General features: G+C 43.6%; 2 protein-coding genes and 1 pseudogene across 3 annotated transcripts; 1 reads left to right on the plus strand and 2 right to left on the minus strand.

Annotated features, from left to right (window-relative positions):
• The first annotated feature begins 16,663 nt into the window (after window positions 1–16,663).
• Window positions 16,664–190,703, plus strand: NMNAT2 (nicotinamide nucleotide adenylyltransferase 2). Of its 2 annotated transcripts, none has more exons than XM_019027649.4 (11): window positions 16,664–17,113; window positions 144,719–144,807; window positions 145,656–145,723; window positions 148,342–148,420; window positions 151,761–151,887; window positions 153,765–153,845; window positions 154,531–154,575; window positions 159,943–160,019; window positions 177,442–177,543; window positions 177,676–177,743; window positions 185,934–190,703. In XM_019027649.4, the coding sequence occupies exons 1-11, from the start codon at window positions 17,029–17,031 to the stop codon at window positions 186,034–186,036; spliced, it is 924 nt and encodes a 307-aa protein (XP_018883194.1). In that variant the 5' UTR covers window positions 16,664–17,028; the 3' UTR covers window positions 186,037–190,703. The 2 variants fall into 2 exon arrangements, with proteins under 2 accessions (XP_018883194.1, XP_055223161.1); XM_055367186.2 differs by lacking the exon at window positions 16,664–17,113 and adding an exon at window positions 133,440–133,903.
• On the minus strand, window positions 171,499–172,180 carry LOC134758571 (small ribosomal subunit protein eS1-like; annotated as a pseudogene).
• Window positions 190,704–193,788: 3,085 nt separating the features above from the next.
• Window positions 193,789–259,774, minus strand: LAMC2 (laminin subunit gamma 2). Its single transcript, XM_004028026.4, has 24 exons — window positions 259,678–259,774; window positions 252,394–252,615; window positions 230,738–230,926; window positions 223,174–223,309; window positions 220,275–220,373; window positions 217,806–217,942; window positions 216,556–216,678; window positions 215,440–215,629; window positions 213,020–213,132; window positions 211,833–212,051; window positions 211,052–211,234; window positions 210,130–210,375; window positions 207,648–207,790; window positions 206,408–206,564; window positions 205,894–206,099; window positions 204,249–204,328; window positions 202,962–203,117; window positions 202,087–202,231; window positions 201,188–201,340; window positions 200,270–200,384; window positions 199,128–199,327; window positions 198,493–198,651; window positions 198,300–198,399; window positions 193,789–195,541 (listed from the first exon to the last, which is right to left on the minus strand). Exons 1-24 carry the CDS (start codon window positions 259,721–259,723, stop codon window positions 195,288–195,290), a joined length of 3,771 nt encoding a protein of 1,256 aa, XP_004028075.2. The 5' UTR covers window positions 259,724–259,774; the 3' UTR covers window positions 193,789–195,287.
• Between the last annotated feature and the right edge of the window lie 28,584 nt (window positions 259,775–288,358).

The following is a 288,358-nucleotide window of genomic DNA, read 5'->3' on the forward strand; positions in this document are numbered from 1 at the left end:
CCCTCTTCACACACACACACATACACACAATCACACACACACACCAAAGAAACAAACACTCTAAATCCTGCTTTATGTTCAGAAAAACCCTATCTTGCTCAAACTTGCCTTTTTCGTTAATGGAGCTTTTAGGAAAAGGTATGAGTGAGCTTCATTCTTCCCACTCTGAACCCCATTTCCAAGATTGATAAATTAAATCTGTTATGGGTCATTCTCATATGAAAAATACTTTCTTTTCTTTCAGTGTCCTGCATTTGCTAAACAGCAGAATGGCAAGAGAATAGAGAGAAGAGTGTGTCCAAGTTAACCACTAAGGGAGTTACTTACACATTGCATTGTGAAATTGCCTCCTTTTTGGTAGCATATTTAATTTTAATCCACATATGGCTTCTGCACTTTTTGCAGAGAGGCTAAGAAAGCAAAAGACTCATCATTCCTAATTATTCAAAGTTTGATTACTTCCGAATACCCTTTCAGTGCCATTGATATGAAGAAATAAACTCTCTACTATGTATTAATGACACCTTCTCTATGTGATGAATTTGCTCAAATCATCTTGGAAACCACTTCAGCTTATACTCTTCAGGGCCTAAAGGAAGATTTTAAAGCATTTTCATTGCAACTGGCCTGCACTTACCTTCTGTCAGGAAGTCTTCTTCGAAAGAGATATGCTGAGCCTGAGACCTCTCAAAGCCTCACAGCTGAAGGGCTAGGGAGGCCTTGGCAGGGGTGAGGTGGGTGAGAGGAGGGAGCAGAACAAGGGCACTGATGATCACAGGCAGTGAGTGCTGCTCTACCCACCCCACACATGATTGGAATTCCAACTGGTGGGACTCTGGCTGGCAGTCACTTTCAGATAAGCTGGTGTCCTTAGCCTGCTGGACATGTCACTAGGCTGCAAAGTGGGGTAGTGCAGCAGCTCTTTCTGTCCTCATCCAGGCTTGTTATCATGCGTGAGGGTCAAGAGAGATCAAAGATAGCAGCTGGATACTCTCACTTACATTAGAGTCTGCAGTGGAGAGGCAGTTGTGTACCCCGATCCATAAGTCTTCTTTCAAAAAGGCAGCATGGACTCAGGCAGACCTGGTTCAAATCCTGGCTCTGCCAGGTGTAATAGCTGAATGATTATGGGCAAATTATTTGACTCCACTGCCTATTTTCTCAATGGGAAAATGACAATAATAATCCCTGCTAGCTTCTAAGCCCCTACACGACAAATCCAGGTTTAGAGTAAAAAGCCAAGGCTGAGCAAAGTGGTTCACATCTGTAACCCCAGCACTTTGGGAGGCCGAGGTGGGTGGATCACCTGAGGTCAGGAGTTCGAGACCAGCCTGGCCAACATGGTGAAACCCCATCTCTACTAAAAATACAAAAAATTAGCTGGCATGGTGGTGGGCGCCTGTAATCCCAGGTACTTGGGAGGCTGAGGCAGGAGAATTGTCAGGAGGTAGAAATTGAAGTGAGCTGAGGTCATGCCATTGCACCCCAACCTGGGCAACAAGAGGAAAACTCCATCTCAAAAAACAAAAGTCACAAGGACTGTTTTTTTTGAGACAGAGTTTTACTCTATCACCCAGGCTGGAGTTCAGTGACGTGATCTTGGCTCACTGAAACCTCTGCCTCCTGAGTTCAAATGATTCTTGTGCCTCAGCCTCCGGAGTAGCTGGGATTACAGGCATGTGCCACCACACCTGGCTCATTTTTGTATTTTTAGTGAGACAAGATTTCACTATGTTGGGAAGGCTAGTCTCGAACTCCTGACCTTAAGTGATTCACCTGCCTTGGCCTCCCAAAGTCCTGGGATTACAGGTGTGAGCCACTGAACCCGGCCTAAAGTCAGAAAGACTTTTAATAGTCTCCTGCCAGTTTCCTTTACTTCCTTCTCTTGCAAATACCTTTCTTGTACTGATGTGGAGAGTAAAAAGAGCTCCTATCCAGAGTGAGGGCAGGAGAAAAATTTATGACCATCTGGCCCGTGCAGGCTGGTAGATGTGTGCACAGGGCAGTTTAAAAGAACAACATGAATCAAAAACAGCCATAAAGATGAGTCAGATAATATACCCTCCCCACCCAGTTTACAAAATGCAATCTCAGAGTTTCCAAGGCTTGGAACCTCTAAATGGGTCTTTTCACCTTCAGCTCAAATGGCTATATGACCACCCATTAGTCTTAAGACTGTGGGTGTATTTTTACGGATGTCTAATGTGCTATATTGCCCTCCGCACCTCTTTTTTGAGAGTGCGTCTACCAGTAACTTTTAGAATTTCTACACACACCTGTACATATACGGCAGCTCTCAGTTCCTGGACTCTCCTCCTCTTCTTTGAGTCTCCTTAAACCCTGTCCCCTGAGAGACAGTTGCAGGCAAGGTGAGCTCATTCCTTCCCCTTTTCATGTCTTCTTTTCTTCCAGGGCCGCTCCATGCCCAGCTAACCCTAGGGCGACTGTTGCCTGTATTCCCTGAGACAGGGACTAGTCCAGGGCAAATGCCACCAGACCTGACAAAAGTAGGGGAAGTCCTCCTTGTACAGTCTCCCTAAGAAAGTGTTTTCTTCTTCACAATTCCCAGGTCAGGGCCAGATGAATCTGTGTTTATCCTTGTGCCAGTCACCCAAGGGGCAGAGGACACTCTTCCTTTCACCTTATCCTGAAGTGCCATCCAGGCAGAGGAAATAAATACTAGAGCCAACACCTTCTAGTTTCCTGAAATGACTGCTCATTCATCCTCCCTTTCTCACACCACTTTTGAGCAGCTGTTTCTATATGACACTGCACCAGTAGGGACAGCTCACTGTTTTCCCCAAGCAAGGCCCATTGCCTATTCACATCTTAAAGTAGGATTGACTAAGATGAAAAGAAGTGTAAGAGCTGCGAGGGTCCCATGTGACTGGCAGAACCCAAACCCCAGGGCCGCTCTGCAAAGAAGGCGTCTCACGCACCATAAGTCACAACTCAAAGCACCCAAAGGGTGCCCTTCTGTTTAGACTAATGTGACCTTGGAACCACAACTAGCCTTTCCTTTTGCCCCAGAGCCATTCTCTGTGAGAAGCCAATAAGAATTCAGCCAAACTCTTTTTTTTTTCTTTTTCTTTTGAGATGGAGTTTCACTCTTGTTTCCCAGGCTGGAGTGCAATGGTGCAATCTCTGCTAACCACAATCTCCGCCTCCCGGGTTCAAGAGATTCTCCTGCCTTAGCCTCCCGAGTAGCTGGGATTATAGGCATGCACCACCACGTCCAGCTAATTTTGCATTTTTAGTAGAGACGGGACTCTCCATGTTGGTCAGGCTGGTTTTGAACTCCCAATCTCAGGTGATCCACCCGCCTCAGCCTCCCGAAGTGCTAGGATTACAGGTGTGAGCCACTGCACCTGGCCCAGCCAATTCTTAAGTGCAAGATTGACAATATGGGAACATCAAGAGAAGACTATTTACAAAATGCCAAATTTTAACTACCCAACGTAGAGACTGGACCCATTTAGCTTCTCAGCTCCACTGCCAGCTCACTCAGGTTCTACCTCTCAGGGACCAGTCACTGAAAAAAAAAGAAAACAAGGAAAGGCATTTCCTAGTCTTGAGAAAGGAAAGCCTCTTTCTGATTGGGCCCTACAGTCTTTGTGTTCAGATTCAAAATAGCATGCTTATCATCTCTGGCAGTCTGAATTCCTCAGTTGTCCCTCATCCTTAAACCAAAAGTAATTTCTCTAGCTAACTGCTTGGAGTAGGATGCTGAAACTTGGAATCAACATTCTGACCCAGCCACTTACAGCTGCATCCTTGAGCTTTCTGGGCCTCACTTTCTTTCCTCATGTGCAAAATGCACAAAAGGGCCTGCAAACTCTTAGCTCACAGAATCATTCATTGCTAAGATCAAATAAAATAGCATATGAGGAAACTTTGGTAGCTCTAAATAGCTCCACACATGTAAACAGTTATTAGACTAAGTTCTTAATAATGACTCATTAACAATTCCAAATCTGCTCTGCTATTCCCTTTTAGAACCTGAGGGTTCTCTACTCATTTTCTTCTGTCATTCCAGTTGATTCATCTTTTTCAACATCTCCCTTCCTCAACTTGTGAAACACACAGACACACACACAAACCCCCTGTAATTCTTTCATTCATTATTCTAATTCCTGTCAATTAATTTTTTATTCATCACACATTTACATTTCCAAAATAACTACATTTACATTTCCAAAATAACTGCATTTACATATGATTTGCTCTTGCTTACACAAAAAGGGGTCAGCTAGATACAGCAATTAAGGGGGTGTGTCAGTCAGGTTTCAATTCAGGAAACAGAAACAGCATTATGTATTTCCAGAAGAAAGGAGTTATAAAAACAAGGAATTAAGTGCTTATAAAATTCATTAGAAGCACTAAAGAAACTGAAGTTAGGGACCACCAGTGCACTCTGTATTTCAGGGGTACACCACAATGACTGTAGCCTACAGGTCAGCTGCCAAAACTGTCTGTCAATGCTCATGACTTTGGTGACTACTGTAAGATGGGTTCTGGCTTCAAATACAATTTACAGTGTTGCTTAGCAGCAGCAGCAATAGGAAAATGACTTTCACCCTACTTTAACCTGCTAAATCTCACATGAGGGCATCTCTGTGGTAGAGTCTAATTAGTATCCAGAAATCTAGCTGCAAGAGAATCTGAAAAATGTAGTTTCTAACTTTCTGGCTCCTAAAATTCAAAAGCATACATAGGGAGCTTTGAGAATGGATGCTTACTTCCAGCTAACAATAACCCACTGAAGGGAGGAATTCTAATCTTTACAAAGAATGAACAACTCAGCTATGGTCTAAAATAGAGCTTGAGGGGAGAAGGAACAGGGTGCACAGAACTTACAGTTGCAGGCTTTATGAATACCTGTTGAGATTTATTTTTGGCAGTCCTTTTTTCTAGGTTTTTTTTTTTTGTTTTTTTTTTTTGAGGCAAAGTCTCAGTCTGTTGCTCAGACTGGAGTGCAGTGGTGCAATCTCATCTCAGCTCACTGCAACCTCCCCCTCCCAGATTCAAGTGATTCTTGGGCCTCAGCCTCCCCAGTAACTGGAAATATAGGTGTGCACCACCATGGTCATCTAATTTTTGTATTTTTAGTAGAGACAGGGCTTCGCCATGTTGCCTAGGCTGGTCTCAAACTCCTGGCCTCAAGTGATCCACCTACCTTGGCCTTCCAAAGTGCTAGAATTAGAGGCGTTAGCCACCACATCTGGCAGCTTTTTTCTAGTTTTTAAGACATCTAACTCAGAGCAGAAATTGTAAAATATGCATGAAGAGTGGATCCAGCCATAAGCAAAAATCATTCCACATTTATTAAAGAAATATTTTGTGAATGCTTACTCTGTGTCAGACTGTGACAGACTCTGGGGATGTAATAGTAAACAAGATAGAAGTGGTTCCTGCTCTCATGAAGGGTTTGGGAGAGTAGAGCATTAGGAGTGCCTGGCTGACTACCCAAGTTCAAAGCCTGCCTTCACCACATATTAGCTTGAACACAATTTAACTTCTCTAAGTCTATCACCTTGTCTGTCAGATACAGGTAATCAAAGAACCTACATCATTGAGATATAGTGAAAATTAAATGAGAGAATGTCTGTAAAGTGCTAAGCATACTGCCTGGTGTGCATGGCAGGGTCTGAATAAATGTTGGCGGAGGGTGTAAACAAACAAAGTAATCACAATACAGGACACTGTGATAAGTGCTTTAATACAAAAAAAAAAAAAAAAAAAAGGACATATGAGAAGAGGCGCTAACACAGACCCAGGGGGCCCACAGAAGGCTCAGGAAGTAAATTAAGTAAATTCTGGGTTGAGCCAGAGTTAGTTAAAAGGGATGAGGATAAGAAAACAGTATTTACCAGCTAGTATAGAGCATGCCACATTTGATGACTAAAAGGAGTTCAGTGTGTGGTCAGAGTAAAGGGAGTAAGGTGAGGTTGAGAGGCAATGAGGAGCCAGATCATGAGGGACTTGTAAGATTTTTAAGAATTTGCATTTTATTCTGAGGGTACTGAGGAGCCATTGAATGATTTAAAGTCAAACAGTGATCTGATCTGATTTATAATTTAGAAAACATCCCTGTCTTAGGTTGTTTTGTGCTACTGTGACAGAATAAGCTGGGACTGGGTAATTTATAATGAATAGAAATTTATTTCTTACAGTTCTGGAGGCTGGAAAATCCAAGACTGAGGGGCCAGCATCTGGAGAGGGCCTTCTTGCTGTGTCATTCCATGATGAAAGGGCAAGAAAGCACAGGAGAAAGCAAGAGGGGAGCAAACTCATGTTTAGAAAAAACCCACTCTTGCAATAATGGCATTGATCCATTCATGAGGACAAATCCCGCACAACCTAATAACCTGTTAAAGGTCCCACCTCTCAACACTGTTGCATTGGGGATTAAGTTTCCAACACATGAACTTTGGGGGACACACTTAAACCATAGTAATCCCTTTGGCTGGAGTATACAGAGTGGCTGAGAGGAGGAAAAGATTACTGCAGAAAGTCCAGCCTGAATTCTTTAGTAATTTAAGAAGGAGAAGCTGGGGAGTGGCAGAAAGATCCAGAAAAGTGGAATAATTCTGGAGATGTTTAGTAAGTAATTGGCTGAAAAGTACAGTATGCATTTTTCACTGCCTTCCTTCTTCCTTTCTCTTTCTGTCTTTTTCTCTTTATTCCTTTTTATTTATTATTTATTTATTTATTTATTTTTTAGTATTTATTGATCATTGTTGGGTGTTTCTCTGAGAGGGGGATGTGGCAGGGTCATAGGATAATAGTGGAGAGAAGGTCAGCAGATAAACACGTGAACAAAGGTCTCTGGTTTTCCTAGGCAGAGGTCCCTGCGGCCTTCCGGCCTTCCGCAGTGATTGTATCCCTGGGTACTTGAGATTAGGGAGTGGTGATGACTCTTAACGAGCGTGCTGCCTTCAAGCATCTGTTTAACAAAGCATACCTTGCACCACCCTTAATCCATTTAACCCTGAGTTGACACAGCACATGTTTCAGAGAGCACGAGGTTGGGGGTAAGGTTATAGATTAACAGCATCCCAAGGCAGAAGAATTTTTCTTAGTACAGAACAAAATGGAGTCTCCTATGTCTACTTCTTTCTACACAGACACAGTAACAATCTGATCTCTCTTTCTTTTCCCCACATTTCCCCCTTTCCTTTTCGAGAAAACAGCCATCGTCATCATGGCCCATTCTCGATGATTGCTGTCTCTTCGGAGCTGTTGGGTACACCTGCAGAAAGGCTGTCACTTCACACTTGGAAGATTGCACAGCAGCAAGGCAGAGGCGCTCCTCACTTCCCAGACAGGGTGGCGGCCAGGCAGAGGCGCTCCTCACATCCCAGACGCGGCGGCTGGGCAGAGGCGCTCCTCACCTCCCAGACGATGGGTGGCCGGGCAGAGGCGCTCCTCACCTACCAGACGGGGCGGCCGGGCAGAGGCGCTCCTCACTTCCCAGACAATGGGCAGCCGGGCAGAGGCACTCCTCACTTCCCAGACGGGGTGGCTGGGCAGAGGCACTCCTCACCTCCCAGAGGAAGGGCGGCAGGACAGAGGCGCTCCTCACTTCCCAGACGATGGGTGGCCGGGCAGAGGTGGTCCCCACTTCCCTCTTTATTCCTTTTTATTAGCAAGCAAAACTTCTTTAAATAATTCACCTTCTTAGGTAACAGTGCTATCTGATCAGTTAGTGGCCTTCAGAAACATATGCCCCATGTTAGATATTTAACACAGTTATTTAACATTATTGCAAATTTATAGCCATGTGGAAAAAAGGATGATATAGGGACTACATTTGCATTTGGCTTTTGTTTTGGTAGCCCTCAAATCCTGCAGCTACACTGCAGATATTTCAGGTGAACAACAATTTTCTTTTTAGGATAATCTTTTGATCTGAGCTATTTGTCCAAGCAGCCATCATAGTGGTAACTAAAAGTATCATGCTATACAATCCTTACTATTCTTCTAGTTTCTGGCCCTGTTTTTCATGGTGAAACCAAATTTTGAGTGTGTTTGGGGGTATTAAAAGTGGAACAGTGCCCCTTAAAACCCTTGCCAAGGAGGTGGGTAGAGCAGACCAATTTTTTGGCCCCAGGTGAGTATATCAGAATGGTCCCATGACTCATGCTGAGCTAATAGGATTCTCTTTCTGTGATTTGAACTAAGACACAGAAACTGAGGTCAGCAGATGTTGGGAACTGGAGGTCATGTTTAGTCCATGCCATAGTTTGGGCCATGAAAATTCAAATCATTTTAATGGAGCAGCAGGAACCAAGAAGCTTTCAGAGAAGGATGATGCTAATGCATGGCATAGATAACAGATTATGTGAAGGGAGGGAATAAGTAGGAGGGAGGGAGCAAGAGAGAAAGAATGAAGTTTAGAAGCTTCCAGATGCCAACAAGGCCAGCTTGGATTCAGAGAGTATTAAGCTCCCATCTCTGACCCTCAAGAGAGGAACTCCCACACTCTCCTTAGTCCCTAGAAGCTACAGCCTAAATGTCTTGAATTTATCCAGGACCACATTTCCCTTGGAAGGCCTTCCTTTTTTTTCATCAGTTTCTACCCTCCCGCAAAAATTAACAAATCTGAGTTTACTTCTTACAAGGTGCTGGACCTACAGATATTAACAAGACATTTTCAGATTGTAACTCGATGTTTACACTACATATTTTCTTCTTATAGCAACACTATATTTATTGTCAAGCTTCTCTACCCTCTATTACAAGCCTAGTCTGAGAAATTCAGATGAAGTTGGCTTTTCTTATTCCCCTCCCCCTTCAAGCCTAGGGTGGGGAAGTGACCCAGGTTTGGCCAACCAATTCCTCTTTCTAGTCACAGTGATTGTTAAGGATGGGCACGTGATCAGTGTAGGACTAATCAGAGTCTTCACTGAGACTTTTATTGACATTCTGGGCAAAGATGCTGTCTTTCAGTGGGATTATGACCAGTAAGGACAATGATGTTTACGGCTGCCAGCAGCCACCTTGTTTTAATGTGGAGAGCATTCATCTGAGAATAAAAGGAATCACAGAGGAAAGTAAAATAAGAGGTGGTGAGAGAAAGAAACAGGATCTTGATGATATTATCAGAATTTATGGATATAGTTGTCCCTAAAACTGAATCTACCCATTAGACTTCCCAATCAAATAGATCAATAAATTTCCTCCTTGGCTTAAACCCCAGCTTGAATAGGCTTTCCGTTATTTGTTTCTGAAACAATCCTGAGTAATACAAGCAACTTATAAAATTTAAAAGTGGGCCACGTGCGGTGGTTCATGCTTGTAATCCCAGCACTTTGGGAGGCTGAGGTGGGCGGATCACTTGAGGTCAGGAGTTCGAGATCAGCCTGGCCAACACGTTAAAACCCCATCTCTGCTAAAAATACAAAAATAAGCCTGGCATGGAGGTGGGCACCTGTAATCCCAGCTACTTGGGAGGCTGAGGCAGGAGAATCCCTTGAACCAGGGAGATAGAAGTTGCAGTGAGCCAAGATGGCGCCCCTGCACTCCAGCCTGGGTGACAGTGTGAGACTCTGTCTTAAAAAAAATAATAATAAAAATAAAAATTGAAAGTGCAAAGTTACTAACCTTGAACTATTTCAACTCCAGCCATAGAAGGAATATGGGTTGTGAAAATTGAGACTGGCAGGTCTGATTGGTGCAAATGTTTCTTGTGCCTTCATTTCCTCTGAAATTAGTTTAGTTATTATGGGAGAGTTGTTTAGAGTAGCTCAGCTGAGACACTGTTATTTTTTACATCTGATAAATTTGGGAGTCATGGGATTCAAATTCCAAGTTAGAGCTTACTTAACTACATTGTGAAGTATTGACCTAATGGAAAAAATATTTGGTATTTTAATCTCCCTATCCTTCATTTAATTCTCCCTTGAGCCAAATGTGTTTTTCATTTGGGTGACTTAAAGGAAGGAGGCAAAGATATTCTCAGATGTCATTTCAGGGAATAATTTTACTTCTTAATCAATTATACCCTTTCCAAGTCTGTTAGTACTGATTTTTCTGTCTCCTATTTTTGCTCTTGGGAAAACTTTATAAGTAGTAAGATTTTCAGTCTCAAGAAAATAATTGAAAATATAAAATTTTCAATTTGCACCACCTCCCCCAATATCTGAAAGAAGCCATGATGAACAAATGAGCAAATATCTGAGTTAGCTGAAGAAATTTATTATTTTTAATGGTATGCAATGCTTATTGGTTACAGAAACCTGTGTACTTTTTCTCTTTCACTGTGGTGCCAGAAGTATTGCTATGCTTATAATTGATAATTAGGTTTTAAAGTTTGGGAACATAAATTGGGTGAGACAGCTCATGCCTATAATCCCAGTACTTTGGGAGGTCCAGATGGGAGGTTTGCTTGAGGCCAGGAGTTCAAGACCAACTAGAGCAACATTAGCAAGACCCGATCTCTTAAAAAAAATGGGGAACATACTTCATTTGTGAATTATTATTTGAATAATTACATAAATTATAAGTCTGAGTGAAATTTTGTAGGCTTAAAGCTGCAAGAAAGAGGATCTTGATCTAGGGACATTTTTTATTCCATGGACATAAAAATGTTTGCTTGTGAGGAAAAGGAAGACAGAAATGCCAATCATTTTAGCTCTATCCTAAAGATATCTATCTTGAAGAAAAGTGAAGAAAGCAAAAGAGAAAAATAAACAGTTGTGGAAAACTTTCTTCCCAAAGATGCAGGGTTTCCTTAGGATAATATTTTTAATAGAAAAATATGAAATGAATATTCAATAGCTGACTTGATTCTAGAAACTGAAGGACTTGACTCCAGGAATATAGGTGTGTCTTTTCATTCTTCCTGTGAAGGATGATCCCTAATATTACTTTGTTGTTTGTTTGTTTGCTTGTTTTGAGACAGAGTCTTGCTGTGTAGCCCAGGATGGCGTGAAGTGGTGCCGCCTCCCGAGTAGCTGGGATTACCGGCAAGCGCCGCCACACCGGCTCATTTTTGTATTTTTAGTAGAGATGGGGTTTCACCATGTTGGCGAAGCTGGTCTCAAACTCTTGACCTCAAGTGATCTGCCCACCTCAACCTCCCAAAGTGCTGGGATTACAGGTGTGAGCCACTGCGCCCAGCCCCTAATATTACTTTGGAAGCCAGCTGTATAAACATGAAATAGTTTTACCCTAATTTGTGATAAAAATGTGTAATCAATCTTGTCTAGGTAAATAGGGAAATAGGTAAGCTTACATGCCCATGAGCATACATACCCACTTCGTTAGACTTCACATATGTACATCTCTCTCAGACCCAATAGACACTTAAGCCTGCCCCTTCAGAACAGGTATTCATGGCATGGAAAGTTCTGGTTTGGTCTGTCTGCCTTGAACTATTGGAAAACTGAACTGGCTCGAGTGAACTGGAAGGTTTAGGCAGTGGGAGAATGACTCTGCTTCCTTCTTTACAGCCTAAAGTAATTTCCAGCTGTCAGAAAGTTGAAATATTGGACAAAATAATATTACCTAAGTTAAAATAAGCATCCCTGAGAATAAATCACTATATATTAAGGTGCATCTATTGTGCAAGACTTGATATTCTTACATCTTATAAAACAACTTTTACTGAAACTCATTATTGGTATGTTTTTGGCAATTTGTTTTCATTGGTTGATATTTAGACTATTGGAATATTCCCAAAGCCATTACTCTCTAAGTTTGCAACTTCTGGAAACATTGTTGACAAATGCATCAGTAGAAACAACTAAACACTTAAAAACAATTGGCGTTTGTATTTAGCAGCTGTGAAGTTTGACCTGAAGTTGGCAATATGCTTTTTTAACAAAGTTCTTTACTCACACATGGTTTATTTTATTTTATTTTGTTTTATCGACATAGAGTCTCGCTATTGCCCAGGGTGGAGTGCAGTGGTATGATCTCGGCTCACTGCAACATCCGCCTCCCAGGTTCAAGCGATTCTTGTGCCTCAGCCTCCCGAATAGCTGGGACTACAGGCACGTGTCTCCATGCCCGGATAATTTTTGTATTTGTAGTAGGGACAGAGTTTCACCATGTTGGCCAGGCTGGTCTCGAACTCCTGGTCTCAAGTGATCCTCCCACCTCAGCCTCCCAAAGTGCTGGGATTACAGACATGAGCCACCGTGCCTGGCCCACACATGGTTTTATTTGATCCATATAGCAAACCCATAAAGTACACTTCCTAGTAATAACTAAACTAATTTCAGTGGAAATGGAAGCATAAGAAAAATTTGCACCAATTAGACCTGCTAGTCTCAGTATTCACACGCATATTCATTCTATTACTGGAGTTGAAGTGGCTCAAGGTTAGTAACGGTACACTTCTAGATGCTGTAACTTGCTTGTATTACTATTTCAGAAACAAATAACAATAACCCTATTCAAATTAGAGTTTGCTTATTGTGTGGCTTTGGGCAAGTCATTTATTAGTAAGCCTTTATTATATCAACTGGAACTAAGCCAAAGAAGGAATTTATTGATTTACTTAATTGGGAAGTCTAATGGGTAGATCTAGCTTTAGGAACAGCTATATCCAACAGAAATTATTCCTCACTGGAGGCTGGGAAGTCCAAGATTAAGGCACCAGCAGATTCGGTGTCTGGCGAGGGCTTGGTGCCTGGTTCATAGATGTGTCATCACATGGTAGAAGGAACAAATGAGCTCCCTTGAGCCTCTTTTAATCCCATTTATGAGGGCTTCCAGCTCATGATCTAGTCACTTCTCAAAGGCCCTATGCATTAGTATGTTCTTGCTCTGCTTTAAAGAAATATCTGAGACTAGGTAATTTATAAAGAAAAGAGGTTTGATTGGCTCATGATTCTGCAGCTTGTACAGAATGCATAACGGCTTCTAGGGAGGCCTGAGGAAATTTTTACTCATGGTGGAAGGCAAGAGGGAAGCAGGCAGGACTTACATGGCTGGAGCACGAGGAGTGGGTGGAAAGAGATGCTATAAACTTTTAAACAACTAGATCTCATGAGAACTCACTATCAAGACAACACCTACATGGGGGATGGTGTTAAACCATGAGAAATTGCCACCATGACCCAATCACCTCCCACTAGGCACCACCTCCAACGTGGGATTACAATTCAACATGAAATTTGGGTGAGGACACAGATCCAAACCATATCACCCTACCTCTTAAGACCATGACATGGGGGATTAGGTTTCAATATATGAATTTTGAGGGACAGAAACATTCAGACCTTAGCACATGGTAAGGTATCTCTCAGTCTGTTCTCCAATCTCTGCTAAGAAGTCCTATTCTCTCAATTATGAACTAGCTATCATTTATTAATCATCTACTATATGCTAGGTGTTCTACATACATTACCTCTAATCTTCACATCTCTGCAGCTTGGTGGATATTGTTTTCCTCATTTTACAAATATGGCCAGTATAGCATAGCAGGGAAACAAGATGAGAGAGTAGCCTTGTATCAAGAGTAGGGCCTTCAATCAAAACTGTCAGGGTTTGAATCTGGTTCCATACATGCTAGCAGTCTCAACCCAGACCAGTTACTTAATTTCCCTGTGCCCCTGTAGGCTTATCTCTAAGATAGAATAAAATCATACAAACTCACAGAGTTATTGTGAGTGTTAAATGAGTTAACATCTGTAAACATTTTACAGTGCTTGGGCTTCTAGTAACACCCAATGAATGTTAGCTACTATTATTAATTTGGTGTGCCCCAGGGTTGAAACTGAGGACCTCCTTTTCACTCTGTATATCTGTTTCTCCCTAGGTAACCTCATCTAGTCCCATGACTTTAAATATAAACTACACTGAAGACTCCAAAATTTATATCTTCTGCCAAACATACTTTTCAAACGTTGAGTCACCTCATGTCACTTCTCCACTCAAAACCCTCGAATGGCTTCCCATCCCTTCTAAGTGAAAAAACCAGAGCCTTAATTAAGACCTACAAGGCCCTGTATGATCTGTCCTTCTTTTTGGACCTGTCTTTGAGTGCTTTCCACATTCTTTGTTTTCTCCAGTCACCTTGGTGTGCTTGTCAAACACCCCCAAGCACTCTTAGTCTTCCGATCCTTTATACTAGCAGTCCTGCCTAGTATATTCTTCCCTAGATATTCAAGTGACACATACCTTCACTTCATTTAGGTCCCTGTTCAAACACTGTCTTATCAAAGAGGCCATCTTTGACCCCTGCAAATAAAAGAGGATTTTCTTTCTTTCTCTTTTCTTCACATTCTGCTTTATTTTTCTTTATGGTACTTTTTACCATTATGTTTATTCATTTGTTTATGGTCTGTTGTTTTCCCCTGGAATGTGAGCTGTATTAAAGCAGGGACTCTGTTTTGTTCACAGCCCCTAAATCAGGGCTTGGTGCATGGCTGACACTCAATAAATATTGGTTGCTTAACTATAATTATGTCAATTGCCTAGCTAGTGAGTCTCAGTTTCATACCTGAGTCAGCCTCCCTTTACAAGCTCTTGCTCTTTTTAAGCCACTAATCTGCATATCATATTAGGGAAGATACAAACCCCATTATAAATATACATCAGTTCTTAGGAGTCTTCTATTTGAACTAGAAATTTTATGCGTATTAGGGTTGATTTGCTATTCATCATAATTTAACAAATATTTACTCCACACCTACCACATGCTCTTGGATAAGAAAAAACACAGTGACCAACTCACTAACATGGGGTGGGAATTTATCCAAGAAACTTGAAGCCCAGGATAGGTACATATTTGTACTTGTCAATCTCTAAGTTAAGAATTATTGGCTCTGGCTGGGTCTGTGGCCCATGCCTTTAATCTCAACAGTTTTGGAGGCTGCCGTGGGTGGATTGCTTGAGGTCAGGAGTTCAAGACCAACTTGGGCAATATAGTGAGATCCCATCTCTACGAAAAACACGAAGAACTAGCTGGACATGGTGGCAAACACCTGTAGTCCCAGCTACTTGCAAGGCTGAAGTGGGAGGATTGCTTAAGTCCAGGAGGTCGAGGCTGTGGTGAGCTGAGATCATGCCACTGCATTCCAGCCTGGGTGACAGAGTGAGATCCTGTCTCAAAAAAAAAAAAAAAAAAAAAAAAGAATTATCCTCTATATCCAATTCATCTGCAAAGAATTATTGGTTCTTTCTGTTGCATAAGCATAGAACATCTGTCTTCCCCTACCATTCTCAATTTCAGTCTACTCATTGTTTAAACCAAATTTCAAAATCTATAAAACGTATCCTGAGACCATCTACTTCTCATTGCTCCTCCCGTCTCTATAAACCCTAGTCTCAGGACAACTCCACTTGCCTAGGCTACCAGATTTTCCTAAATGCTTTCCTTGTCTTCCCATTTGCACTCCCTTTCCACCCAGCAGCCAGAGTGATCTTATAAAAATGTAAATTACATATTATTCCCCTGCTTAAAAGCTTCAGTGGCTTCCTTTTGTTATTATTCCACTTAGAAAAGTGTCTAACTCTTGCCCTAGCCTACAAGCCCCATTTGATCTGGCCCTGATCACCTGCTGCTCAGTCTTCTATCATTTTTCCCCTTGCCCACACTTTCTAGCAACACTGGCCTTTCATTTCTATGAATACAGTAAACCCTTCCCTGTCCCTGAATACGTGAGCTAGCAACTACTCCTGTCGCTCAGGTCTCACTGAAATGTCACCTCCCCAGAGAGGCCTTCTCAGACTACTTGATTCATCCTCTCTTCTCCACTCACTCTCTGCTCTGTCAGAGAGTAAATTGCATTCACTTACTGTGCATTGCACAATTGTCATCTAATATTTATTGTCTATCTTCCTCCAGTAAAATGAAGACAGTGACTTTGCTTCACCAGCAGGGTTTATAGCAATGCTTGACACATAATGAGCCCTCAAGAAACACTTGTTAAATGGTAAGTCTTTGTCTCAACTTTGGTAGCTTATGGAGGATCCCCATCATTTTCTTTTTTCTTTTTTTTTTGTTTCGAGATGGATTCTCGCTGTCGCCCAGGCTGGAGTGCAGTGGTGCAATCTTCGCTCACTGCAACCTCTGCCTCCCGGGTTCAAGCAATTCTCCTGCCTCAGCCTCCTGAGTAGCTGGGATTACAAGCACTCGCCACCATGCCCGGCTAGTTTTTGTATTTGTTTTTTAGCAGAGACAGGGTTTCACCGTGCTGGCCAGGCTGGTCTCGAACTCCTGACCTCGTGATCCCCCCGCCTCGGCCTCCCAAAGTGCTGAGATTACAGGCATGAGCCACCGCACCCGGCGGATCCCCATAATTTTCTAATACAGTTTTAGTAACTCTGCCCCCTTCATGTTCTCTCAAACGGATAGCATTGCTTCGGCCCACGAAAAGGATCAGTATTGCAGAGGAAGGGCTTAGATCACCCCTATCTCTCTGCAGCCAGCAGATCAAGATTTGGACTCAACTCAATAGTTTGGAATCATCAGATAAAGGAAAAAGGAAAAGCAGAAATGAATACTACTGAAATAAACAATGGTCATTTCTCACTTAAAATTTTGAGGAAGAGAGAAAGAAAAAATACCTTAAGATCAAACATTTTTTAACTTGGAGATGTTAGAGAAAGTAGGGGGGACAGAAAAATGTTAGAGTGAGGAGGAAAACTGAATCAAGATGAGGCAAGAGGCAGAAAGAGCTCACACCATGCTGTGGGCTCTTGGTTCTGAGCTTGGATACCACGTCTTGCCTTCTGGATAAACTCTAAGGAAGACAGTGATGGAGTGAAGTGGGCTGGGGGCGATAGAGAGGATGGGGTGGGGCACCAGGAGAGAGATGCGAAGGAAGCCAGAACGAAAAGAGAGCGACCGAGGAGAGAAGAGAGCAGAGCAATACAAAAGCAGCCTCGGATCTAGCCGGAGCTGCAAGCGTTAAGGGGAGGCGGAGAGTGACGCGGTTTGCGTCTGGAGCGGCTCCTTGGAGTCCACAGCATCCACCGCCAGAGCCTCGCCTTCCTTTCTCCCTCTGCAGACACAACGAGACACAAAAAGAGAGGCAACCCCTAGACCACCGCGAAGGAGCCATCTGCACCATGACCGAGACCACCAAGACCCACGTTATCTTGCTCGCCTGCGGCAGCTTCAATCCCATCACCAAAGGGCACATTCAGATGTTTGGTGAGTCCTCCCGCCCACCTCTGGAAGCCGCTTCCGCTCCTCTCCTTTCCCAGGCACCTGTGTTTTCCAGGGCGATCGAACGGGAAGGCGTGTGCCCCTTCGGAGGGGTGCGCCGGCTCATCCAGCTGGTGGAGGTCGGTCCCTTTATTTTGGACTCAGGGGAGGGGACGCAGACTGCGTTTCCGAGGCGTCACTTGCCGGGGCCAGACCCGGCTCGCAGGGGGCCAAAGGTGGGGGATGGGAGGGGACTAGAGACGAGTATCATTTGGGGCTGGGCAGGGGTTCGAGATACCAGAACTGGAGTGTGGCGGTGCGGTGGTTCGGCTACCAGGCTGGCGAAGACCGGGATGGGGGCAGAGGTTGGGGCGCCGAGTAGGGGAGGAGGGGGCTGGAGATAACGTGCTGTTTGTTTAGGATGGGCCGAAAGCTCGAAGGAGTTAAATCATGTATGTGCCTGGGATTCGCAAACACACTCGCGCCCGACACACCAGTGACAGGGGCTGGGGCTTCAAGATTAATTTCGGATTTGGCTGGTGATTCTGGGCGGCCCAGGGACGAGTGTTTGGGAATTGTGGGCCGTGTATTGCCCGCGCGAGGTGGATGCTGAGTGAATAGGGAGGGGGCCCTTTTCCGCCTAGGTTCGGCCTCAGGGACCCGCTGCCTAGGACGGGGAGGGGGCCGGGCGGAGGCTGCGGGAGGCCTTGCGCGAGCCGGAGCCGAAGGATCGGGGCCCAAGTTGGCTGAGGCTCAGCCCAGGGTGGCGATGGCACTCGGAAGGCTTGAGGCGTCTAGTGTGTGTACGAATGTGCGAATGACTGTGTGTGAGTATATGCGTGTGCGTGTTGGGGGGAGGGGACTCATCATCGCGCGTTTGTTTCTTAGAAGCTTTGGGGCGTGGAGTCAGAGAGAGCGAGCTGGGGCATCCGGCTGGCTGGTTCGGGGTCCAGCAGCGGTAGGGGAAAGGTGATCGATCGATGCCTATTGGAGGTCTCGCGCCACCGGTGGGAAACCACGCGGCTTCGCAGCTGCTCGTAGGACTCAAAGGCGTGGGGCATGAGCGTTTAGACACGGAAAGAGGGACGCGGAGGTCACTTTAGAAGCAGGAATTGAGAAGTTAGAAGTTGGGGGTGCTTTTTCTTGAAACTGAGAGAAGCGAGGAGTAGGGAAAAGCGAGTGGGCTGGGATGGATGAGAGAGCGTGTGGGAGGCCCTGACCTGGCCCGCCAGCAAGGCGCTCTCCAGAGGCGGCGGTGCTGAAATGCAGGGCGCGCCGGAGCTGGATGAGGGCACACGTGTTTATCCCGAGCCTGAGGACTGCGCGAGCCCTCCTTGGGAGGTTTAGTGAAAACCACACCACAGCGGTAAAGACAGGGCGAGGTGGCTTAGGCTAAAAATATTCATCTTTAAACTTAAAAGGTGCGCTGAACTGGGCTCGCTTGTTAAAAACCTCATGGAAAGAATATAGAACTACTTTGAGCAAAGGGCAAATCGGGTAGGCATATCTACACGATAGAAGGAGGGAGGCTGAGAGATAGCCATCCCTTCTTCACCATTCCTTCAGCTTTTAAAAGTCTTTTATTAAGAACCAATGCCAACTTGCCTGTTAAATAAGGACTTCTGTTCCAGCATCAGAGTAGGCAAGAGCATGTCATCAGTCTTCTAAGGACTATCAGTGCCCTAAGAACACTCCACTTTCACTTTCCTTTGATGCTGGTGTCTTCATCCCTTTCCTTCTTTTCCTGTCTGTCCATATGTCCTCTAGCACTTTATGTTGATGCGCTTTACTCCTCTCCCTTGACCAGGCAATGATGGGTTTTCCTTTGGAACCAAGAGAAAGGAGGAGTAGGGAAGAGCCATTGGGCTGGGGATGAAACTCTGTGGCTCTAAGAATCTTTGATGACCCAGCGGGTACTGCTCCTTTCTTCCTGAAGCTAGGAAATCCCAGTTGTTTTAGATTACAAGAGAAACAGATTTGGATTGAGAACCAAAGATTCTGTCTTGTAGCTGAAGATTCTTTGTTAACAGTAATAAAGGCTTTTGTTAAGCGAATGCTGACCTGCCAATTCTCCATGAGCTTCAAGGATAGACTATGTGGAAATAGACCTGAGTTGCAGTGGAAGGGTTTAGATATAGAAAGGTGAAAGGAGACTTTTGGCAGTAACGATTATTTACTTAGTATAAGAACTGAGGACCAGGGCAGAATGTGAACAAAGTCCTTTGCATGTCCATTAAAGTATAATTCAGAGAGTAATACAAAAAAAGGATATAATATGTTCACTCACTATGGCTTTAAGGAGTTTATTACCTAATGAAGAATTTAGCACATAAACAGGTGAAAATGAGGCAAGAATAAGAACACAAAATACACATTCAACTATTTTTGGTAGACTGTCTTATTGGAATCTTTGAGCTCTGGATAAATTTTATAATTTATTTTTGTAGAGCAGTTCTGGTTAACAAAGCCATTTCATCTATGTTATGTTACTTATTCCTGTTAAAAACCTTATAAGAAAAACATTATTACCTTTATTTTACAAATGAGAAACTGACAGAAGCCAAGTGACTTATGAACACACATGGAGAATGGGTGGCACTGAGACTTGAGCCTCATGTTCCTGATTCCTCTTGCAGAGGCCTTCATACTGCAACAAAGGCTGGAGGAAGTGCCCGCTCATCTTCTGACTGCATAATTCCAGGAACACTCTATTTTCATGAACCATAAACTAAGAGAATTAAACTGGCCATCAACTAAGTGAGATTCATATATATGCATTTCCTTAAGATCTTTGTCTCATGTCTAAAGAAACCAGTTATTTATGAACTATTTCCTCCTTTTAAATTGCTTTAAAAATTTTCTCTCTGACAACACGGAAATAATTAATACAACTAAATTATCAAACTTTTGGCCAGGTGTGGTGGCTCACTCCTACAATCCCAGCACTTTGGGAGGTGAAGATGGACATTAACACATGAGCTCAGGAGTTTGAGACCAGACTGGGCAACATGGTGAAACCCCATCTCTACAAAAAATATAAAAATTAGCCAGGTATGGTGTTGCATGCCTGTAGTCCCAGCTACTGTGGAGGCTGAGGTGGGAGGATGGCTGAGGTGGGAGCCTGGGAGGCAGAGGTTGCAGTATGCCAAGATAGCACACTGCACTCTATTCTAGGTAATACAGCCAGACTCTGCCTTAAAAATTTTTTTTCAAGCTTTCTTTAAGGTGACTGAAATTTGTAATAATTTTTTTTTTAAAAAACAGACACAAACAGGACTTTGAAATTAGGCATTTTAAATAGAGCTCCTATATCCTGAAATTCAATTTCTTACCAAAGGAAAAAGAGAGACTGTAAACAAAAAGAGAAGTGGCATTCAAAACTAAAGACTCACTCTTCATCTTTGTAAAGTAGCACTTGTACAATTCTCAATATTTGTAAATATTTTTAGAATGAACTTTTCTTTTACTCTGAAAGGGAAGTTGATATTATTTCTCCTATTTGAAACTATAGAAACATACAGGAAAAAATAGTATTTGTGAGAGATATTTGACACTTGTATACTCAACTGTAACTAAAATGCTTTCAGGGATGAATAAAAGTTTTTGGCAAAGTAAACTCATAAATGAACGATGTCATATCTCATGGGTCTGCCTCATTACATAAGAAGATAATGTGGAATTGGAAGTTTTAAAAAATGTAACTGCTTAGTTTTTAACTATGTAGAGATTATAATTTAATGTAGCTTTCTTTACATTTATAGCTATATTTGTCAATAAATCTACCACTGGGAAGTCAGAGAGCAAGTTTAAATAGAAAAGTAAGAAAGGAGAGCTCAGATTAATTTGGCTATATAAGCAAAAACAGAGGAATTGGGGAATTTCATCACAGCAGAAATGTTTCTAGCTATTTTTTGTATTTTTTTCTATTTTAATTTGTAGATATAGGGTCTTGCTTTGTTGCCCAGGCTGTAGTGCAGCAGCAGGGTCATGGCTTCCTACAGCCTCAAACTCCTGTTTCTGCTAGCTGCAGTTTAAATCCAGATCTAACTGACTCCAAAAACTATTATCTTTTCACTGCGCTCTGATATTGTCTCCAAAAATTACCAAAGTCTAGCATCTTTCCTCCTTTTAAGCCAGTCAGAGGTCTGATGCCTGACAGAGAGGAATGACCAGGTTGCAAGGAGTCATTCATTCAGGTCGGGTGGTTAATATCAGGGAGAGCTTTCTGAAATAAGCTTCAGTGAGAACAATTGGAATTGGAAACTTATGGCAGCCGCTGTTTTTGAAAATTAATATTTCTAGGCCGGGCGCGGTGGCTCACGCCTGTAATCCCAGCACTTTGGGAGGCCGAGGCGGGCGGATCACGAGGTCAGGAGATCGAGACCATCCTGGCTAACACGGTGAAACCCCATCTCTACTAAAAACACAAAAAAATTAGCTGGGCGTGGTTGCGGGCGCCTGCAGTCCCAGCTACTCAGGAGGCTGAGGCAGGAGAATGGCGCGAACCCGGAAGGCGGAGCTTGCAGTGAGCCGACATCGCGCCACTGCACTCCAGCTTAGGCGATAGAGCGAGACTCCGTCTCAAAAAAAAAAAAAAAAAGAAAAAGAAAAAAAGAAAAGAAAATTAATATTTCTTTAGAAAAATCATATTTCTTCGAAAAGACCCACAATACTGATAACTCAAATGGCACAAGATCTACTATAATCATTTTCCAAGTACCCCAGCCTGTGGCATAGTAGAGTCTCATGCTTAGGCTGGGTGCATGCTCACAGCCACCACCTTGCTCTCCAGCAGTAGTCCCTCCACCAGCATCCAGGAGAATGTGACCAAAAACAGGAGTACATGGTGGCTGTGACAGCCAGAAATGACCAAATTCAATTCTTTTTCTGGGCTCAAGCGGACCTTTCACCTCAGCCTCCTGTGTAGTTAGGACTACAGGCACCATGGGCACGCCCTGGTGGCTAATTAAAAAAAATTCTTTTAGAGACATGGTCTTGCTATTTTGCTGAGGCTGGTCTCCAACTCCTGACCTCAAGCGATCCTCCCACATCAGCCTCTCAAGTAACTGGGGTTATAGATGTGAGCCACTGCATCCAGCTATATCCTGCTTTTTGATAATTGTAAAATAACTGGATTTTCCAGTTTTTCTATCAAAAATAATTTTTTTTTTGCTTCGAACTGGATCATTTGAAGAGACATAATCCAATTTTGTCCTTCTTAAAGGGTAATGAAGAGGGCCTTCTACTTGTTGCAAAATTGGAGATGCGGCCCCTACTGCTACAGCTAGAAACCATAAGAAAGATGAATTTGAGTTGCAACTAATATATATAGAACTGCTATAAATCAAGAAGCTGTTGAATATGATTGAAATTCTTATATTAAAAAAGCTATTAAGCAGATGTGGTACTCTTTTCCTTTGTACCACTGTCTAATTTGATCCTACCCTGTAAGGTAAACTGAATAATAGTATCCCCTTTTACAATTGATAAGGCAGAGGTACATGTGTAAGTCATTGGGTCAAATTCATCAGCAAAAATCAGTGTAGAACCACTTTCTTGATATCTAGACTCTCTCATTCATGATGTTTCTTTTTTATTCCCTTATAATTGCAATAGCACCTATGAAAGAAGAAGCCATTTGAACTTAGCTGTCAACAAAGGGTCATGAGAACCTTACAAATTTTTTTCCTTGGCAACACAGGCCACCAACAAAATATATCCAACAAAGATAGCCGTGTCTAACCAAAAAGGTCTTTCTGAATACTCTTATATTTTTCATTTAACTTTGTCATTGGAATGGGCATTCATAACTCCCCCAACTTCCTCCTTTCTTCCCACTCTTCTGTTACCTCAGCTAACACCTATTCATTCTTCAGATTTTAGCTTCAATGATAGTTTCTCAGGGAACCTCCAATGACTCCTAAATTAATTCTGGCTACCCTGAGATTTGTTCCCACATCACCTTATGCTTTCCAGGCCATAACTCTCATCTCATATGTTTTACGGCTGTTTCCCATGGTAGACCTTAAGATTTTGAAGACAGAAACAACGCCTGATGTCATAACTGATATATTTCCTAGTACCTAGCATATAGTAGGATCTCCATAACAGTTGTTGAATAGATTTTTTAAATGAATTTATAGAATCTTGTTCCAGGCAGAGAAATCAGCCATGTGCAAAGGCTAGGGTGAAGAGACAGAGACACAGAATAATAGAACAAGGAAAATTCAGGAAGGCTCAAGGAGAAGGGGAGTGAGAGATGAGACTAGAGAGAGGTAGTTGAATGTCTGAACAGTTATGAAGGCTCCTAAGTCATGTTAAAGACTTTAGACTTTATCCCAATGGCAATGAGAAGACATTGCATTGTTTTTAAAGTAAAGGGGTAACATAGCCATATCTTTAAATTATGATTTAATTAAATGTTGAATGTAGATTGGTGAAGGGCAAGAATGTGGTGACCAATTAGGCAAGTATTTCAGCAATACAGGATTCAACCCAAAGAAGATGGTCACCTGGCCCAGGCTGGTGGTTTCTGCGATGGAGAATGAGTGTATCCGAAGGTTATTTAGGAGGTAAAAGAGATCATTTGGCTGGGTGCGGTGGCTCACGCCTGTAACCACAGCACTTTGAGAAGCTGAGGCAGGCAGATCACGAGGTCAGGAGATCGAGACCATCCTGGCTAACATGGTGAAACCCCATCTCTACTAAAAATACAAAAAATTAGCAGGGCGTGGTGGTACACGCTTGTAGTACCAGCTACTTGGGAGGCTGAGGCAGGAGAATCACTTGAACCCGGGAGGCGGAGGTTGCAGTGAGCTGAGATCGCGCCACTGCACTCCAGCCTGGGTGACAGAGTGAGACTACATCTCAAAAAAAAAAAAAAAAAAAAGAGAGAGAGAGATCTTCATTTGGTGATGTGATAAGTGTGTGATGGTGAAGTAGTCCAGGGTAATTTGTAGGTTTCTGTCCAAGGTGGATGAATAGAAAATGCTAGAGGAGAAGGAGATTTGGGATTGGTGGGGAAAATAAAGACTCATATTTCTTACTTTAAAATTTTGGTAATATGTGTTCTAACCAAGCACTGATGTGACAGAATACCTAAATTCAAAGTTTCTTTGTGACCTGGGATATCTGAGTCTTATAATGAAAGCTCCCAGTAGATTCCAGTTAGATTATTAAAATTTCTTCATGCAAGAAAGATATTAAATTTATTAACAGTATGGAAATAAAATGCTAAAAGAAAGAGTTTCTGCTTTTTTAAAACAATTATAAAATGGAAGAGAATCAATATCCTAAATTTGACTCTTTTTTAATGTTGAGGATGTAAAATTGGGAATAACTGATAGTAGTTCACAAAACCACTTCTGACTTGCCCACCACTCTGATGACGGCTGTGACAGTATACTTAAGTAGATCCTTGGGGTTGGGCATGGTGGCTCATGCCTATAATCTCAACACTTTGGGAGGCTGAGGCCGGTGTAGCACTTGAGCCTAGCAGTTTGAGACCAGCCTGGGCAACATGGTGAAACCCCATCTCTACTAAAAATATAAAAATTAGCCAGGCTTCATGGCACGTGCCCATAGTCCTAGCTGCATGGGAGGCTGAGGTGGAAGGATCGCTTGAGCGATGAGAGGCTGACATGGAAGGATCATGAGCCCAAGGAGGTCAAGGCTGCAATCAGTCATGTTGGCACCACTGCACTCCAGCCTGGGCAACAGAGTGAGACCCTGTCTCCAAAAAAAAAAAAGTAGCCAGGCGCAGCAGCTCCTGCCTGTAATCCCAGCACTTTGGGAGGTTGAGGCGGACAGATCATGAGGTTAAGAATTCAAGACCAGCCTGGCCAACATGGTGAAACCCCGTCTCTACTAAAAATACAAAAATTAGCCAGGGGTGGTGGCGGGCACCTGTAATCCCAGCTACTCGGGAGGCTGAGGCAGGAGAATTGCTTGAATCTGGGAGGTGGAGGTTGCAGTGAGCTGAGATCTTGCCACTGCACTCCAGCCTGGGCAATAGAGCAAGACACTATCTCAAAAAAAAATGTAGGTGCTTGGGAATCCTACCTAATTTGTTGGTAAGTTGAAGGTACACAAGTGGTAACTCATGGATCACTCAAGGTGGTTTCACTAGCAGGAGCAGTGTCTGCTCATGACACAAGAATAATGGGCTGAAAAAGAAAATGTAGACATTTGTGTTCACACAAACTGTTGACTCAATTTACTTTTTTGTGCTGCACTGACTAACTGAGGCTCATATGAAAACAACCTCACCATGAGAGGCAAATCTCTTATCTAGAATTTATTCCAAAATAAGCAATAGGGTATAATGAAGAACAGAGCTGATGTCCTAAGAGTCTTGAAATATTTATTTCAGTTTCTCTTCTCTTTTTGTTTTACTTGACCCTATTCTATATTTCTAAGCCTTTCTGCTTAGAACTATCAGAATTAAGGTAATTCAATTATTTCTCAAATCATTAGATTATTGCTTAGTAGGAACATCCTTTGAAATGTTATGGGTCTCAGAGAAACATTTCTACATACATTTCCAATTTTAGATCAAGTCAAATGAACAGCCTAAAGTGTGGAGACAAACTAAAAAGCATAACCTGCCAACATTCAAGTTTGAACATCTCTGTTTCAAAGATATTCACAGACACAAAAGGAAAATGAAAAAGTAGACAGATAATATATTTATTTTGTTATTTTTCTTTTGATAGGCAATAGTTTAGAATTAATCCATGCATGACTGGAAGAGATAATGAAAATCCAGTTTTGAAAGTGTTTCTTTCAAAAAATTCAAGTCTTAATTTTTCAATATAATTGTCCTCTTGGCCACCAGGACAGTGTTCTGAATGCAGTGGTTGTTTAGCTAATATTTAATGATGCTGTGAAATACACTTTCTAGTAAGTTCTTGTTCACTCTTGGTTTTTGGATCATCCTGAATTGCTCAAAAAGATCCTAACTACACAAAGGAATGCAAAAATATTTTCTTCAGGCAGGGTGTGGTAGCACATGTCTATAATCCCAGTGCTCTGAAGTCTAAGGCAGGAGAATTGCTTGAGCCCAGGAGTTCAAGGTTGTAGTCAGCCATCATCGCAGCACTGCACTCCATCCTGGGCAACAGAGCAAGACCTTGTCTTAAAAATTTTTTTTAAACATATTCAGTACACAAAATTTTGGTTAAACAAAGGCATTTGAAGTAATTCTTTAGGATTCGATGTTACAGACTAAGACCTGAGATAAAGGAGTTCATTTTATAGAGAATTACATAACTTTATTTAGGGATGTGTTCCATATCTCAATATATGTAAATGCAGCATCAGTTTACAAGGAGGGATGTTTTCCGCCGCCAGAGATCTTCCAGTTATAAGCACTCAATCGCATGGAACGCGTCTGCTTTTTTTGGACAGTTTGGCAGCTAGCCTCAGAAGTCTTTTAGCTTAAAAAGATCTTTCAGTGGCTTACGTGGTGTGACCAAGGCCATCCTCCTGGTATTGGCGCCCTCCTCCCTTTACATCTTCCAGTGTCTCCATGATTTGTAAACTCTGCAGCAAAGGCAAATGTTACGACCACTACCAGTATCATCATCTTCCCCATTATCATCCTAATCATGAAGCCACTTTATTTGAGCTTCTTTAAACCATACTGCCATTAAGCTATTTTTTATTAAATTTAATGCATAATTCTCTTTAGCATTATACAAGTGAGCCAGCCAGGAAAATTCTTATAATCGTGGCAATAAGAGGTTAAGAGGAGGAAGTAGCAAGGGAGCAAGACTCTGAGGCTAACCCCTGGAAGTGATGGCAGCTAAATAGCATTCTTTTTCTGTTTTTCCTCCTACATCAAATTGCCTCCACATGAATAGACATGCTGCAACATATTAACCTCATTTAATATTTACCAGGCAGTAGAAGAGATAGTAAAGCATATTCCCTAGATAAGACTAAATGCTTATAGTTTTATTCTTGTTTCAGTTTCTTAGGCCAAAAACCTTGGACTAATGCTTAATTATTCCCTGTTTTGGACACACTATTTACGTCCAAATGTTTTGGAATCTCTTTATCTTCAAAATATAACTAAGACCAACAACCTCTCTCCATCTACATCCCTGGTGCAAGCCACTGTTATCTTTCATTTGAATTATTGCAATAGCTTCTTAACTGGTCTCTCTGCTTCCGCTCTTGGTTGCAACACTCATTTCTTAACAAATAATCAGAGCGATCCTTTCGGCCAGGCATGGTGGCTCACACCTGTAATCCCAGCACTTTGGGAGGCCAAGGCAGGTGGATCATGAGGTCAGGAGATCGAGACCATCCTGGCTAACAAGGTGAAACCCCATCTCTACTAAAAATACAAAAAATTAGCCGGGCGTGGTGGCACATGCCTGTAGTCCCAGCTACTTGGGAGGCTGAGGCAGGAGAATCACTTGAACCCGGGAGGTGGAGGTTGCAGTGAGCCGAGATTGCACCACTGCACTCCAGCCTGGGAGACAGAGCGAGACTCCGTCTCAATAAACAAACAAACAAAAAAACAGAGTGATCCTTTCAAAATGTAAGCCAAATCTAAGTCAGATCATGTTGCTCCTTTGCTCCAAATCCTCTAGAGCTCCGTATCTCCGTCAATCAAAGTCAAAGTCATCATCATGGCCTACAGGCCTCCATGATCAGCCACTCTGCCCCCACCTCCACCCTAACGCATCTCTTCCACTTCATTCTTAGCTAACCCCACGGAACATCCTTGCTTTGGCCTTAGAGTCTTTGTGCTGAATGTTCCCTCTGCCAGGAATGCCCTTCCCCACCTAGCCCATGTCTCATTCCCTCCCCTCCTCCAATTCTTTACTCAAATGTAACCTTCTCCTCATTGTCCACTTGGCAGATCCTACTCCCCTGATCACATAATTTAAAATTGCACCTCACACACTCCCAGTCCCTGTTATTCTGCTCTACTTACATCTTTTCCCCTTCGTACTTATCACCTTTAAACAAAGCATGCTATTTCTTGTTTTCTTATGCTTATTATTGAATGCCTGTCTCCCCAGCTAGAGCTCCTCAAGAGCAGAGATCTTTGTTTACTCTGCTCATTAATGTATCTCAGGCTCCTAAGACAGTGCCTGGCATACAGTGAGTGCTCATTAAACGTTTGTTGAGGCCGGGTGCGGTGGCTCAGGCCTGTAATCCCAGCACTTTGGGAGGGTGAAGCAGGCAGATCACTTGAGGTCAGGAGTTTCAGAGCAGTCTGCAATATGGGGAAACCCTGTCTCTACTAAAAATTCCAAAAAATTTGCCAGGCGTGGTGGTGCATGCCTGTAATCCTAGCTACTCAGGAGGCTGAGGTGGGACGGTCAGAGGTGGAGGTTGCAGTGAGCCGAGGTCCCACCACTGCACTCCAGTCTGGGTGACAGAGTGAGACTCCATCTTTAAAAAAAAATGTTTATTGAATGAGTAATGAGTGAGATATTAGATTCCTCATCTCAAGTCTATGGTAGACTTACTGCCAGGAATGATAGAGTCAGGAGGACTCTATGGCTATTGATGATCTCTAGAGGAGATAACAAACTAAACAAAGCAATTGAGGTGAAAAGTGTTACAAAAGAGGTGAGAATGAGGTAAAGTGGGAACATGGAGGAAGTTATCACTCTGGACATGGTAGATGGGCCATTAGAGCAGGTGTTAGTGAGAGTTTGAGCTTGAAAGTTGAAGCTGCCAAGTGGACAGAATAGAGAAAGGCATTCTTGGCTGGGCGTGGTGGCTCACACCTGTAATCCCAGCGCTTTGGGAGGCCAAGATGGGAGGATTGCTTGAGCCCAGGATTTGGAGACCAGCCTGGAATTTATAATGAGACCCCATCTCTACAAAAATTTAAAAAATTAGCTGGGTGTGTTGGCATGTGGCTGTAGTCCCAGCTACTTGGGAGGCTGAGATGGGGGGATCGCTTGAGCCCAGAAGTTCAAGACCAGACTGGGCAACAAAGCAAGACTTCATCTCTTAAAAAAAAAAAAAAAAAAAAAAAAAGGAAATTAAAAAAAAGAGAGAGAGAATGGCATTCTGGGAAGAGAGCAGGATATGTATGGAAGCCTCAACAGCATGGCGCATTAAGGAATTTCTAGGGAACTTGCTAGAGTGCAGGTGGGCACAGGGAAGGACAGATGAGAGAGCCAGAAAACAGGTTGGAAGGGGGGCAGTGCCAAGCAGTTCAGATCTGACCCAGCATTTTTTTTAGTGGGCCTCGAAAGGTGATGGGCAAAGGAGTACATGGCAGATGTTGGACCTGCATCCCAAATATCAGTGTTCCCTTTGTTAGCATTTCAGTAGGGAGCTGCCATTGTGATTTTATCTAAACATTTTAAAGTTATTATTTCTGTATCACTCTTTGAAGTGAAGAGGGTTTTTTCTTTTTCTTTCTTTTCATGATTTTATTTATTTATTTTTTATGTATTTTTATTTTTTGAGATGGAGTCTCACTCTGCCGCCCAGGCTAGAGTGCAGTGGCTCTGTCTCAGCTCACTGCAACCTCCACCTCCCGGGTTAAAGTGATTCTCATGCCTCAGCCTCCAGAGTAGCTGGGACTACAGGCACCCACCATCATGCCTGGCTAATTTTTTTTTTTTTTTTGGTATTATTTTTGTAGAGACAGGATTTCACCATGTTGGCCCAGCTGGTCTTGAACTCCTGATGTCAGGTGATCCGTCTGCCTCAGCCTCCCAAAGTGCTGAGATTACAGGGGTGTGCCACCATGCCCAGCCACGATTTTATTATTTTCTGAAATGGAACCATTGTACATTGTATAAAGTATATCTGTTGATGAAATACACAAGTGAGAAATTCTATTGCTGTACAACCCACCAAAATAACAACAAATAAGCAAAAAATTCACTCCCCTGATAGGTTGTTCTTGCCTAGGATCTAGATTTTACTGTGCTTCACTGGAATGCCCTTGTTGCTCAAGTATTCTCAGATTTGGTGAACTCAGTTCACCCTAGTTTTATCTTCCATGATTTTGTGGGATTTGAATATGTGCCTGCTTTCTTCTCCACAGGCTTAATTGTCTGAAAAGTAAGCACTGTAGAGATCCTGTCCTTTGACACTTGTTTTTAGCACTAATCCTGGAGGTCTTGATCAAGACCTATTTCTATTCTTATAAAACTATGGTTCTGGCTGGGCACAGTGGCTCACACCTGTAATCTCAGCACTTTGGGAGGCCGAGGTGGGAGGATCACTTGAGGCCAAGGGTTCGAGACCAGCCTGGGCAGCATAGGGAGATCCCATCTCTACAGAAAATTTAAAAATTATCCAGGTGTGGTGGTGTGCATCTGTAGTCCCAGCTACTCTGGAGGCTGAGGTGGGAGGAGGGCTTGAGCCCATGAGGTTGAGGCTGCAGTGAGTCATGATCATGCCACTGTGCTCTAGCCTGGGTGAAAGAGAAACAAAAACAAAAAACTCAAGAAAACAAAAACAAAAATATATCATTCTCCATGACTATTGAAATTATTTACCATTTAAAAAACTCAATAAAGTGACACTATGGTAAGGGGTTGTGTTTTCTGATGCTTTATTTAAAATTTAATTTAATTTTTTTTTAATTTTTAGAGACATGGTCTCACTTTGTTGCCCTGTCTGGCCTCAAATTCCTAGGCTAAAGTGATCCTCCTGTCTCAGTCTCCCAAAGTGCTAGGATTACAAGTGTGAGCCACCGTGCCCACCAATGCTTTATTCTTCAACATTTTTCCAACCCTTCATCTTAGTACCCACAGAGAGGTGAAATACTTCCTCCATGGAGCACTGAGATGAAACTACATCCATGACTATTCATATTCCTTTTCAAATATTTATGTGTGGATAAATATTTAGCAGTGCATAGCTCATCACATCAACTACAAGATCTTTAAAAGAAGACTTTTTTTAAAAAAAGAGACATGTCATTCGTTTTAAATTAAAATTAAGACAATAAATATTTTACATATAAATTCAAGCCATAATTGCTTCATTTTCCATGAACCAATCTTGCTAAGCACCATTTTAAAATTATTTACTTGTTATACCCCAGGGAATCAAAATTTATAGATATTATATCAGGTTCTCTTGCTGTTAACAGTGTTGACAAAGAATGGGTAAAGGCCCCAGTTTTTCCTATCACTCCATTTTTTCTGTTTATATGGAAACTGATAAACTGAATGGCTATTGATCTGGGAATATACTTAGTCTCCTGGAGCCTTATCTTTCTCATTTGTAAAATAGGGTGATTGACATAACTCAGAGGTCGGCAAACTATGGCCTGCAGGCCATATGTGGACAGCTACCCGATTTTTTAAGGCCTGCAAGCTAAGGATGGCTTTTTACATTTTTAAATGGTTGAAAAAAATGTAAAATAACAATAATATTTTGTGATACATATAAATTTTATAAAATAAAATTTTACTATTCATAAAGTTTTATTGGCACATAGCCACTCTCATTCATGTATGTATTATCTCTGGATGTTTTTGCACTGAAACAACAGAGGTGAGTGGTTGTGACAGAAACTTTATGGACTGCAAAATCAAAATTATTTACTATCTGGACATTTACAGAAAGCTTGCCAACCCCTGGAATAACCTACCTCTGGGTGTTGGAATGGAAGTATCTAAAGTGTTCTTAAAATACGAAGTGCTGTTGAAGTCCATTACCCAGAGAAACTGTTTAACGAACAATTTTCAGTCTAAACTAAATCTCTAAAAAGACTCATTTAAGCAGCAAATGTAGTTTCAATTTCATAATTGTAATTTTTCTGGCTGACTGGGTAAATGGCCATGTTCATGGTGGGGATGATTTTCTGGTGTTTGGTTTACCGTGGACATTGATTCACCACTCTGGCTAATGTTGGACATTTATCTGCTGTTGAACATTAGGTATACTTTCTCAGAACACATTTATCCTTTTCTTGTTTCATAGCTACCTCCTTCTTTAAATATAATATCTTATATACCTTATATTTGATGATTAGAAAATTAGCACACCAATTGCATCAGGCGTGCTCTTGCAGTCATATCTAGTTTTTCTGCAGCATCTCACTTCCCTCCGAACATTGATAGCACTTGGTTTGTACCTCTCTTATAGTACTTAGCACATTGTGCTATGGGTTGTAATTATTTCTGTCCATGCCTCATATTATCTATCAGATATAAGTTCTAGCCAAGGTCATATGGTTTTTTGTATCTCCTAAGGTGCCCAGCACAGTGTTCTAGGAACATGAAGATACTTTAAATATTTAGCAAATGAATGAATGATTAAACTGTTAGGAATATTCAGAATCTCAACATCTAGGCAAAATAGATGCTCAGAAAAAAAAAAGACAAGCATTTAGGAACCAGAAAATACAGGAAAACAGAGATTCAAGCAAGACAGAACCAAAAAAACAGGACAGACAGCAAACACGAGGTGCCAGTGACTTAGGGACTTCAAAATCAAGATAATTCTTGCCTCAATATAGAAAAGCTCATGCTTCTTCCCAGATATCCACAGTGGGAACCTGCAACTCATGTTTGGGAGCTATGAAGTGTGTAACTTGGCAGGAGTGAAAAATATGGAGTCAAGTATCCACTGGACACTTCAGGCGGGTGCATGGGACGTGTAGGAATTATTTTTCAGTGAGGCAAAAGTAGGTTTAAGAATGGCAGATCAGGCCAGGTGCAGTGGCTCACGCCTATGATCCCAGCACTTTGGGAGGCTGAGGCGGGCGGATCACGAGGTCAGGAGTTTGAGATCAACCTGACCAACATGGTGAAACCCCATCTCTACTAAAAATACAAAAATTAGCCAGGTGTGGTGGCATGTGCCTGTTGTCCCAGCTATTCAGGAGGCTGAGGCAGGAAAATTGCTTGAACCCAGGAAGTGGAGGTTGCAGTGAGCTGAGATCTCGCCACTGCACTCCAGCCTGGGTAACAGAGTGAGACTCTGTCTCAAAAAAAAAAAAAAAAAAAAAAAAGGAATGGCAGAGCAGTTGAGTTTCTTTTTTATTTAGTTGCAGTTTGAAAAAGATTTTAGGTACATGACACCTAGTGAAGTGAAGCTTTGTAAAGTACTTACTCTACTTTGAGAGAACAAAACCAAAAACCGTTGGTTTATCAATTGTTAAGTTTGCATCTTCAGAAATCACAGAATCTCCATTTGAAGCAGATTTCAAAATTGTGCAGGTAGTCTTCCAGTTCTGAAATCCCTTTTAAAACATCTTTACAAGTTTCTGTCCAATCTCTGCTTGAGATCTTTCAGGTCCAGAGAATGCACTATTTTCCAAAGCAGCCAAATAGCATTTGGCACAATTGCACTTTTTTCAAGATTGTCCCTTCTATCGAGCTGACACTGGGCTTCCTGAGACTCCCATGTGTTGGACCTAGTTCTTTTCCTCGAGATCCATGCAGCAAGTTTAATCTGTCTTCCACTGTGAGACATTCAAATAGGTGGAGACAGCTACTCTGTCCCAGCACCCTTCTCTTTCGGCTTCACAAGCTCTAGTTCTTTTTATCTGGATGTCATTACATTCCCAGTCTTCATAGCATCCTGCCTTATCCCCTTTAAACATGCCTTCATTGTCTACATCCCTCTATTCAATTCAATTCATGATGCTGCATTCTGATGTGGCCTGATTGTGCTGTCTTATCTATCATTGAACTTAGCATAGCAAGTAATCCCTTTATTTGTGGCACTGTCTCTCTCTTTTTCTAAATGAATCAAGTTAGGTAAGCTATAGCTACTTGCATGTTAAAATGTCCTGACATTCTGAAAAATTTGTCATTTGGTGGACTAACTGCTAAACTATTCCAATTTATTAAAAAATCTAACTGGTGTATTGTCAAGACGTGGTACCTTCCAGAACTTTGCAGGTCAGTGCACATACTTAGTTGTGTGAGATGTCAACCACACACTGGGAATAACATCCTGCCTTTGGAATAGCAAAGACACTTTGCACGTTCCCAGGCAGGGCTGAGCCTAAGCGTTTCTGAATTCTGAAATCATCAAGTTTGTTTCCTGATATTTCACTGAAAGGGCTGTTATTTTTAAAACAAGTTCTCTTGAAGTGAGACTTCGTCTCTACAAAAGACAAACAAAAAAACAATAAAAATAAAAAGAGTTCTGTTGAAAGCTCCAGTCAACTCTTGTCCATGTCTTAAAGTCTTAGTTTTGTCTAGCTCCTCCCTCATGGCCATGTGGTGGACGCTTCCCTATTCCCAGGGCTCCCATGTAAGTGGCTAAATGACCTTGTTCCCTGCAATGATGACTTTGTCCCAACAGAGGTGGATAGTGTCATATTTACATTGGGTGAAGTGGAATCTTTTAAAAACCAAGTAATAAAAAAGCCATTTTTCTTATGAAAAATTCTAAACATATGCAAAAGTAAACGGAACAATACAACAATGAACTTGATGCATCTATCACCCAGCTTCAATAATTATCAATTCCTTGCTCATTTTGATGTGCTGATACCCCTACCCACTTCCCAATCCTTGCCCTATATTATTTTGAAGCAAATCCTAGAATCCTATTGTTTCGAAGGTGAGATCCTTTCTTTCATTTTTTTTTTAAAGACAGAGTCTTGCTCTGTCACCCAAGCTGGAGTTCAGTGGTGCCACCACAGCTCACTGCAGCCTTGACCTCCTGGGCTCACGTGATCCTTTCACCTCAGCCTTCCAAGTAGCTGGGACTACAGGCACATTCAACCGTGCCTGGCTAATTTTTGCTTTTTTATAGAGATGGGATTTCACCATGTTGCCCAGGCTGGTCTCGAACTCCTGGACTCAAATGATCACCCCACCTCGTCCTCCCAAAGTGCTGGGATTACAGGCTTAAGCCACCTCGCCCGGCCTGAGATCCTTTTAGTTGGTGCATAATTGCTTCTCTGTCTATCTGACCTGCCTTTACAGACAGGATGTTTTTCTTCCCCATTTTGCATTTGTTTGCTTGACCATTTGGGTTGCAGACAGGGCTGGTATGGGAAGATATCTAATTCCTTTCTTTGAGCAGATATAATAATGCTTCCACCCTAGACCAACAGCGGGGGTGGCAATTTAGCATTGGCATTGCCTTTAAAGCATTGCCTGTAAAGCACTGTCTTTCACATCTTTCTCGCATCATGAGGGGCCTCCAAGGCTTCCCTCCAGAGTAGAGCTCCTATTGGACACAATGTGCCATTCTTCCTCTGAAATGGAGCATTCAGTTCTCTTTCCCTTCAAAGCCACGAATGTCTGTGTTAGAAGATGTTCCTATATCAGTGGTTTTCAACTTGGAGTCCCTCAACAACCAGCATTTCTCATCAGTCAGAAAAAGGGTCTGGGAAATGCTTCCAGTATTTCTAAGCATATGCATTCCCCCTTAATATGGCACAGGCTAGCTAAGTATAATATTACATTTCTGAGGCTGGGTGCAGTGGCTCACGCCTGTAATCCCAGCACTTTGGGAGGCCAAGGCAGATGGATCACCTGAGGTCAGGAGTTCAAGGCCAGCCTGGCCAACATGGTGAAACCCCGTCTCTACTAAAATACAAAAATTAGCCGAGTGTGCCCCTGTGGTCTCAGCTACTCAGGAGGCTGAGGCAGGAAAATCGCTTGAACCTGGGAGGCAGAGGTTGCAGTGAGCTGAGATTGTGCCACCACACTCCAGCCTGAGCAACAATGTGAGACTCCATCTCAAAAAAAAAATTACATTTCTGGGCTTTTGCCTGAATTATTATCAGTTTGGTGAGATAAACTCCTGCTGATCAGGAGTCCTCATGGGTAGCTGCAGATATCTTTGATGAACAAAAATAGGGACCCTTTTTCTTCCATTTCTTCACAAAAGGAGAAAAATAATTAAACAAATCCTGTTCGGTGACAAGGTTGTCCCCTGTAATAGCATTTGAATTCTTGGCTTCTGTCTGGCCTGACTTTAACCCCTGTAAAGAATTGAAATAAAATCCTTCTTACTGATTCCCTAATCCTTCTCTTATGCTGCATTAAATCAACTTTTCAATGTGTATTGTCATGCAATTTTGTTATCATTTGCATTTAAATGTAGTGAATAAAGAACTCCCTGCTGAACTGCTTGTGGAATGTTTAAGTCCAACATCCCAGTTTGCCCAGTAAATCATATGGCTATGAATATTCATTAAAAAGGCCTGAACAACTTCTCCATGTGGAATTTGCCCTTCGCACTGCACTTGCTTTGTTAAGATTGGTTCTTTGTGGTTTCATCTGTGGTCGTACTGAGCTCTCACAGTGGATGGAAGGAATGGTGGAGAGGTGGGTAAGGACAGTCTCCCGAGTGGGGGCTCCCCATGGCTACTGAGATGTTTTAGTGCCATTTTTTGGGGGGGGGGGTTGTTCCTCTTCACTTGTCCCTTCCCCCAACTCAATAGAACCCACAGTAATTTACACACACACATTTCTTTTACATGCAAATTGACTTATTTCAGGCTATTGCGATTAAACATTTTTTGTTTCTTTAAAGAAATTGAGAAACGACATGTTTCTGCAGCCTTGAAAAGTTTGGGAGGGAGAAAAGAGGAATAAGATATGATGTTGTTTGGCCGGGTGCAGTGGCTCATGCCTGTAATCCTAGCACTTTGGGAGGCTGAGGCAGGTGGATCACCTGAGGTCAGGAGTACGAGACCGGCCTAGCCAACATGGTGAAACCCCGTCTCTACTAAAAATACAAAAATTAGCTGGACGTGATGGCAGGCATCTGTAATCCCAGCTATTCAGGAGGCTGAGGCAGGACAATTGCTTGAACCTGGGAGGCGGAGTTTGCAGTGAGCCGAGATCACATCCTCGCACTCCACCCTGGGTGACAAGAGCGAAACTCCATCTCGGAAAAAAAAAAAAAAAAGATATGATGTTGTTTATGCATGACATGATGTCTTATTGCACGACAGCATCTTTGGGGTAAAGTCCAATCTGTAGAGATTAAAGGAATGGGAAAGAGGAAAGAAAACCCAACTTGTCAATTAGGTGATGCTCAGCTTCTTTTCCCCTCCCTTTTTGAATTATCCCCAGAGGGAACCTGTCCAAAGACCTTTGTGGGAAATTACAGATACTTGTCCTGCCTTGAGGGAGTGGAGGGGGGAGCAGCAGTGGCCTGACATCCTGAAAATTTTTTTTGGCCTGTGTTGTGAGTAACTCTGAGCATCCCCTGCAATAAATAATCACTATAAACTAATATGTGAACTAATATTTATTGAGCATGTCAACAAAAAATAATCAAATGGGTCAGAATCTAGTTTAAAGAGAGTTTATTCAAGAGCAGCGTTTGAGGAGAACCACCTGGGAAGCACAGATTTCAAAAAATGGAAGTCAGTATTCTGAAGTGTAGAAGTTTGAAATCATTTATACAGACAAATTTTAGGGAAGCCTAACAAAATTTCAACATCTTTCTATGTAAGTCTTAATGCATAGTTACAACAATCCGATTAGTCAAGATGGTCTTATTATTTTAGGAAAGATAATATTTAACTTTCCACACTGGAGATGTAACAGTCGTAGGGTCTTTGGCACCATCTGAGTCTGAGTTAGGTTCAGGACAATAAAGGAGGCAGTTAATCTATAACAAAGATCAGTGATTTGAAGGAAAGGAGGTCTGATTTCTGGTCTCTCCTAGTCATTTAAGAACAAGAACAATGAAGAAGAGGGTCAGCCTATAATCTAAGAAACAGAAGTTGCAAACATGCTATGTGACCCAGTCTCTGGGGCTTGACTACCCTCTTAGCATATTTTTTTTTTTATTATACTTAAAGTTCTAGGGTACGTGTGCACAACGTCCAGGTTTGTTACATATGTATACATGTGCCATGTTGGTGTGCTGCACCCATTAACTCGTCATTTACATTAGGTATATCTCCTAATGCTATCCCTCCCCCTTCCCCCAACCCCATGACAGGCCCCCCTGTCATGTGTGATGTTCCCCATCCTGTGTCCAAGTGTTCTCATTGTTCAGTTCCCACCTATGAATGAGAACAGGTGGTGTTTGGTTTTCTGTCCTTGCAATAGTTTGCTCAGAATGATAGTTTCCAGTTTCTTCCATGTCCCTACAAAGGACATGAACTCATCCTTTTTTATGGCTGCATAGCATTCCATGGTGTATATGTGCCACATTTTCTTAATCCAGTCTATCATTGATGGACGTTTGGGTTGGTTCCAAGTCTTTGCTATTGTGAATAGTGCCACAATAAACATACATGTGCATGTGTCTTTATAGCAGCATAATTTATATTCCTTTGGGTATATACCCAGTAATGGGATGGCTGGGTCAAATGGTATTTCTAGTTCTAGATCCTTCAGGAGTCGCCACACTGTCTTCCACAATGGTTGAACTAGTTTACAGTCCCACCAACAGTGTAAAAGTGTTCCTATTTCTCCACATCCTCTCCAGCACCTGTTGTTTCCTGACTTTTTAATGATCGCCATTCTAACTGGTGTGAGATGGTATCTCATTGTGGCTTTGATTTGCATTTCTCTGATGGCCAGTGATGATGAGCATTTTTTCGTGTGTCTGTTGGCTGCATAAATGTCTTCTTTTGAGAAGTGTCTGTTCATATCCTTTGCCCACTTTTTGACGGGGTTGTTTGATTTTCTCTTGTAAATTTGTTTTAAGTTCTTTGTAGATTCTGGATATTAGCCCTTTGTCAGATGGGTGGATTGTAAAAATTTTCTCCCATTCTGTAGGTTGCCTGTTCACTCTGAAGGTAGTTTCTTTTGCTGTGCAGAAGCTCTTGAGTTTAATTAGATCCCATTTGTCAATTTTGGCTCTTGTTGCCATTGCTTTTCATGTTTTAGTCATTAAGTCCTTGCCCATTCCTATGTCCTGAATGGTATTGCCTAGGTTTTCTTCTAGGGTTTTTGTGGTTTTAGGTCTAATGTTTAAGTCTTTAGTCCATCTTGAATTAATTTTTGTATAAGGTGTAAGGAAGGGATCCAGTTTCAGCTTTCTACATATGGCTAGCCAGTTTTCCCAGCACCATTTATTAAATAGGGAATCCTTTCCCCGTTTCTGTTTTTGTCAGGTTTGTCAAAGATCAGATGATTGTAGATGTGTGGTATTATTTCTGAGGGCTCTGTTCTGTTCCATTGGTCTATATCTCTGTTTTGGTAACAGTACCATGTTGTTTCGGTTACTGTAGCCTTGTAGTACAGTTTGAAGTCAGGTAGCATGATGCCTCCAGCTCTGTTCTTTTGGCTTAGGATTGTCTTGGCAGTGCGGGCTCTTTTTTGCTTCCATATGAGCTTTAAAGTGGTTTCTTCCAATTCTGTGAAGAAAGTCATTGGTAGCTTGATGTGGATGGCATTGAATCTATCAATTACCTTGGGCAGTATGGCCATTTTCACAATATTGATTCTTCCTATCCATAAGCATGGAATGTTCTTCCATTTGTTTGTGTCCTCTTTTATTTCGTTGAGCAGTGGTTTGTAGTTCTCCATGAAGAGGTCCTTCACGTCCTTTGTAAGTTGGATTCCTAGGTATTTTATTCTCTTTGAAGCAATTGTGAATGGGATTTCACTCATGATTTGGCTCTTTGTCTATTATTGGTGTATATGAATGCTTGTGATTTTTGCACATGGATTTTGTATCCTGAGACTTTGCTGAAGTTGCTTATCAGCTTAAGGAGATTTTGGGCTGAGACGATGGGGTTTTCTAAATATACAATCATGTCATCTGCAAACAGGGACAATTTGACTTCCTCTTTTCCTAATTGAATACCTTTTATTTCTTTCTCCTCCCTGATTGCCCTGGCCAGAGCTTCCAACACTATGTTGAATAGGAGTGGTGAGAGTGGGCATCCCTGTCTTGTGCCAGTTTTCAAAGGGAATGCTTCCAGTTTTTGTCCATTCAGTATGATATTGGCTGTATGTTTGTCATAAATAGCTCTTATTATTTTGAGATATGCCCTGTCAATACCTAGTTTATTGAGAGTTTTTAGCATGAAGGGCTGTTGAATTTTGTCGAAGGCCTTTTCTGTATCTATTGAGATAATCATGTGGTTTTTGTCTTTGGTACTGTGCATAAAGTACTGAATGATACATACTGCTCCATACTGCTCCTGGATCTAAAGTAAGGGAGGTGTGATGGTTAATTTATTATTGTGTGGGAGTCTAAGTCTTTTTATAGGTCTCTAAGGACTTGCTTTATGAATCTGGGTGCTCCTGTATTGGGTGCATATATATTTAGGATAGTTAGCTTTTCTTGTTGAATTGATCCGTTTACCATTATGTACTGGCCTTCTTTGTCTCTTTTGATCTTTGTTGGTTTAAAGTTTGTTTTATCAGAGACTAGGATTGCAACCCCTGCTTTTTTTTTTTGTTTTCCATTTGCTTGGTAGATCTTCCTCCGTCCCTTTATTTTGAGCCTATGTGTGTCTCTGCACTTGAGATGGGTCTCCTGAATATGGCACACTGATAGGTCTTGACTCTTTATCCAATTTGCCAGTCTGTGTCTTTTAATTGGAGCATTTAGCTCATTTACATTTAAGGTTAATGTTTTTATGTGTGAATCTGATCCTGTCATTATGATGTTAGCTGGTTATTTTGCTTGTTAGTTGATGCAGTTTCTTCCTAGCATCTATGGTCTTTACCATTTGGCATATTTTTGCAGTGGCTGGTACCAGTTGTTCCTTTCCGTGTTTAGTGCTTCCTTCAGGAGCTCTTGTAAGGCAGGCCTGGTGGTGACAAAATCTCTCAGCATTTGCTTGTCTGTAAAGGATTTTATTTCTCTTTCACTTATGAAGCTTAGTTTGGCTGGATATGAAATTCTGGGTTGAAAATTCTTTTCTTTAAAAATGTTGAATATTGGCCCCCACTCTCTTCTGGCTTGTAGAGTTTCTGCCGAGAGATCCACTGTTAGTCTGATAGGCTTCCCTTTGTGGGTAACCCAACCTTTCTCTCTGGCTGCCCTTAACATTTTTTCCTTCATTTCAACTTTGTTGAATTTGACAATTATGTGTCTTGGGGTTGCTTTTCTCGAGGAGTCTTTGTGGTGTTCTTTGTATTTCCTGAATTTGAATGTTGGCCTGCCTTGCTGGGTTGGGGAAGTTCTCCTGGATAATATCCTGCAGAGTGTTTTCCAACTTGGTTCCATTCTCCCCATCACTTTTAGGCACACCAGTCAGACATAGATTTGGTCTTTTCACATAGTCCTATATTTCTTGGAGGCTTTGTTCGTTTCTTTTTACTCTTTTTTCTCTAAAGTTCTTTTCTCGCTTCATTTCATTCATTTAATCTTCAATCACTGATACCCGTTAGGTAACTTGTGTCAAGCTGATACCAGTGGGATAGGAGAAGTCCCCAAACACCAGCAGAACCTCGACCCTGGCTGGTGTCCAGGATCTTGACACTGTCCTGAGAAGGAATTCAAGGACGGGTTGGAAAACAGTGTAAGTATGGAGATTTATTGCAAAGTAAAAAGTACACACTCAAGAAAGGGGAGTGCAGACATATTTTCCATTCTCCTGCCACCACCCTTGTCTCAAAGCCCCACAGCAAGTGTTTGGTGGGCAGAAATGTAGACCCATGTGCTTTGACTCTGGAGGTCACAGTTTTGACTACTGCAGGATGCTGCCTTACTCATTTGTTGAGTGTGAAGGTGTTAGCAGTGGAATGCATCCGAGTCACATGGCACCAAACTATGTTAGTGGCAGCAAATCCATATGGGTCTGCAGCAACCTCAGTTCTTGCCTCCTCAGAAGAAAGAACTTGACTGAGGGGCATAAGGCAGAGTAACAGACTGAGACAAGTTTTAGAGCAGGAGAAAGTTTGTTTAAAATCTTTAGAGCAGGAGTGAAAGGAAGTAAAGTACACTTGTAAGAGGGCCAAGGGGGTGACTTGAGAGATCAAATGTGCAGTTTGACCTTTTGACTTGGGGTTTTATATGTTGGCATGCTCCCAGGGTCTTGCATTCCTTCTCTTTGATTTTGGGGCAGGCTGTCCGTATGTGCAGTGGCCTGACTAGCAGTTGGGAGGGGAGCATGTGCAGCGTGCTTACTGGAGTTATATGCATGCTAACTTGAGGCGTTCTTCCCTTACCAGTCAAATGTCCCAAGGAGGTCATATACCAGTTAAACTCCACCATTTTGCCTCTTAGTGCACATGCTTGAGCCCACTCGCCCAACTCCTGAGATCTTATTGGGAAGCTGCTGATCACCACCTTCAGGTGTTTTCTGTCTACTGGGAGACTGCCTTTCCCTGGTACTGGCTGCAACCAATTATTGTTTTAGAGAGACAGTTAACAACCACCTGACCATCACCTGATGGTTGCCTGACATTCCTGGTAGGGCAGGGGAGACCTCTCCTGCCCTGCTCATGCCTAACTACCTACTATAATAAAGGAACCCTCAGCATTGTGTTAGGGGCTGTGACAATTCAGAGACAGAAGATAGCCTCCTCTGGCACTTATGTCTACCAAGTAAGCTAGTGCCAGGGTTTGTTTGCAGAAAGGCTGGCACTGCTCTGGGGATCTTGCTCAAGGCATCCAAGTGTGGTAGGGCCAGAAGACTCTACAGGCCACCAAAGAGACCCATGGACAAAGCCAGAGGACAGTGAGAGGAGCAAAAGGAAGGGGTCAACAGCAAACTAGGAGTCACTGCTGGGAAATAGGAGAAGTCTGGGACCAAATCTAGAAGGGTCCTGGGTGATGAGGATGAACATTGCGAAGAAGCCACACTCACCTTTACGCTAAAGGTACAGGATCAGAATAGACAGATACAAATATGAAATTCCCCCCTTCTTTTACATTGCAGTTGGCAGAAATGTCTACAGATTATTATTCAATAACCTCCCCTCTCCCAATACATTGTAAAAAGTGTAACACCTGCTTTATTGGACTGTTGTAAGAATTAAACGAAATAATGTGACCATATGGTAAGGCACCTCCTTGGACCTCTTAACTCTCACCTTGGGTACCAGTGCTTCATTTCACCCCCTGCAAAATCATGGCTCCAGTCCCTACATACTGACAAGTGATGTAAATTTCAGTAAACATTTTACAAAGAGATGGCAGATGTTATAGTGTACATCACCCACCATTTCCAAATATCCCACTCAACTCTAGGGAGAGGAAATTTTGTTCTTCTCTTATTGGAAGCAGGTTTATCTCTCTTCCTCCTGAAACTCCTCTTGGCCATGTCCTTCCTACAAAATGCCCTGGCTTCCCCTGCCCCCTACGTAGCTTCCTTGACCCACCTCTATCACATTTTCTACCACTCTAAATCCCTTGATGTGGCTGCAAATCAAGGGATTTAGAGTGGTAGAAAAGGTGATAGAGGCTGGCCTGCCCTGCTCAGCAAGCAAAATCCACCACTTCTAGTTAAACTCTGGTCAGATGTAGTTCTGCAAGCATGCCCCTGCATATATATATAAGGTTATAGCCTATCCTTTCACATATGGAGTTTTTAGCACATTGTCTAGTCCAGAGTAAGCGATGGATAAATGGGAGCAATATTATCAGTTGTTGCCAGTGTCTGTCCCATGATATCTTTCCTGGGCCAGTATGCAGTCACCCCTGAATACCTGGTTGCCCATGGTAGTGAAGGGCTGGGAGAATGGCTGAAAGGCAAAGAAGGGTGGGTAACTGCCATTCGGGGATATCGTGGGCTGGCTGGATCTCCGAGAGGCCTGCAGACATGTGGACATTGTCAATGAGCATCCAGAAATCACTGGAGGAGCAGCCTCCTGCCAAGGACAGTTTGCTCCTCTCTTTTTTGTAACCACTGGTGGCTTCACTGTCAGTGAGAATGGAGTGACTTGCGAAGACATCTGCCTGTTCCTGCTGGGCAGAGGACCTCATTGAGATGTGAGCCCCTGGTGGGTTCTGCAGTGGAAGGCTACAGGAGGCTATGCCCCTAATCTTGCTGTAGAAGAGGCAACTTTAACCACTGTTGGAAGGATCTGGGGCTGACAGTCAGGTGGCTGTCATCCTGTATGAGTGCTGGCAAAAGAACCATGGTTTTTGGCCAGATTTTTGCTCCTGTCCTACCCCATTGTCTTTTCTCACCCTCACAAAGCCTTTCACTGAAAATAATGGAGACTTAGGGTAGAGAGAGGCTCTACAGAATAGAAAATAATCAAATTTGCAGTTGGAAAAGAAGTCATTAATTTGCTTATTGGATACTTTCGATGACAAGGTGCTCATTTCCAGACTGTTTCACTGTTGGGCAGCTTCATTTATTAGAAAGCTCTTCTGTCATGAATAAAATCTGTGCTCTTACAACTTAGTGTTTGTCTTAGCACTATCTTCTGAAACTCTTGACTAGGCTCTGCTTTGTTTTGCTTTATTATCACCCCCATTCCCTGACACCTAGACAGAATCTTGAACATCTTTGATACCCAAATGCATAATAATACAATTTGTAGCATCACCAGCCAGCAAGTAGAGGCACTGTCCATCCTGTTACCAGTTGAAAATTTGTGGGTAACATGTTAATAAGTTATTAGTGGGCATCTCAAACATAGCTCACTTGCTATGCTTCTCATCAACCTCTATCTCTTTTCCCTTCATAGCACTATCATCCTCTGACTTATTTTAGGTGATTCATTTATTTGTTTATTGTCCATCTCTTCTCTGAGAATATAAAGTCCATGAGAGCATAAGCTGTCCCAGTTTGTGTTGTCCTGAACTGTATCCCATTTAGAGAACAATGTTGAATCTGGGAAGCACTCAGTTAATGTTTTTTGAATAAATCAAGAGCCAAGGCCCTGCGCAGTGGCTCACGCATGTAATCCCAGCACTTTGGAAGGCCGAGGCGGGAGGATCACCTGAGGTCAGGAGTTCGAGACCAGCCTGGCCAACATGGTGAAACTCCGTCTTTACCAAAAATACAAAAATTAGCCGGGCGTGGTGGTGTGTGCCTATAATCCCAGCTACTCGGGAGGCTGAGGCAGGCGAATCGCTTGAACCCGGGAGGCAGAGGTTGCAGTGAGCCAGGATCACGCCACTGCGCTCCAGCCAGGGTGACAGAGTGAGACTCCGTCTCTAAATAAATAGCCAAATTAGGATAGTGAAGTTTCCAGATTCTGTCAGTATTCACTCAAGCACTCCAGAGAATGGCAAGCTGTTTTTTTTTTTTTTTTTTTTTAAGCCAACTGTGTAGCAGCCATGGTCCTTGAGTGAGGGGACTTAGGATTTACTCCAAGGTTCATCCCAAGTTTGCACTCATCATCTGGGTGACCTTGAAGCTGGGCGTTTAACCATTCTGAGGTTTAGCATCCTCATCTGTAAAATGGGATTGGCACCATCTGCCCTATTTAACTCACAGGGTTGTCCTGAGGTTGAAATATGACTGTATAAAAGAAAGAATTTTGTAAGCTGGAAAACTATAATATATAAACATGAGTTATGATGGTGATGACAACTGAAGTTATATAATCTTGATAAAGTGAAAGTGTATTTAGTCTGAGAAGGAATTTATCTTCCACTCGAGGTGCATTAATTCCTGGAGCAGCTAGGGATCATGTGATCTCCAGAGATGCTCTCTGTGAGTTTGCTCACCGACACCACCACCATTTGAGTGCCTACTATGTTAAGACAGTCACAGAGAACAAAACAGATTCCTTGCCCTTATGTGTTTACAGTCTAGAGGAGGCAGAAAGACAATCAACTAAATAAATAAGGAAATGATGTAGTATGTTAGGGTTACAAGTATCAGGAATTAAAAAAGAAATAAAATGGATAGAGGACTAGTGAGTACAGGGTTGGGGGATTGCAATTGCAAAAGGTGATTGGGGGAATCACATTGAGGTGACTCCTGAGCAAGGACTTGAAGGAGATGAAGGATTTAGCCATATGAAGAATGCTTCTGGGAAAGCATTCCCAGCAAAGGGAATAGCAGTTGCAAAGTCCTGAAGCTGAGCGCTTCCCTCACATGTCCAAGAAGCCAACAAGGCTAATATGTTTGGAGTGGAGGAAGAGGGGGGGAGGTAGATGGGATTAGAGACATAGTGGATGCCCAGGTTGTGTAGGGCCTTATGTAACATTGTGAGGACTTGGGCTTTTACTCCAATGGAGAAAGGGAGCCATTTGAAGGTCTTGAAGAAAAGTGTTACATGATTTGGCTTTCATTATATTTGTTCTGGCTGCACTGATGAGAACCATAGGGGTTGAGAATAACAACAGGGGAACTAGTTAGGAAGTTACTGCGTGTAATCTATAGGAGAGGTGATGGTGGTTTGAACCAGGGAGGTAGAGGTTAAAAGTGATAGGGTATCAGATATTTTTTGTAGGTGGATTTGCTGTTGAATTGGCTTTGGTGAGAGAGAAAAAGGAATTAAGAATGAGCCAAGGCTTTTGGCCTGAACCCTTGGAAGAATGGAGTTTCCATTTATTGGTGTGGGGTATCTGTGGGAAGAGCAGGTTTGGGAGGAAATGTCAGGAGCTCGGTCTTGGACATGTTGCTTCTGAAAGGATGATTAGACATTCAAGTCGAGATGTTGAGTAAGCATAGTTCAGCCTGAGCCAAAAATAAAAATATATAAATAAGTAAATAAAGTCAGGAGGCATCAGCATAGAGTTGGTATTTAAAGCCATGGGACTGGCTGAGAATACCAAGGGAGTGAATGCATTAGAGAAGAGGTCAAGGACTGAATCCTGGGGCACTGCCATGTTTGCGGACTGGGGAGATGGGGAAGAGGCAGCAATGCTAACAGTGAAAGAGCAGCCAGGGAGACAGAGGAAAATCAGGAGACAGTGATGCCCTGGAAGTCAAATGCCATCAGTGTTTAGGGGGCACGATCAATCATGTCAGACATTTCCGAGAGGACAAGTAAGGTGAGCACGGAGAAGTGATTGTTGGAGTGAACTGAAGTGGAAGCCCACTTTGAAGGCTTTGACACGAGCAGATTTGCTGGAATGAAGGGGGCAGAAGCTGGACTGGAATGAGTGTCAGAAAGTAAAAGGAGTGTAATGGAGAGCACCTATTTAAACATTCTTTTGAGGAGTATTTTTCTAAAGAGGAGCAGAGACAGGGTATGGCTGGAAGATACAGGTCAAGAAAAGGTCTTTGTTTTTTGCTTATTTTTTTTTTTTAAGATGAGAGAAATAACAGCATGCTTTTATGCAGATGGGAATCGTCCAAAAGATATGGAAGAACGGATGGGGCAAGGCTGAGAAGGGAGAAATCTCGAAAGAATGTCCAAGCACATTAGAGTAGGTTATAGGTATTGGGTCAAGCCAAAATGGAGGAGTTGGCCTTGCCTAGAAGCACCAACAATTCATTTATATGTAGAAGAGTAGAGAATACAGAGTTACAGACAGGTAGGTGGATAGAAGTGGTGGGAACATGGAGAAATTCCCTTCTGAGAGCTTCTGTTTCCTGAGTGAAATAGGGAAAAAGGTCATCCTTGCAGAGTGAGGATGAGGATGGGAGGAAGCAATGGGATTTGAAGAGAGAAGAAGCATGCAAAAGAAGCAGAGACAGAGCCTAAGTGATGTGGTGTGGGGGCATTTCTCCAAGGCCTTTGGCATTAGTTCCAGTGAGGGAACTCTTCTATGCTCATTGATGCTGCAAAATACCAGGTGGCCCTATGCCTCCTTCAAAACTTCTTGGTCAGGTTTGTGTTAATTTTTAGGCACAAGTTTTGCCTGAAACTTGTGTTAATTTTTAGGCATAAGTTTTGCCTGAAACTCACGTGCATCACCCCAAACGATTTCAGGCTGTGAAGGCTATCAGAACTGTGATGATATTTTCAGAAATTGACTTCATAGAAAGAAAAAAATAGGTTTTGCTCTGACCCAAGCTGACCTTCAAAATGTTCCAAATGCATGCAGCATCACATGGTTGAATTTCACCATCACATCATTAGTTAGGGAGTCCGTTCTGGCCTGAAAGAGGAATTACTTGTTTCTTTCATTTTAGACAAATGTGCTATCCTTTACATTTCTCCCCAGCAAAAACTACTTTGGTTTATCTCACCAGGCATCCGCAGCATGAGTTATTTTGTGTTTTTTCAATTGTAAGTGCTCTCTTAAATCACTACCTTGTAAACAGCAGCCAAGAGTCTTCAATTTGGGTTTTAAGTATAATTTGTATAACTACCATCAGAATCAAGCAGCCAACGAGTATATGTGAGACAATTATGATGTACTCTCCTAGAAATCATAATGTGTGTTGATAGCACACCCGGCGTTAAACAAAGTGCTGATGAAGACAAGATGGGATGCCTTCTCAGGCTCAGCTCCGTTATAATAAGGAAACTGAGGACTGAGGGCATGGAGACAAGATTAGGGTGTGAAGGTAACTTTGACTGTTGATGTTTCCTCACTGTAAGCACTAAGTGAGCACTTAATTCATTAAGATCTGTGTATCTCATTTTCCAAGGCTGACTGATACCATGGGCATTTTTGAGTAGCCGTTTTAACATTGATGTTCATGCGGCTCACCCTATTCAGTAATTTCTGATTTGTAAACACACAGAGAAAACAGCAATGTTCCCCACCTTCCCGTACCACTGCTGCCCACAGTAGTGTAGTTAATGCCCTGTGTAGTTAATGCCTTCCAAACCCCTGGCACCACAGAAACAATGTTCTATATGGTGATGAGCTTCTATTGCACTATCCTGTAAAAGCTTTGGTGCATGGGTCCTTTTAGATAGTTAAGAGTTTACTTTAAGGACAAAGAGAGAACTAACGTATTTTCTTTCTTTCCTTCCTTCTTTCCTTCCTTCCTTCCTTCCTCCCCTCCCTCCCTCCCTCCCTCCCTCCTTTCTTTCTTTCTCTTTCTCTCTCTCTCTTTCTTTCTTTCTTTCTTTCTTTCTTTCTTTCTTTCTTTCTTTCTTTCTTTCTTTCTTTTCTTTCTTTCTTTTTTGACAGGGTCTTGCTCTGTTGCCCAGGCTGGAGTGCAATGGCATGATCTCAGCTCACTGCAGTCTCAACCTCCAGGGCTCAAGCAATCCTCCCACCTCAGCCTCCCAAGTAGCTGGGACTACAGGCATGTGCCCCGATGCCCTGCTAATCTAACCTCTTTAATACCTACTTTGCACAAGGTGCTTTTGCCTGTTTTGTCCCTTTTAATTCTCAAAACAGCCCTGTCAAGTTGGTTTTATCCCCACATTTACAAGATGAGAAGACCTAGGTGGCGAGAAGTTATGTAATTTGACTGAGATAAGGCAACTACAAAATAGTAAAGCTTGGATTCAAATTCAATTCTTGGTGTGTGACAAAACAAATAAAAATATTTTTGAAAGAGAATATTATTTTTAATTTCCATGCTTCCTCCTGGAGGATGGATCCCAAGGGAATGTGTTCTTTGCTCAACAGAGATGACAAGTGTGAGAAGGTAAACTAGAGACTCTATATTACTCAGCAGAATAATAAGGGGGATATAGAGATTCAGGAAGAATGTTAGCTGGGGACCTGCAGTGCTGGAGGGGTGACACTGTGAGAGGGTGAAGGGATGGCCAGCTGGCAGGCGAGGAGCTGGCTGGGGACAGAGATGCCTGATGAAGATTTAGGGAAGAGCAAAGTGCTGTGCTCTGCGTAAGGCTGACGCTCTCCTCCATTCCCTAACTCCCTCCTGAAATCACCAGCGAAACCCTTTCTTTTCCTTGTGCTCCATGACGTGTGTTTGCTTTGAGGGTAATGGAATCACGTTGGTATACTTACTCAAGGTTGGCTGGCAAGAACAAAGGCTGCCCACAGGGGTCTGGTGAGGATCTTCAAAGCCCATTCTTTTTCAAGAACTCATGAATATTTACTGAGTTATTTTTGTGTGCCAGGCATTGTTCTAGGGCACCAGAAATACATCGATAAACAAGAATGAAGTCTCTGCCTTTATGTAGTTTATAGTTGGGGGAGACTGACAATAAGAAAACAAAGAAATGCTATGAAGAAAAATATAATGGAGAATTATTTTAAAAGTGTTGGAGTAGAATGTCCTTAAATAACTTTGACAGGAGTCTTCTTTATTAAAGACAGATAATTGAACTGAGGACTAGTGGTTGCAAACATTTAACAGTTTTTTATTGATTAATTACAAGGTGCAACATCGAATTCTATATATTGTAGCAGGTGAACTGAACATAGGTCCTCAAGGACCATATGGTTAATAAGGGAGATGTGACAAGTTTATTAGTAATTTTAGAAGTGATGAGTTACCTACAATGCCATGAACCTTCCAATGCATTTGGCAGAGGTGTTTTTCTTTAGGACCCTGAAATTGGCCCAGAGTGAGAAGAAAGCCCTAGAAGGGCCCCACTCTGCCCCCAGTTTGCTACATCCCTGCCTGCTTAAGGTTTCACCTTTTTTTCTCCAAATAAATATGTGCACCTCCATATTCCTCAGTTTACCAGGCTGTCTTCCTGCTCATGGCTCATCTTTTTTCTGGTAGTCCTCACTAAGGTAGGAGAGCATAATGGTTAGGTCCATGGTTTCTCAGCTCGGTCACTTGTAGCTGGACCACTTTGGGTAAGTTACTGATCCTGGGCTGTAGTTTCTTTATCCATTAAACTGCAGATATCATTGTACCTGCTTTGTGAGTTTCCTGTGAAGATCAAATGAATTAATTTATATAATTAGAAGAGTGCCTGGCACATAGCAAATTTCAAGTTAGAGTTAGCTATTATTAACATTATTCTGGTGTTCTCTAAGGGTTCGTTATTACTATTTGGACTGACCTCACTCACTAGTACCTTAAGACCACCCGACTGAGAATCTACCTCCTGACTCCCAATCAAACAGGAAGGCCACCAGTGTTGAGCCTTCGGCCCTTCAGATTTGGGATTACAAAAAAGAGATTTACCTCTACGTGAGACATATGAAAACACCAATGAAGTGGTATTTGAGATGGACCCTGGAGATGGGGAGGATGCAAACATTTGGTGGGGAAGAGGAGGGGAACGCCATTTTATCAGAGAGAATACCATGAGCAAAAGGACAGAAGCTGGGCATTTGGGGCCAGCACTGAAATGTTGTTTGGTTTGATTTGTCTCAACATTGAACGCACCAGGTTAAGACCAAGAGATAGATGTGGAAACATAGTAGGTTAGTTGACAAATTGTGGAGGCATGTGAATGTTAAGGTTATTGGTGTTAGACCTTGTAGGCAAATTGAAAACTATTGTGGATTTTTAAGGATCCAGATTTTGTTCTCTGCTATAAAGTAGGTGTGTGGGTGTAAGAGCTGTTTACCTCAATGTTAAATGGCCCAAAACTACCGTAATTTTCTGAATTCTTCAATTATTTTTTTCTTACTAGTCTTATCTATCCATTAGGTGCTCTACAGGGATTGGGCAATGAATTAATTATATATTCCAAATCAAGGGTCATTCATATTTTCTCGATAAGAACAGGCAAAAAAAAAAAAAACAAAACACAGGGATTTTCCATCACAGAAATATAAACTAAGAGCTGCAGATGAAATTTCAAAATAACATTTAATTCATGAATATAACTACTTATACAGATTTAGAATTATACTCTATATATTATTAATTTATAAATATAAACTAATACATTATTTATATATTATATTATTATCGCTTTTCTTCATGCACATTTTATCAAACAATTTCTTCAAACTAATCACAGGCATTTTCAACATCAATGTCTCTGTTGTCATTAAACTGAATTTTTGAATCATCAAAACATTTTTTAATAGTTTTCCAGAGCACAACATCTTCGTATTTAACTAAGTTGTTTGATATAAAGTACTTCTTGCATCTCTGTATAATAAAATTTTATCATTACTCTAAGTGTCCTAACTATGTGTCCATTTGTATAATGTAAGAATAGTTTTGATTTTTTTCATTTATCCTATAACTAGCGATCCATGAGCTCCACAACATAACTATATATTATATTGCTTTTGTAATTGTTAAATAATTTTTTATTTTGTGCAAAATGTTGACACAAGAATGTCAAGTGAAAAAGGCAGAATACATAACTATAGAAAAATAGTATGACCTCAACTATGAAAAAATAATATCCAAACCAATTATTTTTCTTTTTAAAAGTGATCTTTTAAAAAATTCATATATAATGACCAGCCCTTGCTATTGTGAGGTTATTTCTCCAAAAATAATTATTATGTTTGTGTTAAATTTCTTTGCTTTTGCTTTTTATCAGTTTCATAAGATGTTTTCTATAAACACTGAAACTTAGCATAGATAGCATTTGTTTTAGGTGAATATAACTTCCCCCAAATGGTACATTGCTATTCAAAATAAGGTAACTGAAAGGGCACCTCAAGATATTGGAAACTTTGTAAAGATTTATACATGAGATAACTCTGTCTTTCCTGAGGGATTTTTTTTTGGTGGGGGGCACCTTACCTTATATTTAGACATATATGGCTTTCTAAATCTCTCAAAGGTATCTTGTGATACCTTTGTTCACAGATCTTCCATGACTTTTAATCTTCTCGAAATGGATATAATTTTTGCTTAAAAGATAGTCCTTCAGGTAACAAAATATATTTAAATACTATGCTGTAGTAGAGTTAAACAAACAAAAACGAACACAAAAAATTTTTAAGTCCCCTAGCACAGTCCTCCCAAGTAGTGTCCGGTCTCAGTTTTTATGTCTCTTCTCTGGAGCTTCCCTGACATTGTGGCCCAGTTCCCTTCTATGCTGTCAGCATCCAGGCCTCATCCCCTCGGACCCTCATCAGTGACTCATAGGCACCGACTTGCCTGTCTGTCTTTCTAAATAGACACGTGGCATCCTGAGGACAGGCACTGTGTCTTGGTCTGAGAGAGGAACGATCAAATAAGAGTCACATTTCCTCATATGACAGAGAATCATTCCAATATCTTAGAGAGTTGGTGCAAATTTCAAATGATGCCGTATGCAGATTTTAATGTTTGTTGATTCCAGCTATGTACACACATTCAGATAGTTCCCATCTGTTGCCTAAATGTATGGGTGGCCAAATCTCATATGTGAGGTGATGAAGTGAGGACAGGCAATGCCTATAGTTTAAATGTGGAGGATTTTCTGGAAAAAAAAAAAAAAAAAAAAAAAAAATCCAGGCTCTGTCTGTTTATATCACATGGCTTTGGTTTTGTGATGGTGCCAGGCCACACCCCTGTCTTCACAGAATGTATGCAAGTTCAGCAGGTCTACAGACTGGTAATCTGCTTTGGTTTTGTTTTATCTCAATTAGACCTGTGCCTGCTGTCTTTCAAGATTATCTTCCATAGGCGTATTTAGGTGTATTTTTAGATTGTTAGATAGCTGGTGAATATTTTTCCAGAAATTTCTGGTGTCTGTGGGTTTTAGGCTATTGCTTTAGCTAACTTCAGCCATTGTCAAATAGCTCACATTTTCTAAACAGGCAGGCACACGTATATACCTGTGGATGTTCATTTTGCCAATGTTTTTGTTGCATCTATTCCATATTTTGTTGTTTTTTTTAGAGACAGAGTCTCACTCTGTACAGTGTGAGTACAGTGGCTCAATCATAGCTCACTGCAATCTGAAACACCTGGGCTCAAGTGATCATCCTGCCTGAGCCTCCCAAGTTGTGTCAGTTAATTTTTTTTTTAATTTTTAATTTTTTTTATTTTTTATTTTTATTTTTTGTAGAGGCAGGATCTCACTAAGTTGCTCAGGCCGGTCTCAAACTATTGACCTCAAGCAACTCCCACCCCACCCCTGGACTCCCAAAACACTGGGACTACAGGTGTGAGCCACCACACCCAACCCTATTCCATATTTTGTAATGGTCTTGGTCATAGTATATATACAATATCCTGCCCAGCACTCTACTCAGTTATACCTAGTGACTGGTAGGGCACCCAATATACCACAGACATTAATCTTCAATGCTTTCTCTTACATTTGTGTTACTCCCTGCCGGGAATATTAACACCTCTAACCCCAAGGCAATGAGAGACATCTTTGAGTAAAGATGTGAACTGGGAAATTATTACAGGCCCAGAGTAATATGGTTTGGATCTGTGTCCCCACCCAAATCTCATGTCAAATTGTAATCCCCAGTGTTGGAGAAGGGGCCTAGTGGAAGGTGATTGGATCATGGGGGCAGACTCTCCCCTTGCCGTTCTTGTGATTGCGAGTGAGTTCTCACAAGATTTGGTTGTTTAAAAGTGTGTACCAGCTGGGCTCAGTGGCTCATGCCTGTAATCCCAGCAGTTTGGGAGGCCAAGGCAAGCAGATCACTTGAGGTCAGGAGTTTGAGACCAGCATGGCCAACATGGTGAAACCCTGTTTCTACTAAAAATACAAAAATTAGCTGGGCATGGTGATGCATGCCTGCAATCCCAACTACTCGGAAGGCTGAGGCAGGAGAATCACTTGAATCTGGAGGCAGAGGTTGCAGTGAGCTGAGATCGTGCCACTGCACTCCATCCTGGGTGACCCAGTGAAAAATAAAAGTGTGTAGCGCCTCCTTGTTCACTGTCTTCCTTCTGCTCCGGCCACATAAGAGGTGCCTTGCTTCCCCTTCACCTTCCACCATGACTGCAAGTTTCTCTTTGGTCATGCTTCCTATACAGCCTGTGGAACCATGAGCCAATAAAACCTCTTTTCTTTATAAACTACCCAGTCTCAGGTAGCTCTTTATAGCAATGTGAAAATGGACTAATACAGAAAATTTGTGCCAAGAAGTGGGACATTGCTATAAAGATAACTGAAAATGTGGAGGCAACTTTGGAACTGGGCAACAGGCAAAGTCTGAAAGAGTCTGGAGGGCTCAGAAGAAGGCAGGAAGATGAGGGAGAGATTGGAACTTCCTAGAGACTTGTTAAATTGTTGTGACCAAAATACTGATAGTGATACAGTCAGTGAAGTCCAGGCTGAGGAGATCTCAGATGGAGATGAGGAACTTATTGGGAACTGGAGCAAAGGTAACTTCTGTTACACATTAGCAAAGAGATTGGAGGCATTGTGCCCCTGCCCTGGGGATTTGTGGAACTTTGAACTTGAGATTGATGATTTAGGGTATCTGGTGGAAGAAATTTTTAAGCAGTAAAACATTCAAGATGTAGCCTGGCTGCATCTAACAGCGTATGGTGATAGGCATAAGTAAAGAGGTTATCTGAAACTGGAATTTATGTTTAAAAGGGAAGCAAAACATAAAAGTTTAGAAAATTTGTAACCTGACCATGTGGTAGAAAAGAAAAACCCATTTTGGGGGGAGGAATTCGAGCCAGCTGCAGAAATTTGCACAAGTAATGAGGAGTCTAGTGTTATTAGCCAAGATAATGGGAAAATTTCTTGAAGGCATTCCGGAGACCTTGGTGGAAGCCTCTCGCATTACAAACCTGGTGGCCTAGGAGGGAAGAATGGTTTCGTGGGCTGGGCCCAGGCCTCTGCTGCCCTGCACAGCCTCAGGACACTGCTCCCTGTGTCCCAGCCACTCTAGCTCCAGCCGTGGCTAAAATGGCCCCAGATATGTCTCAGGCTGCTGCTCCAGAGAGTACAAGCCATAAGCCTTGGCAGCTCCACGTGGTGTTAAGCCCACAGGTGCATAGAGGACAAGAGTTGAGGCTTGGGAGCCTCTGCCTAGATTTCAGAGGATATACAGACATGCAAGGATGTGCAGGCAGAAGTCTGCTGCAGGTGTGGAGCCCTCATGGAGAACCTCTACTAGGGCAATGTGGAGGGGAAAATGTGGGATTGGAGCCCCCACACGGAGTCGCTACTTGGGCGTTGCCTAATGGTGCTGTGAGAAGACAGCCACCATCCTCCAGGCTCCGTGCACTTGGAAAAGCTGCAGGCACTCAACGCCAGCCTATGAAAGCAGCTGAGGAGGCTGTACCCTGCAGAGCTAAAGGGGCAGAGATGCCCAAGGCCTTGGAAGCCTGCCCCTTACTGATGGGTGGGCTGGATATGAGACATGGAGTCAAAGGAAATTAATTTAGAGCTTTAATATTTAATGACTGCCCTACTGGGTTTCAGACTTGCATGGGGCCTATAGAATCTTTGTTTTGGATGATTTCTCCTTTTTGGAATGGGTGTATTTACCCAATGCCTATACCCTCATTGTATCTTGGAAGTAACTAACTATAACTAACTTGTTTTTTATTTACAGGCTCATAGGTGGAAGGGACTTGCCTTGTCTCAGATGAGACTTTGGAATGTGGACTTTTGAGTTAATGCTGAAATGAGTTAAGACTGGGGGGATTGTAGAAAAGTGATGATTATATTTTGCAATGTGAGAAGGACTTGAGATTTGGGAGGGGACGGGGGTGGAAAAGATATGGTTTGGATTTGTGTCCCTGCCCAAATCTCATGTTGAGTTGTAACCCCCAGTATTGGAGGAAGGGCCTGGTGGGAGGTGATTGGATCATGGGGGCAGATCTCCCCTTTGCTGTTCTCATGATAGTGAGTTCTCTTGAGATCTGGTTGCTTAAAAGTATGTAGCACCTCCTGCTTTGCTCTCCTTCTCCTGCTCCAGCCATGTAAGATGAGCCTGCTTTCCTCTCACCTTCCACCATTATTGTAAGTTTCCTGAGGCTTCCTCAGTCAGGCTTCCTGTGTAGCGTATGAAACTGTGAGCCAATAAAACTGCTTTTCTTTATAAACTACTCAGTCTCAGGTAGTTCTTTATAACAATGTGAGAATGGACTAATGCACAGAGTAATCAGTATCAGAGCATAATGCAACAGAGTGTGGACTCTGGAATCAGATGCCTGGTTTGGATCTGGTTCTGTTCTTTACCAGCTATGTGATCTAGAACAAGATTGTTATTCTCTCTGCTTTGATTTTCTCATCTGTTAAATGAGTATATAATAATTCGTAACTCATAGTAATTCTGTGAGGAATAATGAGTTAAAATAAGTAAAGTGCTTAGAATAGTGCCTGACAGAGTAACTGTTATTTTAGGTATTAGTTATCATTTTACTCATTTATTTTTTATTTTATTTATTTACTTTTTAGAAGGAGTCTTACTTTTTTGGCCAGGCTGGAGTGCACTAGCATGATCTCGGCTCACTGGAACCTCTTCTTCCTGGCCTCAAGCAATTCTCCTGCCTAAGCTTCCCAAGTAACTGGGATTACAGGTGCACACCACCACACCCAGCTAATTTTTTGTATCTTCAGTAGAGATAGGATTTCACTTTGTTGGCCAGGCTGGTCTTGAACTCCTGACCTCAAGTTATCCATCTGCCTCAGCCTCCCAAAGTGCTGGGATTACAGGCATGAGCCACTGTGCTTGGCCTTATTCATTTATTTTTTATTGAGGTAAAATAGTACCCATTATTATTGTATGTGCTATTGGCTCTGGTAACAGGGACTGACTGGAAAGGGAGTGACTTCCATGACCAGCCCAAATAGAGGTTGGTTTTTGATTGGTAACCTGAACTTTTTCTGCTTGCAGAGGTTGAGAGAGGGAGGACCCAAAAGGTTGCCAATCTTCTGTCCAGAACAGGAGTCATGGGGATGCCCATCCTCCTGGTCATATATGTAATCAGTCTCTCTCCCACACACCCTCACAACCATCCTTTGACCCTTCCTAGAGATTTTCCGCCACAGTGCAGCTCACTCCATCTCTCCCTCATTCTCACAATGGTTGATCCAGGTCCTCATTATATCATCCCTGGACCACTGAAGAAGACTTTCCACCGGCCCCTCTACCTCCAGGCCCTCATCCACTCCTCACACTGCCTCCAGATCAACCTTTCTAAAACACAAGTCTCATTATGTCTCTCCTCTACCGAAAACCTCCTCTGGCTCCCAATTACCTGCACAACAATGTGGGAAGACATTGTTTGGCTTTGAGAACCTCCTACAAGGTGACAAGCAGCTCATTTCTGCGTATTTCTTTTCCTCTCACATTCTACTCCAACTGAACTGAAACAGTGCCTACCTCTCTTGCTTCATGCTTTTATTCAAGCTATTTCCTTTTCTAACTTACCTTTCCTGCCACATTGATCTGTCGAATTTCCATTTTTTAAATTGAAGGAGAGATATTACTTTTTAAAATGAGAACTATTTTCCAACAGCTGCACCCCTTCTGATCCCATTATCTGTCCAGTCAGAATTTTTCACCCTCTCTCATATTCCCATAGTCATTTGTTTGTGTCTCTATGATAATGCTTAGTACAGACTGTCTCATGATATTTATGTTTACTTATTTCAAAATTGCCTTTATATGGATAACAAAAATTATATGGTAATATTTGTCAAAATGTATTGAACTATACACTTAAGATGGATTCATTTTATTGCATGCAAATCATGCCTCAATAAAATTGGTTTTAAAAGAAAAACTACAGCAAAACCATAGCAAAATAAAAAATAAACAGATGAGAAAATTGAGATGAAGGAAAATAAGGGTAGGAAAGTAAAATAAATTCAGGGGTAAGGTTAGTATTAAAAAATGCATGCCATAAGTTTCCATGGACTAAAGATGTTTTTCTTGAGCTTCCCAGCTGCCAAAGGAAATAGAGAATTATGACCGGGGAAAATAGAGACTTTCCTAGTTCTGAAACCTGAACAAAATCTCTCTCATGAGCCCTTATGAAGAGAACACTGTGATGTAAGGGATAGCTTTCTCAACAATAACCCTATGGTAAACCCAATAGGGAATTGTATAGGTTGTTTCTCATAATATCTCTCAGTTAAAGTTGCTGGCAGAACATCGAAGTACAATTAAGAAAACAGTTCCATGAAGGACTAAAGTGTGATGATTCAAGTGCACAGCTTTCTAATAGTTTCATTGGATTAGAAAGAAAAGTTTAAACTAACTATAGAAATGGGTTCTCTGTTTATCTTTCAAGCAATCCCTTGACTTAATATGACTATATTATGAATGTATCTTTTGTTACTATTTGAGAGAGTTGAAGGCTATAGGGTCTATGACCAAATCCTGGAGTGTAATGACTGTTACCAATTATGGATAGATCTTTGTTTTTGAAGCTCTGTTGTTAGGGGCATACACATTTAGGATTGTTATGTCTTCTTGGTGACTTGAATACTTTGTTTTTATATGTCTCTTTTTATTCTTGATAATATTCCTTGTTCTGAAGTCTACTTTGCCTGAAATTAATATAACTATTCCAGCTTTCTTTTAGTTAGAATTTGCATGTATATCTTTCTCCAACCTTTTACTTTTAACCTATCTATATCTTTATATTAAAAGTGGGGTTCATGGCTGGGCATGATGGTTCATGCCTATAATGTCAACCCTTTGGGAGGCTGAGGTGGGAGGATTGCTTGAGCCCAGGAGTTCAAGACCAGCCTGGGCAACATAGGGAGACCTCATCTCTACAAAAAAAAAATAATTAGATGGGCAAGATGGCTCACACCTATGGTCCCAACTGCTGGGGAGGCTGAGGCAGGAGGATTGCTTTAGCCCAGGAGGTTGAGGCTGCAATAAGCCATGATCATGCCACTGCATTGCAGCCTGGGTGACAGAGTGAGATATAGTCTTAAATAAATAAATAATGAGGTTCTTGAAGACAGTATAAAATTGGATCTTTTAAAAAATCTAATCGGACAATATCTGCTATATATAGGGAGAGATATAGATTATAGATATAGATATAGATATAGATATTTTTTGAGACAGAGTCTCACTCTATCACCCAGGCTGGAGTGCAGTGGTGTGATTGAGATCACTCACTGCAACCTCCTCCCAGGTTCAAGTGATTCTCCTGCCTCAGCCTCCCAAGAAGCTGGGATTATAGGCATGTGCCACCATGCTTGGCTAATTTTTGTATATTTAGTAGAGATGGAGTTTCACTATGTTGGCCAGGCTGGTCTTGAACTTCTGGCCTTAAGCAATCTGCCTGCCATGGCCTCCCAAAGTGCTGGGATTACAAGCATGAGCCACCTCGCCTGGCCAATATCTGCTTTTTAACTGGTGTGTTTAGACCATTCACATTTTAAATGATTATTGATATGATTGGATTAAAACTTGCTACCTTCCTCAATGATTTCTACTTGTTCTAGTTTTTCTTTGCTTCCATTTTCTTTTTCTGTCTTCTCTAGGTTTAACTGAAACTTTTCATGATTCCATTTTTATTTATTTTATAATAATAATTATTATTTTTAGACAGTCTCACTCTTGTTGCCCAGGCTGGAGTGCAGTTGCATGATCTTGGCTCACTGCAACCTCTGCCTCCTGGGTTCAAGCAATTCTCCTGCCTCAGCCTCCCGAGTAGCTGGGATTACAGGTGTGCACCACCACACCTGGCTAATTTTTTTTTTTTTTAATGGAGTCTCCCTCTGTCACCCAGGCTGGAGTGCAATAATGCAATCTTGGCTCAGTGCAACTTCTGCCTCCCAGGTTTAAGCGATTATCCTACCTCAGCCTCCTGAGTAGCTGGGATTACAGGCTCCCACCACCACATCCAGCTCATTTTTTTGTATTTTTAGTAGAGATAGGGTTTCACCATGTTGGCAAGGCTGGTTTCGAACTCCTGACCTCAGGTGACCTGCACACCTTGGCCTCCCAAAGTGCTGGGGTTATAGGTGTGAGCCACCGCACCCTGCCTATTTTTATTTTTTTTAAATTGACTTATTATTATGTTATAAATTGTGTTTCAATTTTGGTAATTTCTATTGACCTATCTTCAAGTTTAATGATTTACTGATTCTTCCATCAGCTATGTTGTCTACCGAAGAACCCACTGTTAACATTTTTATCTCTGTTTCTGTGTTTTTGATTTCTAGTGTTTTCATTTGATTCTTTCTTATAGTTTTCAACTACCTGAAAAAATTACTTATCTGATCCTTGTTTGCTTTTTTCATTAGAGTTTTTAACATATAAATCATAATTATTTTGAATTCCTAATCTGATAGCTCCAACACCCATGTCATTTATGAATCTGGTTTTTAGTGATTCTCTTCAGACTTCGTTTTTCTTTGCCTTTTTGTTGCCTTGTACTTTTTGTTGTTACTGTTGAAAACTGAACATGTTGTATAGGACAGTAGATAATGAGGAGAATATTTTTCATTCTTGAAGTGAATCCATTTTTCCTTTTGGTATATCTTTAGTGCAGAGAGTTTATGTTAATTTAGTCAGAGGTTGGACTAGGTTTGAAGTCTATGTTGCTGTTACCCTTAGTGCACCAAAGTCTTCCAATTCCTTTAATGGTAACTTGTATTTATGGCGTAGACTAATTTAAAATAGAATTTTTGTCAATGTCTGTACTCTGAGTGACTTCTAATGTTTCTGCTTGGATTTGAGTCTCCTTTTGCACTGCTCCCAGGACAGAACTGCCTTTTGCCACCCTCCCAGTTGTATTCCAGTGATGTTTTTACTTGATGCTTGACAGCATGGAGGTGGTGGATATGGGGAAGGTCCCTTCTCTGATGTTCTGATTAAGCCTCAGTTGTAGGCAGTCACTGTCAATCTGGAACTCAGGGTTGTGGCTCTCTCAGGTATTCTTACCCCTTCTCCAGATATAATGTTGCACCCAGCAAGAATTCCTGCCTCTTTACCACAGGTAGAGAGTTCCTTTTCCTCCCTATTCCCTTATCCCAGCTTTCGTGAATTTCCACCAGTGCCTTCGGACTACAGCTGTGTCGCACTTCCTGCTGAATATTTCCTTCCTTGAGGAAGAGAGGGGAGTTGGAATTCCAGCAGTTGCTGTTCTCCTTCCCACCCAGAACCAAGAGGGGAGCTTTCTCCTTGATCTTCCCTGGAAGCCCTTGGTGGGGTTCCTGAAGAAAAAATCCGCAAGGAGAACCTTATTTTTGATAGTTAACTGAGCAGAGTTGAACTCCTCTCAAGAAAGCTAAAGCTCTCAAACAGTTCTCAGGCCCAAGGAGATGGCACTCTACCTCTGCATGAAGGGGTTGCTGGAGCCCCTGTAGATAGGGCCATGATATTTAATGGAAAACAGGCTTGTCTTCATTCTACCTACCACACAGTCAAATCCATCTTCAAGATCTTAAAGTTCTATATAGGGAAATGGTGAATTCCAGGTTTGAATTTTATGGGACAGCAAAATTAAAATAAAAAATAATTGGGAGGGTCAACGTTAGATTCTCAACTTTTTAGTTTCCAAACCAAAAATCACTCACCTGTCATCGCATCATGGCAATATGAAAGGACACACCCACCCACCAAAGTACAAAGGATATACTCTTGGAATAGTGAACAGTCCTTTACTTGGAATAAATTTAGCCCTCAATAAAGTGAAGTCAATTTTTTCCACTCCTCATCATAGATCAATGGATGCTTACTTATGGACCAGCACAAGTCCTCAGCCATCACTCATGAGCCACTGCTGTAGAGCCTGGCTGTTTTTTCACATAGCTCTATCTTCTATATTTTTGTTGTAACCTCCTGGAAAGGAGAATCATGTCATATTCACCTCTGTTTCTCCAACTTTACCCTCAAATGTGACCCACTTAATAGGTTCTCAACTAATGAGATTAATAATGAATATTAATTATTAATACCATTAATTTATTATATCAGTACATTAATATTAATAACACACATAGGTTGTCCTCATAAATGTTAGCTGAACAGAACTGGATGTCAAGATATCATGACCTCTTCAGCACTCCTTAGGTCTTCCCCAGTACCTCCTAGGCCTACCTGGAAGGATGGGAATTTAATTTTTTTACCTTTCATCTTAATAGCATTTAGTGAGTGACCACTTTGAGTGAGGTGTTTCTTTTCAGATGTGGTGGGAGATGAAAAAGATACTCAAGACAAGAGTTTTGCCCTTAAGTGGTTTATAATTATCTACACAGCACAGGTGGTTCTAATACCAGAGTGTGATCAATAACCTAATTATTAACACACAGTGCCAAGAGAACAGAGGAGAAAGTGTTCACGTACCTATTGACTCATAAGTACTCTGAGAGGCTTTGTTCTGGACTTAGTTGGAGGGAGGAGAATAAACATGGACTCTTCGTTCAATGGATAGTAGTCAAGAAGTAATGCCACCAAGGTATAAGAAAATAATGGAGGGATTGGAAAGAGCATGGTGGTCAAGGAATTGAGAGGGGAGCAGCTACTTCTTCCAGGAGATAGGGGAGGCTGCAGGTGGTCAGAGAATTAATGCTGACTTGGGGAAATCCAAGAAGTTTTCTTAGAGAAAGTGAGTGGAGACTTGAGTTGTCTTTGAAGCTGTGTAGAACTTGGATATATGTGTGTGGAAGAGAGGAATTTGCCACAGGAAACAGCCTGGGCAAAGGCATAGGGGAGGGAAAGCGCAAGTCAGGCTCAGGAAATAGAAAGTGCTGAAGAGTAAGTGGGGAGTACGGTGTGGAGTTGGGGGACGGTGGAGTAGAAGATGTGGCTGAAGAGGCTGGCCAGAGCCAAACTATGGCTGGCACAGAGCAGGTGCTCCATAAATATTTGTCAAATGATTGGATAAATAAAGGGAAGCACTGGCCATGGGTTGTTATTATTTGTTTATTTATTTATTTTAGTAGCTAATGGTGAAGAATTCTGAATAGGGAGGTGGTAAGATCATATTATGATGGCAGGTCTGTGGAGGACAAAGGAGAGACAAAGCCGATGGGGGTAGGGGCATGAGTTAGGAAGCTGTGGCGACTGTCCTAAGAGGCCTTCCTGCCCCCAGTCCTGAAAAACCTGATTCTCTGCTTCCCTGAAAAGCTAGGCTGGAATGCTTCCCTCTTTTGAAACATTTATGGATCGATGAATGTCAGCACTCAAGCTAAATGCAGACCATGTTTAGACACACACTAGGAATATCAACACACATCCTATTCCTAGGGAGGGGACTAAAGTCTTCCAGTTGCATTGTTCCAAGGTCAGTCTGACTACAAGGGAGCATCTGGGGAAGTGACACTCAGTGTGGCTGTCAGCCCTGAAGACTGTCTAAGCCTCTGAAACTCCTAAGCTTGATGGTTCTCATTATGGCTTCCTAGAGAGAAGATGGAAAGCCATCTGATGTTCCTCTCTTAGCACTCCTCATCTACTTGGTATTGATATTAATAAACAATGAAATCACAGGATACAGCTTAAGTAAATCTATTTTCCTTGCATGTGGTACAACAGTTTGAAAATAAAAACAAATCAAATGCTCTGAAAGGAAAATGAACGTAAATTAAGATCTGGAGAAATTTGTCAGCATCTGAGCATTTATTTTGCTTTCATCTCCCCTTTAAATCAAACTAAACCATTTTCTGAAGCTCAGATGTGAATCACAGCCCCTTCTGGAATGAATGATTATGACTCTGGCCTAGTTTAAGCAGATGATCCCCCATAAGTGGGGAGAGAAAGGCTCTTCTTGATGGGGTAGAAGGCTCTGAGGCCAGTGGCCTCTTGAGGACAGATGGCCTGGTGTGGAATTGCACAGGTGAGGTGCCCAGAGCCAGGGGGGTGCAAGCAGATTCCTGAAGTCTATCTTCCCTTTGGAGGAAACATCACTTTTTTGCTTTTTATCTGTTGGTAATTCTTCTTGTCAAAATAAATGGTGCCACAGTATACTGGTTGAGTGTAGACTTAGGGAGAGAGGGAATTTGTTCAGACCCTCAACCCTACATGGATGACCTTGGAGCTGTTACTTACATTCTCTGAACTTCAGATTCCTTACCTAAAATTTGAGGACAACAACACTTGAGTTATTGTATCCAACACCTGAGTTATTGCATAACAGTTACATGAAATAATATACAAAATGTATTTAGCAAAGTGACACATAATGATTGCTCAATACAAGGTAGCACTTCTTAATTACTAATAAAGAATAAAGTTCAACTGGCCAGGTGCAGTGGCTCATGCCTGTAATCCCAGCACTTTGGGAGGCTGAGGCGGGCAGATCACTTGAGGTCAGGAGTTTGAGACCAGCTTGGCCAACATGGTAAAACCTCATCTCTACTAAAAATACAAAAATTAGCCGGGCATGGTTGCGTGTGCCTGTAGTCCCAGCTACTTTGGAGGCTGAGAGAGGAGAATCACTTGAACCCAGGAGGCGGAGGTTGCAGTGAGCCGAGATGGCACCACTGCACTCCAGCCTGGGCAACAGAGTGAGACTCTGTCTCAAAAAAAAAAAAAAAAAGAAAGAATAAAGTTCAACCATCTCAATAGAAGTGGCAGAAGCTTTAGAATAAGTGCAGACCCTTGCTGTGGACCCTTGTTTTTCCTTGGTGACTCCATGGAATTTCACGGATATTCTGAGGCTTTTCCCCCAGTGGTTATTACAGAAGGAGTCAACTGCCCTGTCAGGCCTGGTGCTGCCCCATGACAGTCAGACCCTGTTATATTTCTGCTTATTCTCTCTCCATGGGGTCATGGAAAGGAGAAGGGAGAAGGATCTGGTGGTGTATGAAGTCCCATGTAAAGGACCCTTTTGCAATCAGGCCCCTCAGTTAGGACCTTAGGTTTCTGACCACATAGAGAATACCGACTTTTAAAGAGAGCCAAACATTTTATTCGGCAATGTTGCCCTACCTTTTCATGTTAAAGTACCAGGAAATGACAACTTGAAGAGCACACTGGGCTGAAAAGAGAAGCTACTTTCAGCTGGAGGGAATGGCCTGGGCCTCTCTCACCACCTAGGGCTAACTGCCTCAGTAACGCAGCTCACTTGGCCCCATTCTGAGGGCTCTCTGGCCCAATAGCTTGTTTAGAGTCTGTCAGCTGCAGGGATGAGACATCTGGGTCTGGACTTGATGGCCTCCCTGGGGGAGCTGGCCCCTCCTATGTGGAGCCTAGAAGATGAAAGACACTTGGCCCCTCCAATTCACAAGAAGAATCCATGGAGAATCTCTCACCTCCAGGCCCTGCGATATTAAACTTTGATGTTGGCTCCTGACCCAATTTCCAGGCTGACCTGCACACATGGCATCAGAGCTGAATTCTTTTTTATGTCATAGAATATCTCATCTCTATAACAACATGCCTTGAAGCCCTGTTGTCCATCTTGGTCACCTTCCAGGATCATGCTTTTGGATTCTGCTTTCCAAATCTCCTTGGAAATTATCTAGCTTTAAAAGAAAAGAGAGGGGGCATTTTTGCTGTTTTGTTTGCAGAAGCAAAGCATTTGAAGAAAGAGGTCAAGGAACCAAGCAATTTTGCAGTAGGTTCTGAACTTTAGTTTCATTGAACATTGGGATCTATTATATTTTGAGGAACAGGAAGAACCTGGGAGCCATACAGGTGGCTAACACAGGTAAGAGTTAAATTTCTGTGTTTGGAGGCTGAGGCTTGTTATGTCTCACTCTTCCTGGCTCTGTCTTGGTATCTTGCTTCCACTCCCTTGCTCAATCTCTACTCTCTGGCTTTGCTCTTCTCTCCTTCGACTTTTCCTGTCACTTTCTGTGGTGTGGAGTCTATTTCTCTGTAGTCATTGCTTCTGTTTCCACCTTCTCGGTTTCTTTTCTGTGTCTCTGTTTTTTCTGGTTTGATGGATAGCCTCTGCTTCTAATTTTTTCACTAGCCAATGCCGGGCAGTACAGTTCCTTGAGAGGCACGCCCTTGTTTCTGGAACCCTTACTTGTTTCAAACGTCTTCCTGAAGCAGCCCCCTGTTTTCCAGAAGAGTGGACATAGGTCACATTTTGTTTGCTTCATGTTGCTCCCTGCAAAGAGGAGAAGATATGGCTGGGTACAGGGGCTTGTGCCTATAATCCTAGCACTTTGGGAGGCTGAGACAGAAGGATCACTTGAGCCCCAGGAGTTCAAGACCAGCCTGGGCAATGCGTTGAGACCCATCTCTACAAAAAATTGAAAAAATTAGCTGGCTGTGGTGGTGCATGCCTGTGGTCCCAGCTACTCAGGAGGCTGAGGCAGAAGGATTGCTTGAGCCCAGGGGATCAAGGCTGCAGTGAGTCATGATTGCAACACTGCACTCCAGCCGGGGTGACAGAGCAAGACCCTGTTTCAAAACAAACAAACAAAAAACAAACAAACAGAAACAAAAAAGAAAAGAAGGTACTTGGGAAGCACAGCAGCTTCCTCTCTTCTTGCCTTCCAGCCAGCAGCAGACCCAGCAGAGCTCAGAATACCCTGGAGTTTCAGGCCCTTCAAACTCCTTTTTTAAAAAAATGTTTTTTAAGAGAAGTTTTAGTTTCACAGTAAAATTGAGAGAAGGCACAGAGATTTCCCACAGACTCCCCCCTTCACACATGCACAGCCTTGCCCATTATCAACATCCCCCACCAGAGGGGTACATTAGTTACAGCTGATGGAGCGGCATCCACACACCACTCAGAGGCCATGGTTTACACCAGAGCTCATTCGGGGTGTTGTGCATCCTATGGTTTTGGACAATGTTTATTGACATGTAACCACCTCCACAGTATCACATAGAGTAGTTGCGTTGCCCTAACCATCCTCTGTGCTCTGCCTGCCCATCCTTCCCTCCCCTCAACTTCTGGCAACCACTGATCTTTTTACAGTGTCCACAGTTTTGCCTTTTTCAAAATGTCCTATCATTGGAATCATGCTGTATAGAGCCTTTTTCAGATCAGCTTCTTTCACTTAGTAATCAACTTCTTCTGGGATGAAGAGTTTTATCAGGTGCGTCTAATGCCCCAGGTGGCTGGAAGTATCAATCAAAATCAGTCTGTCCGCATGCACCACTCCTGCCCCTGGCCTTTTTTTTCTCCTGTGGAGGTGTGGGGGAATCCATCCTGAAATATTTGTCCAGGTCATTTGTTTGCTTTTCCTAAGTAAAAACATGCAGGGCACCATGGTCAGGCACCATGCATTTACTCACTCACTCATTGGTTCAACATGTATATACCACAACCTCCCCGGCATCCTCAACCCTCCCTGAGGCTCTGGGGCTATGGTGGGAAAGCACACCGGACAGGGCAGGAGCTGTCCAGCCTGCCCGCCAGTCAAGGAACAGAAGTTCGGGCAGAAGCTTGGCTTTTTACAGCGTCAGTGTTACTGGGAGCCCGCCAGCATCCCCTTGTTCTAATTGTCCTGCCAATACTTGAGATACAAGAGGCATGCATATTTTTCTGGGGATTTTATTTCATTCCCCCAGAATCAATGGATCCCCACCAGTACTCTCCTCAACGCTGCCTCTTCCTCTTCCTCATTCCTTGTGCCCCAGCACACCTGATATGGAGAGCACTCCTAGGCTGGCTGGGCTCCAGGGCATTCACAGAGGTTTTTCAGTTTCCTTCTACGGTGAAGTGGAGAAGTGGGACAGGAGTTCACAATTATTGAGTTTCTGCTGTCTGTCAGACACTCTGCCTGATGATTTCACAACTTCATTTCATTTAACCCTTATTCTCAGCATACCAGTAAGATAGATAACACCATCCCCACATGAATGAAGCAGAAATGGAAACTCAGTAAAGGGCAGACATTTAGCACATCACAGAACTGTACCTGGAACCAGGTCTGTCTGGTACCAGAACTCAAATTCTTGCCACTGCAGCCTGTGTGTGTGTGTGTGTGTATGTATGTGTTGATAGTAGTGGTAGGAAGTACTAGGAGTGGATAAACAGAGCAGTAGAAATCATCCCAGGCTCTTTTTCTCCCCCTTGGGTCCTGGACGGAGGAGCCCTTTGCCACCCTTCTGCTTCTGATCAGGTTGCAGCCGTGTGTTGGGAATGCAGGAGGCGTTAAGGAAAAGAGGCCCTTTTTCCTCTCCTTGGAGGGTCCTCTGTTCTCTTTAGCATGACCTAGCGGGCTCCAGAGCCAGATTTCCTGAATGCTAATCCCAGCTCTTCTGTTTGCTCGTGGTGTTTCCTTGGGCAATTTATTTAAACTGACTGTGCTTCAGTTTCCTATTTTGCAATGGGGATAATAAGAAGAGTACCATTCTCATTCCTAGAATAGATGAATTTATTAAGACGGAAAGTAGCATGGTGGTTGCCGGGGACCAGGAGGAGGTTAGTGTTTAATGAGGAGTTAAAGGAATGGGGAGTTCGTGTTTAATGGGTACAGAGTTTCAGTTTGAGAAGATGAAAAAGTGCTGAAAATGGATGACAGCGATGGCTGCTCAACAGTGGCAATATACTTAATGCCACCGAACTGTTTGCTTAAAGACAGTTAAAGTGCTGAGTTTTATTGCTATGAATATTTACCACAATTGAAAAAAAGAATAGGCTGGGTGCGGTAGCTCATGACCATAATCCCAGCACTTGGGGAGGCCGAGGCAGGTGGATCATGAGGTCAGGAGATCGAGACCATCCTGGCTAACATGGTGAAATCCTGTCTCTACTAAAAATACAACAAGATTAGCTGGGCATGGTGGTGCGTGCCTGTAGTCCCAGCTACTTGGGAGGCTGAGGCAGGAGAATCGCTTGAACCCAGGAGGTGGAGGTTGCAGTGAGCCGAGATCACACCACTGCACTCCAGCCTGGCAACAGAGCAAGACACCGTCAAAAATAAATAAATAAAAAATAAAAAAAAAGAAAAGAAAAGAAAAGAAAAAGAATACCTTCCTCAAAGGATTTGGGGAGGCGAGAATGAGATTATGCATTTTAAGCACTTAAGACTGAACCTGGCCCATGTTAAATGCTCCATAAATGTGAGCTCTTCTATGCTCCAACTTTCATCTCTTCCAGAGAGGTCCTGGAAACCAGGGGCAGAGCTGTGTAGTGCACACCTGCTGCTGGCTCAGAGTTGCCGTGAGAAGGGGTCTCACAGCCAGGACCTGGAAGTGTTCCCCATGCCCGTGATTAGGCAGCTGTCAGGACAGGGACTGGTGACTGTGCATTTTAATAGAAGAGCTCTCCCTGCCCATGTTGAGCAGCAAGGTTATAAATGGAACACCGCTTGCTAAATTGCCCCATTTTGCACAGACTCACTTCATGAGTTGCCGGCTCTGATGTGTGGCTGAATTTGATGATTAAGCAAGAACAAAAGAACTATGAACCTACTGGGGAATACATCCAATTAAATGGTATCAACGCAGGATGACTGAGAAGAGAATGGTGTGTTAATGTTTTCACCGGCCTTGCCAACAAATATTTATGGAGTGTCAATAGGGAGGCAAGAAGGTGCTTAGAAGGTGCTGAGGCGAAGTGCTTAGAGTTGAGATCAGGAATGGCTAGTGGCATGTTATGGGACAGAGGAGGGAAGACAGACACACACGGTCAATCTGGAGACAGAATTAGCACCCTTGTAAGCGGTTGAGCTCCTTCAGATCTTCAGAGTTCCTTTATGTAATTCTCCCCAAACACCCCAATTCTGTTCAGATCAATGGCATTTATTGTGTGGTGTGTAGAGGCCTCAGGAGCTCAAAAGAGATGAGACAGCGCAGCCCAGGGGCAGGGAGCAGTCAAGAGAAAAGACTTCTCTGTCCTTATTCCGGCCTCCAGGAACCCTCTCTAGTCCACTGGAGCCATGATGTTGCCCTTAATTCTGAACCCAGAGGACCCTGTCACTCTGCAGGGACTTGCTCTGCAAGGCCCTCCGAGCTAATGGCTCTAAGACTTCCCGTCTGTTCTAGTGCTTCTCAAGCTCTCTGTGGTGAAAGACCAGGTTTTTATTTTGATTTCTTTTCAGTTTCCAATCCACTGTGGGATCAATGCTTTTATGTAATAAATATTAATTCCTAAATTTGTTTAGTAAATAAATTAGAAAATGAAATAAGAAACAAAGAGATACAAAACACAAGACCACGTTTAATTATCACATTCAGCAGACATACATAGACCTACCAAAATCACTACAGAAGTTTCTAGATGCTTGCTCTCCATTTCTTTGCTTATTGATTTGCAGACTAGTAACAGAATAGCTTGTGCCATGCTGGGGGACCTCATTCTGAATAGCTTTGCTCTAGACCTCTGGTATCTAAAATGGTGTGCTGAGACAATCCACTGGGCACAGGAAGAAAATACTGGCACTTCTATTTATATTTTTATTGCATCTTCATTTAATTTTTATCTTTGTGTATATTTTCAATGTACACAGCACAATAGTAAAATAAGACACATATATAATTTATAGGTTAGTAAATTATATATGACAAGTTGTGCCCCAAATCTTTTTACTGAAACAGTTATGTGGTCAACAATGTGTTGAAATCTGTTGCCCTCGACTACTCATATAAAAGTTACTGCTACGCCTCTTTGGAATATCTCTCATCTTGCACAGGGCTTCTATTATTTAAGATTTCAAATAGTTATGCCTGACCTAAAATTATAATAAAACTATAAGTTATTTGCAGAACTGTGTCTTATTTATGCTTATTTATTTATTTATTTATTTTGAGACAGAGTTTTGCTCTTGTTGCCCAGGCTGGTGTACAATGGCACGATCTCAGCTCACTGCAACCTTCGCCTCCTGGGTTCAAGCGATTCTCCTGCCTCAGCCTCCCAAGTAGCTGGGACTACAGGCACATGCCACCATGCCTGACTACTTTTGTATTTTTAGTAGAGATGGGTTTTCTCCATGTTGGTCAGGCTGGTCTCAAACTTCTGACCTCAGGTGATCTGCCCACCTCAGCCTCCCAAAGTGCTGGGGTTACAGGCCTGAGCCACCACTCCCGGCCCTTATTTATTTACTAAGCTGAGAAAAGTGTGGATGTGATCCAGGCACCATGCTAGGATGTGGAAATATGAAAATGGCTAGGAATTAATCTCCATTCCTTAGGGTGGACATATCTAAGTCAGGGACGGAGATTTTCAAATTGATCATTGCTTGAAGTGTAACATGTGAAATCAAGTAAGCATGTGTAAGTAACAAACTGGGAGCATAAAGAGTGGTTCACTCCACTGGGGGTGGTGCTCAGATAAAGATACCCCCAGTGAAGCTGATGTCTGAGAAGATGTTGACAGATAAGCCGGTTTTGCATGGTTGACAGGAGGAGGTAAGATATTTTGAGTAATAGCATGCAAAAAGGCATAGAGGTCTTCACACTCATTGCTGGCTCTCATTCCCTCCTGCAATTGTCATCTGTGTTCCAGATTGCTCATCTTAGCATAAGATCCATCTATGCTTCTTAAATGTCCCTCAGTCCTCTCACTCAGTGTATCAATGGCACCACCATCTATCCCTGCACCCACATCAGACTCCTCCCCATCTCACTCCCACACCCATTCTATTAATATCTATTCCATTCTACCTTCTTACCATGTCTCAAAGACATTTCCTGCAATATCAACAATGATAACACTTTTTATAAATCTACTATTTCTGACCATTGTATGCTGGCAAGGTCAAGGACTGAGACTTAATCATCTTGGAATCAACAGTGGCTAGCAGAGTGCTTAGCTTACTACATAATACTAATTAATGATGATGATATTTAATGCTTACATGGTGCTTAATTTGTGCCAATATTCTAAGCACTTCACATGTGATAGCTCAATTCTAAAAATGACCCTATGAAGTAGGTACTATTATTATCCCTTTTTACAGGGGAAGAAAATGAGGCACAGAGGTGAAGTGATTTGCCCAAGGTGTATAGCTTGTAACAGCCCAAAGTTGAGTGAGTGAATTCATATATAAGTAGCAGAATAAATGAACGAGGTCAGAAAGACGGGATGGGTCATACAATGATAATTTCTGCCATGCATGTAGTTAGTAGATTGGGAGCCATTTCTTGGGTTTCTTTCTAAGGAGGTACTAACTGCTATTTTGGCAGTTGTAGTTTACCCCAGGGTGTAGTGGTATACCAGAGAGAATGGAATCTGATATACATGATCCAAAGAAATAAGAGGATAAAACATTCTTGATGGAGAGGGAAAGGAAGTTGGCTGATTCAAGGTGTTATTTCAGTTGGAAATATGAGTCAGGGGTGGTTTATCTGCAGTCTGTGCCTGCAGAGTGATGCTGGCATCCTGCCTTATTCAGCCCTTGCTACAAAAACATCATGACAAGTGTCCCCCAGGGAGCCACATACCTGGGGTTTATACAACACCGTGTCTCAGACATCTCTCAGGGGGTGTGGGCCACCTGTCACTGTTACTTTTTTTTTGAGATGGAGTTTTTCTCTTGTTGCCCGGGCTGTAGTGCAGTGGCAAGATCTCAGCTCACTGCAACCTCCGCCTCCCAGGTTCAAGTGATTCTCCTGCCTCAGCTAGGTGCACACCACCACGCCTAGCTAATTTTTTGTATTTTTAGTAGAGGTGGGGTTTCATCATGTTGGCTAGGCTGGTCTTGAACTCCTGACCTCAGGTGATCCACCCTCCTCGGCCTCCCAAAGTGCTGAGATTACAGGCATGAGCCACTGTGCCTGGCCTGTTTCTTATTTTTAAAACCCATTCTCCATCCCCACATCTCCTCTATCACATTGGAGGCTGGTTACCACAAACTATTGGCATACATTTTCCTAATCTAGAAAAATGATGCTGCATGGACCTGTTTGCTGTCTTTCTCAATTCCTAATCCTCCCTGGGCTGCCCCTCTGTTGCCACAGGGCTCTGTGCCACCGTTCTGTGGTTCTCCCCCAACCACTGAGAAAGAAAAGCAATGCAAAGGGTTCTTCTCACTCTCTCACTGCCCTCTACAATCAAATAAATGTTAAGCCACCTCCACTTTTCCTGCCACTTTTATTTTCTTCCTTTCTCACAGCTATAAATAAATACGTGAATAAACTGCCCACTCTGATTCATAGGCTGTCAGAACTATAAGGAATCTTCAGAACACACTGGTTTGATTTCTCCCTTTTAAATATGAGCAAATGGAGGCCTAGAGAAGGTTGAGGATCCTGTTCATGGGGCACTGGGTGGATGGGAACCCTCGTCTGATTCTGGGGGACATGGGAGATAGAAATCATCCTCCCATCACGAGGTTAGCAGTTCAAGACCAGCCTGGCCAACAAAGTGAAACCCTGTCTCTACTAAAAACACAAAAAATTAGCCAGACGTGGTGGTGGGCACCTGTAATCCCGCCTACTCTGGAGGCTGAGGCAGGAGAATCGCTTGAACCTGGGAAGTGGAGGTTGCAGTGAGCCAAGATCGCGCCACTGCACTCTAGCCTGGGAGACAGTGCGAGACTCCGTCTCAAACAATAACAACAACAACAAAAAAAGAAAGAAAGAAAGAAAGAAAGAAAGAAATCATCCTCCCCTTGCTTGAATTTATCCCTGCAGCTTCTACTTATATATAACAAAATTAAACTATAAATTTAATTTAATACTTTCCTGTGACTTCTCTTTCATTTTTCTATTTAGAACAACCATTTACAAATCTATTGTATTTCATGCCTTCTCTTCTCTGCTGGTTTCCTTCTCCAAAATATTATTTAATATAGAATAATGAAGAAATGGGTTATGTTTTTCACTCCTCCCTTCTAGTGATTGTATACAGATGAAAGAGTTGCCAATGGGATACCAGAAGAAAGATGAAACTTCAGTATCTGCCATTCCTGCAAGTCCTGCCCTGTGAGCTCCGATGATGAAAACTGCTTTAGAGCAATCATTGAAATGTGACATTATTTGTAAATATCTGTTTACACACCCGTCTTACCCAATGCATTATGAGCTCTGAAGGCACAGACTGTGTCATATTCCCTTTCGTGTTCCTAGTACATAGCACAAGGTCTTGCACATAGTACTTGCTCAATAAATTATTGCAGAATTAGTGACTAAGTGCAGTTATCAGTCTGGCCACACATTCAATGCTTATTCTTCCCTAATAGAATAGACTACTTAGAGGAAATGGCCTTTGAGCTGAGCTTTAATGGAAAGAAAGACAGCACATGATAGCAGGATGAAGGAGGTTGTTTTTATGCACATGGAACAAGCCAGACAAAGGCTTGGAAGCGGGAGACTAAAATTACTAGGTTGCCCATCAGGAAATTAAACATTCTATCCATTCATTAGAGAAAGAACAAATGACAGGCCTTGTGCATTACCAGACTGTTAAAAAGCAAGAGCCAGACTTGTTCTTATGGAAAGCCAGACACTGAATGTCATGTTATCCAACCCTCTCAAGCCACCCTATTCTTAAAGCCTTACTATTCAAAATTGCAGATTGTACAGAGTACTGGTGCTGGAATAAGGGGTTACAATTCAATTCCTCTTTTATAACTGTCTCTTTCCTCCTGTTTCTCAGCTACTGAAACAGTTTGTATTTGTCCAAATGATCTTATGCTGAGTGGAGGTATTGTGTGTGTGTGTGTGTGTGTTTGTGTGTGTGTGTGTCTCTAGGGGACTCCTCATAATAAACTCACTGACCTCTTCCAATTGGGGGCCCTGCCTTTTAGACTTCAACTCACTCCACTTTGTCTGCTAGAATCAAATACAGCTTCCTAAGGGAAAACATGTCTAAAATCAGAGCAGAAGGATGAGAGGGTCTAACAAAATGTCAAGTGTCTATTGGGTGCCCCAAACTGTGTTTGCTGCTTTATTCACTTGTTCCTCACAATAGCCCTGTAAGAGAGATACAATCTCTTTTTACAGATAATAAAGCTAAGGTTCAGAGAAATTTTTAAAAAATCTTTCTTGAGGTCACATAACTAAGCGATGAAGCCAGAATGAAATACAGGTCAAGTACAGGTAAGCCTGTGATCTTTCCAACACACCATGCTTGCAATAGCAGTTATAAAATTATCCAAGACCAACAATTAACCCAATTAAAAACTGAGCTAGGGGTTTGAACAGAAATTTCTCCAAAGAAGATACACAAATGGCAAATAAACTCCTAAAAAGATGCTCAACATCATTAGTCACTAGGGAAATGCAGATCAAAATCACAGTGAGATACCACTTCATGCCCACCAGAATAGCTATAATAAAAAAGACAGACAATAACAAGTGTTGATGAGGATGTAGAGAAATTGTATGAGTATCAACAATTGTGTGAGAAATCAACCCTCATACAATTGTTGATTGGAATATAAAATGGTACAGCTGCCTTGGAAAATAATCTGTCAGTTTCTCAAAAAGTTAAACATAGACTTACCATATGTCCCACCAATACCACTTCTAGGTAAATATGCAAGAGAATTGAAAACAATTGAAACACTAAAACTTGTACATGATGTTTACAGCAGCATTATTCATAATAGATAAAAGGAAAAAAACAACCCAAATACCCATCAACTGATGAAAAACTGTGCTATATCTATATACTGGAATATTATTCAGCCATAAAAATGAGGATAGTATTGATACATACTACAACATGGATGAACCTTGAAAGCATTTTGTTAACGGAAAGAAGCCAGTCACAAAACGTCATCTATTGTATGATTCCATTTATATGAAATGTCCAGAATAGGCAAATCTGTAGGGATAGAAAGTAGAGTAGTGGCTGTCAGGGACTGCAGGGCCAGGGGGCGGTGGGAAATGGCAAATCACTACTAAGGGATATTGGGTTTCTTTTTTTGGGTGATGAAAATGTTGTAGAATTCGATAGTGGTGATGGTTGCACAACTCTGAAGACACTAAAAATCACTGAATTGCACACTTTAAAATTAAGGGCCCATTTTATGATATGTGAATTATGTCTCAATAAAGTTATTATAGAGGCTGGGTGTGGTGGCTCATGCCTGTAATCCTAGCACTTTGGAAGGCTGAGGCAGGTGGATTGCCTGAGGTCAGGAGTTAGAGACCAGCCTGGCCAAAATGAAGAAATCCCGTCTCAACAAAAAATACAAAAATTAGCCAGGCGTGGTGGCAGGTGCCTGTAATCCCAGCTACTCAGGAGGCTGAGGCAGGAGAATCGCTTGAACCTGGGGGGTCAGAGGTTGCAGTGAGCCGAGATCACGCCACTTCACTCCAGCATGGGCAAAAGAGCGAAACTCCATCTCAAATAAATAAACAAATAAAGTTATCATAGCAAATGCATCTGAGACCAGAGGGCTGGCTTTAGCAAGTGTCAGGTAGCCATACCTAGGAAAAACTCTAGGGCACTGAGCACATGCCACCAAGATTTAGGATTTGATTATAAAATAAAATGACTGACACAATGCTTGCTTGGAGTGTCTGTAAATGACAGCTTCAGAAATGAGGTTCTTGATAAACAGCCAAAAATCTGTGGGGAGATACTTCACAAAATACAAGTAATATTAGTGTATCTCAAAGAGATTACAGTGCTAGAGTATCCAGTCAATAGGAAACACAGCCATCATTTATAATATAATAGCATGATGAAGGTAGACTTAGTACTAGGATTTGCCATTGCCACTTTCACTTGTTCATTTATTTAAAAATATTTATTGAACATCTAGAATGTGCCAGGTATTTTGCTAGTTGTGTTATAATTTATTATGTTTACTTCCTCACTCATGCAGTATTAGTCTTTTCATTTTACAGATGAAAAATCTGAGGCTCATAGAAGTGAAGAAAACTGCCCAAAGTCACACAGCTATTGAGTGGTGGAGGTAGAATTTGTGCCCAGATTCCAGATTTGTCTGACTCCAAAGCTAAGGGCCAGAGAGGTTTGGGCTGGAGAGTCAAGAACAAGTCGTGGCTTGCCAAGTGTGGACCACATGGCGATGGGGAGGATAAGGGTCCCCTGATGTGAGTAGCATTCAGTCCAGACTCTGTAGTCAAATGCCTGGGTTTGAATCTTGCCTCTGCCACCTCATGGGAATGTTGTGTCAATTTAATAAGTGTATGTATGCAAGAATGCTTACAACAGTGGTTGGCATGTATTGAACATCCAATGTGCAGAAATTTTATTATAGCTTCTTATGCATACATGCTCACTGTGGTAGCTCTGAGGTTGATGATCATTACGACAGAAAAACCCCTTTCAGATTTACAGTTAAAATGTGGTTAACTCTGGAGAGGGGAGTTGGTGGAGAGCTAGGGTAAATAAAGAAGGATATTTTCTCTGTTTTTATAAGGTTTGAGATTTTTATAATTATGTATTTTTTAAAAAATAAAAAAACAACACAGCTTATAAAAATGCTTCCACCAATAAGAGAACACTTGTGCTTGGGGAAAAAATAATCCTGGAGGATCTGCACTTATTTTAATTCCTGGGGAAACCCAAAAAGTCAGCCTACTATATGCAACCTCCGGTCCGGAGTCTTTGCAGTGAGAGGCACACTGCCAATTTTATAGATTCATTTTCTTTCTCCTTCAGCCTGTTTTCCATTATGGGGAATTTGCTGTCATTTGATCTTAATAGATGACCTGGCAGACATTTCTAGACCTCAGTTCTGCACAGAGAAACTCTCAGATTCCTCCCTGCTGGGTACTCCCTAGATGGAGGATGTTTATAGGAGCCTACAAGTGGGGTCTTCCTCTCGGAGACTCGTGGATGGGTAGGGGAGACCTGTGAAATGGGTGTCTGAAAATTTCAGTTATTGTTGGGACCTGGGGCTAAATAGAAGGAGGAAGATGAAGAGGTGAGTAGCTAGTATCTTTCTCGGTGAGGAATGACAAGCTGTCTCGAGCATCTTACCCTGGGGGGTGTAGGTAGGCTGCGCAGCTTCCATCTTGCCCAGTCTAAGTTTTCCATGTCAACTTTAGAAGGCTGTTTTTCCTTGGCTGAAATCTGGCTTCCTCATCTATGAATTGGGCTTCATATTTCCTCTGTTCCAGGAATTTGGTGAAATCTATTTAGCTTTGGTCTGAAATGTATTGCAAGGCTTCTGAGAGCAAACTATTGAGCATTTTCATAATGGAAAGTGAAACGATACAGAAATAAGGACAGAGCACAGTTGAGTGACTCACTGTCAGGCTCGAAGTGTGTGAGAAGTGTGTGAGAAGGCACTTAATTCACCTTTAGACTTAGCCCACCAGAATAGAGTCCAAAGCCAGCAAAAATCCAACGTTTTACACTTAACTATATCTAAGGATGAGTATATGCTAGGAGCCAACATCAAGGACCCAAGAAGAAACGTTCTAAAATGTTGTGAGAAAAAATCTATCATTATCTTGCAGGTGTCTCTATAAGAGTAACTAGAAGTTTTTATATCGTAGCTAAAGTTCCAAGAACAAATGCCTCCCAGGGCTTCCTGCCTTTTCAATCACACCTGAATCCCATTTCCACTGGACTCTGAACCACACGTGTCTCCATTTTCCCTCTCCCACTGCTGAGCCAGATCTGGGCATGGGAGCGAAAAAGAGGCAGCCCTGAGGGTGATGTTCCCAACAACCCGAGCTGTCTCCACCTTACATATCCCTTACAAGGACAAGATGCCCTCCGTCCTGCTTGGACAAAGGTTTACCCAAGGCCAGTACAACCTCGCATAGAGAAGGAGAGTTCAGAGACCACATGGTTCAAGTTATAAAGTGATCTAAGAATTTAAGAGGTGAAGACTGCTGGTGCCTGCTTTTCAGGCCTTTTCTTCTGTTCCCATCCCACATGCAACCAGACAGTGTGAGAATCTGGTAGTTCACACACCACTGGGTTTTCTCTTCTTTTCTATCTCTTGGGTGGGCAGTGGGGGAGAGAGGGGATTTCCTTTTCCTGAGTTCTTCATCTCTTTATGGAAATGTTTCTAATGGCAGCGAAATATGTCTGTTATGAAAAAACTCTTATTTTACTAACATAATCTGTTGGTAATTGTGGCACTGGGGAGGTTTGAAGGGACTGGGACATGCCCTAGCCTCCATTTCCAAAAGGAGGGACATTTCTGCAAATGTGATAGAATTATTAAAATTACATAAAATCAACTATCTCATGAAATCAGCCTCATGTGTTCCATAGTTAGATCACACTTTAAAAAAAAAAGTCAAGATAGAAAGGAATTTCTATAAGTATATTTGAACAGCTCAATATGCAATGATACTTTAACTGCACTATATCTGTCCAGCTGTTTTCTGTTGGCCTATCTGCTCAAACTTTCTTCAGATCAACACTTGCTTAGCTCTGTATCATCAGGATGCTGCAACCTTTGGATCATTTGTACAGCTTAGCCTAAGTGAGTAGGACTGGCTTGGAGGGGAGCCTGCACCAACCTTATCGTCCGTCCTGTACCTTTCAGTTTACTGCTATCCAGAAAGGAGAGGAAGGTGGAAAGGCAGAAAAAGAGGAAAGCTGCACATTCTTAGCATGCTGGGAGATTCTAGAAACATCTAGGACTCAGTATGTTTAGGAAACTAAAATTGGCAGTCCACATGATGAGGGGAAAAAAGTGATGAGGCAAGTCTCCCCGTTGTTCCCTCTGATAGCCGCTCTCCCTTTCCCGTCTGGCTTACTCTCCAGCTCTCCCTTCTCAATCTAGATATTTGGATCAAGGTGTTGCAGAACACACCTGCAATGTTTTCACCTTTGCACCTTTACTCAAGCCTTCCCTCTTTCCTCCCCACTTTTCAAGGCTCAGCTCAGAAAATCATGTTCTTTGTGAGGATTCTCCTGAGATGTTCTAGTTTTTTAAGTTGTATATATATTTTAAACTTTTAAGTTCAGGGGTACATGTGCAGGTTTGTTATACAGCTAAACTCAAGTCACGGGGGTTTGTTGTACAGGTTATTTCATTGCCCAGATATTAAGCCCATTAGTTATTTTTCCTGATCCTCTCCCACCTCCCACCCTCCACCCTCTGACAGGTCCCAGTGTGTGTCGTTCCCCTCTATGTGTCCATGCATTCTTATAATTTAGCTCCCACTTACAACTGAGAACAGGTGATTTTTGGTTTTCTGTTCCTGCATTAGTTCGCTAAGGATAATGGCCTCCAATTTCATCCGTGTCCCTGCAAAGGACATGATCTCATTCTTTGTTATGGCTGCATAGTATTCCGTGGTGTATATGTACCACATTTTTTAATCCAATCTATCATTGATGGGTATTTATGTTGATTCTATGTCTTTGCTATTGTGAATAGTGCTGCAATGAACATACGTGTGTATGCATCTTTATAATAGAAAAATTTATATTCCTTTGGGAATTTATATATTCCTTTGGGAATATATAAATATAATGGGATTACTAAGTTAAACAGTTATTTACGAGAAAGAAACAACCTCATTAAAAAGTGGGCAAAGGACATGAACAGACACTTTCCAAAAGAAGACATACACGCGGCCAACAATCATATGAAAAAAAGTTCAACATCACTGATCACTAGAGAAATGCAAATCAAAACCACAATGAGATATCATCTTACACTGGTCAGAACGGGTATTATTAAAAAGTCAGTAAATAACAGATGTTGGCGAGGTTGTGGAGAAAAAAGAACGCTTGTACACTGTTGATGGGAGTGTAAATTAGTCCAACCATTTTGGAAGACAGCGTGGGGCAATTCCTCAAAGATGAGATGTTCTATTGAATTTGATATCTCTCGGCCGAGCACGGTGGCTCACACCTGTAATCCCAGCACTTTGGGAGGCCAAGGCGGGCGGATCACGAGGTCAGGAGATCGAGACCATCCTGGCTAACACGGTGAAACCCCATCTCTATTAAAAATACAAAAAATTAGCCGGGCGTGGTGGCAGGCGCCTGTAGTCCCAGCTACTCGGGAGGCTGAGGCAGGAGAATGGTGTGAACCCGGGAGGCGGAGCTTGCAGTGAGCCAAGATCACGCCACTGAACTCCAGCCTGGGCGACAGAGCGAGACTTCCTCTCAAAAAAGAAAAAAAAAAAAAAGAATTTGATGTCTCTCTTCCCTGAGCCACTAAAGCCCTTGGCCTGGCCACCCATCTTCTCCTGTGTATTGTTTTAGTGTGCTTTCCCTAAACCTCACCAATGTTCTCCACATTCTGCCCCCCACCTCACCATAGCCGTCCCAAATCATACATTATGAACTTTTTGAGACATATGTTGTGTCTTATTCATTTTTATATTATCCGTAGCAGATGGATAATATACACAAAGCATCTGGCACAGAGCCAGACCAAACTTAAATATTGGCTGTGAATTCTAACAGTAGACCTATGCACCATGGAATACTATGCAGCCACAACAAAAGTTAAATATTGGCTGTGAGTTCTAACGGTAGACCTGATTCTATGCATGAAAAGTTGCTTGGGTTTTAGACAGTTATTTTCAGACATACCAAGCTTAATTTAGAAAACTCTATCTTCTACTGCTATAAATGGCCCTGGCAGCCTAAGAAATTTCAGCTCCTTCCAAAGGTGAACATTTCTCATCTTCTTGTTAGTTAACTCAGCGTGTTTATATAGTATGAATACAGTTAGGCATAACCAATTGGCTCAGGCCCATAGTTTACCCAGCTGATCTTGTCCCTGGCATGACGTTACTAGGATCCACAGGGGTCCATGTTCTAATGGGAGTCGGGTCCAAGCACAAGTTTAAACAAAAGATTTGAGATCCAGGACAGATGCACACGATGATGGTGCTACATTTTCATTCTCTGTATTTAGCAGGTATATGCAAACTACCCACCTGGCTGGGTGGTGCCCAGGTATGCTGGGTCATTCCCTAGTATTGCTGATTGGAAAGCTTTTGGGATCCAATGAGCTGCTTAAAGGCACCCAACAGGCTGACTGTTCACCTGAGCTGGCTCTAAGAGTCTATGGCTGTCTATGACTTATGGGGAACAGTATAGTATAAGGGTTATGAATGAGGTGTCTGTTTACAAGAATAAGGTTAAAGTCCTGCCCTACCACTACTAAAGGAGGAATGTAAAACAAAATACTTAATGTCATTAATGCTCATTTTTAAAAATCTGTAAATTGGAAAAACAGCTCACTTCCTGGCATTGTCCTGAGGATTCTATGAGATTGTGCACCTCTCAATAGTGTCAGACACATGGTAAATTCTCAAGGTGTGCTAGCTGGCTATTATGAGTTGACCACTTCCATGTGCTGAGTGACAGATGCCCCACCTCCGGAGTGACAGATGCTTCTTCATTGGTTCTGGCTTTTGAGCAGGAGGCACTGCTCTATGAAGACTGTGCTGAGCTCACTGTATCCTCAGTGGTGCTCTGAGATTTCCAGAGGAAGGAAAGGTTAAGAGGATAATGGTACAACCCTGGCTGTCAAAAACCTTTCACTGATTGTCTGAGTCTAGGAGAAGGGCAGCAGAGCCTCCATGGGTTTGAACAGCAACACGACCTGTACAGGCCCAGAAACACACTGTGAGCACAATCCGGGCCGGAGGCCTGATGGAGAGTGAGCCAGGGAGCAGAGTGAGCCACAGGAGCCCAGGCTGGGGCTACATTTCTGATGTTGGCCTCATTAGCATCTTTCCCAACAAACCAATGTAATGCACATCTATTAATTCATTCACTCAACACAATTTTATTAAGTGCCTGCTCTGTGTCAGGCAATGAGTTCATGGAGTTTTCACTCAAGTAAAGGAGACAGATGTCAATCAGTTTGCCACAGGAATAGCAACATGGGCCTTGTTCTCAAACCTTAGTGTGCATCAGAATCACTCGAAGAGTTTGTTAAAACACAGATTGGGGTCCCACCCTCGGTCTCTGATTCAGTGGGCCTGGAGTGCCGCCCAATCATTTGCATTCCTAAGGAGCTTCTAGGTGCTGCTGGTGCCGCTGGTCTGGAAACACACTTGGAGAACCACTAATATGTCATAACAAACTGTGAGAGAAGTTCCCTGGGGGGAAAATAAGAGGCTTCTGGGAGAGCATATGAGGAGGACCTAACACAGATTGGAAGAGTCTCAGAAGTCCTCTCCGAGGAAATCGCATTTGAACAGAGGCTTGAAGGATGAATAGGTGAGAAAGGTGGATGCAAGGGGTGAGAATGTGGAAACTGAGGAAGAAAGGGGCAAGAGGAGTGGGAGAACGGACACCAGCATGGCTACAGTGCAGTGGGTGGGCCAGGGGTTGCATGGACCATTCAGGGCCTGTGGAGTAGAAGGACCATGGGTCTAAGCCAAGCACAATGGAAGGAGCCTTTGTTGAGCAGAAAATTGACAAGTTCTGATATATGTTTCGAAAATTTAACTTATTACTGTTGTATGGCAGATGTGTTGGAGAGAAGCAAAAATGGTTGTTAGGAAGCTTTTACAGATGTCTTGGCAAAAGATGGTTGCTTTTGTGGTAGGTGGGTGGTGCCTGTGGTGATTGAGAGAAGTGCATAACTCTGGGATATTGTTTGAATATAAAACTGATAGAATTTGGTGATGGATTGGATATAGGAGAGAAAGAGGAAAAAGTTAAAGATGGTTGGCACAGTGGCTCACGCCTATAATACCAGCACTTTTGGAGGCCAAGGTGGAAGGATCACTTGAGCCCAGGAGTTCGAGACCAGCCTGGGCAACATGGTGAGAGACCCTGTCTCTACAAACAAGGTCATACAAAAATTAGCCGGGCATAGTGGCACATGCCTGTAGTCCTAGCTACTCAGGAGGCTGAGGTAGGAGGATCACCTTAGCCTGGGGGGTCAAGGCTACAGTGAGCCATGATCACACCACTGCACTCCAGCCTGGACAGAGTGAGACAGTATCTCAAAAAAAAAAAAAAAGGCATTAAAGATGGTCACAGGCAACTAAGATTAAATTATAACAGCAGGACAGATATGATGATTCCTGAGAAAGTGATGAAAATTTTGTGTCCATATCCACTGACAGTTTTTATCTAACCTTACTCGTTGTCCTTCCTCCTCTCTCATCTCTTTCGCCTCTCATCTCTTTGTTTTCAAGCCAGACTATATCCACTTGTCACTTGGGCTAGGTAAGCTATTTGCTGCAGCAATTGACTATCTGAAGATAAGGGCAAGGCTCTGGCCATGCGGAACAAGACCTGTGGGCTTGGGCTCCCTATGTGACAAACATGGTGGGGAAAAAGGATTGTCCAGACACACAGGCTGTGCATCCCTTTCAAATTTTATCTACTAAACTCATAAAACATTCATCAGAGAAAGATTGTCATTGCCATCCTTAGTGAACTGTGGCAACACTGAACCATGGAGTGATATGCCTTGCCCTCTGCTAGAGAGGGAATGGAGCCAATTCTAGAGTAGGGGGTTGGAGCTTCCTGACTCCCAGGTATCTCACTGGGGCCTCTCACTCAAGCAAGTAGAAGTAGGTCATGAGCCACAATCAGGGACAGGAACAGGATGTTCCCAGCTGGAGGTCTGAATACCAGTAAGTCAAAGTGGAGGTTCCCATGGCAATGGTAATGCCACCTCTTTTTTGAGACCAGCAATCCAGCAATACGTGGGTGAGTCAACTGCTGCTTTGAAAACTTGTTGTATTTCTTCAATTTCATGTCTGAGATTGGAGATATTTGTGATGATTTGGGTCCTGGGCATTTGGCAGAGTTTCAGATGGTTTTCCACATGGTGATGTGGTCTCAGGATAGAGGCCCCAGAAACACCACCTCACAATGTGTCTTTCCCCTGGTCTGCTGCATGATCCTCAGAGAATGATTGACTTTAAATCTCCAATGGAGTGAGATTTTCTACTAGCTTAAAGCTCTTTTAGGGCATTTCAAAACCTTCCAACTTTTCTGATTTGAAAAAATATCAAAAGGAGAAGGATGAATGGAAAAGATCCTACTGACTGTTTTGGAAAGATCTCTGAAAACCTTTGCCCTAGTCTCTGTCTTTTTAAGAGGTTGTATTCAGGGCTGGGCACAGTGGCTCACGCCTGTAATCCCAGCACTTTGGGAGGCCGAGGCGGGTGGATCATGAGGTCAGGAGTTCAAGACCAGCCTGGCGAAGATGGTGAAACCCTGTCTCTACTAAAAATGCAAAAAATTAGCCAGGCACGATGGCAGGCACCTGTAATCCCAGCTACTTGGGAGGCTAAGGCAGGAGAATCACTTGAACTCGGAGGGCAGAGGTTGCAGTGAGCCGAGATCATGCCACTGCACTCCAGCCTGGGTGACAGAGTGAGACTCCATCTCAAAAAAAAAGAGGATGTATTCAGAAAAAGATGGCTAGAGCCTCCTTTCTGACCCCCTCTTCATATTCCCTTGCCCATTTGGTCAGTTGCATGCCCAGGCCATGCAGGCCGCACTTCATCTCAGCAGCAGTCAGAGAATTCTTGAATCACAGAATCTCAGAGCTGCAACGTACTTCAGTCAGAGAGGGGTGAGCGTGGGGCTGCCTGAGACTTCAAGGCTTCAACCAGGTGAGGCCTTTTCCACAGTGCAGGGCCTTGGTGTGATCACCATGTTCCTGGGACCAGCTATTGGTTTTACAGATGCTAGTCTCATAGATGGACTTACGATAACCGGGCTTGCAATAAACTGACATGTAAACACAAATGTCCATATTTGCATTTTATAATGGTGGATATTCTATTTCAGTGACCAGAATTCTCACTCACAAATCTTTTTTTTTTTTTTTTTTTTTTTTGAGACAGACTGTCACTCTGTCGTCCAGGCTAGAGTATAGTGGTGTGATCTTGGTTCACTGCAACCTCCGATGCCCGGGTTCAAGCGATTCTCCTGCCTAAGCCTCCCGAGTAGTTGGGATTACAGGCGCATGCCACTACACCTGGCTGATTTTTGTACTTTTAGTAGAGATGGGTTTCACCATGTTGGCCAGGCTGGTCTCAAACTCCTGACTTCAGGTGATCCACCCACCTTAGCCTCCCTAAGTGCTGGGATTATGGGTGTGAGCCACTGCACCCGGCCTCTCACACATCTCTTATCCAATGTCAAGGTGTTCAGGAGATTAAATTGGTAATCATAAGCTTGCTTAGTGATCAGCGCTTCAGAGCAAAGGGAGGTGAATGATTTTGAAGCCTTTTTTATCCTGAAGAGAAACCCCTGATGAGCTCTCCCTGCCCAACAACGGACACTTTTTTGGGTTATACCAGAATGCTCAGGTGCCCTGAACTAGACATTCTCTTCCCAGGAGAGCCCTGAGAAAATAAGTATTGATATGTCTGTTCCCTTGGGCTTACATGGGGTCCACTCAGACTGTGTCCTTGTTGGTAGCACATTGCATGTCATTGGGTTTTAACTGTCTTGATGCTCATGTCATTTACAGTTATGTCCTCACAAATCACACCCTGGTCACCTTGTCTCCTGATTTATTGGCATTCTCTTAGGATGAGTTGATCATTCAAGTCTCCCTTTCCAAGGGTACCTAGTTTCTATATTCTTATAGGGACCCCATTAGAGCCTCCTCCAGGATTGTGGAAGGACCAGCAGCTTGCCCAGTCCAACACTTTAGAACAAGAATTCCCAATGCCATATCTCCAGCCTGCCTTGGCTTGAATGCTGCCAACAGTGTGGAAATCACCACTTTTCTAGAGGTTCATTCCTTTCAACAAAGACCCTAGGCTGAAAGGAATAAACCAATCAGAAGATATTATCAATGTCCAACTGTGTGTTCAGTACCTGACCTGTGGTTGAGGTTTTCTAGGCACTGTGGGGGATGCTAAAGAAGAGTAAATAGACCAGGAATGGGTAGTCAGCCCCTTTCCAAAGTTCTGCAGGTGAGGAGGGTGCAGAGGTTCACAGACTTGGCAGTTTGTGTCCTCAGCACCCCTGGAGCTCACTCAGTCACCTAGAACTACACTACTCCTGTTCATCCAGGGCTCTGGGTGTCTGCCACTTTGATGGAAAAAGCTGAGCCCTGTGGCCCATATGAAGAATTGTAAGGGGAAGGTTGGGTCTAGCATCAAGGGAACAGCCTGCTGCCAGGAATCCATGCACTTTGTCAGAGTATCTGAAAATCCTATCATGCCTTTGGGCCTCTTTTTTGATTATAGTATTATGTCCAGAAAACTCCTATTATAATGCAAATCATTTTACATGAAATCAGTAACAGATAAAGATATAAGTGGCTGAGCAAAGAATAAGACCTGGAGTATGAGGCACTGAAGAAGAGGATAGAGATGCTGAATGATGATAGATTGGCTAATAACGGTGATGGGACACAGTTCTCTGGGGCCTCGCAATCCCTAGCACAAGATTCCATGGCGACATTTTATTGCCATTTTGCTGACACAGTTCTGGAACTGGGAAAATTTTCCTTCAAATCCATGTTGAACTCAGTGAACTAGCTCGTGGAGCAAATCCCAGCTATCTCACTTAATAACTTTGTGATCCTAGGTAAGGTACTTAATTTCTTTCAGCCTTACTTCACCTAACTATAAAAGAGAGAAAACAATGCCTACTCAGAAGGGCTGTTTGTGAAGATTAAGTGAAATTATGTTTAATGTGTTGTGCATGGTAGACATACAACAAATGGAAATTATTATTTCTCCTTTTATTTCTGTAGCAGCTTCCTTTAATGATGTTCATAAAGAATTCCTTCTATTCCACTCCCAAGAGTCTCATTTAGATGTAAAATTGTTCACTCAAGTATTCCAGGAGCTGAACTGTGATCAAGACTAATAACAGAAGTGAATTTTGATAGAGAAGCATTGGCCTTTGAAAGTCAGACATGCATATTCCTTACTAAAGATAACTTACATTCTTTGAATGGTAAAATTATGGTAATAAGATTTTTCACTTTCTGAAGGAGGGCCCCTTCTTTCTTTCTGTTTTCTTTCCCCCTTTTTCCTTCTCCCTTTATCAGCCTGCAGAGTATCTTTGAATGGATTTCTCTCAAATTTTCCTCCCAAATTAACAGGGGTTGACCAGGACAGTTCCCCATCTCAGCTGGTGATTGGGAACAGAGACTCCCTTGTTTTCCTGCACACCCTTGCTCATGGCTCTTACTTGGTGTGTGGAGGAAGGAAAAAAGAAGACCTTCACCATCACCTCTCCCCATTCATTTATTCACAGCACTCACCACCCTCTACAGTGATCCCCTTGGAAGATGAGCTCCATGAGGGCAGGGATTGTGTGTATCTTGTATATCTTCATATGCTCAGTGTTTGCACAATGTCTGCTGCACAGCAGGGTTTCAATATATGAATGTGTGGGATAGTGGCCTGGTAGGGCAAGGTTACACAGCAAGTCCAGGACAGAGCCTAACTCTGGAGCCTCAGACTGTATTCCGCCAGTCCAAGCAAGGGAATCCTGATTTCGGCCTGAGAGATGCATCTTCTAGCAAAGTCAACATCGGAATGGCTCCTGAGCTTTCCTTCTCAGAGGGGTGGGCTTCCTAGTTCCCCCTCCCAGACTCCCAGTCTGCAAGGCCAAGATCCATTTCCAGGAGAAAATCAATATTTGATGTTCCCTTCCTTCCCCAGCATTGGTTCAGAGCTCTGGAAATCTCCTGCCCTCCTTACACCACGCAGATAGGAAATCTCTCCTTTGGCTTTTACCTTCTGGGCCCAGACCACCCACTGCTGCCGTGGATTTTAGCCATATTATTTTCTGCTGCTCTGAGTGCCAACAGCACACTCAGCACTAGACACAAACATGCAAAGACGCAGCTCTTGCCTGCCCCAAAGGCTTGCTGGGTAAGTTAAACAGACTATAAAATGCAGACTTCAAATATGCCAGAGGCAAAGGCATTTAAAATTCTCAGCGGGGGCTGGAAAGAGAACGCTTTTAAAGCCTTTTCATTTCTCCCTCTTCCTTTGCCTTCAGCATCGAGCTGCCTGTGAGTTGTCCTGCCTCTTCTGTCTATGACCATTTAAGGATGACTGGTCCTTTTGTGAGCAGGCAAAGGCTTTGAGATGTTGGCTGTGAATGTGGACAGCTCTTCCCAGGCTGCCTGAAAGAGCAGAGGCAGCTAAACTTGGCAACAAATATTTCCAAGCCTGCTTTCCATTCCATCATGCAGAATGGTGTTATTAAATTGATGATTCAGGGTCTCAAACCAGCAGAGCTCTGTCCTTTGGGAGAAACATAATCCATATGACAGGTTTCACTGGGGCTATTTCTGAATACCAGAAACCAGTGCCTAGGACAGTGTAGATCAGAGAGCAGGTGAGCTGGGCCCTTTGGGATCAGAAGCCACCTGGGCCAGAGTTTTGCAGGTAACACTCTGCAGTGGACGTACCTGGGTCAACCTGGTGCACCGAGTCCATGCTGTGTTCACTTTGGTGTCCTTTTCTCCTGACAAAGACTTAACCTGGTGCCATATCTCTCCTAAGCAATGTGAGGAGACACTACCTTGACTTCCAAGGATTTGTATTCTGATCTTCTGGTGGGGATGTCATTTCAGGGAAGTTATGTTCACTGGCTAATGAAAGCATCAAGACTGAAATAGTGAACTCAGATCTCGCCAAAACACAAGATCTCCGAAAGCAGAATACCTTCCTTCCATCTGGAATGTGTGGCAGGATGGAGTGAAGGAAAGAAGTTTTTGTTTTTGTTTCATTAAAGCAAAGGGATCCTACTTGAAATGCCCCTTATTGTGCAAGTATCAGGAAAGAACTTTTGTTCCAGCAAATCTCCAAACACTGGGCTGCAAGGCTGGTCTGATGTATTATGCAAAAATGTTTACATTTTCTCCATCATTCCCCCACACCCCCAATCTCCTTCTCTGATTTTTTGACTGAGAAAAGGGTCTTAGGAACAAAGAACATAAATATTTTGGTGAATCTAATATTGGATTAGATTTTGCTTGGTGCAGTTCCTTATACACAGGGGAGCTCAATGGATGGGTTTTGATGGTGAGGGAGATAGAAATGATTTAACAGCAACTCACTCAGCATTCCCAGAATAAATTACTTCTATTCCCAGTATGGTCTGTGTGTGCACTTACATACTCATGCTTGTGGACATGTGCACGCACGCACAGCTTAAGAGCAAACAAGCCATGTTGCTTATTCAAGGGACCAGAAAAAAAAAACCTCTAAAAGATGCCTTTGCTGGGTTGACTGTTTTAACTAAAATTCATGTCAAATTGAGAAGGAGAGTATCACGTATCTCAACGATACATATCTCAACGTATCACCCATGTTGAGAAAATAAAAGAGCAGGGCATTTTATATATAGGTCCTGTCTTTTAAAGGAAGGCAGTCAAAGACAGATCTTTCTAAATGAATGGGAGGGGTTGGGGGAGTGGTATGGGAATGGGGGAGGTATATCAGGAATCTCCTTGGGGTTACCTTTTAGTGGACATGTCCCCATTTGTTCACCCCTCCCAGCCCAAGTAGTCATTGAAGGGAACTGAGTTTCTAAGGAGGACATGTGCTCACTCAGAGTGTTGGCATGAATAAAAAGGGCTGAAGTCAACTGGTCTAAAAGTGTGATGACTAGGGGCCATCTAACACCGGGAGACTGGTAGCACTCAAGGAAAAACAGTTTCCATTCAAAGATCTGGGACTGAATGGGAGCCCCTGCTATATGCTGCACAGCTGTTACTGCATTTCAAAAAACAGTGCTCCTGCAGTCACTCATAGACTCAGAGGTGTTTTTAAATAATTCCTATGTCCAGTGCTGAGGGCTTTAAAAACACAAGGGTAGTATTGTACTAATAACAGCAAACACTTTTAGAGTGCTTACTGTGTGTCCGGCACTTTCCCAAGCTTTTTCCGTATGATAATGTACTTAATCTAACTTAATCCTCTCAACAGTCCCATGAGGGAGGTACTATTATTATTATTATTATCATCATCATCATTTTTAGAGAGATAGGGTCTTGCTCTGTCACCCAGACTGGAGTGCGGTGGTACGATCATGACTTACTGCAGCCACGACCTCCTGGGCTCAAGTGATTCTCCTCTCTCACCCTCTTGAGTAGCTGGGACTACAGGCATGCGCCACCGTGCCCAGCTAATGTTTCTATTTTTTTTGTAGAGATGGCATCTCACTATATTGCCCAGGCTGGTCTCAAACTCCTGGCCTCAAGCAATCCTCTAGCCTCGGCCTCCAAAATGCTGGGATTACAGGCGTGAACCACAGTGCCCAGCTGGGAGGTACTATTATTATCCCCTTTCACAGATTATGAGCCAGGAGTTTGTTCTCTATAGTAGTGATGGAATACTCACAGAAGAAAGTGACTAAGTGTCAGAGAAGATACAAAGGAAATGCAATAGCTGTTTATGGGGAGGAAAAGTGAGTTCCCACCCAGAAGGTCAAGGAAGGCTTCATGGAGGAGGTGGAATCTGAGTGGGTCTTGAAGAGTAGGGTGGGTTTCTATGTGTTTGCTCTTTTTTTTGCTTTGTCATAGAAAGAAAAGGGGTGAGAAATGACTATAATGGGGTAAAAATGGGGTGTAGGTCTGTTCAGGCTGTCAAAAGTCAAAATTACACAAATTTAATTTAAATATCTCAATTGGCATTTATTTGTGATTCTAGAATCAGGCAACACCTCGTTCTGTGAAATAGAATGAGTGTTCCGATGAGCTGAGCAGAGGAAATTGGTTTCACAGACAAAAAAGGGCTGAGGACAGCAGAAACAGAAAACAAAAAGAAGGTTGGTCGTTTCAAAGTTACTTCCCTGTAAAGGTTAAAGCAGAGGAGACTTCCTTATCATGCCTGCTAAAACCGCCCTGTTTGGGGACTCGGCAATTATCTCTGTCTCCTGATTTCTTGGAAGGTCAGATCAACAGCTTAGTTTCGTCTTGGTGATGTGAACTTCAGCACGAGGGGCTCCATTTTGGTATGGTCTGTTGTGCCTGGTGCAGAAGCTCAGTCCCAACCAGTGGCCATTTATAAATGTTAATTAACAAGGCAGAGGGCAGTAAGAGCAGAGATACGGAGGTTGTGGGTCACTGGGGATGACAACATGTTGGTTATGGCTGGGAAATTGAAGAGCAAGAGGCTGGAACGGTGGAGGAAAGGCAAGTAAAGGTAAATTTGGAGTTTGGACTGATTTGTGTTGACCCTGAAGGTGAGATCAGGGGTGCTCAGTCTGGTAGCAGTGGGAATGATGGAACTGAGAGGAAGAACCCTGGAGGCCATCACAGAGATGGACTACTAATAAACAGTCCAGCTGAAAGGCGAGGAGAACCCAGCAGCAGTAGAATTGGAGCCGGGAATCAGGGGACAGATGTGAGGGGTGACAAATTATTAGATGTGGGGGGATGTATTCGTTCATTTCCTGCTGCTTATAACACAGTACCTGAAACTGGGTAATTTATAAAGAAAAGGATGTTAGCCTGGCTCAATGGCTCACGACTGTAATCCCAGCACTTTGGGAGGCTGAGGCAGGCTGATCACGAGGTCAGGAGATCGAGACCATCCTGGCAAACACGGTGAGACCCTGTCTCTACTAAAAATACAAAAAAATTAGCCGGGCATGGTGGCGGGTGCCTGTAGTCCCAGCTACTCGGGAGGCTGAGGCAGGAGAATGGCGTGAACCCAGGAGGCGGAGCTTGCAGTGAGCCGAGATCGCGCCACTGCACTCCAGCCTGGGCAACAGTGCGAGACTCCGTCTCAAAAAAAAAAAAAAAAAGAAAGAAAAGGATTTTATTTCTTATAGTTATGAAAGCTGAGAAGTCCCAGGTCGGGGGGCCGCATCTGACAAGGGCCTTCCTGCTGGGGGGCCTCTGTGAAGGGTCCCAAGATAGCACAGGGTATTACATGGTAGGAGGGCCAATGAGGTCTCTCAGGTCTCTCTTCCCCTTCTTATAAAGCCACCAGTTCTACTCCCATCATAACCCGTTAATTCACCAATTCACGAATCCGCTAATCCAGGAATGGATTAATCCATTCATGAGAGCAGAGCCCTCATGACCTAAGCACCTCTTAAAGGCTTCACCTCTCAATACTGCCACATTAGGGATTAAGTTTCTTTTTTTGGGTAATAATTTCTTATTTTTATTGAGGTAAAATATACATATATAATTTACCATGGGGATTGACTTTCAACATAATTTTGGAGGGGTCAAATATTCAACCACAGCGGGGGAGAAGGTAGTGGATGAAAAGAGTCAAAGATGACTTCAAGGCTTAATAACTTGAAGAGGTAGGTGATGTTAGTAGAAGCAAGTCAGCTAGGGGGAGACAAGGTGGGGTGGGGGAAGAGAAGAGAAGATTGTATATTAGCGGCGTCATTTTAGTTTACAATATGATGTCCAGAGGGAGATTTACAACAGGTGGAATGAGGAGATGGGGTCCTTGGAAGAGCAGTTGGGATTGGAGATGACAACCTTTTACAATCCTTCTCCCTGCTGTGGCTCTGAACTAGTGGAGGACAGACACAGAGCAGCTGGAGATTTGGCTCCCGGATGGGGAGGAAGCCCTGCCGGGGAGGCTGGTTTGTGCTCAATCTAAGCTACATCATCACTAACTATGTGGTCGTGGAAAAGATGCTCTATCTTTCTCAGCTTCTGGTCTCACATTTGTAAAATAGCGTTTAAATGAGGTACGGTTTTAAATGCCTCGTACTACGTGGGGCCTCTAAATATTCTGTTCTGCCTTCTCTGGAAGTGTTTCCAGAGTTTATTTATGTTTATGCTACTAAACATCTTACAATGCCCAGGACGGCCCCCACAACAAAGAATTATCTGTTCCAAAATGTCAGTAGTGCTGAGGCTGAGAAGGCCTGCATTAATCCACTCATTTATTATTTATAAAGTACCTACTAAGTGCCAGCTCTAAGTAGAGTGTTGAGAATATAAAGATGAAAAGGCAAATTTGTGCTCTCAAACACCTGACAGTATTGTGAGGAGACAGATGTGCCATCAAACAATTATATGGATATCAGGCATGTGCTATCATGGGGTATGTACAAAAGCCAGTAGAACAGCGGGAAGCAGTGCCACGTGGTGGTTGAAGTCAGCCTCTTTGGAATGGGTCAGCCCTGGAATCGAATCCCTCTTATACTGTACCTCCTGGGACAGGCTACTTCACCCCTGTGAACCTCGGTTTCCTCATCTATAATGCAGATGATTATGCTTGCTTCATTGTGCTGTTGTGAGAATTAAACGCATTCAGCACAGTGCTAACACATAATAATTTCTCAATAGATAGTAACTAATGATAATGATGAGTATAATGATGATGAAAATGATGTTTACCTGCCTCAGGATTTAGGAAAGCTTCTCAGCATTTAACCCAAGGCTTGAGGGATGAGTAGAAATTGCTAGGTAAGCAACGAGGGAGAGGCATTTTAGACAGAGAATATTATGGGCAAAGACCCTGAGAGAGGACATTTTGTGACTCATTTGGAGAATTACAAAGAGCCCAGTGCGACTCAGTTTAAAGAAAGTAGGGATGTTGGCTGGGGGTGGAGTTAGGGGCCAGCAGGATAAGAGGCTGGATAGGGAAGTGAGGCCCCATCCTGAGGGGCCTTTTATTCAATGCCAAGGAGCTCAGCTTTTGTACCGTAAGTTGTGGAGTCACTGGAATATTTAAAAGGAGTAGTGACAAGATCAGACTTGTGAATTAGGGAAAATAAATCACTTTTTAAAAAAATTTGAAGGATAGATTGGAGGGGGCCAGTAGACAAATAAAGAGACTTTTTCAAAAATCTAGGAGAGAGAGGTAGCAAGTGCTAGTGCCTTATCTCAAAGTATAATCTCCATTCATTCAAGTAATTTTTACAGAGCATCTATGAAGCTCTTGGTGTTCCAAATACTGAAAAAGACAACATTTTTGATAGCATAGAAATTGCATTCTAGTGAGACAGACTTAGAGTAAACAAGAAAACAAACATAGAACTTAAAAGTTGTGGAAAAATTTAATCAAGTAGTATAATGTAATGACTGGGATAGAGAAGCAACTGGAGATGGGATGGTCAGGAAAAGCCACTCTGAGCATATGACAGATAAACTAAGGCCTGCATGAGGAGAACATTGTGGTTGTTCAATAGATATTTGTTGAATGAGTGAATCACCAAATGAAAGAGAATTAATGAACTAGAGTGTATGAATGTGAGTAGTAGTGGGGAAGGAGAAGAGGGATATCTATTTGAGAAATTCAGAAAGAAGAATCATCAGTACACAGCTTGGCGATTGCTTGGATGTGGGGGTAAGAGAGGAAGAGTCCAAGATGGTTGGCCTCAAAGGCCCAGGGGTGACATCTGCTGACATGGGAAGGAGAATGAGGTGCAGACATGAAGACAAAACATCTTGCATTGCACTTTGGTTAAAATGAGTTTGAGGCTGGATGGTGTAATGGCTTACACTTGTAATCCCAGCACTTTGGGAGGTTGAGGTGGGAGGATTGTTTGAGGCCAGCCTGGGTAACAAAGCAAGACCCCATCTCTACAATAATAATAATAATAATAATAATAATAATTAGCCAGTCATGATGGAACATGTCTGTAGTCTCAGCTACTTGGGAGGCTGAGGTGGGGAAATCACTTGAGCCCAGGAGGTCAAGACTGCAGTGAGCTGTGATTGCCCCACTGCACTCCAGCCTGGATGACAGAGCAAGACCCTGTCTCAAAAAAAAATTAAATTAAATTAAAAATGAGTTTGAGATGACTTTAGAGTATCCAACAGGCTATGTCAAGAGACCATTTGAATTGCAGTTCTGAAGACCAAGAGAGAGAACTGTCTGGGGATGAAGATTGGGATTGCCAACATAGAGGTGGCAGTTGAAGTCGTATATGGAGAAGAGGAAGTGTGTGCAGAGTAAGTGGAGAGTGGAGGACAAAATCCTGGAGAACCTAACAGGGAAGAGGAATCATCTAGTTCCTTCTTAGAAAAGTCTTAATCTCTACCCCTTTTGTGGAGTTAACACATAAAAGAAGGATGTGAACTGTGATAGTCTCATTATGGGTCTAAGCATCCTCCAGTCTTTCAGAGAGGCTTTAGGTAGCTCTCTTTATTCTTTATTAATTTGTTATTTTTTGGAAAAATTTTGTTTTGAGACAAGGGTTTTGCTATGTTGCCTAGGCTGGTCTTGAACCCCTGGTCTCAAGCAATCCTCCCCCCTCAGCCTCCCAAAAGTGCTGGGATTACAGGCATGAGCCACTTTGCCTGGCCTGTAGTTCTCTTTAGGAGATCTAAAGTGCAAGCCTGAGAAGGTAGCAGCCAGCACTATGGAGACTTTTTTGCAGTGTGGAAGGTTTCTCACTCAGAGTCACTGCTTTGCATGTTTGGGCCTCAGCAGGGGCAGTGGGCAGGGGTTCCCCAATGCCAAAGGGTTGGTAAAAAAAAAAAAAAAAGGTGAGGAAGGAAGATAAAGACAACCACATGGATGTATTTGGTCTGGGAGGAAACTTCCCCCTCAATTCATAGGTGGGATTCCACCTTAGGTAAATGTCTTTGAGGGCAAATCATCGGAAAGAATGGAGCACAGATTCCATCAGGTAGTATAACTACTTTGATATACTTTCCTGTGTGCTCCTGAAAGGACTTTTTTCCTCTGAGCATTCTTTGATGGAAATTAAAGTAATCATAAACACATGATCAGAAAGTAACCTGGAGTGAAGGAAAGAGTTTTTTTCTTTTTTTTGGTGTTTGTTTGTTTGTCTTTTCCTCTTTTTTTTTTTTTTTCTCTATTGACCAGGCTGGGTGCAGTAGCATGATCATGGCTCACTGCAACCTCCTCCTCCCAGGCTCAAGCAATCCTCCCACCTCAGCTTCCAGGGTAGCTGGAACTACAGGTGCCTGCCACCATGCCTGGCTAATTTTTTTTTTTTTTTTTTTTTTTTTGCATTTTTTGTAGAGACAGGGTTTTGCTATGTTTCCCAGGCTGGTCTCAAACTCCTGAGCTCAAGCGATCCACCTGCCTTGGCCTCCCATAGCACTGGGATTGCAGACGTGAGTCACCATGCTTGGCCTTTCTCATATTTAACAACAACCAACATTTATTGGGTGTCTATTATGTGTGGCCAGTTGTCCCAAAATGCCTCACTTAAATTGTTTATAGCATTGTGGTTGCCATTTCAGAATGGGAGCAACTAATGGGTAGGTGCATAGTAAAGACCTGATGGTCCCAGAGTCTCACAGTGAGCTACACAGATGCCTTCTTGACTCGCAGCGCTCAATCTACCAACTTGAGCAAACTGCCGCAGATGAAAGGGCCAGGGAATCTTAGCCGACTTGGCTACTACTCTTAGGTGGGCTTAGCCGACCTGGGTTCAAGTTCTAGCCCGGCCGCCCATCCACTGCATGACCTTGGGCAAGTCGCCCAGCCTGTCAGAACTTCAGTTTCCTCCTCAGTAAACCAAGGACAGGTGTTGCCTCCTCTCACAGCTCATCATCAGGATCTAATGAAATAATGCATGTGGAGCCTTTGTGAGCTACAGCCTTCCCACAAGTAAAGCTTATTACTCTAATAATCACTACCCCACCCTTCGTATAAATCCAGGTTGTTAGGTGGGGCTTTTAGGTCACAATCCTTTTGCTCTCCTGCCATCAGGGCACCTGGGGATGCTGTAATTAAACCAGCAATCCAGCAGGTCATCTTTGGATTATGTTTCGTCAGCCCAGCTTGGTAGGCCTGGGAGGACAAGTACCTCTCAGCACCCAGGCAGATATGCTCACATCTAAATCAAGCAAGTTTTTGCAAAGCTTCCCAGTCTGCTGTCCATCGGAAGAAGCTAACCCAGAGGCCAGGCACGGTGGCTCATGCCTGTAATCCCAGCACTTTGGGAGGCTGAGGCAGGTGGATCACCCGAGGTCAGGAGTTCAAAACCAGCCTGGCCAACATGGTGAAACCCTGTCTCTACTAAAAATACAAAAATTAGCCAGGTGTGGTGGCACATGTCTGTAATCCCAGCTACTTAGGGAGGCTGAGGCAGGATAATTGCTTGAACCCAGGAGGTGGAGATTGCAGTGAGCCAAGATTGCGCCACTGCACTCTAGCCTGGGTGGCAGAGCAAAAATCCATCTCAAAAAAAAAAAAAAAAAGCTAACCCAGGGAAACAGTGCCAGGATCCAAATGGCTATGAGCCACTTTGCCACCTGGGTACTAACCAGCTGTATCTATTTGAGGATGTCTTCCCTGGAAGCCAGTTGAGAGAGGCTGTGCTTGCCAGTACAGATGTCTGCTCTTCAGAGCTTTAGCCCCCAGCAGGGAGGCAGCACCCCAGAAGGGGAGAGCCAGAAAGTCTGATTCTCTAGCCTGAGGCCCTTGCAAGGCTGATTGGCAATTGACCTTAAAGAAGGTGACTGGACCAGGCTCTCTGCTCCTTGTAATCATTGTGATTGGCCCAAGTGACTCTGCTGATCTGCCAAGGGCCTATGGCAACCGACATTCCCCTTTTATGTGTTCTTGTTTTCAGGATCTTGATTGTTAGTGATAGCAATGGCCTGGCTGCTCAGTACATGCCTGTGGTTCCAGGCATTCATGAATGCTTCCAACACCCACCTGAGGCAGACATAGCTCCTTCAGGACTTCTCATTGGGCCACTCAGAAGGCAGAGATAAAAAGGCTCTCTCAAAAGGAGCTTCATTTTTGGAGTACAGATGGTACCTCCCTGGGTGGCAGGGCAGTTATCAAAAATGCATTGTGTAACAACTAAATGAGATAAGCCACATCAGTGCTGAGAACAGTGCCTAGCACATTGTAAGTGTTCAATTAATATTGACCCTTGTGATCATCTTTGTCACAATAACCCTTTATGCCAACTTTAAACGAGGACACTGGAGCTCAGACAAGGTAAATCTCTTGTCCAAGGACCTTCAGCTCTGGGATTTGAACCCAGTACTGCTCCTCTGGACTGGGCTTCCGATGCTGTTGAAACTCTCTACAGTAATGCTACAAAGGACTCAAGCAGTGCTATCCAGGCACTGACTCTGGGTACCCATCCCTGAGGATTTAAAAATTTGATCTCAGCCAGGCGCCATGGCTCATGCCTGTAATCCCAGCACTTTGGGAGGCTGAGGCGGGCAGATCATGAGGTCAGGAGATTGAGACCATCCTGGCTAACACAGTGAAACCCCGTCTCTACTAAAAATACAAAAAATTAGCCAGGCATGGTGGCAGGCACCTGTAGTCCCAGCTACTTGGGAGGCTGAGGCAGGAGAATGACATGAACCCGGGAGGCAGAGCTTGCAGTGAGTGAGCTGAGATCATACCACTGCACTCCAGCCTGGGCGACAGAGCGAGACTCCATCTCAAAAAAAATAAAAATAAAACAAAACTGTGATCTCAGGAACTTGAGCTGTTGTGCCTACCCATGATGGGATGTTTGTCCCTAAGGGAGCCCTTGGGCAGGGGTGCCTGGCAGGACCCTGTGAAATCAGCCTTACTAAATAGAGGCACTTGGCTCTGATGCCCTTTCAGTCCTGCCCTTCCCACCCTGTTTCATGTCAACTCATAGCCCGAGACAGAGTGGGAGAGTCTCCAAAAGTTGCCTGGCCACATTACCTGACACAGGACAGTTTCTAGTTGCTTCTTTCTCTTCCCCAAGCCAGCACTGTCTCACTGTAGTGGTCAGATCCTGCTCCTCCTCTGTAGACTCCTGAAGCCAGTGCTACTTCCTATGTCCCGGGGTTAATAATAAATTGCCCTCTCAGGTCAGCTGAGTAGCCTAGGAGTAGTTTTTCAGACTGATAGAGTGCACTCAGGAGACCTGAGTTCCTGTTTTAGCTTTTCCATTTACCAACTTGGGCAACAGTAATAATACGCATTAATGTAAAGTCGACAAAACAGTTTCTCAAACATTATTTCATTTGATTATCATAAGACCATGTGAGTCATCAGAACAGGTTCTTATTTCCTTCTTACAGAAAAGAACATGAGGTTAAGCACTTCAAGATTGTACCTCTAGTAAGTGAAAACCAGAACATAAAGCTAAGGTTTTTAAATAGAAACTCCTATGCTATTTCTACACTGTTGTCATTTCTCCCTCAACCCCACACCTATTTTTTTCATGTGCAAAGTGAGGGTATTTGGAATAAATGATCTCAGAATTTCTTTCTAGCTTTCAAGTAGAATCTAGTGTCTTGCAGTTTTCAGATGCACCCTGATTCATCTGAAGAACTCAGAGTTATGATATCTGCCTCACGGTTAATGATCTGTCAGATCTATTCCCACTTTTCTATCTGTATCCTGTAGCATTTGCTTTTTTTTTTTTTAAAGAGATGGGGGTCTCACTATGTTGCCTGGGCTGGTCTGGGCTCCAGTGATCCTCCTGTAGCTAGGACTACAGATGCAGGCCAGTGTGCCTGGCAACATTTCCATTGTTATAGTTCATGGCATAACCTTTCTTTAGGGAGGGGATCTATTTGAAATCAATAATAAGAGAACAACCAGTTTATTCCTTAGATTTCACTAGCAAATAAAGAAACAGTCTGACAAGTGTATGCACATCCCAGCATTTCCACTACTTTTGCATTAAACATCTAAGCACAGCACAGGCCTCTCTCTATAAAGAAGCCAGGTTTGTGACATCTAGAATCATCTACGAGGCATTTAGACCCTTGGAAAATGGCAATAAAAGTGCAAATGGATGGAGAGTATTGATGGCAAAAGGTATCTAAGTGATTAAACATTTAAAAATGGAGCAGGAAACGATTGTTGCCAGCAGAGAGAAGCTTCGGCTGAATCCTTGGTGCATTACTCTTGAAGGAATAATTATAAAAGACCACAAACTGATGGCAACTCTCAATTACAGATGCTTCTCAAATGTATGGTATTTTTTTTTTTTTTTTTTTTTTTTTTGCTGTGGAGAGGAGGTGGTTAAGATTATTGGTAGTAAGCAAACCTAGATTCAAGGTCTTATTTCTTAGTAAATGACTCAACCTCTTTATGTCTTGGGTTTTTTCTTTATAGAACCTGTGTGATAATGATAACACTAAATAATACATCAAATAGTGATGTGAGGATTTTGAAGTTTAAAGAGATAAATTTGTTTTTGTATTTTCATCAAAGTAAAACATATTCATGATTTTAAAAATATGATACTACTGACAGGTAGTAAACAGCAGGATTTTCTCTCTTCCTATTTTTTTTCTTATTTTTATCCCTTCACTATGTCATTCTTTCTCTCTTATTGTAGAAATCTTTTTTCCCATTATTTTCATTTTTAAAAATTAAGGAAAAGATTTACATAGAGTGGCAAGCACAGATCTTAAATGTTCAAGTCACTGAATTTTGACAAATACACCTGTGTAACCAACTCTCCAATCAAGATACAGACCATTCTAATCACCCCAGAAAGATTTCCCCTGCTCCCTTCCAGGCAGTCCTTATTCCCTGTAGGCTGCTATTCTGATTTTTGTCACTATAGATTAGTTTTGCATTCTTGACCTTTAGTTTAATGAAATTAAACAGTATACATTGTTTTGTATTTGGCTTTCTACTCCCAACAGACTTAGCTGTGTTCTTGCAAGTAGTAGAGTGTATCCTTTTGTGTTGCTATGAAGTATTCCATTGTTTGAATCTACCACAGTTTATTTCTCCAATTTCCTATTGATGAACATTTGGGTTGTTTCTGGTTTGTAGCTATTGTAAACACAGTTGCTATAAACATTCTCGTGTAAGTATTTTTGTGGTCACAGGTTTTCATTTCCTTTAGGTAAGTATTTAGGAATAGAATTGCTGAATCATCTGGTGTTTGTTTAACTTTGTGAAGAACTACTACATGGTTTTCCAAAGTGGTTGCCATTTGACAATCCTACCAGCAACGTATGAGAATTCCAGTTCCTCCCTATCACCAACAATATTTGGTAATGTCAGTCTTTTTAATTGTAGGTTTTCAAATCCATATGAAGTGATATGATACATAACCAGTGGGGGAAATTGGGTGAAGAGTATTCTCTATACTCTCTTTGCAACTTCCTGTGAAGCTACAATTATTTTCAAAATAAAAAGGTTTTAACACATATTGGTTTTTCAAACTGGTATGAGGTGGTATCTCATTGTAGTTTTCTTTTGCATTTATTTGATTTCTAATGACATTGAGTATTTTGTCATGTGGTTATTGGCCGCTTATATATATCTTCTTCTGTGAAATGTCCGTTCAAGTTTTCATACATTTTCTTTTAATTGCCTTGTTTGTCTTTTTGCTATTAAATGACTTTCATCCTAGTCTATTAGGCTTAGATTTGATTGTGGCACTACTCTAGTAACACTACAGTGCTACTGTTGGTTAAAACCCAACAAGCCTAAGTTCACCGGGCTGATTTAGGAAAACATTATAGCCTGCTGCCAGGGAATAAAGTTGGTATGAGAAGAAATCACACACATTTAGGGAAGAATTTCAGACTCTGTTTTAGTTTCTCACAGAAATGAGTTTCACAGAGTTCAGATACCCTTGTTGTGAAGGTCTCTCCCTCCTACTCTCCTTGTAAACCTCCGTATCTCCTGAGATCATCCTGTGCCCAAAGACAGGCCAGCCTATTGTATTCACAGATTATTTATCCAACAAACATTGATGGGTGCCTGTAATGTGTCAAGCACTGGTTAGACTTGGGATCAGAAGATATATTAGACATGGTCCTGACTTCTGAGAGCCTATAATCTAGTTGGCAAAACATATAGTAAAAATAATGAAACAAAATGAATGAAGTACACAGGGATAACTGCAAAAAGGAGTATGCGCAATGTGGCAGCACAAAGGCATGATCAACCAACCCCATCCTGGGACACCAGGGAAGTTCTATTTTTCCCAAGCTTTAGGAAGGCATTATATAGACATTTCTCCCATGTCTATCCCAACGAAACATAGCCAAGCTGGAACTGAAGATGACTACAGCAGAAACATCTTCAAGCTTGGCTGTTGCAAAAGCATCCATAATCAGAAAAAGAGCTTCCTCACCTCACCTTGCCACAGAGGGGTGCAGAGGAGACTCAGGTGGTGGCCATGTTGGTGATTCATTCACATTTTACACTAATGAGTGAAGGGCTATTTCCTTCCTATTTGCATCCACAGCTGGAGGTATAGATTTTTCAAGACATAGGGCCGGATTTGTGCAGAGGTGTAGAGTAGGAAGAGACCATGTTGTTTCTACCAGAACTTTTTAATTTGGACATCTGAGTAGATGGTGTTGCTGTTAACAGAGACGGGATCTAATAAGAAGAAGGAAACTAGTTGTTTGGGGAATTGTTATTTTGGTTGTGATTGTTCGGTGACTTTTCACAGAAGCCCAGTAAAACGGGAATAATGCAACAGTTGAGTGGATTAAATGAGGAGACACCTGTAGGGTACCTGGTAGGTTATACTTGACAATTATTATTAATTGATGTAGTGAGGAGCTGAGAGACCTGGCTGAATCAGATTTTTATGTTAATCTAATTCCAAGTTATGCTCCAGTTCCTTAACTCTCTCCACTTAGGACAATATCATGTAACTTTTTCCTGACCCAGAACAGACAGGAAGTCAGCCCAGAGCTTCCTTACTAGGGCATCCTGGAGTCTCCCAACCCCAGGGCTTAGCTGTCCTGGCAGTTTGGGTCACGACCTGAAGAATGGATGGCCTTGGGCCAGGTGCGGTGGCTCATGCCTGTAATCCCAGCACTTTGGGAGGCTGAGATGGGCGGATCACTTGAGGTCAGGAGATCGAGACCAGCCTGGCCAACATGGTGAAACCCCATCTGTACTAAAAATACAAAAATTAGCTGGGCTTGGTGGTGGGTGCCTGTAATCCCAGCTACTCAGGAGGCTGAGGCAGGAGAATCGCTTGAACCTGGGAGGAGGAGGTTGCACTGAGATGATGCCACTGTAGTCCAGCCTGGGAGACAGAGCAAGACTCTGTCTCAAAAGAAAAAAAAAAAAGAATGGATGGCCTTGTACCTAACTCACCTGCTTCCACCGGCCCTGTGGCGACACAGACTCTTGAGTGTGTTGAAATAAACTTAGTTGAATCTGGGCTTTCAGTCTGAGGAGGCTTTCATAGAAAGCAAGGAGTCTATTGAAATTCAACAGGGCCGGGCATGGTGGCTCACGCCTGTAATCCCAGCACTTTGGAAGGCTGAGGCGGATGGATCTCCTGAGGTCAGGAGTCTGAGACCAGCCTGGCCAATATGGTGAAACCCTGTGTCTACTAAAAATACAGCAGTTAGTCGGGCATGGTGGTGTGCTCCTGTAATCCCTGCTACTCGGGAGAGTGAGGCAGGAGAATTGCTTGAGCCCGAAAGAGATGGTGGTTGCAGTAAGCCGAGATCGTGCCACTGCATTCCAGCCTAAGTGACAGAGCAAGACACCGTCTCAAAAAAAATGAGACTGTGAGGAAGAGGCATCGTGCATATTTCCCAAAGCCTCTGCACTTGTCTTTATCACTTTCTCCTTTCGGCTTTCTTACTTAACTGGGAACAATGAGATCATTTTCTCCTTTCAGTTTTCTTACTTACTGGGGACAATTAGACGGCATTGGTGGATCCCTGAGATAGTTGAAGAGAACAAGAACACAGCTGGAAATGACAGAGCTAATGGCAGCATTTATAAGTCAGGAGGGGGAAGCACCAGCAGCAGAGTATCTGTGAAGAAAGCCAAAAGGAGCACCATGTTTCAGGTTTATCCAGCAATGACTTGAGTTATGTGCAAGTCAAGCTGCTTAGAAAGTGTATTCGTTTCCTATTATTGCTGTGACAAATTACCAGAAATTTAGTGGCTTAAAACAATACAAATGTATTATCTTACAGTTCTGGAAGCCAGAAGTCCAAAACAAATTAGGTGGGCTGCATTGCTTTTAGAGGCTCTAGGGGAGAATCTGTTTCCTGCCCATTTCCACCTTTCAGAGACTGCTTGCGCTCCTTGGCTCATGGCCCCACATTACTCTGACGTCTGCTTCTTTCCTCACATCTCCTTCTCTGACTCTGACAATCTGGCCTCCCTCTTATAAGGATCCTTAAGTTAAATAATCAGGATTATCTTCCCATTTGAAGATCCTTAACTGAATCACATCTGTAAAGTCCCTTCTGCCATGTAAGATAACATACTCTCAGATTCTGGGGATTAGGATGTGGAGATTTTCATGGGGGCCGTTATTCTGCCTACCATAGTAGAGATGACCCTCTCATCCCACTCCAGCCTGAGTTTTCTTTTGGCCCAAGGACCTCTCTGAAGATGTTCAGTAAATGCCTCTGAGTGCTGGAGTGACCACACTTTTACCAGCTCCAGGTATCCCCTGGAGGGTTCTCTGGGCATTGGCTTCCACCTGGGTTTTGTTCCTTCCCCTAAAAGAGATTTGTGCAGCTGTTTGGAGTCCTTCTCTATGGGGTTTTCCAATGGGAGTCAGCTTCATCCCAGCTTTGTGTCAGAGTGGATGTCATTACCTGGTAACACTAATGTCATGGCCTGGTCCAGCCATAAGGCCGTCCTAAGATCATCATCTCTGAGAGCTGTCACCCTGGGGTTCCCAATAGGCTGATGGCTGCTACTGCAAACAAAATGAGGATAAATGTGCAGAGTTTTTGAAGGCCCAGAAACCAGCAGGGGGGGTGAGAGGGCAGTGCACTCCGACCTGGGCGAGGCTGAAAATTTCCCCTGGTAAGTCTGAATCCCTAGAGAAATTGCTAGATCCAAGGAAGCTGTGCCACTTCCTCTGGTCCAGAGTAGTTTAAAAGTGAATTGGGGTGGCCCTCCTGGGCTTGGCTAGCATGTTGTCAGTCAGACTGAAAGGCAGGCAAGTGTCTTCGGCTTTTTGGAATCTCCTCCCCTGCCCCCATGTGCAGGGTTGGCTGGTGACAGTGTCTGATTGCATCTCACTTTCAACCCATGTGTTCCTATAAATCTCAAACCTCATTTTAAGCCTTTTCTCCATTCTGTTTGCTCTCATTTTCCCCCTGTCTTTGGTTCCAGTCTATGTGACTGAGTACTCTAATTTATTCAGCATTTAGTGCTTTTTAACCTGAGTATTCACAATGATTAATATCACATTCTGCCTCTTATAATTTAATTCTGAGGCGCATCCTGGGTTATCATTTCCCCAAAAGACAGTTAGGTAAGATAAAGTTGTCTATTAAAAAATCTCACATTGGTGAGATCAGAGAACACACAAAGGAGCAGGCTTAACTTTAAGACTCTGGGCCCTGCTGAGTCTAGAAAATTCTAGAAAAGGCCCACTGGCTTTGTGTTTATGTTAAAAATAAACAGTTCTCTAACAGAAAGCTGGCCCTCCTGGCTGGGAGGTATGCATAGTGCTTTGGCAGAGCTTGCATCTGAGGACACAGGTTTGATATGGAGGGCTACAAAAGTGTGCAACATGGAGGCCAGGCATGGTGGTTCATGCCTGTAATCCCAGCACTTTGGAAGGCTGAGGCGTGTGGATCACCTGAGGTCAGGAGTTCGAGGCCAGCCTGGCCAACATGGCGAAACCCTGTCTCTGCAAAAATACAAAAATTAGCCGGGCATGGTGGCGAGCACCTAGAATCCCACCTATGAGGCTGAGGCAGGAGAATCGCTTGAACTGGGGAGGCAGAGGTTTTAGTGAGCCCAGATTGCACCACTGTACTCCAGCCTGGGTGACAGAGTGAGACTCCGTCTCAAAAAATAAATAAATGAAAATAAAAAACTATGCACCGTGGGGCGTGCGGCTGGCTATGGGGTAGCCTGGGTGGTGGGGGCAGGCTGTGTTCCCCTGGGGAGGGAAGGTCCTGCATTACCAGCAGCAGCAGCGTGCAGGTGCCAGGCTGTCTGGAAGGCTCACGCCTGAGGCTGCAGCTGCTGGAATGTCAGGTCACTGGCCCAACAGGAGAGAGCAGGGAGCCCCCAGAAAGGCAGGGAGTTGGAAAAAGAAAGACTGGTGGCTTTTCATGTAGGAAGAAAAGGTGTTTACATTCCAGGCTCCTGATTCCCTTGGCTGTCCCTTGTTGGAGACCAAATCTGCCTCTGCTTCCCTCTGGCACTCAGCTTCTGGGTACCTGCCTTTCATCTTGTCTATGCAGTGCCTCACCCTCCAGCTCCCTTCTCCTCTCTCCTTCACGCCTCACCTCGCCTCCCGTCAGCCTGTCTCCTCCTCAAGTCCCCAGCTGTGAGCTGAAAAACAGGCTTTGGCAACCCTCCCCCAGACCCCACCCCTGCTTTTCATGCATGTTTTATGACAGCAGCTGTGATTGATGTCTGCCCTCTTTCCAGTTCCAGTGCTCAGTGCGCCACGGCCACCCCCACCTGCCCCTCATGATTTCACATGCCTCTGTGCTTTTGCTGGGAGAGCAGTGAGGGGTTTCATTTGCAGGGGCTCCCAGCTGAGTAGCAGGCTGAAAATCAGCCTGGATCTTGAATAAACCCCAGAAAGTAGGAGGAAGGAAGGAAGGAAGGGTGGGAAAAAGGGAGGGGAGAGAGAGAGAGAAAAAGAAATGAAAGGAAAGAAAAGAGACAGAGGAGGCTTCTTCAACATGTCTGAGAGGTTGAATGGAGATCTGAAGGAAACATTAGGATCATTTACACAGGGATTGGGAGCTCTGAGCCCTGAAGGAGGTGAAAACTATTTTCTGCACATTTTACTCTAGATATCTGAAAGGACATTAAAGTGGGGAGGAGCTGCCAATTGGAATAGAATTCACCTCGCTGATTCTGTTTGAATTAACCATTAAAGATGCAGGTTGGCAAAAGAAATATATATTTTTAGGTCATTAAGAAATGCCTCATTAATTCAGGGGTGCCCCAGCACTGTGCTTAACATTTGTAGCGGGTTGACCCAGACTTCCTGAGGCGTGCATAGCCCACCAAGTTTTGCTTTGGGATGGGGAGATAACTGGCCAGTCAGCTGTGGCGCCAATGCCACCAACAATGTTCTCACCTAGTGAAGGCATGATTGAGGAAGAACAGGGAGGCTTCCTGGGGAGGGAGTGTAGGTAGGGACCGTGGTGAAGCAGCCCAAGCTGAAAGCCAGCACCTGTCCCACCCTCCTTTGTTCTGCTCTCTGCCTGGCTGCTTTTGTAACACAGTCCCAGAGCGTGGTGTTGAGGGCCTCTACTCAATTGACGTCTCAGGATAGCTCTAATTCTAGATGTCTCACCAAATCCTGGGTCTTCAGAGACTGCTTGATTTTATTTACCAAATGCACAAATAGAGTGTACTGTGTGCCAGGCACTGTTCAAAATGCTGTACTCACATTGACTCAAATAACGTTTATAACAATCCTATGTGATGGATACTGTTTTTATCTCCATTTTACAGATGAGGTAACTGAGGCATAAAGCCGCTAAGTAGCTGGCCTGAGTCCATGCAGCTGGGGAGTGGTAGAGCTGGGATTTGAACCTGGACACTCTGGCTCCAGATCCATATGCTCAGTCACTATTTTGCTGCATCTCATGATGGCTCCCCTTGTCTCCCTGTTCGATATCCAGCCTCCCGGTTTTGCGGGGAAGAGGAGTTGTGATAGAGTGAGTGGAGCACAGAACTGGAAGTCAGTAAACATGAATTCTAGTTTGGGTTGTGCCGCTATCTGGCTGGGTGACCCTATGCAATGCACTTAAGTTTTCTGAGCCCCAATTCCATGGCTTTCAGAGGAAGGAGTAGATTAGATGACTTCTATACCTCTCTAACACCGGATGCTTGCAATGCCCCCATAGAGCACTCAGTCAAGCTTGGAACCAACCATCTCTGCAGGCTCCTGGATCTCACCTTGGGGGTTATCAAGAAAAGGTAGGAGCAGGAAGGAAAGTGAATATGTTCAGCAAAAAGGTGATGGGTGGGCAGTATCTTTTGGGAAGGAGGACAGCTCAGTGTGGCTTTGGCTGCAGCCCTCCATGAGGAGAACAGTGAGGGCTTGAATAATGATCTTAGCAGGGTCATCCCCATGGCAGGCTCAGTAGGAAATTGCTAAAAGCTATTGTTATCCAGCCGAAGATTATCCAAGTAGGTCTCCTCCCACGCAGGTTTTAACAGATAGTTTCCAACCTCTCCTGAATGACTTGGAGGAATGTACAATTTAATGGGTTAAAATGGACCATTTTACCTAATTAAGAGTCCAGATCAGGGAGTTTAAAGTATCCTATTTCCTCAATGCTAAGATATATGACTTTCATGCTGAGCATTTCTGAAACTGCAATAAATTTTATAATATTTATCTTCAATTTAGTGTTTCTTCACAGACACACACACACACACACACACACACACAATTAAAATGGATATTTGTTTGAATTAAAGAAATACAACAGCATGATTGTTACTCTAGTTTATGCTGGTAGGGGGATAGAAATCATGAACCCCCATAGGCAGAAATGGGCTTCAGGGAGGCTAGGAACCCTGATTTGGAAAGCTGTAGGGAACCCTTGAAGTATGTCTGTCTCTCATCTTTGCCTCTTTCTCTGTAGCTGATACATTGTTTGCTATTTCTACTGACTTGCTACCTCTGCTCCTCTAGATGTACAGCACAAAAACAGACAACCACAGCCCCACAGAAGGACCAAATCTCTTTGTCTCCATGTTTCTCTGTCTCTCTCTCCTGCAATCCAAATACCAGGGGAAGGATTTCTATTGGCTTTTATAGTCCAATCAACTGATGTTGGAGTGGGAAGTAGGGTCACATTTTACAAGGCGGCTACCAACTATTACTGTGAGTCCACAGGTCAGGCTAGGAGACTCTGTAGATTGCAGCAGACATTCCACAAGATCTTCCCCACATGAGGCAAAGGTTTGTTGGTGCAGAACATCATTCCCATGGCACTAGGTGTTGAGGTTGGGAGGACAGTAGGCAGGGCTCCTAGAGACAAGTCACCTAACTAGAGCCAGGAGGATTGCTAGCTCCTGACACCAAGCCTGATGGTCAGATCAGCAGTGACCATGCTGACTCATGGGGCTGGCTAGGGCTTTGTCCTGATCACCATCTCCCTCACAAAGGACTAGAGAGCAGAGGGTTCATTGCCCAAGGGCATTGCCCAAGGAGGAATGGCAGGGAGGCAGAAATGGCAAATTCTAGAAGAGCATTCTCCTAGAAGGGCTTATTAACATTTAGCACCAGAGAGGCTCTTTTCAAAATGCTCTCTGAGGGTCTGTATTTTGCTGATCTCAGCTTCAGACTGTCCAGAACAATCATAGCCCCTCCAAAGCTTCTGGAGGTGAGAGGGGGTAGAGCAGATGGGTGGGGAGGAAGCCAGGGAGCCAGGAAGCCAGGGTCCTGGCCTGCGGCATCTGATCCCTCTCCCTTTTCAGTTTTCAGGGACCTGCCAACTCAGTGTGTTTGACTGGCTGGAGTCCAGCTGCAATACTGTGTGGTCCGAGACCAGGTGATGGTTCCCTCCCATGACCCTATTCTCCCCTCTCTGGCCCAAGTCCTGGAGGGAACAACCTCTCCGCCTGCCCTAGAAGCTGTGGGGGCAGCTGACGTTGATGAGCCACTGACCTGGAGATTTGGCAGAAGAGCTGCTTGCTAAGTTGGAGAGAGGATGTCAAGTGAGAAAGAGCAGTGTTCAGTGCCAGCTCCTCTGAAACCCAGGGGAGCCAGGGAGTAGACAGGGCCAGCGAGGAGAGGGAGGGAAAGCAGTAGCTTCCCAGGGCAAAAGGGGAAAAACACACACACACACAAAAAAAACAGCAGCTAAGAAGACTATTTTTATTTCTAATTCTCCAGGCATCACTCCCAAGAGATCTGTCCAAGTGACTCAGAAATGTCCTTGTGGCACTGAGAAATTGCCTAGTTGTGAGTACAGAGAACTCATTGCTGGCGAATAAACATCCCTGCTCTTCTTCAGCCACTCACCCCTACCCACCACTCCGTTGGAAACAATTCTGGGACATACTGATATCTGTGCAGTGTACAAATATCTGAATTTGAGAAGAGTTGCTGGCAAACAGTAAGAAGCACTGGTATACATGAGCTGTTGAGGTAGCAAGAAGGAATGCCTGCAAATATGGCCCTTTTGGCGTACTGGATTGGTGATGCTTGAGCCAACACATCTTCATAATTCGCTGTGTGAACTGAGAGAAGTTATCTTAAATTTCTGTCTCCACTTTGTTATTTAAAAAATATATAATTAGGGCCAGGCACAGTGGCTCATGCCTGTAATCCCAGCACTTTGGAAGGCCGAGGCAGGCGGATCACTTGAGGTCAGGAGCTCGAGACCAGCCTGGCCAACATTTAGTAGAGACCAGCTGTCTCTACTAAAAATACAAAAATTAGCTGAGTATGGTGGCACATGCCTGTAATCCCAGTTACTTGGGAGGCTGAGGCAGGAGAATTGCTTGAGCCTGGGAGGCGGAGGTTGCAGTGAGCCGAGATTGCACCACCTCACTCCAGCCTGGGTGACAGAGTGAGGCTCTGTCTCAAAAATAAATACATACATACATACATACATACATACATACATACATACATACATACATAAAATATAATTATGAATACTGCTGAGAAAGGGTAATGGGGATAGCTATGTCCACTCTTTCCCTCTCTGTTGTGTGACTGGAGATTAATACTATTCATTACTTTTTCTTGGTCCTCTCCCAGTCCTCTTCCATCCACCTGGTTATCTAGTCCCTTCTTTAACCCTCAGAGTCAAAGTTTCAGCCCACCTGGTGATTCTTCCTCCAATGTATATTTTAAATCCATCCTCTTCTTTCCATCTTTCTAATGGAGTCTCACCTTGTCCATTGCAATCTTGTTCTGCGAGCTTCTCAATCCATTCTCCTCACAGCCCAGAGTGCTTTTCATGAGTAAGATCATGTCACTCTCTTTCTTAAATCCCCCAATGACTTCTATTTCCCTTAGAGCACACCCAACATGATATGGTGCCTATTGACCACTCTAGTGATATAGATTCTTCAAGTTCTAGAACACATCAAATTTTCCCTGTCCTGGAGCCTTTGCACATGCTGCTGTCTCCATATGGAAAGCTAAGCTTCTAAGTCTCTGCCCCTGGATCCTCCTCTTCATTCATGCCTCAAAATGAAATTATTTCTTCCTCACAACATATTTTCCCTTGCAACCATATCTAAATAGTTCTCTTCCCCTGTCTTTTTTTTTTTTTTTTTTTTGAGATGGAGTCTCACTCTGTTGCCCAGGCTGGAGTGCAGTGGTGTGATCTCAGCCCACTACAACCTCCACCTCCCGGGTTCAAGCAATTCTCCCACCTCAGCCTCCCAAGTAGCTGGAATTACAAGTGTGCACCACCATACCCAGCTAATTTTTGTATTTTTAGTACAGGCAGTGTTTCTCCATGTTGGCCAGGCTGGTCTTGAACTCCTGACTTCAGGTGATCCACCCAGCTCAGCCTCCCAAAGTGTTGGAAGTACAGGCATGAGCCACCGTGCCTGGCCTCCTCCCCTGTCTTGTGTGTGCCTGATGACTGCATTCTGTTCATTACTCTCACACCACCTTTCTTGATTCACATGTATATGTGTGTTTGTGTGTATCCTTAAATACTTGTGTGCTGTTTGTCTCTCTCCCCAGGTTGTAAACTCGTGGCAGGGACATGGCAGGGACCATGTCTGTTTGGTCCACCTCTAAACATCAGCACCTAGGCTGGGTACCCGGGATAGAATAGGTGCTCTATAAATATTTACTTCTTTTTTGAGCACCTACTATGTGCAACGAATTGTACTATGTACTGGGCAATAGCGTTGACCCTTATTACACATGATTTCACTATTGTTTGAGTGTGAGGGGAGAAAAGGTTATGGCTCTTTCAATACTGAAAGCACTCCGAAATTACATTTAAGAAACAAAACAGGAAAAACAGACTTATCTGTTTGCTACATGTGAAATGTTCCACTGAGGAAATGAAATGAGGTGAAAGGGAGTTTTATTTAAAGTCACTCCAGCCCAGGTGTAAAACCTTGGGTCTACTGAGCCATTTTCTCTACAGGTTTCTGGAGTGCTTTCCTCAGTCAAGCCATTACAACATTAAAGTAGCTTAAAGAAAACCATAAAGATAGTCCTGAGTCACTTAAAGAATACGACACTTCTCATTTTTCCATCTTTTCATGCAGATAAATGTATGTATTTCTCCAGAGTATTTATGAATTTTAGTTCTTAAACAAGTTGGCCATGTTTGCATTCAATTAAAGGAGAGGGAATAAAATTCCTTTTCTATGCAGAGGAAGAAATTGAATTGAGAGTGAAATGTGCAGGGAAGATTGCTGAGTTGGAGTTGGGAAGCTGAAATTCTGAGTCCCCTCCTACCACTAACTCTGATCATCTCACTGGGCCTCAGGTTTTTGACTTGGAGAATCCAGGGGCTGGGCTAAATTCACTTCCTCCTTCCCACTTCAGCAGATCAGGATGGATATTGGCAAAATGGGAAACCCTGGGCCAGGGCCCCCAGTCACATACTCTCTACCCAGAGACACAATTTGGTGTGACTTCTGGTTCCTCGGGGTCTGCTTCATAAGGGAGTGCTTGGTCACTGTCATGAACCCACATCCACCCTGTGTTAGATATTCTGCTGGGTAGGGCCTTGGAGTCCAGAGATCCATTCATTCAACAAACATTGATCAAGCACCTACTACACACAGTGCCAGGAGCTAGGCATGTAATGGTGATGAAGGAAAGGCTAAGTCCCTGCCCCTGGAGAGTTTAAGTCTAATGGAAGAGACAGGTAGCAAGCAAAGATGAGGGAAGAAGTACAGTGTGAAGTGCTAAGAGGATGGCAGTAAGGTGCTGAGATAAAGGGCAGCACAGGGAAACCACTTGGAAAGTGATCTGAGAAGACTTCCCAGAGGAGGCGGCATCCTTTTGATGGATCACAAAGGAGGAAGGGAGATGGAGAGCAAGTGTGAAAGCAAAAAAGGGCTCAGAGTATCAGAGGAACTCAAAGAAAGCCAGAGTGGTTTGCGCTGCTGGTTCTGGCAGAGAGGCTTGAACTGAGGATGGTGAAAAAGGTAGTGGCCAAACCATGCAGGGCCTTCTGGGTCAAGATAAGCAGTTCGGAGTTTATTTTAAGTAAAGGATATAGTATGGTAGGATTTACTTGTCACATGTGGGAAATTTCCCACTTCAAACAGTTCAGTGTGCAAACATTTAATTTTATTTATTTTCCTATGATGAAATTCAGCTTAGCTCATTCCCCCTTGTCAATGCAAGAAGCATCGTCAGTTCTCACGGTCTCTTTTGAGTACTCTCTCAGCAGTTTCAGAATTCTTCCCTTCCTTTTCCTTCTGTCCGGATGTGCTCAAAATTCCAAGGGGCTTGGGTGTCTTCCTGGCATTGCAGGAGGGGCGTCTGACCAATGTTGATCTTCTGCTGCATTCATGCACCTTGGTATCTGTTCTCTAGTGGAGCTGAGGAATCTCCCCTTCCTATATCTGCCTTCATCTCAGTTATGCCACCTCTCAGGTCTCCAGTTTGAGTCATCCACCCTGACTCACCACTGGGTCCCCTTGCCCACTTTATGGTGATCCCCCAGCAGGCCCCAAAGCTCTCAAGTTTCAGCTGTTACCCGACTTTGGCTCATTCTTAAACCTCACTCCCTCATTTGCCTAAATAAACTCCTCTTCTACCCCAGCCTCTGAGGCTTCCTCTCCTGCCTTTCTCTCTCTTAGCCTTTTAGGCCAGATCTCGTAGGAGAGAGGCCAAATCCTAAGATATTCTTTCCTGTCTCCTGTGCGGGGAGAGGTTTTACAACTACCTTTGTCAGATGTGTTCCCTATGCCATAGGAAGCAAGGATGACAAGCTGGGGGGAAGGTTGTAAGGAAGATAGTATCTCAGATCCACATCCTGCCTAAATCAGCTCACCCATACTAATGGAGCATCTCTTGCTGGTGCTGGAATCTCTGTCTCCTTCCAGAGTTGCAGAGGGTAGTGGGTCCCACTTCTTTGCATTCTCAGATTTCCAAATTTTTTTGTTTTGATCCCATGCAATGGTAATGAGGGTAGGGCAGAAGGCTCCACATGTGTTTACATGTGCTCACTTTCCAATCCATTCTCTAAGCTCTACCCTTTGGTTGTCCAAACAAGACATAGGGTCACTTGAAGTATGGTGGTGGCAGTGGAGATGAAAAAGCTAGCGACTTCAGAGGCTGCCAATGAATGGGATATGAGGGTGAAGGGTGAAAGAGGAAGCAAGGATAACTCCCTGGCTTCTGGCTTCAGCAGCTGGGTTCTAGGTGGTGTCACCATTGCAGGGAGGGAGGAAGTGGTGGTGCAGATTTAGGGATGAATATGAAGAACCTAGTTTTGCGGCCAGGTGCGGTGGCTCACGCCTGTAATCCCAGCACTTTGGGAGACTGAGGTGGGTGGATCACCTGAGGTCAGGAGTTCGAGACCAGCCTGGCCAACATGGCGAAACCCCTTCTCCATTAAGAATACAAAAATTAGCCTGGCATGGTGGCTCATGCCTGTAGTCCCAGCTATTCAGGAGACTGAGGCAGGAGAATCATTTGAACCTGGGAGGCGGAGGTTGCAGCGAGCCGAAATCGCGCCACTGCACTCCAGCCTGGATGACAGAGCAAGACTCCATCTAAAGAAAAAAAGTCTAGTTTTATGTGTATTGAGATGTTTGTGAGAGCCAGCCAAGGTAGAGATGTCAAGCAGATAATTAGATTTCTGAGATTAGGGCTTGGAGGAGAGGTCTGCAAGGTAGTATAAATTTGGGAGATGTCAGCAGACAGATGGTATTGTAAATCATGTGACTGCACCTTAAATAGTCTCAAGTGTTTGGGAGGGCCTTAGGCTTTGCTGTGTGGTCCTGAAAATTTCATCCTATGATTTGGGTAAGGGGAAGAGGTTAGGCTCCAGATCGCTTATTGAGGGGCCATTGGGACCCAGGTAGTGGATCACTGATCCCAAGAGCTGCCGCTGCTCAGTCTGTAGACTGTTGGTCTGGTAATCTGTGGGAGCTCTCAGCTGGGGATAGCAATTGGGACAGGCCCAGCTTTGGAGGAGCAGGAGTAGGGGTGGGGAGTAATCTGCCCAGCTGGATGGGTCAGGTGGAGGAGGATCGTTCTAGATGAAAAGAAGGTACCTAGCCCTAGAGTTTCAATTGTCCTTTGAGCCTGAAGGCTGCAGGTGCAGCACAAGATAATGAAGAAGTAGAGCATGAGGCCCCCATACCCAGGTCTGACAGCCTGGGACCATACACCTGAACGTATTCTCCCTTAAAGGAAATCATAGTCAAATGACATGATCTCTCACATTTGCAACCCTTGTGAATCCAGAAACCCACGTAATTCAGTCTCAGAGGGGTGTCACGTTCAGGAAAGTCTGTTCAATCTTTACTTATAATTTAAAAGGAATTCGGTGTTTAATGTGAGGGTTATTAAAGGCATCCAGATATCTAGCCCAGGCTGGGTGCGGTGGCTCATGTCTATAATCCTAGCATTTTGGGAAGCCAAGGCTAGAGGATCACTTGAGCCCAGGTGTTCCAAACCAGCCTGAGTAGCAAAGTGAGACCCTGTCTCTACAAAAAAAAAAAAAAAAAAAAAATTAAATTAGCCAAATGTGGTGGAACATGCCTGTGGCTCCAGTTATTCAGGAAGCAGAGGTGGGAGGTTCGCTTGAGCCCAGGAGGTCGAGGCTGCAGTGAGCTGTGATCGCACCATTGCACTCCAGCCTGGGTGACAAATCGAGACCCTGTCTCAAAACAAAAACAAAACAAAACAAAACAAAACAAAAATCAAAAATCTAGTCCAAGTAACATTAAGTAACATATTTGTTTCTTTTTCTTCCTTTTTTTTTTTTTTTTTTTTTTTTGAGATGGAGTCTCACTCTGTTGCCCAGGCTGAAGTGCAGTGGCACAATCTTGCAATCTCTACCTCCCAGGTTCAAGCTATTCTCCTACCTCAACCTCTGGAGCAGCTGGGATTACAGGTACATGCCACCATACCCAGCTAATTTTTGTATTTTTAGTAGAGATGGGGTTTCACCATGTTGGCCAGGCTGGTCTTGAACTCCTGACCTCAAGTAGATCCACCCGCCTCGGCCTCCCAAAGTGCTGGGATTACAGGTGTGAGCCACCGCGCCTGGCCAAATATTTCTGTTTCCATTCAAATACCTTACAGACTAAAGCTGCTCTGGCACTACCATTCTCAAACCTCTTTCTCTTTCATCTAAATAAACTCCTCTCCTACCCTAGCCTCTGAGGCTTCCTCTGGTCCTGCTTTTCTTTCTCTCTTAGCCCTTTATTATGTATATGGTTTGGGCTTCATGAACGTAATAAAGGAAAGAGTAAAGGAAAATAGAAGGGAGGAATTTATCCTTTTTGTATGTGGGGAAAGACGTTTATGAAATTGAGTTGAAATTAAAGGATTCCGTCTGGTGGGACGAAGGAATGGGCTTTTTCGCTTCAGCACACACATGTAGGTGGAATTACACTTCTGTAATCAAATTGCAACTGCCCCTAAATCTTGCAGTATTGTTCTTATTAACCCAATTTTATAGAGGAGAAACCTAAGGTTCAGATATGAGGCCATCTACCCCAAGCCACATAACTTTAAAAAGGCACAGAAAGGACTAGAATTGCTTGCCAAAGTGGCTGAGAAATCAAATTAGCCAGTGAAAGAAATAAAAAGAGATGACTTCTCTCTCTTTCTTCTCTTCTGTTCACCAATCTCCCCTACTTCCCTTTTGGCAACAGCAGGACAGAGGCAGTTCCACTCTTTGGTAAGGAAAGAAACAAAGAACTGTGACCTGCTTGGCTCCTAGTTTCTTTATCTGTAAAATGAAGAGGTTAGGACAGATGACTTTAGATTGACTTCTGTGAATGTTGGTGTAACCCACGTAAAACATAGCTGTCTCATGACCCAGTCCTAACATCATGATGTACTCAGAGAAACAACTGTCAGGTATCCAAAAAGTAATTCACAAAGAAATTTTATTTATTCTTGAGATGGAGTCTCGCTCTGTCGCCCAGGCTGGAGTGCAGTTGATCTTGGCTCACTACAACCTCTGCCTCCTGGGTTTAAGCGATTCTCTTGCCTCAGCCTCCCGAGTAGCTGGCATTACAGGCACCCGCCACCACGCCTGGCTCATTTTTTGTATTTTTAGTAGAGACAGGGGTTTCACCACGTTGGCCAGGCTGGTCTTGAACTCCTGACCTCAGGGCGATCTGCCCACCTTGGCCTCCCAAAGTGCTGGGATTACAGGCGTGAGCCACCGCACCTGGCCAGAAATTTTAATCTCTGCCAAAATCTCTCAAAGAATACCAAAAGAATGTTCAACTCAAACTAGAGCAGCACTTCAAAAACTTTATCTTTCTCTGTATATTTCACATATACTATCTCTGAAATACTATCACCTCTCTCCTCATTCCTAACAATTCTCTCTAAGCCCAGAAGATTCTCATCTTGTTTCTCATCTCATCCTCAGGATCTATTTATTTCTCCTTCATCAGGAACTCAGAGTTAATTTTTAGAGGAAATCAATTCACCTTGTCTGGTTTCACTCGGTTCGCTCCTTTCCCTTTACCCTAGTTCAGCCAGAGAGACAGCGGCTATCCCAGAATTCCCCGCCATGGGCAGAGAAGGGGAGAGGCTGTTAATAGTGGTGAATAAATGACTTTCCTACCATAATGAGACAAGTCCAGAAAAACGGGAATGAGAGGATGGGAACTGCAGATGCTCAAAGACACGGCAGATCATGGAAAACTCCCTCCCAGGGTCATCTTAGGTTGCATCCCACTCTCAACCCCACAGCTATGGAAGTTCCCCAATTTCTGACTCTTGTCAGATGGAGGAGGAATATCCTGCTGGTTTCCCTGCTGAGGACACATAGAATAGTGGAAACCAAAAAATAAAGGAAGAGAGAAAGAGAGAGGGGAAGAGAGAGAGAGAGAGAGGCAGAGGAGAAGAAGGAAAGAAGGAAGAAAGGAAGGAGGGAAGAAACCAAGGATGGCACTGTCACCACGGCAAGTGGAAGCTGAAGGCAGCCCTGGCCTTGGCCAGAGGCGCTGCTGAGAAGGGAAGGATGACCAAGAGTGTCCCAGCCTGCTTGTGACTCTCCTGCTGCCTCTGAGAGAGCTGGCTCAACCTCGAGAACATTGGAGCAGTTCTTGGGTTTTCTAAACAGTGGCATATATCATCTCACTTAAACTTTACAACTGCTTGGAAATGTAGGCACTGTGCTGAAGTGATCTTTTCATAAGACATTCTCTGGTGTTTATAAGTCTGACTGGTGTGTAAATGCCTCCAGGGCAGGACTTTCATTTTCTAAATTCTTGTATTCCTGGCACTCAGCATGGGTACACAGTAGGTGCTCGATGTTGGCAGAATGGAAGTAACCGGAGCAGATTTTTTGGGGTGAGTCAAATGAGCCCCCAGCCAGTTTCCAGTGGAGTCAGGACTGGAGCTCAGCAATCTTGACTTCTACTTCAGCATAGCTTCTGCTGCGGCACAGTCGTAGGTAGTGTGTATGTGGGGGTATGGGGCATGCACACGCCTGTGTCCCCACAAGACAGTAGCATTGCAATGAGGAGAATGCAGGGGCTCTGAGTCCCTATATGATGCCCATTTCTGCCCTTATAAGCAAGTCCTTAACTTCTCATCTATAAATTGTGCTTAATGATACCACCCCCAATAGAGCTGACGTGATGATTCAATAAATAATAACAACAAAATAGTGATGTTAAAAATCCATAGCTGGCTTGTACTTCTTTGCCCTTGGCTCTTTCCTGCCACAGGCTCCCAGGCCCCAAACCTCTGCTCCTGCATCGGATTTTAGGGAGTTCAGCAAAGGTAGAAGTAGAGGTCAGCAGTTTGGGACTTGTTTGATGTGTGTCTCTACAAGCTCTCAGCAGGTGGAGCCCGTGGCCTCTGGCTCAAGGCAGGAAGGACTGAGGGTTTTTCCCAGGGAGAGCAGGGTTGTGCAATGATTCTGTCCTGGCTTCCCTAAACCCTCCCTTCTCAGTTCTAGAAACTCTCTGCCCTCAGAAATTCCTCCCCCATCGTCCTGTTTGGGGGATTTCCTTTCTCAAGGCAAACACAATGAATCTCTCTCTGGTTTTGGAAATCCAAAACTGGCCAGGAAAAAATCTTGCAGAGCTGCCCTGACTTCCGAGCACAGAACTCAAGTCATTCCTCCCCACCTGTGGGCCATCACCTCTGCAGTCCGTCTCCTCCCATCCCAAAGACAGAGCCCCATTTCCTCATCCGGCCTGGACTTTTTCTCTAACAGACTGTAGCCTGCAGACAGGCAAGAGGACTTCAGGCTGGAACACAGAAAGCCCAGTGACACAAAAGTGAGAGGAGGTCTTAGGATCCAGGGCTCAGGCCATGTCACTGGGGTCCCAGGGCCTGTTGGGGAGGTGAGGCAGAGACTTCGCTAGCCTAGGCCGGGTGTCTGGGAGTCGAAGCCCAATTTCCCACTGTGTCAGTGGAACTCAGAGCTTCCATAGGGCCATGAGCTTACCTCTGCCCTTAGAATAACTAGTTGTGAAGGCTATAGAACAGTGCCCAGAACATAATAGACACTCAGACGTTTTGGCTATTACAGCTCCTTTAACACTGTATTGTGTTTGTCTATTTGTGTATTTGTGTCTCACAGTGGGTGCGCCACCTGTGACTCTAGTGCTCAGCATAGAATCCAGCCCACAGTGGATGCTAATTTAAATATTTTTTTCTTTTGGACACTGGTCAAGATTCTTTGAATAGCTCCTGCCATTAATCTCGATAGAAGCCTTTCCCTCTGCTAGTGTCAAAAGCCCTGGGGTTAATAGACTTGGGTGGGGGTTCATGAATCCACTTCTAGCCCTTGGGATTATCTTAGGCAGTCTCTGGGCCTTCACTTCTTGGTCAGTAAAATGAGAGGAAAACAGAGTCAACTCTAAAAGTCTTCTCGGCTTCCAAAGACTGGCAAGAGGTGACTTGATTGTAGGTGATGAGGGAGTGGGTAAGAGAGTACATAGAAATCCATGAGTCAAGGCCAGGCATGGTGGCTCATGCCTATAATCCCAGCACTTTGGGAGGTTCAGGCAGGAGGATAGCTGGAGCCCAGCAGTTCCAGACCAGCCTGGGCAACATGGTGGCGAGACCTCATCTCCACACAAAAAAATTTTAAATTAGCTGAACATGGTGGCTGAATGCCAGCTACTTGAGAGGCTGAGGCAAGAGGATCACTTGAGCCCAGGAGGATCACTTGAGCCAGGAGGTAGCCACTGTACTTCAGCCTGGGTGACAGACCCTGTCTCAAAAAAGGAAAAAGAAAAAATCCATCAGTCAGGCTCAGGGTATGCTGGAGGATGTGGGCTGAAATACGGGGGGATGAAACTGAGCCTACTTTCTGGGATAAAACAGCTGACCAGCCAGGCCCACCCCACTCTGAGGCTGCCACTTTTGAGGTACGACCCGACGGTTCCCATTTAGAAGAGTCTACTCCACTTTGACACGGGTTACTGGAATTCCCATTTTAGAGACATTCTTCTGGGGAGAGACATTGGGGGCTCTTATTAAAATGTATGTGGATCAGGTAATATTTATCAAATGTGCACAGGTCTAGTGATTAGTAGTGTCTGACTACTAGGTAACAACTAGCTGAGGGCATGGGGGACGGAGATCTGGAACACAAGCATGCCAAGGATGCTGACTTAGAGTCCCAAAATGCAGGACCGGAGGAAAACACCTCAATTTCTATAAGTGGAAAGAAGGGGAATCAGATAAAGGGTTATTTCCAACACATTTTACCTAGTGAATAATATTCCCTATGGCAAGCTCTGCTTACGTTCACTTACCCAATGAATCAATGTTTGCTGAGTATCAACAATATAGAAGGAGCCCTGGTAAGGGCTGTGGGAGTGGAGCTGAGGAAGGCAGCAAGCTGGATGAGACACAGTGCCTGCCCTCCAGAGGGAAGTAAAGTGCCCAGTCCCTCAGGCCCCCGTGCCTGGACAGCTCAGGGGACCGAGGTGCCTGGTGGGGGGCTGGCGAGCCCTGGCTCTGGAGCTGGTACTGCAGCAGCCCAGGAAGAAATCCAGGGCTGCCGTTTGACTCAGCATCTGATCTCCACAGACATGAAAGAAAATGGGTCAGAAAGAATGTGTATGGGGAGGTGAGGGGGCATGGATTTTGCTCTCTTTTCAAGCTGGAGGGCCTGCAGGGGACAGAGGGGCCAGCCCTCTCCTCTTAGCTCCCCACCCCACAGAGCAGCCATTTATGTCAGGGAGGAGTTGGGGGCAACAGACCCTGGGTGACACAGACACTGAGCCCTGCCACCCTCTCCCTCTTCATTGTTCACATGGCTCTCCATGACCTGTGCTAAAATGAATTCCAGATTCCAGGGAGGAAGTCCCTGGGAACTGGAGCACTCAGGGTCAGTGGGGACTCTGGGCCTGTGATGTCACCTCCATTCCCAAGGAGAGCATGCCTCGCTGCCTCAAACATCCTGATGTGCAGAGGATGTCAGGGATGGACAGAAACAGCCCAAGAACAGAGGTCCTGGCTGACTCCTCTCCCAAGGTGGGTGTTTGATTTTTAGTAATTAAGGAGAAAAAGCTCTAAGAATAAAAAATTAAAGACTTTTGTTATTCTAAATTTGTTGGTTTTTTAGTTCATGGGCTACTCATTTTATTTTTTTATTTTTTTACTTTAAGTTCTGTGGTACATGTGCAGAACGTGCAGGTTTATTACATAGATATACACGTGCCATGGTGGTTTGCTGCACCCATCAACCCGTCATCTACATTAGGTATGCTTTGCTTTTTTTTTTTTTTATACGGAGTCTGCTTTGTAGCCCAGGCTGGAGTGCAGTGGCATGACCTCGGCTCACTGCAACCTCTGCCTCCCAGGTTCAAGCAATTCTCTGCCTCAGCCTCCTGCGTAGCTGGGATTATAGGCGCCCACCACCATGCCCGACTAATTTTTGTATTTTTAGTAGAGATGGGGTTTCACCATCTTGGCCAGGCTGGTCTTGAACCCCTGACTTCCTGATCCACTCGCCTCGGCCTCCCAAAGCTACTCATATTTTAAAAGTAGTTTGGATATGATGTCTTTAATTTGGATTGAATTACACACACGCACACACGCGCGCGCACACACACAACTTGACCTCTGTGTATTGTACCTTCTGAAGGAATTCAAGACTTGTTATTGCACATGTTACGGACATGCGTGATACATTTTTGAGTGTTCACCAACGTGGAAATACTTTGTCAGTGGTGAACTTAGTGCTATTCTTTATTTTGTTAAAACAACTGAGATATCAATTGACCCTTTAAAAATATGTGTGGAGGTATTTTATTCCTATCTGTGTGTCTGCCCCGCGTGATTTCAGAATCAGCTATGGACAGCCAACACAGCATGATGGATGGCCAAGTGAATATTTGCCTCTATTTTTTCCCCATATTTTTGTTGAGATAGACCAATGATCAGAATGACAAGAGAAAAAATCTGATTGGTTTAATATTAAGATGGGGTGTTAAACTTTTGATTTTTGAAATCTGCATGAGCTGATGTTAGAAACTTACTTTCGCAAAACTAGCATATACAAAGTGTACGACTTTTTCCCCCATAAGTTACTACACTTGTATGAGAGCAATTTACCTTTAGGCTGGGAATTCTTAGGTTTGTTTGCTTGTTTGCTTGTTGTTTGTTTGTTGGTTGGTTTGTCTTTAAAGATGGAGTCTCACTCTGTTGCCCAGGCCTGAGTGCAGTGGTGCCATCATAGCTTACTGTAACTTCAAACTCCTGGGCTCAAGGAAGCCTCCTGCCTCAGCTTCTTGAGTAGCTGAGATTATATGTATGAGCCACCATGTCCAGTGAATTATTATCTTTAAGGTGTCTGCACTTTTACATATGCATACACTGTAGTTCAGCAAAAGGCTGTGCACACCATGAGTGCTTGTTGAGTATTGTCAAATGTCTAGTTGATAAGGAGGAGCTAGAAATAGAGAAATGCCATAGCCAAGGCTGCTCTGCCCCTGACCTGGTTATGCCTTCCAGTTTAACCCAACAAACAGTAACTGAGCATCATTTGGGTGCCAGACACTGGACAAGATGCTGGGGATGCAAAGAAGAATAAAGCACAGGCCTGACCTGAAGCTGCTCCCAAGAAAATGGGATCAAACTTATTACAGTGGCATGTATGGACTTGTGGAAGGACAGATCATTCCAGCTCTGAAAGTCAGGGAAGATGGCATGGCAAGTTGGATTTTGAAGGGTTGGCAGGGGTTACCAAGGTACAGAAGAGCATTTGAGACAGAAGGAACACATGAGTGAAGGCATATGTTGCTGGGAGAAAAGGGCATGCAGCAGGTTCAGGAGAGAGCTGTAGGGCTCAGATTTAAAGAACCCGTTATATTTGCTCTGTTTGGGAGTTTGGATCTTATCCTACAGGCAAATAGTTGCACAAAGTTTGAAGGCATGTAAGAGAGTGAATAGGCACCTCTAGAAACGGGCACAAGGTTCCACATGGCAGACACTGAAGACTGCTTCTGTTGTTCATATGGAGTTGCTGTTGGCAGAGCCTGTCTCATAAACATGTGGCTCAAAGCTGTTGCTCAGCAAAAGCCACCCTGTTCTCAGTGGCCGCACACCTGTCAGGGCCCTAGAGACAAATCCCAGCTGCTGCTGGGGCCCTTGAAAGCAGAGATTTCTGCTTCAAGACCTTTCTTCCAGCCTTCCTCTTCAGGGTTGCCCATTGGTACTAATTAGTAATTGATTAATATGTGCTGTTGTTGTTGGATTTTAAAAGGTATATTTCCCATTGGCTGGGTGCAGCGGCTCACACCTGTAATCCCTGCACATTGGGAGGCCAAGGCAGGCAGATCACTTGAGGCCAAGAGTTCGAGACCAGCCTGGCCAACATGGTGAAACCCCATCTCTGCTAAAAATACAAAAATTAGCCAGGCATGGTGGCATGCACTTGTAATCCCAGCTACCAGAGGGACTGAGGCAGAGGCATGAGAATCACCTGAATCCAGGAGGCGGAGGTTGCAGTGAGCCAAGATAGCACCACTGCACTCCAGCCTGGGCAAAAGAGCAAGACTCCATCTCAAAAAAAAATAGAAATGCTTGAAAGTGAAAATCTCTAAACATCTAATGGAAGTGCCAAGAATATTATGTGTATATTAAACATTAATTTTCTTTTTTCCTTGCTAACCAAATACCCAGTTATCCATGCCTAAGGAAAGAAAGTCCAGCTGGTTGACCAAATACCCAGAAGTCAGGTACCTCCCTCTCTTCAGGGGTAATTACTCAAATCACAGCCTATTGTTCAGAGATGTGTGATCTCAGGCATGCTGGATTCTTCAGGTTTGTCCTGCTTTAAATCACAAGTATTTTAACAACCTTACAAGAAATGGTTCTTTGTTCTTTGGTATCCCATAGTATGCTTGTAAGCTTCTGAATTTGTTCCAGTTAAATTGAATAGATGCGTGCGTGTTGGGGGAGGAGGGGATGGGGGCTGGGGGCTGGCAGTGGGAGAGAGAAATTAGGGAGATTGAGTGTTCCATGACAGCTCCACGAGTGAAAACTGGAATTGGGCTTCACTGGAAAACACACAGTTGGGGAAATATTTGAGAATAATAACCTTGAATAATTACAAGAAAATGAGAAAGGAAAAGGAGATAGTAGTAGCTAATAATGAAGCAATGTTGTTATTGAACATGGTGGCATACGCGGTTGAACCTGTCCATGCATGGACTTATTTAGTGACTTAGTTCATTTGATCCTCACAGCAACCCCTGAGAGGGATACTGTCATTATCCCACCTTACAGATGAAGAAATTGAGACTTAGGAAGGTATCCAAAATCACACTGCTGGAAAGAAGTAGAGTCAGGATTTGAACCCAGATATCCTGAGGGATACTTGGAAAATCCTATTTAGCAGGCCCAGACTTCTAGGCCATTTGCCAAACATTCATACTTTCTTCAATTGAAAAAAGATGAGCTTGACAAACTGTCACCAATATGTCCTTTTTTTTTTTTAGGAACTGTAAGGCAATTACTATTAAATAGTTTTAAAAGTAATAAAATAAATATACAGAGAGCAAAACAAATAAAGCAAATGTGGTAAGATATTAACAAATGGGGAATCTGGGAGATTGGTATATGAGGGTTCTTTGTACTATTCCTGCACCTTGTTGGAAAATCTGAAATTGCCAGGTGTGGTGACTCATGCCTACTGTAATCCCACCTACTTGGGAGGCTGAGGCAGGAGGATTGCTTGAGCCCAGGAATTTGGGACCAGCCTGGGAAACATAGTGAGACCTCATTTCCAAAAAAAAAAAAAAAGCCTTAAATTATTTAAAATAAAAAGAAATTACAAAAGAAATCCCAAACCTGTGACTAATGTGCCTACCAAAAAAATTATTATCTTCTATTTCATAGTATGCTTATAAATTTCTAAATCTGTCATGGTGTGTTAGTCCGTTTTCACACTGCCGGTAAAGACATAACTGAGACTGGGCAATTTGCAAAAGAAAGAGGTTTAATGGACTCACAGTTCCATGTGGCTGGGGAGGCCTCACAATTGTGGTTGGAAGGCAAAGAGGAGCAAGTTGCATCTTACATGGAGGGCAGCAGGCAAAAAGAGCGCTTGTGCAGGGAAACTCCCCCTTATAATACCATCAGATCTCGTGAGACTTACTTGCTATCACGAGAACAGCATGGGAAAGACCTGCCCCCATGATTCAATTACCTCCCACCAAGTCCCTCCCACAACATGTGGGAATTCAAAATGAGATTTGAGTGGGGACACAGCCAAGCCATATCACATGGTTTACACTGGGCAGAACACCAGGGCGTGTGTGTGTGTGTGTGCGTGTGTGTGTGTGTGTGTGTGTGTGTAGGGGCTGGACGTGTGATGTGAACTGCACAACTCTTTTCTTAACTCTGTTCTGAGAAGCCCACTTCTTGGATCCTGTGTGAGAAAAGTAAATCAGTAACTAGATTTCATGGTGGCCGTTAATCATTCAGGTTGTAAAGCAGACCCCTGAGAAGTGGTAGGCAGGTCCTGTCAGGGAGCTTGACTGGGGACAGGCCTCTTTGTCCATCCCCACCGTTTTCACTTTCAGGAGAAAATAACCTTCCCAGTGCCAAGACACCAGTGCAATTAGCTTTACCTAATTATTACCTAATACTGTTTTGAATCTAGAAAATGAAAGACTGCTGAAAAATCCTTTTACTGCTTCTTGTCTGAATTATTCCCTCACAGTTTTTCATAAAGAACCTGTTAGTTAATTAGGGCCTGTAAGGAGAAAGAGGCTTTCTTGATCTTTGGCCAAGAATTCCCCAAATCGCTCACTCTGCTTGTTCCAAAATCCTGTGCTCTTAATGACTGGGCACAGAAACCATTAATTCTGTCAGGTCAGGGTGAATTTTGAAGCTTCAGTACCTGACACCCTAGACTGGAATTTGGTTTGTCAAAACAAAGGGAAGAGAGTGGATAGTGAAGGAAGAAGACAGTTGGGCAGGAGCTAGTTCTAGACCAGGGCACCTCACTCAAGCAGGGGCAAATCTCCATGAGCAGCCTCACAGGGTGAGCGGGAACCTTAGGACTAATCTCTTACGACCGCATGGGTAGCTGGGAAATCCCTTTGTCATGTGGGAGATTTGTCATATGCTATTTGACTTGGTCAGTTTTTCCAATAACAGTCTCTTGTGCTAAAAGGGGTGGAAAAACAGACTGTGAAATTCCAATGCCCTTGCTTTTTTTTTTTTTTCCTTCCCTTGGGGCCATAATTCTTCCACTTGTGTTGGCATTATGAGTTTCTAGTTTCCCTTTAAAACAGAGGCCTTGTTTATGTGTAGAACAGGATTTTCAACCCTGGCACGGTTGACAAACTGGACCAGATGATTCTTTGTTGTGGGGCTGTCCTGTGCATTATAGGATGTTAAGCAAAACCCCTGGCTTCTGCCAACTAAATGACAGTAGCACTTTCTTCTTACAACTGTGACAACCAAAAATGTCTCTAGACATTGCCAAATGTGCCCTGGGGGGTGATCAACCCTGGTTGAAAATGATTGATCTAGAACCTTTTTAGGAATAGGGGTCTTCCTGGTTTTCCTGGGAAATCACTGGAGACATGAGAGGGACCAGAGCAGGCTGGATGCATTTGACTCAAACTCAGGCTCATGAAGGAAAGAGGAATAATTATGATTTTATATCAGAGGCATTCTGGAAGACAGGGTTTGCTATATTACTCTGGTGCTAGTTCTAAAGCATTAGAATGATGTTGTACTCTGCATTTGCTGTTCATGCAAGGAGCTTTTGAAAGCGGTCCCAGGATCAGGGCAGTACAGGAAGCTGGCCTAGAGATACTAAGATTCAGATCACCAGGCCAAGGTCTTTGAACAATTAGAAATACAGTATTTTAAGAATGTTTGGGACAGTCCGTCTGAGATCCACCCAGGTTGACTCTCCAGATTTACCTATTCCAGGCAGTCTTTCTCCTTCTTCTTTAACTAAAACTGCCCTCTCTGTAAAGGTCACCAAATTCATCTTTTACATTCCAAGAACAAAGCTATGGACTGCTCAAAGCAAATTTCCATGATTCTTCAGGTGTCCACCCTATATTTTCAGGAAAGTACTGAAAAGGTTCACCCAGGATAAAATATTTGCAATGCCTTAAATTAGGGTAAGAAAGAGAAAGTCTGATCTTCCAGGGGGCACTGCAACTTTAGCTAAAAAATGAACGAAACCAAAATGAGCGAGAGAAGTATGCAGAAGCACTTGAGTAACCCACTTAAGAGCATGAGGCTGTGGGACCTTATCCTTGCTTATGAATTTTGTACAGGTTTTCATAATTCCTGGGGTCTCCTTTCTACTCTTGGGCTTGGGGGGACAGTGCTGCCATCCATTTCATAAACCAATGAGATAAAACCAGGTTGTTGAATAAACTGCTATATTCTTAGGACGGGATTAGACCAGGTTGAATACAATCATAACAAAACAATCTGTGTAATGAATGAGCTGTAACAAAATTCAATTCTACTATAATATTACTCTCCACCTAATGTAGGCCTTTTTACTTTTAAACTAATATCATAGTTATCAAACACATTAACGTGCCTAGTATCGTATCTAATTCAGAGTGAGTGACATGAGGCCTAGAGATGAGTGGATTTGTGCCTGTTTTATTTCAGACTCCTGGAATCGGCTCCTAATTGATCTCACTGGCTCCGCTCTTGCTCCACTACATTTATTTTCCGCCCAACAGCCAATCTCCGAAATGTAACTCAGATCACTCTGCTGCTTAAGACCCTCCAAAGGCCGGGCACAGTGGCTCATGCCTATAATTCCAGCACTTTGAGAGGCCAAGGTGGGAAGATCATTTGAGGCCAGGAGTTTGAGACCAGCCTGGGCAATATACTGAGACCTTATCTCTACAAAAAATTTAAAAATTGGCCTGATGTGGCGGCATGCACCTGTAGTCCCTGCTACTCGGCAGGCTGAGCCCAGGAGTTTGAGGCTACAGTGAGCTGTGATCGCGCCACTGCACTCCAGCCAGGGCACAGAGTGAGACCCTGTCTCAAAATAAACAAAAACCCTCCAAAGGCTTTGAATAAAATCCCAAACTTGTTCCCAGGGCTTTCCAGGCCTTTTCTACCTGATCCTTCAAGCCTCTGACGTCAGCCTGTTTTCCCAGCGCCGCAGCCACGCCACCAGCTCTCCCACCTCAGGGGCTACAAAGCTCCTCCCTCTCTCTGCAGCACTTTCCTCCTCACTGTCGTGTGGCTGATGGCTTGCCATTTGCTTCTTTCCCCAGCAACCCACAGCACCCAATCTCTACCTTCTTTCCCTGTTATTTTCTTCACCACTCTTATTATCACTATCTGAAGTTACTTTAGACTCACAGTTTTATTTGGTATTGTTCTGTGATTTGATTTTTTTTCCCACCTACTGATGTGTCTTGGAGATCTTCCCATGTCAGATTAGATAAATCTACTTCATTCTTTTAAATGGCTGTATAATATTCCTTCAAATGGACGTACCAACATTTAACAGCTTCCTTTTTTAGTCTTGATTTTTTACTATTACGAATAATGCGGAAGTGAACTATCGTTTTGAATACATCTCTGTGCACATGCGCAAGTTTTTTCTGTAGTATGGATTCCTGGAGGTGGAAGTGCCAGGCCAAGGTCATGCCCATCTGTCATTTTGATAGATGCTGACTGCCATATTGCCCTCCTAACAGGCTTTATCAATTTATGCTCTCTTGAACCACGTGTTAGAATGTACACTTCCCCATCCTCACGGGCACTAATCACTGTCATTTTAAAAACATTTGCTTTAAGTGATACACAGTGGTATCTTATTTCACATCAGAATCCTAAAGGCCATTTTAAGATTGCTTCATGTTGGTGTCCCCTGGGATCATACCTCTGGGTCAGTTGAGGGAAAAGCAGCAAAATCCTCTATGAGCTCTGAGACTCATAAGACAAATGAAACTTTTCAAAGTAGGGTCATCCATCGCAGCAGAAACTTCCTCTGTCCCAATGCCAGCAGAGCTCAATCAATAACCTGGAGAACTGTAGGCCAGCCTGACGTTCCTGCATGCGGCTCTCCCCCATCCATCATCCAAACACACCTCAGCTGAAGCATTAAAGTCTGTCGAAATCTGCCCAAGTGCAGCACATGCCTTCCCCAACCTTGGCTTCTCTGACATTACTCAGAATACTTCGTTTGGGCCAGGTGCGGCAGCTCATGCCTATAATCCCAGCACTCTGGGAGGACGAGGCGGGCAGATCACCTGAAGTCAGAAGTTCGAGACCAGACTGGCCAAAATGTTGAAACCCCGACTCCACTAAAAATACAAAACTTAGGCTGAATGCATGACTCACGCCTGTAATCTCAGCACTTTGGGAGGCCGAGGTGGGCAGATCACCTGAGGTCAGGAGTTCAAGACCAGCCTAGCCAATGTGGTGAAACCCTGTCTCTATTAAAAATACAAAAATTAGCCAGGTGTGGTGGTTGGAGCCTGTAATTCCAGCTACTTGGTAAGCTGAGGCAGGAGAATCACTTGAACCCAGGAGACAGAGGTTGCAGTGAGCCAAGATCACGCCATTGCACTCCAGCCTGGGCAACAGAAGCAAAACTATGTCTAAAAAAAAAAAAAAAAAAAAATACATTCCAGCTACTAGGGAGGCTGAGGCAGGAGAATCACTTGAACCCAGGAGGCAGAGGTTGCAGTGAGCCGAGATCACACCATTGCACTCCAGCCTGAGCAACAAGAACAAAACTCCATCTCAAAAAAAAAAAAGAACCCTTTGTTTGGTTTCACTTAAAGAGGAGAGAAGATACCAGGGTCTGGTTGTAGTCAGACCCTCACTCTCTAGAGATGACTTTCTAAGCCGGAAAGGGAACATCTGCTCTCTCTAAGGGAAGCAGGACAAAAGGGACAGCGAGACCAAGAAAAACATCTCACTGGGGCCAGGGACAATCTTTGCTGGTCAAAAGAAAATCTTCTCAGATTTAATAACTCCCACATTGGCAAGCTGCACATTTTTTTTTCAAAGAGTTTTTGAGTCTTCTTTGTCCCCCTCTACTTTCCTCCCCAAGGAGTGGTTGGACTTCCTCAGGAAATAGAAATATGGCCAACGTCCCTGAGTGCCGGTGCTGTGCTAAACTCTTTATACAGTTTATCTAACAACACTGTGAGCCAGATTAATATTATTACCTCCAGCCTAGGGATGAGAGTTGGCAGCCAGAGCAATTGAGTAACTAGCTGGGTACCCAAGGTCACCCAGCTGGTGACACCTGGGGCAGGATTTAAATCTGAACCTGTAAACATGCTCTGTTGCCTCTAGGTGGAGGTAAGTATTTTAACCTAAGGAATTACAAAGGCTTTATTTTGGGGCACGTGTAGGTTATTGTGCATTTCTTTACTTTCAGGTTTCTTAGAGAAAAGTCCAAAATAACAGTGGAATTAATTTAAAACTGTGTCTTTCTGTGTCCCTGAAATTCTTACACATGGTACATTTTCAATGAGCTGGCTTTGTTTCTCCACTCAATGCAGTAATTGAGCTTCTTTGGTTCAGTGCATGAGTGGTTCAGTGGTTCATTGGGCATCCTGGTTGAGGGAGGGGCTGGGTAACCAACTGTATTCACTTCCTATTGCTGCTGTAATAAATTACTGGAAACGTATTAGCTTAAAACAATACAAATTTATGATCTTATAGAAGTTTGAAAATCAAAGAATGTTCTTTCTGGAAGAAAACATTCTTTCTGGAAAAATCCATTCTTTTGCCTTTTCTAGCTTCCAGGGGCTATCTGGATTCCTTTTACCATGTTAAGATAACATATTCACAGGTGCCAGGAATTAGATTGTGAACACTTTTGGAAGGCCATTATTCAGCCTGCAGCACCAACCAACACAGTTTGTTGGGGACTAAGGTCTCCCAGGACACGGGATTTTTAGTGCTAAAACCAAGAAAGTCCCCTGCAAACCTGGACAGCTGTTTCCCTAGAAGGGAACTCTGTTCCATGAAGATATTCTTACTAGGGGAAGTAGAGAGGGAAGATAAACACAAATAAGAAAGCTGTAAAGGGCCGGGCGCGCTGGCTCACACCTATAATCCCAGCACTTTGGGAGGCCGAAGCAGGTGGACCACCTGAGGTCAGGAGTTTGAGAACAGCCTGGCCAACATGGTGAAACCCCATCTCTACTAAAAATACAAAAAATTGGCCGGGTATGGTGGCGCAAGCTTGTAATCCCAGCTACTTGGAAGGCTAAGGCGGGAGAATCACTTGAACCTGGAAGGTGGAGGTTGCAGTGAGCCGAGTTCATGCCACTGCACTCCAGCCTGGGCAACAAGAGAGAAACTCTTTCTTTTAAAAAAAAAAAAAAAAAAAAAAGGCTGTAAAGGAAACTGTTTTTCCAATATCATTCTTTAGGGAAAAATCAACTTTTGACCTTTCAAAAAATCCCCGCACTGCAGCCTCAGCACTGCCATACCTTCGCAAAAAGTAATCTATGCTGAATATTCTGTCACCTGTTTTACCCAAGAAAAACAGCTATCTCCTGGATAAAGTCTATTTCAAAGCTCGAATTATCCCTATGTTAAGAAGCGTGTATGGTAAACTTGTACTCAGAAAGGTTAATAAAAGTGTAGAATAAAATAGATGTGTAGTTAAAAATAGAGCCTGATTCCATGCAAATGACACAGACTTGATACCCTAATGAGGAGCCAAGGTGGGCTTCTCCATCACATGTCCTCCTCCTGTCTTCAGTGCTTCCTCCCCACCTTCCACTCTATCCCCTGCCCCACTCCACCCCCCGCCCAGCTATATTTAGTACCACAGTCTGTGGGTTTCTGAAAGAATTCTCTCATGTGTTTTTGAGTTTCGCTGAAGGGGAAACCTTGGTTTCGTGTCATATTTTTACATATATATTTAGTTTGTGTCACATTTTTACATATATATTTAGCTTTCCATTTCTGAAGAAATAAATACAAAAAAAAAAAAAAAAAAGCCTTTTTCAACAATGGGCGAATTCCAAGAAGCCTGGAGCCTGATTTGGAAAGGATGCGGGATGGGAATGGGGTAGTTTTTCCAGTGGAAAGGATTTGAACAGAGGCCGCACTTCCGGAGTGGCTCCTACAAGCGGGAGCATATGAGAGGTTCTCTCAGCATGGTCTGGCAGAAGTGACAGTTATGGAAGGGAGGGTCATAAATCATTTCCTGGCTGTAAGGACAAAGGGATTAAAATTCTCCCAAGCTGGAGGTAGTGGAGCAAACAAGATCAGCAGCAATGAGGGAGCAACTGCACCACTTTGTGTTACTCTCTGATGGCCAGCGCAGGGCTGCAAGTAGTGGCTGCAAAAGCCAGACAAATAGATGGAAATCCAGGAACTAGAGGAAATTCAGGCCTGCCAGGAGCTCTGGGAAGTGTTTGTTACTCTCTCTGGTGAGTTCAGACAGCCTGAGGCACATGGCATGAGGGCGGGGCAGCTGGAGGGAGGTGCAGATGGTCAAGAAAACAGGATTCTGTCTCCAGCGGAGCTTCTCAAGGTTTGCAGGGCTGCTCTGTGCATGCCTGTTTAGGGACATCAGCCTGATCCCTATATGCATGTAAGCCCAGCCCCCACCTTCTGCTGGCCAGTCACTGGCCACTGAGTCTGGGTAGAAGAATATACCAAATGTGGGTAACCTATCATCCCCTTGGGAAATCCAGCTGCCATCATGTGCCTTCTGCAATCGATTGTTTCTCCTAAGAAAACCCTGTTCCTATCATGCTATCTACCCCACTTTCTTTCCAGCCTTACCTTCTTCTACTTACATCTTTCTTTCTGGCATATTGCTCTTTTCTTCATTACCTGCAAAATCTCATATCTTCATGCCTTTATACGTGCTGCACCCTTTTCCAAAAATGTCTTCCACTACTTCCTGTTCCTTTGTCTTCCTAGAAAACTTCCACCCAGCCTCAAACCTTAAATACCCAAGACACAAGTCACATAAGTATTGGTAAATTGGGAAATCCAGCTGCCATCATGAGTCACAGACACAGGCCTGGGAAGATGCTGACTCCATAGTGCATTGGAATAAAGGGTATGAGGGCAGGGAGAGGGCATTGTGCTGGTGTACCCACATTCTCCGCCCAGGGGTCTGAGGACAAGTGTTAGTAGATGGGTGGCCTAGGCATGGCTGACTGGCTGGAGGAAGAGCAAGGAAAATTGCTCCCTGTGGAGAGGAAATCCATAACTAGCCTGTATTTATTGGGAGCCTCAGCCCACTCAGCTAACAGTTCCAAGGGATGGCATGGTAGGCTCCTGTGGTCCCACATATGGATCAAACTTCATGGACCGTACTGTGCTTTCAGACTTACTTCAGACTCAAGTAGAACTATCTCACTGGAAAACTGTCTTAAGGCTTAGGCTGGACAACTTGAAGAGGGAGGGCCTGGTAGGATTGTCTGTTTCACGCTCCCTGAAGAATGTGATCACCCAGCTCCCTGCTTCCCAAAACTATCCAGACTGGAACGAAAGGATCTGGGACTAAAGGACCAAATCGAATAAGCACTCACCTTAGAGTCGAAAATTCTGTGTTCAAATCCCACTTCAAATTCCAAAAGCCACTTCCTGTCTCTGTGATCTCAGGCAAAACTGCTTAAGGACTCTGAACCTTGGCTTCCTTATTTGGAAAATAGTGATTATATCATCTAACAACTTACACAGTTGCTGTGAAATTTAAGATGAGAAAATACAGACCCAAGTGCCTAACCCTGCGCCTAACACAGAGCAGATCACCAACAAATGGTCAGTAAGTTAATTCCTTGGTTTGGCACTCAAAACCCTCCTAATTTGGCCTAATTCTTCCCTGCCTTCTTCTCAGCTAGCCTCTTCCCCTCAGTTTTGCAAAGTTGCTCCAGGCTGTGTGGGGGAGGGTGAGACACCCTTGGTGACAGTGGATGAAAATGGTATCATTGCTTTTCAAACAAATAAAGCCAAGAAAAGGAGGCTTCAGTAGGGCTTAGAGACTTTGTTCCTGACTCAGTTCATCTGCTCACCTCGCTTTGTCCCCCTGGAATGAGTATCTTCCTTCTGTTTTAAAATTGAGGTTTTACTATTTTTTAGATATGACAAGGCCAACAGATCAGGAGATGGCTGCTGTTGAAAGTTGTTATACTCACAGGTCCCAAGAGGACGGGGGCACACTGAGTCATAGGGGGCCAGCAAGGAGGCTCCAGGGTTAGTCAGAAGGCAGACGGAGTGGAGAAACAAGGGCAAAAGATGTGATTGTGGTTCTGGGAATGACAGGTGAGGCAGGCTCTCCTTTGCCTAGTTTAAATAAATTCAGCAGCCTCTGGGGCATAGGGGATATCCCTAGTTGTTCGGTACCTAGCCCTGGGGAGATTAGGGCAGGGGAACAGTGGCCCTGAGTGTGAGAGCCCAATAGTGAAGGTAGTTAGGGGCATGGTTGGTCTGGATTGGTTGGTTTGCCTTTGAAAAGTGTGCTCAAGGGCCAGTTATTTGCTATCTCTAGGAATTGGCTAGAGGGATAATTCCTCCCTTCAAGGGTCAGCAAGTCCCCAGATGTCAAACATCAAAATACAGAAAATAAAAAGACGAAGTTAATAACACCTTCCTCTTCTCTGCTGTTGGATTCTAGCTTAGGTCTAATCTGTTCTAGGAAGACTTCCTAGGCCACCCCATCCCAGTGGGATGACTCCCTCCCTGAAGTCCTATAGCACTTAATGTCTCTGCTGTTCATTTTGGTATCTTATTATTTCAGCAAAGTATATGCTGTGGCCCGCATCAAAAACCTGGGCTCCTTGGAGATGGGAATTGTATCTTTTACTTCTCTATGTCCCTTATAGCGACTGGGACAGAGCCTTCAACATAATAAGCACTTATTAAATGTTTGTTAGGGAACACTCAAGGTTCAGTTTAGTAGGCCACAGGGATGATTCCTTAAAGTTTTTTTCTTAACTCCTAAGCAGGAATTCTAAGAGGCACTCAAAGCTTGATTTCTTCCTTTATCATCCAGCACTTGGTCTTCCTAAAATTTAGAATGTTTACAAATCCAGACAATCTTTGGGAAATTCACAAACGGAAAATACAGGCAGCTCCAGCTGTGACTACAATTCAGAAGGGGTCATTTCTAATCGCAGCTGAAAAGGAAAAATGGAGTTAGTGTTGATGCTCTGACCACAGTGTTTCTTCCATTAACTTCCTAGAAGGAAGGAGTAGATTACACATGTCAGCCAGGTTCACTGAGTAGCCAGGAGGATATGTGTGTCTCATGAATTTTTATTAATGGGTAAATCACTCATGTCGTGTCTGTCCTTGGCTGGACATCCAAGCATCCAGCACAGGCTATAAGGAAGGGAGATTTACCTGGTTCCAAGTGGCCTGGAATGAGCCATGAGACACAGTGGACCCTCAGGGTCCTGAGGACAGGAAGTGGCAATGGTCATGGAGTCCTCCTCCATGAGCACAGGAGCAAAGATGGTGACCATCTTTGGAGAGCGGGTCTGACTTGCATGTCTAATGTTAGAGTAATTTGGCTCCTTCTTTGGGGCAGAACTGATGGGCAAAAATAGACCTCATTTTGGGAAGCCTGGCATGAAATTAAATTCCAGGGCCATAGCTACAGCTTTGCCAATGGGCTGGCTTTCTACCAATGTGCAGAAATGCCCTTGTCATGCAAGTTGGAGATGGTGGTGGAGTGGGGAAGGGAGGAGAGCCTCTTTTGTGGGTATTCTAACATGGCAGGGGCTGCTCCACCTGTCTTTAGTCGCTTGCTATTTAAAATCTAATCTGCAGACCTGCAGCCTTGGTCTCATTTGGGAGCTTGCCAGAAATGCCGAATCTCAGGCAAGCCTGGGACTAGGGTGAGAGATGGCCTCCTCTAGTGCAAAATGTAAGGAGGTGCCCCCAAACTCAGTAATCAAAATAAACAATATTTTAAAATATCAAAATCACTGCAAAAATCCTTGATAAACAAAATATCAACATTTTGAATAAAGGCGAGATCTGACTCAGCACTTAAACAATCCTGCCCCACTTATCTCATGCCAATCTTGCCTCTGATCTCAGGTTCCATCCCAGACCCATAGAATCAGAGTCTATATTCTAAAAAGACCCCCAGAGGATTCATATGCACATGAAAGTTTAAGAAGCACAGCTTTAGACAACACAACCCACAATGTAACAAACCAAAATCTTCTAATCTACACAGCAGCAAAGCTGGAAAGGTATGAACAGAAATAAAGTTTCAGAAGCATCTAACTCCTCCAGCTTGCTTGCCACTGCCTGGGGTTTGCACACCACCACCTTAAAATTGCAGGGTTCTATAATTTATCATGAACATTTCAAAAACTTTTTTTTTGAGATAACTGTAGATTTGCAGGAAGTTGCAAGATTAATACAGAGAGATACCATGTACTCTTCACCCAGTTTCCCCTAGTGGTTACTGACTTAGTCCATTTGGGCTGCTGTAACAAAATACCTTAGACTGGGTAGTTTATAAATAACATAAATTTATTGCTCACAGTTCTGGAGGCTGGGAAGTACAAGATAAAGGCCCAGGCAGATGTGGTGTCTGGTGAAGGCCTGTTACTGATAAATGGTGCCATGGTGCCTTTTTTTTTTTTTTAGATGGAGTCTCAGAGTCTGTCTCTGTCACCCAGGCTGGAGTACAGTGGTGCAGTCTCGGCTCACTGCAACCTCTGTCTCCTGGGTTCAAGCGATTCTTCTGCCTCAGCCTCCCAAGTAGCTGGGACTACAGGCACACGCCACCACGCCTGGCTAATTTTTGTATTTTTAGTAGAGACGGGGTTTCACCATATTGGCCGGGCTGGTCTCGAACTCCTGACCTCATGATATGCCCACCTCGGCCTCCCAAAGTGTTGGGATTACAGTCATGAGCCACTGTGCCCAGCCTAAATGTTGCCTTCTATGTGTCCTCACAAGGAGGAAGGGCAAATGGGCTCCCCCAGGCCTCTTTATAAGGGCTGTAATTCCATCCATGAGGGTTCCACCCTCATGACCTAGTCACCTCCCAAAGGCCCCGTCTCTTAATAGCAACATGTTGGAGATTAGATTTCAGCATATGAATTTTGGAGAGGCAGACATTCAGACCATAGCAGTTCTATTTTCTATAACTATAGTAGAATATCAAAATGAGAACATTGACATTGGTATAAGGTGTATGTATAGTTTATATGTTATCTTATCAAAAGGGTAGATTTACAGAACCAACACAAGTAAGCTATAGAACTAGCCTATTACCACAAAGATCTCCCACAAGCTACAGCTTTAAAGTCATACCCACTCCTTTCCCTGACCCACCATCCCTAACCCCTGGAAAGCATTAATCTTCTTAACACCTTTAACACCTTTTTTTTTTTTTTTTAAGACACAGAGGTCTCACTATGTTGCCCATGTTGGTCATGAACTCCTAGGTCAAGTGAGCCTCCTGCCTCAGCCTCCCAAAATGTTGGAATTACAAGCATGAGCTGAAATGTCCAGGCTTTTAAACAACTTTTTGACCATGTTGTATAAATAAAATCATACAATAAGCAAACTTTTGAGATTGCCTTTTCTTCACTCAGAATAATGAACTAAAGATCCATCCAAGTTCTTGCACATATCAATAATTTGTTCCTTTTTTTATTTTTTATTTTTTTTTGAGACAGAGTCTCGCTGTGTCACCCAGGCTGGAGTGCAGTGGCGCCATCTTGGCTCACTGCAACCTCCACCTCCCAGGTTCAAGCAATCCTCCCACCTCAGCCTCCCAAGTAGCTGGGATTACAAGTGTGTGCCACCCACCATGCCCAGCTAATTTTTGTATTTTTAGTATAGACGGGGTTTCACCAGGTTGGCCAGGCTGGTCTCGAACTCCTGATCTCAAGTGATCCACCCACCTCTACCTCCCAAAGTGCTGGGATTACAGGCATGAGCCACGGTGCCCAGCCAATTTGTTCCTTTTTATTGCTGAGTAGTACTCCATGGTATGGGTGTACCACAGTTTAGTTAACCATTTACCTATCGTAGGACATTTGGGTTGTTTCCCGTATTTGATTATTACAAATAAAGCTGCTATGAACTGTTCTAGCTCCTATAACTTTCCATACACATTTTAGAATTCTGTTGATATTTACACTTTAAAAAATCTTGTTGTGATTTTGACAAGAAATACATTAAATTTCATATCATTTTGGGGAGAATTAGCATCTTGACTGTGTTGCATCTTCCAATCCATAAGATAGTATGTCTCTTTTTGTTGTTGTTTTTGTTCCTAACCACTAGACTATGCCATCCAACTCAATAGAAGCATGATCACCCAAATAAATTTAGGATTGTCAGCATCTTCTGGTACTTGTTGTGGCGCTGAATTCAAATATATGTTCCTGTGTTCACAGAGGCAACATAGATACAGTGCATATGGGAAGAAAGGGTTGAAGGCATCCTTGAAAGAGACTCTCAGTTAAGATTTAAAATGCATAGGTCTCTACATTTATTTAGATCTTCTTTGATTTCTTTCATCAGCATCTTGTAGTTTTTAACATACAAGCCCTGTATATGTTTTATTATATTTATACCTAAGTATTTCATTGGATTGATTAACATTTGCTTTGTATTTTTATTTTGATTTCCACTTGTTTGTTGCTAGCATATGGAAATACAATTAATTTTCTTATGTTGATCTTGTAACTTATGACCTTGTTGAACTCACTTATTAGTTGCTGGAGTTTCCTTGTAAATTTATTGGGATTTCTAGGTAGATCATCAAGTCATCTACAAATAGAGACAGGTTTTTTTATTTTCCTTTTTTTATCTGTATGCCTTTTATTTCCTTTTCTTGCCTTATGGTGTGCACTAGAACTTCTGGTTGAATAACAGCAATGAGAGCAGACTTCCTTCCTTGTTCTTGATTTTAGGGAGAAAGCATTCAATCTTTCACCACTAAGTATGATGTTAGTTGCAGGTTTTTGCAGATGCTCTTTGTCAAGTTGAGGACGTTTCTTTCTATTCCTATTATACTGAGAGTTTTTGTCATGAATGAATGTTGAATTTTGTCAAACGCTTTTTCTGCATCAATTGATAGGATCATGAGATTTTTCTTTAGCTTGCTGGTGGATTACATTGAATGATTTTTCAAATACTGAAAAAAACAGCCTTTTATCCCTGGAATATACACCACTTAGTCACAGTGTATAATTCTTTCTATATATAGCTGGATTCTATTTGCTAACATTTGTTAAGGATTTTTGAGTATTCAATCATAAAGGATATTGGCCTGTGGTTTCTTCTTTGTACTATCTTTGCCTGGTTTTGATATCAGGGTAATACTGGCTTTATAAAATAAATTGAAAAGTGTTCTTTCCTAGGCCGGGCATGGTGTCTCACGCCTGTAATCCCAGCACTTTAGGAGGCCGAGGTGGGCAGATCACCTGAGGTCGGGAGTTCGAGACCAGCCTGACCACATGGAGAAAACTTGTCTCTACTAAAAATACAAAATTAGCCGGGGATGGTGGCACATCCCTGTAATTCCAGCTACTCGGGAGGCGGAGGCAGGAGAATCGCTTGAACCCGGGAGGCAGAGGTTGTGGTGAGCCGAGATCACGCCGTTGCACTCCAGCCTGGGCAACAAGAGTGAAACTCCGTCTCAAAAAAAAAAAAAAGGGTTCCTTCCTTTTCTACTTTCTAGAAGAGTTTATGTAGACTTGGTTTTAGTTCTTTATGTGGAATTCTCCAGTAAAACCACTTAGCGCTATGCACTTTTACTTTCGTAATTTGATTTGATCCTCACAACAACTTTGCAAAGAAGGCATTTTACAGAAACAGTTTCCAGGTCCCTTGGACTGCACTGGATGCATAGTGAGATTAGTGAGGTGGCCGGGAAATAAGTCCAGATCAGGAGGATGTTGGGCAGGGAAGGCATGCTAGACGTGGGGTAGGGTAGAGCTGGGTTTGAATGAAGTGCTTGGGAAGTGAAGAGTTAGAAGGCACTATTTGGAGGACAGGGAGAGTAAAGAAGTTCTGGCTTATTGCAGCAGCGGGTCTGTGACTGCCAAGGGCCAGATAGAAATGACCCCGAAGAGGACCGGAGTGTGAAGGTCCAAGAGAAACAGGGAGAGGCTGTGCAATTTCTTCAAATATCAGAATAGATTGTTGCAAGGCCTTTAATTTGGCCTCAGAATAAGATCTGAAAACAAGTGAAGTACTACAACTCTTTTAAAAAGCAAATATGGGGCCGGGTGCAGTGGCTCATGCCTGTAATCCCAGCACTTTGGGAGGCTGAGGTGGTCAGATCACCTGAGGTCAGGAGTTCAAGACCAGCCTGGCCAACATGGTGAAATCCCATCTCTACTAAAAAATAAAAAAATTAGCTGGGTATGGTGGTGCACATCTGTAATCCCAGCTACTTATGAGGCTGAGGCACAAGAATCACTTGAACCCAGGAGGCGGATGTTGCAGTGAGCCAAGATGGTGCCACTGTACTCCAGCCTGGGCGACAGAGCTAGACTCCGTCAAAAAAAAAAGCAAATATGACACACTTATCAGAGTGACACACTTATTAAAATCCAAATAATGCCAAATGCTGGTAAGAATTTGGAGCAACAGAAAGTCTCATTCATTCCTGGTAGGAATATAAAATGGCACAACCACTTTGGAAGACAATTTGACAGCCTCTTAAAAAGCTAAACATAATCTTACCATATGATTCATATGGCTCTTTGTGTAGGTTTCCTAACTTATGTCTTCACAAAAACCTGCACGTGAATGTCATATCAGCCTTATTTATAATCACTAAAAACTGGAAGCAGCAAAGATGTTCTTTGGTAGATGAATGGATAAACTGAAGTACTTCCAGACAATAGGCTATCATTTAGTGATTAAAAGAAATGAGCTGCCGGCCGGGCGCGGTGGCTCACGCCTGTAATCCCAGCACTTTGGGAGGCCGTGGCAGGAGGATCTCCTGAGGTCAGGAGTTTGAGACCAGTTTGGCTAACATAGTGAAACCCCATCTCTACCAAAAATACAAAAAATTAGCTGGGCATGGTGGTAGGCTCCTGTAATCCCAACTACTTGGGAGGCTGAGGCAGGAGAATCGCTTAAGCCCGGGAGGCGGAGGTTGCAGTGAGCTGAGATGGCGCCACTGCACTCCAGCTTAGGGGACAAGAGCGAGACTTCCTCTCAAAGAAAAAGAAAGAAATGAGCTATCGAGCCATGAAAAGACATGGAGGAACTTTAAATGCATACTGCTTAGTGAAAACAGCAAGTCCAAAGAGGCTACATACTGTATGATTCCAACCATATGGCATTTTGGAAACATCAAATCTGTGGAAATAGTAAACAGAACCGTGGTTGCCAGGGGTTTGGGAAAAGAGGAGGCATGAATGGGTGGAACACTGAATTTTTAGGGGATGAAAATACTGGGCATGATACTGTAATGAGGGATACAATTGTCAAAACCCACAGAACTCTACAACACAGAGTAAATCTTAATGTAAACTGTTGACTATAGTTAATAATGTGTTAATATTGATTTGTCAAGTATGACAAGTGTGCCACACTAGTGCAAAATTATTAATATAATGGGGGAAACTTCATGAAGGGAGGTAAAAAGGTGGGAGGGGTCTGAATATATGGAAGTTTATGTACAATCTGCTCAATTATTCTGTGAATCTAAAACGGTGTTAAAAATAGTCTATTCATTTTTTTTTTTTAAATCTAAGAAATTTCACATTGAAAGAAAAAGAAGCAGCCAAGTGCCGTGGCTCATGCTTGTAACCCTTGCATTTTGGGAGGCCAAGGCAGGCAGATCACTTGAGGCCGGGAGTTTGAGGCCAGCCTGGCCAACACGTGGAACCCGTCTCTACTAAAAATACAAAAATTAGCCAACCATGGTGGCTCATGCCTGTAATCTCAGCTACTTGGGAGGCTGAGGCATGAGAATTGCTTGAACCCAGAAGGTAGAGGTGGCAGTGAGCCAAGATCACACCACTGCACTGCAGCCTAAGTGACAGGGTGAGACTTTGTCTCAAAAAACAAAGAAAGAAAGAAAAAGAAGCAAATATGGTGAGATCTTTTTTCAAGTGTTAAGAAATCCAGCAAAGTAATTCTGAAAACTTGCTTGTAAACTACACAGCCAGCTTTGCTGCCCAGGCCGCCTTCTACTTAAAAATTCCTTCACTATAAACTCCATGCTAGATTTTTCCTCAGTGGAATAAGCTCAGGCCCTGTTGACAATTTTTGTTTTGTTTTGTTTTGGTTTTAGAAGGAGTCTCCCTCTGTCACCCAGGCTGTAGTGCAGTGGCATGATCTCAGCTCACTGCAATCTCTGCTGCCCGGGTTCAAGCGATTCTCCTGCCTCAGTCTCCCGAGTAACTGGGATTACAGGCACCTGACACTGCGCCCGGCTAAGTTTTGTATTTTTAGTAGAAAAGGGTTTCACCATGTTGGCCAGGCTGGTCTTGAACTCCTGACCTTGTGATCTACCTGCCTCGGCCTCCCAAAGTACTGGGATTACAGGTGTGAGCCACCACACCCGGCCCCTGTTGACATTCTTAAAAGGAATTGTTTTGGAAGTAAGATAGAACCAGACTTTTCAGTCCCTTCCTTGTTTGCCGAAATTTATTGCAAAAATAAAATTGGGTTTGTCTGATAGATTTGAAAAAGCAATATTGCATACCTTCCAAAGGATAAAAGGCTTTTATCTGGCCAAATTTTTCGTCTCAACCAAGTCTAAGATGGTGGTCTTCTGGGTTGATTGCTAATTCTTTGTAATTATCTACAAGGCCCTTTAAATTTGTTTTGGTGGTTTTTCTCTTCTGAATAATTAGATGAGGCAATCAGCACATCTTTCATATTATAAGGAGGCTTTTATTTATTTATTTTTTAAACACTACTCCTCCACGTTATTAACTCCTGCAAGTGACAATAGGGGTAAATTCCAATCTGTAGCTCTAATGGCTGCTAATGAGGCGCTTGTTTTAAATCCTTCTGAGCTACACTGGCTCCTCCCACAGAGGACTTTTAAAACAGGATGAATCTCCTTGAGTTCTAAATCCTTTTGCTTTGGGGGCTGAAATCTGGTTCTGTAACCTTTTGAATCACCAACGTTTGCTTTGAAAGTTAACATTTTCTATTTAAATGGCAAGAGAGATGGGAAATAAACCCCAGCATTACAGAGCTGAGCGTATTGATTTCAATTATCACCTTTAATCCATGCCTTTCCTCTTTATAATGTGTGGGTTTCTTCTCTTAATTAGAAAGAGCCAGGGATTATCTGCACAAAACTGGAAGGTTTATTGTGATTGGCGGGATTGTCTCCCCTGTCCACGACTCCTATGGAAAACAGGTGGGTTCCTTCCTGTGCCCCTCTCCTCTTCGATCCCCGTCCCCCCATCCCTGGCCTGATAGTTCCTGGCAGAAAAACTGCCCCCCCTCTGTCTCTGCTAAGATTCCTGGAAACACAAAATGCCCAGGTCCATGCGTCCATCCTGCTTCCCATTTCAGGACCACAGTCGGACCTGAGTGGATGGGTGTTGAAGCAGTAGCTGGAAAGACCAGCTGTCCATGACTGTAGAGCCACTTACGGGCTGGTCAGGACTCACTGAAAGAGGAGCAGGAACACCCACTGGGTGTGGCTTGGTATGGTGGATGCCAGATTGGCAGCTGGTTATGGGTTGAGCTGCACTGGGCAAGTCTTCTCAGGATTTTAGGAGAAAACGGCCTATGCCTTTTATAATCTGATTTAAAATTCATATCCCTGCTCATCCCTCCCTGCCACGTGTCCCAGCAAATCTAGGAGCTCCACCCGTCATTACCCCTTTCTCCCACAGATGCACCTTGGTGGGCTCTGGGGAAACTCACCTAACCAGCCAGACTGAGCCATAAGACAAGGCCACATTTGCTGAGTTAAGTCTCATCTCTGCAGGGCACACAGGGGCTGCTTCGCAAATGGAGGCTCATCTATCGACCTTGTTGGGGTGGTATATACCACACACCCTTTATTTGTTTCCTTTCCCCACCACCATTCCAGGCCTGCCTGTGTGGCAAACAGACAAGTAAAGGGGTCACATTCTTCATTCCCTCTCACGACTGAAAAATGGCTGCACTTTAACAATGGGTGGGCTTGGGCTGGTATCCCAAGGATGTTGTGGGGAACGGAGGGAGTCTCCCAGTGATTGCTCTGTTGCTTCCCAGGGCCTCGTGTCAAGCCGGCACCGTCTCATCATGTGTCAGCTGGCCGTCCAGAATTCCGATTGGATCAGGTAGGACTGGCCTGAAGATGCCAGAGGCAGCGGCCCGGAGACTTACTGGGAGTGGGGTGGAGAAAAAAGAAGAGTTCCAGCAGTAATTTGGATCCTGAAAGGATGGGGAGGCAGGGGCAAGATATTAGCCTTGTGGAGGCAATAAGTAGACCTCCAGGGATACCTATAACTTTATTTTTGAACCAAACTATGAGGCCCATGAATGTAAAGAATGTGCTTGAATTTGAATGTTTCATCTGCTTTGGCATCTCTGAGTCCTGGCATGATTCTTGGAGCTTCCAGAAATATCACTGGGTTTTGGGTGAAGCATGACCAGACAATCAGAAATGCCTCTCACTTTCATTCCCACTAACTTCCGTGAACCCTCACTACCTTTCAGGGAATGTTCCCTCACCTTGACAATTTCCCGTTCCTGAACTCAGGCTCCCTAAGGGCCCCACACTGGCCCCAGGAGACAGGTGCGGGCCTGCCCTTAACGGCAGCCACACCAAATCACGGCAGCCACACCAAATCACACCCACTGGGTGGCTTTCCTGCTCACTGCCTTTCTGGCCAGACGTGCTGCTAGGAAGGCACCTCCACCCCCCTCCGCTGAGCTTGCAGTGTAATTAAAGCAAGCTTCCACTAATTATGCTAATGATGTTCCCCAAAGTTCCTACCGTTATAATTTGCATGATAAGATGATGTTTTAAAAAAATAATGGCATGCCATTTGTGCTGTAATTTACCCCACTATGGAAAAATAAGCAGCACCTAGAGGTTTCCATGAAAGGGGCGAAGTGACGAAGTGATGGGATGCTGACCTCAGAATGAGGAATGCAGAGTTTGCCCAGGAAGAGTGGGGTGGGCGGGAATGAGAGCAGTGAAGGGAAGCCACAGTAATAATTCAGCAGTGATCCTTGCCATTTGTGCGCAGTGATTTGTGTGAGAAGCACATGCCCTTTATAGACTTTCTCATCCCCCTAAAGACAAAGCTTAGGTAGAGAGACAGCTGCTTTTTCTCAGGTGAGAAACAGGCCCAGAGAAATCAAAGGGCTTGAGCAATGATACATTGATACATCCGTAGGCAAGAAAGGATTAGAAATGAGGCCTCTTAACATTGTAACTCCCGATCTTCTGGGGATGCTGGGGACTTTGAATAAGGGTCCCGTGAGGAAATCACTGGGCAGGAGACTGTTACTGCTTGGATGTGCTTAGAAGATTCTGGAATAATTCCCTCATTCATTCCACAACTATCTACTGAGTGCCTACCACCTTCCCTGGGCTGCTCTAAGTTGGAAAATCAGAATCCTGAGAATTGAGATCACTAGGGAGTCTAAGAGCTGCCTCTAGAAATGGGGGTTGGCTGGGGTGGGGCGCCTGACACTGGGAGCCCATTTAGCCAGGTGAAGTGTTTGTTTCCGGCACAGGTGCGCTCCCAGGGCACAGGGCCTGGCTAGGGATCTAGGGGGAGCGAGGGTCCCGGCAAATGGCAAGCTGACTCTCTAAGGGTTTTCAGCTAGTGGGATCTCATCTCTGGGCACTTCAGGCATGTGTATGTGGTGGTGTGGTGGGGTAGGGTGGTGGTGTTAAGGGGATGCACGACTGCTAAGAAAATGTTTGACAAGGCAGGGCATGGGGGCTCATCATACTTGTAATCCCAGCACTTTGGGGGGCCGAAGTGGGCGGATCACCTGAGGTCAGGAGTTTGAGACCAGCCTGGACAACATGGTGAAACCCCATCTCTGCTAAAAATACAAAAATTAACTGGGCATGGTGGCATGTGCCTGTAGTCTCAGCTACTCAGGAGGCTGAGGGAGGAGAATCACTTGAACCCAGGAGATGGAGGGTGCAGTGAGCCGAGGTCTCGCCACTGCACTCCAGCCTGGGTGACAGAGCGAGACTCCGTCTAAAAAAAAATCATTAAGTTGGCAATTAAGCCCCAGTGCTGCCTCAGTCTGGGGCTGGATCCCTGCTTACTTCACAAGCAGTATCCCGGAGGGGCTGGCCATCGTTGTGTCTGTGCCCTCTCATCTGACTGTTATGTCTCACCTCCACGCTCACAAGGCACCTCACTGCAGAGGGAGGCAGGGAAGACTGATTCTCGAGGGTTTGCAGCCTGGCAAGGATAACCTGGGCCACCACTTGACAAAGGCCTGGCTCAGCTCATCCTTGTCACAATCCTCAAGGGTCCAAAGGAGGGTTTATTTTGCAGGTAACAATAAGAGCAAGATGCTGTACTGAGCATTGTACACATAAAACTTACCGAGCCTTTCTAACAAAACTGTAAGCTCGTTACTGTTGTTATTCCCATTTTACAGATGGGGAAGGTGAGGCACTGGGAGATCACATAACTTTCCCAAAGCCACACAGTTGCAAAGAGCTGAGGCTGGAATTAAACCCAGGCAGACTGGCACCAGCATCTCTTCTCATAAGCCTATGCCATGCTCCTCTCATTTTACAGAGGAGGAAACTGAAGCTCAGAAGAGTGTTTCACACCCAGGTTTTATCTGATTCAAGATCTAAGCGCATGGTATGGCCAGGTCTGCCATGCTTCCTGAGCTATGATTTTTGGAAGGTAACAATAAGGAAAGAATATGAGAACAGAAACCAAGGGAAACTTCTTTCCAATGATGTTAGGGTGGACCCTTGGGAGTGCTACCAGGACACCTGGCAGACAACCTGCAGCGTGTTGGAACACCACCGGGACCTCATGAAGGTGAGCTGGGCCAAGCCTGGGGATGCGTGAACCACCAGAGTGCAAGGGCGGAAGGGGCTGGACCCACAGAAGCCAGGCAGGGAGAGGAGAGGGTGCTGCTGGCCTATCGATCTGCTTTCAGCCTCTTATTTCTCTGCCGGTTGTGAGAGAGACCAGCCTGTGAACAGCGTGAAGAACAATGAATGAGGAACCCCGAGTAGCACCAGGGTCTGTTCCCTGTCTTCCACCCTCTGTCTTGACCTCCCATTTGGGGTGTTGCTGCTGGGTATGGTGGGCAGCTTTTATTAGCTGGGAGCAAGTTCAAGGTGGGATTAAGGAGACCACAGTGATAGCACTTCAGAAAGTGAGGGAGGAGGAAACTGGACAATGAAAGGCAGGAGAAGAGAGAAGCACTTAGGGGAGGTACAAGCAACCTGTGGGGGCCCCACTGGCCCCCTTACTCCAGGACAGGCTGCTGTGGCTGGGGCACTTCACACCTGCCAGTCATTGCACCCCATTCCCACCCATTCCTCCTCACAAGAGCCCCACAGGCAGACGGTGTCTGATGCCTGTTTTATTAGTGGGTAAAAGGGATCACAGAGAGGAGTCCACATATCTGAGCACATACAGTGAGTGTTTGGTGAACACAGATAGGCGAGAGCTTCTGTATTCCCCATTGGGGCCTGGGGCCTGTGGCTGGGCTGCAGAGACTTCAGGGCTGGTTGCCAGGTTAGAATGGGCTCCATACCAGCCAGCAGCACTGGCCAGAGTGTGCAGAAAGCACCCTTCCCAGATCAGTGCCAACCCATCCACTCCACAGTGACAGGATGAAAAGCAATGCCACCGATGGCGAGAAGCCTGACCAACCAAGACAGCAAATAGTCAATTCTGCTCGCCTCCACGGACTCTGTGGCAGAGCCCTCCGCAGCCCCAGATAGCAGTCCACCTGGCACTGCCCTCCTACAGGGAGAGCCCATGTCCCATCTGTGTCCTTGCTGCCAGAGAGCCTATCACCACGTTCTTCCTGGGGAGCAGCCCCTGACCACCCTACACTCCACCAGCTGCAAAGCCAGGCTTTATTTTAACAGATGTGGCACTTCATTGCTCCGTCCTGGGGAGCTAAGGGCAAGTGAGGTAGAGAGGACCAGCTGGCTGTTCTCCATCTGTTGTTTTCTTCCCCACGGAATTGAAGAAAACTGATTTCCCTTCCCTTCAGCTTTCAGAACCCTTCTCACATATCCTGACCCTTCTGGTCCCCTTCAAAGGAGGCTGACTTGGGGCCACATTGACTTGCTCCTCTGTGCTGGTCTCCACAATAGCAGTAATAAAAGACACTGTGTAAGACTGTATCAGTCAGGATAGGCAAAGATGTGCTGTGGTGACAAACATCCCTAAAAGCTCAGTGACTTCACACAAGTTTATTTCTCACACTACATGTCACCTGGGGAGTTCCTGCGGTCCTGTGCTCTTTCTGGTCACACAGAAGCCTCAGGCTCCATGACAGAAGAGAGGAATGGGGACCCTGCAGGCATTCCTCAGTGCTGGCCATACTGGCCAGAAAGCCTGGCTATCATTTGTTGTCTAAATGCCCGGGCTTCCTGAACTCTCCCTGTGTTACTTGTGCCCAGGGTATAAGTCTGGGCCAGAGAAGCTCCGCCAGGAGCCCCAGCTGTTGCAGCGATGGGCAGAAGCTGGCAAAGAATGTAGGTCACTGCCGGCCCCCCTGCATTGGAGCAAGAGCTTGGAGCTGCTTCCTAAGAACTCTCAGCCTTCAAACACCTAGCAAGCATGAGGCAGGTGTTCCCGGCATGGAGAGTAGACCTGCCGCAGAGATAGATGCATGACTTAACAGGTGACTTGGGACAACTCTCCAATGTCAAGGCCTCTGAGAATGCAGCAGCCCATGGGGGCTGACGAGGGCAGGATAGGGGAACGCAGCCAGCCATTTTCTACTTCTCAGAGATAGAACAAGTCAAATGCGACCCACAGTGCAGCAAGAGGAAGAAGCTCCTCAGCTACCAGGCCAATCAGGAAATAGGAATGCAGGGTTTTCTTTTCTGGTGGTGAAGTAATAAATGGAGGCAGACCATCCCTTCCACCCCACCAGCCACAGCTGGGTGAAGAAGCCCACCAAGAGGTGAAAAGATCCTGTGGTACCCACCCCAGCTGGCTCCCAGATGTGGTCAGATGTGACCTCCTCCTATCAGGAGTCTTACAAAGGTGACAGGTTACCCCACAAGACAAATGCCTGCCCTTCTAGGGCTCAGAAGGACTCATACACTGCTCTGCCCACAGGATGGCCTGTGGAAGAGGTGCCCAGAACATCACCCCAGCCTTGGGCCTGGGGGTCCCCTGGCAGCAGAACCCAAATCCAGAAAGGGTAGTGTGCAGGAGTGGGTGGTGGGTACCCAGGCAGCTGGCATTTGGAAACGAAGAAACCTTGAATAAGCAGTGGCCCCTGTGAACCTAAACAGATTGGGAATTTGTCCTTTGTTTCTCTGTTGCCGGACAGCTACTCTCCCCATCACCTTGGCCCAGTGGGGTTGCTTCTGGGTCAGCTGTGAGGAATGCTGCCTTATCAGCTCTGTGTTTTCTGCAGCACTGGTGAGGAGTAGCCTGGCAGATAACTCAGGACAATAGATAATACACACAGAATTTCCACTTGGCTCTGTCGTGTGTATTCACACTGAGCAGGCGAGAGAGTGCTCAGAACCCACCCACCCTGCTTCCCGCAGCACAAACACATCCTGTGCTGCCTGGCACCACTCTCCCTCTTGCTTGGCTGTGTTACTGACAGCTCTGGCCCGAAGAGGCCGCAGGTGGTGATCGTGCCTTGTGTTTGTATGACCTTTCCCAGGCTTACAGAGCCCTTTTGCAGACATGATCTCATTTGAGCCCCATGAAGCATTTGGGGAGGGCAGATATTCATGTTACACAGAAGGTTCCAGCATCGCCTGCTGCTGACAGAGCTCCTGCCATGTGTCAGGCACCCCATAGGCACTTTGCATATGCTCACTTGTGTGACCCGACCACAACTGAAAAAGACAGGTATATGGTTAGACTCCTGATTTGAGGTTCAGGAGCGATGAAGTAACTGTCCAAGGTCACATAGCTAGAAGGAGGCAGAGCCCAAATTTGGACCCAGGACCCATTATAACACCACATCTCATGCTTCTCCCACTGAGCTGCTCCTGCCAGCCTAGTGACCACGTGATGCAGCTTGGTCTAGAACCCATCCCCAGGGCTCTTCCTCAGCTCTGAGTGGCCTCTCCATGATGGACAAGCAGATGACCACTTGGAGATAACTTTGAAACGATTCTCAAAGTCACGTGACTAATAACACTCTTCTCTCTCTCCCTAGAGGGTGACTGGCTGTATCCTCTCCAATGTCAACACACCTTCCATGACACCTGTGATCGGACAGCCACAAAACGAGACCCCCCAGCCCATTTACCAGAACAGCAACGTGGCCACCAAGCCCACTGCAGGTAGGGGAACACTGATGTGTGATTCTCAGACCTCAGAATCATGTGGAGGGCTTGTTAAATTAGTGACTGCTGGGATCCACCCAGAACTTGATTCAGTAGGTCTGAGAGGGGAAAGAGGACCTGTATTTTTAATAAGCTGCTGCTGATGCTGCTAGTCCAGAGACAATACTTTGAGGACCCTGAATACTGAGCATAAGAGCAAACCAGTCACAATCAGAGAGAGGCAGGTGGTGGTGTGCACTCTTCTCCTGCATTTAAATATAAACGTAGGGCCGGACCTGGTGGCTCACACCTGTAATCCCAGCACTTTGGGAGGCTGAGGTGGGTGGATGGCTTGAGCCCAGGAGTTTGAGAGTAGCCTGGGCAACGTGACGAAACCCCACCTGTACCAAATAATAATAATAATAATAATAATAACAATAACAAAAATTAACTGGGCATGGTGGCGCACACCTGTAGTCCCAGCTACTCAGAAGGCTGAGGTGGGAGGATCTCTTGAGCCCAGGAGGAGGAGGTTGCAGGGACTGGGGAACTGTGCCACTGTACTCCAGCCTGGGAGACAGAGTGAGACCCTGTCTCAAAAAAATACATAAATTTTGAGAAATAATTGTGTTAACTGGGAATTGAATATACAAAATGGAGCATTTTTCTCTGCCTCTTCTAGGGAGGTTGAGGATCTTGCCAAAGGTCACACAGTGAGGAAGAAGCAGGGCCATGAGTCACACCCAGGCGGTCTGCACCCAGAATCCCCACACTCTTAGCCATCAATCCAGTGACAGAGAGCACCAACACATACCCCAAACCTAGGACTATGTGCCCAAATGATGCTCGTGCTTTACCTGCGTTCTTATTTAATGCAGTAATACTGTGATATAGACATTATGTTCTCATTTCAAATAGAATACAGATTCAGAGAAGAAAAGTGATTTGCTGATTTGTCACACAGCTCAAAAGTAGAAGAGCTAGAATTCATATTCAGTACTGTCAGGCTCCCAGGTCCATGCTCTAAAATTTTCTTTCAAGCCAACTCCAAGAGACAGATTCTGATATTACTTTTCGAGCCTGGAGACCATAAGCTATTATATTATTGGTCTATTATAAACAGGGTAATTCACAAAGAAGAGTCAGAATTTCACAGTTTGCATACAGCTACATGTGGGGGGCTAGAAAATTTTTCTGGATTGGAGCCCAGAGGGATAATTGAAAACCAGATCCCTCTCAGCCAAATAGGATGTCTGATGATTCTGAAGACCATCTGCATGGGAAGGAACGCCTTAGCCCAGCAGAAATGGTTCCAAGCATGTACTTTGCTGAGTCTCCTTGGATGTGGGTGTAGCTGCCCAGTGGGAGGAGCAGCTAAGGATAGGCTTGGGACAAACCTGGGGAAGAAATGTTCATGATATAGAAAATGAAAGAAGCCAGCAGCCTATATGCCCTTTAAATGGAAAATCTGATCCACTTTATGTAGACATACCTGCATAATACACATTTAAAACATGAAAGAAAATAAATAATATGCCAACAGGTTGGCAGTAGTTATCTCTTGGGGTGGGATTATGGGTGCATTAAGTTTTCCTCTTTATATTTTCCCTCTTCTGTATTTTCCAAGTTTTCAACAATGAAGTAAACATAACCAGAAAATGGCTTCCAGTCTAGGGCTCACAATGCGTGTGCCTCAGACTGTGAGTGAGAAGAAAGAATTTGTGCTGTCATATTTCTGTTCTTTCTCTCTACCCTCCTGCTACCTCCTGCTCCCCACTCCTGCCCCGTCCATGCACCCTGATGTTTACAGCGGCCCCAATGCCGGGCCGACATGAGTGCCAGTTGTGAGTGGTTCTCTCCCCCTCTGTCCCTGTCTGTCTTGCTCTCTCCCACAGCCAAGATCTTGGGGAAGGTGGGAGAAAGCCTCAGCCGGATCTGCTGTGTCCGCCCGCCGGTGGAGCGTTTCACCTTTGTAGGTGAGGAACCAAGGAACTTGATTCCCAGTCCCGTCTCTTTTCTTTCTCTCCTCCCTTCATTCCTTCAGCAAAGAGCCTCAAGCACATTCCGCCCATCGCAAATTCCCGTGATTGTGTGTGTGCGCATACTTGTGCACAACGTATCCCCCCACACAGGCGTTGCACACACAAGGGCACATCGAAGACTCAGTCTTTCACATCTTCCTGCGGGCACTTGCTACATTCCACCATGTGAAAAAGTTCTGCACCCCCAGTGTGCTTGTTCTTTAAACCAGGTAATCCTAAGGAGAGCCAGCCACCTCTTGTGGCCCAGAAAGCCATCTCCTTAGGTTGTAAGGATGTTGCTCTTGTGGCCAGCCTCCCTCAAACACAGAAACAGAAGGCGCTCAGCATGAGCGTGTGTGTGTTCGGCATTGGCTCCCCAGCCAGGCTGTCTCATTCTGAAAGTGCCAGCAATGTGAAGTGCTGCTCCTGGAGCGGGAGGAGAGCTTCCTGTCTGTTTTATGCCTGACTGCTCTCCATTCACCCTCCTCAGGTGTCACTTGTGCCGGGTGGCACACCACACCCCTACTTGCACCCACCCCACCCCATCCCAATAATTCCTGCTGAGGCCCTCAGGCAGACTGTGTGTTGGGTACCAGGAAGCCTGTTCCCTAACGCCCTACCTTTCTTCTTTCCTCCTTAGATGAGAATGCCAATCTGGGCACGGTGATGCGGTATGAAGAGATTGGTGAGTGGGACTGCGAAAGTGCGGAAAATGGGGACATTTGGAGCCCCCTGCCTTCACGACAGGCAACATGGGGAGCAGAGAGGCTTGAAAACCCAGGGACTGTTTTGCAGCAGGGTCTCCTCTCGGAAGAGGGATCGTTCCCAGGCTAAGATTGCATTGGTAGTTAGCTCCCTTTAACATCTCTTAACTGGACTCCAGCCAACTCCCAAGAGATAGGACTGGATCATTTGGTGATTTTTCCTTCAGAGCCTCCCCTCCCTCCTCTAAAAAACATGAAAGTTGAGCTTTGGCACCAGCTGGAAAGACCCTTCTTTTGGGCACAGACACTGCACACAAATGAGGCAAAAGGGCACCCCCGCCTTCCTCATTCAGTGCTTGTAGATGAAGAAACAGAGAGGGGACTGAAAGCCACCTCCACACCTCCCTTGCAGCCTTGGGCAGAGGCTAAGGCACTTCACTGTCTGTGTGAGGGCTGCCTGCCCAACCCAATACCAGAGCAGGCCAGGGCGGGCCCGAGTCGGTGGAGGGCGGTTACACAGCTGTCAGGGTGGGAAGGAGTTGATGACCCCTACAAGCAAATTGAGAAGCAGATAGGAACACTGAAATCTTCCCAGGGTTTCAGAATGGTGGGAGACGCAGGTGTCTGAAGCTGGGGAAAGGGCAGGGAGACACCAGAATAGAGCTGGAGCTGGCACAGGTACCAGGGGACAAGAAGGGTCAGTGACATCAGGAATGCCTGGAGCTCTAGGGCAAGGCAGCCTGGTGTCCACACCCTCAATCTTCAACTTCCAGCTGAAAAGATCCTCCAAGCATCCCTTCCTGGTACTTTTCTGTCCAAGGACTGGAAGTCAGGGCTCCCACTGCAATCCTGAGAGGCAGGGTTTGTCCCGAGCACTTGGTTCACACAGACCCGGCAGATGTGATGTCATTTCAAGGGGCTTCTCTGGGTCTCATCCTCTCATCTGAGGTGCAGTGGTGTCCCTGAATTGGCTCAGTTGGTTTCCTACAACCATTTGTAAAGTTTTCAGGAATTTTGTGAACCAGTTTTAAATAGAGCCATTACTAAAAATTAAGTTATATTAACTTAAAATTAAATTTAATTAAAAACAAAAGGAATGAATACTCAAAACTCCTCACTTCTTGATTATTTTACTAATTTTAATATCCTTTATTGACCAGCAAGTCACTCTCTGAAGGCCACAGGAAGGAGCGCCCACCTTCCTGGTTGCTCCCCAAAACAGGCAAGAGCATTTGGCTCTAGGTTCTCCAGACCCAGAACACCCAACAGGCAAGGATGGGAGGGAAGGTGCCTGGGCTGGGCTGAAAGCTCCTGCACTCCACTTCCCTGCACTTCCAGCCTGGTCACCACCTGCTGCCTTCCCACACAGTCTCCTTGGCCAGCAGAGCTCAGCCTTAGGACTTCTCATTGTATTCCAATGTATTTCTCTTTCCTTAGTCCAGAGATGTATTGTGGCAAGCTTGAGCCATGGCCTTGCTTGCCTTCCCAGCGCCTGGGGCAGGTGGATCAGGCACTCCTCATCCTGACTCAAGGAGTCCCCTCCAGGAGAGGACAGTGGTGATCAGTATTGCACAGTGTACTGCTGTGTTCACTTCCATTAGCTCACGGCTACCTCGGGAGGGGCAGGGGCCTCTGCTTACTCTTCTTGCTCCATAGCAGTTCTGGAGTTATGGTGAGCCAGCCGCCAGGGACCAAAAATGCCGCTGGGGAGTGACCTCTCACCTCTGGCTTCCCTGAGGCTTTGCCTGTCCCCTTCCACATCCCTTGTGCTCGCTGAGAGGGAGGGTCTACCTGCATGTGATGGAGAAAGGACAGTGAGGGGTAGAGAATGGAGAACACTTAGGTTCCGAGAAAGGACAGCTCAGCAGCCACAGCTGTCAGATTGGGCTCAGGTCCTGGCATGGTCCAGGTGGTGGCTGCATGCAGTGGAAACTGGGATGGGCTGCAGGGCCCGGGCTTCACATAGCCCGGATTCCTGGGAGGGGAGTGTGGACAGAGAGCGTGCATTCTGGCTCATGGCCCTGGATCAGGGTGACCTGGGGAAGGAGGCCAGCCCAGAGGAGCTGGAAGGGAGCTCGCTGCCTCCCGACTCCTGCGCTGTGTGAGGCGCTGGGGCTCACATGTCCCCTTTTTTGATATTTCCTTGCACACTAAATGAGGAGGAAAAGCCATTTTCTCCTAGCTCCATTAGCATCTGTTGACCCTATTTACATGCTCCTAACAGCTGACTGCTCCTCCAGGGCTGCCCTTAGGCTACAGGCTGTTGGGCTGGAAACTTGCCTTAGCCTCATACGACAAACTGGGAGAAGTCACTGCTGCCCTCCAGTGGCCACATGTGGGATCTCAAGCCCTGCTGGGGCCGCTTGTCTGACTTAAATGTTTGCACTGGTCCTGCAAGAAAAGGTGGCAGAGACCGTACTCTTGAACTCTTCGTGCTTTGGCTTAAAAAATAAAAGTCCCATATTATATTTGGTTGGGATAGTGTGTCCCTGGCTTGGGAATAGGAAAGAGATTTATTTTCATGGCTGTAAGCAGAGATTTTTAACCTTGGCACTAATTGACATTTGGGAACAGATGTGTTGGGGAGGGGGGCTTCCCTGTGCACTGTAGGATGTTTAGCAGCACTCCTAGCCTCCACCCACTAGATGCCAGTAGCATGCCACCCTCCCCCTCCAGTCCTGACATCCAAAAATGTCCAGACATTGCCCAATGTCCCCTGGCAATTGCAAAATTGCCCTTGGTTGAGAACCACTGATGTAGAGAAAGCTGAGGGCCAGCACATTCCGTGTTGACATGACCATCTAATTCAGGGCTGTCCAATCTTTTGGCTTCCCTGGGCAACATTGGAAGAGGAAGAATTATCTTGGACCACACATAAAATACACTAACACTAGGCTGGGCGCGGTGGCTTAAGCCTATAATCCCAGCACTTTGGGAGGCCGAGGCCGGCGGGTCACCTGAGGTTGGGAGTTCGAGACCACCCTGACCAACATGGAGAAACCCCATCTCTACTAAAAATACAAAATTAGCTGGGTGTGGTGGCACATGCCTGTAATCTCAGCTGCTCAGGAGGCTGAGGCAGGAGAATTGCTTGAACCCAGGAGGCGGAGGTTGTGGTGAGCCGGAGATCACGCCACTGCACTCCAGCCTGGGCAACAAGAACGAAACCCCATCTCAAAAAAAAAAAAAAAAAAAAAAATACACTAACACTAACAATAGCTGATGAGCAAAAAAAAAAAAAAAAAGTCGCCAAAAAAAATCTCATAATGTTTTAAGAAAGTTTACATGCCGAGTGTAGTGGCTCATGCCTGTAATTCCAGCACTTTGGGAGGCCACGGTGGGCAGATCACTTGAGGTCAGGAGTTTGAGACCTGCCTGGCCAACATGGTGAAACCCCCTCTCTACTAAAAATACAAAAATTAGCCAGGTGTGGTGGCAGGCACCTGTAATCCCAGCTACTTGGGAGGCTGAGGCAAGAGAATTGCTTGAACCTGAAAGGCGGAGGTTGCAGTGAGCCAAGATCGTGTCACTGCACTCCAGCCTCGGTGACAGAGGGAAACTCTGTCTCCAAAAAAAGAAAAAAAAAAAAAGGAAGTTTACGAATTTATGTTAGACTGCATTCAAAGCCACCCTGGGCCACATGTGGCCTATGTGCCGTGGGTTGGACAAGCTTGATCTAACTGAACTTATAGGCAGTCAGAATTACAGAGACGTGCCCTTTCAACAGAGAACTGACCTAGAACCCTGGGTGGCTCCAAGTGGGCCTGAGGAACAACAGAATCCCAGAAATAAGCCCAGTCTGGCTCCTGTCAGCAATACCAAGCGTGGTTCCTCTCCACAGTTGGGGAGTTGGGCCAGAAATCCTGTGGCGCAACGCAGAGGCGCCACTGACTCAGGCAAACATTCTCCCCAGTGACCCCATGCTGCAAGAGCAGAGGCCACGATAGTCACCACAGCCCTCCCAGATTGCCCGGAAGGCAGCCTGCGGGATCTCTGTTGTCAGCTCATCTGTTGCCTTACCCATTCAACATGCCTGAGCACCTACTGTATGCCAGTGACTCTGCCAGACCCTGGGGCTGTAAAGATAAAGGAAAATCCCTGCACACAAACAGATCATTAGACTAAGGTATGTTAGAGAGGAGAGAAGACAGGATGCAGGAATATTTCATAGTTACAATCCAGTCCTCAGTGGGGCTCCCTTACGTGGGAAGGCTGCCCTGACCCTGGGACCATGAGATGCTGGCATTGCCCACCATTGGCCCAGTAGCCTCCCCCCTGCTTCAGGAGTCCCACCTAGAGACTCATTCCACAGCAGGGGACAGCTTACCACCTGAAAGCCTTCGTCAGGTCCCAGAACTAGCCACAGGGTCTAAGGCAGGCAGGGCTGCCCGCAGCTTCTCTCGTCTCTCGCCTGGGCCTCAGGGCCCCAGGGCCTGTGCTGGCAGCTGTCTCTGGAAGGCTGGTGGTGCCCTCGGTGCAGACCTGCCTCACTGTTTCAGACAAGATGCCCAACAGCCTCGGCCTCTTGATGAGAGGGCCTGGAACGCCTGGGAGCCACGCTGTGCTCCACCCTGAGCCACATCCTGGGTGAGGACTCTCCTCATGGTGTTATCAGAATGTTGTTCCCCACTGCTCAGTTTTAATAAGTGAGTCAGTTTGCTGCCTGTTTTAAACAACAATGGGCCTCACTGGGATAATTCAGAGTGAGCTTAATGAGGGAAGAAAAACAACTGACAAGCAGGAAGTGCGCCTGGGTGCCAGGAAAAGTATGGGCACTGGGAGGGGTCTCAGCCTTGCTTCTCAAGCCCTTTGCTGGGGACAGTGGCCATGTGACACATTTTATACACTCAGCTACCTCAAGGTACACTCAATGCCCCCTCACAACCCCTCCCATGTCAGGGAGACAAACTCCAAACAATGCACAGCAGCAGAGAATCCAAACTCTGTTGGCGTTTGAGCTTGACAGGAAGCAAGAGAGAGTACCTCAGACCTTAGACAAGATGCGTAGCTGGCTCAGCCACAGTTACAATAATGAACCATCCTGGCTTAGCCCTGAAAGATCTATGTCCTGGGAAAGCCAGGGCAGTCGATCACCCTCTATGCTCTACTCTCCTTGCATGAGTAATTCCTCCCACAGGGGATGACGGTGGTCTGGAAATGAGCCCGAGGAAGAGGTGAGCAGGGGTTTCTGCTCTGCACACACTCAGGGGCAGAGGCACCTGGGATAACTGGGCCCCACATCCCCAAAGGTGGGAGAGTTATGTATTCACCAGGGGAAGAAGGCTGAGGGTCGAATGCTTCCTGGGCCACCACTTACTCCCTTTGCAAACTTTGCTCCCCTTCCTCAGAGCTGCGGATCCTGCTGCTGTGTGGTAGTGACCTGCTGGAGTCCTTCTGCATCCCAGGACTCTGGAACGAGGCAGATGTGAGTAGCAAGGTTATCGCCCGGCACCCAGCTGGGACTGGGAGGGATGGGAAGTGTGCATTTGATTTTGGCCTCCTGTCTTCACTTCTTCTGAGCTCCTAAGAGGGCAGTCCGTTCACATCACTATGGTAGAAAATTCTCACCTACCCCCAGGCTTTATCTCCTACTGCATTTTTACACTTACTCCTCCTCAAGCTTGCTCCAGTAAAGCCCCTGGGAAAAAAGCAAGCTGAGTCATACAGTATCTAGCACCAAATAGTGCTGGGGTATGCATGTGTTGCCGGTGGGGAGAAGGAAGGGAGAAAAAAAAAAATCTTTGCCCTTTTGAGATTATTGTGTGTTTTGTTTTCCTTTGATTCCTTTTGAAGAGGTGGTAAATACCACCCTGGAATCCCCTCAAAAAGAGAAAATTGGTCCAGAGGGGAGAAGTTCATGGCAAGAGGTCAGCAGGATCCTTGGCAATTGACTTGGCATTGAGGGAACCGGAGGTTAAACTTACACCACTTAGGAGCTCAGTGACACCTTTTGTTGCCAGATCTGACTGTGATGATCCCAAACCAGCTCACCCATAAATTACTCACTCTTCACACATACGTTCATTCTTATTCCTTCATTAATTCATTCATCTGGTAGCCTGAGCTAATGCTAGCTCCCAACCCCATAGCTCTATGCACATTGAATTTCCAAGGCAGCAATTCTAGATGTAGTGCTTTTTGATTAACTTGCTGTGTGACTCTGGACCTGCCTCAGTTTTTTTGTTTGTTTGTTTGTTTTTAATCTGTAAAATCTATAGAATGTTATCTACAGGATTCTGAGATTTTAAAGAAACGTTGTACTATACAATCTTTGCCCCTAAGTAATAGGTGGCATGACATACACATATGAAATACGTTCGTGTACATTTATGTGTCTCTGGACAGAGAGAGAGGCAGGACAGAGGCAGGACAGGGTCAGGCTCAAGATTCAAGTTCTACCCCAACACAGCTCATGACAAAATATATATTCCTTTTTTTTTTTTTTTTTTTGAGACGGAGTCACTGTCACCCAGGCTGGAGTGCAGTGGTGTGATCTCGGCTCACTGCAACCTCTGCCTTCCAGGTTCAAGCATCACTGCAACATCTGCCTCCCAGGTTCAAGGGATTCTTCTGCCTTAGCCTCCCGGGCACCTGGAATTACAGGCACCCGCCACCATGCCCAGCTAATTTTTGTATTTTTAGTAGAGACAGAGTTTTGCCATGTTGACCAGGCTGGTCTCGAACCCCTGACCTCAGGTGATCTGCCTGCCACGGCCTCCCAAAGTGCTGGGATTACAGGCATGAGGCACTGTTCTCTTCCAACAAAATATATTCTAAGCTTCAGTTTTTTCCATCCCTGAAATGAGCCTAATAATAGGCTCATACGTCCCATGGGTTTGGAAGGCTTAAATGGTATTGTTTTGAAAGTGCCTAGCCCCAGCACCTGACACACAGTCACACTCAGCAAAGATAATAAGTGAATTTACCTAAATACACACACAGATATACACAAAGCTATGTAAGGTGAAGGACATAAATGCTAACATGCTGTGGGATAACCAAGATGGGAGGGAAAGTTTCCGGGAAGTAAAGTATACTGTGTGAAATATACAGTCCTCTCCACCCTGGAACCATTTCCTAGAGATGAAATTGTAAACCTCCTTTCAGTTCTTAATTAAGTGGCTTAATTAGCTTTTGCTTTCCTGGCTAATTCACAAGGAGCTGTGAAAGTCAAAAGTAATGCGGGCAAAGTTCTGTACAAGAGCTCATCAAAGCTCTTTCAAGAATCCAGGCAAATCTGGGCAATTGCCTGGGGACCCATTTTATTGCGGAGGCCTGGGCCGTCCTGGAGGAATTTAGAGGGACGAGGTCAGCAGCTGTGGCACAGCCTGGAGTGCTGTGGAGCAGGAATCCCTGGGGGCTATTTACTAAGTGCGATGGGTGAGCAGCCTCCTCTCAAGGGCAGACCCAGGCTTCCTGGAGCGTGAAACTTACACAGTTTGGTGCCTTGCTGCAGGCCAATCCCTCTCTTCTCCTCCCAGTTAGATTGCTGACTTAGATCACCGGTCCTCTAACTTCTCTACAAAATGGCTGGTCTCGGTGTTGTCAGATACCAACATTATAGGACCAGGGAGAAGAGCCCCAGGTCTCTCCTTTTCTGATTGGTCCCTGGTGCTGAGACCAGGGTTGGTTGGTTAAGACAGAAAATCTGAGAAACCAGTAGCTGTTGATTTACCAGGGATGTGACAGCAGAGGTGGAGTGAACTCACTGGGTCAAATATGTTCCCACTTGACCACTTGGCAAGTCCCAGCCCCAACCCTCTTCCCTTTCTGGATTCCTCAGGAAGATCATAGAATTTCTGTCCCATCTGGGTGATTGTGGAAAAAGGGGAGGGATTCTCCTATCCCATTTCCAATCCCCATCTGAGATGGATGACTTTGGAACATCCCCTGGAAGCCAGGGACAGGTGAGATAATGAACCAACAGCAAGATCAGGTGACCAACTAGTCCCCATTTCTGCAAGACTTACCCGGTTTTAAAACTGAAATACTGGGCTGGACGCGTATTACACCTGTAATCCCAGCACTCTGGGAGGCCGAAGCAGATGGATCACGAGGTCAGGAAATCAAGACCATCCTGGCTAACACGGTGAAACCCCATCTCTACTAAAAATACAAAAAATTAGCTGGGCGTGGTGGCGGGCTCCTGTAGTCCCAGCTACTTGGGAGGCTGAGGCAGGAGAATTGCTTGAACCTGGGAGGCAGAGATTGCAGTGAGCTGAGATCACTCCATTGCAGTCCAGCCTGGGTGACAGAGCAAGACTCTGTCTAAAAAATAAAATAAAACAAAATAAAATAAAATAAAATAAAATACGGAAATGCTCATATCCTGGGATCTCCCTCAGTCCCGGGTTAGCCACCCTGGAGTCCCAGGACACCCATCCTAGCTATGCTCAGAGGGTGCCACGTCCCAGGCCAGCAGGGACCCCACATCTAGCTCGTCCAGGGTGGGGAGAAATCCAGTCCCCTGCAGAGGCAGCAGAAGGATTTGGGTGAAGCAGACCCTCAAGCTTGCTCCAGAGGGCTTTCTAGAGCCTGGAGCAGACCTGCTTCCCCACCCTGCCAGCCAACTGCTCAGTCCCCTGCCTCAACCCACAGCTGATCTGCAAGGTCCTTAGAATCATTGAGTCTGAGACAGGGGGAAAAATTTCAAGAAGCTGTTTCCTCACATAATGAGTGTGAATCTCAGTCTGTGACAGAGGTGTGCCGGAAATATCATGTTAATGTATTTAAATCAAATTAACATTCCACTCCAAATCCCTATCCCACAGGGATGGTGGTAATTTTAGTCTCAGCCATTACTAATTAGCAGACCTGAAAGGCTCTTGCATACCCTGAACATGAGGACAGGCCTTCAATCTCAGTTCACCATGGTCACCACAGACATCTTCCCTGTCCAAGCCTTTGTGGTCCCTTGAAGTCAAAGGTGCCCTGCTCCACACCCACCTGGGGCAGGAACTCCTGGCTGAGTCTGGAGGCCTCGTGCTGGGCCCCGTTGTGATCACCAGGCCCGTTCTCCTCTGAGGCTTTGCCCCTAGTGTGCCGCCCAGGAGAGAGGAGAAGTGGGCTCCGCAGACCTCTAGCCTCTTCCTATTGTAGGGAAAGTTGGTGGGAGGGCAGCAGAACCTCTTCTTTGTTCTTTCTATCCCCAAGTTATCTTCCCTATTTTCTCTCCCCTCTTCAGGACATCTAATGAAATATCTTTTTTTTTCTTTCTTTTTTTTTATTAGAGACAAGGTCTCACTATGTTGCTCAGGCTGGTCTCGAACTCCTGAGCCCAAGTGATCCTCCCACCTCAGCCTCCCAAAGTGCTAGGATTACAAACCTGAGCCACTGCACTAGGTTCAAAATTTCTTCAGTGAGTTTGAAGGCATTGACTTCAGGCCGGGCGTGGTGACTCATGCCTGTAATCCCAGCACTTTGGGAGGCCGAGGCAGGTGGATCACCAGAGGTCAAGAGTTCAAGACCACCCTGGCCAACATGGTGAAACTCTATCTCTACTAAAAATACAAAAAATTAGCCAGGCGTGGTGGCGGGCACCTGTAATCCCAGCTACTTGGGAGGCTGAGACAGGAGAATCACTTGAACCCAGGAGGCAGAGGTTGCAGTGGGCAGAGATTGCGCCATTGCACTCCAGCCTGGGTGACAGAGAAAGACTCTGTCTAAATAAATAAATAAATAACAAATAAATAAATAAATAAATAAAATAAAGTTATTGACTTCAAAGCATTCTGGTTTTGTCCTGCAAATTCCTCCTGTAAAAGATCTGGCTGTCTGCTAGAAATAGAGCTGGCCAGGCAGGCACAGTGGCTCACACCTGTAATCCCAGCGCTTTGGGAGGCTGAAATGGGTGGATCACTTGAGGTCAGGAGTTTGAGACAAGCCTGGCCAACATGGTGAAACCCCATCTCTACTAAAAGTACAAAAATCAGCCAGGCATGGTGGTGCATGCCTGTAATCCCAGCTACTCCAGTGGCTAAGGCAGGAGAATTGCATGAACCCAGGAGATGGAGGTTGCAGTAAGCCAAGATTGCGCCACTACACTCTAGCCTGGGTGACAAGACTCCAAAAAGCAAAAAAGCAAGAAAGAAGGGAGGGAGGGAGGAAGGGAAGGAGGGAGGGAAGGAAGGAAGGAAGGAAGGAAGGAAGGAAGGAAGGAAGGAAGGGAGAGAGGGAGGGAGGGAGGGAGGGGAAAGAAAGAAAGGAAAGAGAGAGAAAAAGAGAAAGAAAGAAAGAGGAAAGAGAAAGAAAGAAAGAAGGAAAGGAAGGAAGGAAGGGAAGAAAAGAAAGAGAAAAGAAAGAAAGAAGAAAGAAAGAAAGAAAGAAAGAAAGAAAGAAAGAAAGAAAGAAAGAAAGAAAAATAGAGCTGGCAGAGGAGGGTGTAGGGAGCACAAAACTACTTAGCAGCTCAGTGAATTAGTCCACTGCCCTTATTTGGGGAAGGTTGGATCTCAGGGTCTGGAAAAGGAACATCTTTCAGGAGTGGGTACAGAATGAGCTCTGCTTATTGTACCAGCAAGTTCTACCATCTGGGGTTTGCCTGGAAATGGCCCGTTTTAGGAATTTCAGTTCCTAACCATGAGACTACTGGAAGTGAGATATGTGAGACCTGCTTCTGTTTTCAGGTTTCATTCATTTGCCCATTCATTCATCCCTTTCTCAGAGCACATTTCTCTTTATTACCTGGTGCCCCGAGTGATACTTGTTGACCACAGACCTTTGCTTGGAGAGCATGAGGCCACAACCCTGAAATCTGCTGTTAAAAAAACAACTTCAGCCAAATTAAATTTAAAAGAGTTTAATTGAGCAATGAACAATTCACGAATCAGGCAGCATCCCATGCCAGAGTAGGCTCTCAGACTCCAGCACAGCCATGTGGTAGAAGTTTTATGGACAGGAAAAGGAAGGTGATGTACAGAAAATGGAAGTGAAGTACAGAAACAGCCTTATTTGAACACAGTTCGAACAGCTGGCTACATTTGATTGGCCAAAACTTGGTAATTGGCACAAATGTAAGCTAAAGCCTGTTTACACCTCCACTTGTTATAGTTCACCATGTACACAGAGAAACCTTTAGGCCGAACTTAAAATATGCAGGGAGGCAGCTTTAGGCTAAACTTGATTTAACACTGCCCATGACTGGGGACAGAAGGGCAGGAGGGAGATCAAAGCTTTTTCTTGGAAATGTCCTAGGCCCCCGCCCTGCACTCCAGCCTCTCATGTCTTCTCCAAATATCTTCAGAAACAAGGCAGGAGGGATGCCACTGGTTCAAATGGGTCTGGGGAGAAAGCTTGAAGGGGCTGTGGAGCAGCCTGGCCTCCAGCCAGGCTGGAACCAGCTGAGACCGTCTGTTGGACAGCAGGACTGCCAAGACCTCCTCCAGCACCAACACACACTCTCTACTGAGTCAGTTTTGCTCTTTCTTTCACTTTGGATTCTTGAACCAAAGCTCTCCATCCAGAAATCTAATTACGTGACTAATGGGATGACCCCCTCCCCACCCCAAACACATCCCTTGTGGCATTTCCCATTAGGCACAAAGATCCATTAGCCTACAGCAAATTCTGACCTTCTCTGACCGGTGACACACCCTTCCCCTTACATTCCGTGGAGAAAAAATTCCATACATAGTCATCGAGTTTCTCTCAAGTGTAATAGAACAGAGTTGCTGTATGGGAAATCAAGATCCAGACTTCTGGACCAGCTTCGGAGATCAGAACCCAGCTCCTGCCGCCCCACTGCATTCCCGAGTTCTTTCTTAGACAACTTGTCTCTCCCAGGAGACCTGCTCCTTTGCTTTGCTGCATCCTGACACCAGCATCAATGCAGGCATCCAGGCATGGATCAGGGACTGTGGGAAGCCAAGGCCAAAGGCTACAGGGTCAACCATGGGCAGATTTGTGAAGCAGAAGGCATTTGCACTCACCCCCCTCCCCAAAACAAAACCCGTTGTGTAGGGATCTGATGCTGCCAGCTGCTTTGTCCATCACTGTGCCCAGCAGGCAAATTAATTCTGATTCAAGGCTGGGCATGGTGGCTCATGCTTGTAATCCCAGCATTTTGGGAAGCCGAGGCAGGTGGATCACCTAAGGTCAGGAGTTCAAAACCAGCCTGGCCAACATGGTGAAACCCCATCTCTATTACAAATACAAAAATTACCTAGGCGTGGTGGCAGGCTCCTGTAATCCCAGCTACTCAGGAGGCTGAGGCAGGAGAATTGCTTGAACCCGGGAGGTGCATGTTGCAGGGAGCCGAGAGAGTGCCACTGCACTCCAACCTGGGTGACAAGAGTGAAACACCATCTCAAAAAAAAAAAAAGAAAAAAAGAAAAAAGAAAAATTCTGATTCAAGCATTCCTTTCTTCAATCAATCTTTCAACAAATGCTTATTAAGCGCCCAGGATAAACGTAGCATGTATTTATCCTTGAGGCACTTGCAGTCTAAAAGTATCTTACTTTTCATTATAATATTTCTTTATACTATATTAACTATAACATGTGAAAAGTTTAGAAGAGTTCCTGAACCTAGTAAACATTCCATAAATGTTGGCCGTTATTCACTTATTTTAAAATATTTATTGAGCACCCAGCCATGTGAGAAAACAAAGTAGACAAAGTACCTGACCGTGCACTTTACTTTCTGTGGGAGGGGGTGGCCCTTGAGCTGGGCTTTGAATTGTGAGCAGGACTGGGTTAAGTAGGTGGAAAGAGAAGAGCTTTTTAAGGAGGGAAGAGGATATAAAAGATTCGGTGGGGGGAACAAGACCTTTGGGGAGATGGTTCTGGTTGGTTGAAATAGGTGGATCCTGGTATTTATTTGGGAAGGTATTAACTTTTGAGCAAGCAGCAAAATCATTAAGTTTAATGATTACATGTATTAGCTGCTTTCAAGAGTATTTGCATTTCAAATGAGCAAGAGTCAATATTTAACCCAAAAGAGTAAAAACTTGGGGATGGAACATCAGCCACCAGAGATGGCCACTGAGGGAATTGTTTTATCTTTTTTTCTTTTTGCACTCCTCAAAGTCCAGCATTCCACAGGCTGGTTCTAATTGGCTGTATCCTACATTTTTCCAGCCAACCAGCCGTGGGCTAACTGCTTCCTACATCCATCAGCTATGGGAAAATAACCAAAGAAAATAAACAGAGGAAGAGCCTCGGGCATTAGCCACTCCAGAAGAAATCCCAGGGCCCCAGGATAAATGGAACAAAGACAAACATTTGGCTATTCAGGCTCAGATGGTTTTTATCAGACAGTCCAGCTCCAGCCAGGAAGCCTGATGGACTCTTGCACCCCAGGGATTAGGCCCCCACACTGATACGACTGATACCAAATGATACCAAATTACAGTCTCAGGGGAAGGAGGCTCAGCTCCTGCCAATGGGGGATTCTGGCTGTTCTCATGTGAAAGGCACTGTTGGTTTGGTTTCCAGGCTGTTGACTTGAGTCTGGAATCCCCTGCCTTCTCACACCCCCAGTTAAGTTGGCAGTGGGAGTGGGGATGATTTCATCTGGGAAGCCCCTCTTAAGAATGGTTCTCTCTCTCTTTTTTTTTTTTTTCATTAAGAGGGCCATCCTGGAAATGCATTTCCACCTGCTGGACTCTGACCTTACTGGTTTCCTCCCAGCCTTTCCTCCAGTGAGTGGCAGGGGCTAGAGCAAGGGTGGAGGATCCTTTACTGAAATGGAGGGAGCATGTTTCAGAAGCTGCTCATGTACTGCATGGCTTTTGTCACAAGTTCTCTCTTTGCATCTTTTTAAAGTCATCCAGAAGTATACTAAAATTATAATACTCTAAGGGTGATGCAGAGTACCCCAGCCTCCCAAGTAGCTATGGTAAGCTGGGGGAAAAAATAAGGTAGAATGTATTTTCAACTAGAAATACTTCTTTAACCAAAAAAGTTTCAAGGCTGGGTGCAGTGGCTCACTACTGTAATCCCAGAACTTTGGGAGGCTGAGACGGGTGGATCACGAGGTCAGGAGATCGAGACCATCCTGGCTAACACGGTGAAACCCTGTCTCTACTAAAAATACAAAAAAATTAGCCGGGCGTGGTTGCGGGTGCCTGTAGTCCCAGCTACTCGGGAGGCTGAGGCAGGAGAATGGCGTGAACCCGGGAGGCGGAGCTTGCAGTGAGCTGAGATGGCGCCACTGCACTCCAGCCTGGGCTACAGAGCGAGACTCTGTCTCAAATAAAAAAAAAAGTTTCAAGTCACTACAATATGAGTCTTAAAAATGGATCTAGAAGAGGTGTGATGTGGAGGAAAGAGTCTTTAAGGCAGACCACGGTGGATTCCATTCACTCGTTAGCTGTGCAACTTGGACAGGTTATTAAATCTCACTGAGTCTTGGTTTCCCCATCTATGAAATAAGAACTGAGGCACATATCTCAGAAGACAGTTGTCATAAGGATTAAATGCGATAAGCTCCTAGTACTGTGCATGGCACATAGCAGGCACCTTAATCAATGTTTCTTCCCCTCCTTCCCAATGGGCCCATGTGCATCCCTGACTATCCTTATCCAGAGAAGAAACACAAATGGGCTGCAGTCACTGATGTACTGTACCTGAGAAGAGAACACTGTTTGGGAGGGAAACTCAGGCTTCAGAATGCTGATCTCAGGATGGCCCTGCAGAGGATCTTGCCAGTTAAGCCTGCCAGGGCAAATCCACATACATTGGATCCTGTTGCCGATGGAAGTTTCAAGCCCTGTGTTTAAAATACTCTAATGGTATTTCTTTGCAATTGGAATGAAACCCTGTCTTCATCATGACCTGGTCCTTGTCTACTTTTCCAATCGCAGCGTGTCCTAGTCCCGCCTAGTTTATTTAAACAGTTTTCCCCACCTCAGGGTCTTTGTACTAGCTGTGGCCTCATTGGGAATCCTCTTCTCCTAGATATCCCTGTGCCCATCCCTTCGTATCACGTAGGTTTCAACATAAAGGTCATTTTGTTTTATAATCAATATTGTACTTAACTCTATTTGATGTTTTCTTTTTATTTATTTATTTTTCAGAGACAGGGTCACACTCTATCACCCAGGCTAGAGTGCAGTGGTGTGGTCATAGCTCACTGCAGCCTTGAACTTCTAGACTCAAGCAATCATCCTGGGGTCAAGCGATCCTCTTGCCTCATCCTCACAAGTAGCTGGGACTCAGGCACGTGCCAACACACTCAGCTAATTTAAAATAAAATTTGTTTTTGTAGAGATGAGGTCTTACCACCATGTTGCCCAGGCTGGTCTGGAACTCCTGGCCTCAAGTGATCCTCCCACCTTGGCCTCTTAAAGTGCTGGGATTACAGGTGTGAGACATCACACCTCATCATGATGTTTTCATATTTATATATTTATTTGTTTATGATCTCTCCTTACTTGAAGGTAAGCCCTTTGAGTACTGGAAACCTGCCTGTCTTATTTGCCAATACCAGAACAGTGCCCAGTTCACCATATACATGCTCAATAAAAGTTTGTTGAGTGAAAGGGTGCTTGAGAACAACTTGGTTGGAGGAGTTCAGCTCATAAGACAGTTTGCCTCCCCCATGGGATATGGCCCAAACTTTTGCCAGTTACCCATAATATGTTAGTCACTGTAAGATATTAGCCACCTGGTAGTAACCTACCCGTATCTTCACAGCAGTAGATACGATTGAAAATAATCATTTGTTTAATGTCTCACACTAGAGAGTGATCTGTCCAAGAGATGAAGCCATGTCTGCCTTGCTCAACCCTGCATCCCTAGTGTCTAGGAAAGTGCCTGGCTAAGACCACAAGTCATCCACCCACTCAAAGCATCCCTTTAAATCCAGCAGGGCAGGGCAAGAGGCTGAAATTCAGCCTCTTGGAGGGATGATGCAAACTCTACGTTCCTTCCAAGAGCTCTGCTGCCTGGATCATGAGTGTTTTCTCTTCCAAGGCCAAGTTGCTTCCTGCCTTAACATGTCTCATATCCTTCCCTCAGATTCCCCACATTTGGGGAAGCAGAGTCTACCCCCTCCCACATCCTCTCCCCATCCCTATCCCTACCTCCCCTGGGGAGCCTTTGACCAGAAGATGAAAAGATATGATCAAAGCTGTGCCTGTGAGCAGGAAGTAGAAGCAGGATAAACGTCACAGACCCCCACCTCTGAGGCTCGACATATGCCAGTGCTAAACTGAGGGCCATGGTATGCTGCAGGGGGAGAAGATTGTGTCCTGATCCTGCCCACGGTGTGGGGTCACATTGGCCACCATCACGAATGAGATTTACCAATCAGGACAGTTCTACCCCATTGGCCACTCGCCCACCCCACCTCTCCACCCCCAAGGGCAAGACCCATAGAGAGCTCTTCATGAAGACAGGAGGTGCTGGTCCCCTCGAGCAGAAAAAGAGTTCAGTTCCAGAGGCCTGGGCACACTCCTGCAGGCAGCATAGGAAGGGGATCTGAGTGCCCTATGCTTCCTGGGGTCAGATGTCTGCCCTTACACCCCCCCACTCCCCAGGGCACAAGGGGAATGTCCTTATTCTTGCTGGACTTTTCAGAGGTGCTGAGGTACCTGTCCCACAAGTATCTCATTTTGACCCCACCCTAAACAAGCCAGAATATTAGCAGCTTAGGTAATTGTCCATGTGATTTAAAGCAACAATTCCCAAAGGTGGGTGCACATCAGAAGGATTAGGGAGCTTTGTTAAGAGAGAGGCTGCAGCCCCTTGACACATGCTATATCAGAATATCTCAGGTGAGGTCTGGGGAATATGTTTGTTGTTGTTGTTTATTTTATTTTATTTTTCACAAATAATACTTTTTATTTGTCATCCTTAAAAGTCTGAATTTTAACAGAGTCTTGGTCCAGTGGCTTTTATCCACCAGCTTGTTCAACTTTAGCCCCTGTCTCTCCCCAGTGGTTTTTCCAGAGCCACTACCTTCACCACATCCTCTCCCCATCCTTATCCCATGATGTTAATGAAAACATCGCGGACAGGACAGATTGGCAAGCCTTTTCTGTTTTCCAGTGCTATCTGGGATCAATTTATTGACCACTTCTTTCAAATCATTTGTCTACAACAACTCTTCTGCCTCCTACCCCGTCATGATTACCATCATCTTCTCCTAGATTTGGCAGACCTGTTGGTGCTGAGCCTAAGAGGTCTTCCATATCCGATTGTTGCCTCTTTTTAGTAAAACCAATGCAGAATAGATGAAGCAAATAGCCATTGGTAGTCTTCACATCAGCCTGAGCTTCAATCATGGTCTGCCATTTTTTTTGACCATAGAACGCATTTTGTCATGGGTAAGATCCAGGCCATGGAAGTGAGTCAGGCAGTTTTTGCCCTGGAGATCTTCAGTAATTAGCTTGAATTTTCTAAATGCAACTTCAGCCTTCTGCAGATTAGCAAGACTCACTTCAAATGCACAACCCTTGAGGCTATCACAACCCCATGCAATTTTGGTTTCTTGCATCCTTGGGACTGGTGTTTTTCCGTTATTTCTTATATGGAACATATAGCTGGTGTTTTTACATCATACCAGTCTTATAAAACGAATCAAGCACTCTCTTCTTGGCTCCCTTTTTGCCACCTTTTGTAAAGTGACTATTCTTGCCAACCACCTTAGTGCTGCTTAGAGAACCAAAAGGGTGAAAGTGCAACCCTGGTGAGAATTTAGGCTTAAGGGGTGGGAGCGCACAAGGGATGCAGGTTTAATTAGGGTGGCCAGACAGGATCTCACCAAGAAGGTGACATTTAAGTGAACGATTTTGAGCCAAGGAGCAACATAATTTGGCTTATATTTTAACATGATCAGTCCGGCTATTGGGAATAGACTAAAAAAGGCAAGAAAATAACAGGGAGACCAGAGCAATCCAAATGAGAGATGACAGAGGTGAACTAGTTTCCTAGTTCTGCAAACTTGGTGGCTTAGGATAACACATATGTATTCTCTTACAGTCCCAGAAGTCAGAAGTCTGAAATAGGTTTTATTGGGCCCAAACCAAGTTGTTGGCAAGGCCAACAACTCCAGAGAATCTAGGGGAAAATTGGTTTCCTTGACTTTTCCAGCTTCTAGAGCTGCATTTGTCGCGTTCATTGGTTAATGGTCCCTTCCTCCAACTTCAAGCTCCACAGTGGAGCATCTTCAAATTTCTTTCTGCTCCATCTTCCCATTATCTTCTCTCTTCTGGGTCCAATCTCCCTCTGCCTCTTGTAAGGGTACTTGTTACTGCATTTAGGGCCTGCCCAGATAACCGAGGATAATCTCAAGATCCTTAGTTTAATCATATCTGCAGAGTCTCTTTTGCCATATTCACAGGTTCCAGAGATTAGAACCTGGATATCTTTCGGGTTCATTATTCAGCCTAACAGAAGAGGCTTGGACCAGTATAGAAAGGACAGACATGATGAGAAATGAGCAGATTCTTGGATTTGTTTTGATGGTAGAGTCCATTGGACTAACTTATAGACTGAATGTGGGATATAAGAGAAAGAGAGGAATCAAGGAAAATACTGAAGCTTTGTGTCTGAGCAATTATAAGAAGAGAATTTCTGCCGGGCATGGTGGCTCACACCTGTAATCCCAGCACTTTGGGAGGCCGAGGGAGGTGGATCATGAGGTCAGGAGTTTGAGACCAGCCTAACCAACATGGTGAAACCCTGTATCTACTAAAAATACACAAATTAGCTGGGCATGGTGGCGCGCGCCTGTAATCCCAGCTACTTAGGAGACTGAGACAGGAGAATCACTTGAACCCAGGGGGTGGAGGTTACAGTGAGCCAAGATTGCGCCACTGCACTCCAGCCTGGGCAACAGTGAGACTCTGTCTCAAAAAAAAAAAAAAAAAAAAGAAGAAGAAGAAGAAGAGAATTTCTATTTATGGAAAAGGTTATAGGAAAACCATTTCTTTGAGGGGAGTGGATGGTTTAACTATTTGTTTATGTTAGCAGGTCCAGGAGCTCATGGACATATTAAGTTTGAGATGCCCTATCCAAGTGGGCATATTGAGAAGGCAGCTGATATATGAGCCTCCAGTTAGAAGAGAAGTTAATGCTGGAAACATTAATTTGGAAGCCTTTAGTGTGCTTTTAAAACTTCAAAATTGAATGAAATCATGAAGGGTGTGAGTGTGAATAGAAAAGAAAAAACGTCCAGGGACTGAGGCTTGGAGGAGTCCAGTGGCTCAAGGTCATATAGAAAAGGAGGAATTAGCACAGGGGCCCAAAAAGGAGTAGCCAGCAGCCAGAGAGGTAGGGCAACCAGGAGAGGGTAGTGTCCTGAGGCCTGGTGAAGGCTGGCAATGGGGGCTTGAGGCGGGAAGGACAGCTAAGCTCTTGGAGGGAGATGGGTACTCATTGGACTGAGGGCACATCTCACCAACTCTAGCACCTAGTACCTTCCCTTCCTGAACACACACACACATGCACACACGCAAATACCGTCCACCATGAACATTGTTTCTAAGCAGCGCAGCTCATTGAGCAAGGCGTGCTTTGGGGGCAAGGACCCAGATTTTCTCCCATAATTCTCCAAACAGGTGCTACAAAAACAGTGTCTGGCCAAAGGAGCAGAGAGTATCTGCAGTCTCTGGCCTGAACCCCTGCCATGATGCCCTAAAGCTGTAGATCTTGTCTCATAGATCCTGTCTCCCTCGACCCATCTGTGATTCCCAGGGACAAGTCTGTCACTGTTTTTGGAAAAGGAAAACATCTTAAGCAGTAAGGCCTCCATCTGCTTGCCACCCACTGAACAGCCTGGCACATTCATTGGGTGCTCAGATCATTAGGTACTGAGTGGAGAGCAGCAGCTGCACTGATGTCACCCACAGGGCAATTCCCCCATGAGGACTGCTATTCTGAGCCATTATTTTCATGGTTTAAATTAGAATGCTCACTTTATATAGACCCATTATTACAAACATCGTATATGAAACATTCATCAAGTTTACAGAATCAATTTGAAGGCAGATCCTACATTATGCAATCTATACTAGGTTATCTTGAAACATCTACATAACCACGCAGCTTAGGAATCCCCATGGATACCAGCTTGGATAGATTCTTTCTTCTCTCCTGTCCTCCTTTCTTTTCTCTCCTTTCCTCTGCTCTTCTCCTCCCTTCTATTTTCTATCTCTTTCTCTGCCAATTTCCCCGGAGCTTTAATTCAGTACTTAGACCACTGGTTCGCCAACTTTGTTGCATATTGATATTATCTGGGGAATTTAAAGAAATACTGCTGCCTGAGTCCCAGCCCCAGAGATTCTGGGGGTTTTTTTTGTTTGTTTGTTTTTGTTTTTGAGACAGAGTCTCGCTCTGTCACCCAGGCTGGAGTGCAGTGGCGCGATCTCGGCTCACTGCAAGCTCCGCCCCCCAGGTTCACACCATTCTCCGGCCTCAGCCTCCCAAGTAGCTGGGACTACAGGCACCTGCCACCACGCCCGGCTAATTTTTTTTGTATTTTTAGTAGAGACAGGGTTTCACCGTGGTCTCGATCTCCTGACCTCGTGATCCGCCCGCCTTGGCCTCCCAAAGTGCTGGGATTACAGGTGTGAGCCACTGCGCCCGGCCCGAGATTCTGGTTTAATTGATCTTAGGTGTGAGCGGGGCTTTGGAAATGTTTAAAGCCCCTCAGGTGATTCTAATGTGCAGCCAAGTTTGAGAACCAGTATCTAAGTAGTGAGTCCCAGTGCAGTATCCTAAATGCCATGGCAGAAGGAGCTGGCTCTAACTCCCTGCCCTGACTCTCCTTACCATTTCTGGTTTATAAGACAAGAGATTTGGTGTCAGTTTACCTGATCTGAACACCACCAATAGATGCAGTGTGTTGTGCAATGCTCTGTATCTTCCAGATCACATGATCCAATGGGGGCTCTAATATTCTACACCTAGCTTTTTAACTTCTCTCTACGACATTCCTCCTAAGACACCTTCAGCCAACTTTTTATTTCAGCGACATCAGAGCTCCAGCTGCAAGTTTAGGTCCAGTTGTAAGCAGTAGGAGAAGCAGGGTAAAGGTGGACAGAAATATTCAGAATGTGCACACACAAACACACACACAAAACCAGTAAATCAGGCTTAGAAATGGAATTCTGCTGGTATAGAAATCCTCTGGAGAGAAGGGGCCACCGTGCCCCAGTATATTTGTTTTTGTGCCACTTGTTTAGAGAATTATGGGAAAAAACCTGGGTTCCTTGCCCTCAAAGCAGGTCTTGCTCAGTGAACTGTGCTGCTTAGAAGCCACCTACCTCCTCCCCGCTTCCCCCATCTGGGATCCGTAATTGGCAAGATCTAAACAGTAATATGCCCAGGGTAGACCCAGGAGTATTAAATGCCATAACTTTCAGGCTCTTTCAAAATAAAAGTTGGCACAAATTTCCAGAAAGCAACTTGGTGATATGTCTCAAAAGGTTGAATTATGTAGAGTTTATATCCTTTTATCCAATTATATCATTTCTTATCCTAAGAAAATAATCAGAGATGTGATAAAAGATTTTTGTATAAAGATCTTCATTAAAGTGTTATGTATAATTGCAAAAAATCAGAAGTAACTGTACACATAGTGTAAAATATACAGATTATTAAAGGTTATGTTTTCAAATAATTTTTAACAATGTAAGAAAATGCTCAAAATATAATGCTAATGAAAAAAGGTAGGTAAAATGACTAATTTTATAATTTAATCCAATTGTGGATATATACACCTATTTGCAGAGAGAAAAAACTACAGATATACGCTAGACCATTCACAGTCACTATCTGGATTGTGTGATTGTGATTGATTTCTTTTTTTTTTTTTCTGGATTCTCTAAGCTTGCATTACATCTACAGTCAGAAAATAAAAATGTTATTTCTTTTAAATGAAAAGAAGGTTTTGGCTAGGTGCAATGGCTCACACCTGTAATTTCAACAGTTTGGGAGGCTGAGGTGGGATGATCACTTGGGTCCCAGAGTTTGAGACCAGCCTGGGCAACATAGCAAGAGACCATCTCTTCAAAAAAATAATTAAAAAAATTAGCCAGGTATGGTAGTATGTACCTGTGGTCTCAGCTATTTGGGAGGCTGAGGTGGGAAGATTGCTTGAGACCAGGAGGTTGAGGCTACAGTGAGCCATGATCTTGCCACTGCACTCCAGCCTGGGTGACAGACTGAGACCATGCCTCAAAAAAAGAAAAAAAAAAAGCTTCATTTCTCATATGGCACTGCACTCCAGCCTGGGTGACAGACTGAGACCATGCCTCAAAAAAAGAAAAAAAAAAAAAGTTTCATTTCTCACATGGCACTGAGCTTCTATCAAAGGCTGATCTCTGAAGTGACCCTAATCATCATCATCATCTCCCTATCACAGCCTGGGTGCCCAGTGATGCCTTCCAAGAACTTCTAGTTCTAGCTCTTAGCTACCCCTTGAGTCCCACAGAAGTTTTTATGAGGGTGAGCCAGAAGAGCATTTAGTCCCTCTCATGACGTCCATCTGAGGGCTCAAATGTGCTTGCTGAACAGAGGGATCTGTTTCACTCCAGAGGGTGTTTACCAGGTAAGGACGCGATGTCATTCATGTGATTCTGCAGCATTGTGAACTTAACGCGAGCCTCAGGAATTGGAGAGATCTTGCCCAGACATATAAGAGTTCACTGATTCCTTAAGTCTAGGGTATTTATTAAGTGACTTCTGTGACCAGTCAATGCTTTCACTTATTCTATTAACACTGTTAAGGGTTGTTCCTTGAAGGAGCTGGCTGATGGGGCTGAGAAGAAGGCCGGTTTGGGACTAAAGCTTGGGGCTCCATGTGGAAGAATGGAAGCGGATTCTGCCATGCTAAGTAGTTGCTTGGTAGGAGTTTGGGATTAGGGTTTCACCAAAGGGCCCTCTCTCTGTTTCTTTAGATGGAGGTGATTGTTGGTGACTTTGGGATTGTGGTGGTGCCCCGGGATGCAGCCGACACAGACCGAATCATGAATCACTCCTCAATACTCCGCAAATACAAAGTGAGTCCTCCATCCTGCTAGTGCATCTGTGTTATGGCCCTTCTCTGAGAGTCCTGGCAGCTGGAGGAGTGAGAGAGCAAAAGGAGTTTAGTGGGAGGGACTGGCAACTGACTCTCTCTGCTCTGTCCTCAGAACAACATCATGGTGGTGAAGGATGACATCAACCATCCCATGTCTGTTGTCAGCTCAACCAAGAGCAGGTATGTTTGACAAATGGCCAGAGAGACTTTAGTCAAACTGTCTTATAAGTCTCCACATAAATTTCCTCCATCAAAGATGACCCTAAGATTCAGGCAGACATCTGCTGCCCTGGTGTTTAGCTTCCTGTTTGGACCTCATTTGTTCACAGCCATTTTACCTTTTTTTTTTTGAGACAAGGTCTCACTCTTGTTGCCCAGGCTGGAGTTCAATGGCGCAATCTCAGCTCACTGCAACCCCCGCCTCCTGGGTTCAAGCAATTCTCCTACCTCTGCCTCCCGAGTAGCTGGGATTATAGGCACATGCTACCACGCCCAGCTAATTTTTGTATTTTTAGTAGAGATGGGGATTTCACCATGTTGGCCAGGCTGGTCTCGAACTCCTGACCTCAAGTGATCTGCCCACCTCGGCCTCCCAAAGTGCTGAGAATACAGATGTGAGCCACTGTGCCCGGCCCCAGCCATTTACTTTTAAAAGGGAGGACAGTCCATTAGCTCGTCTTAGCTGCTTTAAGGGGAGAACAGGGTGTTTTCAGTTGTGGACTCTAGTTGGAGGTACTTATGGAATAATATTTGACAAGGGTACAGGCTAAGCTGCCAAAACAAAAAAAAATCCAATATTCAGAATTTTAAATGTTAGATGTTTAGTTCCCTCTTACTGAAGTCAAAGATGGAATCTATGGCCTCATCCATATGAAGCTTCCATCTCTGGGTGCACAGCTGCTGCAACAGTGGCTCTTCTCAGCCAGTGGAAAAAGGCAAAGTGAAGCCCATGGCAAGAAGCTTTGTCTTTAAGGTGACCCAGAGTTGCGCATACCACTTCCCTTTGCATCACACTGGCTCAAGGGTGGAGGACGGCTGGGAAATAGACTTTGTAGCTAGGCAGCCACATGCCCAGATAAAACTCAGGATGCTCTATTACTAACCCAAAGAAGGAAAGAATGGGTATTAGGGGCCAGTTACCAGTTTCTACCACAAACCCAAAGTGGAAATGTTCAGTGGAATGGTGAAATACATGGAATATAGAGGCTTAGAAGTGTAAAACTGAAAGCCACGAACACGTAAGTGTCAGTTAAAATTCTAGGTGTGGACAGGCCGGGCGCAGCGGCTCACACCTGTAATCCCAGCACTTTGGGAGGCCGAGGCAGGCGGATCACGAGGTCAGGAGATCGAGACCATCCTGGCTAACACGGTGAAACCCAGTCTCCACTAAAAATACAAAAAATCAGCTGGGCGTGGTGGCAGCTGCCTGTAGTCCCAGCTACTCGGGAGACTGAGGCAGGAGAATTGCTTGAACCCGGGAGGCAGAGCTTGCAGTGAGCCGAGATCGCGCCACTGCACTCCAGCCTGGGTGACAGAGTGAGACTCCGTCACAAAAAAAAAAAAAAAAAAATTATAGGTGTGGACAAGCTCACAGAAAGAGTCAAGAAGAGAAGACTATGGGGAACATTGCAAACATTTTAGCATTTAATAGAAAGTGGTGGTGGCCCAGAAGCCAAGGTGAGAGAGGGGACAAAGATGGAGAGCATTGCCATCTGTGTCACATCTTTCAGAGAAATCAAATGAGACCAGGACTTTAAAAAGTAATTGCCTTCTTCCCTGGAAGGCAATTACAGAGACACTCACAAGGGTAACATCCACTGTGAGGTGAGGGCAGAAGCAATGGGCAATAAGCGGAGAGGGGCAGGATGTGGTTCCAAACATGGCTGCACATTAGAGTCGCCATGCAGAGTTACACAACAGTACAAATTCCTGTGTCCTGCCCAGTCCCACTGAGTCAGAATATATGGGGGGTGGGCTTAGGAATCTGCTTCAGAGCCACAGGTATACACACTTTTTCAAAAAGCTTAACTATGTGAGGAGGCACTTAGGGACCTAGCTTGCAAGGTCAGGGTGTAACCGCCCAAGGGGTTCACCTTGCTCGCTGCCTAGACAGAGCAGATTCATCAAGACAGGGGAATTGCAATAGACAAAGAGTAATTCACGCAGAGCCGGCTGTGCGGGAGACCAGAGTTTTATTGTTATCAAATCAGTCTCCCTGAGCATTTCGGGAGCAGAGTTTTTAAGGAAAACTTCATGGGTTGGGGAAGCCAGTGAGCCAGGAGTGCTGATTGGTCAGAGATGAAATCACAGGGAGTTGAAGCTGTCTTCTTGCACTGAGTCAGTTCCTGGGTGGGGGGCCGCAAATTCAAATAAGCCAGTTTATTGATCTGGGTGGTGCCAGCTGGTCCATCAAGTGCAGGGTCTACAAAATATTGCAAACACTGATCTTAGGAGCAGTTTAGGGAGGGTCAGATCTTGTAGCCTTCAGCTGCATGACTCCTAAACCGTAATTTCTAACCTTGTGGCTAATGTTAGACCTACAAAGTCAGTCTAGTCCCTAGGCAAGAAGGAGGTCTGCTGTTGTCCTCTTTTTTAAACTATAAACTAAGTTTCTCCCAAACTATAAACTATAAACTAAGTTTCTCCTGAAGTTAGTTCAGCCTACACCAGGAACAAGGACAGCTTGGAGGTTAGAAGCAAGATGGAGTCGGTTAAGTTAGATCTCTTTCACTGCCTCAGTCATAATTTTGCGAAGGTGGTTTCAAGGGCAGTGCATGCATTGAAAGGCAGTGAGCTGGTCTCCAGTGAGATCTCACAGGCAGGGCTCAGATGCCTTTTAGAATCTACGTATGTGGAGGAGTATATGAATTTTTACAAATAGTTCATTTGGGTCTGACACCTAGACTATTGTGTTAGGAGAGAACAGGAAGTAGGCAGACCAAGGCTGGAAAAAAACTGTGCAGAAGCCAAAATGTGTCACTGGAGTCCTTTATACCTGTTGGTGCCTCTCCTCCATGGGCTCCTGTAGGAAGGAAAAGATGCAGTGAATCCCAAAAATCCCTGGAAGAGAGTTCATACTCTTGAGGCCAGCATGCAGAGGAACCCAAAAGGATAAACTAAGGATGGCTCTAAGAGGAAAGCTTCTAACAATAATTGCTCCCATTAAAACAGAAGAAAGACCCCAAATAAATTGCCTAGCATTATGCCTTAAGGAACTAGAAAAAGAAGAACAAACTAAACCCAAAGGAAGGAAATAATAAAGATTAGAGCAAAACTAAATAGAGAATAGAAAAACCATAGAAAAAATTAATAAAACGAAGAGTTGGTTTTTTTAAAAAAATAAACAAAATTGACAAACCTTTATCTAGACTGAAAAAAAGACTCAAATATATAAAATCAGAAATGAAAGTGTAGACATTATAACAGATGTCTCAGAAATAAGATGGATCATAAGGAATTATTATGAACAATTATATGCAAACAAATTTGGTAACCTAGAGGACAGGGATAAATTCCTTTAAAAAGATAATCTGGCAAGATTGAATCAGGAATAGCCTGAACAGACCAATAACAAATAGATTGAAGTAGTAATTAAAAACTTCCCAACAAAGAAAAGCCCAGGACCAGATGACTTCAGAGCTGAATTCTACCAAATTTTCAAAGAATAATTAATACCAATACTTCTTTTTTTAGACAGAGTCTCACTCTGTCACCCAGGCTGGAGTGCAATAGCGTGATCTTGGCTCACTGCAACCTCCGCATCCCAGGTTCAAGTGATTCTCCTGCCTCAGCCTCCCAAGTAGCTGGGATTACAGGTGCCTGCCACCACACCCAGCTAATTTTTGTATTTTTGGTAGAGACAGGGTTTCACTATGTTGGCCAGGCTGGTCTTGAACTCCTGAGCTTGTGATCCACCCACCTTGGCCTCCCAAAGTGCTGGTATTACAGGCATGAACCACTACGCCTGGCCTATACATTTTAAACTCTTCAAAGAAATACAGCTGGAAGGAATACCTCCTAGCACATTCTACGAGGCCAGCATCGCCTTTGATACCTAAGCCAGATAAAGACACCAAAGAGGCCAGGCACAGTGGCTCATGACTGTAATCCTAGCACTTTGGGAGGCCAAGGCAGATGGATCACTTGAGGTCAGGAGTTCAAGATGAGTCTGGCTAATATGGTTAAACCCCATCTCTACTAAAAATACAAAAATTATCCAGGCATGGTGGCACGTGACTGTAATCCCAGCTACTTGGGAGGCTGAGGCAGAAGAATCGCTTGAACCCAGAAGGCAGAGGTTGCAGTGAACTGAGATCATGCGCTGCTGCACTCCAGCCTGGGCAACAGAAAAAAAAAAGACACCACAAGAAAAGAAAACTGTAGGCCAATATTTCTGATGAGCATTGATGTAAAAGTCCTCAATAAAACATTAGCAAATTGAATTCAACAACACAACATGAAGCTTATACATGATGATCAAGTAGGATTTATCCCTGGCACACAAGGCTGGTTTAACATATGCAAATCAGTCAATGTGATACATCACATAAATAGACTGAAAGATAAAACCACATGACCATATCAATTGATGCAGATAAAGCATTGGACAAAGTTCAACATCCTTTCTTGATAAAGATTCTTAACAGTTTAAATATAGAAGGAAAGTTTCTCAACATAACGAAGGCCATTTTTTAAATTTTTTAATTTTTTTATTATTTTTTTTGAGATGGAGTCTCGTTCTGTCACCCAGGCTGGAGTGCAGTGGCACAATCTCTGCTCACTGCAACCTCCGCCTCCTGGGTTCACGTGATTCTCCTGCCTCAGCCTCTTAAGTAGCTGGGATTACAGGCACACACCACCATGCCCAGCTAATTTTTTGTGTATTTTTGGTAGAGACAGGGTTTCACTATGTTGGCCAGACTGGGCTCAAACGCCTGACCTCGTGATCTGCCTGCCTCAGCCTCCCAAAGTGCTGGGATTACAGGCGTGAGCCACCACTCCCGGCAAGGCAATTTATTTTATTTTTTTTTAAAAACCCACAGCTAACATTATAATCAATGGGGAGAAAATGAAAGCTTTTCCTCTAAGACCTGATATAAAGCAAGAATGCCCACTATTCCCACTTCCATTCAGCAAAGTACTGAAAGTACTATCAATAGCAGTTAGACAGCCAGGCACGGTGGCTCACACCTATAATCCCAGCACTTTGGGAGGCGGAGGCAGGTGGATCACTTGAGGTTAGGAGTTAGAGACCAGTCTGGCCAACATGGTGAAACCCTGTCTCTAACAGAAATACAAAAATTAGCTGGGCATTGTGGCTTGTGCCTGTAATCCAAGCTACTCGGGAGGCCGAGGTGTGAGAATCGCTTGAACCCAGGAGGCTGAGGTTGCAGTGAGTCAAGATCACACCATTGCATGCCTGCCTGGGTGACAGAGTGAGACTCTGTCTGAAAAAAAAAAAAAAAAAAAAACCCTTAGGAATAAATTTAACAAAGGAAGTGAAAAATCTGTACACTGGAGTATGTATAAAACATGGACAAAAGAAATTGAAGACAGCACAAATAAATGAAAAGTATTTCATGCTCATGGATCAGAAAAGTTAATATTGCTAAAATGTCCATGCTACCTAAAGAAATATAAAGATTTAATGAAATACCTATCAAAATCCCAATGGCAGCATTCATACTTCACAGAAATAGAAAAATCAACCCTAAAATGTGCTCAGAACTGCAAAAGACCCTGAATAGCCAAAGCAATTATGAGAAAAAAAAAGTTGGAGGCATCACACTTCTTCATTTAAAATTATATTACAAAGCTGTAGTGATCAAAACAGTATGGTACTGGCATAAAAGCAGACACATAGAGCAGTGGAACAGAATAGTGAGCCCAGAAATAAATTCAAACATATATGGTCAACTGATTTTTGACAAAGGTACCAAAAAAGCACAATAAAGAGAGGACAGTCTCTTCAATAGATGGTGCTAGAAAAACTGGATTTCTACAGGCAAAAGAATGAAATTGGACCTTATCTTACACCAGTCACAAAAATCAGCTCAAAAGGGATAAAGGACCTAAGTGTAAGATCTGAAACAGTAAACAAAAACAGAAGAAAACACAGAGGAAAATCTCCTTGACATTGGTCTTGGCAATTATGTCTTGGATGCCACACTGAAAGCACAGGCTACAAAAGCAAATAAATAAATAAATGGGACTTCAAACTAAAAAGCTTCTGTACAGCAAAGGAAACAACCAACAAAATGAAAAGGCAACCTAGGGATTGAGAAAAAATATTTTCAAATCATATATCAGATAGGGATTAATATCCAAGATTTATAAAGAACTTACACAACTCAAAATAGCAAGAAAACATATTACTCAACTAAAAACTGGGCAAAGGGGCACAGTGTGATGGCTCATACCTATAATCCCAGCACGCTGGGAGGCTGAGGTGGAAAGATTGCCTGAGGCCAGGAGTTCCAGACATAGTGAGACCCTGTCTCTATCCTTACCCCTTCCCACCAAAAAAAAATTAGCCAGGCATGGTAGCATGTGCCTGAAGTCTTAGCTGCTTGAGAGGCTGAGGCAGGAGGATTGCTTGAGCCCAGGAGTTTGAGGCTCCAGTGAGCCATGACTCACTACTGCACTCCAGCCTGGGCAACAGAGTGAGACCCTGTCTCTCTCAAAAAGCAAACAAACAAACAAACAAAACACCAGAAGATTTGAGTAGACATCTCTCCAGAGATGACATAAAAATTGCTAACAGGTGCATAAAAAGATGCGCAACATCACTAATCACCTGGGAAATAAAAATTAAAGGCATTTTGAGATTCTACCTCACACCTATTAGAATAGCTATTATCAAAAAGACAAGAGATAACAAATGTTGATGAGGGTGTGGAGAAAGGGAACCCTTGTACACTGTTGGTGGGAATGTAGATTGGTACAACCGTTATAGAAAACAGAATAGAGGTTCCTAAAGAGATTAAAAATGGAACTGTCATATGACCCAGCAATCCCTCTTCTGGGTATATACCCAAAGAAAATGAAATCACCACCTTGTAAAGGTATCTGCATTTCTAAGTTCATTGTAGCATTATTCACAGTAGCCAAGATGTGGAAACAACCTAGATGTCCATCAATGGATGAATAGATAAAGAAAATGTGTTCTTACACACACACACACACACACACACACACACACACACACACACGGAAGTGGAACATTATTCGACTTAAAAAAGGAGATCCTACCACTTGCCACAACTTGGCTAGACCTGGAAGACATTCTGCCAAGTGACATAAGCCAGACACAGAAATAAAAATATTGCATGATTTCACTTATATGTGGAATCTTAAATACACAGATAGAGAATAAAACAGTGATTACCAGGGTCAAGTGTGGAGGGCTGAAAGTGGGGAGATATAGATCAAAGGATACAAAGCAGCAAATATGTAGGAATATATATGGAATCTTAAACATACAGATAGAGAATAAAACATGATTACCAGGGTCAAGTGTGGAGGGCAGAAAGTGGTGAGATACAGGTCAAAGGATACAAAGTAGCAAATATGTAGGACAAACAAGTTGAAAGATCTAATGTGTGACGTGAGGATGACAGCTAATAATAGTGTATTATATTTAGGGTTTTTGCTAAATTAGTAGATTATAGCTATTCTCGCCACAAGAAGAACAAATACATATCTGAGTGAGATGATGGATAGATGAATATTAATTTGTTCCACTACAGTAACCATTAAACTATATTATATAAATAATATAATATTAACACTTATATAAATAATATAATATAATATTAACACTATTATATAAATAATATAATATAGTATAATATATAAATTATAAAATATATAATAAATATGTAATATAACATAGATAATATACTATATTATATGATGATAATATATGTGTATCTTACAACATCAGATTGTATGACTTAAATATACACAATACAATTTATTTGAGAAAAAAGAATAGTGAATACATTAGATGCCCACTGTGTGTCTGGCACTATTCTAAGTGCTTTGCATAATGACTCATTTAATCCTTTGAATAACTAAATGAGAGGGGCCCAGATATTACCCTCATTTTACAGGAAAAAAACTGAAGAACAGAGGGGCTTAAATAACTTTCCCAAGGCCTCTCACCTAGGAAGTGGCAGAACCACGATGAATGATGTCACCAAGGTGGGGAAGGAGTTGTGGAGGCAGGAGGGCTTTTCCTAATACAGAACTATTTACTCAACCTGAGAAAAGGCTACAAATGGGGTGCTGGGGAGACAGGGGCATGCCAGTCCTCCCGACTTGCTTTGGGTGTGGATGTCCATCTGATTGTCATCTCTTCTTGTGCAGGCTGGCCCTGCAGCATGGGGACGGCCATGTTGTGGATTACCTGTCCCAGCCGGTCATCGACTACATCCTCAAAAGCCAGCTGTACATCAATGCCTCCGGCTAGCAGCTACACAGTGCTCGGCTCCACTCTCCCCTCGTCCTCCGGCAACACAATGGCCCTTCCATCTTTGTCAGCCCCCTGTTTCTCTCCTGCCTCTCTGTTTCTCCATCTCCTCGTCTTGACTGTTTTCCCTACTTGCTGACTTAACCCCCCATAGTGTGGGGGACCTGCAGAGAACCATGGCATTCCCTATTCCACAGTCATCTTTGGACAGACTTTCCTCTAGTCTCCGGGTTGGGGGTGGGTGAGGGAATGGGGTGGGAGTCGGGGGAAGTGCAGTCCTTGGAGATGTACTGGTGTCCGTCTCCCAGCATGCTCTAGAGAGGCGGCTCTGGTGCCCATCCTCCCAGCATGCTCTGGGGAGGCGGCTCTGGTGCCCATCCTCCCAGCATGCTCTAGAGAGGCGGCTCTGGTGCCCCTCCTCCCAGCATGCTCTGGGGAGGCGGCTCTGGCTCTCGCCTTCCCAGCATGCCCTTTACTACAAAGGGCTATTTTTCTTTTCTTTCTTTTGTTTATTTATTTTTCTTTGTTCACTCCCTGTAGAACTTGGATGAAATCAGTGTCCATGGTTCTTTATGTTTGTAGTCTTGATGTGCTCCTGTGGTATTACTTCCCCTCTGATAGGACATCGTAGCCAGCCTCAGCACTCAGTGAGTTCATCAGGGCCACACACAGTAGAGAAGGCCAAGCAACCTCCACTTCTTCAGCACCACACACACTCACACACACACACACGCACACATGCGTGTGCACCCGCGCACGCACATACACACACACATATAGCAGTAGCAGCAGCAGCAGCAGCAGCAGCAACCTTTGATCAGGAGTGAGATTTTCGGGTTCTGAAACCTGGGACACAAGTCTGGGAATAGTCGGTTTTCTCAGAATAATTTGAATCTGTTTTCTTAGTTTCAAATGACCATTTCCCTGATGCTCTGAGCTTATGATCACACAGAGCCAGTCCATCCTCATTTCCTGGTGGCATCTGTTCATTTACTTATGTGGACTGTAGCTGATGGCACAGTGTGGGTTCCCTACCAGCCAGGGGTTTCCAAGGGACCTTTGGAGGCCATGCTTAGACACATTCCTGAACCTGAGAACAACCACATAGGCAGGACCAGATCCACATCGTGCAGTCGTGTCATAAAAAAACAAAACAAAACAAAACAAAAAAACACTAGGCGTCCACTCAACCCTGGAGGTCTTTGCTAATTGGAATTATGTATTGTCTGTTGGGCTGGGAAATGTCTCTTTCATATTGTAAGTCCAGGATGAACTAGGCGAAAGCAATTTGTTGCCCTGATGATAACTGATGATTTTCACCCTCTCTAGCTGAGGTAACTCAGACAGTGCATGAGGTCAGTTTCTTCTTGAGAAGCAGTGCCTTGGTCTTGTTTCTGTGGTTGGTTTTAGCCCCTGCAGAGCCTGGGAGCTGCAGGAACTGTCTGAGAAAATCTCCCTAATAGGGGAGTGGGTTCCCAGAAGGGAGATCTGGGAGGGGTCAGGAGCCACTAAGTTGTTTCACTCCTTTTTTCTCTAATTTTCTACCTTCCTCTCTGTTCCTGCAGACAGTTTTGCCAGCTTTGCTTCTGGTTACTAGGGTCTCATGCGTGTCCTGCTTGGAGAGCCATAAGGAAATTGTTGTCTTGTGCTTTGTGTCTCTCATCCAGTCTCTGGCTCTTGGGATTCTGGTCTTTGAGAAATAGTCCCTGAGTATTAGGATACTTTTATCAAAATCTAGTACCAGCTACGGCCAGAAGGGGCCAGGTGGGACCTGAAAGCAAAGACAATGTTCTTTACCACACGTTTCACATCTGCAACATCCTTCAGTTGCGGGAAAAGGAACTTGATTTAACAGAAGAACATGGTAGAGCAGCATCCAGAAAGTCTGTTATTCCTCTTGGATTTTTTGAAATAATCTTCAGAGGAAGGAAGGAAAATCCTATTTTGGGGTATCAGTGTTTGACTAGGGATCATGAAATAATAAACTGAAAAAAACTTTAGAGTTCAGTTGATCCAACACTTTCCTTTAAAAGTTGAGGGAGCAGAGGCCCATGGGATTAAATGGCTGGTCCAGGTCAGCCAGCAGGTGTAGGGCCTGACAGGAAGATATTGTTTCCCTGACCCCTAGGCCGTCACACCACACCCTCCATTTCCTCATGTTGCTGACCAGGTGCCCATATGATTTCTACACTTCCCAAGCCTTACCCTGGAATCTTTCTTTTAAATTATATCTGTCCCAGGTGCTCTCCACACATAGGATGGTAATGCCAGTCCCAGGGGAGGGTGTGATAGTAAGGAAGGCCACTGTTAGGTTTCCTTTAGAAATAAAGAGATCTCAGCAGCTTGGAAGAAATCCCAGAAGCGGACTCCATCAATCCAAGAAAGAATTGCTTTGTGGAAGGCGAAGGAAGACCCACAGAGTGCTCAGGATGATGCTATTGCTGGAGAGCGAAAGATGGAACAGCCTTGTCCAGGCAGAACAGTCATAAGCCAGGAAATGAAACAAAGGAAAACAGGTGCCTGAATTTCCTGGGGAAACATGGCTTGTTTAAGGACTTGGAGTTATGGATGGAATTTATGGGACCCACGTGAGCAGACCTGAGGAAGGCTCGATTTCTTTTGTTTCTTGGTCCACTCTGTCACTCTGCTCTGGTCAAGCCCCATTTGGTCTACAGCCCATGAGAAGGAATGAGGCTGGTTCTGCACTCTCAGCATGCAGTCCGAAAGCATGTGGGAGTGGGGAGGGAAAGTGAGATGAATTAAGACAAAGAACAGGTGCCATAGAAGTAGATTTCTAGGAATGAAGTGGGGCAGATCTTATCTTTGTGGATTACAGGCACTGTACTAAAAACAGGTTTCCTATTTAATATAAAAAGAAAGTGAATCTTCTTTTGGATAGAATCATCCATTCCCATCGCCGCACCCCCTACCCCCCAAACACACACACACACACACACACACACGCCCTACTCTTCATTTGCTAGGGGAAGGTCACAGCACAACTAAATGCAGGACAGGACATTGTGACCATGACCCAGCCACAGTCAATACCAGAAAGATGATTCAGAGTCTGAAGTGGTGCCCCAGGTGCCAACAGGATAACCTCTACCCCCCGACTTTGTCTCTGGGGTCCTGTTCCTTCCTGCAAAGCCCAATCCAAGACTGGCATGGCTCAGAGGTTGTGAGAAAGGCATGGACTGGAACAATCGTGTCCAGAGGGGTCTGGAGCTTTGTTTCCTGTCCACCAGCAAAAAATGTCTCTCCCATTTTTCTGAAAGTGGCTGATGTAAGAACAGGCAGAAGGAAAACCCTTTTTGTCAATAACTCTGTCCTTAAGGAATGGTCCTCTGGGAGGGCTGTGCTGCTAGTGGGTACCTCAGTCACACACCCCCAACCCCAGGTAGCCTCTAGAGTCTTCTTGCTTTCATTTTCCTTGAATGTACATAGGAACAAGGGGGAAAGTCTCTTACTGAAGTGCCTGAAACCCAAAGCTAGAGCTTCTAGAGACGCCGTTCTTCCTGTCTCAGCTTGGCCAGCCTTTCAACAATGTTCTCTAGTTTCAAGCTCCAGCTTCTCAGAAAGAATTAAAGAACTTGCTGTTCAAATTAAGTAGAAAGTGAGACTCAATAATAACTGAACTACAGCAAAAGGCAGAGAATTACAGGGAGAAAAAACTTGTACTTACCAGCCCAATTCTACTCTCCTCAAACTGACACACACACACACACACACACACGCACACACACACACACTCTTTTAGGGGACTAAGAGAGAGAAGCATGTTATTACATTTTACTCATCCAAACAGTAATGCAAAAATAAAACGGTAGAATATGAAAAGCTCAGGATCTCTCCCAAGGCTACCTACTGCAGGAGGGCCAACAGGTGAGATGGGAAGAATGGAAACAGGGACCGATTTTGTAGCTCATACAATTAGGACACCTTAGGAATAGCATTGTAGTAATGGTGATGAATATGCTCTGCCAAATTCATCCAGTCTGCACCATCTTATAGCTGCCCAGCACACTCAACTGTTCATGTGGTCTCTTTGTAGTGTGAGTTTGGAGTGTCCTATTAGCCTGTTCTGGTTAGGAATGAGTTAACGGCTCTTTCCCTCAACCTTAGTCTAGTCCCAGGGCTGAGGATTCAGCTGGATCCACATGGTCTTGAGGGTTGGCATGAGGAGGGGGAAGCTTTTTTGAATCGCTTTTTGATCACATAATCTGCCATTTTAAGAGTAAGATTTGCTTTATGGAAATAAATTCATTAATAAAAAATGATATTCAAGTTGCAATACCATTTCACAGTGAAATATTTTGAGTACAATTTTGTTGCTAGAATAGTCATGGGCAAGAGTTTTATGCAAAATGTTTCAATTATGTTAATAAATAAGACAATGCTACAAGAGTCTTGTGTCTTAGTCAAGAACTTTCTCTGTGAGTTGCAGCATTAATCACTTTTTCTTCATAATTTTACTTGACAGGAGACAACAGTTGTAAAAATGTACTTAGAACAAGCACTTTCCTGCCTGGTTCAGCTGATGCCACATGTGTTATATAAAAGTATGTACAGCCACATCCAAGGATGATAAAGGGAAGAATAATTAGCAAATTTGTAAATTGTGCCTCCGTTTTCTTAGTTTTGAAACATTAAATCTTACATCTTGACTAATTTGCATAGTCCAGTGTTGGTTAACTTTGGCTCCTCAATGAAATTAGTATTTTATGAAATAAAATTATATTTGTGAAAATGAAAAACTTGAACAACTTTTTAGCTTGAAAGATCTTAACTAAAACAGAACTTGTTAAACTCGCAATTTGCTTTGGCAATGTAAACAAGCAAAAGTGAACAATTTGTTAACTGTTCAATCCTGCTGTGATTATCAGTTCTTATTTCACCTTCAGTCATATCACACACCCTATATTGGGTTAGGTGTGAATGGTGATTGCCATTAGCTAATTATCAGATATGATTCAGAAGGTGAAACAGTAATTCCCTATTAGGCTGGCTCATTGAAGGATTAGCCGTTTGTTTATCAGATTCATTTTTTTAAACAAATCATTTGGTTCTTGGGGTTGTTCGTATTTTTTTCTTTTATCTTTTTTTTTTTTGGCTTAAAATTGAGATGTGGCAGCTTTGTGTACATCCGTGTGGGTTTCGTGGCACATCATAATGATGCTTGATATGCTTGTAAATTGATCACTCGTGTTTACATTTGCTATTTTGTTCACAAAGCTAAACACTGCCTTTTTTTCCTTGTCCTGAGAGTACATAATGATGAAATCTCATTTATTTGCTTTGAGTTTTGTTTTTGTTTTGTTTTGTTTTGAGACAGAGTTTCGCTCTTGTCGCCCACACTGGAGTGCAATGGCGCGATCTTGGTTCACTGCAACATCAGCCTCTGGGGTTCAAGTGATTCTCCTGCCTCAGGCTCTAGAGTAACTGGGATTACAGGCGCCTGCCACCATGCGCAGTTAATTTTTGTATTTTTAGTAGAGACAGGGTTTCGCCATGTTGGAGTTGGCTGGTCTCAAACTCCAGACCTCAGGTGATCTGCCTGCCTTGGCCTCCCAAAGTGCTGGGATTACAGGCGTGAGCCACCACATTCAGCCAAGAGCTCATTTAAAGTGAAATATAAACACTGGTTTAATTTGCTAACTTATAAAATATATATACTAAATATGAATTAACATATGTGCACATACACATTTCTTCCCTTATGACCTATATGTAAGCTTTGGATCTTTGGATTTCTTAGAAAGTTCCATGTAGCCAATAGTATGAAGAAGGGAGAGAAAAATTCTAATCTATGTTCTCCAGGTGGGAAAATTGAACCACAGCAATAATCCATAACATTCCCATTACCATGCAAAACATTAAAAGAAGACACAATAAACACATTCCTGGTCCTTGAGACTTGTTCAAAACATTGAATATTACGAAGCATCTTCTTATCCTTTTCTCCAGCCTCCCAAGAGGCTGAGAGAAGTACTGGAGAGTACTGAAAAGAAACCACATCCTTGGAGAAGACCAGAAATACATCTGCTAAGAAGTTATAGTCTATGGGCAGTTTCATTTCCACCCCTTTCTCCAAACAGAGGTCCCTAACAGTTAAAGTAGATGATGACATTTGTAATAGCTTACCAACAGCATAATTAACCATAAACTCTCAGAGGAGAAGTGCAAGAAAGCTTTCACTATGAACTACTAATACTGATGAAAAATCAGAAGGAAAGCTTCCTTATCTTGGCAGGGTCAGGTTAAGGACTGACAACATGAGGCTAGATCCTGGGGAAGCCACATCCCCTTCTCTCTTCTTAGGGATAACTTTTCAGGTCCTTAGAAATGAGAGAATTATTTGTACATCAAGGGAAGTACCATAAGTCATTTTTCTACTCCCCATCTCTACTCAGGTATCATCTCCCATTTGTCAGGGAAGACAGTCTTACGACCTTTTTTTTTTTTTTTTTTTTGAGACGGAGTCTTGCTCTGTCACCCTGGCTGGGGAGCAGTGGCATGAGCTTGGCTCACTGCAAGCTCCACCTCCCAGGTTCACGCCATTCTCCTGCCTCAGCCTCTCAAGTAGCTGGGATTACAAGCGCCCGCCATCACGCCCGGCTAATTTTTTTGTATTTTTAGTAGAGACGGGGTTTCACCATGTTAGTAAGGATGGTCTCAATCTCTTGACCTCGTGATCCGCCCATTTCAGCCTTCCAAAGTGCTGGGATTACCGGCATGAGCCACCGCGCCCAGCCTCTTACGACTTTTAAAACAATCTATTCCATTGAAGAATCCTTATATGATTACACATACCATGGTTATTAACTAATGGGATCCCTCACCAAGTTTCCTAGAACATGTACTGTCTAATCTTACACTTGGAAGAGACAGCCAATCACCGACAATGCATTTTCTCCTTTCATAATGTAGAATTGTCACTGTGAAGTGGCATCCTAACAAAGGACAACATCTTCCAGACCCCTTTGCATGGCAGATGTGATTGTTTTGCTGGGTTTTGGACCATGGCACGTGAGGCCCTCCCAAGCCTGGCTTTCCTGTGTATCCTTCCTCCATGTTCTTTTCCCTTTCCATCAGCTGGTGACAACCAGCTGGAATGGCCACAACCCTCCATCTCCCAGGCAACCTTAGAAGTCACATGTTGTAAACGGCAGGGCCTCTGAAATGACTGTGGAGTCTGGGCACTGGTCGTTAATTATAGAAAGAGATCTGTAGAATGTGTAATTGGGTATGCCAAGACAGGATTACAAATTCATTTTCACAGAAGGTAAAGCAAAGTGACCAGATCTATCAGAATTTGGGGGTCAATGGACAGAAGCAGAATTGTTTCCTCAGCCGCTTGCGTAGATGACCAATTCAAGATCTTAATTTAGTACATTTTAACTTCTTAAAAAGCATGACATATGCACCACAAACTATTAATTTTACCTTCATTTTATAGCTGATGAAAGAGATAAGAATATTAACTATATCCCCCCCCCCCCCCACCCAGCTAGAGTTTTTCTAGAAATAAAGCTTTATGCTTAGAAGACAGCATCTGGTAAACCTCATAAAAATCTCATTGACAGCATCATCAGTCCTGTATGGTTGGAATGGGCGAAGTAAGATGCTCAGAAGTGGGAACTGAAGATGCTAACTCTAGGACCTATTGCCATTTCTGTGGCATTTTCATTTCCATTACTTTGGTACCATCATAGGCTTAGAGTTTAGTAAATCAGAAACTGACCCCAGGCATCTAACAATTGTTCTTTATTTAAAAACACTTTCAGGAAAATCCAAGGAAATACAGAAGCAAGGCAGCACCATAGTCTTCCCAGCCAAGGTGGAAGTGCCTCTGGTTTCTCCAGCAATTCCCACTGGTGTTATCATAACTCAACAGTCTGTTGCAATCAGTTGTAGAAAGGCACAGAGTGACAGCTGGAATGCAAAGAAATGTGCACAACCCAGAGCTCTGTCAGCCTTGCCAAAACTCAAGTGCCCCCATGGGAGGGTCTTGCAACATATGTTCTGTTGAGCAAAGAGGTTGCAAACCAAGCGGTTATTGCAATAAACACCACTTGTGACAAACAAAGTTTGTAAGTTTAAATTTATTTTTAAAAAATGCTTGTCTTCCTCACTAGACAATCAACTCTATGAGGGCAGAGACTATGTCACCACTGTCCCACCAGCCCCTGGCACACAGTAGGTACTCAATAAATATATGTTGGAAGGATGGATGGAGGTAATGGATGGAAAGATGGATGGAAGGATGAATGGAGGGATGGATGTGACTCAGCTGAAGTGTGAGTAGGAACATTCTCTTATTATGGGTGGAGGAAAGAGAGAGGAGATTGAGAAAATAAGATAAAATACATTGATGCATATCATTTTTGGTGTTCGAAAAATAGGATTGAATTAGGACTAATAAATCTAGAGAATTTTACCTCTTTCAATGCCCAAGCCACACTTTTCTATCACTTTGAAACCGAAAAAGTAAATACTTTCCCAACATTTGCTTTGCTGGTAGGAAATGCTTTAATAAAAATGCAATCTCTAAGTTGCCATGGCATCATTAAAAGAAAGGATGTCATGCCCAGGTCCAGAACTTGAAGGTGGCAGGCACCAGCAAGCACCATTGCTCTGAATGGGCCTGCCTTACAGGTCCTCACTCCAACACTGCTCACTTCTTCCAGCTTGAAAATGGAGAACATGTTCACACGCTGGGTTGTAAGTAGGAGGAACTCTGATCAGCAAGAAGCTTGCAGAGGACAATATGAGGCAATAGTATTTTACTGGCCACAGTGTGACTGGGTTGCACTCTGTTCTGACATTAGGAAGAATTTCATGCCTGGGCAAATTCAAAGTTTTTTCCTTTAGTCACATTACTCAAAGAATAAGTTGACTATAACCCAACAGCACTTGTCCAAATTCCAGGACTCCACTTACGACTATTATGAGGCAAACATCTGCCTGTGCAGTTTGTCCTTCCATCCAGTCTATTCTTTGGGGTCCAGATCCTTGATCATTCTCACACCCAGTGCTATCTGCCTCATTGCCCAGCATCAGGAAGCAAGGAGTATGGTGCAATAAGACAACCACCTGGCCATGGGATCAGGAATGGGGTCAGGTCAGTTGACCTGAGCATACCCATTAAACATGTTCAAACGTCCCCATCCCACCCACTCACATGACATGGCTCCCGACCCTGAGATCTGTATCCCAAGAACCTCAGTTGAGAAATCTTTACGGCAGCTTCACTGTTGCTCAAGAGCCTGGGTATTGTAGCAGCCTGGGGGCAGGTTGTCCCTAATGTTCTCCAAGTTCTTCACATCAGCCAGAATCCCATCTATGCTTGTCTCCAGCAAATGGAGGTGGCCCCTCTGCCGACGTGCCCTCTCTTCCAGCTCTGACATCATGGGCCGCAGCTGGCTGTTGATCTGGGTCTTGGCTCGGGAAAGCTTCTGCTCCAGTAAGATCAGCCCCTCTTCATCTACACTGACAGGCTGGTCTATTTCAAGGAATGAGACACAAGTTAACATAGAAAAGCTGTAGTTAGATCTCCTTGAACACCCGTGCCCTTCTATACCCATAACTAATTCCCATTTCCACTTGCCTACAGCAAATAGTATACCATGAATTTTAAAGCTTATTTTAAATTAGAAATCACCTAGAAAGAGTTCTGAGAGGGCTAGCCTACTTACTGGGCTATGAACAACACTGTTCAAGACTCTGAGCTATCTAGTTCAGCAACATGATGTCTGGAGTTTTCCTTTCGTGTTAAGGTCAATAGTTTATGCTATGAAAAAAAAAAAAAAGAGGACTGAAGGTCATAGGGGACTGAGCACTATCCAAGGCATTTGCCTAACATAGGTCACTGCTAGGATTAGAATCAACTCCAAATTATGCTTTCTGAACCACCCTTAAGAAATATCTTGCTGTTTTCTATTAGAAAACCTTAAGAAACTGGCTGAGCTTCAGGGTTATAGAGGCCAAGGTACGCTTTGCCACTTGGGGAATGGATTCCAGCTGCTAGAAATTGATGTCAGACATCATTCCAGCCTGAAACAGCAGTCATCTGACTAGATGTTATTTTATTTCCAATTTAAAATAAAATCACGTTTGTTCAGGCATGTGTTACCCTTAGACTATCTAAAACTAATGTCAGTATGAAGGGCACCTGGCCAGACCCATTTAGTTCAAATAGGTTTGAGTGGCCTTGGTCAATTCGAACTCAAGGTCAAGTTGCCTCACATATGTGAGCTGAAGTGATAGTATTTGACTGCATGAGTTTATTATACCTAGAACAATTAATCTCATATTGCTCCAGGACTTAAGAGAGCACACAGAGTAGAAACAACACTGTAACAAAAATGTTGATCCAAATGGATCTATCTTTCACTTGGGGTCAGGGAGAATTTAGGAATTTAGGATTTTACGACATGCAGAGGAAGTTAAGTAAGCTTGGGAACAAAATAACCTTGTCTATGGGAAGGTGGCATGAGTTACTAGAAAGGAACACGAGCATTGGAGGCAAAAAGATATCAGTTTGGATCCTGCCTCTACAATTTACTACATGACCTGTGGGGCATTATTAACCTCTGAGCCTCAGTTCAGTTCTTCATGAAATAAAATAATAAAAATGATAAAACCCACCACAGAGGACTTTTACAAGACAAATGATATTACACCATGAAAACATCTGACACATAGTAAATGTTTAATAGCTTCCATCTACCCTGCTCTCCCTACTCTCTCATATTCTCTTTACAGGTCTCATTAGTTTCATTGCCTTTCTTTTTTTTTTAGAACACTAAACAACGCTGCTAAAGTCTCAATTGGGGAGGTTTTGTTTTCCTTTGTTTTGTTTTTTCCTTTTTTTTTTTTCTCAATCCTTTGAGGGCATTTTACTCTTTTGGGCTCATTGGATCACAAAGCAGACCCAAGACTATAACAACACAGATGACATTGGCATCTCAGGGTGATGATGACACCCTACAGAAAAATCCAGTTTCGAAGTTGTTCTACTGAACTGGAATAGCAGAGCCGAACATTTTCCTAAATGTTACTGGAATCTGTGACGAATCTCTAGTTCCACATCTGCTGCAGTCCAAGCTTGATAAAACAGACCAAAGGAGGGTTTGATATCAGCTCTACCTAAATCCAGAAATTTAACCAAAATAAGTTTTCTTTTGGGAGCGATTCTGTAGGGAAACCTGATTTTCTTCCACGCTGTGCCATCAGATCTTCCTAAAATTATCTCACAGGCCTACTCTCATCACATTTCTTCTGGGTTATTTACCCAAGCAGCTCAAGTTCCTCCCATTGGTTACATCAAGGTATAACTTTGGTTTGGGGAGGAACAAATGTAAAATCGGCAAGTGATTCTTTTTCATTTTTCCTTTTTTTTTTTTTGAGACAGTCTTGCTCTGTTCCCCAGGCTGGAGAGCAGTGGTGCAATCTTGGCTCACTGTAACCTCCGCCTCCTGGGTTCAAGCGATTCTCCTGCCTCAGACTCCCGAGTAGCTGGAATTACAGGCGCCCACCACCACATCCAGCTAACTTTTGTACTTTTAGTAGAGACAGGGTTTCACCATGTTGGCCAGGCTGGTCTTCAACTCCTGACCTCGGGTGATCCACCCGCTTCAGTCTCCCAAAGTGCTAGAATTACAGGCGTGAGCCACCACACCCGGCCGGCAAGTGATTCTTGACTTCACCGACTGGGAAAATCTTCCTTCACATCTTCCCAGCCACCATTCTACTGCCTTAGAGCAGGCTCCTGTCATTTCTCTCTTCAGTTATTTCAACAATATCTTAAGTAGTCTCAACCTGCCTTCTCTCTAACCCCCTCTTCAAGCTTTCCTCCACTCGGCTGCCCTAGTGATCTTTCTGAAATATACAGTGGTGATGTTATTCCTCTGCTTAAAACTGTCCACTGGCTTCTCAGGGTCCAGGCCAGACTCTTTAGCAGGATTCCCAAGCTGTGTCGTGTTCTGTGAAGTTGCTTATATACACCTGTTCTTTGGCCCACAGACCTTTACCCCCAAGCACAATAGGTGTTCAGTGACCCATCTTAGCAACGGTAAAACAGGGTCCAGTAAATGTAAGGGAACCTGCCGAAAGTTATCTGGGCCTGGAAACAAAGCACATTTACTGATATCCTTAAGGAAAGCTGAGACTCCCCTTCGCTGGGGCTAGGTATAGTGAGTGTTCTGGAGCAAAGCCCTGGAGCATGGAGCTGGAAGGTTGTGGGTTGTGGGTTCACATACCCATCAGATGCAGGAGGCCGTCTAATGTGTTGAGTGTGTCTTGGATTGTAACCCCAGCGTTCTTGGCTCTGGTATCAACCTTCTGGGCTTCTGTAATCACCTGAGGACAAATAAGCACAAACCAGCCTTGAAAAGGTATTTTCCATGTTGGCAAGTTGAAAGGGATCTCCTGTGGAAAGCAACAGGAACTCACCATCTGTACTGCATCCATATTCGTGTCAAACTCCAGCTCCTTCCTTTCCAGCTCTCCTTCCACTTCCCTCATCTCACTCTTCAGAGAGGCCAGTCCCTTTTCCATGGCCAAGGCTCCATCTGCTGTCACATTGGCTTCCAAGTTCAGACTCCCAATCTCCTGAGAGAAGAAAAGGAGCCAGGGACGGAAGGAGAGATAGGGGTGAGGCACAAAAACATCCCAAAGACAACCGTAGAAAAAATACAGCTGCAGCCGGGCCCTGATGGAGTAAGTTAGATGAATAATGAGAGAATCAGACTTAGGGACAGGGGTACTTTGCCAAGCTCTGCCTCAAACAAGCTAGTTTGGGGGTATGACTAGGAAGGTCAGCAGCCAGACAGTGCTTCTCTCTCAGTTCAATGCTCACCAAATGTTGAACAGAGTTAGGAACCATTTGGGAAAACCCAGAGGACAAAAAAACACATCATTCTCTGTCATGCGTCTTTGCTACCATAGTCTTTTAATCTGGGGCTCCCATGGGCCACAACAGGGCTCTGAGCCTCAGAGGTTAAAATAAGCTCAATGTTCTTTTTCCCTCCACACCACCCTTGTGTTTGGTGCTACTGGCACCAACACACATGTCGATTTCTCTTTACCTGTTCAATCTCACTGGAGATTTCCAGGGCCTCCCCGGCCCCATTCTTTGCCCTCTGTGCATCAGCAGCAGCGCTCCCCAGGGCTCTTTCTGCTTGCTGGGTCTTGTCACTGGCGTCTGAAACCTTCTGGCTGATGTAGGAGAGTCTCTTCATGGCTTCTTCAGCTTCTGCTTTTCTGTTGTCCACCTGCAGGTCAAACTCTGAAATGAAGAAAAGAAAAAACTGCCATGAAGATGAAAGCAAATTTACAAATGAGTGAAAGGGGCTGATGTTGTAAAGAAAAATTCCTGAAAGAGTGTTATTACTGACTGGGGATGACGGTGTGGGAAGTTACGGCTGGAATTAACTTTCTTAAAAGATGCATTGGAGGGGTTATAATTACTCCGTTGCTTAGAGAAACCGACAATCAGCCTGCCCTGAGTTCCACAGCACTGCAAGAGTATTGAAACTGCAGAGTGCATCAGAAGCAGGTAGAATCTTTGAAGTCCAAAGCATCAAGCCAGAGTTTTAAGCCCTAAGCTCCAATGATAAGAATTGGGGTTAGGTTTGAATGGGTAGAGAAGTACTTTCCATGAAGAAAATTCCAAAATTTTGGGAATGTTTCTCTTTTGTGCTTTAGTGAAGAAGCCTGAAATTTTAATGAAATCTCTGCGAGGCACAAATCTAAATCTCCTGGGATCTAGATGCAGTGACAAAGGTTGCTCTGTTATCACCACAAAGAAACATATCAGTTCCATACTGGAACCAACCAGACTACACAGGAAAAGGAAAAATGTCTGTACAGTAGTGGTATGTTGCATCTGTGAGAGAACTTAGAGATCACATAGTTTAACCTCGTCTCTTTAAAGAGGAAGATACTAGGTTCTGGAAAGGTTACATGACTTGCCTATGGTCACACAGCTAGTCTGGCCTGGTCAGGTGGCCCAGCAGAGATCAGAACTCAAGGCTTCTGACATCTAGCTCTATTATTACTACTACATTAAATATTAATGCATTAAGATTTTCTTTAGAAAGATATTTACTAAGGATCTATTAATATCCCAATATACCTGCCACTTAGAGAGACATATGAGAATTCAAAGGAAATTGGTCATGGCTATACACTTAAAATACTCAAGTGACCTGAACCATGAAGTACTAACCTCTGAGGTTTTTAAGGATGCTCTCAACTTCATAAAAAGTGGCATTGCCCATACTCAGTGCTTCTTGTGCTCTGCTTTTAGCAAGATTGGCACGGGAAAGCAGCTGATCTGATTTCTGTAAAAAGGAAGATAGAACAAGATTAGAGGAAGTACATTCCTGCTGGCAAAATCTCTCTGACACATTTCTCTTCATGACAGCAGATCATCTGTGATTCACTGCAGAGTCTAGGGGTGCTGTAGCAAACCCCTCTACAATCTGGGACAGAGCAAACTTTATAAGTCCACAACACATTCCATATAGAGAAACTCTAGTCCACCATCAGGGACAGGAACGGTTTTATAAATCATAATTTTAAACTCTAGATATTTCCTGAAGCCAAGTAGTAGACTGAGCTAGACCAAAATTAGACCCAAGAGGCCTAGGTCCTATTCCTAGGTTTGAGGGCTGACCCACTGGGTGGAACTGAGCTAATCGCACCAAGATCTCTGCAACTGTTACTTCTTCCATAAGCAGTGCCTTCATTGTTGATTTTTCCAGAAACAGGGTCTTGCTCTGTCACCCAGGCTGGAGTACAATGGTGTAATCATGGCTCACTGCAGCCTCGAACTCATGAGCTCAAGTGATCCTCTCGCCTCAGCCTCTCAAGTAGCTAGGACTATAGGCACGTGTCATCATGCACAGCTATTTATTTATTTTTTATTTTTTGTAGAGATGGGGGCCTCACTATGTTGCCTACGCTGGTCTCAAACTCCTGAGTTCAAGTGATCCTCCTGGCTTGGCCTCCAAAAGTGCGGGGATTACAGAGATAAGTCACCGTGCCTGGTCAGACAGCTTTTGATTATTCTTCTTGCCATATTTATTCATATGGTAGGCATTCAATACATGTTTATTGAGTGAATGAATTAACAAAAGAATACCTCTCTCCCACTTTTTCCATTCTGTAAGAGCTGCTGTGCTTCTTCTTTCCAGTTTCCCAGATTCTTTTGTGTACGCTTGAACTCATCCATATGCCTGGTTACCAGGCTTGAGAGTGAATCCGCTTTTTGTTTGATCCTCTTTGCTTCTTCCACCTGTGAGCCCAAAGAAACCAGGGAGTCTGACTTCTGCTTACCAGTTACCACACCAGCCTTGTTAGGACCTGGCACCATTGTCTGAAAATAGCAACAGCCTTAAGAAGCCAAGAAAATAGTCACTAGCCATCCAGGCCCAAAACCTAACAGAAAGGAGTCAGTATGCCCAATGAAAGTAAGGCAGAAGGTCCCCTCAATGTCAAACAGGCTTTGTCTCTGTTCTTTTTCATTTTTTAAATGTTTACATGTTAGTTTATATATTCATGGGAACATATATCCATGGGGATTGTGAATTTTTTTTCTATAGGTAGTAAACAAAATCTTCTTAATCGAATAAGTTTGGAATTGTTAAAGGAACTGATGGCAGAAACAATGCAAAACTTTTGAGAAGAAGTCATCTCAGAGTGGCTATACATAGAGATATACTATAGGTTGGACTCAAACGTAAACAAAAAAACTTCATAAAAATTTTCCACAGGTTTCAACAATCCCCAGAACTAAGGAAGATACATAAAACTTTTATCCAGTAATAGGTTTAGCATGGGTCAAATCCTTTCCAGAGACTAGGATTGTGGTTTAAGAACAAGCAAATGGGTAATGAGAAGGCTAAATACTCTTCCCACTCTAAAACAGAAATGGTCAACATGGAGAAAAAGCTGAATGTTTGAACAATATTATGGCACCCCCAGAAAAGAAAGTATTTATGGCCCTCCTGTATATCAAGCACACAGGCCAGATGCCCTCACCTGAAAGGACTGATCATTGACTCCCTGAAGCCGAGACACTGAATCCAGGAGGCGGAGACTGTGCTGATAAGACCTATCTGCTTCAATTTCCGCTTGAGTGGCCTCCCTTGTCAACTGCTGGGCCAGGGACTTGGTTTTCTCCAATCTGGTGTTGGGGGTGGGGTGGGGAGGGGGCGGTAATAAAAAGAGGACTTTGAGAATTCTTTTTTTTTTTTTTGAGACAGGGTTTCACTCTGTTGTCCAGGCTGGAGTGCAGTGGCGTGCTCACAGCTCACTATAGCCTCATCCTCCCACGCTCAAGCAATCCTCCCAATTCAGCCTCCCAAGTAGCTGGGACTACAAGAGTGAGCCACCACACCTGGCCCCCCCTTTTTTTTTAACAAAAGCAAAATTTCACCCTGTTGTCTTGAAAGTATGTAGTTGGAATAACCAGAAGAACCAAACAAAATTATTTATCAGATACTTGTCCCTCTCCACTAAACATAAGCCTTTTAATTTATACAGGTTGGGTCAGAAAAATTCAATCCCAAGTTCCCCACTTCTTGATAACAGAAATATATTTCTGTATTTTTATATCTCCCCATGCCATCAGATGGGTTTACTCACACCCTTCAACCACCAGAGGGTGACCATACCTCCAAGTATTGTAATCTCAATCAAAACATAAATTTTATTTAGACTAACCAATCTTTTTTTCTTCCAGTCTTAAAAATATCTGCTTTTCCCCAAAGTAAAACTCCCATGATTTCAGCCCTCTTATTATCATTAGTAATATGTTTTTTACAACTGGCATGGTGCCCCTCAAGTACGGTTAGCATTTTGCCCTGGGAGTATCCAAGGTATAATGAGCCACGGGAGGACCCGTAGGAACGTACTTTCCCACAAGCCCTTGCACCACAGCACCCTCCGGGCTACCGCTTCCGCTTCCGACTTCTTCATGCAGGGCCTTGCGCGCCAGTGAGAGGGCTTGTTTGGAATAGTCCTCAGTTTCCCTTGTCAGTTGCTCCATGTTACTGGCTGACTCAACGTGGCTGAAAGGATTGAAAACAAAAGAATAAGAGTTTTCACGCAAAGGGCTTCCTTTAGGTTGTTCAGTTACACGAAGGGCAAAGAGTACGGGAGCTGGTCTGATTTAGAAAAACCCTGCAGAACTGACTCAAATTACATGGAATTAGAGGTGCTGTCAAGAAGCAGAAGGTGTTTTGGAGAATTCGCCTTATGTCATAGACCTTGTAGTGATCTTTTCCGTTTATGGCATAATCATTGGAGTCCCGGAGCGGGGTGGAGTGTGGAGATGGGTGGGAGCAGTCTCAGGTGATAAAACACTGCATCTGTAAGCTGTTTGCTGCAGGAAGAAACCTCTAGGTCTTGTTTCACCCAGGATCCAACCTTTACGCACTTTCGCTTCAGCTCTAAACTGGGCCCACCACTAGGGGGACAAAGCATGTCTATAAAAATTCCCTGGATACTTTTGGTTCCTCCTGGTTCTAAAAAGTGCTTTTTTAAAAAAAACCCAAAGAAACAAAATTAAAAATCAACGAGCTCAGGAGGCAGCTCATGTTACAAATATACAAATCAGCCCTCTTCCGCTGACTGAATTCTACTTAGGATTAACAGAGCCTGCCACCCTGCTGAGCAGACCGCTACCAGCAAACCTCTTAAACACCGTAGGATTTCTAGTCAGAGCCAAGGATGAAGGGAGCTGCGTGTTATCATTGGGGCCCTGCAGAGCCGGTTTTCAGGAGGAAGTTCCCCCTCTGCAGTCTTGGCCCCCACAGGCTAACTAACAACTCGTTGCTACTTGTTCCCAGGCTTGGTGTGGGAGTCCCTGAAGGCTGCAGAGCTTTCTCTTCCAAGGGCTGATTGATTTCACGTGGCCCGAGGAATCACATCTGACATACAACACAGCCATACTGTGAGTCATAGGGAAATGTGGGAAAGAAACACCCTCACCCCCAACTCCTGCCAAATGACCCTGCCCAGTGGCCACTTACATACAATAAAAGCCAAGTGGTTAAAAACTGGTTTCAAGGTAGGGAATGGCTGCAAAGGAGCCTGGAGAGAATAAATATGATGCTTGGGTCCCTAATACCCTACAGTCTTATTCAAGTCTGGCCTTGCAGAGACGGCTTGAAGCAGAGGTGCCCTCTAATGCTGCTCACCTTTCTGCTAATCTCGTGGCCTCCTGAGCCAGACTTTTAAAGCCATTTGGCCCCACGTAGTGGTCTGAGGCAGGAATGTTCTGTGGGAAAAGGAGAATCGGTTAAGGCGAATCGGTTAAGGCTTTGCACTTGGCCATGGAACTTAAGCAGGTGCATCTGTCCTGTCAGAACCACTTGTCATTAGCCACACAGGGTTCCACACCCTGACACTTACACCATGCCTCTATTCACCATTATTCTATTTTTTAAAAGTATGTATAGGCCGGGTGTGGTGGCTCATGCCTGTAATCCCAGCACTTTGGGAGGCCAGGGCGGGTGAATCACCTGAGGTCAGGAGTTCAAGACCAGCCTGACCAACATGGTGAAACCCCATCCCTTCTAAAAATGCAATAATTAGCCAGACGTGGTGGTGCACGCCTGTAATCCCAGCTACTTGGGAGGCTGAGGCAGGAGAATTGCCTGAACCTGGGAGGTGGAGGTTGCAGTGAGCCGAGATCGCACCATTGTACTCCAGCCTGGGCAACAAAAACAAAACTCCATCTCGAAAAAAAAAAAAGAAAAAAAAAGTATGTATAGACAAGAGCAAAGAAATCCAAGTTCAAAAAAGTCTGTATATAGATATAGATGCATTAAAACATATATACATAAAAAATCCAAAACAACAACAAACAAACAAAGTAAAATAAAAATTCTTTTCCTGCTGGAAGCCAAAAAAATTAAAATTAAAAATATATACTTGTACATTTTTTATATGAATTTAAAGTCCAGTAGAATATATTCCAAGTTTTAACAGTGGTTATTTGATAGTAATGGGATCATAGAGAATTTTTATTTATTTTCTACACCAAAACATTTTTGTAATAAAGGAAACAATCAATACACATTATTTTTAATGTGACTTCCTCATTATAGTATCTGATTATCATTCCACTTCCTCTATTCATCTCCCACCATTTACATTACATTTACATTATTTACCATAACCTTATTGTTACCATACAATAACATTATTGTTACCATAACCTTCTTTATTCAGAAATAGAAGAGTGCTCAATCAAATCTCTCCCTCCTACCACATTACAAACTACATCAAGAAAATCGTACTGGCAGCATTTTTTCCCCATTTTCAAAACCATATCTTCCTTCCTTCCTTCCTTCCTTCCCTACTCTCTTCCTTTGTTCTTCTTTCCCTCTGTCCCTTCCTCTGTCCTTTCTTCCTTCTTTCCTTCCTTCCTTTTTCATTCATTCATTCATTTATCCATTCATTCATACACTAGAAATTTACCACGGCTATACACTGTGTTGTAGGCTGAGAAAGTAAATATGAACTAAAGTAAATCCTGCCCTCTGGGAGCTAACAAGCTAGGAGATAGGCAGAAGGGAGGTGAGGCAGGGCCAAGATGAGGATGTAGTTAGAAATAAATGAACTAAGGAGAAAAACATAATGCAGTAAAATAGGAAACTTCAGAAGGCCAAAGACATAAATAGACGTGACTGTTGCAAGGAAAAGAAGTCCAACCACCTGTCAGGTAGATCAGAAACAGAAAGTGAGCCACTGAGAGACAGAAATTGAGTCAGTGAGATCTACAAGTAGGTCTCCCAACACAGCAGTAATTCTCAATACTCTAGCCCAGCAAAAACCTACAGTGTTTCCCAAGGAAGCTTCACTTTCTGCCAGGCTCAGCTGCATCTGAGTGATGAGCCTGTGAGTATCCCGAACTCGGTTCTGGTACTGACTTCCCAGAGCCCGAACTCTTTCCACAGTCATCTTGAGGTCATCCAGGCGGCTCCGGTAGCTGTTCTCTTGGCTCCTCACCTTGGCCAACTGGAGACCAAGGGATCTGCTAGCACCTGAACGCAAAGAAGGAAAGAGAGCATGAGCACTTTCTGGGTCAGCATAGAGTTAGCAAACATAACGGAGGGTTGACTGGCTTATGGTCAAATGACAAAAACCCAATAGAGAAATGCATCCAACCATTCTTTTATCACCATCATTCAGGTCCCAGGGGGAATGTCACAGACAATCCTTCCACTTCTGCAAGGGCTGGCTGGAGATAACTGCTGAACTGATATCCATAGAAGATTCTATGACCTAACGTAGCCATTCCTTCTAGGACTATGAATTCTCTTCTGTCTGAAGGGAAGTTGGCCTTCATCACCTTCTGAAATCTGGGCATCTCTCAGAATGTCCTGAAGGGCCTGCTCAGCCTGCTGCATCCTGCCTTCCAGCTCTGTATCAGGTACTACTCCATCACCACCCTGAGCCTTTGAAATCAGGGCCTCCATTCTCTGAAGCTGCTGCATAAACTGATCCATCTGAAACCACAAAGGAAAGATCAGAACGAGGGTGGAGACCATGTACCTAAGGGATCATCCAATACCAGGTACCCACGGGATAATACTAAAAGTCCAGAAATGCTTAGCATGTCATGGTGGTTAAAATTTTAGACCCTGGAGCCTAGAGAGTCCTTGAGTTTGAATCCTGGCCTCACTACTCACTAGCTGTATGACCTTGGGCAAGTCACTTTCTTTATCTATAAAATTAGGATAATGAAAATAAGAATAGCGTCTCCTAAAGTTATTACCTGGACTACCTGGGTTAACATCTGTAAAGCTCAAAATGCAGTTAATATTTGTAAAGTGAAAGCAGTTGCAAGCTAGAGACAAGAGAACAGTGCCTGACACAAAGGAAGTGCGTAAAAGGCTTGTTAAATAGATCAGTTTAAAAAACAAGTTGAGTTTGCTCTACATTTGGAGTTCTGTTTGGGCCTTTGTCTTCCCCAATCCTCACTCCAGGAAGAAAAATAGTTAGTAATTAACAAGAACATCAAGTTCATTCTTCTCTGGAATTCAAATGAGAAATTTCTGGAGGCCATTCCTTTTTGGGAAGCCTTGATACTTTCTGGACTCCTGATATCTTTTATGTTTATGTTTTTCTTCATTTGTTTTACGAAGACATCTGTTGAAAAAAAGTCGAGCTGGAAAGTGAAATATTATAGTGGGAAGAGCCCTGAACTAAGTTAGGGGACATGGGTGGGATTCCCAGTTCCACCTACCCATATCACTTTGAAAAATTTCAAGTATTTTGAGACTTTATTTGACCAGTGAAAACTGAAGTCAGAATACTTTTCCTTTCAACTCAACTAAGTTATCATGAATACCAAATGAAACAGTATCTGCAAAAGAGGTTTTGAAAATGGTATATATAAAGACATAAACCTGAAGTATTATCATTATACAGAATTTTTTTAATGCAGCAATTTTTAAAGACAGAAATAGTAATCACTACTCCCATCCTCAGGAGACTAGGAGTGTCCTAGATCTGTGACAGAACCACCCAGTGGACACTTAAGGATTTGATTCTGTGGGGTTGGGGGTGGTAAGGGGAAGAATGCATACCTGAATCTTCACTTGATTATAGCAAGCTGGACAGCTGAATGCTCCATGCTCACAGTTGGGGCCACCAAATCCTGGCTTGCAAACACAGGTGCCATCACTTCGACATTCTACAGGCTCTGAGCCCATGGGGTTACAGTTGCAAGCTAGAGACAAAAGACAAATGGAGCATTCACATCAAACTAGTCTAGAAAGTGGAGGTAGAGCAAAGATACAAGGAAGGAGATCAAGCCTCCAACAGCAGAGAATCCTTCTATACCTCCATGCACCTTCTTAATACAGATAGGTCTTAGGAATCATGTGGCAGATTTGCCTGGTGTGTGTGGATGCAGGGAGATTACAGCCTTTCTGGCAGCACTCATTTTCCTCCCCCTGTTAAACTAAAAGCCTGTTAGATATTCTGCAAGCACTCTGGCTTTGCTTTCAAGGTGAATAACATTTCTTCTGGGCCCATTACATGCCAGATGTAGACATCCCCCTCTATTTTGCAGATGAGGAACGTGAGCTCAGGGAAGTTGACTAATTTGCCTGAGGTTACATGGCAAGTAAATGGCAAGCTACAATGAGAGCTCAGGAAGAGCCAATGTTCTTTCCTCTGTTCTGCGGCCTTTGGTGTAGGAAATACAGTTGAGAAAGCAATACCTTTACTCATTCAACCAAACTGATTAAGCCAGGTTCTGTTATAGGAGTTAAGGATATGATAGTGGGTGAGACACTTCTCTGATGATTACAGTGATTCTCTGAGTTGTTCTATCTTCAGTGCTCGCAAAACGCTGATTACATATCTAAGTGTGTTATCATTATTTGCATACATATTTGTGTATCTTCCTTATTATCATACGGACTCTTCGAGAGTTGGGATGACTTATTCACCATTATGGCCTCAGTATCTAGGTCCACACTGGGTACATGGTATGTGCTTGATAAAGGATGGTTGAGTGAAGAAATGTGTGGTGTAAAGCCAGTGAAATTTCTGTTAGTAACCTAGAATTACAGCTAAAACTAAAGACAGAATATAGTTAGAATATATAACTAGAATTATAGTGTTTATAGTGTGCTTTCTTGTATCCACCACTTTGAGTTAAATATTAATCACACATATAAGGAAACTGAGGCTTAGAGGGATTAATTGGCATAATTAGCATAATATAATAGGTATGTTACAAAACTGGACTTGAACTCAGTCCTGTTGGTATCGTATGGGCTTTTCCTCTCATAAGGTGCTTTCTAGCATATCACAGCTAACCCAGAGGTTGGGGTCCGGGCTGGTCTGGCCTAGAATTCCCGAAGGGATTTGTACCACTAAGTAGAAGCCTCAGGTTGCAGAGGTCCTCAAGCACTTCAAGGTGGAGACTCTGGTGTGAGTGGGAGGCTGTGAGCTCCATGCAAACCTCTGGGTCTTCGTGAGGAACCAAGAGTCTTCCAACCTGGGTGTCCAGAGTGGCTCTGGACTTTTTTTTTTTTTTTTGAGATGGAGTCTTGCGCTGTTGCCCAGCTGGAAGTGCCGTGACATGATCTCAGCTCACTGCAACCTCTGCCTCCTGGGTTCAAGAGATTGTTGTGCCTCGGCCTCCTGAGTAGCTGGGATTACAGGCACCCACCACCACGTCCAGCTAATATTTGTATTTTTAGTAGAGATGGGGTTTCACCATGTTGGCCAGGCTGGTCTTGAACTCGCAACCTCAGGTGATCCACCCACCTCAGCTTCCCAAAGTGCTGGGACTGCAGGTGTGAGCCACCATTCCCGGCCCCATTCTGGACTTTATAAACAAAGTTAGGGTAAACAAACTCCTGAGTTCTGGGCACCAAGGTCAGCCTGGGACTGAGGGGTGAGTCTGTGGGGCAGGCCAGCTGCTCTAGAACTGAACTTGCCTCTAAAATATAACATGTGCAAAGATTTGAAAGAAGAGCTGGGCAAGAGGACCAGTCTGCACATTCATGCTTTGATCTGCAGCAGGCCTCAGGAATGCTCCACTATAGCTGCTGCTTTGAAGCTGTCTTGTTAGGAGAACTGTTGACTGTTACCTTTCTACACATCAATTACGCTGACTTCCTGAGAGAGTCTCTTAAACTACTTTACAGCCCACTCCCCTTCCCACTTGAGTTTGCTTAGGCTTGCTCTTGAGTCATTTATTACTCTCCTACAACAGGTTTGGCAGCCACTTCCCTGCCTCCCTGCCTTGGGATTGGGCATAGGATGTGGCCCCGTGTTACATCCTTTTCCACGTAGGAATGTAAACCTGACCTTTTTCACTTCTCCCACCCAGCTTTAACCCAGCTCTGTCTTCCAGAGCCTGGCTACAGGGTAAACCTGTCTTAAGGCCTTTGACAGAGAAAGAAAGGCCCAGGGTGCTCACAGGCCAGTTTGGTCAGAGAACCAAAGTAACATCATGATATGAACTGCCATTGTCCCTGCTTAGATGGCAAGCAAGCGCATACGTACACAGGCATGCACAGACACAGCCTGCTGGGGGTGGAGTCCTACCTCGACACTTGTCTGCTGGGTTGGGAGCCAACGGGTCCCCGAAGTAGCCTGCTTTGCACTGGTCGCAGTAGATGCCGGCTGTGTTGTGGATGCACTTCAAACACCTGCCTGTCAGCCGGTCACAATTCCCAGAGGCACTGGGGTCCACATTGTTGTTGCATTGACAGGGCTGACAAGGCCTCACTGGGCCATGCTCACCAAAGGGGTCCCCAAAGTAGCCATCAGCACAGAGCTCACAGTGGGCACCTGGGAAGGAACAAATGACCAAGCCTAGGTCGACATCCATCAGGAGGAAGACCAGACGCAGAGGCCTAAAGTTGCGAGTCACCCTCTAGAAGAGCCAGAGAAATGTGCTTCCCTAGGGACCCCAGAACAAAGCCCTCAGGAGCAGGCATGCAAGGCAGGGCTGGCCCTCTCTCTCCATGCCCACTGCAGGTTGCAGAACACAGCAGCGCCACTAGGAGGCTTAACTAGCTGCCTGGGAAAAAGCAGGCAGCTCCACAGAAGTAGTAAGGTTTTGAGCAATACCCCCAAAACTGCTGCTGAAGAATCCATTCTTCTTTCAGATTGACCAGCAGAAGGACGTGACATTTAAGAGGTCACTAAGTTTTCCCTCTTTATCTTAGTTCATTAAGAAACAAACCATGTGCTTGGTCTGAAAATGTTATCTTCTAATGACAAACCTCTCAAAACAGCTTTAGGTGTTTTCTCCCGTAATTGCACTCTGCTCTTGCTTAATCCACTTCACCTCTTGGGCATCGTAATATCTTATCTTTAAGATATTATCTTTAGAGTGAGCACATTTGGGTGAACCCGAAGTCATTATAATTTCCTAGAAATTCCTCGGAATGGAAGCTATTTGCACACATTCATGGCATCAGGACAGGAAGAGGCAGGTGGCAGAGCAGACCCATGGCCTTACCAGTGACCCCGGGAGGGCAGTTATTGCACACCACCTCCTCTGTCTCCGGCATCACTGAGCAGCTGAACCCGTTATGACAGGGACAAGGCTTGCAGCTGCGGGGGTCGTGCGGATCGTTGTAGAAACCAATTGGGCAGTCAGCACACTCAATGTCAGGATTCTCATCCCCTGAATAACAATCTCCTGGGGGTAGGAGAAGAGTGGAGGGGCAGAGAAGTGAGCAGGGTCAGACAATACATTTCCTTCAACATGGGTCAGAGAGTAGAATGTCAAAGCCTTCCTTTCTGAAGCCTTCCCCAAAGTGCCTGAGCACTGGCATTCACCCCTCCCATAGAACCAAATCTAAACATGGCCAAGACCCTGAATCTCACCCTCACTCCCCTATGCAAAGTAGATACTCACTTCTTTTACTATCCATAACTTAACACTGTTCCCCATGTTCTCTGTGGCCTGACACCATTTGTCGGCACATTCATTTAGACCTGGACTTGTCTTTGATCTCCCCACACAATTCTTGCAACTCGACACCAACTCTTCTACCCAGCACTGAACCATGACGACCATTTCCTGTAACCTGGCACCTTTCTCACAACTTTGTGGCATTTCCACAATGAATAGGATTGAGTGTAATAAGGCACCATGTCCATCTTCCCTGACTCCAGCTCGGCTCTCCTTAATCCTTTCCCACCTCTGATGTGAGTTCAACCATGGTCTTTCTTACACAGCTCTCTCTCTTCCACATGACACCCCAGCCACCTGGTCCAGGTGTCATTTCACTCACCTGTGTCTGGATCACAGGCCCCTCCCCCTTGACAGTTACAAGGAATACAGGTGCCAAAAGGCCCCAGTCTCGCTGAATCTCTCTTGTAGCCAGAAGCACAATCCTGGCAGAATTGCCCCTTGTACCCAACAGGACATATACACTGTTCAACCCAGGGTGCTGGGGCTCCAGAGACAGGGCGGGCTGAAATCAGGGTCACATTGTCAATGTACCCAGTACCTGCAATCGAGAGAACAGGTTAGAAGTTGCAAGTGGTACAGTCTAAAGATCTCAAGTCAGATCTCTCTTGGGATTTTATTTTTCTTAACTCCCTAACAAAGACAGGTGGTGTTCATATATCATGCCATGTAGAGAGGTATAGCAGTCTCCCACTGTGACTGAGCACACAGGCTCTGGGGTCAGAAAACCCAGGGCTTAAATTCTGAATCCACCCTCACTAGCTGTGTAAATTGGGCAAGTCACTTAGCCTCTCCATGACTGTGTTTCATCAACTATAGACAAGAAGTAATGGTGGTATTTATCTCTTATGTCCATTGTGAAAATTAAATTAGATAATTCATATATTATAATCTATCTGGCATACAGTAGGAGTCAATACATTGTTACACCTTTCTGCTTCCGACTTTATTTACTGCATCAGTGACGTGGAAATGGTGCATGCTAGCCACGCTTCCTTTTTACGTGAGTGAGTGCAGAAAAGTTTAACGAACTCTTGTTAAATAATTCCAGTTGAGATTAGGAGGACCCAACATGTGAAATTAAAAAAAAAAAAGGAATTAATAGAATACATTGTGACTCAGGCTAGCATGGAGTATAATCTCAAAAGGAAAAGCTGCTCAAGGAATAAATAAGACTGTGTTGTAGGTGCCATTTCCTAGCTAAGGAAATGTGTCCATTTATTGTAGATTATCTTTCTCACTTAATCATCTTTAATAAAAATTCAGTGGCCCTTTTAGCAAGATAGCATCATTTACTCTTCATTGGTGCTGGGTGCTAACATCTTTTTAGAGAAACATTTCTTCTAAAAAAGCTTCTAGAATATAAAAATTCAGATTGAATCAATGATTCTAAGTCAGGATCATCAAGTAACTTATCTACTTGTTTGGAGACTGCTGCCACCTTAGAGAGCTGAATCAAATTAAACTAACACCTAAGAAGAAAGAAATTAATTTCTCATAGCCACTTACTGTATTCTCCATATGTAGCTCGGATGCGGAGGGCTGTGAGATTCCGCAGTAACCTTCGATACTCAAAGTAACTCAGCTGGGGGCTCCAATTACTGCTTGCATGCTCATTTAACCTGCATAATTTAAAATCAAAAGCTTTAAAAATCCGATTCTTACCACATACCTACCTGTTATAAATTATGCCTGAGGATACGGGAACAGCTAAGCCCCTTCCCAGTCCTGCTTAGAAGGGAGCACAGGACTGAGAGCCACCTTTTCATAGGCATGTACTTGGACCTTCCTCACTCCATGGGGAGGACAAACCCCAGAGAAAGTGACGGAGGGCATCCCAGTGTGGGAAGTCCAGATCCAGGGGTGACATCACCTGAAACCATGATGATCGCAAGTTCTCAGACACCACTTTCTATTCTTGGCCACCCATAAGCTAGTATTAGGAACGTCTCCACATTCCAGAAGTTCTGATTCTCAAGAGCTACTATTCATTTTTTTTTAAAAAAATCATTTATTTGTTATCTGAGCACATTTTACTTACTTTTTTCAAAAATCAGTTTCCACTTTTACATTGTCCACACTTAATACTTTTTAATTTGGCATCATTTGGCTCACTGTAACATATCACCAGCCCCTGTGCTGTTCTTCTAAATTTTGTTTTGTTTTTTACTGAAGTATCTCATCCAGGAACAACCCTACCCACCTTCATTTCATTCACTGATTTGTTAAATAAAAGTTGACTGTGCACTTGGTTTGGGCTAGAAGCTATGTCAGGCTGGAGGACACAAAGACAACAGGGAGAGGTGATCACATCCAGCCAGGGGAGTCAGGTGGGTAGACACAGTTATAATACAATGCCATGAATGCTATAACAGATGCATGCACAGAGTACCATGGAAAAACAAAGTGACTGTAACTTTAGCTGGGATTCTGAGAAGGCTAATACAAAGGAAGAACATGTAAGCTGAATCTCAAAGAGTAAGTTCACAAAGCCTGGAAGGTGGGAATGAGTATTCCAGGCAGGAGAGCTGTGTGTGTGTGTGTGTGTGTGTGTGTGTGTGTGTGTGTGTGTGTGTGTGTGTCATTAGAACACGTATACTCGGATATTTGATCAATTCTTTGTTTGTGTTCTGTGGGTCTTCTTTTCCCTATTGCCATTACCCCTGCCTTGGGTTAGGCCCCTAACCACTCTCAACTGAGCCACTCTGAATGTGTTCTGATGGTCCAGTTAAGGACCCGACCCAAACTATCATCTATATGGTTCCTCTATGTGCACCTAGCCTTCACACCTGACGATCACACTTCTCGACTTAACAATCTCTCAATGGCTCTGCATTGTCTTTCCAGCATGGACAAGATCTAAGCTCCTTGACATGACATACAAGGCCCAACATGATGGGTCCTTTTCCAACCTTTGCAAATGTATCTACCCATCTTCCCTATGCAAGCTGTATTCCAGCCACAAATATTGCTTGCCAGTTCTCCCCTATATTATGCCTTTCTGCATCCCCACATATATTCACATGTGAAGTTTGCCCTTCTCTGACTTTTCTCCCTGGAAAAGCCCTGTGGACCTTTCCATTCTTAGACCACACATTGCCTCCTCCTGAAGGTTTCCCTGACTCCTCCAGGCAGAATCGGGCACTTTCCAAGACCCCATGAACATGCACCACCCCTAAAGCAATTATCCTACTGTATTATGCTTGCTTTTTGACATGTTATACATTGTACTAGACCATGAGCTCTTGGAAGGCAAAGACCATGTTCCATCTTTATTTCCCAGCCTCCAGTGCACTACTGAGCACTTAGTAGGCACAGCTCCCTTCCCCAACCTCTCTGCAAACACCATGCAGAATCCCTATTCTACAGGATACCGTGAAATCCCTGTAGACACACACAAAGCCATCCATAAAGTCACTCCCACCTCTTTCTCCTACCTCACTTCTCACTGCACTCCTCTCGCCGACTTCATGCTTCACTCGTGCTCAACCACCTGGAATTTTCTAAATGCACAAACCTTCTTCAAGCATTGCATTTCCTCTGCCTTGTTAACCTTTCCTCCCTTCTCTTTCCTTAGAGGGTTGCCTTTCACATTTGTCATGTGGTCCTGGGAAGCTTTCCTTCATCATTCCAGTGTGGGTCAGTCATGCCTCTTTTATGTGCTCAGAACTTCTGTGTCCACCTTGCCTATTTCTGTCCCTTGACAAACTGCACTGTAATTAACTGTTCATTTTTTTCTCCCATTAGCCTGTCAGCTGCTTGAGGGAAGGAATCATGTCCTTTCTCAGCACATAGCAACCTTCATGGTACGTAAATGGTGCTCAGAAAGGCTTGTTGAACAAATGAATGATGATTGAATGAATAAAGAATGGACTTGAACTTCAATCATAGTTTGCTCTAATTGACCTACTTGTGGTCTCTCTTTTTACCTGAATGTGTAAGTCTTGGTGAGCCCACAAGGCAGTGTCTTGCCAAGTGGCATCAAGGGAGCTGTGATCCGTAGACCAGCACCTTCCAGGATCACATCGTGGGCAGATGGGTGTCTGCCTCCTCTGTCCACACGGTAGTCAAAGGACAGGCTTTGCCCATAGCTCACCTGTTGATTCCCAAGAAATTTGGCTGTGAAACAGAGTTTTAAAAGATTGAGATCAGTTGTGAAACTGGAGAGGCAAACACATGCAAGTTTGCACTGGTGTCGGCAATTTCTGTTGAAGTCCTGTGTCATGCTGCCCCAAAACTCCTTGCTAGGAGAGGCAGGACCTGGTACTGGACATGGCTATGACACTTTGGGCTATGAAGGAGGGTTAGTTACTGAAATGATAAGAGGGCCTTGTTATAAGACAATTCCATCTATTAGATGATTCATGATGTGGCCCTTATGACAGACTGTTTTGTAAAAATCCCAGGCCTATCAGCATAGCACGACTTGTTACATAATGCTTTAGTTGACAGAATGCGTTCACAAATATCATCACGTTTGCTGGCAATAATTCTGGGAGGCAGACATTAGTATTTCCATTTAACAGTAGAGAAAACTGAAGTTCAGAGAAGTTAAGAGAACAACTTGCCCAAGAATCACATATGAGCTAAGGAAATGAACTGGGATCGGAATTCTAGCCAGCGCTTTTCCACCAAGGCACGTACCACTGATTGATTTTTTTTTTTTTTTTAACTTACAGGTATTTGAAGTTTTAAGAAATGCTTTGTTTTTGCTTTCCACCTGCTTCTCAATAGACCCATAGGTTTGGCCACAGTCCTTGATTTCTTGCCTTGGTGGTAAACATAGAAACTTCCCATTTGATTAAAGGAGGTAGCTCAACCAGGGTCTGACCTCTGGGACACCATATTCTGCCCTGTTGGGCCATTTCTTAGTGACTCTCAAATCAGGCTTAGCCCCCATCTCTCTTCTGGGGTTGCACTACCTGGAGATGCTGCTACCCTGAACGCAAAGTTATGTGGTTTCCACAATTTCTAACTCAATTTCTCTATCCTGACTTCCTAGTCCTATAAGCTGGCCTCTATAGGAGACATTATTCCTCACATACCAGGAGCCACGAAATAGACAGGGTCTGGTCGTTGGGCTGAGCTAAACACATCTTGATGGCGCTGCGACCATTGGAGCTTTGCAGGAGACCCATTTCGTTGGACAGCCTTCCAGCCATCAACATCTGGAACACAAACATAATCAGTCTGCATTGGACAAGCCCTCATCATCTATTAAGTTAAACAAGGAAAGATTTGCTTGCCAACAAGTCCTAGTGGTGAGTAGAAAGTGGGGTTTTCTCAATATTTCCACATTTGTAAATGGTCCTTAAAATTCTGCATGTATCTCTGTGTGGCTCTCAACCTCACCTGCTCCCACCCCACAGCTGCTATGATTTCTCATCTTTGAGTCTGACTCGTGATAAGATAGCAGGTTTTCTTCTGCCTGTAATTTGCATTTTTTTGTATTTATATAAACAAGCTCTCACCTTAATGAAGTAAGAGGGTCCAGTCTTTTCATTTTTTTTCATTTTTTTTTTTTTTTTAAGACGGAGTCTCGCTCTGTCACCCAGGCTGGAGTGCAGTGGCGCGATCTCGGCTCACTGCAAGCTCCGCCTCCCGGGTTCGCACCATTCTCCTGCCTCAGCCTCCCCAGTAGCTGGGACTACAGGTGCCTGCCACTACGCCCGGCTAATTTTTTTGTATTTTTAGTAGGGACGGGGTTTCACCATGTTAGCCAGGATGGTCTCGATCTCCTGACCTCGTGATCCACCTGTCTCGGCCTCCCAAAGTGCTGGGATTACAGGTGTGAGCCACCATGCTTGGCCCGGGTCCAGTCTTTTCAAAGGGAAACTCAGATTTAGTGTTGAAATAATATCAGTTTCCAATATTTTTATAGTTTTCTGTAGCTTGGGAACTAATTTCACATAAATCAGCTCATTTATTATATGTGAAAACAGCATTATTAGTGAACGTGAATTCCAGGAAGACTCATACACTCTCCAAACCAAATGAATGATTCCTTCGTGGTTTTGAAATAGATGGGGATGGAAAATTCAGGGAAATAAAAATCTAGTCTCTTTTTTAATTATTCTTTTAAGTTATATTCACTAGTATGAGTGAACTATTTTCAGCCTATGACTTTTTCAAGACATCAGGATATGCCTGAGTGCCCTGACAAAATAATGTACATTAAATACTATAAGAGAATTTCTAAAGAGAATCCATCCTGTGAATGCGGAGGTGGTTGTCTCTAAACACAAAGCCCTGTACAACATTAAAAAACTAAAACCTAGAAAATAGAAGGCTTTACCTTGATGAAAGGTAGAGGTGATCTTATGGACACTGTATTCTGCAGAGCTGCGGCAGCTGGCTGAATGCCCATAGCAGAAACACTGGGTACAGCCCTCAGGGTTCCCCCCATCCAGATTATAGTAACCTGATCGACACCTGCAGTGGCATTGTAGAAATCAGGATATTATAGGTTATTTTTTATTCTATAGAAAAAATATGATGAATGAGTCAGCCTCTCTACCTTCTCTTCCATTTGGCCCTATTAATTTTCAGAGGAGGGAAATACCAGATTTCGCATATCACCCCCACCCCCAGACCACCAGATGGACAATCACGACCCCCCTAAATGAGACAGCATAAGAAACATTCACTTTCTGTTCCTTTGTAGAACAGAGCCACATTTGTCTTGGTGGTCTGGCATCTGAGTAGTTGGCCAGTCCTTGGTAGGAAATTGAGTGGTGGTCAGATGAGCAGAATGGGTGTGGGCAGGGCTATGCAATGCTGCCCTGTCCTGGAGCTACTGTTTAATGGTGACAAAGACTGGGAGGTGGGGACCAGGAAAGGTGAGGCTCCTGCCTCAGCACCACTCAGCTCTATTGACCCCCTCCCCAAGACCACTTAGGTGTTGATCCCCATCTCTGACTCTTGTACCTGGGCTCTGGGTCACTGGGGAAAAGGGCAGATGAGGATATGACAAAGAAAAAGGATGGCTAAGACACTCTCCAAAAGCCAGGTGTAGGCTTGCATTCCACCTCTGCTCCCAGCTCAATCCCTCCAGTGGCTTCTATAAGAACCATGACTAACAGGCGCATCTTCGATGCTGGAGTCACAGAGAAGAGGGCAGGGGAAGCTGGGGAGGACTTGTTTGTCCTCTGCTCAAGTTAACTACATCCTTCCACATGAAATAATGTGAAATAACAATAGTTTCAATGATTATTTATTTAGCACTTATGTTGTGCCAGGCACCTTGTGTGTGCTCTCTCATTTAACCTCCCTCCAACCCTATGAGGAATTGCTATTTCCAATTTTCTTAGATGAGGAGACTAAGGCCAAGAGGTTAAGAAACTCTTGACATATAGCAGGTACGTGGCTGAGGCAAGATTGAAATTCATGTACATCTGTCTCCAAATCATGTAGTCTAAGCCACTGCACCACATGTTGGGGGGAATGTTCTGAGTACAGTATCACAGAAAAGCAGGGTAGCTGTGAAGAGCAGGTGCTTCAGAGAACAGTTGTAACTAAACAAGCTTTGTTTTTTCTCTAAGAGGAAGAGTTACAAGAATTATTATGGTTTCTATGGAGAAGAAACCTGCCGATTAAAAGAGCTTAAAAAAACAAGGAAGGATGGGAGGGGAGGAGTGGGGAGGGAAGAAAAAAGGAGGGAAAGGAAGGGAATTAGGCAAAACTAAATGACTGTGTTTAGGAACACACTGGGGTCATAAATTATGAAGCAAAGAAAGAAAGCGATTATCATAAAAGTCAGAATAGAGGTCACTTCTAGGGAGGAGGGGAGCATTGTCACTGGGACGCAGTTTTAGCAGAGGTCTATTTCTTACCATTGGTGGTGATAACATTTCTTTTATGTGGCATTCTATTTCTTTTATTTTGAAATTAAAAAGGCTTTCGACAAGTGACTTCCGTTTTAACACTTAAACTTTATGTCCCTGCCTTCACCTCAGCAGCCAGAAACCCCTGAAAACACAAGCTAGGAGTGTATTTGACATTTCCTCTGTGCAGGTATAAGTGACTGGCAGGGTGCCAAAGAACTGCTTTCTTACTTTTAAGGAAATGAGGAGGAAGCCTTTGCTTCTGACGCCAGCCTCACAGCCCTCTGCTCAACAGCCTCTGGGAGGGAAGAGTTTAAAGCCAGAGCACAGTTGTACTTAAGGCACGTCCTGCACCGGCAGCTTGGGGGGATGGTGCCTCACTGCTCCACCTCCTCCAGTGTGGCTTGGCCCAAAGGGCTCTTACCTCCTCCCAGCCCCATGCCCATTCATGTGTGTGCATGTAACTGCCATCCTATCCCCAGGGCAGTGCCTTTTCTGTACACGATGGTTATATATGGCCATATGCTGTGATAGGCCCTCTTACAAGAATTTTCGCAGCATGTTTAATTAGGCCAGGCCTTTCCTGCAACCAGCCTGTGTCCCAGGATCTCACTATTGATTACTGCCTCATACAGAGCACCTGGGATTTGGAGCCAGCTGGTGGGAGGACTCTCTGGGGTCCTGTGCCTCTCCCAAAGTCAAAACAAAGAGAGGGGGCCCAGAGCAGAGTATGGAGTCCAGTGAGATTTGGGTGCTCAGTGTGTGTGTGTGTTTTTGCTGTTGTTGTTGTAAAAGCTTAGTTTTTGAGGACAGAGAGCAGGAAGAAGGTCATCAACATTTGTCAAGTATCCCTTTTCCATAATTACACTCGGAGGATTAATTCTCATGCTAGTTGGCAAGGGACTCTCTCTGGTGTCTGTAGGGCCATGGTTCACACAGACCTATCACAGCGTTCTCCAGTGACAGCTGGCTTGCAGACACAGCGGCCCGCGTCACAGGGCCCTGCGATGCCAGCTGGGTCACAGTCACACTTGGAGTCTCTGGGAAAGAAGAAAAAGAAAATTAGGGACATGCTTCCAAATGCTTCACAACTATGCACATAAAAATCATCTGCTCATGAGCAAACATCACGAAGCTGGGCGGTCCTTCTTCGATGAGGCTTCTCCTAGCCATCCTCGCCCGCGCGGACCTCTCTCACACACTTAAGGACTCACTTGCCTACACCAGTGCTGCTCAGAGTGTACTTGGTGGGTAGCAGCTGGGCCAAGAACTGTCTGCCACTCCTAAAGAGAGCAGGGGTTTGTGCCAGAATGTAAACCAAGTTCATCACTCAACTGTTAAGTTTATTTTGGTTCACTGTTTGGCTCAGTTTACATTTTTTAAAAAAATTATCATTTGTTTCCCTATTGTTTAATTAAATGATGTCTGCTTTTTATCATGATTAATTCCATCTACCTGCTATTTTATTCCATTCAGTTCTTTCTGTTGGTAATTCCTCAATTGAGATATAATTCATATGCCATGCAATTCACCCATTTAAAATGTACAATCCAATGGTTCTTAGCTGATTCTCAGAGTTGTACAGCCATCACCATCAATATTAATTTTAGAACATTTTGATCATTCCGGGAAGAAATCCTGTGCCCTTTAGCAGTTGTGTCCCCCACCCTGCCACATCTCTTCCCTCCAGTCCCACTTCCAGCCCTCAGCAGCCACCAGTCTACTTTCTGTCTCTCCAGACTTGCCTATTCTAGACATTTCCTATCAATGGAATTATACCATATGTGGTCTTTCGAGACTGGCTTCTTTCACTTAGCATGATGCTTTTGAGGTTCATCTATGTCATAGTATGTGTCAGTACATAAATTCTTTTTGGTGACAGAATACATATATTCTTTTTGGTTACTGTTTTCACTTTTCAGCTATTATGAGTAATGTTGCTGTGAATGTGTGTGTACAAGTTTTTGTGCAGATATCTACCTTCTCATTTCTCTTGGGTGTATACCTAGGAGTGGAATTGCTGGGATTGCTGGGTTTAATAGACTTGTTTGTTTGTTTGTTTGTTTGTTTGTTCGTGGCAAGATTTTCTCAATGAAGGTATCAGAGCTTTCACTGAATTCTGGCACAATCTCCCTATCTCATCCATCCCTGCTTCAGTCACCCACTTTGCATGCAATCATGTGTTTTATCTCATTGCTCAAAGACCAAGTTTATTGTCTCTTCTCTACTGATCTGTTCCTCCTCTGCCTGCCCTATGACCCCACCCAAATCCTGCACAAACCTGGAGCACCCTTGACCCCTCCCTCTCCCTCACATTCCTCATCCAGTCACATGCCAAGTCTAGCAATGCTTATGGCTGGAATTTCTTTGCCAATCTTTATCTTTGAACTCTCACGGCCTCCTTCCTTCTTAGCTCCCTCTCTACTGCTTATCTGGACCATCTGACAAACACGTATTCAGCATCTACTGGGTGCTCAGAACCGGGGATGCTAAGAGAAATAGGAACAGTCCCCATTCCATAGGAGTCCTATGCCAGGGCAGGTGTGTGGATCGCAAGGGCAGCAGGCACAGGGCCAGCTGCAGATGCACTGGACATCCTCGAGGTGCCTCTTCCCACTCCAGGCATGGGGACACAGAAGCAAACAAGACAGAGCCACAGGGGGCTTACATTTTAGTGGGAGAAATGGACAAACATTTATAGAAAATAAGATATGGAGTGAAACAGCAAAGTGAGAACACAGAGGGGTGGGACTGCTGCAGGAAGGCCTCTGTGAGGAGATAGTGGGGTGGGGATGGAGCAGGAGGCGCTGCATGGCTTTGGGGAAGGCAGAGCTCTCCAGGATGTGCCAAGGCCACATGCACTTGGCTCTTTGAAGAAGGGAAGGAAGGCTATTGTGGCTTCCCTGCGGAGTGCAGGGAGCAGGGAGGAAAGTGGCGAGAAACCAAGCAGGCACCTAGGCTGAGGGTGGAGAGGGAGGAGGACCTTGCAGGACCTTGATAAGTTTTATCTCATTCTGAATTGGGGCGGGGAGGCGGAGCTAACAGAGGGTTATGTTTTAAAAGGGTTACAAAGGAGGAGTGGGGCAGGGGTGATCTCTGAAGACCATCTGAAAGGGTCAGGGAAGGCCGGACCAGAACAAATGCCAAGAGAGTATGAGAACTTGGGACCTTGACAACTGGGACAATGCAGCATGGCTGGAGGGCAGCTCCTGTCCCAGCAAGGAGCCAGCAAAGTGGGCAATGGGACGCGCCTCCTCTGTGGGAGCCTTGCTAGCCAATGCCCAATGCTTCACTGCCAAGCCCCTGCCAAGCCATCCCAACACTTGCCAGCTCCGCATCTCTGCAGATTGGTTATGTGACATTTAATGCATACTCATCTTCCAAAAAATATTTGAGCAGGGATACAGGATTTTCCAAACTAAAGGGGATCAAGATTATGCAGAACAGTTCTACCCAAATTCACTGGGGCCAAAATGGGTCCCAGGTTACTTGAAGGACTTGTTGCCTCCCTTCCAGTTCATCTAGAGGGAAGCAATTGCCAGAGAAAAGGACATAGGCTCTGGACCCAAAACTCTGAGCTTAAGTATTAGGTCCAGCCTCACCAGTAACATCAGGCAACTTAACCTCATATGGTTTAAGTTTCTTATCTTTGAAATGCGTATAATGATAATCCCAACCTCTTAGGGGTATTGTGAGGATTAAAGTAGATAGCCCACATGATCTACTCTCAAAGCAGTGTTTGGCACAGGGTAGGGGCTCAGTAAATACAAGTGTTTGCTAAGGTTTATATAATTGTCATCACTGAGTTAGTGACAGCCATGGTGGGATGCAAATACTCACAGCAGTCTCTGGTCTTGGGTGCACCCCGCATCCGTGAGCATGTGGAAGCCTGGCAGACATCGGTCGCATCTGGCTCCTGTCACACCTGGTTTACAGCTGCACCGTCCGGAGTTGTCACATCGAGCACTAAGAGAACCTGAAACCCACAAGGTAGGGGAAAGGAAAGAAGAAGAGGAAATATTTTAATGTATGCGGCATTGGAAGCAACTATCACCCTATGGGTGCTCCATAAACACGAAGTAAGAAGCACCATCTGCTGCTTTTAACAGTCACTTCACATCGCCTGCGTATCACCGAGGATGGTGCTGACAGCTGAGGATGTCTTCCTCAGGGAGAGGAATTAAATTACTCAAAGAAGCATTTGTCTTTGTCTGCTCTGATTGTGACAGTAGGTAGCATATTGCTCACTGCTTTTTAAAAGAAGTCCATCAAATCTTTAAGATCTCAAGGAAAATTTGTGAATGAGCACATTGGCCTCCTAGAAGAGAGTTCGTATCTGAAAGTGAGCAGCATTCTCCCTTATCCCTGGCAGGCAAAGTCATCTTTTAAGGGTCAGTGCTTATATGGTATGATTTTTAAGAGCACAAAAAGGGCTATTAATCAAAACTATCCACCTGCCAGGAGTGCTGGAGAGTGTCCCCTGTGGTACATCCCCCAGTGAGATGTACCCTGTGTGCCTTACTTAGGGGACTGTACTTGTCTTATGATTCCACTTTTTACAGATATGCTCCTAGTTGTAAATGGGTCCTCTCAGATTGAGTGTTCATGAAAAACTCAGGGCAACAAAATGTGTCACTGTGGGATGCTGCCAGGTCTCACCACCTGCCCTTCCACACTCATTCCCATTCCAGCTCCACCTTCTCTCACCCAGGCCCTGCCTCGCACTCTCCTCCCTGCCTCCATCCTTGCCTCTCCACACTCCACAGAGAAGCCAGGATATTCTTTAAAAATGTAATTTGATAGTTAGGTCCTCCAGTGGCCCCCACTCTAAGCAGAATAAGATGCCAACTTCATATCATGATCTGCAAGACCCTACCTCTCTTACCTCATCTCCTACCCTCCTTCACTAGGTTCCAGCGACCCAACTCTCTTGGTTCAGGCAAAGTGCTAAGCAGCTTCCCTCAAGGTATTTGCACTTGCTGCTCCCTCGGTCTGGAATGCTCTTTCCTCAAACTTCCCCTAGTTGGCACATTCTCAGCACTCAGGTCTTGATTAAATATTACTTTTCTAGAGAAATCTTCTCTGACTCCTGCATCTAAAATCCCATCCCACCCCTACCCCAGTCCTCAGCCCTACTTGACTTAGGATGATCTCACCTTATGTCACCTGCCGTATTCCCACTGCCCAGCATGGTGCCTGACACAAGGCAGGTGCCCAGAAATCTGTTCAACTAATGTGTGTATGCCAAGGAGGAGGGCTGGGCTGTTGTGGAAGGAGCTGAGAGAAAGCCAAAAGATGAGGTGGAAGGCTAGCTAGGTACACCTCAGCTACCTTATAATTCCCCTGCAGTTCAGTGGAATTGTAAAATAATCTGTATATCTTTTTTTTTTTTTTTGAGATGAAGTTTTGCTCCTGTTGCCTAGGTCGGCAACCTCCACCTTCCAGGTTCAAGCGATTCTCCTGCCTCAGCCTCCCAAGTAGCTGGGATTACAGGCATGAGCCACCACGCCCAGCTAATTTTGTATTTTTAATAGAGACGGGGTTTCTCCATGTTGGCCAGGCTGGTCTCGAACTCCCAACCTTAGGTGATCTGCCTGCCTTGGCCTCCCAAAGTGCTGGGATTACAGGCATGAGCCACCACACCTGGCCATGATCTGTATATCTTTTTTTTTTTTTTTTTTGGCTCACTGCAACCTCTGCCTCCCTGGTTCAAGCGATTCCCCTACCTCAGTCTCCTGAGTAGCTGGTACTACAGGCATGTGCCACCACACCTGGCTAATTTTTTGTATTTTAGTAGAGACGGGATTTCACCATGTTGGCCAGGCTGGTCTCGAACTCCTGACCTCATGATCCACCAGCCTCAGCCTCCCAAAGTGCTGGGATTATAGGCATGACCCAGGGCACCCAGCCTATATCTTAAGTATCTGTAATGATTAGGCTATCCATAGTCTACGAAGCCAAGGGAACATTGACCAGTCGCTACATGTTTGTTTTTTAAATTTATTATCTTTCTGTGAACTTTTAATTTACTAGTAGAATTCAAATCGATAAAGATATCGGTTCTGTGCCTGTATGAAGACTTTATGCAGCATGTGGAATGTGAAATAAATGAGTCACATTTACAGTTTGAGTCTATGAACATCTACATATCAACTTTGCAAGGCTTGAAGGAGCCTTCAGTGATAATAGCATAAATGACATTTTTTGAGCATCTCCTTAGATGTTGAGTTAGGTACTTTATATGTATTAGCTCACCCTATTTAGTAGTGAATTAAAAGTTCACAGCAGAATAACAGATCAATTTCTGCATAATAGGAACTCTCAGAGGTTTAGGCAGGCAGTGACAAGTTCAGACCTGCACTTAGAAAGAGAACTCTAGAGCAGTCTGCAGGATGGCTTGGAGAAGGCAAGACCAGCATGTCTCCTCCCATGCCATGATGGCCTGGATTAGAGGGGTCTGAGTGAGAAGAGAAGGAGGGAAGCATTGTGAGAGCCACTGTGGATATAGAACAAACAGATTTAGGTGACTCTTGGTTAGGAATGATGAGGGAGAGAGGATCACATTGATGACACTCAGGTCCCCAGAGTGCACACCTGGCTGGACTGTGATGTTATTTAACAAACCAGGGAAAACAGGAGGAGGACCAAGATCTCATGATGTTATTTACCAAACCAGGGAAAACAGGAGGAGGACCAAGATCTCAGGTTGAATCATCAAGAGAAGATAATGAGTTTAGTTTTGGGTATATGAACTTGAGTTTCTAGGGGCATATAAAGGTGGAAATGTTCATCTGGAGCTCAGAGTCTAGAGATGAAGATCTAGGAGCCCTCAACACACAGGCTGAATAGGAAGCCATAGTAAATGTGAGATCAGTCCAGAAGTAGATGGAGAGAGGAGGGGAAGTGGTGAGGACAGAGATAGAGCCCGTCTATTAAGAGAGGATGATCGGAGAGGGAGAAGTCTCAGGGCAGGGTCTAATCAAACAATGCACAATGGAAGGCAGGGAGGAGAGGTCTAAGGAGGGTGAGGGGAGGAGGAGAGAAGGAAGGTTTTCAGAGCCTAAGGCAAGAGAGCTTTTAAATAAGATGAGAATGAAGAGAGGCTGTTTGGTTTGATGTTTAGAGACTTCATGATCATTGCTCTGTGAGTGGTCAGCAGAAGGAAGGAAAATTCCTTTTTGAATAATGCTCTGATAAGTAATGTTAAATAGAAGTCCCTCATGGTGAAATTTGGTTGTTTTTAACATGAATGGATGCTGATTTGGGGATCAGAAACACATTTTTTCTGCATCCAAATTTATTACACTTTCAACTTCAGAAAACTCTCCCTGCAGTAGTTTTTCAGAAATGAATTACTTTTATAAAGTGGGGGAAGAAGTAATTCAGGCTCTAACTCTGAATATGACTAACTTATTTCATGTTCCAAAACTTCCAAAATAATAGCACTGGTTCTTCAAAGTCTCACTCAAAAAAAAAACAACCTGCCCCAATTCCCACATCATGAACTGTACTTAGGGATTGTGAACAATTGGTTTTAAAGAATAGATAAGGAATAACTTCCTGTTTCAAATTTGTGTCCCAGTAAGCACATTGATGCTTTATATAGATATAGCCTACATGCATTTGAAGACTCAGGAAGGTATTAAAAAATGATAAATATTTAAAATTTAGGGCCGAGCATGGTGGCTCATGCTTGTAATACCAGCAGTTAGGGGAGACTGAGGCAGGAGGATTTCTTGAGCCCAGGAATTTGAGACCAGCCTGGGCAATATAGACCCTGTCTCCACAAGAAAATAAAAAATTAGTCAGGCATGGTGGAACACACCAGTAGTCCGAGCTACTCAGGAGGCTGAGGCAGGAGGACTGCTTGAGCCCAGGAGTTTGAGGCTGCAGTAAGCCATGATGGAGCCGCTGCACTCCTGCCTTGGCCACAGAGTGAGATCTTGTCTCAAAACAACAACAACAAACCCAATAAAAACAAATAAACAAAACATATAAACAGAGAATTTGCATCATTTTGAGAACCCTTTTAAAAATATATACACTTGCATTTAAAAACATGTTTTAAATAATTACTCAAACGTTATAGTCTGAATAATACACTGTCAGCATCAAAGATGCTAAAGATGTTAAAAAACATAAAATTAAGAGAGTAAGTCCAATATCACGTAGACCTCAAAAACTTAGCTGTCATGGGAGGAAAAAACTTGCACACACAGTGAATTTCAAAGTATCTGCAAAAGGTTATCAGGGCTTAAATATGTGGTTGGAAGAGCTGAAGATAACTCAGCCTTGTTGCTGAGCCCACAAAGTCATAATCTAAAAATAAGCCTAATTTCTGCATTTTTGGGAAATCGATATAAAGTCCAAAATTGGTGACTACTCTGGGGTTTATTAATGCCATTGGCTTCATTTGACATACATGTAATGATAGCATTTTTTTGTAAGACATGTTATTTTGCATTTGAAATGGAATATATAGCAAATTTCCCTGTCAAGTTATTATCTGAAAGTGAAAAATATCCTCTGGCTAATTGGGATACTGAGAAATCACATAGGGAATTAAACTTGTGCTAGTGGTTTGGTGACATGTGCAGCTGAGGAGCAGCTGGGGACAGCACATGGTGGGAACAGTCTCTGTCACCAATGTGTCTTTCAGCCTCTGCAGTTTGGACCCTGAAAGTTCAGTTTCTTCATTTCTTTAACAGTGGATGTGTTAACACATGTTGTCAGACTGTTATGAGGACTAAGAAGGACATCATCTATGAAAATGTTTTGGAAAATTATAAAGCATTAGTCAGATCTTAGGAAATAATATCCATCAAGCTTTTTGTGTACACATAAATTGTCTGCTTTTGGGCATAGAAAAATGCCATTCTGATTTTTTTTTCTTTCATATGGAGGGAATAAGAGAACTATTCTTGATCAGAAGATCTGGCTTACAACTTTAGTTCTTGCAATCAGTTGCTGGAAGACTTTAGGCCATTCATTAATTTTTCTAGTTCTCAGTTTCCCCACTGTCTTAATAAGAAAAACAACTACATCAATTCACAATTTACTGAGTTGCCCGCCATGTGCTTGTCAAACACCATTTTATCTCCACAGGATCCCATGACATGAATATCATGAACACTGTTTAACAGATGGGGATGCTGGAGCAGCAAGAGGTTAAGGAACCTGCCCAGAGTGACCTAATGATGATGGTGTTTGTGTCCAGATTTGCACCCTGGCTGCCTGGCTCCAAAACCCACCACTGTACTCTACATTATTACCTTTGATGTCAACAAACCTGGTCCTGAACTCTTACTCTGCCCCTTAGCTCTATAACCTTGGACAAGTTTCTTCCCCTCCCTCCCTAAGTCTCTGCTACATCATTTGTGAAATGGGAAAAAACATAGCCCCCTCTTTATAAAGTTATTTGTGAAGATTAATTAATTACTGGATTAAAAGCACCTAGAAAAGTGCCTGGCCCAGGGTTGGCACATGGCACATGTTAACTATCATATAAGACATAAGTCAATACTGGGCTCCACCACTTCCTGCCAAGCTGTTCCCACTGAGTCTGGGATATCTATTACCCAAATAAAAAGAAGGAGCCAGTTTCACTACCACTGGGCAAGCAGTAGACTACATGCTGAAACAGAAGAGATGACATGGTAAATCTTTCTTTACCATCCTTCTGTGCTAGGCAGCAGGTTCCTGGTCTACCCTGAGACTAATAACCTTGTCTTCAGGCCAGGCTTTCGAGCTGAGCCAATTAAATTTCTAGTTTCATTCTCACTGATCATTTCACTGGGATGACCCAACTCTGGTGACTCACAATGAAACTGCATGACCTAAGGCAATAGGAGCTCTTCAGAGAGGTTAAATGCCCATTAAAATGGAATAATTTGTCTTTTAATTTTTTTATGAAGTTCTTTGACTCATAGGGAGGACTGCTAAATCCAAAAGATTCTGGATGCAAATTCCACACAACAAAGCTAAACTAATCTGAGTCAAACCACATTGTGACAGCAACTTAGGTGAATTTGGGGGGTGACTGCTGTGATATGGGTCTATCTCACCACAGGGTCACCCAGTTTTCTATAAGACTCCCAACCCGCTCTACCAGCAACTCATGGCTGCACCAGAATCTGCCCATTTTTAGATTCTTTCAAGCTGCAGCTATCAGTCGGTTCCACAGACCTACTACACTAAGTCATTGCCATGCAATAAGGCTGTATGCTTTAAGTGGATCAATATTTATCACAGGATGCTAGTAAACACTTTCTAGCAAAGAAAAGTAGATAATGCCAAGAAAGATAATAGACAAATGAACCGTTTAAAAAAAAATCTTATTTACAGAACCACCTCTCTCTCCCCCTTTACATTTACTAACTTGTCTTTACTGTCTGTCCACAATGAATACAGCACAGTGTATGTATCTGTGTGCACAGCAAAGACCTACAGTTATATGAATATAGCACTGTGTGGGATACTTTAAAAAAAACAACTAGCCAGGCGCGGTGGCTCACACCTGTAGTCTTAGCACTTTGGGAGGCTGAGGCAGGTGGATCACGAGGTCAGGCACTCAAGACCAGCCTGGCCAACATAATGAAACCCCATCTCTACTAAAAATACAAAAAATTAGCTGGGCGTGGTGGTGAGTGCCTGTAATCCCAGCTACTCAGGAAGCTAATGCAGGGGAATCTCTTGAACCTAGGAGGCGGAGGTTGCAGTGAGCCGAGATGGCACCACTGCACTCCAGTCTGGACAACAGTGTGAGACCCTGTCTCAAAAAAACAAAACAAAACAAAAAAACAAACTAGCTCTCCTATGAACCAGCCACCCCATTAGGTGTTTCCTATTTGTTATTTTGTTTTATCTTGTTAGCAACCTAATGAAAGACTTCAATTTTCCTGTTTACTTGTCTGTCTCCTTTATTAGTACAACTTCATATTGCTAGCACCTAGCACAGCACTAGAAACAGATCTTTCTAATTCCTTATTTTTCAAGAGGTTGGTCAAATGGATTGCTATGGATATGAAGAACTATCCCTGAAAGAGTGCAAGCTTCCTTTGTCATCTGCTAGGAAAAGACTGTCACCTGCCTGGAAAAGTTAATAATGTGACTCTTTGTATTAGAATTCAAGACAACATGCCCTCAAGGTCCCAGCTGGTTCCACCAACCCCTACTTAAGAGAAACATGTTTCCTTTCAGATTGAAACTGCTAAAAAGACCAATGTCTGGTAGGTTCCCAGTTGTTCGTGAAGTTGAACATCTCCCTCTTGGCCTGCTTGCTTTCCCTGTTTTCTTTCTTTTTTCCTCCCTTGTTCCCTTCCTTCTTCTTTTCCTCCTTCCTTCCTTCCCTCTTGTCTCCCCACTGCTCCATCTCCCTCTCCCTCTTTCCGCCCTTTTCAGCTACCTTTGGAGTTACAATTGCAGGGCAAACAGCGGTCCCTTTCTCTGTGCCGGTAAAAGCCATTCTTGCACTTCTCGCAGTGAATGCCATCAGTGTTGTCATTGCAGTTGAGGCAGCGGAATCCATTACCAGTTTGTCTGTGAAGTTCCCGATCAAAGATACACTGCCTGGACTTCCCATTGCAATCACAGACTGGGGAGGAAGCATACAAAAGAGATCGTCAAAAAAAAAAAAAAGAAAAAAAAAACACCTCACGAACTAGCAGGTGTTTATGTTATTATTGATAGAAATTATGCATGAGTACTATATGGTAACCTACACTCCTTGGGGGAGGAAGATATGGGAGTGCAATTGGCAGTGCAGGGACCCCGGGGACGCCTGCTCCACTTAAAGGAAGTAGGCACTATGCAATGCTGGTGGGCTGCTGTCTGGGAGAACATGGGCTCAGGGTTGCCAGACTGTCCAGTTCCTCGAGAGAAACCCAAAATGTTAAATTACATTTTTATGCGGATATTTCTGATTTAAATGTTTGCAAGGAGTTCATTTCAAAACACTGCAATCCCACAGAGCAAGTCTGTGGGCTCACAGAGACCTGAGGATGGGCAGCTGCGGACTCAGCACAGCTATTAGCCGATGGTGTCGCTGCTCGAGATACACAACACCCATCCCACCGGTGCCTGTCAAGGCAAGGAGTGGACGTGACCGTCTGGGCACATGTCTCCTCCCAAAGCCAAGTGTCCCATGAAGAATGACCTTTCTCAAGTATCTAGGAAGCCCATCCTGCAGATGTTCCAAAGAGACTCGCAAAGTGACTAACATCTCCATGAGGACCCGAACAGCAAAGAAGCGAAACACGGAAACACCCAGCATAGTACCCGGCACACTGAGACACCAAAAAATGTTTCCGTCATGGTCTCGGAGAGAGAGATGATGGGCCTTCAGGTCAAAAGGAAAGAATCAAATACCAATTCTGCTATGTCCTTGGGCACATCACTTCAATTTTCTGAATCTTGTTTTTTCTTCCATACAGACTGCATTATCTGCCTCCCTGGATTGTAAAGAGGATCCCTCTGGGAAAAGAATATCAAATGCCTTTGCATATGCAATTTCATCACTCACTCCCATGAAACACGTACTGCCTCAGAAGAGAAACATGCAGCTCGGAAAGGTGAAGTAACTCGACCCAGTGGAGAACTGAGATTTAAACCTCTGTCTGATGCCAACACCTACCTCCCTTCCCTACACAGGCTGTCTCTGTTGGCCATGCTGCCATATCGAGAATATGTTTCTAGGGCGTGACTTACCCATAGTGCTGACAATAAAGTCAACAGATGTGCCATCACCTGCTGAGTGGCTCCCTGTGCAGGCTCTGTGTCAGGCACTGACAATACAAGGGAACAATGTACATCTTTTTTTTTTTTTTTTTTTTTTGAGACCAAGTCTTGCTCTGTCGCCCAGGCTGGAGTGTGGAGTGCAGTGGCATGATCTCAGCTCACTGAAACCTCTGCCTCCTGGGTTCAAGTGATTCTCCTGCCTCAGCCTCCCAAGTAGCTGGGATTATAGGTGCGCACCACCATGCCCAGCTAATTTTTATATTTTTTGGTAGAGATGGGGTTTTGCCAGTGTTGGCTAGGCTGGTCTCAAACTCCTGACCTCAGGTGATCCGCCTGCCTCGGCCTCCCAAAGTGCTGGGATTACAGGCGTGAGCCACCGTGCCCAACGGTGACCACGTACATCTAATGGACCTGCTAAGCGACTGCCTTACAATAATTTCTGTAACTCACTCTTTCTACTTTGGATGACATCTAATCTAGAAAAGTCAGCTAACACTTATCCAAAGCGTACTGTTTCTAGGACTTTACATTCGACAGCTCAGTTAATTCTCACAACATTTTAACATGGGTTTTATTATCCCCTTTAATAGATGGAAAAACAAATACTCAGAGAGGCTAGGTATCTTGCCTAAAGTCACACAGCTAAATGGCAAAGATGTAATTTGCTCCCAGATGTGTCTGACTCCAAAGCCCTCATCTTTCCATGTTATGTTCCTTCTCAAGATTGAGTTACCATTGCATGTAGACATTCTTTTTAGAAATCCCTAACAGAGGGTCATTCAGCTTGGTTGTTACAAACAGTAGCATTTTTATATGGTGTTTTAAATCTACCTCTCTTTCTGTAATTTTCATCATGTGTTTTTGCTCTTGCCTGAAAACATACACACACAACACACACAGATACATACAGCACTCAGGCACACACAGACACACACACACACACACCCCTACTCTCTTTTTATTCTTTTATTTATCCAACAGACATAATCTTTGGGTGTTGTTTTACATCCAAAGGGCCCTGCGTCATCAGGCTTTTGTGAATCTGAAGATAGCTATGGCATCTCCCTCCTTAGTCTTTTCCTGTTCAAGTTGGACTACAGATCTGTCATCTCCAAGTCTTTCAACCACTTCCTACGTCATAATTTCTAGATTCTTCTTGTCTGCCATCCTAGGAACAAATTCTAATTTTCAGCATCCTTCTTCATATGACCAGTACTGCAAGTGTGATTCAAACAGCTTGGCTTGTAACAGGACTAGATATTTTTATCCCATGGGCAAAGACTAACATTTCAGTGAACTTACAGCATATTACATTTGCACACAATTCAAAGTCCCAGGGCTTTTCTCAGAACTAGTGCCAAGCTGAATCTTTCCCAACCAATGCTTGTGAAACTGATTTTTTGGATCTCCAACAGATGTGCCACACAGCTGTCATGTGCTGTGAAATTTGTACCAAGTATATGACTATGCATGTACAAGAGCTAAATTCACTGTTCAGCGGTCCTTGCAATGTTCTTCATCTGGCTAACCCAATGAGCCAATGCCCTCCCTGCCCTGGATGCCTTTTGGAAGCAATCTCAAAATAACTACAAATTTTTCATTGTGCCTTTCTTATTTAGAACATGGGCTGGGCACAGTGGTTCACACCTGTAATCCCAGCAGTTTGGGAGGCCAAGGAGGGTGGATCACCTGAGGTCAGGAGTTGGAGACCAGCCTGGCCAACATAGTGAAACCCCGTCTCTACTAAAAATACAAAAATTAGCTGGGAGTGGTGGCAGGTGCCTGTAATCCCAGCTACTTGGGAGGCTGAGGCAGGAGAATCACTTGAACCTGGGAGGTGGAGGTTGCAGTGAGCTGAGATTGTGCCATTGCACTCTACCCTGGGTGACAAGAGCAAAATTCTGTCTCAAAAAAGAAAAAAAAAAAAAAGATGTTTGTGGTGGTAAAAATTAACTTCATAAGGGCAGCTCATTATATATTTATTCAGAGCAATCTTTTAAAAATATATAAACTTGTTATAATCTTTTTCTATCACATCCCTCCTCTTCTGTCTCCTCCTCTAAAGCTCTACTTTGAAAATAATAGGTGTCCTTCTTTTATTTTATTTTAATTTTTATTTTTATTGAGACAGGATCTCACTCACCCTGTTGTCCAGGCTGGAGTGCTGTGTCACAATCTCAGCTCACTGTAGCCTCAACCTCCTGGGCTCAAGCGATTCTCCAACCTCAGCCTCCCAAGTAGCTGGGAATAGAGGCGTGTGCCACCATGCCCAACTAATTTTTGTTGTGGTTTTTTTTTTCCATTTGTTTGTTTTTTGTTTTTGTAGAGACGGGGTTTCACCATGTTGCCCAGTCTGGTCATAAACTCCTGGATTCAAGCAATCCGCCTACCTTGGCTTCTCAAAGTGCTGGGAATTACAGGTGTGCACCACCATACCCAGCCTATTTTCTTTTGTTTTATTTTTGAGACAGAGTCTCACTCTGTCACCCAGAGTGGAGTGCAGTGGTGTGATCACGGGTCACTGCAGCCTCAACCTCCCGGGCTCAAGCCATCTTCTCACTTCAGCCTCCCGAGTAGCTGGGACCACAGATGCATGCCACAACACTCAACTAAATGTGTTACTTTTTGGTAGAGACAGGTTCTCGTGGTATTGCCCAGGCTGGTCTTAAACTCCTGGCCTCAAGCAATCCTCCCACCTCAGCCTTCCAAAGTGCTGGAATTACAGGCATGAGCTACCATGCCTGCCCCATTGTCCTTTAAATGCACAGCCTTCAATGGAGTTGCATTACGGTTCCAGGGATGGAGGTCCTCAGCCAGCATCTCCCTTCCAGAGCCTGCCCAACAGATTCTAAGCCTATTGCAAACATACCCCTTTCCTTTCAAATGGGTCTCCCTTAAAGCCAAGGGCAATGCCATCTAGAGTGAGGGGATGTATGGGCCTCATGTCTGGGGAATGTATTGGCCTTGGGTATCTGCATTGCATGAGAACTCCGTGAAGACACTCTCTACAGCCTTGCCTGCAGGACTTTGAAGTTACCAAGCTGCACTGAGATTAAACACCCAGCTATATTGCACTTAACTCAGTATTGAGTCTTTGAAATGGTCCCACCAAGAAAATGATGGGAGAGCTTGTTCCAAGCTCCTTTTGCATGGAATGATGATTTTCATCATTAATGTGTTTGAAAAATGGTCTCTCTCAAACCATCTCCCAAATTGAGACTAACTTCCCTAAAACCATGTATTATTTACTCTCGCTACTAGGGGTGAGGGGGGGCGGGGGGCAGGAAACAACTTTTCTATTTAAAATTCTAGAATATTCCTGCAACTGGGCTTAATAAAACGGTGTAATGTAGCTTGTATGTGGTCTTTATTCTGTGACCAATACCTGCCCAACTACTACCATGGTTTGGCAACTACCGGTTGCCAAAGGGCACTGCCAGGCTTAGAGTAAGGCAACAGGAAGTGGTGGGGATTCTGCCCAAAGGGCGTAAGAAGCAGCACTTCACCCCCTGCCAGTTGCAGCCACATGCAATTGATGCTGTTGTAGTCAACATCAACTCTTCTTTTAAAAGAAGACAGAAATCCGGCTTTGTGTATGAAATCTATTGGTTTTAAAATTTTGGCCAAAATTTAAAAAAAAACATTATTTTTGAAACAAAGCTGTGTCCACAGGCAAATCTCTGCACTGAACTCTGCAGTTCTAACAGGTAGAAAACACATCTCATGCTTTTGAAAAAGGAAAAAGGAAGCCCTATTATAGCACACAGTGCCTGGTCCATGGTAGGCATTTAGTCTTTTTTTAACAAACAAATGAATGAATGAATGTTCTGTCGAACTTTAAAAAACCCATAGATGGTTGTCTTGGACCTTCCCTGAGTTCTAGGCAATGGGATGCACACAGTAGCAAACAAAACCAACAGATGTCCCAGCCCTCATGGAGTTTACATGCAATTTGGGGGGAAAGAAAATAAACAAGATAAATAAGTAATATAGAGAGAGAATATTAGGATAGTGGTATTTGTTAAGGAGAAATATATAAAGCAGTGGAAAGGCATAGGAAGTTGGGAAGTAGTAAGATGGGTGGGAAGGAGGGTAGAAAGTGCCATACGCCAGTTTGCTGTTTTAGTTCTATTTTCATAATTGTCTGCTTCATGATCTTTTTCCATTTATCTATGTTTTTCTTATGGCACAATGTTTTTCTTATGAATTGTTTACGTAACAAATACATCAAACTATTTGTCTGTATCACTTTATTGCAGATTTTCTTTTACTCTTTCCTGATAAATCATCTTTATTTCCAAAGTACCTTATCGGTAGATTTTGTTTTGCTGATTTAAGCCCCCTTTCCCCCTTCCTTCTTTTATCCTTGGTCAATGAGATGTATATTTATTTTATTAATTTAATAAACATCACATCTAATAGGGAGGCTATACTGCATGCTTGAACAATCAGACTTTATGGGCCAGTAACATTTCAAAGAACGAGTTTGCTAATTTGTGTGTGTGTGTGGTTTTTTGTTGTTGTTGTTGTTGTTGTTGCTATTTTTCTTTTTTTGAGACAGTCTCACTCTGTCGCCCAGGATGAAGTGCAGTGGTGTGATCTCAGCTCATTGCAACCTCCACCTCCCAGGTTCAAGCGATTCTCATGCCTCAGCCTCCCGAGCATCCAGGATTACAGGCATGCACCACCATACCCAGCTAATTTTAGTATTTTTTTTAAGTCAATAAATTTTTATTCAGGGAGTTCCATGTTGTGATTTCTTCCACTGTCCATCAAGGTCACCTTAGATCCTCTAGAGTGCTGGAGTCAAAAGATTTATCTTCAAGTTAGCCATTTTTAATGAAACTGATGCTTATTTTAATCCAGTTGTCCTGTCAGCCCATAATCCTTTTATTTTGGCTTCTGTCATCTCCTTTTAATACGGATATGCTGATGAAGACTTCAAAATTCACCTTAGAGCTTTTATAATCTTCTGAAATACAATGGGATATTTTAGTATTTCTAGTAGAGACAGGGTTTCACCCTGTTGGCCAGGCTGTGAACTCCTGACCTCAAGTGATCCACCTGCCTCAGCCTCCCAAAGTGTTGGGATTACAGGCGTGAGCCACCGCACCCAGCCAAGGGGGTTGCTAGTGTTTTATTTTTCCAAAGATATTTGCCTGTGTCAAGCATGTATCATATTATCCATGTTTTCCTACTTGAACAGGAATCAGTGCATGATCTGATGTATGCATCTAAAAAGACGACTGGCTGTTATGGGGAAATGGAGTTAGGGAGGGTGGAAGCAGGGAGTGCCCCTGACAAAGGAAAGAGCAAGCCTAAAAGCCCAAGGTGGGAAAAAGCTCAGTGTATTCTAGAGCTCATGCAAGGATTTGTGTGTTGGAACCCAGGTATGGGTTCGGGATCTGGCATTAAGATATTGCACATCATCGGAAAATAAAATTAAAAAAATCAGACTCAAACCCTGAACAGATCTGAAGCCGTTCTAAGGTCAGTAAACAAAACAAGCAAGTTTTTCTCCATCTTTCGCTGAACTCTAGGTCCCATCCATCATTCCTTTGACTATTCATTTGTACAAAGCCAGGGACACTTCTTCAAGGTTTCATCCTCTCCTCTTTCTGCCCCCTCACTCCAGCTCCCTCCAAATCCTTGATTCTGCCAGCCAGCATTCTCTCCACAGCCAAAGAAATGAGACTCTGCAAGTTTACCTCAAGTCCTACATAAACCCATCTGAAACGGAGTCATTTGAGTCAGACTTTCACAGATTTCTTTAAGTCTAGTAAAGCGTGGATGGTAATTGCGTCTGACTGCTGTATGCTACTTCTCTGGCACTGAAGCATTTATTATAATAATAACTATAATAGCACACAGTTGCTGACCCTCAAGGTGCTTCTTAGGAAAGACCACCAGGCAGCCAGACGCAGGCTGGACCGCCCACTACCACCCACACTCACCCAGAGACGCAGATCAAAGCAGCTGGAGCCCCTCCTTAAACAACAGAGTGAGGCGAGCAGGATCCCTTGGGCTCACTTCACAACACTCCCACCCCTCACTAAAACACGCAGCTCCAACAGGTTAGGACAGGAAGCAAAGGGGCAAAGGCGGTTTCCCAGCTGTGGCCTTAGGAGAATAAAAGGAAACAGAAAATATTTCCTCAGGTTGTACTCAGGACAAGGCCTTGGAATAATCATCATCAGTAGTAGCAGTTCATCGGGATCTCATTTTAAATTTCCCATAAGAAACAGTGCCCTTTTGAGGCATACAATTACGAGAAATTTCAATCACTTGGCATACATATGATTGTGTTTCTATAAGCAGGTCCTCTTTCTAATGTTCTTTTTTTTTTTTTTTTGAAACAGAGTCTCGTTCTGTCGCCCAGGCTGGAGCGCAGTGGCGCGATCTTGGCTTGCTGCAACCTCTGCCTCCCAGGTTCAAGTGATTCTCCTGCCTCAGCCTCTTGAGTAGCTGGGATTACAGGCACCCACCACCAAGCCCAGCTGATTTTGTATGTTTATTAGAGATGGGGTTTCACTATGTTGGCCAGGCTGGTCTTGAACTCCTGACCTCAGGTGATTTGCCCGCCTTGGCCTCCTAAAGTGCTGGGATTACAGGCCTGAGCCACCGCGCCCGGCCCTCTTTCTATTGTTCTAAACTGAAAAACATGCTCTGCTTTTCACTAAGGTGATCTAATCGCTATCTTTGTATAATCTGTGAAATCATCATGCTTTTTAGTGCTTTAACGGTAATGACAAAATTAAAAATCCAAACTTCTTTCAAAACTCAGCAGATGTGGCCCCTGCCAACCTTTCCAACTTTACCTCATCAAGAGTTCACTAGGCTCCAATGCACAGATCTAGGCTGCACTAACCCTTTCCCACCTCTGGCTTTTAGGCATGCTTTCCTTTATCAGGAGCACTCCCTGCTTCCACCCTCCCTAAATCTATTTCCAGGTAACAGCCAGTCTTCTTTTTAGGTGCATAAATCAGATTGTGCACTTCCTTGCAGATACCCTCTGGCAGCTTCTCTCTCCCGTGAAAGCCCAGAGCACTTCATCCTCACCTCTCTCAGCATTTGCCTGGTTCTATCGTGTGTCATCACTGTTTATGTCTATGACTTACTTCTTCTACAGCATTTCTCACCTTATATCCCCACTGTACCTAATGCAGTGCTTGGATGGATGGATGGATGGAAAGATGGTGGACAGCATGATGGACAGAAGGAGAGAGAAAGGAATGGAGGGAGGGAATGAGGGAGGGAAGGAAGGAAGAAAGAGAGGGAGGGAGGAAGGAAGGAAAGAAGGAAGGAAGGAAGGAAGGAGAAAGGAAGGAAGGAATATAGGCAGTCTGACTCTAAGAAAAGTCTGTAATCCCAGCACTTTGGGAGGCCGAGGTGGGTGGATCACGAGATTAAGAGATCAAGACCATCCTGGCCAACATAGTGAAACCCCATCTCTACTAAAAATACAAAAATTAGCTGGGTGTGGTGGTGCGAGCCTGTAGTCCCAGCTACTTGGGAGGCTGAGGCAGGAGAATCCTTGAACCTGGGAGGCGGAGGTTGCAGTGAGCCAAGATGGTGCCACTGCACTCCAGCCTGGGTGACAGTACGAGACTCTGTCTCAAAAAAAAAAAAAAAAAAAAGAAAAGCCAACAAGAACATGAACATACAGAAATCTCCCTGAAGTCCAGAAGCCTACTTTCAAATTTCCCCGATACATTATACAAAGTTTCCATTGTCTACATATATGACATTCAGTGTAAAAAAACTAATGTTCCAAGCAAAAAAATCCATGGTGAGATGGGAACAGAAAGAATTGTGAGAGGAACATGAGATTTTCAATGAGATTAAGGGTCTGGGACTTTCAGGTTGCTGCTCATACCAGATGAACTATTTCCACCCTAGGACTGCCCACCCATCTGTGGCCTATGACCCCAGAGCTGCAATGCTTTCTGCCTGCCGCCTCAAAGGGCAGTGAGCCTAGGGCTGTGTGGGAGGAGGGCAAGGCGATGAGGCAGGCCTCAGAGCATGAGATCAGTTTGCAGTGCTCAGGCAGCCTTGATAGGTAGTGTACTTGGCGGCTGTGTGGGACGATGTCAGGAGCTAGGAATTTGAGCATCATGTTTAAACCTGACAGTGTGTGCTGGTTGCTATGATGTAGTGCTTTGTTGCTCTTGCTACCATTTCGGTTGCTTAGTGCACTAAAACTGATTCAGTGAAACAGCAGCAAGTTTATATGATGTGACCTGTAATCTCCCGTGAATTAGTCGAACTATGAACCATTTAAAGATGATGCTCGGCCCGGCGCGGTGGCTCACGCCTATAATCCCAGCATTTTGGGAGGCCAAGGCGGGCAGATCATGAGGTCAGGAGGTCAAGACCATCCTGGCCAACATGGTGAAACCCTGTCTCTACTAAAGTACACAAAAAAATTAGCCGGGTGTGGTGGCAGGCACCTGTAGTTCCAGCTACTGGAGTGGCTGAGGCAGGGGAATCACTTGAACGCAGGAGGTGGAGGTTGCAGTAAGCCGAGATCACGAAACTGCACTCCAGCCTGGCGACAGAGTGAGACTCTGTCTCAATTAAAAAAAAAAAAAAAAAAGAAAGAAAAAAAAAAGATGATGCTCAATTATCTTTCTTATTTAGAGGAAAGGGATGTGCCCTGTGTTTCCTTTCCTGCATGTGTCCCTCATTCTCTTTCTGAGACATCAAATCTTTTTCCCTCCTTCCTTTGTGCAACTCTCTTCCCTTGGATACAATGATGTCATACTGCCAGGTGTCTGTCTGCCTTCTGACCTTCCCTATTCAAGGCTTTGCTGGCTCCTCTCCTTACTCCAACTCTAAATGTCGGTGCTCCTCAGGGCTCCTTAATCTCCACAACGTCTCAGTCTGAGTCTCCCTTGGGTGATCTCATCCATGACAAGGACTTCAATAACCACCGTAATTGTTGACATCCCAAGATACTTCCTTGGCCCAAACTTCATCCTCAACTTCAGGTCCTCATGTCTGCCATCCACTTTATTTATTTACTTATTTACTTATTACTTTTACTTTTTTTTTTTTTTTGAGACGGAGTCTCGCTCTGTCGCCCAGGCTGGAGTGCAGTAGCACGATCTCGGCTCACAGCAAGCTCCGCCTCCCAGGTTCACGCCATTCTCCTGCCTCAGCCTCCCAAGTAGCTGGGACTATAGGCGCCCGCCAGCACGCCCAGCTAATTTTTTGTATTTTTAGTAGAGACAGGGTTTCACCTTGTTTGCCAGGTTGGTCTCGAACTCCTGATCTCAAGTGATTTGCCCACCTCACCGTCCCAAAGTGTTGGGATTACAGGCATGAGTCACTGCGCCCAGCTCACTTTACATTTCCAATTGGTTATCTCAAAAGTTCTTTACACAAAACCTGTTTAAAACCAAACTTATGATTGCCATGCCTTCAAGTCGGAAAGCTGGAAGCTATCCTTACAGGTTCTCCATCTTTCTCACCTGACTATTTAACACTGAATTTTGTTGATATAACCCACTAAATATCTCAAATCCAATCAAGTCCATCTCCACTATAGCCATATCTAGACCAAACCTCAATCATCTCTTGCCTGCCATCACTTCTTAGCTGAATTCCCTGCAACTCCTTTTGCTTCCCTCCACTCAGCAATCAGAAAATCTTTCCAAAATACAAATTGTATCATGGCTTCTCTGCTTAATATTCTGTAGTTTCTTTCCTTTCCTTTGAAGTTAAGCACCAGAATTCCTCAATATTGCCTACAAGGACTATCATGGTCTTACCCTATCTATTTTTCCAGCCTAATTTCATATAACGCTCACCACTGGGACATCTTCATCTCTCTTCCATTCATTCACATACACTTCATTTTATGTCTTCATTTCCTCTGCTTCTTAAAATTCTTGCTTTATAAAAGAAAACCATCATGGTGGGCAGAGACAAATTGGGGCTGACAATCTCAACTAGTCTCCTATTTCATTTTTTTCAAAGAAGTTACACTAAAAACTAAATCTTAATATACCTTATTGGATACCATTCCCTTCTTCTGAGTCAAAAGACTGCTCTCATGTAAACTGACAACTCTTTTATGTTCAAAGATAGCAACAGTTGCCTCCATGAAGTCACCTATAATGAGGTCTTTCAATGGGAAGTCCAAATGTAAAAAGCTATACTGAAGATGGTGAATAAAGTTTCAGTTGCGTATACCCACTTTTAAAAATCTAGCAAAGGTTGTTCTCAGTACAAAAGCAATTATTGAAAGGGTCCTTTAAATAGAAATTTATCCTAATATATTTTAAAAATTTTTATCAGCCAGGCACAGTGGCTCACCCCTGTAGTCCCACCACTTTGGGAAGCCGAGGCAGGTGAATCACTTGAGATCAGGAGTTTGAGACCAGCCTTACCAACATGGTGAAACCCTGTCTCTACTAAAAATACAAAATTAGCTGGGTGTGGTGGCACACACCTATAATACCAGCTACTTGGGAGGCTAAGGCAGGAGAATCACTTGAACCCAGGAGGCGGAGGTTGCAGTGAGCCGAGATTGTGCCATTGCACTCCAGCCTGGGCAACAAGAGTGAAACTCCATCTCAAAAAAAAAAAAAAATCATTTTTATCAAAAATAAATAATTATGACAAATATTCAAATTGCATATTATGTATGCAATCTAAAGCAAGATACTACCTGTCATTTATCAGTTTGATATCAAAGGCATCAGAAGCTATGATCCTCTTTGCAAAAATCCATGTCTTCAAGTCTGAGACATTCATGATGAAAAGATGAATGTTTTTATTATATTATATTTACATGTGATGATGAAAATGCTTATAAGGATTTTTCTAGTTTTAAAACCTCCTACATGGAATTTTTCTTTCCAAGTTTTAATATGTTTCTCGGCTCAAGCAGATATTTTAAAACAAAATCTGAATCCTTCATCATTTAAACTGGCCTTGAACTTCATTGTTTAATGTGTGAATATCTGCTTCTAGTTTTATCTTCTTAAAGAATGTCACAATATGTTCCCTAATTAGAATAAGAAAACTGAAATGGTACTTCTCTCACTAAGGCTTTTAGCTGAATTTAGGCTTCTTTTGCAAATTTTTCATAGCCACATTTTAAGCCACCACAGCCAGAAAACTGATACCATATCCTGCCTGATCCATTTGTTTCATTTAAATAAAGGGCACGGCACCAGTTGACATTTAAATGTCCAAGCAATGTGAGTAAGGCTGAGGCAGGAAGTGCTAGGATGAGAGGAATGACAGAGCTCAGTTCTCTAATCTCACAGGCAATTTTGAATCATAAAGTATGGGTCAGTTTTTTCAACTCTGAATAGTCCAAAGTCATCAAGAGTCAGTGAAACTCAGATCACTGCCATTTCCTTTTGAATGATTATGGCTTCAGAGGAGACACCTGTTTCACCGAGAGTTCATAGTACATTATATCACAACCTAGATTTGGGAATGTACCCGTGTGAACTGTAGATGACTCAGCCTGGTGAGGACTCCATCAGGAGTTCACACCTGGAGATGTCTTCCCCTGACACTCCACTGGGACACCAGTGCCCAGGCAGACAATGAGGAGGGGGAAGAAAGTCCCAGTGAACAAGGAAACTGGGGACACCAAGTTTTGTCTGACTAGCAAAGAAGTGGAGGGTAAAGGTAAAACTGAGGGTTCAGTCTGAGTAAGCTCACAGGTGAAAGGGAAGGCAAACTGAGGACATTAGAGTTATAGCTGGCATTGTCAAAGGCTCTACCGCAAGACAGCTGCTGTCAGCTGCAGCATAGACTCAGGAAGTCATTGTGGTAAGATTCTATATGAGAGCAACCACCTGCATGGAACTCCACACTCTTCTGACCACAGAAATAAAGGGTTATACATTTCTGTGAAGTTACCTACAAAGAAAAGCATTCCAGCATAGAAAGGACATTTAACTGTTATTCAAAGAGCATAGTGTTCTCTGGACATCTCTTGCATGGCCTAGAAAAAGGTATCCTATGCCCCTCTAAGAAGCAGTTGAAATAAAGGGAATCAGAGATTCCAGGGACGCCAGAGGTAAATACTTGAAGCAAACAGGACCAAAAGGAAAGAAACCTTCTATGATGTGTCTGAATAAAGAGAAGTTAAAAAGGAGATTCTAATTTGTACTAAAATGCCTTTTGGAGATAATTGAAGTATAAACCATGATTTTTCAATTATTTAAATTTATGTTTCATTGATTCCTTAAAAAAAAACCAATAAATCTTCCTTTTTAAATCCTTACTGCTTTTGTGAACAATACTTTTTTGTACAAGGAGATTAGGCAAAGATTTTTTGCTATCACTACATCCCTTCACAAACATACAAGCATTTAGGTATGTGTGTGGGCTTACATACCATTATATAGTTCTTAGTCTTCACAAAAGAACAATGGTAATTCATGTGCATTTGCAATGTTGGGAAAATATGCATGGAGTGCATTTATAGCATCTTCCTTACAGATTTTTTTTTTTTTTTCAGAAAAAAGATGAATTAAAACTGTATTGCTGGCTGGGTATGGTGGCTCACATCTGTAATTCCAACACTTTGGGAGGCCAAGGTGGGCAGATCACGTGACATCAGGAGTTCGAGACCAGGCTGGCCAGCATGGCAAAACTCCATCTCTACTAAAAATATAAAAATTAGCTGGGCCTGGTGGCATGCGCCTGTAATCCCAGCTACTCAGGAGGCTGAGATGGGAGAAGTGCTTGAACCCAGGAGCCAAGATTGCACCACTGCACTCCAGCCTGGGTGAGAGAGGGAGACTCCATCTCAAAAACAAAAACACTGTATTGCCTAAAGTCAGAAGAATGAATTAAATGAGCTCTTATGAGCCAAACTACCTTTATACATCCATAAAGAGAAGTAACAAACATTTTGAGAAGAGACTGGACCATGAAGACTACATCAGGGAGTATCTTGCATCTCAGTTGAACAAATATGCTGTTTCTCCACTACTGCTTCCTATGCCAGGTCCACTGTGGCCTCTCCCCTGCTCCCTGCAGATCTCAGAATGTGAAGATCCCCTCCTACCATGGTACAACTGCCTGGATAGGGCAAGAGCAGCAGCTTCAGATTACTGTTGGATCCACTGCCTTCCCAAAGTAGGCCAGGCTATTTGGGATGAAAAACGATTTTTAAACACTAGGAATCCCCTATTAAACACTAGGAATCCCCTACCAAAAAGTATCCTTTTACCAAGAGCAAAATGGGCCATGATTTGAAACAGCAGTAAGTATGTATAAAGCTTACATGGTCAACATTCTGGCCATGAAACAGACCTCTTTCTGAAAGACTCCAAAACTTACAAGGGTCTGTAGCAGGGAGACAGAAATAATCTCTGGACATGACTATGTATATACAGATGCAAAATGTCAACAGTCATTAAAGAACAATGATTGCTAAAAGAGAAAGTCTTATCACAGTACTATCAACGATCCTAAACTGAGCCACTTGGTCAATTCCAAGCTGCATGATAACCTGACAATAGAGTGGAACAAAAGGAAGAGAAAACTTGGTAATTTGAAATCTGTTCTCTTGTTAATGCCCCACAAACTAGAGCTGTGCTTAGTTTTAACCTGTTGTTCTCTGATATTTTTAAAGGAAAGGCCAATATATTGAATTATATACACAAATGGAGACTTCTGAAAAGATGAGATAGATGTCTCCATTAGAAATACAGGTGGTATGTCAACAGTAGATAAAGGTTCCATCAAGCTTGAAGATTAGTTTAAATGAAAATTCAGGCTGGGCACAGTGGCTCATGCCTGTAATCCCAGCACTTTGGGAGGCCGAGGCGGGCGGATCACGAGGTCAGGAGACCTGAGACCATCCTGGCTAACACAGTGAAACCCTGTCTCTACTAAAATACAAAAAATTAGTCAGGCATGGTGGTGCACCCCTAAAGTCCCAGCTACCCGGGAAGCTGACACAGGAGAATTGCTTGAACCTGGGAGGCGGGGAGGTTGCAGGGAGCCAAGATCGTGCCACTGCACTCCAGCCTGGGTGACAGAGCAAGACTCCATCTCAAAAAAAGAAAAATGAGAAATATGCCAAGGAGTTACCTCAGAAAAAGAACATTAAACTAGTAACTGAAATCTGGCCCTGGTCAAAGCAGTCACTCTTCTGTGCCTCAATTTTCCTACCTATAAAAGGATGAAACATGCTGGAGCCCAGCTCTGCTATGACCAACAGTAAGAAATTGGGCAGTTAATTTACCTCACTGGGTGTCATTTTTCTCATGTATAAAATGAGAGGCTCTTGTAGAGAACCCCTGAGGCCCACTCTCATTTTAGTTCTACGATACTGTAATAAGAGAAAAACATGGTGAAACATAAAATATTTTGTATGAAATGCCCCACATCAGTGCAGCTGAGCATTTGGATGATTTGTCCAAGTTTTAAGTTAGTTGTGGGAAATGATTTGGCTGCAATTTGATTCTTTTCTAATGCGGAGATACATATCCCCACAATAAATAAAAAGACGCGGTTAGAATTCTGTAAATATAAGCCCTGAATAAGTGCAGGATCCGTATACCTTTGGCCAATTGATCTCCACCCCTCACCTGATACAACAGAAGGGAAAGACTCAGGTTCTTCCATAGATCAGTGCTGGAGGAAGAACCATTCTCTTCTGTTTCCATGGTTGTGACATAAAGAAGCAGATGCTTTTTGGGGAATTACATATGCAGACATACAGTCACCCACAGACAGAAAAGACTTAGCCTTTGGCTTTGGACATGATTCAAACATTACATCACCTATCTGGGGATTATATTAAAACATAGCCCAGTAATGATTCAGTCACCTACTAGGTTTAATTTCTGACTAAATGAGAGTATTCCAGAATCTATGGAGCTCCTATTTCTACATTGATCTCTCTCTTTTTTTTTTTTTTTTTTTGATATGGAATCTCATTCTGTCACCCAGGCTGGAGTGCAGTGGCATGATCTTGGGTCACTGCAATCTCTGCCTCCTGGGTTCAAGCAGTCCCCCTGCCTCAGCCTCCTGAGTAGCTGGGATTATAAGCACATGTCACCATGCCCAGGTAATTTTTGTATGTTTTAGTAGAGACAGGGTTTCATCATGTTGACCAAGCTGGTCTTGAACTCTGGACCTCAGGTAATCCGCCCGCCTCGGCCTCCCAAAGTGCTGTGATTAAAGGCATGAGCCACCGCACCCAGCCCTCTACACTGATCTCTAATAGATGATTCAAGTCTTGCCCTTAGAAATTTCTCTAGGACAGAAAAAAAAAAAAAAGTCAGTAAGTTTGAACCATTAAGAACTTAAGTGGTAATGGGAAAGATATTCCCAGGATTCTCTCAACACCTTAAGTTTATGCCCTGACTTTCCCATAAACACTAATCACAAATCAACAATCTTTCTCAGCTTCTTGGGCCAGTGAGGCTGAACCAGTGGCTGCCCCCAGTTTAGAACACCCAGAATTTAAGCCCATATGGGAATTTCCAGCCCACCTCCAAGCCAATTCTATATCTCTGTACATGCCTGAATATAAGGCAGAGGTTCTAATTTTTCCAAAATTATCCCTCAGGAAAAAAAAAGATCATACTTAAGTCCTTTCAAAATCTTGCATATTATAGGGTACTTTCTCAATTACTTTACTGTAAAAATATTGTTTGGGGAAGATACATTAAGCTAAAATGACCTCAATCAATGTATTGGAGACTTATCAGTAAGAAACGGGCCCAGCTATCTAAACAATTCTCATAATGGTGCATTTCTTCACAGTTGTGAGTGCTGAAAGGTGTTGCATATAAGCCTTTCAGAGTGATTATGCTGTGAAGATCACAATATACACTAAGGGATAATTTGTCTATCTTTTAAATGTTTTGAAAATGATGTACTTTCCAGTGACCACATCAAAAACAGTTTCAAACAGTACTGTATCTCAAGTCATCTGGTGAGATGAATATAACTGAATATAATTTGAATATAATTACTTCATAAAATGTGAGTGAACAAATCAACACTTCTAAGTATAATATTTTATTAATTATGTGACTTTCAATATATCTGTGTAATTAATTTACTAAATTAAACATAAAGAGACATTTGACTACTACATCTGTATTGCTAAATGTTCTCATAATCAAGTTGTCCAAATCCTTTCTTTGAATGTGGGGGAAGTTCTTCCCATTGGGAAATGAGAGATGATCTTTGTAGGGTCATCTTATATTTGAGCACGTTTTGAGAAGGAATAGATTTGCTGAATCTGTGTGTGATGAGGTCTGGTGGATGAAAAAGGCAAGGAGAAGGAATGATACGAGATCCAGTCTTGAAACTGCAACCTGCTTTGGGTTCCTGTTTTGTTGGGTAAAACTTGGGGCTCATGTCTGCTTGAGCAGAAAGGCTCCTCAGCACCTTCTTGGGCTGATGAAAGGAGAGTAAAAAGGAGGCCCTTCAAAAATGTTACCACTTAAAACACAGAAAGCAATATACCAAATTCAGTACTGGCAGGGCAGTTAGTTGTAACAATAACAGTAATCTATTAACATGTATTAAGTGCTTACCAGGCAATGTGCAAAGTTATTTTTGTGTAATGGTCATATCGATTTATCATCCTTATTCTGAGATGTAGGAGCTAAGTAACAGGTGAGGTAGCTTGCCCAAGTCCCAAAATATAAATGTGCCACAATGGTACATGATAGGGCTGGGATTTGAACCCAGGCAGTCTTACTCCAGAGCCTGCACTTTTGTGTATGATGCTATACCACTTCAATGATTTAAATAACACAATCTACGAGGGAGCATAAACATTTCCAAGGATCCTTCCTACTATCCACAGCATCTTTTTTCTAGCATCAGGGCACGGGAAAAAACAAATTAGTGATCTATGATAATCGTGGATTCTGAATTCGCCGTTCTAGAAGAACAATTGCTTCAAAACTCACCTGACGGTTAAATCCAGCAGTGATAGTCCTCATTCTTTGTATATACACATTTGGATATCTGAACACCAGTTATTACTGCCATGTTGCTGACAGTCTTCCTTTGACTAACAAAACCCTCTTCTTCTTTGATTTTCCTCTATCCTCAGTGCGCATTCCTCCTGATTCTGCTCCATCGTTCCTCTATCTCTTTTTTAAGTGCTGAGGTTTCTTTTACCTCCATATCCTAGGCAATCTCGTCTGTGGTCAAGGCTTTGCTTTCTACCTCTGGGCCCCCAAATTTATATCTCAAATTTCCCTTCTAAACTAAAATTAAAAGAGAGGGTCTCGCTTTGTCACCCAGGCTGGAGTGCAGTGGTGCAATCTCAGCTCACTGTAGCCTCGCCCTCACAGGCTCAAGTGATCCTCCTGCCTTAGCCTCCTAGAGGTGGGGTTTCTCCATGTTGCCCAGGCTGGTCTCGAACTCCTGGGCTCAAGTGATCCACCCACCTCAGCCTCCCAAAGTGCTGGAATTATAGGCATGAGTCACTGTGCCCAGGCTGATCCTTGTTTTATAGTCCTCATCCTTTAATGGCATCACTGTCTAACCATGTACAAACCTAAAGCCTTGGATCCATCTTGGACTCTTCCTTATTTCTCTCAACTTTCCTATACTCATATCCCTAACACACAGACTTATTGGATCACCAGATTCTTTAGATTTCACCTCCTAAATGTCCCTGTAATCTGTTTCCTCTTTGTTTTCATTACCATGATGAAAGTCTTCATCATCTCTCATTTGAATTACGGTAATCACCATTTATCTGGCTTCCCTAGCTCCACTTCATTCTCTAAGCCCTCGAGTGAGTGACCTTTCTAAAACATGAATCCAGTCACACTAATTCCTGCTTACAAATCATTCACAGCTCTTCTTTGCCTACAGGGCACCATCCTACTGAACAGCCTGGCACATAAAGCCCTTCACAAGCATATTGGTGGCTACGTTTCTAGTCTCTTTCTTATCTCTTTCTCAATCCTTCTCCAGTCATACCTCCTGCTGTGAACTAAGATCCAGACCATTGGGGCCACATGCCACTTTATCTCACACCAGGCAATCCTATCCTGAAGGGGAGCCTTGGTCTTTCTGATCTCTGGGCAAATGAATTCACTACACTGTACTGTTGGCTTTGGACTTTTTAAAGAAATGTGGTTCCAGGCATTTTAAGGCACTTTACAGTAATTGTTCCTCCTTTCAAAAACTCTACAAGGTTGAAGTACTATTGCCTCCATTTAACAATGAAGAAGCAGACACCAAGTATTACTAATAAGGAACTAGTAAGTGAATGAACCAAAATGTAAAGCCAGGTCAGGCTGACTCTAAAGCCTGTGCTTTAGCTGAGCCCAACCCTGAAGTCTTGCCAATTTCATCTATTGCCATAATTTCTACTGCAAGGAAACAACCAGGAAGCAACATCACTGCTTTAGGTTCTCATATGTGCAGCCAACAGGACACTCAGACACGGTCACTTTGAGACACGGCAGATACCATATTTTCAGTCCAACTTCTAGCACATCCCAGCATCCCATGAATGAAAAAGCATGTGTGTTCTACCCTGGCAACAAACTTCACATTCCCATTGAATCCCAAAATGAAGGCCTCTGAGGAGGGAGAATAAAACCTTAGTCTGCCTCCAGGGAAGGGGAAAGTGGCAATGAGCCTCAGTGGTATTTCTGACTTCTTGGGGTAGATGGATGCCCAGAAGCTGGTATGTCTTTAAGAAGTGAGAATCCTAGCTCTGTCCTCTTAAGCCTGATTTTATTAAAATAGCATTGATAGCATCCTATATATTTATTTTTGTTCCCTAATGCTAACACACACATATGTACTCAACTATAGCCAACAAGAAAACTGCTTAAATGATTACTTATCATGCATAAAAGATGTATCTTATTCCTTTATTACTTTTATAATGTGGCTCAAAAAGCTCCAGCCTAAGAGCCCCTGGATCAAGAGCCAGTTTCATCTCTGCCTGTGTGGCCTTGAGAAACACATTTTCATTTTCTCATTTTTCAAATCAAGAGATTCCAAGTAGTTGATCCATAAGCAGTCCCTTTAAATTCTAATATTCAGAGACTATTTTTACTTTGGAGATGTCTTCCATTAGGCTGAGACTTCTTATCCCAGCCCTAAGAGAACATACCCTTCATGACCATTTTCAGAACCTTTTATTTATCACTTTTTAAAACTATATATATTTAAGGTATACAACATGATGTTTCGATATACACAGCAAAATAGTATTCTAGTCAGGCAAATTAATATATTCATTATTTCACATACTTATCTCCACCTTTTTTTTTTTTTTTTTGGTGGCAATCATACATGGTTTTGAAAATGGTAGTCAGAGATGATAGGTTGGAAGTTAATTCCAAGACTATTTTAGACAAAAAGACTGTAGCATTGCATTCAAACACATGCTCAAACATTATTCATGCCACTCAAATCCAATTCAGGCCAGCATCACCCGGAATGCACAATAATATTGGGAATGGCTTATACAATGCATGTGCATTATCTCATATTCATGCATGCACTTGTGTGGAAATGGCTCTTGGCCTTGGACCTATTGAAAGAATGATTGAAACGCCATCAGATGCAGGATGCAATATAAACATAAAACATCAGGGCAATTATACAGGCATATATCCATAGAACTAAGTGACAAGGAAAACACCCATAAAATGTTGCCATAGCTGACACATGCTTACAGTTAAGAGTTGCTAGGTTCTCACAAAGTTTTGTTTACATGAACTTAACGTCTAACACATGACAGCCAACTACGTGCCCTAGATAAGATCAAATGATATATGACACAGGTGCCCAGTAAGTGCCTGTTGAATGAATATTACATGAAAATACTATGAAAAGTAACGTGATGCAAAAGTTAAGGGTATTGCTAATACTCTTAAGGCTCATTTTTCCATCCGAAAGTTGAAACATGAATTACAGGATTATCGAAGAGGTTCCTTTGCAATCTTTGTGGTGTTCACAGTCATGGGAAACATTGCCACCAAAACCTTTTAATAAAAGCACACGCTGGGGAAAGAACGTATGTAACAACACATTATTGATTAAATAGCGGCCCCTTGGTCGAAAAAAGACATCAAGAAGGAACATTTTTAAGGTAAGGAAGACCCCCTTTTGTCACAGCTTATTGGCTTACTATTTTTAAAAAGCAGATAGCTTTATATATTAGTCTCATTTAAAATCCGTCTCTGGAGGAGCCCCAGATAGGGGAGGAGAAGGGAGCTCTAACAAGTTTCTGGACAAAGTGGGAATCCTCGGAGGTACGTTCAGCCATCACGGTCTGCAGAGAAAGGCAGATTCTCAGCCCAGGGCTGAGACGTTTCCTTGTGGAAGCCGACTCACCTTCCCTCCTGGAGGTGGCCCGGGCTGCGGGCAGGAGGAGCGAGAAGCAGAGGCAGCAGCCCAGCCAGAGCGCAGGCATGGCGGGGCCAGGCCGCTCAGTCTCTGTCTCCGCTGCAGGGGTCGCTGCCCGGCGCCTCGGTTGGTGGTTCTCACTCTGCGCTCCGCTGTGCCTTCCTTTTCCTTGATCAGGTGGTTTTATCGACTCTTCTACCTGACTCAGTCCTGACAGGAAGAGAGCCTGTGTTTCAGGGTGTGACTCACCTGTGAATAAGGAGGACCCAGCCCTCCAGAGGCAGACAAACACACACAGCACAAACCGGGCTGGAAAAGCGCTCCCCGCAGCCGCCCGCTCCCCCTCGCAGCGAGGAGGGCGCACACCTGGCCCGGGCCAAGGGTGTGGCACAGAGGCTGCGGCCCGGGAGCCTTTGCCTGGAATGTGCCAGATTCCCCGGAGCCCTCCTTCTCTCCCGGGGTGGTCCAGGGCAGATTCACAGAGGTAGACAGCAGCCCGCCCCTTCCTCAAACTGGGAGGCTCAATCTTAAGAGCGCTAACTCAGAAATAAGGCAGCAGCCCGAATCAGCTCCGGCTTAAAGGACATCAAGGAAGACAAGTCAGTCGGAGAGTCACAACAGGGTCCTCTCCACCCTCCAGTTTAGGGTCAACCTCTCCTTTCTCCAGGCTGAACCAAGGGTTTCTCTCCTGGTCCACATAACTTCCTGCTCACCAGGGTTAGCAACTCATAAAGTAACCTATTGACTAGCCAACCTCCCTATAAAGACTGAGTATCGTTTTCTTTTTGTTTGTTTTTTTTGTTTGTTGGTTGGTTTTTGTTTTCGTTTTCAATGGCACCATCATAGCGCACTGCAGCCTCCAACCCCTGGGCTCAAGCAATCCTCCCGCCTCAGCCTCTTGAGTAGCTAGGGCTACAGGCAAATGTCACCACACCCAGCTAATTTTTTAATTTTTTGTAGAGACGAGGTCTTGCTGTGTTGGGCAGGCTGACCTTGAATTCCTGGCCTCAAGTAATCCTCCTGCCTTGGCCTCCCAAAGTGCTGGGATTATAGGCATAAACACCATCCCCGGCCCACTTTATATTCCTAACTAGTATAGTATCTAGCTTGCAGTTGGTGCTTCATAAATATTGGCTTGAAATGAATAAGAAAGAGGATCTAGATACCAAACTCTTTCACATCTTAGAGTGTATTTCTCAGCCACTCTCCGTGGGCACTAGAGAAAATATTTGTTGAGACCAACTTTGAATGTTATCCACTAGCACAGTGCTAGCTGAAGTGAGTAATATCTAGACAACTGCAAATCTTGGTATAAACTATATTGTCTCTTCTCCTAAGGAGGCTAGTGACAATAATTCAGAGAGGTGGCTGTCAAGAAGGCTTTGGTTCCTGCTAGAGATTTAAAAATTGCTAGAGCTTTATAAATACACAATCTGTCCAAAACAACCAACCCTTCTTCTCAACATTGAGGCCTACAAAGGCCCCCAATAAATAGCTGTTTGCTGACTAAATATATGAATATTCTGTAGATTGTTCTGTGGATGACAACAACATAAGATAATGAACAAATCATCCAGGGCAGACATAAGTGTCAAAGGTTCTAAAAACTTCGGTTCATGCATGGCATGGAGACCAGTGTGGGCTGACTGGGATAGCTAGGGATGGTTTTTTACAGAACGTGGAGCATGAACTGGGTGTTAGGAATAGCTGGGGTCTGAATACAGAACCCAAGAATGGTAGGGGCAAGACAGGTTGCTGCAAACTGGCTGACACCTATTCTAAAATCTCCAGCAATAAAACCTGAGGAATAGAAAAGAAACTCCAACTTTCTCATCCAAGGCTTGATTCTCTTCTACTCTGCCCAGGATTCAAACAAATTACACAAATATTCTTCTCTCTCAAAACTCAGAGTCTCCAGCTACAGCTAAGGTTTCAGTTCACAGAGACCAGGTATTTAGAATTTTCCCTTCTAGTCGCTGGTGCCTTGAGGAGGCTGAGGTCCTGTCCCTGAGTCCCATCTTTGTTGTGCAATTCACCACGGTCCTGCAGGAACAAGGAAAAGGGCCCTACAAAATAAAGTCTTGAAGGAAGATTTCATTTTAGTGCAAATTGCTATAGTTTATTATACGTTAAAAGTTGGAACAGATGTTTTCATCTAGCATCATTTTGGGACAGTGATAATAGCAATACAAACACATAAGTAATGCTTACTATTTGTCAGTCGCTGTTGTAAATCCATTATCTCATTAAAATTTTAATCTTTAAAACAACTTTATGAATTAGGTGTACTATTAATTTCCCCATTTTACAGACAAGAAAACACAGGCATGCGAAAGTCAGGTAACATGCTCAAAGTCACACTGCTAGTAAGTTGCAAAGCCAAGGTTCAAAACCAGGCTATATGACTCCACAATCCATTAGCTCTTTGTTACGTCAGATTAAAAAGTACCATAAAAAAAAAAGACAAATTCACAACACTGAATGAATTCAACATGCAATCAAAGGTTATTTATCAATGACCATTATAACCTAGCCAGATTGTAGACTATTGGCCTACATCAATAAATTCAAGTCACAAAAGACTCTGAACAAATATTTCTAATTTTTCCCAAGATGTTAGTTCTGGAAGGACTTCCAGAGGTCATCTGGACCAGGGGCAGCAAATGGGCAGCAGGCCCCTGGGCACCGGACCCACCAGCAGCCTCTTTTATGTGAACAGTGCAGGATTTAAAACATATTTTTAAAATGTAAACGCCTTAAGGCAGGCACTCCCCAACTTTTCTCAGTTCCCACCTCTTCACATTGCCTTATTCTGGGCTTCTCCACACATCCAAACAACTGTCTGGCTCAGGCTTGACACCCCTGCTCTGGCCTCATCCCTTACCTTGCTCAGGGACAATATCAACCCCTTTTACCAATCTGAGAATTCTTCTCTAGTGCATTACTGAGGTTAAGAGAGTTCTAGTGGCCAAAAGTTGAGGCTTAGGCAGGTTCCCAGGGCCAAATCCTGGCTTCTATTCATCAAAGCAGTTACTTTGCTTTCTGTGATCCTTAGTTTCTTAATCTATAAAATGGAGATAATATTAAAACACTTACCTAGTAGGGTTATTAGGGTTAATGAATTATCTAGGGCTCAGAACAGCACCAGGCACATCATATGTACTATACAGATATAGCCATAATAAGAACAATAATTATTGTTTTAAAAATTATTATTATCTCTGAGTGAGCACTAATCATTTTTCTGTTGTTAAAATTACTAACAAATACCATATGAGAAAGATGAAATTTTTGCTTCAATCCATCTAATTAATTATTGAATCATTATTTTAAAATTTTGTGGAACTCTTGGCCTAATCCACGTTCATGCCCATATTACCAATATTTACTTGGATGCCATTAATTATTTCATATTTTTGCTACATATCTGGAATTTTCCTTCACATACGGATTTTCTTACCAAATGTTTCAATTTCTTTTTTTCTTTTTTTTTTTTTTTGAGACGGAGTCTCACTCTGTCACCCAGGCCGAAGTGCAGTGGCACAGTCTCAGCTCACTGCAACCTCCACCTCCCGGGTTCAAGCGATTCTCCTGCCTAAGCCTTCTGAATAGCTGGGATTGCTGGCAGGTGCCACCATACGTGGCTAATTTTTGTGTTTTTTAATAGAGATGGGATTTCACCATGTTAGCCAGGCTGGTCTTGTATTCCTGACCTCAAGTGATCCTCCCGCCTCGGCCTCCCAAAGTGCTGGGATTACAGGCCTGAGCCACTGTGCCCAGCCTGTTTCAAAATTTGTGAAACAGAGCAAGACTCTATCTCAAAAAAAAAAAAAAAAAAAAAAAATTGTGAATTTAAAACTTCACTTTCAGACAGGTAGGGATCTTACATTTCAAGGAAAAAGGTAAAGGTAAAGATTTAAATGTATTCTTAGGATTACCTTTAATTAACACATGGCTTTTCAAAAAAGCAAAAACAAAAATCTATTTGCTTTTCCATATGGCCCAAATAAATATATATTTTTTCAAATCCAGACAAAAGTCAACTTAATACTACTCAGTAATAAAAAGGAATAAACTACTGATACATACACAGCATGGGTGAATCTCAAAGCATTGTGCTAAAACAAGCCAGGCACAAGAGCCCAGATACTACGTGATTCCATTTAAATGAATTCTAGAGAAGGTAAAACTACAAAGCAAGAAAGCAGATCAGTGGTTGCCAGGGACAGGGACTGACTGCAATGGGCCGTGAGGATACTTCTGGAGGATGAAATAAATATTCTAAAATATTACTGTGGTCAAAAGTAATCAATTGCTGGTGAGGCTCAGTGGCTCACACCTGTAATCCAGCACTTTGGAGGCTGAGGTGAGCAGATCACCTGAGGTTAGGAGTTTGAGACCAGCCTGGCCAACATGGTAAAATCCTGTCTCTACTAAAAACACAAAAATTAGCTGGGCCTGGTGGCGCTCACCTGTAATCCCTGCTACTTGGGAGGCTGAGGCAGGAGAATCGTTTGAATCCGGGAGGCAGAGGTTGCAGTGAGCCGAGATCGATCATGCCACTGCACTCCAGCCTGGCCAACAGAGTGAGACTCTGTCTCCAAAAAAAAAAAAAAAAGAAAACTCTATTGTACACTTAAAATTGGATTGTATACAAAATGTCTCGAGAAACTGATATAAAAAAGAGAAAATCTCAAAAGAATATATTTCATAATTCAGATACTTTAATTCAAATGTGCTAACTCAAAGCAACCACTGGAAACATACCAGTGTTTGCATAAGTTGTGTGACAAAACCAGGCCTGTCAAAACCATCTCTGCTGGTTTGGATCAGCACTAAGTGGCCAGCTCAGACCTTTGGGCAGAGACACCACCCAAGCATTGCAGGAGGACCCCTCTTCTGGAAACCTGTTTTGGCAATTTACAAAAAGTAAAAGATGCTTTTTGAAATGTTTGCATAGGAGCATGAATTTTAAACCCGTCTCAGACTTTTGTTCTAGAAAGTGAGCGCTTGAATTTTCATCTGATCCTCCCCAAATTTGTCCATTTAGATTGTAACTCCTTGTGTTGGTGAGGATAATGCTCTACGTAGAAGTTCTCCAACCACAGAGCGGAAAAGGACTGGGGCATTCCCACCGGGTGTGGCCAGGAAGGCTGAGGCCCTGGAAGTCCCCTTTGTTCATTGTTGCTTTTGCAGCTCACAGTCATCACCCAGGGGACTTTTCTTTCTACAGTGCTGTATAAATCATTTCACAGAATGGTCACCTCTCCACCCAACCCCCCAAATAGAATTATAAGTAACATGTTGATTTTTCCCTTGAGTTCCATCATTACCTTAGTTTACTTTCAGAAGGAATGTCTGGCATGTCATCCTCTTTCAAACTCACTTATGATAAAAACTGAAGTACTGGCTGTTAACATGCCAGCAACGGACAGGGCTGTTGGTCCCAGTTCCCTGCCTTTTAAAAAATCTCCCCAGATAGTTCTAATTATGTCAGCATTCACATTACAATTTTAAATGTAAAATATAGCAATCAGGAAAAAAAAATTTTTTTAACTCCCCTTTGTTCTTAATTGGTAAAGGAAAATGTCCATAAATGGAAATGGTTCAGTGTTTCCTGGATCGTCTGGGTAAATTCTCTGAGGCTGGCCGGACTCCAGAAAACAATGTTCTCTGAAGCAAAACCCTGGCTGAAGTGGCAAGCTTCCATTTTATGCAGAAACATATGTGGTGTGCCCACAGCTAGTTTTCAGGGAGCGGTAGAGGCCAGACCAGAACTGAAGTAATGTCGTTTATTTATTAAAGGGACATGATCCTTTTTCTGTGGTTGGCTGGTGGTACACCTGGGCCAGAGATGTGGTGGGAAATCAACACACGAAGAAGAACTTCATTTGCGTCTTTTTTGGTGTAGCTATTATAGACAGAAATATTCAAATCAATTAATAGTTAAACAATACAAAAAAATGAGGCCGGATGTGGTGGCTCATGCTTGTAATCTCAGCACTTTGGGAGGCCGAGGCAGGTGGATCAGTTGAGATCAGGAGTTTGAGACCAGCCTGGCCAACACAATGAAACTCCGTCTCTACTAAAAATAAAAAAATAAAAAATAAATTACCCAGGCGTGGTGGCATGCACCTGTAGTCCCAGCTACCTGGGAGGCTAAGGCAGGAGAATCACTTGAACCTAGGAGGCAGAGGTTGCAGTGAGCCGAGAGCACGCCACTACACTCCAACCTGGGCGACAGAGCGAGACTCCATCTCAGACAAAAAAAAAAAAAAAAAAAAAATCGGGAAGGAGCACAGAGAAGAGGGGCATAAGCTGAGAGAAAGCAAAATAGACACAGAAAAAAATCAAAACAAAACAGAGGACAAAAGATTCTGAGAGAGGGACATTTAGTAGATTTCAAGGCTGTGTCAGTTGTTGTGTTCCTTTAAACTGAAATTTGGGCATCCGTGCATCTGTGAAATGTTGATTAGTAGATGAAACATTGCCAATGGTTCCTCAACCATGCTTATGCTTGGACCATAGATATTTGAATTTGAATGAGAGGCAAAGGAGACCACTGCAGTGAAAATTCTTGTCTCCATTGCAGTGGTGGGGGCCAGGGCTGTATCACATGCAGCCTTGACAAGATAAGCTAGAAATGAGAGGTGGCTACCCTCAGATCAGAGATCCTACCTTTGCCTTTGTAAGGAAGAAATGAATTCAGGAAACAGTGTTTCTAAATGTATTTCTAAATTTAAATCTGAATTTTTCCACCTTTAATAATTTAAATTGCAAAGTCTGAAAAACTCTATAGCATTTAGAAACCTGTCCTCTGCCTTTAAATGGGAAACTTTGGGTGTGTTTTCAATGTCTGATAATAATCTTGACAATTACAATACTAATAGCCACACTGTAGTGAATATTCTGCATACGCCCAGCTCAGTGATGAGAGCCTTTATAGGGATTATGGAGTTCACTGTTCACCACCATCCCATGAAGCAGGTGTTATTATTATCCTCATTTTGAGGTTACCCAGGCTCCCACACAAATCCACACCGATACCTCTCTCTAGAATTATTATTCAACTACAATATAAAAACAAATTAAGCCACTCACTGAACAAATACGCTCTATAATTTAAAAAACAAAATTGAATTGGATCTTTCATAAAATATGACATGCCTGTTCCTTATAACATACACTGTATGTTCTATAGTCACCGCTCTGCAGCAGGTAAGCAATAAACAAAGTTTGGCTATTAGGGGTGCATTTTCCTTGTCATGTTACCTTTGTTATTCTTCAGCATATGACGGCTTCGATTCTTATGCAACATCCTTTTGTGTCATCCAATCAGATCTTGTATGGTTTTCTGTTGGTCTGATACCTTAATCCAGATATAAGAGTACGTTATTAAGTAATTCGATTCTTGAACGCCTTAGAACAATTGGAAGTTATTTTCGGCATAGTGATAATAGTCTGAGCTTGTGCAAGAGCTCAAGAATTTAGTAGCTATATCTCCGAACTCAGCTTTTCTAGGTCTGGGTTACACAGAAATCCCTAAACATTCCTGGGTGGTTCTTTTGCAGGAAACTTGCAGATTGGTTATTCCACTGCGCTTTAATGATGGAGAGAGCTACAAATAATCACAGAAAAATCTAGAGACCTTCCTCATTAACCTAAAAATTTCTCATAGTCTCAATATGTTTATTTAGATTAAGTAGGAAAATTAATTCAGTGATTCAGACAACTTAAACCAAAATGACACATTTGCCTCAACCACCTGGCTGTTTTAGGTGAATTTATTTTAGGCCTGAATTATTTGGACAACTATTTCAGTGCTCTGTTTTTTATTATATGAATACAAAGTAAAACAAGGTTTAATTGTCATTGCTTTATCAAATTAACTAATGCCTTTGCTATTTTCTTTTCTCAGGGTCCTCTATTAATACAACCCTTATAATTTACTTCGAAAATTTCAGCTTAAGCAGAATATGGCTACATGGTTTTGCAACAAAATTGTTTATATGGAATTGAATACATCTATGTGCCTCAGGTAAACATAAAGTGGTGTAAAAGGAAAATAAATCATGGGACCCCCAAATCACTAAGCCAAAGGGGAGAGTCAAGCTGGGAACTGCATTACACAAACCTGCCTCCCATTTTGTTTCTAAATAAGATAGTTACAAAGATAAAAAAGCTACACACCTCTCTCACAATTTGCCCACTAGGAAATTCCTTGTGGGCCCCAAGATCAAGTTCTGTTGAATTTCACCCTGACAAGGTAAACTGATAGCTTATCTTTACCGGTACGGGACAAAGGACAGAACTTAAAGTTATCCCTCTACTCACCTGAGACAAATGTATATCTGATCACTTCCTCTGCCTTGTATTTTATCTTATGTAAAAATGCTGATTCGCTGAGCTAAAGGAATACATAAGTGACTATTCCTTTACCCACCCTTACATGTGAATGGCTAATCGAAGACTCAAAAGAATGCAACCGTTGGCCTCTTATCTATACACACCTTCAAGACATTCCTTCCTTTTTTCCTAATATCCGCCCTTTCCCCTTTAAATATTGAAGTTCTCAAAATCATTTTTGGAGAAAGGCATAGGTCTGTCTTCCAGGTGTAAGATGCCCTTAACTTTGGCTTCTAAACTTCTAAATTGATTGAGATTTGTCTAAGATACTTTTTGGCTTACAGTGGATTACACTTATGCTAAAAATTCTACACACACATGGATATGTATTACTTGAACTCTAGGTAGAAAATCTTTTAAGAAAGATTTTGGGGGCTTTGGTTGATTCGGTTTTTTTTGAGATGGAGTCTCACTCTGTTACCCAGGCTGGAGTGCAGTGGTGTGATCTCGGCTTAGCTGGGACTACAGGTGCCCGCCACCGCGTCCGGCTAATGTTTTGTATTTTTAGTAGAGAAGGAGTTTCCCCGTGTTAGCCAGGGTGGTCTCGATCTCCTGACCTCAGGTGATGCGCCCGCCTCGGCCTCCCAAAGTGCTGGGATTACAGGCATGAGCCACCGCGCCTGGCCAGTTGATTTGGTTTTTAGATTTTAATCTTGCACTCTCTCTCTCTCTCTCTCTCTATATATATATATAATTTATTTATTTATTTATTTTTTGAGTTGGAGTCTTGCTCTGTCACCTAGGCTGGAGTGCAGTGGCGTGATCTCGGCTCACTGTAACCTCCGCCTCCCGGGTTCAAGCGATTCTTCTGCCTCAGCCTCCTGAGTAGCTGAGACTACAGGCGTGTGTGTCCAGCTAATTTTTTGTATTTTTAGTAGAGACGCGGTTTCACCATATTTGCCAGGATAATCTTGATCTCTGGACCTCATGATCTGCCCGCCTTGGCCTCCCAAAGTGCTGGGATTACAGGTGTGAGCCAACGCACCCAGCCTATTATCTTTTAAAAGGGGTGGGGCAGGGGGCGGCAATTCTAAATCTTTGGACCGTTTGAGGCCTGATGTAAAACCCATGTTAGAAGAAACTGTCTCATTGTTATCTGCGTGCTAATCTTTCTTGCTGGAAATTTCTGAAGAATTTTTATTAACTTGATAAATACATTTATTTTAATAAATATTATTTTAATGAACTTCCTCTTAGAACCAGATCTTGTCTAATCAGTCAACCACATTGTTGATTTCTCCTCTGGAATACAGACAGAGCTGAAACAGTGAAAACAGAAAATGCCATGTTGATTCAGACCAATGTACCCTTACACCGAACCAAGCTGTATCTGACAGAAGCACCAGTGGATGTTTTGGGAGTGGGTTGCTCTCATTACACCAACTTCAGTGTTTAGCAAAACAGTCTAAAAGATCCTCATATTTTCTAATTCACATGCTATGGAATTATCATCCACAAATTTAACCAACTCTTTTAAATATTTTTAAAATATATTTTCTAGGTGTTGTTGGTCTGATAAATAAAATCAACTTTTATTATATTATTAATACAAGGACCTCACAATTGTTACTGGTTTTACTGCTTTAGGATTTGCTAATCCTTTTTTCCAATCTCTTAAGGTTTTGTTAACTTTATCTATATGTTTCTTTGCCTTTCTGGCTGAAAAATCCTACTTTTAGACTCTTCTAGTAGCCTGTCCTGGTGATGATTTTTGTTTACTTTCCTTAGGAAGTTTCTAAGCTTTCCCATGTGTCTTGACAAAGAAAGATCAGACTGTAAAAATTTCTCACATTTGAATACACTGCAGCTTGTATACTGGGGCATAACTCTTTCTAATGGGGGTTGGGGGGAGTTCCAGACAGGTCACCTAGTATGATTAAGCCCAGTGCTGGCACCTGGCACAGGACAGTTCAGAGGGTGGGATTGGCAGAGCACTGAAATTCAGCACAGAGTTTCCCTTGCCATGCCATGCACCCTGGCACAGGCCTGTGTGCATCTAGAGGAAGGAAAACTTTTCTCTAATTGCTCTGCTTAGAGAGGCTCTCTTAACTTAATTTAATTTTTTATTTTTGTGGGTCCATACTAGGTATATATATTTATGAGGTACATGAGATACTTTGATACAGGCATGCAATGCGTAATAATCATGTCCTGGAAAATGAGGTATCCATCCCCTTAAGCATTTATCCTTTGTGTTACAAACAATTCAGTGGTACTCTTTTATTTTTATTTTTTAATTTATTATTATTATTATTATTATTTGAGACAAAGTCTTGCTCTGTCACCAGGCAAGAGTGCAGTGGTGTGATCTCAGCTCACTGCAACCTCCACCTCCTGGGTTCAAGGGATTCTCCTGCCTCAGCCTCCCAAGTAGCTGGGACTACAGGCGTGTGTCACCACACCAGGCTAATTTTTTGTATTTTTAGTAGAGATGGGGTTTCACCTTGTTGGCCAGGATGGTCTCGATCTCTTGACCTCGTGATCCGCCCACCTCAGCTTCCCAAAGTCCTGGGATTACAGGTGTGAGGCACCACACCCGGCCACAGCTTTTTTTTTGTTTTTGTTTTTTGTATCCATTAAACATCCCCACTTTTCCTCCACCTCCTGCTACCCTTCCCAGCCTCTGGTAACCAATCTTCCACTCCCTATCTCCATGAGTTCAATTGTTTTGATTTTTAGCCCCTACAAATAAGTGAGAACGTGCAAAGTTTGCCTTTCTGTGCCTGGCTGATTTCACTTAACATATGACCTCCAGTTTCATCCATGTTGTTGTAGATGACAGGATCTCATTCCTTTTTATAGCTGAATAGTACTCCATTGTGTATATGTGCCACATTCTCTTTATCCATTCATTTGTTGATGAACACTTAGGTTGCTTCCAAATCTTGGCTATTGTGAACAGTGCTGCCAAAAAAATGGGAGTGCAGATATTTCTTTGATATACTGATTTCCTTTATTTCGGGGTATATATCTAGCAGTAGGATTTCTGGGTCATATGGTAGCTATATTTTTCGTTTTTTGAGAAGCCCAAGAAGCACCTTTTTGCTAGCCTTCTGCCTGGAGGGGTCACATTTTCTAATTTGCACCAAAATGTCTGCTGAGCTTGCCATGGCCCTCCTCCTCAGCCATCAGCAGCAAATGAAAACCAAAGGATCAGTCTACATGACTTCTTGGTATGAAGCTGAGAATTCAGATCCCATCGTTTAATAGTTCTAATTTGGATTGTTTTTAATATAATAAGACCAGTTTTCATTGAATTTCTTATTTCACCTTTCTGCTTACTCCAGTTTTTATGACCTTTTCCAAAAGGTTTCTTTTTCTCTGCACTGATTTCATGTTCAGCATCAACTTCAGTGAAATACCATCTGGAAGATTAAACCATGTATTACGTGTTCTAGGTAATTTGCAATCATTGTAGAAAACATTGCTTACTATACCAATCTTTGGGGGATATCTCTCCCAGCACATTTTCCTCCATCCAAAAAAACAACCGCCTTTTTTCTCTAAGCAGTTCCGTATGTATAGCAAAATATTACCTCTAGTTCTGGGGTACTTAAAATTTTTAAATAATTTCTGGTGTGGAATCTTAGTAACTTTTTTGAATGTCTAAACAAATGACTGTTGTTCTATCTTATATGTAAATTTATTTATGCTCCCAAAGAGCCATTCTAGTGTGATCCTGTCTCCAGGAAACCATGCTTCCATTTCCAGAGTGAGTTGCTTGCCTATGTTTATGAGAGATTCTGTCAGCCTAACTCCCTATCTGTATAGCGGAGTTAGACAGATTCTCAGGCAGCTCTATCCAGTGAAAATTTCTGCAATGATGCAAATGTTCTATATTTTTGCTCCGTAACAGGGTAGCCACCAGCCACATGTGTAATGTGAGTGAGGAGCTGAATTTTTAATTAATTAAATTTTAATTTTAATAGCCACTTGTGGCTAGTGACTACTGTATTGGACAGTACAGGTCCAAGGCCTTCTCTGGAACCCTTTTCATGAATGGACATCACACTAGTCCCTCCTTCACAGTGATTGCTTGTAACAAAATACTGCTTCTTCTTGTCAGCAGTCCCATAGTTTCTCCCCCAAGTTCTTGTGAAATTATCTTACGTGTCACATAAATTCTTCTGACCCTGAATTTTCACTAGCAAATATTACAGGGTTTTTGTTTTTTTTTTTAAATAGGGTCTCGCTCTGTCATCCAGGCTGGAGTGCAGTGGAGTGATCACAGCTCACTGTAGCCTCAGCCTCCTGGTTTTAGGTGATTCTCCCTCCTCAGCTTCCCAGATAGCTGGAACTACAGGTGCACGCCGCCACACCCAGCTAATTTTTGTATTTTTTGTAGAGATGAGGTTTCGCTATGTTGCCCAGGATAGTCTCAAACTTCTGAGCTCAAGTGATCTGCCCACCTCGGCCTCCCAAAAGTGGTGGGAATACAGGTGTGAGTCATCGTGCTCAGCCAAATATCAGTTTTACGTTAATAAACCCCCGTAAACTAGATGCCTAGAACTTGGGAGTAAGTCCTTTGCTCTTTCAGTTTTACCTTCATGAGACTGACATTTGGAAAGTTGTGCATATTTTTGTTTCTACAATTGCAGGGCATTCACACTTGTCTAGGAAAGTTGCTATATTTGAAGGGCATCCTGTGAAAAATGAAATGATTACAGTTTGTAAAATATGTATCAGAAAAATGTGTTTAAATTTGCTTTCTAGTACATTCTTGAAAACTTAGTTATTATAATCATCTACAAATGGAATTTACCTACAAAAACGATCATCACAATTGCAGGTTTCAAAAGTATATAATCTTTTTAAAGAAAATAATATGATACAGGAAAGAGAAAAAAGTGCTTATAACCTGCCTTTTTTGGGGACTGTAGGCTAAATTATTTATATTAAAATTCTTTTATAGTAAATTCTTTATATTAAAGCCTAACAGTAAAATATTTTGCTGTGCTCATTCTTTTATTTCCTTGTCCAATGAATTTCTTGGATTATCTGCTATAAGCCAGCATTGTGGTAGACATTTGATAAGTAATACAGTGCCACCCTACATAATCCATGGAAAAGGATGATAAGTCCTAGGCAAGAAGGGAACCAAAGGAAAAAATATGATTATGAGGTACAGTTTCAAGGCTTTTCCTGATAGAGTAAGTTTCATTGCAAGAGAACAATGAATTAACCACTTCAATCTTTCTTTCTTTTTTCTTTTCTTAAGACAGGGTCTCATTCTATCAGCCAAGCTGGAGTGCAGTAGCATGATCTCTGTTTACTGCAGCCTCAAACTTCCAGACTCAAGCAATCCTCCCACCTCAGCATCCCAGGCAGCTGGCAATACAGGCGCACACCATGAAGCCCAACTAATTTTTTAATTTTTTGTAGAGATGGGGTTTCACCATGTTGCGCAGGCTGGTCTCAAACTCCTGTGCTCAAGCAATCCACGTGCCTTGGCCTCCCAAAGTGCTGGGATTACAGGCATGAGCCATTGTTTCCAGCCCCACTTTGATCTTTCTAATAAATGACTACTCAACTGTTAAGACTATAAATCAGCTTGAAGAACAGTAAGGGATCTTAAATATTACTGTCTTTGGTATGCTGGGGACAGTTGGGCTTGTCAGAGAGTCTGTAGGCTGGGGACTCTTTCAATGGTACCCATTTTCTCATCTTCCTCAGAATAAAACCCAAAGTCATTCTGTGTCCTCTCAGGTCATATGTGATATGCCCTGCCCCACCTTTCCAACTCATCCTCTGCAGTTCTCTCTCCTCATCCTATCTGCTCCAGCCACTCTGGTCCCTCTGCTGTTTTCCAGACAACGAAGCAAATTCCACCTCCAAGCTCATCCCCTCCTGAGGGTGCCTACAATCACATGCCACCTCCCGCTCCTGCTTAGCCTCTATTCCTTTCCTTGCTTTATGTTGTTTCTTATTACTTATCACCTCCTAACATAAGATTCATTATTTATTATTTATCTCCCCCTATAGAATGTAAGTTTCATGATGGCAGGGACTTTGCATTATAGCAAGGCATGGAACAGTGCCTGCCTCTTAATAGGCCCTCAGTAATATCTTTTTGAATGAATAAATGATACATGTTTTGTACTTATTTTACAAGGTTGAATCACTCACCTTTCTATATCTAAGTTTAAACATTAGTATGAAGAGAGAAGTTATAACTTATAAAATTACCCCTTAAGAGTGTTAGGAAAGGCTAGGCACAGTGGGTCACACCTGTAATCCCAGCACTTTGGGAGGCCGTGGTGGGCGGATCACCTGAGGTCAGAGTTTGAGACCAGCCTGGCCAACATGGTGAAACCCTGTCTCTACTAAAAGTACAAAAATTAGCCAGGTGTGGTGGCACATGCCTGTAATTCCAGCTACTTGGGAGGCTGAGGCAGGAGAATCACTTGAACCCAGGGGGCGGAGGTTGCAGTGAGCTGAGATCATGCCACTTCACTCCAGCCTGGGCAAAAGAGTGAGACTCCATCTCAAAAAAAAAAAAAAAGAGGGAGAGAATGTTAGGAAGATAATTAATGTTATACAGATTTGACCTGCTGGAGGACAAACCATTCTAAAACTCAATTTTTTTATTTTATTGAAATAATCTCAAACCATACATTCATACAACTAAAATTAATATATAAAAGAATGGCATACAACTATAATAGAAATTGTGTAAGAACCAGTGAACCTCAAAATGAGATAATGCTGCCGGGCACAGTGGCTCACGCGTGTAATTCTAGCACTTTGGGAGGACTAAGCGGGTGGAACACCTGAGGTCAGGAGTTTGAGACCCACCTGGCCAACATGGTGAAACCCCGTTTCTACTAAAAATACAAAAATTAGCTGGGCATGGTGCACATGCCTGTGGTTGCAGCTATTCGGGAGGCTGAGGCAGGAGAATCGCTTGAACTCAGGAGGTGGAAGTTGCAGTGAGCCAAGATTGCGCCACTGCACTCCAGCCTGAATGACAGAGCAAGACTCCATTTCAAAAAATAAAAAAATAGATAATGCTTATGCTGTTGTTTATAAATCATTCCTTATGTTTAGAGTGTGAAGATTAAGAAGAGAAGAGACTTGCACATAGACCAAGGGTGTTAATGGAAGGCAGAAAGAAAGTTAAAATCTTCAATGCCTCTTTGCATTCAAGTTCTTGGTCTCATAGCAGGGAAAGTGTCCACTGACCCAGGCATTCCACAGTTCCATAAATTAAGGGTCATTTAATCAAAACTTCTGCTACACTTTAAATGTTTCTCCCCTCCAAAACTCATGTTGAAATGTAATTGCCATTGTAATGGTATTAAGAGGTATGACCCATAATAGGTGATTAGGTATTAAACCACCCGCATGGGGTCTATTTAATTCCCTTTTTAAAAAGGGCTTTTAGGAGTAGGTTATCTTTCTTGGCTCTTTTGCTCTTCTACCATTTGAGGAAAGGTGTTCCTCCCTTCTAGGGTATGCAGCATTTAAGGCGCCATCTTGGAAGTGGTGACCCAGACCTTACCAGGCACCAAAACTACCAGCACCTTGACCTTGAACTTCCCAGCCTCCAGAACTGTGAGAAATAAATTTCTGTTGTTTATAAATTACTCCATTTCACGTATCTGTTATAACTGCACAAAACAAACGAAGATATCTTCACTGTCCCCTGGGAGACCCATATTCACCAATCTAGGCAGTTAAAAAGAGTCAGGGTAGTTTTTATCCCCTATTTTTCACATTCTTTTTTTTTTTTTGTGATGGGAAGGAAATTTTATGGCAGCAGGTGTTAACTAACTCACTTCAGTGTTTGCAAACTTTGAAAGCCATAAACTTATTTTTAAACTTTCCATCAGCTGGGATGCATTTATCTGCAAGTAACAGAAATCTCAACTGAAAATGTTATTTATAGCTGGGCGCGGTGGCTCACGCCTGTAATCCCAGCACTTTGGGAGGCCGAGGTGGGCGGATCACGAGGTCAGGAGATCGAGACCATCCAGGCTAACATGATGAAACCCCGTCTGTACTAAAAAATACAAAAAATTAGCCGGGCGTGGTGGCGGGTGCCTGTAGTCCCAGCTACTCCGGAGGCTGAGGCAGGAGAATGGTGCGAACCTGGGAGGCGGAGCTTGCAGTGAGCCAAAATCGCACCACTGCACTCCAGCCTGGGCAACAGAGCGATACTCCATCTCAGGAAAAAAAAAAAAATGGTATTTATAATAAGCACATTTATAGGCTTACATACGGAAAATTCTGAGGATGAGTGGAAAATAGAGTTAAATTACCCTGTAGTTCAATAATATCATCAAGAATACAAGTTCTATGTTTCTCTTCCATCGTCCACTTCATCTAAAGGCTTGTTCCCCTCATAGTTGTAGACTGGGTGCCAGTAGCAATTAAGGTTGGATGCTTCCTTATTTTTCTAAACAGGAGAGATCAGACCCTTCTCCCTCAAACTCCAAACAAAAATCTTTCCTGATTGAGCCTATCATATGCCATCTCCCAGCCTGTAATTATCACCAGGAAAAGGCTTCATGCTGACTAGTTTAAGCCTGGGTATCTTAATCACTGGCAAAAGGGATGGGATACTTATGATTGGCTTAAGTCAGAGGTCAGAAAACTATAGATGCAGGCCAAATCCTGCTTGCCAGATGTTTGGGGGAAGTTTTATTAAAACACAGTTACGTCTTCCTCTAAATATTGTCTATGGCTACTTTTACAACAATGGCAGAATTCAATAGCTCCAACAAAGACCATGAAGTCCCAAAAGCCTCTACTATTTGCTATCTGGCCCTTTACAGAAAAAGTTTGCCAAGCCCTGGTTTACCTTAACATGGGTCTACTTTGGACCTATGTTTAATCCCCCAAACTATGATACTGCTACCCAGAGAGGGAAAGTTTGGACTCGGTGTGGATCTCCTCCCATGTCAACCTAAGGTTGCTTTTTCTTTTGTTATTTCCTAAGCAAAGCTGAAAAAGAACTGAGCACACAAACTTCAGAATGAAAGCCTTTACTTTTGTTAAGTCCATTGACTGATCTGCATTTCTCTCTTACAGAGTGATGAGTATCTGTTCCTGACATTGATCTGTGTTCCAGTCTTGGCTGTATGTTGTTTTGTTGGATTGATTTGAAGTTATTCGTTAATTCCATGGAACCGGACTACCCAAACCATCTGCCAGATCTTCAACCCACCAACAGTGTTAGATGGAATTCCCCAGAGTCCTGCTGCAGTCATAGAAGAAACATCATCCCTAAAACCAGGGCACTGCTTTGCAATGCCTGTCAGTCAGTCGCAGGCAGAATGGCTCCTCTCCACGTTTACATCAATGATTTTCTTTTCTTTTCTTTTCTTTTCTTTTTTTTTTTTTTTTGAGATGGATTCCTGCTCTGTCAGCCCAGGCTGGAGTGTAATGGCACGATCTTGCCTCACTGCAACCTCCGCCTCCCAGGTTCAAGCGATTCTCCTGCATTAGCCTCCCAAGTAGCTGGGATTACAGGCATGCACCACTACGCCCCGCTAATTTTTGTATTTTTAGTAGAAATGGGGTTTTGCCATGTTGGCCAGGCTGGTCTCTAATGCCTGACCTCAGGTGATCTGCCCACCTTGGCCTCCCAAAGTGCTGGGATTACAGACGTGAGGCACTGCACCCAGCCTCACATCAATGATTTTCCAGGTAAGTGATTTCCTGTCCAAACAGCAATCTGAACTTTCTTTTAAAAATAGCTTTTCTCATTTACTTGTATTATGACAAATGCAATGAATGTCCATTGTGGAAACATTAGAAACACAGATAACCAAAAAAAAAAAAAAAACAACAACAAAAAAAAACAAAACAAAAAAAATTGTTACCATCCCACACTCCCAGGGAACTTTAAAAGCAAACAATGTGTTCCGGAGGTGAAGTCTCCCCTCCAAGTGGTCTGAACTAGCTTTGACTTTTCCAGCAGGAAGTCATCATGGAAGATTTCATTTTTTAACCCCCTATATTTATGAAGTTACTGAATGGGCCTATTCTTTGACTAGCCTTTCTGAGAGTCTTTATTAAATTGTGAACTTTCTGACTGTTTAAAGAAATTTATGGAAAAGGGCAGGGTTTGAGAAGTTGCTATTTTGAATAACTTATTGTTATGTACATCTTTTAGAGTCTTATGTACATCTCTTTCAAACATGAAAGAGAACCTATTTCTCTTCATTTGGACTAGTACATCCAATTCCACCTCGTTTTGTAAACAAAAGGGAGCCAACTTTTCTGAAATGTAGGGTTGGGAAAGTATGCTCAGCTTCACAAATCCTCACTTAGGCACACCTGTGGGTTTACTAATGCTCATTATTGAAACCACTTGAAAATGCCCCAATGCTGGTTTGTTTCCAAGACATCAGACGGGAACAACATTAGTTTTACGGCTAGAATTGACTATAGGATGGGATTTAGTATCATCCAGGTCCTGCGGTGATCGGCGTGTAGGATGTGTGCCAATGCTATAATTTTAACCAGGCCTTACTTCATAGAGTGGCACTTTTCCCCTGCTCCAAGCACCCACCTCCACATCTATTATTTCTTGATGGAGTCTACACAGTACAGCTGACATCATGGGTTGTAGTAAACTTGACCATTCTTAGACTAAGGATAATCCTGCTTAAAGAAAGTATGAGCCTCTGAATACCTGGAAGAGAAGTGAATGAGGGAGGGAAGTAAACCAATGACAAAGGTTAAAAGCACACTGGCTCTGGGGCCCAGGCTGTCTGAATTTGAATCCCAGCTCCATCCTTACAGACAAGGGATCTTGGGCAAGATCCTTAACTTCTCTAGGTCTCATCTTCTTCATGGATACAGTAATGCTAATAGAACCCTCCTATTCCATAGTGTTGGCTGCTGTGAAGGAGAAAGGCAATACATGGGCTACATTTTACATAATACTATGTAAGTATTAGCCCTATCATTATGGGGCAGGGCAGGGGAAGGGGGAAGCACATCCAGAACAGAGAAGCTGGGAGCTCTGAAACATACTTCTCTTCACAACATCGCCTGCTGCATGATCCATATTTACAGGGTTCCAGCTACCCAGAACTGCACAATTCATGATTAGACTTTCTGCATCAGGCTGACTCTGTGAAAGCAGGGGTGGCAGGTTGGGTGGGGTGGGTGGAGTGTTCTCTTTCAGTCAAGTAATTTTTTCCTTAAACAGATTTTTTTTTTTTTTTTTTTGCACAGCTATAAACTTACAGAAGATTGAGAATATAATGGAATTCCCATAAATGGCACATTCAGTTTCCCCTATTACTAGGGGAATTACTAGCATCCCACATTAGGAATTTGTTACCATTAACAAACCAATATTGGCACATTATTATTATTAAAGTTCATATTCTCGGCCGGTCGTGGTGGCTCACACCTGTAATCCCAGCACTTTGGGAGGCCTAGGCGGATGGATCACGAGGTCAGGAGTTCAAGATCAGCCTGGCCAACATGATGAAACCCCGTCTCTACTAAAAATACAAAAATTAGGTGGGCATGGTGGTGCGCAACTGTAGTCCCAGCTACTCGGGAGGCTGAGGCAGATAATTGCTTGAACCCGGGAGGCAGAGGTTGTGGTGAGCTGAGATTGTGCCACTGCACTCCAGCCTGGGCAACAGAGTGAGATTCCATCTCAAAAAAATAAATTAATTAATAAAGTTCGTATTCTCTTCATATTTTCTTCAGTTTTTACCCTATGTCCTTTTTCTGTTCCGGGGTTCCATCCAGGATATCATATTACACTTGGTTGTCACCTTAGACTCTTCGTGGCTGTGACAGTTTCTCAGACTGTCCATGTTTTTTGACGGCCTTGATAGTTTGGAGGAGTAATGGGCAGGCGTTTTGTAGAACACCCTTCAGTTGAGGTTTGTCTGATGTTTTTCTCATGATTATAATAGAACAGGGTTACTAGTTTTGGTGAGGAAGACCACAGAGGCAAGTGCCATTTTCACTTCATTGTGTCAAGAGTACTTCTCACTGTTGGGGTTACTCTGGAGCCCCTGGGTGAAGTAGTTTGTCATGTTGCCCATGGTAACATGACTCTCCCCGCCCTTTTCAATACTGTGCTCTGAGAGGAAGTCGCTATGTGCTGCCCACACTTAAGGAGTGTGAGTTATCCTGCATCTCCTTGAAGGCAGAATATCTACATAAATCATTTGCAGTTCCTCTGTAAGGGAGATTTGTCTTTTCTCCTCAAGTAATTTTTCCCATCTAGTCTTTACTTGGATGAATTATTTTATTTTCACTGAACACCAACTAAAAAATAGTCTAAAGCCAATTCCCCCAAATTGATGGAATTTCCTGTAATTATCAGTATTTGGAGTGTTCTTAAGCCTGGGCATGGGGGAAATATGACAAAAACAAGGTTTCTAAAGCCTGACTTAATCTTCTAGTTGAGTGTCACAGTGGGCAGATCCGGAATTAGTAATTCCTTGCTAACCCTATACGGAAAGGCCCGAAAATGAATAAGGACTTAAAAATAAAATGAGTGGGATGGTCAAAACCAATATAAATGAATTGCTGTGAGCCAAATGGAAAAGCATCCTTTGGCAGGTTTCAACCAGTTACCTCTGCATGCCCTGAGAATGTGCTTTCGGTGTTCCAGGCCACTGGGCGCCCTTTGTAGGCAGGCATCCTGCCCCTCCTCCAAAAGGAGGCAATCTCCTAAAACATGCCTCTCCTAAGACACAGATGTTCAGACTGTCCTAGCATTAACATGCTCTTAAAAATCACACACATACACACACCCTTTTATTATTATTATTATTATTATTATTATTTTTTTTTTTTTTTTTTAGAATAAAAGCCATGTCTTAATTAGAATAATTTGCTGGGTAACCAAAAATCCACTTGAACTTTTCCTTGGAGAGACTCCTTCCTTGTAAAACTAAAAAGTATATGCTTTAGGGTTGCTCATTTGAAAGAAAATGGGAGAAGATTATTGTTGGATCAGCCTGTAGTTTTTATATCTGTTTGGTCAGATCAAAATTAGCCACCATTATCTTCACCCCATCAGTATATTTTTTTTCTCTGAAAGCAATTCAAACTTTGTTCCCAAAGCATGAACTTACAGACATAGGCTAGTGTTGTACATTTCTCCAAAGTTTGCCTCCAGAAGGAAAGACCTCTAATGTGCCAGCAGGTTCCTTGCACCCGCCCCCACCTTGGGTCAGGCACAGCCCAGTTGCAGCATTCCATGGCTCTGACACATCTCCTTGGAAACCCACCCATTGCCTGGTATATAGCAACCTGCATTCCCCAGTGGTAGAGGCCTTGATTCCTGTCTTATCCTGTTCTTCTGTGCTTTCACACACATCTGAGGACAGGCCTTCATTTTGATCTATTATCTCAGGCCATTAAAATGAGCAGAAGGAAAAAAGTCCTTGAACAGCTCCAGTGTAATTGTGGTGAAGATTCTTAAAATGAATTCTCATGGCCATTTCAGAGCCTCCTCAGTTTCCCCATTTCCTACAAATGCAGCAAATGGAGAACTGCCTTCATTACACAGAAAGTTCAGGGAAGAACATGTTGGGGTTGCAAGTGGTTTCTGGCCAACTATACCCCTGCTAACAGTATTTTTCTAAAGTATGGCACTTCATTTCCAGATTAGGCACACTCACACCTTCATTTAACAAATTAGGTGTCCTCAATGTGTCACCCACTATCTAAAGCATGATTATTATGATCTTTCTGGAAGATTTTGGATCTTGCTCATTCTTAACCATTATTTTTATTCAGCACTATAGTTAACACAGACAGTATAAGTCAAAGTTTTGCTCACCCTTTGCTCACTTGGAATTTTGGAAATCTTTGTTTATTTTTTTAAATGAGATTATTGATATGAGCTTATATTCTTGAGATATTTTTCTTTTAATTAACTCAATTGCTCAGCGGGGAGAGTGGTGGGTGGGATCCAGTCAATCTAAGGGCTTTGATTAATGTTTTATAGGTATGTAGTTTCCAAATTCTTTGCCTGCAGAGGTACACTAAAAGAATGCTAGTTTGCAGAATGCACATGGAACCACAAAAGGAAACACAGTAATCTGATATTTGGTTAGAGTAAATCAGATATTCCTATAAACCACTGGCTTTACAAAAATTACTCAAGTGTACTTCATCAACCCCAAGCATGCACACTAGTGTTCATGTGGGATTCAAACCCACCCTTTTGTATCAAGGAGTCTCATCAAGTGTCCATCATGTGTCTGTGTGCAGGATGCAAAGAGCCAGGGCATCCATGAGTCACGATGTGTCATTCATGGCCTATGGGCTGACAAAGTGAATAAATATTTCGTTAGGCTTTATTTGAGAAATAAAACTTCAGGACAATGTACTGAAGTGGCTTCAACTGGGACAGGATTGAAAGAGAGAAAAGTGTGATTACTTAACCAAACAAATTCTCTAGTAAAACACCTACTTCAGCTACTCCCTACTGTGATCACATCTAGATGGTGCCATTTCAATCACCTGTACTTCTTCCACAACCTCAGTTTCAAGCACCCCGTCTCTAATCACCACCGTTGATTCTTGAAGCTCAGTCTCTTGAGTGCCCAGACTTTAATAATATCTCAACCCTCTGGAGCCTATGATCCATTGAACCTGCCACCTTTGCACTTCTCCCACCTTCCTTTACCATCATAGCCCTCCTAACCCATTTTAAATTCCATGGTTAGTCATTAGAGTCCATCCTTCACACACACCCACAACTTACTGCCTCACTTTGAATTCATGTTCGTTAGCTTCAAGGGGTTCTTAATACTACCTGGCCATCAGATCCATTTCCCCAGTCCATTGGCTTTCCTGTTCTCCTCAAAGACCGTTTCACACTTTCCCTTTTTCTTCAAACCTTCCACTCTTCCTCCCCCATGTCACTCTGCTAATGATTTATTTCCTAAGACACACAAAAAACCAGAAGTACTCAGAAGAGAACTTCTACCACACACTTCTACAGCCACATCCCACAATTTGCCTACCTTCCCCATGATCACATATCCCATCTCAGGTCAACAGGAGGGCCCCTCCCTTGCCCTCATCAAGGACTGCACTCAGGGATTCTCCACCTGCATCGTTGGTTTTTTTCTTTCTTCTAGGATATTGCCCGCCTGCCTACAAACATGCTGTTGGTTTTTCCTATCTCAAAAAAGCAAAACGACTGCCTTGAACCCATGCTATACTTTAGCTTCTGCCCTATTTTTCTGCTCCCCTTTAGAGCAATACGAAGGAGTTGTCCATACTGACTCTCCCCAGTTTCTGTTCTCCTAGTCTCTCTTGAAACTGCTGCAATTAGGTTTCAAGAAACCTCTCCATGGCAATTAGGTTTTTGCCTCCATTATTCCAATGAAACTGCCTATACCTAGGTCTCCAGGGCCTTCCATGTTGTAAACTCAATGGCCAATTCTCAGCCATAATCTTCTTGGCTCTGACAGCATCATTTAACATAACTGATCATTTCTTTCTCCTTAAAACACTTTCTTTTCTTGGTTTCCAGGACATTGTGCTCATAAGGCTTTTCTCCATGAGGCATCTCCTTCTCAGTCTACTTTGCTGAATCCTTTTCTCTCCACCTTTTAACATAGAAGTGCCCCTTAATGTAGAAGAAGCCACCAGAAGCTCAGGCCTTGAATCTCTTTTGTGTCTATGCTCACTCCTTTGATTTTCCCACCTAGTTTCAAAGCTTTAAGCATATATGCTGATGACTTTCAAATTTATGTCTTCAGCCTGCTTGCACAGCTGTCCTGAACACTATGCTCATCTATCTAACTGCATAATCGAAATCTCCATTTAGATGGGTAATTAATATCACCAATGTAATACATGCAGAGCTGAACTCCTGATGATCTGTCCCCCTAGACCTCTTCTGCCTCAGTCTTCCATACCCTTGTTCAGTCCAAGAATCTTGAAGTCATTCTTGACTCTTTTCTTCCACAGAAAATCTTGCTGTCTTACTCTACCTTCAGATCATAATCAGAATTGGATCACTTCTCATCATCCTCCACTGTAATCACGTTGATTCAAGCCCCCCTTGTCTTTTGCATGCATGATCGTCATTGTATCCCATCTCCTCGCCCTACTTTTGCCCTTGTCCCACTTTGGTCTACCTTAACACAACTGCCAGGAAACTCCTATTATAGTGTGACTCAGGTCATGTCATTCCTTGTTATAGAGGCATCCAGTGGCATTCTGTCTCATTCTGAGTAAAAGCCAAAGTCTTTGGAATGGCCTCAAGAGCCAATACTATGTGTCCTGCCCCACCTCCCACCCCATGGGTCTCACTGTCCTCCTTCTCACACAGCCCCAGCCACGGGACCACTTCCACTGCAGGACCTTTGCCCTTGCTGGTGCCTCTGCCTGGAATGTGCTTTCTCTAGATATCTACATGGGTCCGGTCTTCAATTAAATGCCATTTTCTTAAAGAGGCTTTCTCTACCATCTTGTATAAATTTGTAAGCTCACCCTACCCCCAAACATGTTCTCTCTCCCTTCCCAGCTTTATTTTTCTTCATAGAACTTTCTCCCCTGGCTGGGCGCGGTGGCTCACTCCGGTAATCCCAGCATTTTGGGGGGCCAAGGTGGGCCGATCACGAGGTCAGGAGATCAAGACCATCCTGGCTAACACGGTGAAACTCAGTCTCTACTAAAAATACAAAAATTAGCCAGGCATGGTGGCGGGTTCCTGTAGTCCCAGCTACTCGGGAGGCTGAGGCAGGAGAAAGGCGTGAACCCGGGAGGCGGAGTTTGCAGTGAGCCGAGATCGTGCCACTGCACTCCAGCCTGGGCGACAGAGCGAGACTCCGCCTCAAAAAAAAAAAAAAAAAAAAAAAAGTGATCTTTAAGAATTGAGCTTTGCCTCTTCCATTTTTGAGTCTAAAAGGCTTAACTAAAAAGATAGTGAAGGCTCCACCCAGTCAAGCCATTCATAGTTGCCCGGTGAACACATGCCTCAGGCGCTCTTTCTTCCTTTGGCAAAAGTCTGATTCTGTAGCCTCTGGCCATGTTCTGGAGGCAGGACGCTCCCCCTGGGAGCCACACCCGCCTTCATCATGCAGTGAGCACACCAAACAGGTTTGCCTGGCTAGACGGTGGCTGAGGTGTCTGCGGCAGAGGGAAGTACAGTCATGCACACGCCCAGTGACGGAGCCACTGATGGACACCTCCACATGAAGGAAGCAATTGCTCTGCTCTCCCCTGGCTTAAAATAGAGTAACTGCACAAAGGTGGATTTCCTGTGCGAGGAGAGCAGGGCTCAGGGACCCCTTCCCAGTCCTGTGCTTGCTTTTGAAATCCTATATTCTTTTTTTTTTTTTTTTTAAAGAGGACTCCCAAATTGTACAAGCTTCAGGCCCCACAAAAACTTAGTTTGCCATGACTATACTAAATTTTGTATATTGTTTCATATACTTACCCATTTATGTGAAGTACTTTATAAGGTAGTGTTCTTCCCATTTACAGGAAACACAGGCAAGATTGAGAGATTTAACCTGAGATCACACACCTAAATTGTCCATGAACGGTGGCTGCCACTCAGTAGGGCCTAAGGTTTACTTGAACTTGTTTTGATGTCTTTAGGTATATTTACTGGTTGTCTGATTTCAAATGCATCTCCCACATTAAAAGACTTGGCTCGCTTTTATTTTATGTTCATGGAACCATGCAGAACAAACGTGCCAAGTCCCAGCAGTAGAGAGTAATGATGAACCCCAGGAAGCCCAGTCCATTCCACCATCTCTCAGCCTGTTCACATCTATGAAGAGAAATTGCCATTTAGGCCTGTAATCCCGGCTGCCTGGGAGACTGAAGCAGGAGAATCACTGGAACCCAGGAGGCAGAGGCTGCAGTGAGCCGAGATCGGGCCACTGCACTCCAACCTGGGTGACAGAGGGAGACTCCATCTCAAAAAAAAAAAAAAAAAAAAAAATTGCCATTTAGAAAATCTTGTGAAAAGTAGAGAAACCGATGGGGAACTAAAATACTTATGTTAAGTTTTCAAAAATCAGTATCAGTCATATCAGTCTCCACCTAGTTTTTCAGAAGGCTTTTGTCCTCCATAGATGGAACATCTTGATTAATTAACCAAGTCAACGTTTATATAATGCTTAGAGTATCTCAGTTTCTTAAGAAACTCAGAGAAGAGTTAACATTCATTGTTTCTAACTCTGTGATGAGCACAGACACATTCTGAACTTCTCTCTTCCTAATTCAAAGAGGTTGCAACCTGTTTCCTAGCAAGGGCAGCTGAAAGTAAAGATAATGTCTGGTTGAGTTCAACATGCAGACACATACGATATACAAATGGTGAAAGCTAACACCAGGGGGAAAATTGTTAAGAACCAGTACACTAGTTACTAGATATATTAGGTGTGATGAATCACTTGGGTGAAGGGCTTATTAAATCCAGACTGTTCTCCATCCTTCCACCCCTACTGTCTGATTCAGTCGGTCTAGGGTGGGGTTTGACAATGCATTTCTAAGAGGTTCCCGGGCAAGACAGATGTTGCTGGGCCCAGAGCTTCACTTTGAGAACCACCACTCTTGGAGATGTTCTGCAGTCCACAATCCTGTGCAAATACAAACTTGGTCTTATTACATATTCAACCCTCATAAAGCTCAGTGCAAGAGCATAATAAAGCCCTCAATAGTTTTTGACAGATCTTCCTTAGAATTTAATAAGACACCAGTAGACTACCATCGGTATGCTTTTGATGTCAACGTGGTAAGATCTTTATACTCTGGGCCCTGATTAATGACTAGGCACTTTAAAGCCTCAAATAAGCAACGAGAGCTTGAAATAACCAAAAACTTGCTATGTTGTCATTGGTTTTTGTGTGTGTGTGGTTTTTTGTTTGTTTGTTTGTTTTTTGAGACTGAGTCTCACTCTATCGCCCAGGCTGGAGTGCAGTGGCACAATCTCTGCTCACTGCAACCTCCGCCTCCCAGGCTCAAGTGATTCTTCTGCCTCAACCTCCCGAGTAGCTGGGACTACAGGCGCCCGCCACCACGCCTGGCCAATTTTTTGTATTTTTAGTAGAGATGGGGTTTCACCATGTTGGCCAGGCTGGTCTCAAACTCCTGACCTCAGGTGATCCACCTGCCCTGGCCTCCCAAAGTGCTGGGATTACAGGCATGAGCCACTGTGCCTGGCCGTCACTGGTTTTATGAGAACAACATCACATTACAAGAGTGGCCAACATGATCAGCCAAAAACTAGAACATGGACAATGAGCATAGGGAGCATGAGTTCTCTCTGGGAATACAGACCACAGGGCTTGGTCTCCAGGACATCAATACACAGAGAGGAATGGATGAGAGGAAAACCAGAAAAACTCAGCTTCTCAGTGGCATATCACTGAATCTCTGTCCATGCATTTTCATATCTGGATCAATGTCCCCAAGCTCATTTTCTAGATTATATTCTCTCCAACACAGCTAAAAATATACCCTTTCATACAAATACAATTTGTCCTTCAAAGACTTCTCATAATGAACAGTCTTGAACATTCATTATATATACATTGATTAGATAGACATAAATATAGATATATTTCCCTGTGCATTTTTAAATTAACATGCTCATGTATTTCTATTTTATGAAAATACATTTTCCTCTATTTTTGTGTATACAGTAGTCTCCACTTATCCATGGGCTTGCTTTCTGTGGTTTCAGTTAACTTGCAGACAATCATGCTACAAAAATATTACATGGAAAATTCCAGAAGTAAATAATTCATTTTAAGTTGTGTGTTGTTCTGAGTAGCGTGATAAAATCTCGTGCCATCCTGCTTCGTCCCACCCAGTACATGCATCATCCTCTCGTATAGTATACCCACATCGTATATGCTACCCTGCCCCTTTGTCACGAAGTAGCCATCTCAGCAGATTGCAAATATAGTATATAATAGGGTTTGGTACTATCTGTGGTTTCAGGCATCCACTGTGGGTCTTGGAACATATCCCTTGTGGATAAGGGGGTGACTACTCTACTGTTTTTCATGTTTTATTTTTTGCTGCCTTCTTGTCTTGTTTCATGAAATAGAAAAAAATTGTCTTTGTCACAGTGTAAAACCCATAGGTACCAGTAGGGTAGGCTACAAGAGCCATAGGTGTTCCAAAAGTATTTGCTGATAATGCATTTTTAAAAAGTAATCATCTATAGGGAGAGAAAAGGCCATGTCCCCTAAAGCCAATTAGTCTAATGAGCTATTTGCTTAACATTTCAGCATCACTTTTGAGAGTTTTACATCCATTTGAGCAACCTATTTTTTGTTATTTTTGTTGCTCTTGGTCAATGGCATTTTGAGAATTAAAGAAACCTATGTTTGCTTCTTGTCGAAATAGCTGATTCCAGGACTAAGGCAAGGAAGGTACAAGATTAGCCTGAAATGTCTTGATATACCGAAAGTAAAACAACACTCAAAGAATGATGGGGATGTATCAGAGGATCACAGGAGCCAGTCTAAAGATACTCCCAGCAGGCGGAGCTTGCAGTGAGCTGAGATCGCGCCACTGCATTCCAGCCTGGGCGACAGAGCGAGACTCTGTCTCAAAAAAAAAAAAAAAAGATACTCCCAGCAAAAGGAAATAATTAGCAGAGTGAAGAGACAACCTACAGAATGGGAGGAAAACTTTGAAAAATATGCATCTGACAAGGGGTTAGTTAACATCCGGAAATTACAAGGAACTCAAACAACTCAATACCAAAAAAGCAAATATGGCTGACCCTTAAACAATGCAGGAGTTGGGGGTGCTGGCCCCCATGCAGCCAAAAATTTGCATTTAACTTTTGACTCCCTCCAAACTTAACTACTAATAGCCTACTATTGACTGAAATCCTGAATGATAACATAAACAGTGAATTAACACATTTTGTATGTTACATATCCTCTATGATTACAATAGAGTATGCTAGAGAAAATAAAACATTATTAAGAAAATCCTAAGGAAGAAAAAGCACATTTATAATACTGTATACTGTATTTATGAATACCATAAATTTACATAATCTGTTTATAAGATGAATCATCTGTCTGAAATGGTAGCAACTACAGCTGCAGACTTCGATCTACAGTACATGTCAAGCAATTCAACTTTCTCTTGTAACAGCATGACTTTTCTTTGCTTCTTGGGAGCACTTCCAGTATCATTAGTGGCAGTTCATACGGGTCCAATGGCATTATTCAAGGTTTATGGTATTACACTAAACATGATGACAAAGATGTGGGAAGTGCAAGAGATCACTTTTTTCTGTGATACACAATTTACTGAAGAGATGAACAGTTCATGTGGAGATGATTAGTGTCATAGGGTGTTTTAAGCAGACACTCACAACACTTGTGCTCACAGCAAGAGCAACAGGAGGTGGCAATAAAATTATTACAGTAGTACAGTATGTACTGGGGTAAATTTTATGCAGTTATGATTTAATACTGCATCTTTATGTTTGTTTATGCTTCTCTTGACTGTAAATGGTACCACATACAGCCTGTGTTTGTGCGTGTAAATTGTAATAAATTTTAACTTGTTTTTGTTTTTGTTTGAGATGGAGTCTCACTCTGTCGCCTAGGCTAGAGTGCAGTGGCGCAATCTCTGCTCACTGCAACTTGCAACCTCTGGGTTCAAGCAATTCTCCTCCCTCAGCCTCCCGAATAGCTGGGATTACAGGTGCCTGCCACTGCACCCGGTTAATTTTTGTATTTTTAGTAGAAACAGTGTTTTACCATCTTGGCCAGGCTGGTCTTGAACTCCTGACCTCGTGATCCACCTGCCTTGGCCTCCCAAAGTGCTGGGATTAGAGGCGTGAGCCACCACGCCCGGCCAACTTTTTTTTCTTTTTCTTTGAGACGGAGTTTTTGCTCTTGTTGTCCAGGCTGGAGTGCAGTGGTATGATCTTGGCTCACTGCAACCCCTGCCTCCTGGGTTCAAGCGATTCTCCTGCCTCAGCCTCCGGAGCAGCTGGGATTACAGGCGTGCACCATCACGCCCAGCTAATTTTGTTTGTATTTTTAGTAGAGACGGGGTTTTATCATTTTGGCCAGGCTGGTCTTGAACTCCTGACCTCAGGTGATCCGCCCTCCTCAGCCTCCCAAAGTGCTGGGATTACAGGTGTGAGCCACCGCATCTGGCCTTAACTTTTTATAACAGATTTGTGTATATCTTATGATAGTAAATGATAAAATAGATTAGTATCTACATATATCTTATGCATTCATGAGATACTTAACTTTTCCTTATTTTAAAAATATTTCTAGACTATGCAGTTAATCTGTGAGATTTTTCAAACTGCCACATACCTCCAAAGTATTTTCCAATGTTTCCAGTGCAAACCCATATTGCTCAAGGATCAACTGTAATCCAATTTATAATGGCAAAGGACTTGAGTAGACATTTCTCAAAAGAAGACATACAAATGACAAACAAGTGCATAAAACATGTACTAATCACTAATCATCAAGGAAATGCAAGCCAAAACCACAGTGAGATATTACTTCACCCCATTTAGAATGGCAATTATCAAAAGGGCAAAAACATAACAAATGATGTTGCGGATGTGGAGAAAAAGGAATCCTTACATACTGCTGGCAGGAATGTAAATTGGTATAGCCATTATGGAAAACAGCATGGAGATTCCTCAAAAGCTGAAAATAGAACTACCACATAATCCAGCAATCTCACTCCTGGGGCTATACTTTAAGGAAATAAAATCAGTATGTCAAAGACAAATCTGTACTTCCATGTTTATTGCAGTACTATTCACAATAGCCAAGATATGGAATTAACCAAAGTATCCAGCAATGAATGAAATGATAAATAAAATGTGGTATACAGTATATACACAATGGAATACTATTCAGTCATAAAACTAATGAAATCTTGTCGTTTTTGGCAACATGGATGAAGCTGGAGGACACTGTGTTAAGTGAAATAAGCCAGGTAATAAAGAAAGACAAATACAGTATGATCTCACTCATTTGTGGAATCTAAAAAAGATAATCTCACAGAAATATAGAGAAGAATTGTGGTTACCAGAATCTGGGGAGAGGAGAGAAGAGGGGCAGATGGGGAGAGATTGGTTAAGAGTACAAAATTACAGTTAGATGAGAGTAAGTTCTGGTGTTCTATAGCACAATAGGGTGACTCTAGTAAATTATATTATAGTGTATATTTCTAAATATCTAAATAACTAGAAAAGAGGGGGCTGAATGTTCTAACCACAAAGAAATGATGAATGTTTGAGGTGATGAATATGCTGAACACCATGATTTGATCATCATACATTGTACACATATATCAAAACTTCCCTCTCTACCCCACAAATAATGTACAATTATTATGTGTCAATTAAAAACAAAATAAAAAGTGCTCCCACTGGTCAAATACGGGACAATTAGGAGTCAAAATAAAAATCAAGAACAATATGTTGTACCCCATTAAATAAAATAAGACCCCATGAATCTAAAATAATATAAATATGTAAGTAAATAAATAAGGGAGAAGCAAAAGCTTTACCTCCAGCATAATGCCAATTAATACATGACATATAGGCTGGGCGTTGTGGCTCATACTTGTAATCCCAGCACTTTAGGGGGCCGAGGTGGGTGGATCACCAGGTCAGGAGTTCAAGACCAGCCTGGCCAAGATGGCGAAACCCCGTCTCTACTGAAAATACAAAAATTAGCCAGGCGTGGGGGTGGGCGCCTGTAATCCCAGCTACTCGGGAGGCGGAAGCAGAGAAATGCTTGAAACCGGGAGGCGGAGGTTGCAGTGAGCCAAGATCATGCCACTGCACTCCAGCCTGGGCGACAGAGACTCTATCTCAAAAACAAAACAAAACAAAACAACAACAACAAAAAATGTATTAGAAAATCTCCATTTAGTAGCCATCATCACTGGATACAAAAACTGGTGGACAAAAATGTGGGGAGTAACAGGATATTTATATAGTCTCAGAATATCTTCTCACAAAATACACATTTATTACAAAAGGTAACAGAGTAACTTTACAATGGAGACCTGGAAGACACGACCCTAATCAAATCTCAAAGTTAACATTGCCAGTAATGACTTATGTGCCTCCTGATTCAGTCAATGTATTATTAAAAAGAATTCAGCATCACTTCTGTGATCTCCCTGCCAAAAGCTTATAATCTGAATCTAATCAAGAGAAAGCATCAGACAAAGCAAATCGAGGCTCATTCTTCAAAATAACTACCCTTATTCTAAAAAAATGTCAATGTCATGAAATGCAAAGAAAGATCAGTAGCTAAAAGAAACAAAGGAGACAAGACAGCTGAACACAACACATGATCTTGGATCTTCTTTTGCTATAAAAGATATTATCGAGGCAAATGGTATATTAGTTTTCTACGGCAGTCATAACAAATTACCTAAAATTTAGTGGCTTAAAAGAACACAAAGGGCCAGATGTGGTAGCTCAATCCTGTAATCCCAGCACTTTGGGAGGCCGAGGCAGGTGGATCACCCGAGGTCAGGAGTTCGAGACCAGCCTGGCCAACATGGCAAAACCCCGTCTGTACTAAAAATACAAAAACTAGCCAGGCATGGTGGTATGCACCTGTAATCCCAGCTACTTGGGAGGCTGAGGCAGGAGAATCGCTTGAACTCGAGAGGCAGAGGTTGCCGTGAGCTGAGATCACACCATTGCACTCCAGCCTGGGCAACAAGGGTGAAACTCCGTCTCGAAAAAAAAAAAAAGACCACAAATTTATTATTTTATGGTTCTGTGGGTTAAAAGTCAGATGGGGATCTCTACGCTAAAATCGTGGTGTCAGCAGAGCTGCATTCTATCTGGAGGCTCTGGGGAAGACCCATTCCCTTGCCCTTCCCAGCTCCTAGAGGCTGCCCCACATTCCTTGGCTCGTGCCCCCTTCCTCCTCCTTCAAACCAGCAATGGTGCAGAGTCCTTCTTACATTGTATCACTCTGATGTCCTTTTCTGTCTTCCTCTTCTTTTTTTTTTTTTTCTTTTGAGATGGAGTCTTGCTCTGTCGTGCAGGCTGGCGTGCAGTGGCATGATCTCGGCTCACTGCCCTCAGCCTCCCAGGTTCAAGCAATTCTCCTGTCTCAGACTTCCGAGTAGCCGGGGCTACAGGCACGCACCACTACGCCTGGATAATTTTTGTATTTTTAGTAGAGATGGGGTTTCCCCATGTTGGCCAGGTTGGTCTCAAACTCCTAACCTCAGGTGATCCACCCACCTCAGCCTCTCGAAGTGCTGGGATTATAGGAGTGAGCCACCGTGCTCAGCTTCTGTCTTCCTCTTCTTATTAGAAGAGCATTTTGATTACATTGGGCCCACCCAGATAGTCCAAATAATCTCTTTATTTTAAGGTCAGCTGATTTACAATTTAATTACATCAGTAACCTAATGCACTCACAAATTCTAGGAACTGAGAAGTGAACATCTTTGTGGGGGGCATTATTCTGTCTACCACATATAGTAAAATCTGAATAATGGCTGTAGATTAAAAATATTGTATCAATGTTAATTTCTTGATTTTAACAATTATACTATAATTATATAAGAAAGTTCTCTGTCTTTAGGGAATACACATTGAATTACGATGGGTAAAGGGGCATCACCTCTGCAACTTAAAACAGTTTTCTCTCCCTCTCATTTGTGGGAGCCAGAGAGAGAAAGGATAAAGCAATAGTAGTAAAATTTTGTATATACATATATATATATATATTTTTATACTTTAAGTTCTAGGGTACATGTGCACAACGTGCAGGTTTGTTACATATGTATACATGTGCCATGTTGGTGTGCTGCACCTATTAACCCATCACCCACATTAGGTATATCTCCTAATGCTATCCCTCCCCGCTCCCCCCACCCCACAACAGGCCCCGGTGTGTGATGTTCCCCTTCCTGTGTCCATGCGTTCTCATTGTTCAGTTCCCACCTATGAGTGAGAACATGCAGTGTTTGGTTTTTTGTCCTTGCGATAGTTTGCTGAGAATGATGGTTTCCAGCTTCATCCATGTCCCTACAAAAGACATGAAAACACTGAGGGAATCTGGGTAAAAAAAAAATGGGATTTTTTTGTACTACTCTTGCAATTTTTTCATAAGTCTGAAATTATGTCTTAATACAAAAAATTTAAAAACAAATCCTTCTAAGTAAGTTTCCTGTATCTAATAAATACTTAAATTTGTGACATATTGTGAATGCCATGTTTATTCAGATGGATATTTTAATATCTCGTTCTAAAACTTTAAGGGTATTTTATTAAGTTGCTTAATGTCATTATCTGCAATTAACTATGAATATATTATACATTGGGAAGTCTTGAGCATAATATAAAAGTAAAATCAATTATTTTGGACTTCAAATTCCTGTTGCCCCATAACTTGGGTATTAATGTCAAATATTCTGATTTTCTGCTTTAAAACCCAGTATTACTTTAAAAATGGAGCCTTAGAAAAAAAGATGTTTAAAAGGTAGGCAAAAGACTATACTTTAATTAATAGTACTGTACCAATGTTAATTTCTTAGTTTTAATAAATGTACCATAGTTATGTCACATGCTAATATTGGGGGAGGCTGGGTGAAGGGTATGTGGGAACTCTCTGTACTACCTTTGTAAATCTTCTGCAAATCTAAAATTATTTCAAAATAAAAGGGTTTAAAAAGTAGAAAAGAGAAAAACAGTCTTTCATAAAAATACAAAACAATCTCATCATTTATAAAATGCTGTGACAATGGGACTTATTTGAAAGAAGAAAATTACAAAAACTGAGTAAAGCTATTAAAAAGCAAAAAGAATAGGGAAATGAAAATGGTGTAAAAATATTCCAAAGAGGGTTAAAATCTAGGTGAATTCCCTTATTAAGCAAAATTATCTAGGTGAACTAGCCTTAGGTGCCTTATCCTTGAACCTAAGTAGGGAAAGGGAAAGAGAGGGAGAAACAAGGGCAGTGGGAGAGGGGTGTGGGCTGTGTGGTGTGTGAGGAGGAGAGGGGTGTGAGCTGTGTGGTGTGTGAGGAGGAGAGGGGTGTGAGCTGTGTGGTGTGTGAGGAGGAGAGGGGTGTGGGCTGTGTGGTGTGTGAGGAGGAGAGGGGTGTGGGCTGTGTGGTGTGTGAGGAGGAGAGGGGTGTGAGCTGTGTGGTGTGTGAGGAGGAGAGGGGTGTGGGCTGTGTGGTGTGTGAGGAGGAGAGGGGTGTGGGCTGTGTGGTGTGTGAGGAGGAGAGGGGTGTGGGCTGTGTGGTGTGTGAGGAGGAGAGGGGTGTGGGCTGTGTGGTGTGTGAGCAGGAGATGGGTGTGAGCTGTGTGGTGTGTGAGGAGGAGAGGGGTGTGGGCTGTGTGGTGGGTGAGGAGGAGAGGGGTGTGAGCTGTGTGGTGTGTGAGGAGGAGAGGGGTGTGGGCTGTGTGGTGTGAGGAGGAGAGGGGTGTGGGCTGTGTGGTGTGAGGAGGAGAGGGGTGTGAGCTGTGTGGTGTGTGAGGAGGAAGAGGGGTGTGAGCTGTGTGGTGTGTGAGGAGGAGAGGGGTGTGAGCTGTGGTGTGTGAGGAGGAGAGGGGTGTGAGCTGTGTGGTGTGTGAG

Source organism: Gorilla gorilla, chromosome 1 (genome assembly GCF_029281585.2).
Source record: "Gorilla gorilla gorilla isolate KB3781 chromosome 1, NHGRI_mGorGor1-v2.1_pri, whole genome shotgun sequence".
NCBI classification, from domain to species: domain Eukaryota; kingdom Metazoa; phylum Chordata; class Mammalia; order Primates; family Hominidae; genus Gorilla; species Gorilla gorilla.

Coding starts and splice junctions, on each gene's coding strand:
- NMNAT2 (XM_019027649.4), top strand. CDS start 17,029: ATGACCGAGACCACCAAGACCCACGTTATCTTGCTCGCCTGCGGCAGC. Junction 145,724..148,341: donor CAGAATTCCGATTGGATCAG/GTAGGACTGGCC, acceptor CAATGATGTTAG/GGTGGACCCTTGGGAGTGCT. Junction 153,846..154,530: donor GGAGCGTTTCACCTTTGTAG/GTGAGGAACCAA, acceptor TTTCCTCCTTAG/ATGAGAATGCCAATCTGGGC.
- LAMC2 (XM_004028026.4), bottom strand. CDS start 259,723: ATGTTGCATAAGAATCGAAGCCGTCATATGCTGAAGAATAACAAAG. Junction 252,616..259,677: donor TATGCTGAAGAATAACAAAG/GTAACATGACAA, acceptor TCTTCCTGTCAG/GACTGAGTCAGGTAGAAGAG. Junction 201,341..202,086: donor TCAATGATCAGTCCTTTCAG/GTGAGGGCATCT, acceptor TTGGGCTCACAG/GTGGAAGAAGCAAAGAGGAT.